The following is a 287,188-nucleotide window of genomic DNA, read 5'->3' as shown; positions in this document are numbered from 1 at the left end:
AGTAATTTAAAAACTAAAAATTAACACAAACAAAAAGTAATCAGTTAAGCATGTAAAAAATTTGACTGAAGTAATTAAGAAGCTTGATGTGGCCGGGCGCGGTGGCTCAAGCCTGTAATCCCAGCACTTTGGGAGGCCGAGACGGGCGGATCACGAGGTCAGGAGGTCGAGACCATCCTGGCTAACACGGTGAAACCCCATCTCTACTAAAAAAAATACAAAAAACTAGCCTGGCGAGGTGGCGGGCGCCTGTAGTCCCAGCTACTCGGGAGGCTGAGGCAGGAGAATGGCGTAAACCCCGGAGGTGGAGCTTGCAGTGAGCTGAGATCCGGCCACTGCACTCCAGCCTGGGCGACAGAGCGAGACTCTGTCTCAAAAAAAAAAAAAAAAAAAAAAAGAAGCTTGATGTGATGAATATGTATATAGACTATTGCACTCAGCATACTTTCAAGCATACATGAAACAATTTTCATAAATATTTCAAAGATTTGGTGTCATGCAGATCAGATTCTCTAAGCACAGTACAAATGAATTAGAAAATCAATGACAAAAACCTAATTGAAGGCCGGGCGTGGTGGCTCACGCCTGTAATCCCAGCACTTTGGGAGGCCAAGGTGGGCGGATCGCGAGGTCAGGAGATCGAGACCATCCTGGCTAACACAATGAAACCCCATCTCTACTAAAAATACAAAAAATTAGCCGGGCATGCTGGCGGGCACCTGTAGTCCCAGCTTCCCGGGAGGCTGAGGCAGGAGAATTGCTTGAACCCGGGAAGCTGAAGTTGCAGTGAGCCAAGGTCATGCCACTGTACTCCAGCCTGGGTGACAGAGTGAGACTTTGTCTCAGAAAAAAAAGAAAACTAACTGGAGAAGCTCCATATGTCTCCTAATTTATAATTTAAAAAATTTCTAATTGACTCCTGGACCAAAAACAAAATCACAATAGAAATTAAAAGATATTTAGAATGAAAATATATCAAAACTTGTAAGATGCAGGTCAGGCACAGTGGCTCACACCAGTAATCCCAGCTCTTAGGGAAGTAGAGGTGAGCAGATAGCTTGAGCCCAGAAGTTCGAGTCCTGCCTGGGCAATAAAGCAAGACCTGGTTTTCCACAAAAAGGGAAAAAAAGAAAAAAAAAACAAAAATACTTGTAGAATGAGCTATAGCAACACTTAGAAGAAAATGTATAACCTAACATGGTTATATCACAAAGAATGAAGGATGAAAACAGAGTTAAAGATCTACTTAAATAACTCCAAAGAAAGTGGAATGAAGGAAACCATAGGGTAGAAATTAATGAAATCGAGAACATACATTTTAGAGGACTAATATATCTAAAAGCAAATCAGTTGAAAAAACCAATAAACCTGAATCTAAATCGTGAAGAAGCAATCAGACAAATTTGAATTTAAGGATGCATTAATTTTCTATTGCTGCTTTAACAAATTACCACAAATTTAGTGGATGAAAACAACACAAATGTCATATTTTAAAGTTCTGTTGGTCAGTAGTCTGAGATGGGTCTCAGCAGGCTAAAGTCAAGATGTCAGCAGGGCTGTATGCCTTTCTGTAGGCCCCAGGGGAGGATCCATTTTCTTCATCATTCTGGTTATTGGCAGAATTCAACTCCTTGTGGTTGCAAGACTGAAATCCCCGCTTCCTTACTGGCTGTCAGCTTAGGGCCATTTCCAGCCTCAAGAGTCCACCTCCATTTCTTGGCTCACATCCCCTCTTCCATCTTCAAAGCCAGCAACAGCAGGTTGAGTCCCTCTCACGCTTTGAATCTCTTCTCCTTCCACCTCATCTCTCTGACCCAGCCTATAAAGGTTCACTACTTTGAAGGACCCATGTGATTAGATGGAGCCCACCTTGATAATCTAGAATTCTCTTACCATCTCAAGGGCCCTGAATCACATCTCCAAAGTCTCTTTCCCATATAAAGTAACATAACCACAGGTTCCTGAGATTAGGGCATGGATATCTTTGCAAGGCCATTTTTCTGCCTATAAAGGGACATTCTGTTAACTGTTCTGAACCTTTCAAAAATGCCAATGTTATAAAGACTTAAAAAAAAAAAAGGTTGGTAAACTGTTGTAGATTAAAGGAGAACAAAGAAACATGACAATTGAATGCAATATGCAACACTTGATTAAATCCTGGATAAAAAGAGATAAAACAACTATAAAGTTCATTATTTTGACACTAGAGAAATTTGAGTTTGGATTATATATTAGATCATAGTATTTTACCATTGTTAAAGTTCCCAAGTGTGATCATTGTATTGTGTTATGTAGGAGAATGTCTTTTCTTTTAGGAAATATATGATTAATTGTTTCTGGGTAAAGTGTCATGAGATCTCTAACTTACCCTAAAATAGCTCTGAAATCAGTGAGAGGGAGAGGGCAGAGAGAGAAGAGAGAAAGAGGAGAGAGAGAGAAAAAAAAAAAGAAAAGAGAGAGAGAGAAAGTGGGCATAGATGTAGCAAAATGTTAACATTTGGTGAATCTACATAAATAATGAATAAGTCTTGCAACTTTTGATAGGTTTGAAATTTTTCAAAATATATTGTGGCAAAATTTATGCTGAAAGAGACAAGATTAACAAAACTGAAAGATGTTCTGACAAAACTGATTTTTAAAACTGAAAATTCAAATAAACAATAATAGAAATGAAAAAAGGGCCTAACTGCAGATGCTGTGGAGATTGAAAAGATAATGAGCAGATATTATAAACAATTTGAATGCTTAGACAAATTGGGTGAATTCCAAGGAAGAAGTATAAATTACCAAAACTGACTCAGGAAGAAATAGAAACTCTCAATAACCCTAAAACTATTTAAAATTTTTGCTTCCATATAAACTTCACAAAGAAAAGATTAACAAAGATGATTTTATCCAAAAAAAAATTGGGAATAAATATTTCCAAATTCACATAAACTATTTCAGAATCATGGAAAAGAGGGAACACTCCCCAACTCGTTTCATTATGCTTAACCTTGATTCTAAAACCTATTAAGGGCAGTATGATGAAGAAAAATTACATGCCAATCTCACTTACGAACATAGATGTAAAAATACTAGGCCAGGCCCAGTGGCTCACGCCTGTAATCCCAGCACTTTGGGAGGCCAAGACAGGCAGATCACAAGATCAGGAGATCGAGACCATCCCAGCTAACATGGTGAAACCCCGTCTGTACTAAAAATACAAAAAATTAGCCGGGCCTGGTGGCGGGCACTGTAGCCCCAGCTACTCAGGAGGCTGAGGCAGGAGAATGGCGTGAACCCAGGAGGCAGAGCTTGCAGTGAGCTGAGATCGTGCCACTGCACTCCAGCCTGGGCGACAGAGTCAGACTCCGTCTCAAAAAAAAAAAAAAATCCTAAGGGAAATACTAGAAAATCAACCCCAATCTCACTCATGAACACAGATGCAAAAATTCTAAGTAAAATACTAGAAAACCAACCCTAGTGATAGGTAACAAAAAGAGTAATAAACACACCATAACCAAGGTGTGGTTATTATTTTGGAACCCAAGATTGGCTTATCATTACAAAATCACTTAATATACTTCACCACATTAACAAATTAAAGAAGAAAACTAGTCTGGGCACAGTGACTCACGCCTATAATCTCAACACTTTGGGAGGCCGAGGTGGGTGGATCACCAGGTCAGGAGTTCGAGACCAGCCTGGCCAAAACAGTGAAACCCCATCTCTACTAAAAATACAAAAAATTAGCCAGGCGTGTTGGCAGGCACTTATAATCCCAGCTACTCGGGAGGCCGAGGCAGGAGAATCGCTTGAACCCGGGAGGTGGAGGTTGCAGTGAGCCAAGATCGTGCCATTGCACTCCAGCCTGGTCAACAAGAACGAAACTCTGTCTCAAAAAAAAAGAAAAATAGGCCAGAAATGGTGGCTCATGCCTGTAATCACAGCACTTTGGGAGGCTGAGGCTGGCAGATCCCTTGAGTCCAGGAGTTCCTGGGCAACATGGTGAAACACAGTCTCTACAAAAAATACAAAACTTAGCCAGACCATGGTGGTGTATGCTTGTGATCCCATTTACTTGGAAGTCTGAGGTAGGAGGATTGCTTGAGCCCAGGAGGAGCAAGTCAAGGCTCCAATGAGCTGAGACTGCAACACTGCACTCCAGCCTGGGTGACAGAGTAAGACCCTGTTTCAAAAAAAAAAAAAGAAGAAGAAAAATGATGTGATCATTTCAGTTATGCAGAAAAATCATTTGGTAGAATTCAATATCCATTCATGACAATAAAAATAAAAGTTTGCAAAGTAGAAGTAAAAGGGTGATTCTGCTGAAAGCATTTTTAAAAAAAAGTAAAAAGGAAATCTCTTAACTTGTTGAAAGGTACCTGAGAGAAAGAGAAGAAATAATTCTACCTTAATCAAATATCATACTCAATTATGAAACACAGAAAGCATTCTCTTTAAGATCATGAGCTGGGGCAGGGCACGGTGGCTCACACCTGTAATCCCAGCACTTTGGGAGGCCGAGGCGAGTGGATCATGAGATCAGGAGATCGAGACCAAAGTGAAATACCGTCTCTACTAACAAAATACAAAAAATTAGCCAGGTATGGTGGTGAGCACCTATAGTCCCAGCTACTCGGGAGGCTGAGGCAGGAGAATGGCGTGAACCCAGGAGGCGGAGCTTGCAGTGAGCCGAGATCATGCCACTGCACTCCAGCCTGGGCGACAGAGTGAGACTCCGTCTCAAAAAAAAAAAAAAAAGAAAGAATGGTGCTGTACGTTCTCTGTATACATAGGGAGAGGTGATAGATGGCAAATCTCTGTAACTCCCACTCAATTTTTCTGTGAACCAAAAACTCTCCTGAAAAATAAAGCCTATTAAAAAAAAAAATAGGCTAGGTGCGGTGGCTCACACCTGTAATCCCAGCACTTTGGGAGGCCAAGATAGGTGGATTGTTTGAGCTCAGGAGGTCGAGACAAGCCTAGGTAACATAAGGAGAACCCATCTCTACCAAAAAATACAAAAATTAGCTGGGTGGCACTAGCCTGCAGTCCCAGCTACTTGGGAGGCTGAGGTGGGAGGATTGCTGGAGCCTGGGAAGTTGAGGCTGCAGTGAGCCGTGATCATGTCACTGCACTCCAGCCTGAGTGACAGAGCAAGACCCTGTCTCAAAATAATAATAATAATAATAGATTATAACCCACTGAATAAAATAGGAAACTATGGTATGAATAAATAAATAGAAAGTTCAAGGAGGAATGAGATATCTGGTTTCCTAGTACTTTCCCAAAAATACTTCTTGTTTTTTTTTTTTTTTGAGATGGAGTTTCGCTCTGTCACCCAGGTTGGAGTGCAGTGGCTGGATCTCACTGCAGCAACCTCCACCTCCCAGGTTCAAGTGATTCTCCTGCCTCAGCCTCCCAAGTAGCTAAGATTACAGGCATGCGCCACCATGTCCAGCTAATTTTTCTATTTTTATTAGAGATGGAGTTTCACCATTTTGGCCAGGCTGGTCTTCAACTCCCAACCTCATGTTATCTGTCCACCTTGGCCTCCCAAAGTGCTGGGATTACAGGCGCGAGCCACCACACCCGGCCAAAACACTTATTAACTAAAAGGAGAATAATAATAACCTGACAGTGGAAAAAGGCAGACACCACCTTAACCAGAGAACTTCATCGGGAATGGGACAAATCCGAATCATAGCACCCCACCTGGCAGGATGCAGCGAAGAGACACAGTGCCGCTTCTGTGGGATCCCCACCAACACTGTATAAACTGAATCTGATACGAAGAAACATCAGACAAACCCAGACTGAAAGACAAACTACAAAAACACTAGCCTGTAATCTTCAAAAGCATCAAGGTCATGGAAATCACAGAAAGGCTGAAGAGCTGTTCCAGAGTGAAGGGAGCTAAAGAGACATGACAGCTGTCTGATTCTGAATCATGTCCTTTGCTATAAAGCATGTTATGGGGACAACTGGAGGACCTTGAATGGGGTCTGAAGATTAGACAGTAGTGACAAATCCATATTCATGTCCTGATTTCGACAGTTCTGTAGACTACCCTGTTTGTGAGAAATGCACGCTCAAGTTTCAACGGCGCCTGATACGAAAGTATCAGATGGCTTCACTATTTTCATCCGAATACCACCCTGGGTCAGAAACAACCCAAGAGGGCCAGACCAGAGCCCTGTCACAGCAAAGCTGTGGTAAGGACATCGGTGGTGGGCTTGGTGGCTGGACAAAATTCATCCAGCCCACTGACCCAGCCATGATCCGTCCATTGCCCATTAAGTATAAGGCCAAGGCTAAGCAGAGAGCGGCCAGACACATGCCTCCAACTTGTAGGCCAAGGGCTGGCTAGGCAGGGGGTTTTGAGGGGATAACCCCTCTTCCAGGACCACCCTGAGGAGTAAGGGCAGACAAGCAGGTGAGGGTGAATGTGACACCCAGAGACTGTGCTCTTCCTGCCCTCACCCTGCCCCACTCCCACAATATTGGGCCTACTCTTGGGAGCGGGCATTCACCAATCCTGTCGGCAGGACAGACTCCTGTTTACAGCCATGATCAGTCAGTGCCAGACTCCTATTACAGCCATGATCAGATATGACCAGGCTCCTTCTGGTCCTGGAGACAGGAGTCACTTGTTGGCTGTCTCTATGGACCAAAGTGCTTGAGGCATCTCGGGCAGCCTAAACCTGAGCTTCTACCTGCCTCTGACTTGCTGTTAGGCATGTCCTGGGCCAAGCAGGGTGGGTAATGAGGGATGGAGGTGTGGAGAGCATGAAATATTTTCATGTAAAATTTTTTCAAAAAGAACCTCTTAAAAAAATGGTAGGTTGCACCATGTTGACAACCTACTGTCAAATGATACGAGGAAAAAAAGGTTTTTTGTAATATTCTTGCGACTTTGAGATTGTTTCAATTTTTTTTAATTTTTAAAGTTTATTTTATGGGATATTCATATGCTTAAAAATGAATTTGGAACCCAACCTCATATCATATAAATAAATTAACTCAAAATGGATCAACAACTTAAATATAAGAGCTAAAACCATAAAACTCTTAAAAGAAAACATAAGAGTAAATCTCATGTCCTTGAATTTAGAAATGAAATCTTAAATATGACACCAAAAGTACAGGCAGCAAAAGAAAAATTGGATAAGTAGGACTTCATCAAATTAAAAACTTTTGTGCAGCAAAAAAGTGAAAAGACAACCTACAGAATGTGATCAAGTATTTGCAAATCACATATCTTATAAGGGTCTAGTAGCCAGGATACATAAGGAACTCTTACATCCAACAACAGAAAGACAAATAACTCAATTAAATTTGAATAAACATTTTTCAAAAGAAGATACACAAATGGCCAACAAACATTGGGAAATAAAAATCAAAACCACAGGGAGGGGTGGGTAAGTGGCAGGTATTGGTCAAAAGATACAAAATTTCAGTTAGACAGGAGGAATAAGTTCAAGAGATGTATTGTACAATATGGTGCCTGTAATTAATAACAATGTATTATATAATTGAAAATGGTGAAAAGACTAGATTTTAAGTGTGCTTGCCAGAAAAAATAAGTATGCAAGGTAATGTACATGCTAGTTAGCCCAACTGAGCCATTCTACAATGTATACATATTTCAAAATATCATGTCGTACACATAAATATGTACAATTTTTATTTGTCAATTAAAGAATTTTTTTTTTTTGAGACGGAGTCTTGCTCTGTCGCCCAGGCTGGAGTGCAGTGGCCGGATCTCAGCTCACTGCAAGCTCCACCTCCTGGGTTTACGCCATTCTCCTGCCTCAGCCTCCCGAGTAGCTGGGACTACAGGCGCCCACCACCTCGCCCAGCTAGTTTTTTGTATTTTTCAGTAGAGACGGGGTTTCACTGTGTTAGCCAGGATGGTTTCGATGTTCTGATCTCGTGATCCGCCCGTCTCGGCCTCCCAAAGTGCTGGGATTACAGGCTTGAGCCACCGCGCCCGGCCAGAATTTTTAAAATCACAATGAGATACCACTTCACACCCACTGGCATGACTATAATTTAAAAAAAAAAAACAGAAAATAACAAGTGCTGACAAGGGTGAGGGAGATTGGAAACTTCATATGTTGCTGGTGGGAATGTAAAATGGTGCAGCCATTTTTTTTTCTTTTTTTGAGACAAAGCCTTGCTCTGTCATCCAGGCTCTCTCGGCTCACTGCAGCCTCTGCCTCCTGGCTTTAATTGATTCTCCTGCCTCAGTCTCCCAAGTAGCTGGGATTATAGGCATGTGCCACCACACCCAGATAAGTTTCTTTTTTTTCTTTTTTGTATTTTTTTTAGTACAGATGGGGCTTCACCATGTTGGCCAGGCTGATCTCAAACTCCTGACCCCAAGTAATCCATCTACCTCTGTCTCCCGAAGTGCTGGGATTGCAGGCGTGAGCCACCGCGCCCAGCCAGTGCAGCCACTTGGCAGTTCTTCACAATGATACCATATGGCCCAGCAATTCCACTCCTAGATATATATCCCAAAAAAATTGCAGCTACTCAAACAAATACATGTACATGTATGTTCATAGCGGCATTATACAAAACAGCCAAAAGACACTGGGAAACAATGGTCCAGCAGTAGATGAATGGATAAACAAATCGTGATATATACCTACAATGGAACATTCTTCAACTATAAAAAGGAATAAAGTGCTTGCAACATGCTACAACATGGGTGAACCTCAAAAACATCATGCTAAGTGAAGAAAATAAGACACAAAATGTCACATATTGTATGGTTTCATTTACGTGAAATATCCAGAATAGGCAAATTCATAGAGACAGAAAGCAGATTGTGGGGGAAAGGGGTGGGGGAGAGGAGGAACGAGGAGTAACTGCCTAATGGGATGATGAAAACGTCCTGGAACTAGGCGAAAGCAGTAGTTGCATAACATCATAAATGGACTAAATCCCACTGAATTGTCCACTTTAAATTGGTTAACTTTATATTCTGTGAATTTTACCTTAATTTAAAAAAAAAAACAAACTACTAGTTTCCTTCCCTGACTTCATCTGCTCCCTATATTAAAAAGTCCCTATAAACTTTTAGAGTACAACCCAAAGTATAAAATAAATATCTGTGTGTCCATACTGACACAAATAGATGATGGAAGGAAGAAGGAAGGAAGGAAGGGAGGGAGGGAGGGAGAGAAGGAGGGAAGGAAGAAAGGAAGGAAGGAAGGGTAGGACAAATTTACCATGCAAAATTATTTCAAAAATGTATGTAGATACTCCCCCACCTCAAGGAAGTGGAGTTTTTTTTTGGTTTTTTGTTTTTGTTTTTGTTTTTTGAGTCGGAGTCTAGCTCTGTCGCCCAGTCTGAAGTGCAGTGGTCCAATCTTGGCTCACTGCAACCTCCGCCTCCCAGGTTCAAGCGATTCTCCTGTCTCAACCTCCCAAGTACTACAGGCCTGCGCCTCCAAGCCTGGCTAATTTTTGTATTTTTAGCAGAGATGGAATTTCACTGTGCTGGCCAGGCTGCTCTCAAAGTCCTGATCACAGGTGATCCACCCACCTTGGACTCCCAAAGTGCTAGGATTACAGACATGAGCCACCGCACCTCACCAGAAAGTGGAGATTAATTCCTCACCCCTTAAGTGTGGGTTGCCATCCTCAGCCTCCCAAAGTGCTGGGATTACATGCGTGAGCCTCCATGTCAGCCTCTCTGTACTATTCTTGTGACTTTTCTATAAATCTGAAATGATTCTAAAACAGAAAGTTTATTTTTAAAAAAAAAGGTTTGGGAGGCCAAGACGGGAAGATCACCTGAGGTCAGGAGTTCGAGACCAGCCTGGCCAATGTGGTGAAACCTGGTCTCTACTAAAAATACAAAAATTTACTGGGTGTGATAGCACGTACCTGTAATCCTAGCCACTTGGGAGACTGAGGCAGGGGAATCGCTTGAACCTGGGAGGCAGAGGTTGCAGTGGGCCAAGATTGCGCCACTGCACTCCAGCCTGGGTGACAGAGTGAGACTGTCTCAAAAAAAAAAAAAAAAAGTGGGGGGCAAGTGACAGAACTATGACTATGCTATCATTTGTAATATACAGTTATACACATGCATATGTGTGTGCAATGCACATATGCTTGTGTATGCACAGAATAGCTCAGAAAGCACACTCTTGAACGATGGCGTCAGAGGCCTCTGAGAAGGACTAGGTGCTTGCAGGTCCATGGAGGGAGGACATGGCATATCCTTTTCTACACTGTGAATTTTGAATAAAAATAGTTTAAAAAGCAATATTCTGAAGCAAAAGTGACAAAATATTCTTATCTGTTCAGCTATAGGCACCCAGATGTATATGGATAATTATGTTCTATAATTTTCTGCATATTTGAAAGATTAAAATCTCAAGCAAAGGCCCTATATGTACCAAGTCCCTGAGGCAGGACGAAGTGCTGCCACTGTGGGCTGGAGAGTGGGGCCAAGGGACAAGGTGGCACAGGATGAGAGAAGTGGGTGGGGACTCGATCCTGCAGCCACAGAAGACCACACCCTTCCCACACATTCCAGAGGCTCCGATCCCTGCCAGCCTAATGCCATGTCTTTCTCAAGTACTAACAGGGCCCCTGAGTCTGCCTCCTAAATCACCCAGTACCAGCCCTGGCCCGGGCTCTGCTGGCTCCTGAACATGACAAGTTCATTGTTCCCCTTCTTCCCAAGGCTGCTTTTCCCCAAGAGGCAGTTCTGAGCGGGCAGGTTTCTGTGGGCAAATGCCCCGGGGCAGGGTTCACAAAGGCAGTATTGTCTGGCGCCACAGAGCAGGATCCTTGCCCCATCCTCCAGCCCCCACATCAAAGACGAGAGAAATCAAAGCTCCTGCAGCCGCTGGAGAACACAGCCCATCCCTGGTCCCAGAGGGAGCTCTCGTGTAGTACATTTCACCCCTGGCAGATGAGGAGGGAGATGGAGGCAGGATACTAGCAGTATGTGGCCAGCACCGGCTGAATCGAATGACCATCAGATGAAGAGCCAAGCCGAGGGACGGCATCATCTCCAGGGAGCACAGCACTTTACAGTTTGCAGCACAGCATGTGGAAGGCAGGGCTGGAACTGAGAGGCTCACAGCAGATGAGAAAATCCAATCAGAGTGTACCAAGGTCACACAGCTAGCTAGAGAGCCCAGGCCCTCACATCCCCCGCCCACTGTGTTTCCTGGGAGTACAAGGTGGTTTCCATACCAGCAGCTGCAGAGGGACTAATGAAGACACCAGGGCTAGACCTGCCACCTGCACCACTGACTAGCTGGGATCTCTGGGTAGTCAATGACCTCCCTGACCTTGACCCCTCAAGGGTGCCAAGTGCAGTGTCTGGTGCATGGTAAATATTCAACAAATGGTAGCTCTTCTTACCATGATGCCCTAGAAACAACCCACTGGAGAGGTGTCACCTAACAGCAAACTCACCTACTCCAGGTGGCCTGGACTGAAACACTAGGAGGTGAGGGCAGCAGGGGGCATGGTGTTGGGGTTCAATCAGGCTGGTGGGAAAAATATTAAACATAGTTATAGTAAAAGCTAAAACTCTCTTGGAAGGCCTAAGAATTTGCATAGCTTCAGATTGCTTGGCTGAAGGCAGCCAGGGTCTCTTTGCAGGAGCCAGAAAGATTAGGGTGCAAGTACAAAGGAATGTGGGAAGTTTACGTTACTAACCTGTTTACTTATGGGCTTAAGACTGACCTTTGTCCTACAGGGTACTTTACTGCCTCCTACTCAGGGAGGTCCACAGAAGTTTATTACCCACCAATGGTGTTTGCTTTAGGCCTCAGAACCTGGCCCTTCATCTTTACCCTCTAGTGGTGTTTCCTCACAACTTCTGTTAATTAATGTTACTGAATAAATGCGAGCCTCACTCACTGATCAGGACCCAGTTGCAACTGTTTACAGAACTCAGCTTGGAGCCTGTAAGTGGACCCTCAGCTGGACTGGCAGAGGAGAATATCTGTGTGCCAGTGTACTTTATCCATCTGTCGCCGAATCAGGGGTCTGCAGGAACAGATCCCCCACGGCTAGTGCCCCCATAAAAGGAGCGCTGCCTCAGCAGGGCACCTTAGGGGCAGCCCCAGGTGTGGCAGAGGCTGCCTCAGGCCTCAGAGAGGACCCTTGCAGAGAGGCCTCCAGCCTCACCCTGAGGCTTGCCAGCTGTGTGGTGACTGATTGCAATCAGAGCCACAGGACGGGGGAGGGGATTCGGGAGACCTGGAGGCTAATCCCTGCTCTGCCACAGGAGACATGTGTTACTCTGGGAAAGTCACTTTGCTCTCTCAGCAGTAAAATGAAGTCTGGACTCCATGAAATTGAAGGTCCCTTCAAAATAAAGACCCTGTGAGTATATTTTATCCCCAAAATCCTCCTGAAAGGAATAGATAGGTAGATAGAGATGTTTGGATGGATGGATAAATGGATGGATGGATGGATGGATGGATGGATGGATGGATGATGGTGATATAGATAGATGATAGAGAGATATATACATACATACATACATAAAAATTGGTTTGCTATTATATTCTTTTAAGGCTAACAGAAAAGAAGGATGAGAAAAGGAAGAAAGAAAGGAGAGAAGGAGGGAAGGAAGATTGTCCTCTGGCCATCCAGGGACCCGCTGTTGCAAAGGTAAGTCCAGCTCCCTATGGGGCTGGTGCTCCAGGAATCACTACAAGGCTCAGAGACTCAGACCTCCAAAAAGCATAGAATAGAGGCCCCAGAAGGAAGGCTGTCTCTTGCGTTTTCCCACAAGGACAAGCCCCGCCCTGTGACTCCCTAAGAAGAGCATTACCCCTGCCAGACCATGAGCAGCCTGTCTGCGAATCCTGGCCTTGTACTGTGTTTACACTGGAATCTGCTAGAAGCCCCAGGCCTAAGGGAGAAAGCTAGGTCTAGAGAGTCAGGAGATTTCCTGCTAACTAAAGAGACTACTGTTTATAAGACGAAATACACGATGGGCAAAACACAATACAGCTTAGTGAACTAAGGATTCTGTAGGTTCAAGTGAGCAAAGTACCTTCTCCGTGTTGGTGTTCAGCCTCCGCTGTGAGCCACTAACTTGTGTACTGAACTCCTGAGCACCTCCACCTAAGTAACAACAGGCATCTCAAACTCATCTAAAATTCACCTCCACGATTCCTCCAGATATTTGAACTAAAACCTTGAAACCATCTTTGACCCTCTTTCTCTATCCCACTTAACTGCTAGCAAGACTCGCTGGTTCCACCTCTGCATATTAGCTAACACGAGTTAGACGTGCTGCAGGCTAGGTGCTGTTGTAAATGCTTTCCATATGAAATCACTCAACCTTTGGTCAGGCACGGTGGCTCATACCTGTAATCCCAGCACTCTGGGAGCCTGAGGCTGGAGGATCGCTTGAGGACAGGAGTTCGACACCAGCCTAGGCAACAGAGTGAAATCTTGTCTCTACAAAAAATAAATTTAAAAATTAGCCAGGTGTAGTGGCATGCACCTACGGTCCCAGATACTTGGGAGGCTAAAGTGGAGGATTGCTTGAGACCAAGAGGTCAAGACTGCAGTGAACCACTGCACTCCAGCCTGGGCAACAGAGAGAGACCCTGTCTCAAAAAAAAAAAAAAAAAAAAAAGTCGTTCAGTCATCATGGTGGCTCTATGGAGTAGTACTTGTATCCCCATTTTACAGATGAGGAAGCTAAGTCACACAGAGGTTAAGTAGCTGTGAAGTGATGGGGCTAAGGTCGAAGGCAGGATAGATGGCTCCAGTGCCTGTGTGCTTCACCACTCCACCAAACTGCCCTCCAGGGACTTCCAGTCACCTCCACCTCCATGGCTCCAGCCCCTGCACCTCCCTCTCTCACCAACCGCCTCACTAGACACCCTGCTGCCCCCTCCCTGCACACCTTACAATATTTTCCTCAACAGAAAGCAGCAGAGAGAGCTTTACAAGGAAGGCAGCTCAAAAAAAAAAAAAAAAGCCAGGTGCAGTGGCTCACGCCTGCAGTCCCAGTACTTTGGGAGGCCGAAGCGGGCGGATCACCTGAGGTTAGGCATTCAAGACTAGCCTGGCCAACATGGCAAAACCCTTTCTCTACTAAAAATACAAAAAAAATTAGCTGGGCATGGTGGCTGTCACCTGTAATCCCAGCTCCTCGGGAGGCTGATGCAGGAGAATCGCTTGAATCCGGGAGGCAGAGATTGCAGTGAGCTGAGAGCACACCACCGCACTCCAGTCTGGGCAACAGTGCAAGACTGTCTCTAAAATAAAAAAACAAAACAAAACAAAATAAAATAAAATAAAATGGAAGGCAGTTCAGATAACACCTTTGTTCAAAGACTCCAGTAATTCCCATGTCACTCAGAGCCTACGCCAAAATATTCACCTTGCCCTGCAAGATCCTACATGGTCCGACCTCATCTTCTCCCAGGATCCCTTTGCTCATTCTGCATCAGACTCGTTGTTCAATACTCCCAGAGGCCTCTGCACTTTCCATTCCGTCCCCGCAGCCTGAAACATCCTTCCCCCAGCTACCCACCAGGCTCATGCCACTGCTTATCAGTGAAGTCTTCCTGAAAACCCTATTGGAAGTATTGACTGCCCATTCCTCACTCTTCCTATTCCCCATCCGGGTGTCTCTCTATAGCACGGCCATCATCAGATATGTGACCTATCTACTCTACCTCCCAACCTGACAGAAACCTCCATGAGGGCAGGACCTGGGCTCATTTTATTCCTTGCTATATCCTCTATGCTTAGAATAGCTACTTGGACCAGGCACTTAACAAATGCTTGTTGAATAGACGAAGGAAGGTGTGACTAAATAAAGTTCCTCCGGGTACAACTGCAGCCTGATGGGAGTTCAGAGATGACAGATTAGTCACAGCTGGAAATGGAGGCATTGTGGGGTTAGAGGGGACATCTGGGAAGGCTTCTTGGGGAAGTTAGGGTCTGAATGGGTCTGGTTGGCTTTGCTGAGAGAGATGAGCACAGCCACACAAAATGCCAGCACCACCACGAGTAAGGAGCAAAGTCACGATGGGCCCTAGGCGGGGCACAGGGGCTCACGTCTGTAATCCCAGCAGTTTGGGAGGCCCAGGCAGGAGGATCATTTGAGCCCAGGGTTCAAGACCAGCCTGAGCAACAGAGTAAGACCCTGTCTCTACAAAATATTTAAAAATTAGCCAGGTATGGTGGCATGCACCTGTAGTCCTAGCTACTCAGGAGGCTGAGGCAGGAGGATCACTTGAGCTCAGGAGTTTGGAGCTGCAGTGAGCTAGAATGGCACCACAGCAGTCCAGCCTGGGGGGCAGAGTGAGCCCTGTCTCTAAAAACTAAAAATAAATATATGAATAAACAAATAAATAAATAAACAAGAAACATGGATAAATAAATTGGGGCATGTTTACAAAGTGGAAAGCTCACAGCAATAAAAAAAAAATGAGGCATTGCTACCATTAACAACCTAAGTGACTCTCACAGTCACAATGTTCAGCAAAAGAAGCACAAATGAAGACATTGTGAGTGATTTCTTTTATATAAAGTTCAGGAGCAAACAAACTCATCTATGGTGATAACAGATTAGTGGAAGTTAGAAGAATGATTACCTCTGGTAGGAGCTATTGACCGGGATGGGGCAGGAGGGAGTCTTCTGGGGTGCTGGAAATGGCTTACACCTTGATCTGGGTAGCATATATGCATAGGCATAATAGTTACTTGGGTATACATACACGCAAAAACTCATTGAGATGTGTGCATTTCATCTAAATTTTATATTAAAGATCCAAAAGAGAGAAATAGGAAGAACAGTGCATTTGCTACCTGAGCTTCTCCTATCAGGCCAAAAATGTTCCCAAATGCCCCACTAACTTTCCCTGAACATCTCTTAGGCTACAGCTGGGTCACATACCCACCAGAGACCCATCACCAGCAAAGAGAGGTAGAAGTACTATGACTGGCCAAGACCAGTCATGACCCAGCCCCTGGAGCTGAGCACTCTATTGCTGGAACAAAAGCAGGGTTCAATTTATTTATTTATAAGAAGAAAGGTGAAGGCTCAGTGGGCAGCCAACAGTATCTACAACAACTTCAGAGAGCTCAAAAGAAACTGAAAAGTCATCCCAGGTAGGGAGCAATAAGAGCGGAACTGGCTAATGCTCACTGGGCACTCACCATGTGCCAGGCATTGTGCAAAGCGCTGACATGGCGGTCTTCCATTCAAGATGGTGGCCAGTGAAAAAGGATGATGAGAAATGATGAGGCAAAGAGGTCCAAAAATTATTGCCAGGAGCTAGCTGTATTAGTCAGGGTGCTCCAGAGAAATAGAACCAATAGGATGGATAGGTGGATGAATGAATGAATGAATGAATGAGTGAATGAATGAATGAACAGGTAGATGCATGGATGAATAGATGGATGGATGAGAGGATAAATGAGTGGATGGGTGGGTGGATGGATGGATGGGCAGATAGATGGATGGATGGATAGATGGATGGATAGGTGGATGGATGGGCAAATGGTTGAATGGGTGGATGGATTTTTAAGGAATTGACTCACAGGATTCTGGAGACCAAGTTCAAAATCTGCAGGGCAGGCCAGCAGTCTGGAATTTCAGGCAAGAGTTGATGCTGAAGTCTTAAGCAGAATTTCTTCTACCCTAGGAAACTTGAGTTTCTGTTCTTAAGGCCTTCAATAGACTGGATGAAACCCACCTATATTATCTAGGGTAATCTCTTTAAATTGCAGATGTAAGCCACGTCTACAAAACACCTTCACAGCTACATCTAGGTTAGTGTTTGGCTGAATAACTGGGTCCTATGGCCTAGCCAAGTTGACACATAAAACAAACCATCAAACCGGCTGACCCAACTTTAATGTACTTCCATTACTATCTCTCTCATTTCCCTAATTAATCCTACCCCAACCAATTCCCCATCCCCAGCTTCCCAGGATTAACCTCCAGACATGGTCATTTCCACCGTCAAGTCTTCTAGGGACCTCACCGGGTGGGGCTCCACATTGAAGTGGGAGCAAAGGGAACCAAAAAGGTGTTTCTAGCAGGAACCTGGAACAAGAGTCCTGGACTGGGCCAAATGAGCTGCAAAAACCTGAGAAAAAAACAAAAGCCTACTCCCCATACCAGCTAATCTTTCCCTGAGTTCTTGGCTTGTTCTGCTCCATGGATTCCTTGGTACTTGCTGTCTCTCAGAAACATATTTCTGTGATATATACTGTAAATCTGCTTCATTTGAAATTCATAGTTAATGACCTATTCCCTTGTATTCAGGAAACAGAGTAAGGTTCCGGCTTTTAAAGGCCAGGAGTTTACTAGCCAGAATATGACAAGTATTACAAAGTATAGGCCTACTCTAAAAGCACTTAAGAAACAGTCTCCATCAGAAATTTCAAGAATACCTTCAAATAACATCATTTATCTGCCAAGAGGCCAAGGGGATGGGGAGTGGTGGTGGGCAGAGAGTAAATGAGTATTTGATCAAATCCATACTTTCGACTCCCAGTGGGAGGGGAGGTAAATATTTACTAACCCTTCTCACCCTGGAAAGGTTTGTTTGCATGCTTATATGGACAAGGGGGTGTGTGCACGGGTGCAAGCGTGTGCAAGCATATGTGTGCACCAAAACCCCCTCTCCTCCATCCACCAGCCCCCAAGGCTAATGTAAAAACAAACTCTGCCATACTCTGGACTCTATAATCAAAGAGGTAATTTAATAAAACGAGTATCCCTGTTTTCGGGTGGACCCACTTAACTGAAACCCAAAGCCAGCCCTGGAGTAAATTGGGCTGTGGACAAATCGATTAGGCCCATCCACACTTTCTCATTTTCTATAGAGTCAGGGCTTAACCAGGTTAATTTTTGTTAAACACATTACCCAGGTACTCTCCTCTTACCAACCCAATGATTTTGTGTCGGGCCTGAAGGATTGTAATTGCAATCCAGCAAGACGCCAACTGAGTGCTGTGATTTACTGAGGGCTACGGAGCGCAGGCCGCCTCCTACCTGCTGGTTGCTGGACAGTAACTTTCTTCCTTGAATCTTGGCATGGCTAATGGATGAGGGTCCGCAGCAAGGCGCCGTGTGAGAGGTCGTCCCCATGGAGAACAGGCTGCTGCCTCTTTTGGGCAGCCAACTCTGTGGTTCTCTCTAGGCCTATGAGGGAGAGCAAAGGCCTCTTTGTTCCATGGAACAGAAACTCAGGAGGGCCTGGGCTCCAAGGTACTGGCCTTGGGAATTGCTGGTCATTCCCAGTCATGCCTGTTGCCTGGGAAGTATGACCTTCCTAACTGTTGTCCAGGGAACATTTCCTGGCCTCATTTTCTCATCTCCTCCTGGCCCCAGACCTCAGGCTTCTCCAAGACAGGCCCAGTGCCTCTCTGACCCACTTCAGATGCACCTTCTGCCCCTCTCTGCTCTCGTTGGGCCTGACGCGCACACACTCAGCTTTTCATCCTGTTTGGCAGACACCTCTCATCTCCACACCCCAGTCCCCTCACCTGCTGAATGGGTGTGCCAAGGGCACTTTCTCATGGGATTGTGAGGACAAAGCCTGGGGAACAGCCACGTGTGCCTGACACACAGTAAGTCTTCAACAAATGTCAACTGTATAGCCAGCACGGTGGCACATGCCTGTGGTCCCTGCTACTCGGGAGGCTGAGGTAGGAGGATCACTTGAGCTGGAGAGGTGGAGGCTGCAGTGAGCTGTGATCATGCCCATTGTACTTCAGACTGGGTGACAAAGTGAGATCCCATCTCAAAAAAAAATAAAATAAAAAATAAAATAAATATCAACTATAGTCATTTACCTTAAGAAGAGAAGCTGACAAAGAAAGAGAAGAACCAGTGCTAGCGAGGATGGGGAGAAACAGAAACCCTCATATGATGCCGGCAGGGATGTAAGATGGGGCAGACACTTTGGAAACAGTTTGGCAGTTTCTGAAAAAGTTAAATATGTATCTGCCATATGACCCAGCAGTTTCACTCCTGTGTATTTACCCAAGAGAAATGAAAGCATGTGCCCACATGAAGACTTGTACACGAATGTTCCTAGATGTTTTATTGTAATACTTGAAAACTGGAAACAGTCCAGATGGCTGTGGACAGGTGAATGGATAAACAAAGGTTGACATGTCTACGCAATGGAATATTAGGTCTCAATAAAAAAAGAATGAAACACTGATACGTGCTACAATGTGGATGAACCTCAAACCATTATGCTAAGTGAAAGAAGGCAGACACAAAAAACCATGATTCCAAAACAAAAAATACATGATTCCATGTATATGAAATGTCCAGAACAGGCAAATCTATAGAGTTAGACTGTAGATCTGTGGTTACCTTGGGTTGAGAATTGAAGCAAGGATGATAAATAGGCACAACGAATCTTACTGGTGTGGTAAAAATGTTCTAAACTGGATTGTGATGATGGTTGCACAGTTCAGTAAATTTACCAAAAAGCATTGAAGTGTAATGAGTAAATTTTATGGAATATAAATTTTGCCTCAATAAAGTTGCTTCAAAAGAGAGAATAAGAGAGGCTGGAACCTACCACTTACAGAGATGGTGGCTACCTGACATGGTTTGGCTCTGTGTCCCCAACCAAACCTCATCTTGTAGCCCCATAATTCCCACATGTTGTGGGAGGGACCCAGTGGGAGATAATTGAATCACGGGGGTGGGTCTTTCCCATGCTGTTCTCATGATAGTGAATAAGTCTCACGAGATCTGATGGCTTTAAGAATGGGAGTTTCCCTGCACAGCTGCTCTCTCTTTGCCTGCTGCCGTCAACAAAAGATGTGACTTGTGCCTCCTTGCCTTCCACCATGATTGTGAGGCCTCCCCAGCTATGTGGAACTGTAAGTCCAATAAACCTCTTTCTTTTGTAAATTACCTAGTCTTAGGTATGTCTTTATCAGCAGCATGAAAATGGACTGATACAATACCTTAGTTGGATTTGGGTTTGTTTGTTTTGCCAACATAGGGTTACAAGTTGTATTAGTCCATTCTCAAATCGCTATAAAGAACTACCTGAGACTGAGTAATTTATAAAGAAAAGAGGTTTAATTTGACTCCCAGTTCCGCAGATTGTACAGGAAGCACGGCTGGGGAGGCCTCAGGAAACTTACAGTCATGGCAGAAACATGGCTGGGGAGGCCTCAGGAAACTTACAATCATGGCAAAAGACAAAGGGGAAGCAGGCACATCTTACATGGCCAGAGAAGGAGGAAGAGAGCAAAGCAGGAGGTGCTACACACTTTTCTTTTTTCTTTTCTTTTTTTTTTGAGATAGAGTCTAGCTCTGTCACCAGGCTAGAGTGCAGTGGTGCCATCTTGGCTCACTGCAACCTCTGCCTCCTGGGTTCAAGCGATTCTCCTGCTTCAGCCTCCCAAGTAGCTGGAACTACAGGCATTTGCCACTATGTCCGGTTAATTTTTGTATTTTTAGTAGAAGGAGTTTCACTATGTTGGTCAGGATGGTCTCAATCTCTTGACCTCATGATCCTCCCACCTCAGCTTCCCAATGTGCTGGAATTACAGGCATGAGCCACCATGCCTGGCCGGTGCTACACACTTTTAAACAACCTGATCTCATGAGAACTCTATCCTGAGACAGCACTAGGGGGATGGAATTAAACTATTAGAAACCATCCCCATGATCCAATCACCTCCCACCAGACCCCACCTCTAATACTGGGGATTAAAATTCAACACGAGATTTGGGTGGGACCACAGAGCCAAACCGTATCACAAGTTTTCGTTGAGACTGAAAAGTCATGTAATATACATGTCTGTGTCACTGTAAGAGATACTGGTATAAATTACCTAGTACAGGGCCCAGTATGAAGTTGGGAATGACAGCAGGCATAGTTTCATTCCTTTTCTTTCATTGGGAAAGTTCTCCTGGAAGAGGAAAGACATCAGAGGTGTGTTAGTCCATTTTGCATCACTATAAAGGAATACTCAGGGCTGGGTAATTTATAAAGAAAAGAGGTTCAATTGGCTCATGGTTCTGCAGGCTGTATAGAAAGCACGGTGATGGCTGGGCATGGTGGCTCAAGTCTATAATCCCAGCACTTTGGGAGGTCGAGATGGGTGGATCACCCTGAGGTCAGGAGTTCAAGACCAGCCTGGCCAACATGGTGAAACCTCATCTCTACTAAAAATACAAAAATTAGCTGGGCATGGTGGCGTGCACCTGTAGTCCCAGCTACTCGGGATACTGAGGCAGGAGAATCACTTGAATCCAGGAGGCAGAGGTTGCAGTGAGCTGAGATTGTACCACTGCACTACAGCCTGGGTAACAGCATGAGACTCCATCTCAAAAAAATAATAATGAAAAGAAAGCATGGCGCTGGCATCTGCTTGGCTCCTGGTGAGGCTTCAGGGAGCTTTTACTCATGGTAGAAGGTGAAGCGGGAACAGGCATGTCACCAGCAAGAAAGGGAGCAAGAGAAAGGAGAGGTTCCAGCCCTTTTAATTAACAACCAGCTCTCACATGAACTACCAGAGGGAGAACTCATTCATTACCATGGAGACAGCACAAAGGCATTCCTGAGAGATCTGCCCTCATGACCCAGATACCTCCCACCAGGCCCCACCTGCAACACTGGGATCATCTTTCAACATGAGATTTGGAGGGGACAAACATCCAAACTACATCAAGGGAGTTACAATGGACCTTTTACAATCACCACCTGCTCTCAAGATGTTCAGTACATGAAATACCTATAAAATCCTATTGTCAGTGGGAACTGATTGGAAATTCAACTGTGCATCGTTTTTTGAGCATCTTCCCTGTGCATGACGTTTGCTAGGTGAGGAGGGAGACACAAAGGCCTTAAAGACACTGCGTCTGCCTTCAAGGCACTTATAGACTCCAACCCAGGAAGGAGTGAGGGTTCCACTCCAGGCCTCCTTGCAGTTTTACAATGTGCTCAGTAGTCTTGCCTCTGGCTATGACAGCCACCCTCCCACTTCTGCCTGCATAGCTACACTTCATAGCATCCTCACTCTGGAGTCTCACCTTTCTCTGTCACGAACCCACCCCCAATACTGGGTGTGAAGTCTCCAGGCAGGAGGCAGCCTACATAGCAGTCACAAGCACTGACCCTGGCACTCTCATAGCTGTGCTTGTCTTTGAGCTCTGCTATTTGCTGACTATGAGAATAAGTTGCTGAATGTGGACCTCAGTTTCTTCACCTGTAAAATGGGCATGATAATCTCAGAAACCTCATAGGCTTGATGTAAGGACTACATGAGTTAATATACAGAAACTGCTTAGAACAGAGCTAGGCACATGGCCAAGGGCGAGCTCTGATCATTGCTCTGTAAGCCAGGCCGTCTCCTCAGCATAGCCTCCAGCATGGCCTGGCTGTTGCTGCCAGCTTCTAGGCTGTGCACCTCACCCCTTTGGTAAGCAGAGAATTGGCAGGGAGGGGACTCATCGTCCCCCACATGTGTCATTGATGGCAGCCCTGCATCTGTGCCATCACTGCTGTTGTGTGATTGTTAAAACAATGCTGGCCGGGAGCAGCGGCTCACACCTGCAATTCCAGCACTTTGGGAGGCTGAGGTGGGTGGATCACGAAGTAAGGAGTTCAAGACCAGCTTGGCCAAGATGGTGAAACCCCATCTCTACTAAAATTACAAAAATTAGCCAGGCATGGTGGCAGGCACCTGTAATCCCAGTTACTCGGGAGACTGAGGCAGGAGAATTGCTTGAAGCCGGGAGCTGGAGGCTGCAGTGAGCTAAGATCGTACCACTGCACTCCAGGCTGGGTGACAGAGCGACACTCCGTCTCAAAAAAAAAAAAAAAAAAAAAAAAAGGCTGTCCCTCCTGCTGGAATGCAAGCTTCTTCAGCCAGGGACCAAGCCAGTTTCTCTTCCCTGCTGTGTCCCCAGCTCCTTACCCAGGGCCTAACAAGCGCTCACTAAATTTTTATGGAAGGAAGAAAAAGAGGAAGGGCTGGGTGCGGTGGCTCACGCCTATAATCCCAGCACTTTGGGAGGCTGAGGTGGGCGGATCACCTGAGGTCAGGAGTTGGAGACCAGCCTGGCTAATATGGTGAAACCCTGTCACTACTAAAAATACAAAAATTAGCTGGGCGTGGTGGGGTGAGCCTGTAATCCCAGCTACTCGGGAAGTTGAGGCAAGAGAGTTGCTTAAACCCGGGAGGCAGAGGTTGCAGTGAGCTGAGATCATATCACTGCACTCCAGCCTGGGCGACAGAGCGAGACTTTATCTCAAAAAAAAAAAAAAAAAAGGAAAAAGAGGAAGATGAAGATGGGGAGGATGAAAAGGGAGAGGGAGACACTGGCAAGCAGTGCCCTCCCAAGATAAATGTTACTGTGACCAGGCAGACCTCCAATCCTGAGACCAGAGTCTTCAAGTCTGAAAGCACTGGGGTAAAAATAAGAATTTTAATTATAAGGCGGGCGCGGTGGCTCAAGCCTGTAATCCCAGCACTTTGGGAGGCCGAGACGGGCGGATCACGAGGTCAGGAGATCGAGACCATCCTGGCTAACACGGTGAAACCCCGTCTCTACTAAAAAATACAAAAAACTAGCCAGGCGAGGTGGCGGGCGCCTGTAGTCCCAGCTACTCCGGAGGCTGAGGCAGGAGAATGGCGTAAACCCGGGAGGCAGAGCTTGCAGTGAGCTGAGATCTGGCCACTGCACTCCAGTCCAGGCGACAGAGCCAGACTCCGTCTAAAAAAAAAAAAAAAAAAAAAAGAATTTTAATTATAATAGGGCAAATGACCCACAAATTGGTACCATATTTCTCTGTGTTTCAACTTCCACAGAGAGTGTAATTATAAGCCACCAGGTATTACTCTGAATACTGTGAGGCCCTTCTCTAAGCACTTTATACATATTTTTAAATCTTCACAGCAACCCTCAAAGGAAGGTACTATTATTATCCCCATTTTACAGATAAGAAAACTGGGGCCCAGAGAGTTTTAATAACTTGCCTGAGGCCACACAGCTAGTAAATGGCAGAGCCAGGTTTGGACTCATATACTTTGATTCTTTTTTTTTTGAGATAGTGTCTCGCTCTGTCGCCCAGGCTGGAGTGCAGTGGTGCGATCTCAGCTCACTGCAAGCTCCGCCTCCCGGGTTCACGCCATTCTCCTGCCTCAGCCTCCTGAGTAGCTGGGACTACAGGCGCCCGCCACCACACCTGGCTAATTTTCTCTATTTTTAGTGGAGACAGGGTTTCACTGTGTTAGCCAGGATGGTCTCGATCTTTCGATCTCGTGATCCGCCCGTCTCGGCCTCCCAAAATGCTGAGATTACAGGCATGAGCCACCGCACCCAGCCATACTTTGATTCTAGAACCCTTGTCCTTAACGCTTACATGATGTTTCCAGAAGAGAGGGAACCATTTAAGGAACCAATAAGCAGCATTTCTTTTCTGACATTGCAGAGCTTGGAAACTTATGCTAGGAAAAAGAGTCGTTTCAAGCAATTGCCACTAGTACTATAAGGCTAGCAGAAGGCCGGGCGCGGTGGCTCAAGCCTGTAATCCCAGCACTTTGGGAGGCCGAGACGGGCAGATCACGAGGTCAGGAGATCGAGACCATCCTGGCTAACATGGTGAAACCCCGTCTCTACTAAAAAAAAAAAAAAAAACTAGCCGGACGTAGTGGCGGGCGCCTGTAGTCCCAGCTACTCGGAGGCTGAGGCAGGAGAATGGCGTAAACGCGGAAGGCGGAGTTTGCAGTGAGCTGAGATCCGGCCCCTGCACTCCAGCCTGGGCGATAAAGCGAGACTCTGTCTCAAAAAAAAAAAAAAAAAGGGCTAGCAGATCCCTCCGAGACTCTGTCATTCAGTCAACAAACGTTTATTGAGCACCTAAGCCCTCTGCGCCTTAGTTTCCTCCTCTGTACAGCGGGAATAATAATAATAATAGAACATGCCTTTTAGGATAAGGCACTTGGACTACAGCCTGGCACACAGCAGGGGCTCAGTAGGTGTTTTTGTTTTGTTTTGCTTTGTTTTGTTTTGTTTTGTTTTGTTTTGAGATGGAGGTTCGCTTTTGTCACCCAGGCTGGAGTGCAATGGCGCGGTCTCGGCTCCCTGCAACCTCTGCCTCCCAGGTTCAAGTGGTTCTCCTGCCTCAGCCTCCCAAGTAGCTGGGATTGCAGGCACCCGCCATCATGCCTGGCTAATACTGGTATTTTTAGTAGAGACAGGGTTTCACCATGTTGGCCAGGATGGTCTCAAACTCCTGACTTCAGGTGATCCATCTGTCTTGGCCTCCCAAAGTGCTGGGATTACAGGCGTGAGCCACCACCGCGCCTGGCCAGTGGGTGTTTTTTGTATTATTGTAGAGCTATGGCAGGCCCTGGCTAACTTGTGGGAATAAAAGGAGGCAGAAGACAGAAGCCTTCACCAAAGGAGCTGGCTGGCTAGTAGGAAAAATGGACAAATAAACCATCACAACCTAGTAATTCTTTAAAAAGTTAGAAAGCGCCACCTTGACCAAAATGTAAGATTTAAGCACTATTTACAATACAAAATACTGTTGAAATTAAATACATTTGCTAAAAGGCAACAGTGTTCCGTGGACTAAAACACAGTCCTTGCCTCCACTTGCATTAGAGCAAGGTTCTCGTTACTCGCTTTGTAAAAGCAACTTCCAGGGTAAAGCATTGGTACAATGTACAAAACCTCCCAGCTGCTCACCACCTTCCATCCAAATCAAGATTCAGGGTGACACTTAAACGCCGTCAAGAAGAGAATGGGTCCTGTTCCATCAAGGATATCCATACTGAGCCTGGAAAGGAAATTTGCATCTCTTAGAAATATTTAGGAACATTAGAAACAAATTTTTGAAATATCTGGAAACTACACTTTTCTAAATTATATTAGATATAGAATTATACCGGCCTTTTGGGAGGCAGAGGCAGGCAGATCATTTGACCCCAGGAGTTTGAGACCAGCTTGGGCAACATGGTGAAACCCCATCTCCACAAAACAAACAAACAAAAATACAAAAATGAGCCGGGTGTGGTAGTGCACGCCTGTGGTCCCAGCTACTCAGGAGGCTGAGGTGGGAGGATCACTTGAGCCCAGGAGGTCAAGGCTGCAGTGAGCTGTGATTGCGCCACTGCCCACTGCCCACTGTACTCCAGGCTGGGTGACAGAGTAAGACTCTCTCAAAAAAAAATTATATTAGAATGTATACTTCTAAATTTTAATTTAGAATTAATACTATTAGGGTATTCTATTCTTTGTCTAACACATCATTTCAGAAAAGAAAGACTTCACTATATCACTGCTGTCCTTTGGTAACTGTGCAGGAGAAAGGCCAGTGACCGTCACCGATACCTGCAGGAGAGGGCTCCGTGGCGAGGTGCGAGTCATCTACAGGAACATGAATCCTGCACCACTCGGGGCTGGACCCACTGCAGCATTCCAGCTGGGGCTGCTTCTTTACTGGTCTTGGGAGTTCTAGGGAAGATTTTTTTTTCCCCGCCTGTGGCATGAAAGCATGAGTCATTTTTGTGAACCACACTGCAGTGTCTAGTGAAGGAATGTGCCATTGGTGGAAAGATCTGGATGGGAACCTTATAAATTTTTAAGCATAAGTGAGGTCAACCCACTATCACTTGGTGTAAAATACGGTCGTCTGCCCATCCTTCCCGCTGAGAACCGAGCTCACTGGCAGAAGGAAACAGGCCCTCAGCCCCTCACCGCATTTCCGGAAGGCGGTAGAATACGCCATCTAATGAGAATGTGACATGAGGAAAATATATGGACACCTACTGAAGCCAGAGGACAGATTCCAGCTGATCCTCCATCTCTCGCCTTTGCAAAAACAACAATAGTTTCATCCTTCAACCACTTACCAGGGAGGCAGAGCAGCAGGAGACAATGGTCAGGAGCCCATCTCTGGCCTCATGTGACCCTGAGCCAGTGACCTGTGCCTCAGTTTCCTTATGTGTAAAACATAGTCGGTGATAATTACACGTTTCTCCCTGGGCGGCTGTGAGGATTTAATGCGACTACACAGGTTTCGGTTCTTAGTGGAGGACTTGGCACATGGCAGAGTCTCCACACACAGAGCTGATTTAGTATGGCGTTCCCGCCCTCCAGGCACCATGCTGAGTCTTGGCCTGCACCATTTCATGAACCATCACAACACCTCATGAGGTGGGTATTTTATTTTCCTGTTTTACAGAAGAGGAAACTGAGGCCCAGCAAGGTGAAGTGCCTTTGGCCATGGGCATGTAGCCTCAAAGCCTGGCAGGCCCCTGAGGTCCACTCCAGCTGCCTGCACAATGCCCTCCCACAGTCCTCACCTTCCTCACCACCCTCACCGCCCTGCCTCACGTGCGAAGGCCTTCCCGAGCCTTGCTGCACCCCTCCTTCATCTCTCCACCCTTTCTCGCTGCAGAGTCAGCTTGCTCTCCTGAGACCGGGGTCCAGTTATCTTAACACAAAAGCAGCTCTATTGGAGGCAGCCTCCGGGCCAGGGCTCTCCATGAGGGTTCTTCACGTGGTCAGGGCTGTGCTCACCCAAGCTGCAGCCTCCTCGCAGACAGCCGTGGGCCTCCTGCTCCAGCCCCGGCCTGGGCTGCCTCTCTGCCCAGATCCAGGCTCTGCTGTGCCTTTTCTCGTTCATAGCCCAGCTACTAATTACTGCCCAGCAAGCATGCTGCCCTCACTCCAGAACCAGTCAGCAAAGGAAAAGCTTTAGGCTCTCAAGCAGCCTCCTCCAGCCTCCCACCCATGAGAGTGAGCCATGTCCCTTTCCCCGGCAGGTTCCCTTACAGACCCCGGGACGCAGCCACGCACCCTCGGCCGACTGTGCCCGTGGAGGTGTGTTTCATGGGAACCAGAAAGGGGAACGTGCGTGCGTGGGTGCGTGCGTGCGGGCGTGGGTGCGTGCGTGCGTGCGTGCGTGCGTGCGCGTGTGTTTCCCAAGGCCTCCTGGTGCTGTGCCCAGAGCAATTCGAGAAGAGGAATATGATAGGGGTAGGCTCCTGCTACTGCTGCTTCTGGAAGGGTCCAGGGCCACCTAGAGGGCCCCTAAACACGAAAATAACTGCTTTCCCACCTGAGCAGGCAACAATGTTTGCCCCAGGGTGGAGGGTGGACATGGGCCATTGTCTTCATTTGGTAAATGGAAAAATTGAAGAAAGGTGTGTGGGCTATATCCTGGCCTCTCCCACACCCACCCTCTTGAGCACACGGTGCACAGCCCCAGGCCTCCAGTGCGTGGGCGCCATGAACTGGCTGCCCTAGGCTCACTACTTAGCAGCTTTGCTATGGGACTTGGAGCAAAGCCTCAGCCTCTCTGGGACTCAGTTTGTCCTTAGTCTTACTATCAGTGATGACTAAAAGGTGACGGAGGCCAGGCACAGTGGTTCACACCTGTAATCCCAGCACTTTGGGAGGCTGAGGTGGGCGGATCATGAGGTCAGGGGTTCGAGACCAGTCTGGCCAACATGGTGAAACCCCATCTCTACTAAAAATACAAAAATTAGCTCGGCATGGTGGTGCGCGCCTGTAGTCCCAGCTACTCCAGAGGCTGAGGCAGGAGAATTGCTTGAATCCAGGAGGCAGAGATTGCAGTGAACCATGATCGCGCCACTGCACTCCAGCCTGGTGACAGAGTGAGACTCCATCTCAAAAAAAAAAAAAAAAAGGTGATGGAGCGCTGAGTGCCAAGTACTGTTACCCTCATGACAACCTTTTGCCGAAGGGAACTGAGAAGTGATGCCATGCACAGTGGCTCATGCCTGTAATCCCAGCACTTTGGGAGGCAAAGGCAGATGGATCACCTGAGGTCAGAAGTTCGAGACCAGCCTGGCCAACATGGCAAAACCCTGTCTCTATTAAAAATACAAAAATTGGCCAGGCACTGTGGCTGACGCCTGTAATCTCAGCACTTTGGGAGGCCGAGGCGGGCGGATCACAAGGTCAGGATATCGAGACCATCCTGGCTAACACGGTGAAACCCCGTCTCTACTAAAAATACAAAAAATCAGCTGGGCATGGTGGCGGGCGCCTGTAGTCCCAACTACTTGGGAGGCTGAGGCAGGAGAATGGCATGAACCCAGGAGGCGGAGCTTGCAGTAAGCCGCGATCACGCCACTGCACTCCAGCCTGGGCTACAGAGCGAGACTCTGTCTCAGAAAAGTAAAAAATAAAAAAAATACAAAAATTAGCCAGGTGTGGTGGTGGGCGCCTGTAATCCCAGCTACTTAGGGTGCAGAGGCAGGAGAATCACTTGAACCTGGGAGGCAGAGGTTGCAATGAGCCAAGATCGCACCACTGCACTCCAGCCTGGGTGACAGAGTGAGACTCTGTCTCAAAAAAAAAAAAAAAAAATGAAAGAAAGAAAGTTGGACTGAAATCCAAATACACATGTCAGTACTGATAGACACCAAACATCTCTGAGATCGTAGAAGGGAGGGGAAGGGCTCCCTGAAGGATGGGATGGGTGGAGTTTTAATCAGGTAAGAGAAGGGGGGCAGAGGCTGCTAGTTCCTTCCAGTTCAACTTTATAAAATAACTCATCCAATTGAAAGCTAGAAAGCCCCCACCTCTTGCTCCACAGAAGCAAGATGCTGTCCAGTTCCCATCTCAGCACCTCCCAGAAAGCCTTTCCAGCTGGAGCAGCTCTGTGAAACATTTTCCAAACTCATTAAGCCCTCCAACAATCTAATTTTGCTTGCAAAATTTCCCCTGGCCCTACCCTGGCTCTCTCAAATTGCTCCCCCTTTCATTCCATCCATCCTCCAAGTTTCACGAACCTCTTCCCACATCACCTGGCAAAGAGAAGGCTCAGACATTTACTGCCTACAGCAAAGAACATGAACTTGAGTTTGGATTTGGTGTGAGAGGGAACTACCCTAGGTTTAGCAAACAGCTTTGCCCTGTACCGCAACCCCCACCCCATCCACCCACCTCCAGCCTGATTTTCTTTAGCCAGTTTCTGTTTTCTTTCAGGCCTTGTATCTGGGACAGTTTTCACATCTACAGCTCAGTGCCAGGGCAGACCCTGCCTGGCTCTGAATCCCACCTAAGTCCCAGCACCCCAGAGCAAACACAGAGCCGACATCAGCCTGGAACAGACGCCTTGATTTACAGTCAAGCGTAAGCTCTGCAAATTCTATTTCCCCAGAAACACATGAAAAACTTGGCTCTGTCATTTTGCTGACACAAATCTTTTTCTTTTTTTTTCCGTTATTCCTCCCTCCACGGTCCCTTCCTTCCCCGCCCCTCCTTCCACCCCAATCACCAGTACGAAACTGAAGAGTTGCAGTTGTACAGGCAAAGAGATTGGACAGACTGACTCGACTTGAACAGAATCTTCTTTCTGAAGCTGGAGCTCTGGTGGTGCATACATTGCTTGTCACACGTCAAGGACAGAAGGAGGCATTTCCTAGCTCCCCGGATTGCCTTTGCCCAGCACCCAGCAAGACCACTCACTCTGAGAGGCTCAGCAGAGTGGAACAAAATCTGCAGGCCCCGCGCCCTTCTTAAGGAGTGAAAGCCTGCTATGGAATCCCCTACAACCCGCGAGGCCGTGGAGCCTCCCCACTCCTTCCCCAACGCATTCTCCCCAAATCCCACTATGGCCCGAGTCCGATGCATTTGCTGCACATCAAATGAGAAGTCTCCCCCTTCTCCTTCCACCTGCACAGACTCACCAAGGACAGTCCCACCATCACCCAGGGCACAGAAATGTCAGAAGCAGCAAAACCTCAGAGCAAAGCCACGGGGCCACAGAGTCCACCCCAAGCAAGAAAGTCCCCATCCCCTGTCTCAAGTCCTCTGCAAAAATGCTCACTATAGGGGCCGGGCATGGTGGCTCACCCCTGTAATCCCAGCACTTTGGGAGGCCAAGGCGGGCAGATCACTTCAGGTCAGGAATTCAAGACCAGCCTGGCCAACATGGCGAAACCCCGTCTCTACTAGAAAAAGACAAAAATTAGCCAGGCATAGTGGCACACATCTGTAATACCAGCGACTAGAGAGGCTGAGGCAGGAGAATCACTTGAACCCAGGAGGCGGAGGTTGCAGTGAGCCGAGATTGTGCCACTGCATTCCAGCCTGGGTGACAGAGCAAGACTCCATCTCAAAAAAAAAAAAAAAAAAAAAGCTCACTAAGCAAGTTGTTAGATGTTGGAGGGTTTTGGTGTGTTGAAGGGGGGCGCTGGGTGGTTTTTGTCATTTCACATTGCCTGTTGCTTTTGAGTCAGGGACAGGGGTCACCAGCTGACTGGGGGGTATAGAAACGTGATTAGGATGTTTCACACGCCACAGGAGGAAAGCATCAGCTTAGCAAGGGCTGTGCCAGCTGCCAGGTGTTCACATCTGTCTTCAAAAGCTGTACGACCTATGACAGCATCAGCACTGCTCAGAGGCCAGGGAGAGTTGGGCATCTGAAAACCTGGAGGGAATCTCTACTGAAAATACAAAAATTAGCCGGGCATGGTAGCATGTGTCTGTAATCCCAGCTACTCAGAGGAGGCTGAGGAAGGAGAATCACTTACCTGGGAGGCGGAGGTTGCAGTGAGCAGAGATTGCACCACTGCACTCCAGTCTGGGCAACACAGCAAGACTCCGTCTCAAAAATAAATAAATAAATAAATAATATGGTGTCGGTTTTTTGTTTTGTTTGTTTGTTTGTTTTGAGACGGAGTTTTGCTCTTGTTGCCCAGGCTGGAGTGCAATGGCACAATCTCGGCTCACCACAACCTCCACCTCCCAGGTTCAAGCGATTCTCCTGCCTCAGCCTCCCAAGTAGCTGGGATTACAGGCATGCGCCACCACACCCGGCTAATTTTTGTATTATTAGTAGAGATGGGGTTTCACCATGTTGGCCAGCCTGCTCTCGAACTCCTGACCTCGTGATCCGCCTGCCTCGGCCTCCCAAAGTGCTAGGATTACAGGCGTGAGCCACCGTATCCAGCCATAAATAAATAAATAATATGTTTTAAATGTTATCTTAGTCTTAGTGTCATCTTCTTAGAAACCTACATGCCATGAGAGCCAAATACAGGCTAAAACACAAAAGAAGAAAGATAGGAGAGAGGTGCAGCTTGTGTACCCATGGAAGCCGAAGGAGTGCCAGCAGCTGGGGACACTGGCATAACTGTTGGACTGCATGCTACTGTCTACAGCTTGTCTTTCAATGGATCCAGAACATCCATCGCCATCTGATCACCAAGAGCACCTCTAAGAGATCCCCCTTGGTCACCAAAGCAGTCCCTTTGGTCCTCTGCCCTGGACCTGGGACAGCCTGGACTAGTTCTGTTCTCAGTGGTGGCTGAGTGCAACACATATACACCAAATCATCTCCTCTGTTGTCGCAGCCAAAGAATCAAAAAAAATTTTAAAAGGGGAGGGGATGACAAGAAAAAGAAGAAACACAAGGAGGAAAACAAGGTACTAGAAATGGCGCCAGGATGCAGAATATAAACTGTGCTACTTGATGGAGGTGGGTCTCAAATTTGTTTCTAAGTTTTCTAGCAGTGAAGGCAAAGAAGAGGAGGGATATTAACATGATTCCATGTCCAGGAGCTAGAAATGAAATCAGTTGTTTAGGAAGACCCACTCCTGAGCACATGACGCTGTTGGTCTCATAATTTCTCTGGAATAGTACACACCCATTGTCAACAAGATTCCTAAAAGTTAGTGCAGGCAGAAGCTATGGTGTGCTCATAAATGTCTAACAACCAGCTCATGGGGTGAATCGGGTGATGTGCAGTGTCTGCCAGTTTCTGTGGTATAAATACTCCCACCACAGCCAATTTCAAGCTACTTATATGAAGTCACTGAACACTAAGTAAAATAACCTCAAGAGTATAAAATAGCAAAATGTAGAAAAATCATTAGGAAGTGGGGAGTTTTGAACACTTATTGTCTTTTTAAATATAATCCAATTGTAAGCTTATATAATTTGTTTTTTGGGTTTTTTTGTTTTTTTTAGACAGGCTCTCACTCTGTCACCCAGGCTGGAGCACAACGTTGCTGTCACAGCTCACTGCATCCTCAACCTCCTGGGCTCAAGTGATCCTCCCACCTCAGCCTCCCAAAGTGCTGGGATGACAGGTGTGAGCCACCGCACCCAGTCTATAATTTGATTTTTAATGCTGCTGGCTCATGAAACGCCTGAAGATTGAACGATTGGATCTCGGTATCTGCTATCAACTCCAGCACACCAACTTAGAGGCTGTGGCCAAATCCAAAGTCCCCACATGTCCCAGTGTCCCGTGGTTGGATGCAGCGATCCTAGCTGGGTGGCAACGGAGGTGACAGAAGTCACCTGTCAGACACAGATGGAGATGGTGCTGTACATGGTACTAAGGTAGGTGTCCCTGGCTGTGCAGTAACAAGGAGCTAGTTGGCTGCTCCGTGGGCCTTCAGGGAGCGATAGACCAGCAAACTCTGAGGGTTAAGTCAGGGGCTCCCAGCTGAACACATGCTTCAGAAATGCCCTCAGCCACGGGAAGTTTCTCTGCGTGTCTGGATACAGACTCACAGGATTCAGGGCAGGCAGGGACTTCTGAGGACAGCCCAGTGAGTCCCTAATGCATGAGTGCCGTCTATGGTAGCTCTTTGCTTGAAAACTTCCACTGCCGGGGACCTCACTGCTTTGCCATCATCCGTTCTCCGAGAGCATTTCTCGAGTGCCCACTTGCGCCAGGCACTGTGTTAGCACTGACCAGACAGTGGTGATCCTCCATACAGGGAAACTTAAAGTCTTGTCCAGCTGTTACAGAATGCCACGGGGGGCTGTAGAGTCAGACCAACCCCAGGCCTTCTCTCAGCTCCACCTCCTCCTATCTATGCAACCCTGGGAAATCGCTCACCTTCTGAGTCTGTTGTTTCACCTGTGGAAGGAGGCTGATAGACCCTACTGCAAAGTAATATTTGAAATGTCTGGTACAGGACAGGTGCGGTGGCTCACACCTGCAATCCCAGCACTTTGGGAGGCCAAGGCAGGCAGATCACCTGAGATCAGGAGTTCAAGACCAGCCTGGCCAACATGGTGAATCCCCGTCTCTACTAAAAAGACAAAAAATTAGCCGGGCGTGGTGGTGCCTATAGTTCCAGCTATTCGGGAGGCTGAGGCAGGAGAATCACTTGAACTCAGGAGGTGGAGGTTGCAGTGAGCCGAGATGGCACCACTGCACTCCAGCCTGGGCAATACAGCAAGACTCTGTCTCAAAAAAAATAATAAAAGAAATGTCTGGTACAGAGCCTGGGTCACAGTGAATGTTTGCAGGGGCCTTGCTCTGCCCTTCAAAGCCACACAAATTGTGATTCCTTCTGTACATGAGATCCCTCCAAAGAGTGGAAGCAGCCCTCTTAATAATAGTAATAATAATAACACAGACAGATGGAATTCTGTGTGCCAGGGACTGTTCTTGAGGCTCTGTGTTAAAACACTGAATGATTTCAGTGACCATGGAAGATGGCTATATCACTATGCAAATGAAAAAATGAAGGCCCAGAGAGATTGAGTAACTTCTCAAAGTCACACAGCAAGGAATTAAGTGGTGGCCTCAGGACTTATATACAGGGGAAGCAGACTCCAGCCCAACATCCCCTCCTCCTGAAGCAGGGTCAGGTACTGCACCCACCCAGTTTCTGTCCCCTTCCTCCTGCCGCAGAACAGGACTCACTGCTTCACACAGGGTTCTACCACTCCGGTGTGGAAAGCGCAGGGTTGGTGGTCCCTGCCCATTGCTGGGTTCACCCCACCGTGGCTCCCAACCCCTAGGTCCTGGAAAGATGCCTCCCCACTCTCCGCTCTGAAAACATTTTCACTGGCTGAAGGCAAAAAAATGTTCTAGTAAAGTTATCAACTTTTCTTTGTTGGAAAATACTGCTTTTTAAACTGGCATATGTTGCTTGCTTTTTTTTTTAAATGTTCTTCCCTTTATGACATGATGCCTCGAACCGGCAAAATAAACAGGCTGTCACCTCAAGTTGTCCTGAGATTGAGAAAGGTGGATTTTTACAAATCCGTGAAAGCCCAAAGGCCAGGGACTCGGCTGTCCCCCTTGGGCTGGGACTCTCCTCGAAAGTCCGCTAGGGTCCTGGCGCCACCCCAGTGGGATGGTCTCATGGAGGACTCCTACCTCTTCGGTGTCTGCTTTGGGGTGGCTCAGCCTCACTTCCCTCGCAAGAATTCCAGACAAAATTACTCCTATCCACCACCACTGGCCCATTTGCAAAAAGGCTCTGGTGGCTCCACAGACCCACCGAGGACAGAACCCTTGCTCCCCGGATGCACCCTGAGGGCCCAGTTGACAGGTTGGCCCAGAGGAACCCCACTGTCCCTGGCAGGGGGAACAGAAGTAGGGCTTCACCCTGTAAGGAGGGCCGCGTGGGGGTGATCCTGAGAGCTTAAAAACCTGTAGCCCCAGAGCTGGGGGCAAGGGCTGGAGGAGGAGACGGAGAGAGGTGCTGCTGCCAGGACCCAGGTGGCGGGGCCGGGGGCCAGGCGTGAGGACAGCTCCGGGGCCCGCAGGAGTCGGGGATAAAGCCACGGAGGAGCTTTCCTTCCGCCCTGAGGGATCCAACATAATTCCTCTCTGTCCCTCTCATACCAACCCCCCAGACACCCTCAGACATGTGCACACACACTCCTCCTCCACACACACACACACACACATTCTCACTCATAGGCACTCTCACACTCATCCACACACCCACACTCATCCACACACTCATAACACACCCTCACGCATATATTCACACACACTGACATGCTCCTACACCCACAGCACACACACGCTCACGCTCACACACTCACTGACACATGCACACACTAGCACACACTAGAACACACTCACTGACACTCACTAGCACACACGCTCACTGGCACACACTAGCACACACACATATCCACTCTCATATTCACACTCATAGCACACCCTCATGCATATATTCACACGCACTGACACACTCATGCACCCACAGAACACACACGCTCACACTCACACACTTGCTGACACACACACTAGCACACACACATACACACTCACGGGCACACTCACACTAGCACACACACATATCCACTCTCATATTCACACTCATAGCACACCCTCATGCATATATTCACACACACTGACACACTCATACACCCACAGCACACACGCTTGTACTGACACACTCGCTGACACACATACACTAGCACACACACTCACTAGCACACACTCGCTGACACACACTAGCACACACACATCCACTCTCATAGCACACCCTCACACATATATTCACACACACTGACACACTCATACACTCACACACATGCTCACACACACTCACTGACACACACACTAGCACACACACAGGCACACTCACAGTAGCACACACACATATCCACTCTTATATTCACACTCATAGCACACCCTCATGCATATATTCACACGCACTGACACACTCATGCACACACACTCACACACTTGCTGACACACACACTAGCACACACATATCCACTCTCATATTCACACTCATAGCACACTCATGCATGTATTCACACACACTGACACACTCATACACCCACAGAACACACACGCTCACACACACTTGCTGACACACACACTAGCACACACACATATCCACTCTCATATTCACACTCATAGCACACCCTCATGCCCATATATTCACACACACTGACACACTCATACACCCACAGCACACAGGCTTGCACTGACACACTCGCTGACACACATACACTAGCACACACACTCACTAGCACACACTCGCTGACACACACTAGCACACACACATCCACTCTCATAGCACACCCTCACACATATATTCACACACACTGACACACTCATACACTCACAACACACATGCTCACACTCACGCACTCACTGCCACACTCACACTAGCGCACACACACACTGACACACAGTATCACATTCTCACACACTTTTTTTTTTTTTTTTGTAAATGATCTTTGGTAAATCTTTTTTTTTTTTTTTTTTTTGAGACGGAGTCTCACTCGGTCGCCCAGGCTGGACTATGGTGATGCGATCTCGGCTCACTGTAATCTCTGTTTCCAAGGTTCAAGTGATTCTCCTGCCTCAGCCTCCTGAGTAGCTGGGATTACAGGCATCCACCACCATGCCCGGGTAATTTTTGTATTTTTTAGTAGAGATGGGGTTTCAGCATGTTGGCCAGGCTGGTCTCGAACTCCTCACCTCAAGTGATCCACCCGCCTTGGCCTCCCAAAGTGCTGGGATCACAGGTGTGAGCCACCGCACCAGGCCAACACTGTCATTTAGTCACACGCACTGACACATTCTTACAGTCATATAATCACACATTCTCACTCATATGCACACTCTCGTGCTAACACACAGCCATATTCATTCACCCACTCTCATAACATTCTCACGCATATATTCACACTCTCTCCACACTCATACTGACACCCACGGCACACACCTCCATGCTGACACACACACACCCTCACACCCACAATCAGGTATGCACTCTCCACATACACACTGACACACTCACACTCAGGCACCCACGGCACACACCCCCATGCTCACACACACTCCCACCCACACCCTTGCACCCACAATCATGTCTACACTCTCGACACTCACATTCACATACACACACACACACTCCAAAATCTTTCCACCAATACATCCTGGGCACACCCCCACAGCTATGCCAGCTACGCCCCAAACTCCCCCCTCCCGGGTCTAATCTGGCTCAGGGAACTGGCTTTCCAGCCCTGCTGGGGTAACTCTGAACCCTGATTTGACATTTCAGTCACCGCCTGCGTCAGATCTGGCCCGGGAACAAAGGGATGTCAACAGGGAATGGAGCTGCGCCATCAGCCAGGGCCCCATCCCTGCGTGTCCACAGATGCCTTCCCTGGGGCTGTGGCGGCCACGTGACAGCTCAGGCTGCTGCAGTCAGTGAGAAATGCAGGAGCCACCGGCCTGCTCCTTCTTGCACAGGGGGAAATACCAAGGCCACTTGGCAAATGCCACGTCAGCTCTACACAAATGCCAGCGTCATGAGATGGTGTAAGGTCATGCCTAGTCGGACTCTAGAGAAACAGCACCACCAAAACTTCCGTTCCCCAGAAAGAGACACCGAAGCTTGGCTGTGTTCTGGTGCCCTGCCAGCTGCCTGTCCTTGCTCAGCTCCAGAGCAGGTACTGCTGCAGCCTCCGCACCTGGCCAAGGAGCCGAGGGAAGAACGAAGTCTCAGAGCTCAGCTGCATCCTCCCATCCCCTCCTGGCAGCACCCCCTCCCATCCCATCCTGGCAGCACCCCCTCCCATCCCATCCTGGCAGCACCCCCTCCCATCTCCCCATGGCAGCACCCCCTCCCATCCCCTCCTGGCAGCACCCCCTCCCATCCTCTCCTGGCAGCACCCCCTCCCATCCCCTCCTGGCAGCACCCCCTCCCATCTCCTCCTGGCAGCAGCCCCTCCCATCTCCTCCTGGCAGCACCCCCTCCCATCTCCTCCTGGCAGCAGCCCCTCCCATCTCCTCCTGGCAGCACCCCCTCCCATCCCATCCTGGCAGCACCCCCTCCCATCCCATCCTGGAAGCACCCCCTCCCATCCCATCCTGGAAGCACCCCCCAGTGCAGGGACTGGGACCGCTCCCGCTTTGCAGATAAGGAAACTGAGACTCAGCGAGGTGGGGTCAGTTGTCCAGTAATCAGCCTGCAGGTGGTAAAGCCCAGAGCTGGGCACGGGCCAGCCCAGCCCAGTGCCCGAGCTGCTCAACACCATGCCTATGGATGAGAGAGTAGACACTCAATTAATATTTGTGGGATGAATTTTTTTAAGTTTCCTGGGTGATTCAGAAGAAATTTCCATCCCAGATGGTAAATGGTCCCACCCAAGCTCCCAGTGGACACTGGACTTTCCCACAAAAATGGGGCCCATTCACCCCACCCCGTCCTGATTCCTAATCAAACAGCAAACATGCAATACTGGCTTCCTCTACAGGCAGGGTCCTGGACGCTTTCTGTGACAGAACTCACTGAATCCTCCATTCCAGCCCTGTAGTGTAGGAATTGTTATTATCCCCATTTGACAGATGAGGAAACTGAGGCATGGCACAATTAGGTAGCACAGCCAACAGGAGGCAGGGCTGGGCTTTAGAGCCAGGCAGGGCAGCTCCGCCCTCCACCCTGGGTGGTGACCCCTGGCACTGCCCCCTGGCACATCCCTGAGGCTGCCAGCGGCCAGGGCAGCAGCATTGTTGAGCAGTGTGATTTTTATCTTGACAAGTGGCCCTTTCACAATTGCTCTTTCCCCTCCACAGCCCAGGGCGGAAATGAGAAGGGGAGAGAGAGAAAGAGGGGGCAGCGGAACCTGATGGATGTGCCGGGCAGGATCACACCTTGAAACCAAAAATCCATTCTCTTTTGTCTACATAAACAATGCATGCAAGCAGTGGGCCGAAAGCAAAGGCACACCCCAGCCACCCCCAACCAGAGCTTGGCACACCTCTGGTGCCCATGCGGCCACCCTCCTTTCTAGGGACTGTGGGGGCAGGGGAGGGGCAGGTGCACACAGGTTCTAAGCAGATGGTAATGTCAGGGAGGCGTGGAGCAGGTAGCGTGACAGCCCAGAGGACAGGCCTCAGGGGAGACGCCCAAGCGGCCCAGAAGGACAGGCTGGGAGACACCTTTCAAACCACCAGGCCACAGCCCTCCCACCTGCAAACAACCAGGAAAGAGTATCAGGAAAAACCTTTCCTATGCGGCCTAAAGTCACCAAGAAACCCAGCCTGCCCCTCCCAGGCTACAAGACTCAGGGAACCTGGGGACCTGGAGGTGTGGGGACCAACATCCAGGTCAATTTGACATTGAAGCCTTGTCTGTGCTCCTCCTACATGCAATGCCTAAGGAACACGGAGGTCTTTAAGGGCTCCCAGAAATGAGCTAGATAGCTGGGCACGGTGGCTCACGCCTGCAATCCCAGCACTTTGGGAGGCCAAGGCGGGTGGATCACTTGAGGCCAGGAGTTCGAGACCAACCTGGCCAACATGACAAAGCCCCATCTCTATAGATATTACAAAAATTAACTAGGCATAGTTGGGGGAGCCTATACTCCCAGCTTACTCAGGAGGCTGAGGCAGGAGAATCGCTTGAACCCGGAGGTGGAGGTTGAGGTGAGCTGAGATCACATTACTGCACTCGAACCTGGGCAACAGAGCGAGACTCCATCTCAAAAAAAAAGAAAAAGAAAAAAAGAGCTAGACACACACATTAAGTCTGACACCAGGCAGGCCGTCTCACCAAAAGGACTGGTAGGTAGTGTCTGATGAGCTGGCACAATGATGATAACATAAATAGAAAGTTCACATTTATCAACCATTTGCTACAGGCCAGGCACTTACGTGGGTTATCGCATGTAATCCTACAACAACCCTATGATGATGTAGGCACTTCTGTAAAAACCTGCCTTTTACAGATGAGAGAATGAGGCCCAGGGTGGTTAAGAGATGTGTCCAAGAGCACACAGCAGTGAGTGACGGAGCAGGAAGCTGAACCAGGCAGCCTAGCTCCAGAGGATGAATGAGAGCCAGCAGGGACGGGAATTTGGAGGGCTGGTGGTGGGGACCAACCAGGGCACGGAGCAGTTGGAATCTGGATGGAGAGGCGGTGCCCCTGCCCCGGCCCCGAGACCTGCCATTTAGGAACCCTAAGGATCCATGTCTCTGCTAATACAACCAAGCCAGAGGTTGTTCTAAGTGGGCAAAGCCACCCAGGCCGGGGTGGGTTGGCAGGGGTGGGGGTGGAGGCAGCCTGGGAATGGAATATCTGGGAAGAGCTGTTGGGCAGTGAGGACTCACTGCACCCCACTGGGCAGCCTGGGAGTCAGGATCCCAGCTCAGCCCCCTGCCTGCGTATTGAGGGCAGGAAAACAGAGCATAGAGTGCTCCTAGCCCAACGCCTGGGTAAACAGCAGCGGCCACCAGTCCCATTAAGGGACCACATGCCATCTCCCATGCTGACTAATCTTTGCTGTCTTTGAGTCACCAGTGTGGCCATCGTTTGCTGTGTTGGGCACTCTGCATCTTCTAATGCCTGCGCTGGTAACCTGTGGCTCCCCCAAAACTATGGCTGGGCCCATAAATCCTCACCCGGCACCTCCAAGATGTCAGCCAACCCCTGGGACACCCTGCTGAATTTACGAGCTCCAAAGTCCAGATTTGCTCTGATGAGGGAAGCAAAGGATCATGTTGCCCATCAGGGACCTGGTGCTCAGAAGCCATAAACCACACTGGTGACAGCACCATGACAGGTCGAGGGCCCTCAGCGGGTCATTTGCACGCTGGTTAATGGCCATGATGATGAGGCAGTAGCTGCTTGAGAACCCCTTGTGGGCCACTAATGAAGCTTTAAATCTGTCACGGGAGGTTAAGGGAGGAGGTGCCTATTTTATCGTCTTTTTGGGGTGCTTAATCCTAGCGCTGGTCTTTTTTCCCTCTTAACTCCTTTTTGTTTGTCCTACCTTGGGAGGCGCAATCTCGTCACGGCCCTCTGAACACACACACGAATTCTAACTTGAGGGCACTGGGGAGTGACAGCCACTGCATTTCCCAATCTTCTTTATTGTCTTTGGAACAATAGTCTGCTGTGTTCCAAAGCACACAGGCTCATCTCAGATGGGGCAAAAGAGAAGGAATGGGGAAGTCTGCGGGGAGCAGCGGCTGAGGGGGCAGAGGAGAGAAGGCCGCCTCGGGGCAGTGCCCACCTGGAAGCAACGATGGGCAAGTCAGGGGCACTCATGTCCCCACTGGTCCTGCCAGTCTTAGCATGACCTCAGCCACCACTCCCTTGACTCCTCTCTCCCTGGACCCAAACCTCAAGCCCACAGGACTAAATAGCCATTGGAGAAAAGTGCTGGGACTAACTTTCTTGCCTTGTCCTGGGGCAAAAACTATCAGAGTCTTAACCAAGGAAATTACCAACAGCTAGTATTCTCACTTGATCTAAGACTCTGTGGGCGTGGGTGTGGATGTGGGTATGTGAGAGAGAAAGAAACAGAGCTAGACAAAAAGAGAGAAGCAGAACTGAGGGCAAAAGAGGGGTATAAGAGGAACTATTTGTTGGCACAGGAAAGAAAGATCTAGCATCTCTTGGCAGGCTGTGAATACCCTTTAATTAAGTAATAAATTTGTAACCAGGGAAATAAGCATCAGTAGGGAAATACTCGGTTTAATTACCCATTCGTCTGTTTGGCTCTGCCAGGGCGCTGCTGGGCCACCGTTGCCAAGACACACCAGCTCGTGGGCACTCAGTACTGAGGCTGCCCAAGCACACATTCCAGTTTGGTTCCAGCTCCTTCCGTGCTGACAGAGAGAAAGAGAAACAGAGGCTGATCGAAACAGGGGCAGAGAGCAATGGCCCAGAGGAGCAGCTATAATTCCATCAAAGGGCTCTGGGGACCCTGAAAACCACCAGACACAACCAGAGTGGTTTGTCACCAGAGCCCCAGTAGAATTGACTCAGAAGGCATTGTTGCAGATTTTTCCAACATGAAGCCAAAATACAGAGGCTGAGCGTATTCCAGATGCTGCTCTCAGAGCCACGCGTTACTGCGAAGGAGCAAACCTGGGAGGGCTGATCGCACGTTCACCTCCTGTAGCCATTGCAGTGAGCAGTGTAGCCAGCCACACACGGTCTGCGCCTCCACCAGGGACTCAGAGCCCCACAGAGGGCGAGGCAGGGTCCGGGGAGACAGCCTAGAAACCAGGAACAAAGATCCTTTGGGATTCTATTTAAGCATCCAGGGCAGAGCTGAAAGACTGGAGGCTCTGGGCCTAATTACAGAGCTTGGGGTCCTGGGTCAGTGCCACGGAAGCCACTCACAAGGCCCTCCTAAGGGGCCGTGCAGAAGGAGAAGCTGGGAGGAGCTGAGAGGAAGGGAAGATCCCCCTGATCAACGTGAGACTAAGGCTCATAAGACCTACACTGTCTTGTAGGTCTCTGGGGTCTGTGGCTTTGGGTTCTGCAGCATTTCTAGAATCCAGGAGAAGAGAAAAGGGAGGAGGCTGTGGGAGACCAGAGAGGGTCCTTTGCATCTCTAAGGTGCCCAGGGGTGACAGAGGAGCTGCTCCCTCACCTCCACCAGGGATCCCAAGCCTCAGTCCCTTGTTGCCAGGGCTTTCTCCCCGCATGGAGGATGGAGGGAGGTGTGCTTAATGGGGTGGACCAAACCTTGCTTGCTTTAGCCTCTGATTGCTAAAATCCACTCCTATAAAGAGCTCTCATCCAGCAGGCTACTTGTGATGTGTCAAGAGTAAACGAATCTGAAACAGCAAAGGAGATCGCCTTCCAAATAGTCTTGTCTTTAAAAATTAAGGCAAAGAAAGCATTTGCCGAAGGACATTTCCAGTTTGGCCAAATCCAGGTCTTTGGAAAAATATCTTAAGACCTTTCACCAAACCCAAAGCAAAGCCAGCAGGGCCCCGCTCTGGTCATTACGAGTTATGTGCAGCTTGTTTCTTGCTGGAAGAAAGAAACATTTTCTTCTATCTGCAGGCTGAGCTCTTCTGAGCCAGCTTGATTTCTGCAGCTGTTATGCACAACTCTTCGCCTTTACAACCTGACAGGCATTTGGAGACAGTGCTGGCAGGCAGCAGGAATGTGAGGGCCCCCGCTCCAGTCCAAGCCCTCAAGGACCCTGGCCCAGTCTCTTTGGCCCAGACATCCACCACAGTGCCCAGGGACAGCGTGCTCACAGGACAACATGAGTCGATATTCGCCCAAGCTGGGCATGGCCAGGCTGGCAAAGGGTTGCCTATCTGGGCCAGGTCTGTAGGGGAGAAGCATCTACGGGAGAAGACCAAATACCATGTGATATCCAAGCTCTGACAGGCAGGGAGTCAGGGCAGATGGCAGGGGCACTGGGAGAGGGTATGCGGGCTCCTGGGGCCTCCGAGAAGAGCCTTAATGAGCAGGCAGGGCTGAGAGGAAGTATGACTTGGTGGACGAGCAATGGGGCTTTGACAGCCGATAGGGCTGGATTCAAATCCCCACCTTGCCACTCACAGCAGCGTGGTGTGGAACCCGTAGTGTAAACCTCTGGGCCTTTGCTCCCTTGTCTGGACGGCAAGGACAACCACAGTGCCCAGTCATAGGGCTCTCACGCGCCGAAAATGAGCTCCTGTGTGTGACGTTTTCTCTGTGTGAGTGGAGTGGCTCTTGGGGTCCCCGCTTGGTATGTGTTTGTTTGTCTGTTTGCTTTTGGAGACAGGGTCTCACTCTGTCGTCCAGGCCGAGGCTGGCGTGCAGTGACGTGATCATGGCTCACTGCAGCCTCAACCTCCCAGGCTCAAGTGATCCTCCCACCTCAGCCTCCCAAGTAGCTAGAACTACAGGCATGCACCACCACGCCTGGCTAATTTTTTTGCTTTTTATAGAGATGAGCTCTCACTATGTTGCCCAGGCTGGTCTCAAAATCCCAGCCTCAAGCCATCCCCCTGCCTTCTCCTCCCAAATTACGGGGGTTATAGGTATGAGCCACCATGTCTGACCCCCTCCATCTTTTCTACATTTCCTGATCCTCCCACCCCATCATATTTAGTCCCTCCTCTGTTACAATTGTTTCTGGACTTGCCACTCCCCTGAGCTTCATTCCATCCCACGCAGGCCTGCCCGTCCAGTAGACCCCACTGCAGCTCCTCTGGCAGTCAATGTTCCATGTTCACCCCTTCACCCACAGTGCTGGAGGTCACCTGTTGGGAATGGGCTCTCTGGAGCCCTCCAAGCGATCCTGTAAACAGGTAAACAATTCCCGGGAATGTGTCCTCGGAAACTGCCTCCTCCCCCTCGGTAATGTGATCCTAAAGGCCTGTTCCACGCCTTTGTTCTCCAACAGCGTGGCCAATTGAGAAATGGGGAGGACTTGAGGCCAAGGAAGGATCTAATTACTAACACCTTATGCTCATAAGGCACGACCCTACTTCACCTTCCACACCTCCTGCAAAAATGAGAGTTGGAGGGGGGTGTTGAGACTCAGGGGATATCTTTCTATATGGTTTGGATGTTTGTTTGTTCACCCCAAATCTCATGCTGAAATGTGATTCCTAACGTCGGGGGTGGGGCCTGGTGGGAGATGACTGGACCACAGGGGCAGATCCTTCATGAATGGGTTATCGACATCCCCTTGGTGGTAAGTGAGTTCTTGCTCCATGAGTTCACATGAGTTCCGGTTGTTTAAAAGTCTGGAACCGCCCCCCCTCACTCTTTTGCTCCCACTCTCATGCCTGCTCCCCCTTCATCTTCCACCATGATTGTAAGCTTCCTGAAGTCCTCACCAGAAGCTGAGCAGATGTTGGCACCGTGCTTCTTATATAGCCTGCAGAACCGTGAGCCAATTAAACCTCTTTTTATAAATGACCCAGCCTCAAGTATTCATTTACAGTGATGCAAAAACAGCTGGCGGTGGCTGATGCCTGTAATCCTAGCACTTTGAAGGGTCAAGGTGGACAGATTGCCTGAGCCACAGTTTGAGACCAGCTTGGGCAACACTGCAAAACCCCGTCTCTACTAAAATACAAAAAAAAAAAAAAAAAATTAGCTGGGCATGGTGGCGGGCACATGTAATCTCAGTTACTCAGGAGGCTGAGGCAGGAGAATCGCTTGAACCTGGGAGGCAGAGGTTGCAGTGAGCTAAGATCGCACCATGACACTCCAGCCTGAGCGACAGAGCAAGAGTCTGTCTCAAAAAAAACACAAACACACACACACACACAGCCTAGCCCACCTTTCCCCAAGAGCACCCACACACACTTTTGTTATTACTTCTGCCTTGTGCACCTGTCAACACACTTCCCAAAACAGCAAACATAGAGCGCTGGGACTAAAACATCAACATGCCCCAGCACATTTATTTCCAGATGCCCTAGTGTGACTCTGCTCACAAAACGGACCTTTTTTCAGCTGCCAAAGCGAGTCTCGGGGTGGGATCATGAGCCCACTCCTAGGCAGAGTAATGTGTTCCTCTACAGGTCAACACTGAGAGTTAAAAACTAGCCCTGGATCTAACAAATTGTGCTGAAGATGCAGTTTGTTTTTTTGTCTCGTTTCCTTCCCATGGCCCGACAATGGCAAGCTGCAGGTACGTCTGTTCTGAAGAGCAGCCTCCCGCCCTTGGTCACTCTGCCCCGTGTCTCTCAGATGTTTAGTCCCATGGACTGGGACTGCTACACTTGGGCCAAGGCGTCTGGCTCTTCTCACTGAAGGCGTCAATTAAACTTAATGGACTAAATAGGGAACCATTTCTATATGATTAATTCATTAGGGTCCTACTTGGAAGGATAATAATATAATAACGTAAGTAAGACTGCAAGGACTAGCTACCAGTTTATAAAAAGAACACCAAGAATAGCACAATTAGGAAGACATTCAAGACGGAGGAAGCTTGGAGCAGTGGACTCAGCTCTGACTAATGCCAAGATTGGTTCATGGGGTTCAAATTCAGGGTCCAGCTGGCCTGCCTTAGAAAGTTACCTGACTCGGCCGGGCGCGGTGGCTCAAGCCTGTAATCCCAGCACTTTGGGAGGCCGAGACGGGCGGATCACGAGGTCAGAAGATCGAGACCATCCTGGCTAATACGGTGAAACCCTGTCTCTACTTAAAAATACAAAAAAAACTAGCCGGGCGACGAGGCGGGCGCCTGTGGTCCCAGCTACTCGGGAGGCTGAGGCAGGAGAATGGCGTAAACCCGGGAGGCGGAGCGTGCAGTGAGCTGAGATCCGGCCACTGCACTCCAGCCTGGGTGGCAGAGCGAGACTCCGTCTCAAAAAAAAAAAAAAAAAAAAAAAGAAAGTTACCTGACTTTTTTTTTTTTTTAGACAGAGTTTTGCTCTTACTGCCCGGGCTGGAGTGCAATGACTCGATCTCGGCTCACCGCATCCTCCGCCTCCCAGGTTCAAGTGATTCTCCTGCCTCAGCCTCACAAGTAGCTGGGATTACAGGCATGTGCCACCACACCCAGCTGATTTTGTATTCTTAGTAGAGATGGGTTTCCTCCATGTTGGTCAGGCTGGTCTTGAACTCCCGACCTCAGGCAATCCACCCGCCTCAGCCTCCCAAAGTGCTGGGATTACAGGTGTGAGCCACTGCGCCCGTCCGAGAATTACCTAATTTCTCTGAGCTGTTGCCTTCTTCTGAAAGACAGAAGAATTGATATGTATTTGTCAGAGTGTTGTGGAAATTTGATAAATGCAATATATGAAAATTACCCAGCACAAAATAGGCTCGAAACACCTGGAAAATATTGCTTAAGAAATTCCAGACGGGGCGCAGTAGCTCACACCTGCAATCCCAGCACTTTGGGAGGCTAAGGCGGGTGGATCACCTGATGTCAGAAGTTTGAGACCAGCCTTACTAACAAGGCAAAACCCTGTCTCTACTAAAAATACAGAAATGGTGATGCATACCTGTAGTCCCAGCTACTGAGGAGGCTGAGGCAGGAGAATCTCTTGAACCCGGGAGGGAGAGGTTGCAGTGAGCCAAGATCACATCACTGGGCAACAGAGTGAGACTCTGTCTTTAAAACAAAGAAAAAAAGAAAGAAAGAAAGAAAAAAAAGAAATTCCAGTGCAGTAGCTGGTACTAAAGATGGAAATAAATGCAAAGAGGTTTTTCTAATGTGGTCCATTCTGTTTTATTGGCAAATGTCTTCTTTTCCTCTGCACTTTTAATCTGCACACTCACAAGTCCTTTGAAAGAAAGTGCATGAAAATTTAAAACAGATGTAAATTAAAATCCCAACAGGAATCATCTTCATTGATTACAGATGGATAATAGTTGTTATTTACAGGTGAGTCAAGGTGATCCTAATTGGTGGGTCTGCTGGTTGGTATTTGATTTGTGGGTATTGGCATATCATTTGAAAGTATCTCGATGCCTCCTCTCTACGCCTTACCCAAGCCTCTTATCTCCTCCATACTGCTCCTCCTCTCTCCTCCCTCCTCCAAAAACACTCTTGGCCACTTCATTACTCAATGTCTCCCACCTTGGGTCCCTCAACTGTCCTGGAGCTAATGACCCAATTCCTCAAGGCTTTGCTAAATAACCTCTTCATCTATCTAACCCTTTTTCTGTAAAGGGCCAGATAGTAAATATTTTAGGCCATCTGTCAACTCTGCCACTGTAAGCTGAAAGTAGCTACAGACAATATGCAAATAAGTGTGGCTGTGTTCTAATAAAACTTTATTTACAGGCCGGACTTGGTGGCTCACGCCTGTAATTCCAGCACTTTGGGAGGCTGAGGCGGGCAAATCACGAGGTCAAAAGATAAAAACCATCCTGACCAACATGGTGAAACCCTGTCTCTACTAAAAATACAAAAATTATCTGGTTGTTGTGGCGTGAACCTGTAGTCCCAACTACACAAAAGGCTAAGGCAGGAGAATCACTTGAACTTGGGAGGTGGAGGTTGCAGTGAGCCAAGATCGCACCACTGCACTCCATCCTGGGCAACAGAGCAAGACTCTGTCAAGAAAAAAAAAAAAAAAAATTAGCCAGGCTTGGTGGTGCACGCCTGTAATCCCAGCTACTCAGGAGGCTGAGGCAGAAGAATTACTTGAACAATAGAGGCAAAGGTTGCAGTGAGCTGAGATCACGCCAGTGCACTCCTGCCTGGGCGACAGAGTGAGACCTTGTCTCAAAAAAAAAAAAAAAATACAGATTACTGGGCCCCACTCCCAGAGCTTCTGATTCAGTAGGTCTGGGTGGAGGCCAGAGAATTCACATTTTTAACAAATTCCTGGGTGCTGCTGTTCCAAGGACCACACCATGGGAACCACTGGCTGCATGTTTTAAAAAAAAAAAAAAAAAAAAAAAACTAAAAGTATACTGCCACCTAGTGGATAGTTCCTAGAAGGACCCTATGCCAAATACCGCTTTGATTTTAGAATATACAAAAAATTGCATTCTCTTTTGTCATGGAGAAGAATCACAATCACAATCACAAGGCAAATTTGTCATTCACACACGTGGGATTCCATAACCACATTCCAAGCTTCTTTCAAGAAATGAGGTGTCACATTATTTACAATAACATGGCAGTGATTTTAAATCAAGTTAAACCAGAAACAGATTATTTTCCACTAGGGGAAAAACACTTTAAATAATCTAAATAGAATAAAACTGCTGCTGGCTCTGTTGTCTGGCCACTTTCCCATTGCCAGACGCACATACCTCTCCTGAGAAGCAAAATCCACACCGGCTCCGAGCTGAGGCAGCTGATGAAATTCAGCAGGAGATGGGTCCAAATCAGCTCGTGTCGGACCCCAGAGTCTGTGATCTCTGGACACACAGAACTGTATCAGTGGTGAAGGACACCATTAATAGGCAACTGTTAAATATTTGCTACACATAGTAGAAACCAATGAAAGCCTCTTCTTAAAGCGGAGAGCTCCTGCTCACCTCTGGTTTTCGTTTCTCACATCACATTTACATGAACCCAAATTTGTCACTGGTTTCCACCATGCATTCAAAATTTCCGCAAAAGCACTTCTATTTTCCTCCATGAAAACTGCATTCTGACATGCCAGAAGTGAAATTACCCACTCCTACCTATCTGTCCCAGCAAAAGACCTGGGTCTCTAACTCTACCTCTTACGAAGTAAAAGGGTGTTACAGTCACCAATTGCAGATGACTTGGGAGTCCATGCTTAGCAAGCGCAGGATTTTTGTCAGCATGGAGACACACATTAGGGCCATGCTACAAAAGATGGCCTGGTACCAGGAGAACGGAAATGACAGGGACCGAAATTGTTTTTGAGGCCAAAAATTTATATTTGATCTCCAGATGTGATGCAGCTGACAGCTAATTAGTTTGACTTAGATCTACACAAATCCAGCCCCCCTTTCTTCCACACATGCTGTGGGCATGCTGGTGTGACAATGTGTCTGCCTGAGTTCGTGCTTTGATTGAGAATTCTCTGGAATGAACACACTTGGAATCCCTGAGAACACTGAAGCCCCGGCACGTGGGACATCGGGTGAGATGCTCTTTCTCCTTTCAGCTTGACTCAAGAGCAGGTCATGAAGCGGCATTCTTTATTCAAATGACTGATTCTATCCTAACAAGGCTGGTGTAAACTGCTCAGCTTCATGTTTCAGTGTGCGAGACCACCATTAACTGCAAACCTCAGCGGTCTAGAGCTACTGAATGTGAATTCTGTGGCCACTAATGAAAAAGCAATCGTGGTACATTAGCTGCGGAGCTGTTTGTGAACAATGAGAAAGACACAGAGCAGGATGGGGGCCCCCCCGGCAGGACACACTGAGGCAGACACACGTCCTGCTTGTCCAGCTGCCATTCCTCCCTGCTTCCTTGCTGGTTAGGATGTTATCGCTATCGAGGACAGCAGAAGTACCAAGACCTTAGCTACCCCAGAGGATCCGAGCTAACACTTGTGGCGCCTTACTATGTGCGAGTCAATTTTAGAAGCACTTTTTTTTTTTTTTTTTTGAGATGGAGTCTCGCTCTGTGACCCAGGCTGGAATGCAGTGTCACAATCTCGGCTCACTGCAACCTCTGCCCCCTGGGTTCAAGCAATTCTCCTGCCTCAGCCTCTCAAGTAGCTGGGATTACAGGTGCCCGCCACCATGTCTGACTAATTTTTGTATTTTTAGTAGAGACGGGGTTTCACCGTGTTGGTCAGGCTGGTCTCGACCTCCTGACCTCAGGTGATCTACCCACCTTGGCCTCCCAAAGTGCTGGGATTACAGGCATAAGCCGCCGCGCCGGGCCTAGAAGCACGTATTAATATAATCATCACAACAACCCCAAGAGGTAGTACCATAACTACCCTCATTTTACAGATGAGGAACCCGAGGCTCAGAGACATAAACAAATTGCTCAAGGACAAATAGCTAGCAGGGGGAGAAGCTGGGATTTGATCCTAGAAGTTCAACTCTATAGCCCACGCTCTTAACCACTACAGCATATAAGTTCATAAGTTGTGCTTGGACTAAGCTATTCATGGCAATCCCAAATCCTGTTGACTGGTCTCGGGAAAGGCAGGATGTTTGGCCTTCAGTCCCCAGTAGGGGAATTATACCTGTACCCCTTAGCATGTCTTCATGGAAGACTAAGTGGATTTCCTGCCCCTTTGACTTTGGGCTTAGCCATATGACTTGCTCCAGCCAATGGGACATTTCATAATGTCAAGTGGGGGTTTGAAATGTGCTTGTGGCCAGGTGTGGTGGCTCACGCCTGTAATCCCAGAACTTTGCGAGGCTGAGGTGGGTGGATCACTTGAGGTCAGGAGTTCAAGACCAGCCAGGCCAACATGATGAAGCCCCGTCTCTGCCAAAAAATATAAAAAATTAGCCAAGTGTGCTGGTGCGTGCCTGTAATCCCAGCTACTTGGGAGGCTGAGGCAGGAGAATCGCTTGAACCCGGGAGGCGGAGGTTGCAGTGAGCCAAGATTGTGCCACTATACTCCAGCCTAGGGAACAGAGTGAGACTCTGTCTCAAAAAATAAAGAAATGTGTTTGTGCCATTGGTGTACCCTCCTTGTGCTAATGGGCCCCAGAATGAGACCCATGGAGCCCACCCAAAACGGACCTGAAGCCTGGAGCCACACGCAACTGAGCCCAGCCTGAATCAGCAAACCCCAGCCAACCCACTGGGTGTTTACTGCACATCAGCGTGGGGCTGATACAGATCATGATCCTGTTCTAGTCAATGACACCAGGAAAGAGTTCCAGAATAAGCAGAGCTGCCAGAGAAACATTTATACCCCTACCCTTCTGCTCCCTACTGGGCACTGCTATGAGGACATAATGATTAGTGCTGGGTCACCATCTGGTGACCACAGGCAACCAGGACAAAGGCAACAGGCCAGTAGGCTGAGGATCCCCAAGCAGAAAAGACTGAGCCTAGGGCCGTGATGATCCTGTCCAGCCACTGAGCAATCACCCACCTCTATATTTTTGTGAGAAAAACAGTCTCCTCTGTTTTCAAGCCTTTGTTATTGAGATTTCTGCTGCTCACAGCCAAAGTCATTCCTTACTACTGTTGACTTTCCCAGGTATGGCAAAATCTTTTACAGATGCTAGATCTTTGTATCCCCCTCTTTTTCCTTTAGAGTGGCTGGTTCCCTCACACCTTAGAATAGCAGGAAGGAAGTCACAAATTCTTGCTAGTATCATTCAATCAATACCTGCTGCCACTTGCCCCAGAGGGAGCAATTTAGAGTTGCCCATGTGAGAAGCTGCATCCCCCCCAACCTAAAAACATCAACCCTTGAATTCAGAGCTGCTGCATTTCTACTTGAAGCTCAAGCTCAAGTTCTGTTTTCTCTGCTCATCTGGATCCACTCCAGCCACACTGACCTCCTTGCTGCTTCTCAAACACACCAGCCACATTCCTGTATCTAGTTCTATGTTTTCGTTTTGCCGTAGCATTTAAAACCTTCGGGCATAGTATATCATTTACTTATTCACCATGTTTCTTTTTTATTTGTCTGTCTCCCGGTGCTAGAACGTCAGCCAAAGACAGGAATCTTTGTTCTGTTCATTGATATAGCCCAGGTTCTAAACCACTTCCTAGCATATAATGGGTGCTCAATATAGCTTGTTAAATGAATAATTTAATTGATTTATTGATCTTTCTCTGCATGGGCAATCACACATGTCTCTTGGGAATCTGTTTTGGCTGCTTTGTCTTTGTCTTCTCAAGGGGCCCCCTAGAAATCATACCCAAGTGAATTCTGCAAAGACCACACAGCCTACATATCAAGCAGACCTTCCAAACTCAGTGGAAGTCTTTTCACAGTATGGTTACAAACAGAAACCATAGCAGTATTATTGAGACATAATTCACTTACTTTAAAACTTATGCTTCTAGGGGCTGGGCACAGTGGCTCACATCTGTAATCCCAGCACTTTGAGGCCAAGGCAAGCAGATCACAAGGTCAGGAGATCGAGACCATCCTAGCTAACACAATGAAACCTCGTCTCTACTAAAAATACAAAAAAATTAGCCGGACGTGGTGGCGGGCACCTGTATTCCCAGCTACTCGGGAGGCTGAGGCAGGAGAATGGTGTGAACCCAGGAGGCAGAGCTTGCAGTGAGCCGAGATCGCGCCACTGCACTCCAGCCTGGGCGACAGAGCAAGACTCCATTTCAAAAAAAAAAAAAACTCACCCTTCTAGAAAGCACAGTTCAGTGGTTTTTATATTCACAGGGTTGTTCAACCATCACCACAATATAATTCTAGAACATTTTCATTATCCCAAAAGGAAACCCCATGCCCATAAGAGGTCACTACCCCACTTCACCCAACCCCTGGCAACCACTAATGGACTTGTTGTCTTTTATGGATTTGCCTATTTTGGACATTTCATACAAATTGAATCTTACAGTTTAGAGTCTTTTGTGTCTAACTTCTTTCACTTATGAAAATGTTTTAAAAGTTCATGCATGTTGTAGCATGAGTCAGTACCTCATTCCGTTTGTTTGTTTGTTTAGTTGGTTGGTTGGTTGGTTGTTTTGAGACGGAGTTTCACTCTTGTTGCCCAGGCTGGAGTGCAATGGTGCAATCTCAGCTCACTGCAACCTTCACTTCCTGGGTTCAAGTGATTCTCCTGCCTCAGCCTTCCGAGTAGTTGGGATTACAGGCATGCGCCACCATGCCTGGCTAATTTTGTATTTTCAGTAGTTTCTCCATGTTGGTCAGGCTGGTCTCTAACTGCTGACCTCAGGTGATCCACCCGCCTCAGCCTCCAAAAGTGCTACGATTACAGGCGTCAGCCACCATGCCCAGCCAGTACCTCATTCTTTTTTATGGCTAAATAATATTCTGTGACCCTGGTCTGGTCACCAAAATCTGTGGAGATTTCTCCCCACCAAGCACCAATCAATTCTGTGGCCACACCAGCTGGATGTCCTAGAATGTAACCCAATTCTGACAGTATCTACCTGGAGACAGCATCAGATCCCACAAGTAAGGGCTCAATCCCACAAGACTGTCCCCACTTCACATACCAATTGCAAGTAATAGGTTGTCACCTACACTTCTGACCCACTGGCTGTAAATTGGAGTTCCTACTACCCCCTCCCTGGGTTCAATTTCATTTGCCAGGACAGGTCACAGAACTCAGGGGAACACATTTGCCAGTTTATTATAACGGCTGTGACAAAGGATAGAGATTAATGGCCAAATGGGCAAGGTAATGAAAGGGGCACAGAGTTGCCACGCCCTCTCTCGGGCGCCACCCTCCAGGAACCTCCAGTGTTCAGCTGTTGGGAAGCTCTCTGAACCCTGTCCTTTTGGGATTTTATGAAGGCTTCACTATGTAGGCGTGATTGATTAAATCATTGGCCACTGGTGATCAGCTCAATCTCAGCCCTTCGCCCCCCTCCCCTACCTGAGGTCTGGGGGTGGGAGGAAGGAAAGAGGGACTAGGGGGAGGAGTTGAAAGTGCTGACCCTCTAATCAATCACTTGTTTAGTTCCCCTGGCAACCAGCCCCCATCTGAGGCTATCCAGGAGCCCACCAAGTCACTTCGCTAAAACAAAAGCTACTCCTATCGCCCAGGAAATTTCAAAGGATTTAGGAACTTTGTGTCAGATGCTTCTATCACTCAGAAAATTACAAAGGCGTTAGCAATTCTGTGGCAGGAACTGGGATCAAAGACCAAATATTAAAACAAAAGATTCTCCTAGTGTCTCTTCTACATGGGTTTTAGTACCTCTGTCTCAGGAACCAAGGGCAGAGACCAAATAAATATTGTACAATATCAGCCAGGCACCGTGGCTCACACCTATAACCCCAGCACTTTGGGAGGCCAAGGAAAGAAGATTGCTTGAGGTCAGGAGATCAAGACCAGCCTGGGCAACATGGTGAGACCCAGTCTCTAGCAAAAAATACAAAAATTAGCCAGATATGATGGTGCGCACCTGTAGTCTCAGCTACTCAAGAGGCTGAGGTGGGAGGATCACCTGAGCCCCAGAGGTTGAGGCTACAGTGAGCCGTGATCATGCTACTGCACTCCAGTCTGAGAAACAGAGCAAGATTCTGTCAAGCAAGCAAGAAAGAAGGAGAAAAAGAAAGAAAGAAGAAATAAAGAGAGAAAGCAAAGAAAAGAAAAGAGAAGAAAGAGAAAAGAGAAAAGAAAAGAAAAAAGAAAAATAAAAAATCAACCCTACGAGCATCTTGGTTTAGGGTTTTTGCCCTCCAGAACAGTGAGACGACACATTTATGTTGTTTGGCCCGCCAGTTTATTGTAGTTTTTTTTCACATCGTTAAGACCCCTTTATTTGAGACAAGGTCTCACTCCAGTGCCCAGGCTGGAGTGCAGTGGTGTGATTAGGGCTCAATGCAACCTCAACCTCCCGGGCTCAAGTCATCTTCCCACGTCAACCTCCTTAGTAGCTGGAACTACAGGTGCGTGCCACCATGCCCGGCTAATTTTTGTATTTTTGTAGTGATAGGGTTTTGCTTTGTTGCCCAGGCTGGTCTCGAACTCCTGAACTCAAGCGATCCTCCCACATCAGCTTCCCAAATTGCTGGGATTACAGGCATAAGCCACTGTGCCCAGCCTTGGTACCTTTCTACAGCAGTCCCAGGAAACTCCTATGTCACTTCCTGATGGAGGACCATCAGCACCATACTGCAAGAAGGGCACAGATGTTTGTGTGGCCATCCTCAGAAACTACAATCCTCCACAGCTCATCCTCTGGCCACAAACGTTTATAGTCCTCCCATATGCAAACAAAATACATTCGCCCTCCCTCATTCAAAACCACCAGTCTCATCCCTTCTTTCAGCATCAGCTCAAAGTCCGGAATCTTTTTTTTTTTCTTTCTTCTTTTTTTTGAGACAGAGTTTCACTCTTGTCGGCCAGGCTGGTGCGATCTCAGCTCACTGCAACCTTTGCCTCCCAAGTTCAAGCGATTCTCCTGCCTCAGCCTCCAGAGTAGCTGGAATTCCAGGCGCGTGCCGCCACGCCCAGCTAATTTTGGTATTTTTAGTGGAGATGGGATTTCGCCATATTGACCAGGCTGGTCTCAAACTCCTGACCTCAGATGATCCGTCTGCCTCAGCCTCCCAAAGTGCTGGGATTACAGGTGTGAACCACCACGCCCAGCCCAGAAGCTTGTCCTCTAAATCAAGTCCACCTGAAGTTGCGGCTTCAGAGAACAGTTAAAGAAGACGGCTCCTCTCAATCTAAAGAGATGTCAAAGAGACAAGTTATCTGCCCCTCCCCGCACCTCCGGACAAGCCACACACCATCGTGGGATGAGTCATTGAAGACGTCACCTTTCAAAGTAATCATCATTCTCCTGAAGAACCTGAAACCATCAACTCTAAAATGACATCAAGGATCTCTCCAATTTTATTCTTCCCTCATTTCCTCCTTCCTTACAGAATCAGACAGTCTCAAAGTTGGAAAGCAGTTTAAAGTTGAAGCTAGTCCTACACACAGCCTGGACAAACTTCACAGACAAAATGCTGAGCAAAGAAAGTCAGACTCAAAAGAGTAAATACTGTAGGATTCCATTCGTAGGAAGCTCAAAAACTGGCAAACGAATCCAAGGTGATAGAAGTCAGCACATATTTCTGGAATTTTCCACTTAAAAAAATGCCTGTAGTCTCAGCTACTCAGGAGGTTGAGGTGGGTGGATCACTTGAGCCCAGGAGTTCATGGCATTGGGCAACATGTTGAGACCCCATCTCTATGAAAAATAAGAGTAAAAAGAGTGCTTATAAAAGACGTCAGGGCCAGGCGCAGTAGCACATGCCTATAATCCCAGCACTTTGGGAGGCCAAGGTGGATGGATCACCTGAGGTCAGGAGTTTGAGACCAGCCTGGCCAAGATGGCAAAACCCCATCTCTACTAAAAATACAAAAAAGTAGCCAAGCGTGATGGTGTGCACCTATAATCCCAGCTACTCAGGAGGCTGAGGCAGGAGAATCACTTGAACCCGGGAAGTGGAGGTTGCAGTGAGCCCAGATTGCACCACTAAACTCCAGCCCGGGCAACAGAGCAAGACTGTTTAAAAAAAAAAAAAGAGTCAGAATAATGGTTACCTTTGAGGGATGGTTTGACTGGGAGATGTCCTGAGGGATCCCTCTACAGTTTGAGCTACTTGGTGGTTGCACAGATTCACAAGTATGTAAAACAAATATAGACTCAAGAGTGTGTAGTTTATGGTTTGTAACTTTTATCTTAGTATTTTTAAAAGAGGTATAAGTAGTCCTGTGGTTCTCATACTTAAGTATTTCATAAACCAATAAGACTTCATACTTCCCTCCATCCCTCTCTTCAGAATCAGAGGAAGTAACTTTATACAATGACTATGGATTAATATTATAACTCGGAAAAAATACATTTTTCTTTTTAAGGCTCTCCCATAACAACACCTCTGGTGGAATGCTTGCTGCTTGGGTTTTTAAAAATACAGAACTGGGGCCAGGCACAGTGGCTAATGCCTATAGTCCTAGCACTTTGGGAGGCTAGGGGAGGCGGATCACCTGAAGTCAGGGGTTCAATACCACCCTGGCCTACATGAAGAAACCCCATCTCTACTAAAAATACAAAAATTAGCCAGGCGTGGTGGCACATGCCTGTAATCCCAGCTACTCGGGAGGCTGAGGCAGGAGAATTGCTTGAACCCAGGAGACGGAGGTTGCAATGAGCTGATATCGCGTCACTGAACTCCAGCCTGGGTGACAGAGTGAGACTTCGTCTCAGAAATAAAAAACCAGAACTGGGCCAGGCGAGGTGGCTCAGCCTATAATCCCAGCACTTTGGGAGGCCCAGGTGAAGGATGGCCTGAGCCCAGGAGTTCAAGACCAGGAAGACCCCGTCTCTAAGAAAAAAGAAAAAAAAAAAAAAAACTTTGCTGGGCATGATGGTGCATGCCTGCAGTCCAATCTGCTCGGAAGGATGAAGTGGAAGGGTCACTTGCGCCCAGAAGTTCAAGGTTATGGTGAGCCATGATTGTGCCAATGAACTCCAGCCTGAGTGACAGAGTGAGATCCTGTCTCAAACACACACAAAAAAGATTTGATTTTGAAACTATGCTTCTCCAATCCCGTAAGAGGGTGATAAACCTTTGCTGTGCTCACTTGGAGGAGCTGTTTAATTTTTCCCAGATTCCCAAGGGGAATGCTCTGTCACTAAACACAAGGGCCTCTGAGCAGCAGGAGAGGACTAAGTTGGTCTTTATTCCAAGATTCCTACTATAATAATAAGATTGAGAAATGGCTCACACCTGTAATCCCAGCAATTTGGGAGGCCGAGACAGGCAGATCACCTGAAGTCAGGAGTTTGAGACCAGCCTGGCTGTCATGGTGAAATGTTGGCCATCTCCCCTCTCTACTGAAAATACAAAAAATTAGCTGGGCATGGTGGGATATACCTGTAATCCAGCTACTCAGGAGGCCGAGGCAGGAGAATGCTTGAGCCAAGGAGGTGGAGGATGCAGTGAGCCAAGATCAGGCCAATGCACTCCAGCCTGGGCAACAGAGCAAGACTCCATCTCAAAAAAAAAAAAAAAGAAAGAAAGAAAGAAAGAAAAAAGAGAAATGCCAAGACAGGATTTTCTAAAAATTGTGATATATTTGAAATGTTTTACATTTAACCTTTACATATATGTGGTGAATACCTTCCACACATTTTAGGGTGTATTTCTGAAATTACTGGGTGTTTTCTGCATCTCTCCCCAGTGGACCATTTCCAACCGAAGAAACACACACATCTGCCCCCTGACTCTCACATACACGCATGCACCAGACAGGTGAGATGTCAGTATCTCCCAATTTCTTGTGGTTCCTCCAGCCTGTAGAGCTCCCAGCCTGTAGGTTTCCAAACAAAAACCCAACAACCCCATCCATAGGGACAAGATTGAATCCAAAGCTAGATAATTCATCCAAAATGGGAACTTTTTTTTTTTTTTTGGGACAGAGTCTCACTCTGTTGCCCCGGCTAGAGTACAGAGGCATAATATCAGTACTGCAACCCCCGCCTCCTGGGTTTAAGTGATCCTCCCACCTCAGCCTCCTGAGTAGCTGAGACTTCAGCCATGTGCCAACAGACCCAGCTAATTTTTGTATTTTTAGTAGAGACGGGGTTTCACCATGTTGGCCAGGCTGGTCTCAAACTCCCAACCTCAAGTGATCCACCCACCTCCGCCTCCCAAAGTGCTAGGATTACAGGCATGAGCCACCGTGTCTAATCTTAAAATGTGAGCATTTTTAAAAGATATTTTGGATTGTTGTTTTTAACAAACTGACCTGAAGTGCTGCTTCTGTTCCAGCAAAAAGCCAAGGAGAACCTCCCGCCCTCAGATCCCTGGGTTCTGCAAGGAGTCGCCATTTCTCAGAAACTGGATTTTGACTCTAACTGCTTCAGACTGGAGAAGCCAATCAGGGAGCGTGTAAAATTAATCTTGCATAAGTGATGAGCTTATAAAGAGATCCCCAGGGGAATAAGGCTAGTGCACTGCAAAGCATCACTTAGCTACTGCTACCTGGCCGAGTGTTGCAGGAGAAGAGCTCCTGGGGAAGGGAGGCTTCTAAGCTCCTGGATGTCCTATTGTTTCAAACCATCAGACTAGCAGAAAGAAGTCTCTGCTAGTTCTCCTTGAGAAAACGGCCAACACTTTCACGAGTGGGGAGCAAGTTACATGGGAATTCTACCCCCCTTGATGATTTCTGAAAGTTCAATTTGGCATTACCTTGATTTGGAGGTGAGGAAAGAAGAGCAGATGGAATGCAGGAAATGTCCATGAGGATGACACTACTTACTGATTGTATTATGACTATATATGGCTTCTCAGCCTTTTGACTAAGATCAAGCGATTATTGCTATAATGACTCAAACTGCTGTGCCCAGTGGCTCACGCCTGTAATCCCAGCACTTTGGGAGGCCGAGGCGAGCAGATTACAAGGTCAGAAGCTCAAGACCAGCCTGGCCAACATGGTGAAACCCCGTCTCTACTAAAAATACAAAAAAGAAATTAGCCGGGCGTGGTGGTGGGCGCCTATAGTCCCAGCTACTCGGGAGGCTGGGGCAGGAGAATCTCTTGAACCCAGGAGGTAGAGGTTGCAGTGAGCCGAGATCGCACCACTGCACTCCAGCCTGGGTGACAGAGTGAGACTCTGTCTCAAAAAAATAATAATAAAAAAATGAAAATAACAACTCATACCATGCCCGCTTTGAAGCAGGCACTGGTCTGTACACGTCACACTCATCTGATGCTCACAATAACCCTCTGAGGTAGGTATTAATAACACGTTTTAAATCTGGGGAAACTGAGGCACAAAGTGGTTGGGTGATGATATGGACTGAATTGTGTCCCCCTCATTTATTTGTTGAAGTTTTAACCCCCAATGCGACTGTATTTGGAAACAGTGACTTTCAGGAGGTAATAATTAAGGTCAAGTGAGGTCACGAGGGTGGAGCCCTAATCTAATAGGACTGTTTTTGTTGTTGTTGTTGTTGTTGTTGTTGTTTTGAGACAGAGTCTCCCTCTGTCCCTCAGGCTGGAGTACAGTGGCGTGATCTCAGCTCACTGCAACCTCCACCTCCCAGGTTCAAGTGATTCTCCTGCCTCAGCCTCATGAGTGAACTGGGATTACAGGTGCCCGCCACCACACTTGGCTACTTTTTGTGTTTTTAGTAGAGACAGGGTTTCACGATGTTCATCAGGCTGGTCTTGAACTCCTGACCTCGTGATCTGTCCACCTCCGCCTCTCAAAGTGCTGGGATTACAGGTGTGAGAAACCATGCCCGGCCATGGACTGGTGTTCTTATAAAAGGAGGAAGAGACACCAGGAGTGTGAAAGCAGAGGACAGGCTATGTGAGGACACAGGGAGGAGGCAGCCATCTGCAAGACAGGGAGAGGGATCTCACCAGAAACCAACCCTGCCCGCACATTGGTCTTGAACTTCCTGTTTTCCAGAACCGTGAAAACATGAATTTCTGTTGTTTGAGCCACTCAGTCTGTGGTATTCTGTTATGGCAGCCCAAGTGGACTAATAGAGTGAGTTGCCGGAGATCTTTCACCCATCAAATGGAAGAGCTGGCATTTGAATCCAGGCCATTTGGCACCTGAGTCTGTGCTTTTAATTAGCTACTGGAGTGCTTCGGAGAAAGGAGAGAGTAAGAGCGAGAACTATTGGAGAACACGATGATGATCCCAGGAGCCGCCAACACTGGTGGACATTGACTCTGCACCAGCCCACCTCAAGAAGCACTTCCCATGGATTAGTCACTTACTCCCAACAACAATTCCATGAGGTTAGTATTATCATCGCCCCCATGTCACCAAGGCCTGAAGAGAATTCCAGTGGGGCACACTCCCTCCGGAGCCATCCCAGAACATGATGCTCTACTGCAAGCCATTCTAATGATGAGACCATTTTGTTGTGCTCAGCTCCACCACCTGGCTGAAAGCTGTGCAACTGCGCCTCTGAGTGAGAGAACTGTGTTGAGTCAAGTCGTAATGAAGCCCCCACATCTCTGAGGAGGTCTTTAAAAGAAGTGGGCTTTTGAGGAAGGCATCTTCACCAAGATGTCACACCCTTGGAGAAAAAGGGCCCATGGGGAGGCAACCCTGCCCTGACGGGCAGGAGCAGGGCAGAGGGGAGCACCATGAGAGGAGCAGAATTAGCTGGGACTGTTGCAGTTGGGGGCGAACAGAGCCGCCCTTCTTCCCTGGGAATAAGCAATGGCTGACGAGGACCCAGCAGCAGTCAGGTGAGAGTCAAGGGTGGCCTAACATCGTCCCTGTCCCCAGCCACATCCACCTAGAGAGAGAGAGAACACCCCATTTCCATTTTCACCACTCTCCTGTGCTTCCCTGCAAATAGGCCTTGTTTCCTTGTTTAGGTGCCCAATGTTGTCAGTCCCATGGATAGGTTAGGAAGGACTGAAATAAAAGCTCTCCATTCTGTGGGCACAGCATTTTCCAAAGGGTTAGATGTGTCTTGCAGGTAGGCACACCTGAGTAGGCCCTTTGCAGTTCTTCCTCACTCTTGCCCATTCAGTGCCCAGGAGAAAGCCTCAAGTTGGTGCTAACATATCTTTTGTACACCTCTCATATTTGCTCATATTTGAACAGTGATCAGATTTGAGATCCAGAGCCTTCCATGGGGAGCAGCGTCTGCCCTCCTACCTTTGAGGAACTCCAGATCACATGTACAGGATCCCACGATTCACGGAGACTTTGTTCCTATTTGTTCATTCTTTTTACTCTCTGTGCTTCACGTAGGATGGTTTCTGTGCTATATCTTCAAGTTCGTTAATCTCTTCTGTGGTAAGTCATCTGCAGTCAAATCCATGCCATACATTTCCTATCTCAGAAATTGTGGTGTTCATGTCTAGAATCTCAGTGTGGGTCTTTTTTGTATCCCGTGTCTCTTTTTAACTTTTTGATCATATGGAGTACAGTGATAACTTTTAATTTCCTTGCCTCTACCATTTGTGTCAGTTCTTTGTTAGATGGATTGATTTTTCTTCTCCTTATGGGTCCTATTTTCCTGTTCCTCTTATGAGATGCTGGGCATTGTGAATGTGATGTTCTTGGGTACTGAAAGTTTCTGTGTTTCTTTATAATTATTCTTGGTCTTTGTTCTGGAATGCAGCTCAATTATTTGCAAACAGTTGGATTCTTTCAGGTATTTGAAGATTTTTTGGGCAAGACTCAAGCAGTGTTTAGCCTAGGGCTATTTTCCACTGCTGAGGCAAGAACCTTCTCAGTATTCTACCCAACGCCCCATGAATTGTGAACTTTTCCATTCTGGCTGGTGGGGAAAGCACTATTCCTCGCCATGAGTGCCAGGTACTATCCCCTCTAATCCTTTCAGGTCGTTCTTTCCCTCGCCTTTCGGAGTTCCTTGCATACCCATGCTGATCAGTACTCTGCCTGGTATTTGAGGGGACCCTCTAAAGACATCCCTGTAGTTCTCTTCTCCCCAGTGCTCTGTACTGCGAGCTCTTGCCTTGGTTCCTCTAGACTTTCAGCTCTAGCTCTTAATTAACTAAGGGTGTCTACTGGGCTCCTCTGGGTTCTCTCCACACACCACAGCCTACACAGCCTGAAAGTTCTCCAAAGACAGCAGGCTGGTGCGATCACAGCTGGCTTTCCCCCGGGCGTCACTCTTCTTCCATGTCTCATTTCCAGTATCTTGAAAACTGCTGTTTCATACATGCCATCCTTTTTTGTTTTTTTGTTTTTTGTGGGGTTTTTTTGTGGTTGTTCCACTGGGAAGGTAAACCCATTCTCTGTTAGTCCATCTTGGTTTGATGCAGAAGTCTCCTGTTTACTCTGTTTTTGTTGTTGTTGTTGTTGTTGCTGTTGAGACCGAGTCTCACTCCGTCACCCAGGCTGGAGTGCAGTGGCGCAATCTCAACTCACTGCAACCTCTGCCTCCCGGGTTCAAGCGATTCTCCTGCTTCAGCCTCCCAAGTAGCTGGGATTACAGGCGCCTGTCACCACACCTGGATAATTTTTGTATTTTTAGTAGACACAGGGTTTCACCATGTTGGCCAGGCTGGTCTCAAACTCCTGACCTCAGGTCATCCACCCGTGTCAGCCTCCTAATGTGCTGGGATTACAGGTGTGAGCCACTGTGCCCGGCCTTGTTTACTCAATCAGATTTTATAATCTTCTTCACATAGATCCTGTGCTTTCTCATTAAATTTGTGCCTAAATATCATTTTTGTTGCTATTATAAGTGGACTATTTATTTCCCCCTTCTCCATTTCTAGGTACTTATTTCTAGAGTGGAGAAAAACTATTGTTTGCTATCATTTACATTTAATTTGTTGACATTTGCCCTGAAATTGAACCATCCTTGGGTAGGCTAGCACAAAAATAATTGCGGTTTCTGCTATTAAAAGTAAAGGCAAAGGCTGGGCATGGTGGCTCATGCCTGTAATCCCAGCACTTTGGGAGGCTGAGGCTGGCGGACAACCTGAGGTCAGGCGTTTGAGACAGGCCTGGTCAACATGGCAAAACCCCATCCCTATTAAAAATACAAAAATTAGCCAGGCGTGGTGGCAGATGCCTGTAATCCCAGCTACTTAGGAGGCTGAAACAGGAGAATCACTGGAACCCAGGAGGTGGAGGTTGCAGTGAGCCGAGATTGTGCCACTGCACTCCAGCCTGGGTGACACAGCGAGACTCCACCTCAAAAAAAAAAAAAAAGTAATGGCAAAAACCACAATTACTTTTGCACCAACCTAATAAATTTATTCAACAGCAAGTAAGTGTAAAAGAAGTGAGCATCTAGGTGCAGATGTTCAGCACTGCAAACCAAGCTCTGCTCCGCTCTCCTCTTCATGCTGACTTTTGTCCTCATGCTTGCTACTTCATGACACAAAAGGGCTTCTGCAACTCCAGGCCTCCTGGATGCGATCCAAGGAGGAAGGAAGGAGAAAGGGAAAAGTAGCCACCGCTTCCCATATCAGGAAAGGTTTCTCAAGATAAATTGAGCTTGTGTCCTATTAGCCAGAATTGTAACATCTCACCACCTACAATAGTAGGTCGGCCTGGGGAACTGAGCGTTTACCTGGAAATATTACAACAAATTCACAAAAAAATCTGGGTGCTGGTTAGTAATAAAGAATTAAATTAGGCAGAGGCAGGCAGATCACAAGGTCAGTAGTTTAAGACCAGCCTGACTAACATGGTGAAACCCTGGGCACAAATACAAAAATTACAAAAAAAATACAAACATTAGCCGAGCCTGGTAGCGCGTGCCTGTAGTCCCAGCTGCTCAGGAGGCTGAGGCAAGAGAATCACTTGAACCTGGGAGGCAGAGGTTGCAGTGAACTGAGATCATGCCACTGCATTCCAGCCCGGGCAAGAGTGCGAGACTGTCTCAAAAAAAAATTAAACCGGGCAACTCATAGTCTACACACTACTCTTGCGTTCTTAGAACAAATCCTGCTGAGTCACAGTGAATTGTTCCTTTAAATACATTGCCATATTCTATTCAACAGTATTTTTAAGGTGTTTTTTAAGGCTATTGTGATATGCAGGATCAAAGAAGACGTAAGGTAGTGGAAATGGGAATAAAAAGATTGAAACATAGTCAAAGTATTTTCAGAGGCATCAAGGCTTTGTGATAATCTATGATTAAATGCACATAGAAATGGCAGGAGAGGAGTTGGGCTCAGTGGCTCACATCTGTAATCCCAGCACTTTTGGGAGGCCAAGGCAGGAAGACAGCTCGAGCCCAAGAGTTCGAGACCAGCCTGGGCAACATGGTGAGACCTCATCTCTACAGAAAAATAAATAACCTTCTGTTATGTCCTTTTTCACGTTGCAGGTGGATATGAAAAAAAAAAAAAAAGAAATGCCAGGAGAGGAAACAAAGGGAGAACAGAAATTTTTTCTAAAGTGCTGTTAATTTAAAAAGAGAATAATCAATCACCAGTGGCATCATGTGTTATGTTGTCTTTAAACACTAAAGTTGAAGTATTTGAATTTTTTTTTGAGACAGAGTCTTGCTTTGTTACCCAGGCTGGAGGACAGTGGCGTGATCTCGGCTCACTGCAACTTCTGCCTCCCAGGTTCAAGCAATTCTCCTGCCTCAGCCTCCCAAAGTGCAGGGATTACAGACACCCGCCACCACACCCGGCTAATTTTTGTATTTTTAGTAGAGATGGGATTTCACCATGTTGGCCAGGCTGGTCTCGAACTCCTGATCTTAAGTGATCCACCTGCCTCAGCTTCCCAAAGTGCTGGGATTACAGGCATCAGCCACTGCACCTGGCCCGTATTTGAAATTTTCTGAGCTTCAGATTTCTTTGAATTTAAAATGTCCCAATTAGATATTTAGCATTTAATTCAATATATAGAAAAAACAGCAATCTTTCTATCTGGAGTTTTATAAAAATGTATCTATTGCAGTGATAATAGTATTGTGGTCATTTAAGTTTTTATCTTTCAGAGATACATACTAAAATATTTATAGATGAAATTATACATCTAGTATTTGCACCAAAATAAGAGTCATGAAGAAAGTAAATGGAAATAAAGATGAAGCAGGATTGGCCATGAGTTGATGATTGTTGAACAGGGTACTGGGTATATGGGATTCACCAAGGGCATTGGGTGTATGGAATTTCCCATAATAAAACGTTCTTTCAGTGTTTGTAGAATGGAAGCATGTATGTGTATGAACAAATGTATACATACAAATATTTGTTTTAAATAATAGATTTAAAATGTTAGGAATTCTAATCCAAAGCATTTTATTGCTTTTTAAAAAGGGAACTGCACATGGTCAGTATCATGGGAGAATAGCTCCACTCCTCCCTGACCTTGGTCACAGGCCACCATGAGGAAAGACTGCTCCCGCCCTCCAGTGGCCACTGCCATCTTCCTCATCACTGTCCTTGGCTTTGGAGTCCACAACCCCAAGTGGCCCCTGAGTCTAGACTCTATCAAATTCCACAATGATAGCAACAATGACTGCATCTGATGTATGCTGCTGGCAATCTTAAGCCCAAAATGCTTCAAAGATTCAATAGCCATATACATTTAAAATACATAGAAAAATAATATAATTAGAATGTATACAAAGTAGATTATTACAAAACAACTTCACTACAAGAAATACATCTTATATCCAAACACAAAAATGTGGAAATATACATGAAAGGATATACGTTTAAGAAATCACATTTTTATTTCTAAATGCTGAGTGAGAAGGCATAGACTACTAAATTCTGGATTACTGATAAAATTTCAAAAAGAACTTGATTTTGCTATCAGAAATTTTTACCCCATTCTTAAGCTTCTATAAACAGTTCTTGAAGGGATTAGACAGCTGTTCCTCTTTCCAAATTCTGTTTAATTTCAGCTGTGTATTTCCCATAGAATCTTTCGGCTTTCTTGTTGAATTTAGCATTCCTTTCATTAATGTAGTCGATATCTGCATCATCGTTATAAGGACGTCTCCGGCTATATTTGTCTCGTTTTTCAATCCTGGAGAAAGAAGAAAATTTACAAAATTCAAAATTGCCTTCTCTTTGGATCTTAATAAAACATGACCAAACAGGAATAAAATCTACATTTAGACTAGCACACGTTGTGAGGGCTAGAGGAAACCAGGCCAGTTTTCACCAAGTTCAAGTTGAAACTGAATTAATGGCACAACTCAGAATATGAACTGTGAAATCCAGTAAATACAACAAATTAATCTTCAGAATGCTAGAGCAATGATTCCTTGTTGGGAACGTGACTGTACTGAAGAACCACTTCAAAGAAGATAACTATTGGCTGGGCATGGCGGCTGTCATCCCACTATTCTTGGAGGACAGGGCCTCCCAAAGGTACTCTGGGAGGATCGCTTAAGCCCAGGAGTTCCAGACCAGCGCCTGGACAACGTAGGGAGACGCCATCACTATAAAAAAAAAAATTTAATACATTTTCTAAAAAAGAAGATAACTATAACAATATTAAATAGCCCAGGCGCAGTGGCTCAAGCCTGTAACCCCAGCACTTTGGGAGGCCAAGGCAGGTGGATCACCTGAGGCCAGGAGTTTGACACCAACCTGGTCAACATGGCAAAACTCTGTCTCTACTAAAAATACAAAAATTAGCCAGGAGTGGTGGCACATGCCTGTAGTCCCAGTTACACAGGAGGCTGAGGCAAGAGAATCACTTGAACCCAGGAGGCAGAGGCTGTGGTGAGCCGAGATTGTGACACTGCGCTCCAGCCTGGGCAAGAGTGAGACTCTGTCTCAAAAAAAAAAAAAAATTATATTAAATAATAACCACAGCTAATACTGAGGGCATAATATGTGCCAGACACTTTTTTTTTTTCCCCTGAGATAGGGTCTCGCTCTGTTGCCCAAGCTGGAGTGCAGTGCTGCAATCACAGTTCACTGCACCCTCCACTTCTTAGACTCACGTGATCCTCCTGACTGAGTCTCCCAAGTAGCTGGGACTACAGACACGCACCATCAAGCCCAGCTAATTCTTGTATTTTTTTTTTTTTTTGTAGAGACAGGGTTTCGCCATGTTGCCCAGGCTGTTCTCAAACTTCTGGGCTCAAGCAATCCTTCTGCCTCAGCCTCCCAAAGTGTTAGGATTATAGGCAGGAGCCACCACGCCCAGCCCGGACACTATTCTTAATACTTTACATGTATTAACACTTAAAATATATTTTCATTCTGCTCTACCTAATAGTCACCTCTATCAGTATTAAGAAACACAAACCTAAGTGAGGAACATTTACTACAACATTCTTGCTTCTTCAAATCAAACAGGGGAGTGGTTGTTAAAGTAAAACACTTAAAGAAGGATCATTTTTTTAGACCTTTCCTCTTCAATAGTAACAATTCAATTTCATCAATATTCTGCATCTCCATTCCAAATCAGATATATTCAACCCATATTTGCTATCCATCCCAAAACCACTATCGACAGGTCAAAAATTAGCAAGTATAATTTCTATCTTGTGAATTCATTCTAAGCACATCAGATTTAGGTGCATATTCTAAGTGCATTTTGTCATGAAGTATTCACAACGTCAGGCTGCTCTACTGAATGCTTACTGTTTTTCCAGATCTATGACCATCCTGTCAATTTCCTCTGTGGAAGGCACATGTGTTCCATGAAGAAGACTATTGGATGTTGGGAAAAACTCTTCTCCACTGAAAAGACAGCAAAATGAACTTATGGTAACACTATAAATGCTCCATTTTCTTTCTTTTTTTTTTTTTTGAGACGGAGTATCGCTCTGTCTCCCAAGCTGGAGTGCAGTGGCCCAATCTCGGCCCACTACAACCTCCATCTCCTGGGTTCAAGCGATTCTCCTGCCTCAGCCTCCTGAGTAGCTGGGACTACAGGCGTCCGCCACCACTCCCAGCTAATTTTTGTATTTTTAGTAGAGACGGGGTTTCACCATATTGGCCAGGCTGGTCTCGAACACCTGACCTTGTGATCCGCCCGCCTCGGCCTTCCAAAGTGCTGGGATTACAACTCCTGACCTTGTGATCCACCCGCCTCGGCCTCCCAAAGTGCTGGGATTACAACTCCTGACCTTGTGATCCACCCGCCTCGGCCTCCCAGTGCTGGGATTACAAGCTTGAGCCACTGCGCCCAGCAAATCCTCCATTTTCAAATTTCAAACTAAACTACCACACACGATAAGAAAGAAAATATACACATATATTTACTGTGAGATCCTACTTTAATTTTTCTTTAAAAAAAATACAGGTTGGATGCAGTGGCTCTGATCTGTAATCCCGGCACTTTGGGAGGCCAAGGCAGGCAGATCGTTTGAGGTCAGGAGTTCAAGACCAGCCTGGCCAACATGGCAAAGCCCCGTCTCTACTAAAAATATAAAAATTAGCTGGGCATGGTGACACACACCTGTAGTCCTAGCTACTCGGAGAGGCTGAGGCAGGAGAAGCACTTGAACCCGGGAGGTGGAGGCTGCAGTGACCTAAGATCGCCCCACTGTGCTCCAGCTTGGGCAACAAAGTGAGACTCCATCTCAAAAAACAAATGTTTTAATTAAAAGAATAAAAATAGGGCCATGTGGAGGCTGGGCATGGTGGCTCATGCCTGTAATCCCAGCACTTTGGGAGGCTGAGGCAGGTGGATCACGAGGTCAGGAGTTTGAGACCAGCCTAGCCAAGATAGCAAAACGCTGTCTCTACTAAAAATACAAAAATTAGCTGGGTGTGGTGGCGGGCGCCTGTAATCCCAGCTACTTGGGAGGCTGAGACAGGAGATTGCTTGAACCTGGGAGGCTGAGGTTGCAGTGAGCTGAGATCACGCCACTGCACTCCAGCCTGGGCAACAGTGCGAGACTCCGTCTCAAAAAAAAAATAGGGCCGTGTGCAGTGGCTTACACCAGTCAGTAATCCAGGCACTTTGGGAGGCCAAGGTGGGCGCATCACCTGAGGTCACGAGTTCGAGACCAGCCTGGCCAATATGGTGAAACCTCATCTCTACTAAAAATATAAAAAAATTAGCCAGGCATGCTGGTGGGCACCTGTAATCCCAGCTACTTGGCAGGAGAATCACTTGAACCCGAGAGATGGAGCTTGCAGTGAGACGAGATCGTGCCACTGCACTCCAGCCTGGGCGACAGAGCAAGACTCTGTCTCAAAAAAAATAAAAATAAAAATAAAAAAAAGCCGGGCGCGGTGGCTCAAGCCTGTAATCCCAGCACTTTGGGAGGCCGAGACGGGCGGATCACGAGGTCAGGAGATCGAGACCATCCTGGCTAACATGGTGAAACCCCGTCTCTACTAAAAATACAAAAAACTAGCCGGGCGAGGTGGCGGGCGTCTGTAGTCCCAGCTACTCCGGAGGCTGAGGCAGGAGAATGGCGTAAAACCCGGGAGGTGGAGCTTGCAGTGAGCTGAGATCCGGCCACTGCACTTCAGCCTGGGTAACAGAGCGAGACTCCGTCTCAAAAAAATAATAAAATTAAGTTAAAAAAATAAAAAATAAAAAGTTACAGAATTGAAAGGAACCTAAGTCATCAACTCCTCCAACACCTTCACTATACAGATCAAAGAGCCAACAGGCAGAGAGGCTCCAGGACTTATCAGATGTCACAAAGTGCTAGGGACAGAGTTGGGATTAGAGCTCCATCCTGAGGTTATTTCCTTTTCCACTAAAGCAAGCTGCCAAACTACAGCAGCCTGTTTATGAAAAGAGGATTCATTTATGAATCCTCTGCAGCCGCTTTTGCACTGCAGCAGCACAGCTGAGTAGCTGTGACAGAGACTATACGGCCCACAAAGCTGAAAATATTTACTATCTGGTCCTTCACAGAAAAAGTTTACCAACCCCAGCACTAAAGCATTCTGCCTCCTAAAATAATATCTGAGTAACTACAACAATTAGAGTGTTAACCAATCAACAACCAGTCTTAGAATGCCCAGTTAAGAAAAAAACAAAAAACAAAAAAACAGGTGATTAATTTAATTGCTGTGAAGTAAGCAATAAACAGTGCTGTCAAAACAGAGACTAGGCCTGGCACAGTGGCTCCCACCTGTAATCTCAACCCTGTGGGAGGCCAAGGAGAGAGGATCACTTGAGGCCAGGAATTTGAGACAGCCTGAGCAACACAGTGAGACCCCATCTCTACAAAAAAATTAATTAGCCAGGAATCGTGGCACATGCCTGTAATCCTCGCTACTGGGGAGGCTGATGTGGGAGGATCCCTTGAGGCCCAAGTTTGAGGTTACAGTGAGTTATGACGGTGTCAACGCACTCCAGCTTAGGCAACAGAGCGAGACACTGTCTCTTAAAAAAAAAAAAAAACACAAGCAAGGGCCAGACAAAGAAGGGCCAGGCGCAGTAGCTCACGCGTGTAATCCCAGCACTTTGGGAAGCCGAGGTGGATGGATAACTTGAGGTCAGGAGTTCAAGACCAGCCTGGCCAACATGGTGAAACCCCATCTCAGCTAAAACTATAAAAATTAGTTGGGCATGGTGGCAGGCACCTGTAATCCCAGCTACTCGGGAGGCTGAGGCAGGAAAATCACTTGAACCCAGGAGGCAGAGGTTGCAGTGAGCTGAGACCGCACCATTCAATGCACTCCAGCGTGGGCAAGAAAGCAAGACTCCGTCTCAAAGGAAAAAAAAAATCCAGAAAAAACAGAGACCACCCTTAGACAGCTATTAATAACCCATACCTTAGCATTAAAGTATGTTTCTATTTATGTGTATATACACACACACACACACACACACAAATACATCCACATCAGCCAGGATGAAAAAAGGACTCACTGTTTTTCTCTCAGTCTCTCATATGTTTCCATGTCAGGTTTGATCTGCTTGGTCAACCGATGATACTGGCGTAACTGGGCAGCAGCATAATCTAAAAATATAAAATGAGAGTCCGAGATAATATATTTCTTTGTTTGGACCTTCCTATTGAGAGAAAAATCTAAATTATCACAGGTAAGTATCGTTTATCCAAAATGCTTGGAATCGGAAGTATTTCCTATTTTTTTCAGATTTTGGAATATCTGCATTATACTTAAATTCAAAATCTGAAATGCTCCAATCAGCATTTCCTTTGAGCATCACACCATCATGTTGGCACTCAAACAGTTTTGGATTTTGCAACATTTTGGATTTCAGATTTTCAGACTAGGGACACTCAATCTATGTGAAGTAATATATGCCCAAAACACTATTCTAAGCATAGCTTCTATCCTGAAGATGCTGACAAACAGACCTTGATAAATTTTACCATCAAGTATTTAAAAACCCGGCTAACTGAAGCACAGCCTTTTTTTTAACTTCTGTCATAAGAGACGTATTTGTACTTTTCTTGGTCTTAGGCCTCATCAAGAATATCCCATGAAGCACAAGAGGCACATCCTTTCTTGAAACCAGAAACAATGAAGGAAATGACTAACAGCCCAGTCAGTAAAGTTCAATAAAGGTCAGTCTGACCTGAAAATCCCAGATCAGGGTTTTTCCTCTTCTTTTTCCTCTCCCATTTTTCTGCATCTTCTGCACTGATCTCCAGCAACTTCACTTTCTCATAGTCTTCTCCTCTTGATGCACATTCCTAAAAAGAAGAAAAAAGCTGACACCTACAATTATGATACAAGCAATAATTTGATCTACTTTACATCAAGAAAGATCCAATAAATATTAACCAATATTTTAATAGTATTTTTTTTAGTTGGAGTTTCACTGGCTCCGTCACCCAGGCTGGAGCACAGTGGTGTGATCTCAGCTCACTGCAACCTCCACCTCCCAGGTTCAAGGGATTCTCATGTCTCAGCTTCCCAAGTAGCTGGGACTACGCACATGCCTCCATGCCTGGCTAAATTTTTGTATTTTTAGTAGAGATGGGGTTTCGCCATGTTGGCCAGGCTGGTCTCAAATTCCTGACCTCAAGTGATCTGCCTGCCTCAGCCTCCCAAAGTGCTGGGATTACAGGCATGAGCCACTGCACCCGGCCACTGTAGTAGTATTTAAAGGAAATTTGGGAATACACTATGGTATATAAGTGAGCACATGATACTTATTGAGTGTTAATCAGGTGTCAGACCTTGTTTTAAATGTTTTACATGCATTAACTCACTGAATTCATAATGAACTCAAATAATTACTGTTATACTTCCTGTTTTATTGATGAGAAAACAGAGGTACAGAGAAGTTAAATAAACTCACCCAAGGTGTTGCAGTCGGTACTGAACAGAACCAGAATTTCAATTCTGGCAGCTTGGCCTAAGAGCCAGTGTATTCAATCACCATGCTCTAGTGTCTTGATACAACAGAATGATTGACTAAATCACTTACGAAGATAAAATAGTTCCTAACCTTTTTCTTTTCTTCTTCCTGTAGTTCCCACTCCAAACGAGCTTTTTTGGCTTCCCAATTTGCAGGTAATTTTAGTCTTTTATCTTCTTCCACAACTTCCTGGTGATTTAATTTACGAGCTTCATTCTAAAACCGTAACACAAGAAGTCTGTCAGCTAAAGCATGAAAATAAATCCAGATACATTTTGCCTTCTTTGAGGGTCAGGCAGAACATATTAATAAGGTGACCCCATTTTATCCTAAAGCAACAGAGAGCCATCATAGTATTTTAAGCCAGGGAATGGCCTAATAGGGTCTACATTTTTATGTAATCAAGAAAAATGTGTTGAGTTGCACTGGTTTGCTGTTCCAGAGCCCTGGGGGTTAAAATCAGCTTTGCCTCTATTGAGTTGTGTGGTCCCTTTTTATTGGATCGGAAAAAGGTTTCACAACATTGGGGACCATACTATAGTGGCACTTAAGTAGACTTTATTTGGCATTAATATTAAATCGGACAGGCGCGGTGGCTCACGCCTGTAATCCTAGCACTTTGGGAGGCTGAGGCAGGTGGATCACCTGAGGTCAGGAGTTCAAGACCAGGCTAGCCAACATGGCGAAACCCCCATCTCTACTAAAAATTCAAAAATTAGCCGGGCATGGTGGCGCACACCTGTAATCCCAGCTACTTGGGAGGCTGAGGCAGGAGAATCACTTGAACCCAGGAGGCAGAGGTTGTAGTGAGCCAAGATTGCACCACTGCACTCCAGCCTGGGTGACAGAGCAAGACACCTCAAAAAACAAAATTACATCACATGATGTGAAAGATACTCTCTTTTTTTTTTTTTTTTTTTTTGAGACAGAGTCTTACTCTGTCACTCAAGCTGGACTGTACTGGAGCATCTCAGCTCATTTCAACTTTCGTCTCCAGGGTTCAAACAATTCTCCTGCCTCAGCCTCCCAAGTAGCTGGGATTACAAGCATGTGCCACGATGCCTGGCTTATTTTTTTTTGTATTTTTAGTAGAAACAGGGTTTTGCAGTTTGGCCAGGCTGGTCTCAAACTCCTGGCCTCAAGTGATCTGCCTGCCTCGGCCTCCCAATGTGCTGGGACTACAGGCATGCACCACACCGGGCCTCAATTATCTTTTAATCCTAATTCAAGAAAAATGCCTCAATTTGGGTTAGAGGATTTAATACCTATCTTAATGCCTCTAATGCTTTCCAAGTTCCCCTCCTTTTAAAAATATTTTCACAGTTTACATTGGCAAATGAAAAATGAAAGGAATTTGAAGTACCATTAAAGAGTCTTTTTTTTTTTTTTTTGAAGCTTGGGGTAGCGGGGAGAGGTGTCTGTTTTTAAATAAACCTAATTGTATAAAACAAAATGAGTATATCATCTTAAGGAAAACCTAAGTTAGACATTTCTTAGGTCATAAGCCGGTGGCAGTTTGTCCATGAAGCCCTGCCTCCTAATTTCCAAACATGTGTTCCTTACACAATCACTCTAAATATTTAAGCATGTCTTTTTAACTGTTTATTAGATTAACTTTCCCTAGGCAAAGAGAGATACTCCTCCCAACTACCATCCCTAGTATATTCTTGGCTCTGGAAAAGCCCTGCAATTAAAGACACCAAGAACACACCTATGGTCAACAAAGTTGAGTCTGTTGCATAGAAGAAGAGAGCAAACCACGGGGAACTGTGGGCATTTGAGTGAAAGGGCGTTAGGAGGAGCTCGTTCCAGGATTTGGGTTTGTATCAGGTGACTGGGGGGAGGGTTAAGGATCTGGACTGGGTACTGTCAGAAAGCAGAGGCTTTCTACAATTAGGTATCTTAAATTTTTATATAGGAGGCAGAAGTAACGGAGTGAGACAAACGCTGTATTTGGTAATAACAGTCACTGGTGTTAGCCAGAATAAAGAAATATGTGGTCATTCTTGTGATTTGAGAAGTCTTCTTTGTTTTGTCTCACTACAACAGTCAGAGTGATTCTGGGGTTTTGTGAACCCATGGCCTGTCAGGTCACTCCATGCTGAAATAAGGTCTGCTTGTCTCTTTCTCTGCTCCAACTGCAGCCAGCTATTTGCCGGATTCTTATCCCTAATACAAATTCTCTTTCTTTGAATTTGTTCCCTTTGCTTGGATTCTCTTTCTCTAACTCCTTTAGTTGTCTGGCTTTCAAACAGTAGTTTAGGTGTCACCTATTACAACATGAGGCACCCCCTGGAGACCCACAAACTGCATTCATCTCTCCTCCTCTGCACTTCCAGGGCACTTAAACATCCGATTCCCTATCAACTGGCTGAACTACCAAGCTATAGACTTTCAAAGGTTCCCATTATTTTTTTAATTTTATTTTTATTCTTTTCCCCCAGAAGTCCTAGAGACAGATGATTATTTTCTCCCTTTTCAAACAGATTCTGACAGAAGATTATTTTTTAAATCAAGTGAACCAGGTCTCTTACTGACACAAGTTTCTTCCTCTCTAGCTCTACCTATTTCCCTAGGGAAAATGAAGAATTCGTTAGAATCATAGAGCAGGGAAGTTGTTAGTAATGGAGACTCCCAAACCTAACCCAGATACATTAAATTGGATGTGGGTAGGAGGGGGGCTGGAGTGAACAGGTATATTTTCAAACGTTCTCAGAATGATCCCCATGTGCTGCCAGGGTTGAGTACCACCGAAGAGAGCTTTCCTCTCAGATGATCCTGCTCTGTTGGTCTGTCAGACGCAGTAGTGTGGCCTCCTCGTCCTCTCTACAAAAGCGCAAAGGCTTGGCCAGGTGACGGATCTGAGCCGATCTCCAAGACTACTCACCCGCAACAGGTGCAGCTCCCGGAATTTGCGCAGTCTCTGTTCGCGCTTCTGAGCGGCCAGCTCCGCCGCCGCAGTGAGGGACCCCTCTTCCGCGCTGTCCACCAGCACCTGCGGCAAGGAGAACTGGCTTCAGGCAGAGCCAGCTCGGCTTCTCCCAGGACGGCCCAGGCCGAGTCCCCGCTGGTCCCCACAGGCTGGGCCTAGGGCCTCCACCGCCGACTTGATCCCAGTGTCTGAGCCTCCCTGAAGCGAAACTAGACTTCGCCTCCACCTCTCTCCAGGCCGCTCCCCGGAACCCTCACCAACAAAACCCCCGGTGTAGAGTCTGTCGAACTCACCTCCGATGCAGCAACAGCCGCCATCACAACCTTTCTCTCTTCCCACTTCCGGCAACAACATACAGCACTTCCGTCAGCCTTCAGACAACCGGGCCGATGCGTACAAATGAGCTACCATAAGCCCCGCCCCTTCCGGGCGGCCTCCGGAAGTTGGGACCCTTTTAGCTGTGAAATGTTTTGGATTGTGCAGGGTCTCGCGCAGCCGCGAGAAGCAGCGTGGGCAAGGACAGGAGCAGTTGAGTCGCCAAGAAAAGGGTTGGGAAGCGCTCAGAATCGGAGGACTAGAAAAAAATGACCAAAAGGAGTCTGATAGAAACTCCCCTACTCTGAACGCTGTTCCTGGAAACCGCCTTTTCAAAGACAGTGAGAGAAATCTAACATGGCTCACTCCATCTTGCTTCTAGCCTCGTAGGGCGGCTGTCTTCGCTCATTTCTGGGCATAAACCAAGCTCACCATGGGAGAATGTATAGTTTAACTTTTAAGCAAGGATGATCATAGCCCCTCCCTTAAACAGGTCCCCTCCTTGTTCGGGGGCTGAAACTGCCTTTATGAAATTAATGAAAGACCGGGAGGTTAGGAATATGAGGGGTGAATTCTGCTAAAATGTAGTAAATGATAACCAGCCATTGTTTCGGAGGACATCGGATGTGTAACTTCCCCAATTACTCCTGTAGGTTAACGTCGTTATTGTACAACCTAAGATTGGTCTTTTGAGGCATTTTTGAGACTTTCGCATTCTGGCAACTAACTGACCCCACCCGGACTCGTGACTCCTGACCCACCCGCTTCCTCTGCCCCACTCCTCCCCCAAGAGGCGGACTCAGCTGTTGAGGAGTGTAGTCCATACCCCTGTGATTGCATCTCCAACCAATCGGCAGCACCCAATCCCTATTGCTCTGCCCACACCAAACCAGCTGAAAAACGCTAACCTCTGAGCTGAGCCTTCAGGAAAACTTGAGTGGTAACCCTCTTTCCCTGAGGCCAGCCTCACGTTAATGCAACTCTGTACTGCAGTAGCACTTCTCAGTGAATTGGTTTTGTCTGCAGTGGGCAGGAAGAACCTGTAGTGCCATTCATTCCCGTTTAAGTGGAAAGTTCTTTCCGTTTAGAGCTTAGCATGTTGTCACCTTCTCCAAGAAGCAGGTCTTGGCCAGGTGTGGTGGTTCATGGCTGCAATCCCAGCACATTGCGGGGCCGAGGTGGGAGGACTGCTTGAGCCCAGGAGTTCAAGACCAGCCTGGACAACAAAGTGAGAATCAGTCTCTAAATAAAAAAATAATACAAATAAAAAGAATTTTTGTTTATGTGTGTGTGGTTTTTTTGAATTTTTTTTTTTTTTTTGGAGACGGAGTCTTGCCCTGTGACGCAGGCTGGAGTGCAATGGCACTGATCTCGGCTCACTGTAACCTCCGCCTCCCGGGTTCAGACAATTCTCCTGCCTCAGCTTCCCGAGTAGCTAGGATTACGGGTGTCTGCCACCATGCCCAGCTACTTTTTGTATTTTTAGTAGAGACGGGGTTTCACCGAGTTGACCAGGCTGGTCTTGAACTCCTGACCTCGTGATCCGCCTGCCTCAGCCTCCCAAAGTGCTGGGATTACAGACGTGAGCCACCGTGCCCAGCCATAAAAATAAATTTTTAAAAAGAGGCAGGTCTTCCCTGACTACCGTTTCACTTTTAGTACTGTCATTTGACACTATTTTAATTCTTTCCAATTGCATAAATTTTCTTTTTGTCTGCTCATTTTCCATTTTCCTCATCAGCATTATTACTGGAGAACAGCAGGGTCCCCCCATCTTGTTTACTCGTACATGCTCAGTGGAGAGGCAATGCCAGAATTACTAACTGCTAAAGTTATTAAGGTAAGTAAGGTGCTGGATATAAGAGGAATATATGAAAATTATTTTTTTCTGCACTAACAACTACTAGTTAGATACAGAAATGAAAAAGTAATCCCTAAAATGAAAAGATATCTAGGTACAAAATGTAAATAGTAACATAAAAATAAAAAATACTTTGAAGTAAATGAAATCTGAATAAATGGCGGATAAGCTATTTTCTGGTTGGAAGACTTAATATCATAAAAACAATATCACAAAGGAGTATCTCAAATGAGTTTATAAATGTCACGTTATTCCCATCAGAGAATCTCAATGGGTCATTGTTTTTGTTTTTTGGAACTGTAAAATAATGTGGCAAAAATCTTAAAAGTTCAACAACACACTGTTGTTAAGACCGAAGAAAGATGAATCCTACACATATTGCTGATAGGACTGAAGATTGATTCAATCCCTAGGGAAGGCAATTTGGCAGTATCTGTAAAACTTAAGGCATTTACTCTTTGACTCAGCTATCATAATTCTGGGAATTTATGTTACAGATACAGTTACACATGTGTGAAAGGAAAATAAATCTTGGGGCCCCAAAATCACTAAGCCAAAGGGAAAAGTCAAGCAGGGAACTGCTGTGGCCGGGCACGGTGGCTCACGCCTGTAATCCCAGCACTTCGGGAGGCCGAGGCGGGTGGATCATGAGGTCAGGAAATGGAGACTATCCTGGCTAACATGGTGAAACCCCGTCTCTACTAAAAATACAAAAACAAAATTAGCCGGGCATCACGGTGGTCACCTGTAGTCCCAGCTACTTGGAAGGCTAAGGCAGGAGAATGGTGTAAACCCGGAGGCGGAGGTTGCAGTGAGCCGAGATTGCGACACTGCACTCCAGCCTGGGCGACAGAGCGAGACTCCATCTCAAAAAAAAAAAAAAAAAAATAGAATCACTTAAGCTCAGAAGTTCGAGACCACCTTGGGCAACACAGTGAGACTCTGCCTCTACGAAAAATTAGAAAAATTAGCTGGACGTGATGGTGTACACCTGTAGTTCTAGCTACTTGGCAGGCTGAAGTGGGAGGACTGCTTGAGCCCAGGAGTTTGAGGCTACAGTGAGCTGTGATCATGGCACCACACTTCAGCCTAGTCAACCAAACGAGAACCTGTCACAAAAATTAAAAAAAAAAAAAAAATACCAAGGAGGGGCTTGCCTTATGAAGAATTAAAACTTAATAAATGGCTTTAGTAATGGATACAATATGATACACAGGAAATGACACATAAATCAGCAGAACAGAATAGAAAATTTATAATGAGATTCAGTGGAAAAGTGATGCTTCATAGAATAAATAGAGCTTGCATAATTGGCCTAAATCTGCACAAGACAAAACCAGTTTCTTATCTAATAGAATATGGAAAAACAACATCACCACAAGTCCAGAAATGAAAAATTAAAACAGGCTGGGCGCAGTGGCTCACGCCTGTAATCCCAGCGCTTTGGGAGGCTGAGGCGGACAGATCAAGAGGTCAGGAGATTGAGACCATGCTGGCTAATACAGTGAAACCTCGTCTCTACTAAAAATACAAAAAATTAGCCAGGCGTGGTGGCGGGCGCCCGTAGTCCCAGCTACTCGGGAGCCTGAGGCAGGAGAATGGCATGAACGCAGGAGGTGGAGCTTGCAGTAAGCCAAGATTGTGCCACTGCACTCCAGCCTGGGTGACAGAGCGAGACTCCGTGTAAAAAAAGAAAAGAAAAGAAAAGAAAATTAAAACAATTAAATGTGGTTTTAGGCTGGGCATGGTGGCTCACACCTGTAATCCCAACATTTGGGCAGGCCAAGACAGGCGAATCACGAGGTCAGGAGATTGAGACCATCCTGGCTAACACAGTGAAACCCTGTCTCTACTAAAAATACAAAAAAATTAGCCAGGTGTGGTGGCGGGTGACTGTAGTTCTAGCTACTCAGGAGGCTGAGGCAGGAGAATGGCGTGAACCCAAGAGGCAGAGCATGCAGTGAGTCCAGATCGCACCACTGCACTCTGGGCAACAGAGCAAGATTCTGTATCAAAAAAAACAAAAAACAAAAAAAATTATATGTGGTTTTGTCACTCTTGGATTTTCCAGGAAATCCAATAGTTATTGGGGAAGAATAGTGCTTGTATCCTTCTTATGTTACTGTTATTAAGAATCCTGGCTGGCACGGTGGCTCAAGCCTGTAATCCCAGCACTTAGGAGGCCAAGGCAGGAGAATCCTTTGAGCCCAGAAGTCCAAGACCAGCCCTGGCAACATAGCGAGACCTCATCTCTACAAAATAAAAAATGAGCCAAGCATGGTGGCCTGCCCCTGTAGTCCCAGCTACTCGGGAGGCTGAGGTGAGAGGATTGCTTGAGCCTGGGAGGTCGAAGCTGCAGTGAGCCCTGATCGCACCACTGCACTTCAGCTGGGGTGACACAGTAAGACCCTGTCTCGAAAAAAAAAAAAAAATTCCTATTCATTCTTTTCTCCATTCCTGCCAGTAAAACTGAGCTCTATGTTACCAATTTGTTTATACTGCAAATTAAAATCTGCAAGTCTGACCTTAAAAAAAAGTAAATGTTCATAAAGTTTCTGGAAGTGATAAAAAAGCAGTATAGAAAGGAAAGGGAAAGATTATGTGTGATAAAAATTGCTCAACAACTCTGATTTTATAAGGATGTATTAAGAATATTCACAGGACTTTCTTGGGAGGCCGAGGCGGGCGGATCACGAGGTCAGAAGATCGAGACTCATCCTGGCTAACGCGGTGAAACCCCGTCCCTACTAAAAAAATACAAAAAACTAGCCGGGCGAGGTGGCGGGCGCCTGTGGTCCCGGCTGCTCGGGAGGCTGAGGCAGGAGAATGGCGTGGACTCGGGAGGCGGAGCTTGCAGGGAGCTGAGATCCGGCCACTGCGCTCCAGCCTGGGCGACCGAGCGAGACTCCGTCTCAAAAAAAAAAAAAAAGAATATTCACAGGACTTTCAACGTAACTTTTCTGTGCAACATGATAATGTATCATTTTTAAAAACTGGGCTGGGTGCAGTGGCTCACACCTGTAATCCCAGCACTTTGGGAGGCTGAGGTGGGTGGATCACCTGAGCTCAGGAGTTCAACACCAGCTTGCGCAACACGGTGAAACCCCGTCTCTACTAAAGATACAAAAAAAATAGCTGGGCATGGCGGCGTTCACATTTAGTCCCAGCTACTCGGGAGGCTGAGGCAGGAGAATCATTTCAATCTGGAAGGCGGAGATTGCAGTGAGCTGAGATCGCGCCACCGTACTCCAGCCTGGGCGACAGAGTGAGAGTCTGGCTCAAAAAAACAAACAACAACAAAAACCTGTTCTGAACTGTATCATTTCTCTATTGTGGCATAACAAATTACCCCAAAACTTGGTACCTTAACATAAGTATTACTTTATTATTATCTCTCATAGTTCTGAGAATTGGTGTGGTTCTCACACAGGGTCTCTCATGCAGTTGCAGTCAGATTAGGGGCTGGGGCTGGAATCCTTGCAAAGGTTTCCTCACTCAGAAGTCTGGTGGTTGATGTTGGCTGTCTGCCTGAACGCCCACACCTGGCCTCTCCATTGGCCTGGGCTTCCTCAAAGCATGGGGGCTGGTTTTACGAACAAGTATCCCAAGAGAACTAGGTGGAATCTGTGTTTCACTTTTTATGACTTAGTCTCAGAATTCACACAGCGGTCACTCCCTCCATAGTCACAGATTCAAGGATTAGGGAAACAGACTCTACTTCTAGATTGAAGGAGTGCCAATGTCACATTGTAAAGACTAGCATATACGATGGAAGATCTTCCAGCATCTAGAAAAATTCAATTAGACACATCACTTGTTCTGTTCTTTGTTAATATGTATAAATATAATTTGAACAGACTTCTTATAAGACTCCAATTTTTTTAATTGTTGCCATATCCTGTTGAAAAAAAAAATTGTGCTAGATATTTTCTGTCTGCCCTGTTAGAACTACTCTCCACTGGTCTCCATGTTGTGTCCCTGAGTGCTGGCCTGAATGGACTGCATTGGTAAACTCTCTTGCCCTCTGTCTTCCTGGGTCCTGCCAGTGCATAGTACCTACACAAGATCAAAGGTTTGGAAGAAATGAGGTCAAGGTATTTATTCCCTAGCTGGATTATGGATTTGGCATATTTCTGTAGTCACCACTTCTGTCTGAAGACTATCTTCTATCCCTACATTTTCTTTTTTTTTTTTTTCTGAGACGGACTCTCTCTCCATTGCCCAGGCTGGAGTGTAGTGGCGTGATCTCAGCTCACTGCAACCTCCACCTCCCAGGTTCAAGCAACTCTTGTCTTAGCCTCCCAAGTAGCTGGGACTACAGGCACCTTCCAACACACCCGGCTAATTTTTATATTTTTAGTAGAGACAGAGTTTCACCTTGTTGGTCAGGTTGGTCTCGAATACCTGACCTCAGGTGATCCACCTGCCTCAGTCTCCTAAAGTGTTGGGATTACAGGCGTGAGCCACCGTGCCTGGCCTAACCCTATACTTTCCGGGTTCCCACTGCTGCTCCCTTCTTTTGCCTCTTTAGGGATAGTAGTAGTGATGGATCCCCCTATTGCTAGCCCCGGCACGCTTCACTCTTTGGTTGATTTTTCTTACCCAGTCTACAACTTTGTAAGCAGTAATTACTTAGCATACATAAGCCTAGTAACATAACTTTCAAAACCTGTAATTCTGATAAGGGATCTTACTGAAAATAATTTTATAATTAACTTTATTTTTAAGAGACAGGGTCTCACTATGTTATTTAGGCTGATTTCGAACTCCTGGCCTCAAGTCATCCCTCCATCCTCAGCCTCTTCCTCTGAGTAGCTGGGATTACAGGCATGAACCACCATGCCTGGTTTATAATTAACATTCTTGTTTTCTTAAAGAATGTAAATACCCATAATATTGCTCTATCAAATCATCTATAACATAGAAAACAATCCTGTTACTCCGCCATATTTGCTTTTTTTTGAGACAAGGTCTTACTGTTGCCTTGCCTGCAGTGCAGCAGCACAATCTTGGCTCACTGCAACCTCTGCCTTCTAGAGGATCCTCCTACCTGAGCCTCCCAAGTAGCTGCAACTACAGGCACCTGCCCCTATGCCCGGCTAATACTTCAATTTTGGGGGGTTGCAGGGTCAGAGGTAGAGACAGGGTCTTGCTCTGTCGCCCAGGCTGGTCTTGAACTCCTGGGCTCAGGTAATCCTCCCACCTCAGCCTCCCAAAGTGCTGGGATTACAGGAGTAAGCCACAGTGCCTGGCCGAATATTTGCTATTTTAATAAAGCAATGTCATTTAAAGACATTTAAATGTCAGCCCGGCGCGGTGGCTCACGCCTGTAATCCCAGCACTTTGGGAGGCCGAGGCGGGCGGATCACGAGGTCAGGAGATCGAGACCATCCTGGCTAACACGGTGAAACCCCGTCTCTACTAAAAATACAAAAAAATTAGCCGGGCGTGGTGGTGCACGCCTGTAGTCCCAGCTACTCGGAGGCTGAGGCAGGAGAATGGCATGAACCCGGGAGGCGGAGCTGGCAGTGAGCCGAGACCGTGCCACTGCACTCCAGCCTGGGCGACAAAGCGAGACTCCGTCTCAAAAAAAAAAAAAAAAAAGACATTTAAATGTCTTTAATGTCTCTAAGAAATGTCATTTAAATTAACTACATTAGGCCGGGCTCAGTGGCTCATGCCTGTAATCCCACCACTTTGTAAGGCTTAGGCAGGTGGATCACTTAAGGTCAGGAATTCCAGGCCAGCCTGACCAACCGTCTCTACTAAAAATACAAAACTTAGCCAGGTGTGGTGGCAGGCACCTGTAATTCTAGCTACTCAGGAAGCTGAGGCAGGAGAATCACTTGAACCCAGGAGGCAGAGGTTGCCGTGAGCTGAGATGACGCCACTGCACTCCAACCTGGGTGACAGAGCGAGATCCGTTCAAAATTTTGGGTTCAAAAAAACCCAAAATTAACTACGTTAAACAAGCAATTACACACTTATTTAATTACATTTATGTAAGTCCTGCAAAGATGAAAATGTATGAACAGCTGTAATAGGGGAAACTAACTTTTCAAGTGGTGAGCTGGCTTCCCTAAAGGCATTTAAGGAAATCAGAGGAAGGAAGGGCATACGTCTGCCTTCAGGTTTTTGTTTTTGAGACACGGTCTCACTGTCACCAGGCTGAGATCATGGCTCACTGCATCCTCGTATCTCCCATACATGTCCAGGTTTCTCCACCCAATGCGCCTGCGCACAGGCCTAGCCCAATATGACATACCCCAGGACTGCCAGGGGCGGGAATGCCTTCTCCGCTCTAGAGGTACCCCAGGAAGGGCTGGGTTATGTTTCATCCAGAAAAGTGAGGCCGGGGTTCCAGCTGTTACCGGAAGTGGGGGAAAGCGTTGCCAAGGGAGGGCAGAGACTGTGACTGACCAGACGGGTGGCAGGCACTTGCCTGGGGGTAGCGAGGTAGGGGCGTTTGCGGCTAGGACTTTCCTAGAGAAGGAAGCGATGCCAGGAGAGAGGCAGGCACACACATTGGGACTGGGTCGCCGGCCAGGGGCCTCCGAGGCCAAACCACCCTGCCTGAAGACGCTCCTCCTCAGGGTGAAAGCGCAGAGACTGTGCAAATCCTGGGTGCTGCTACGGAAACTGATGCATAGTCTAGGAGACCAGCTCAGACTGCCACCTGGCCAGGCCCATGCACATTTGTAAAGAAATGTTCAAAATGTGTATTATTTCCACGTTTATCGTGTATTATTCACTTGTTTTCTGTGTTTAATGTGAAGCCTAGAGTTGACCTTGGGAGCTTCAGCAGCAGGGTGCTAATTTTTCTTGAAAGCTATGTAAGCAGTGAAAGGAAGGTGACAATGGCTACTAGAAATTCACCGTGGTCCCTCCTCTTCCCCAGAAGTGGTCACAATTGCAGGTGCTTTCCTGTCCCCTGCTCTATTGCACAGCCCAGGTGCATTTATGGGAACAAAACCATGGAGATGGAGACTGATCCCCAATAACATTCTGTAAAATGCCATCCTTCAAAAAAACCAAATATCCTTGTAAGAAAGTTAAAACATTTGGTCAAACTATTATTTTAGGCCAGGCACAGTGGCTCACACCTGTAATCCCTACACTCTGGGGGCGCCGCAGGAGCAGCATTGCTTGAAGCCATAAGTTCAAGACCAGCCTAGGGTAACATAGAAATCCCACTCATCTCTACCCCCAAAAATTAGCCAGGTGTGGTGGCATAAGCCTATATGGCAGAAGCTGTGGCAGGAGGATTGCCTGAGCCCTGGAGTTGCAGCAAGCTGTGACTGACTACACTCCAGCCTGAGTGATGAGCAAGAAACCCTATCTCTAAAAATTAAAGAGTCTATCCATAAAAACCAGTCCACTTATTTAGATCAGCCGTCTAGATTTTCCAGTTCATAAAGTGTAATACCCACTTCTTAAAATTTTATATGCTGAAGGGTCAGACACAGTGGCTCACGCCTGTAATCCCAGCACTTTGGGAGGCCAAGACAGGCAGATCACAAGGTCAGATCGAGACCACCCTGGCTAACACAGTGAAACCCCATCTCCAGTAAACACACAAAAAAATTAGCTGGGCGTGGTGGCGGGAACCTGTAGTCCCAGCTACACGGGAGGCTGAGGCAGGAGAAGGGCGTGAACCTGGGAGGCAGAGCTTGCAGTGAGCCCAGAATGCGACACTGCACTCCGTCTCAAAAAAAAAAAAAATGTATTTAGAATATTTTTAAAAGCATAAATAAATGTTAACTACACCACACAGATTTTATAGCTTAATGAGGGATTCTATTTCTCCTCTTTCTGGCTTAGTTTCTTGCCTTGAAGCCCAGTATTCCATAAAATTTTTAGGGCAATTTTTCAAGTTGAAGTATTGACCTCAATTGGGAATCCTGTTAAAATTCAGTTTCTAATTCAGCAGGTCTAGGGTAGGGACTTCATTGAGATTCAGCATTTCTCAAAATCCCACGTTGGGCCAGTGAGCCTTGGATTTGGGATTAACAAGGCTTTAATCAACACACGCCTCCTTGTATCTCTACAAAGACCCATTAGGTAATTACATATAGAACAGAGACTAAGAATTAAAACAAGAAATTTATTAAATATACAAAATAGGAATACAGTTCAATTACCGTGTCTAAAAAATTTCATTTTTACATAACCAAGAAAATATTTACAACTATATACAAAAGACTCCCACCTGTGTATAACCTTTGGTCCATCTGTGCTATTTCTCATATCTGCAAGAGAAACCTAAAATGTTAATATTTGAGTATTAAGTATTTACATCTTTTTGTGTTGGTTTTTAAATGCACAAGTACCCCTGAATGGCTCAAAGGGACAGAATAATGCTAGAAACACTAACTTGCAATAAAGTGCAGTTTTCATGCAAACTTAGCCATTAGTTTTCTCCTTTCAGACAGGTATCCACAGTCCATATGGACTTTTTTTCTTATCTATTTTTGGTGATCTTGAAGATGTCTCTTCTGTGGCAGCTTTAGCTAATTTTTGTATTGGTTTTGCTACAGAATTCTGTAAAAGAACAAATTCAGTCAGCTTCCCAAACATATAATTATACACGTTCACACAAAAAAGTACATTAAATAATCCCATGTATAAGCCTTAGAGATATCAACTGTTGGGCGTGGTGGCTCACGCCTGTAATCCCAACGCTTTGGGAGGTTGAGGCGGGAGGATCACGAGGTCAGGAGATGGAAACCATCCTGGCAAACACAGTGAAACCCTGTCTCTACTAAAAATACAAAAATTAGTTGGGTGTGGTGGCGTGCGCCTGTAGTCTCAGCTACTCGGGAGGCTGACGCATGAGAATCGCTTAAACCCAGGAGGCAGAGGCTGCAGTGAGCCAAGATCACGCCACTGCACTCCAGCCTGGACGACAGAGCAAGACTGTCTCAAAAAAAAAAAAAAAAAAAAAAAAGAGGCCGGGCACAGTGGCTCACGCCTGTAAATCCCAGCACTTTGGGAGGCCAAGGCAGGCAGATCACGAGGTCAGGAGATCAAGACCATCCTGGCTAACATGGTGAAACCCCGTCTCTACTAAAAATACAAAAAATTAGCCGGGCATGGTGGCTGGCGCCTGTAGTCCCAGCTACTCGGGAGGCTGAGGCAGGAGAATGGCGTGAACCCGGAGGCGGAGCTTGTAGTGAACGGAGATCGGGCCACCGCACTCCAGCCTGGGTGACAGAGCGAGACTCCGTCTCAAAAAAAAAAAAAAAGAAAGATATTATAAACCAAACATAGTGTGAACCTTAATTGTAGCTTGATTCAAAATGTAAAGTGAAGATACTGGGGCAGCAGGGAAACACTGGACATACACAAGGTATAATGATTTGGGGGCCTCATTTTTGAAACCGTATTTTAAAACATTGTGATTAAGGAATATTCTAAAGATTTCCCTTTAAAATATTTCAATATAAAAGGGGAGACACTTAAAAGAAAGGCAAAATATCAAAACTAATGTGAATGTCAGATAGGTTATGAACCCATTATAATGGCCACTTGTAAACGTGGCTCAAAAACAAACGATTTTAATTCTGTTTAAAAACCGTGTCAGTAGGCCCCCAATTATCACCACAAAGATAAAAACGTAAAGATGCAAACACATCCTAAATCCAATTTTTGAGAGATCAATGCCTGGACATACTTACATTAGAGCTAAAAGCTATGCTTCTTTGCTGGGAAGGTTTTTCACTAGGATTTCTAGTTCCATCTTCTGTTACCTTTTCCGACAGCTAGACAGGTCAAGAAAAAGTGTAATTTTAAAACACATACTCTTGGTTTCTAAATCCTATATTAAAAAATAATCTAATTGTATACAAAATTTAGTTGTAAACACAAAGATCAACTTGGATCTAACCATATATTCATTCAACAGCTGAAGAGAATTACTGAGTTTTCCCCTTAACAAAACTGATTTAATATTAGGCTTAAGACGTTCTTCTCATAATTATTTTACTTCCCTGCTGGCAAATTTAAGCAATTTTTAAACTAGTTTTTAAATCAGTTTTCTCAGATTGAATCAAGTTAACTTTTGAAAAGTAAAGCCACATCAGAAATACCTAGCTTTAAGAAGCTAAGGCATATTTGCCAGTTAGGCACCTAATCGTCTGAACAAAAACTTTGTCTACTAATACTGAGCAAACCCACATCTGGGCCCAATTACACAGATTCATTTAGATACAGCATCTTTTTTTTTTTTTTTCTTCTCGAGACGGAGTCTCACTCTGTCACCCAGGCTGGAGTGAAAAGTACAGTGCAATTTGCTAATGCACATCCTGCACATTTCTGGAGAATTATAACAAACTTATCTGCAAGTGAAGCAGGTCTCCTCTTCTGTAATCTCTCAAAACATCTGGAATATATTGCATATATTATGAAAGGGACATCTTTTTCACAGATGCCCCACCATGACAACGTGTACCTTTGCTTACTTTAAAAATTGACTTTAATACTTTATGCAAATAGTACCTGTCCCAAATGCTAGCATGCACATGTATCTACCAACAAAGAAAACTAAGTTTTCAGTGTGTGAACATAAACTTCAAATTAAACCTGATGCTTTAGCCCATGTATCAATTACCAACAGATTTTCTTCATCAATGTCTGCAGACCACATTCATGATTTCTATAAGACAGAAATAAAGCAGATAAACTATACTGTATATGTTGAGTACAGATTTGTGGGAACATAATGCTGCAAATGAAAGCTACACACACACTGTAAATAGCTTAGAAAACCTGGTAATAGAAATCACCAAAGTACCAGCTACAATATATTAACGGTGTTGTAAGAGTACAGTGTTAACTGAAAATGAAAAATTAAATGTATTTTTTCAGACAGGGTCTCACTCTGCTGCCCAGGCTGGAGTACAATGGTGCAATCTTGGCTCACTGCAATCTTAGCATCCTGGGCTCAAAGATCCTCCTGCCTCAGCCTCCCAAACAGCTAGCACTACGGGCATGCGCCACCATGCCTGGTTAATTTTTGTATTTTTTGTGAACACGCGGTTTTTGTCACGTTGCCCAGGCTGATCTTTAACTCCTGGACTCAAGCCAGCTGCCTCATTACAGGCAAGAGGCACATGCACGGTCAAATAAAGTTCATTAATCTCCCATTTTCATGGGTATGACCTTGCTTATCTTCAGATCTGCTACTAAATAGTTCATCAGTCTCCCATTTTCATGGGTATGACCTTGCTTATCTTCAGATTTGCTACTCTGAATTTAGCACTTTATATACATAGCTAAACTTCCCAAAAATTATAGTCTAAGGTAAATAGTAAGTGGCTTATCAGATTTGACAGTTGGCTTTCTGAACGTTTTGTTGGGACAAACCTAGAATACTTACTTCAGGCTTTGCACCATTACTTGATACACCTATTCCATGGCTTGTTTCTTTGGCTACATGAACAGTTCTGAGACTAGCTGGCAAGTCAATGTTGGTTGTTCCTAAAGCTTTCGCTGCATTGGCTTTTGCTATTTCTAACAGCTCCATTCGATCTGGAAAAAAAAAAATTTATTCATTAATCTGGTAGTTTTCTCCCCCCAAGAGAACTCAGAATTACAAAATAAGCATGTTATTTTGTAGTATTAAATGTATTAAGTCACTTGTTTATAATATGTAAAGTAAGGTTGCTCTTTAACACTGGTTTGAGCTGCACTTGTCCACTTTATAGTTGGATTTTTTTCTCCCTACTAAATGCAGATAGAAAGTACCACAGTATTTGAGAGACTGTAAACCCCAAGTGTGCGTGAGGGTTCCTATGTGTCCTGGCACCAATCCCCCGAGTGAACAGAGGGACAACTGTGTAACTTTATTCACTGAAAACTCAATTCTTCAGCTCACTTCTTGCTAAAAGAAATAAAATTCTTAAATAATCTTAGTTTTCAGTTTTCCTGAGTAAAGGCCTGAGCGTCCTACTATTTTGTCTTTTTGTTGTAGCTAATTTTCTCTAGTTAATAGCGGTATTATTTTGCTTTTTCTTCAAAGATGTATTTCTGAAAACCAGGGTTTTCTGCAATAGATTCTTTATATGGTACAATTATCACAACCACTGAACCAATACTGATACACTCAAGTGTATTTCTACCACCACCCCCGGCTAATTTTTCTATTTTTACTAGAGATAGTGAGCTACGTCGGCCAGGCTGGTATGGAACGCCTGGCCTCAAGTGACCCGCCCGCCTCCGGCTCCCAAAGTGCTGGGATCGCAGGCGTGAGCCACCGCGCCGGCCTCCTAAGTCATTTAAGATACTTGACAATTCAATTGTATTCAGTAATAATGTCAACTAAAAGGCAGCGTGTTTTGATGTTGTTCTTCCCAATCTATAAACTTAAAACCTTTAACTTAATCATAACATTTAAAAGGCTCCACCACCAAGAACAGTCAGCCAATAGGAAAAAAGGTTTCCTACATCCTGAGCCATTTGACATCCGATTGACCTTTAACCCTGAAGAGAAAGAACGCTGTCCACTAACTACAAGTCATGTCCTCCCTCTTTCCTCCAACGAAAAAGATTTCCAGCACCAAACGAACTAATATTGAAACTACACAGCAACTTTGGTTCCCTAACCTCCTCGTGCACTGTCACCACACATTACCAAAACTAGAAAGGCAAATGACCCACCCACCTTTTTCACTTAAGCGAAACGGGGTTCTGCTCCGCGACCTCGTCCTGGATCTGTCCCTCCATCTGCTGTGCTCCTCCGGGTACACTGTGCGACCAAAGCCGTAGGAGCGCCGCCCCCGCGCCATCGCGTACGCCCTTCCGTAGTACGACCTTTCCCGAGAGCGCGACCTGCTACGGGACCGGGACCGCAAAGGAGACCGGTAGTATCTCCGGGAGAAGCCGTAGCGCCTCTCTCGGTAACGGCGGCTGCGAGATCGCGACCGGCTCCGCGAGTATGACCGCGAGTAGCGCCTATACTTCCGCTGGTGGCGCCTTCGGGAACGGGACCTTGACCTGCTCCTCTGGCTCCGGCTCTGACTCCGACTCCTGGACGAAAACCGACTGGAGACGCGGGAATGGGACCGAGAGCTTCTGGAAAAAGAACGGCTCCTAGACCGCGACGAGAGCCGGCTGGACCCGCCCGATCGCGACGCGGAGGGTGAATCCTTCTCCTGCGGCGAGCCCGGCCACATGTCGTTCACGTAGTTGGACATCTTCAGCTACGGCTTTACCCTGCGCTTTCTCCGGAAAGGATGCCGCAAGCCTCAACTCACGACTTCCTAAAAATCCCAGGGAGAAAAACAAGTCGAGTCGCGGAAGCGGGCGCCTGGCCACCCGGAAGCCACAGTCTGGGGCTCTCCGGGAGGCGGAGCCACGGCGCGGGCGGCGGCCGCGGCAAAGGGAATCAGCCCTAAAAACTCCGCTCGGCACCGAGGCCGCGGCCTCGAAGCGAAACGCTGCGTTCCCCAAACGCGAGCCCGGCACGTTTCCCGTCCCTCACTCCCGAGAGACCACTGCGGCGGTCCTGAGAGACCCAGTCAGCAGAAAACTTACCACAGGCCGTCGACGCCGCCCTCACGACTGAGAGAAAGCCCCAACACACACCCTCCTTTCGGAACGTAGGACTAAGGGGGGGCTTTTCGTACCCACTCTCGAACAGCGAACTCTACAACCTCCACTTCCGACCTCCGGACGCGCACTGAGAGCGTACGTCAGCAGGCGCATCGAAAGTACCAGAAGCTGGCCCCCGGCGCATGCGCAGAGACGTTCCGTGGCGGGCGTGGCTCTCTTTTCGCCCAACCACCGCCCTGCCTCCTCCCTCCCCCAAGCCGCGCCCTTGCCTCCACGGTGCTCATGCGCAATGGGGCTCCAGGGGGCGGTGCTCGGTACATCCGGGTGTCTCGTTGCCCTTCGCCTTTTTTTTTTTTTTTTTTCTTTTCTCTTCTGTCTCTCCCCCTTCTGAGATAATTGCGGGGCAGAAAACTTCGAAGATGGGACGGTCCCGCCTGGCGCTACACCAGACTCTGGCCTTACTGCACGGGCGGGACTGGAGTAGGGCCGGGGGAGGAGTGGCCGCAGGCTGGAGAGGGCTGGGAGCGGGTGCCGTCTGACAGGCAGGTGCCCACAGGGTCGTTGCAGCCACCCGCCGGGAAGTCGCAGACCCGGCCTGAGCCTCCCAGGACCCTTCCTGGCCTCTGCCTCCTGTCCTGGGTACCGCGGCGCCGGGAGAAGGCGACCGAGTCCACACCCCACCATGACGGAGAGGGGACCGCGCCCTCCCCCGGGGCACCCCAAGATCCCTGGAAATGCAGTATTAACGTAGAAAAGGTGTTTTACTTCCATGTTTTGGCTAGGAAGGTACTAAGGTCGAGACAAAATAAAAGGACTCACAATCGACCTTTAATCTGGGGCTAAGTATGAAGTCTGAGATACCTCTTCCAAAAACTGTTTGGTGTAAGAGTGTAAACAAAGGTGACCGTTTTACTTCTAGGGATCTACAAATGGGATGCATTTCAAACACTTCTTGTTGTAATAAAGCATAACAATTGCCTTGAAAATTGTGGGTTAATTGCTTTTTTTTTTTTTTTGAGACGAGGTCTCACTCGCCCGGGCTGGAGTGTGGTGGGACCCTCACGGCTCACTGCAGCCCAGGCTCCCGAAGAGCTGAACTACAGGCATGCACCACCACGCTAATTTTTAAAATTTTTTAGCCACGGAATCTAACTGTGTTGTCCAGGCTGGTCTCCAACTCCTGGGCTCAAGCGATTCTCCCGCCTCAGTCTCCCAAAGTGCTGGGATTACAGGCGTGAGCCACTTTGCCCAGCCTATACATTTCTTTTTTTTTTTTTTTTTTTTTTTTTTTGAGACGGAGTCTTGCTCTGCCGCCCAGGCTGGAGTGCAGTGGCCGGATATCAGCTCACTGCAAGCTCTGCCTCCCGGGTTTACGCCATTCTCCTGCCTCAGCCTCCCAAGTAGCTGGGACTACAAGCGCCCGCCACCTCGCCCGGCTAGTTTTTTGTATTTTTTTAGTAGAGACGGGGTTTCACCGTGTTAGCCAGGATGGTCTCGATCTCCTGACCTCGTGATCCACCCGTCTCGGCCTCCCAAAGTGCTGGGATTACAGGCTTGAGCCACCGCGCCCGGCCGCCTATACATTTCTTTACAAGTACATTTTGACAAAAGCCACTTTCTTTAGAGGGAGATACAAACTCACTCATCTCTTATTCATCTTCATCCCACATGTCCGCATTTCATCCACATCTCCTGAGGATGCATCATGATGGATGTAGTTCTTAAACAGTTTCTTTCTAAATCTCAAAACAGTGAAGATACAATGCCCATCCATCAGAAACTTTTGCCGAAAGTTCTCATAAAGCTGTGTGAGTGGACCGAAAAATAACACGAGGCCGGGCGCGGTGGCTCACGCTTGTAATCCCAGCACTTTGGGAGGCCGAAGCGGGTGGATCACCTAAGGTCAGGAGTTCGAGACCAGCCTGGCCAACATGGCAAAACCCTATCTCTACTAAAAATGCGAAAATTAGCCGGGCATGGTGGCAGGCGCCTGTAATCCCAGCTACTCAGGAGGCTGAGGCAGGAGAATTGCTTGAACCTGAGAGGCGGAGGTTGCAGTGAGCCGAGATGGTGCTATTGCACTCCAGCTTGGGTAACAAAAGCAAAACTCCATCTCAAAACAAATAATAATAATAACACGAGTTTCACATTTGACAAGTATAAAAATGATGTGTTAGGGGAACTAAAGTTAAACTATGCTTATGATACAGTCTTGAGTTCTTGGTTATGAATAGCAAAGGATGGAATGAGTCTCTGTAGACAGTTCATTGTATCAGTCAATGTGTGCCTAAAAAATGGTGACCAGAAAAATCCTAATTTTTTTTTTTTTTTTTTAAGACAGTCTCGCTCTAGCGCCAAGGCTGGAATGCAGTGGTGTGATCTTGGACTCACTGCAGCCTCTGCATACTGGGTTCACACGATTCTTGTGCCTCAGTCTCCTGAGCATCTGGGTTTACAGACGTGCATCATCACGCCAGCTAACTTTTTTTGTATTTTTAGTAGAGATTGGGTTTTGCCATGTTGGCCAGGCTGGTCTCGAAATCCTGACCTCAAGTGATCTGCCTGCCTTGGCCTCCCAAAGTGCTGGGATTACAGGCATGAGCCACTGTGCCCAGCAAATCCTGGATGTTAACAGGATTTTGGAAACAGTGGGAAACATGACTTAGCCCTGGTGCAGAATGCTGGTGTATTTGTCTCAAAAACATATGTGGTCTACCCGAGTTAAAGTCTGCAAAGGACGTCACCTTCCTTTATTTCTCTAAACACTATTCTCTGAGCGTCTATCCACTCACCTAATTAAAAAAATTCAACTTGAGTTATTAGAACATCTAGCACTGAATTTGTAGGCTAATTTAGGTAGAAATAACATCTATACAATAGCAAATCTTCCCATCTAAGAATGTGACAATGTTGTAACCAAGCGAGTTATAGAGAAACGTCACATTTTGAGAAAAATTATGGAGTCCTTTATTAGCCGGTGACCAAGAGACAGCTAGCACTCAAAATTCTCTCGGTCCCAAAGAAGGGGCTAGATTTTCTTTTATACTAAGGTCTAAATAGGGGAGGGGGGTTTAACTGAAGCAATTTTACAGAAGCAGAATAGGCAAAAAGGTTTTAAAAATTAATTGGTTATAGAAGCAGTTACAAAAAATAAACAGTTCCAGGTACAGGGGCTTAAACTATCACTAAGAGACAAATGCAGGGGCTTTAGGTATCTTCCACCAAGCACATTCCCAGGAGCTGCTGGTACAGCCTGCTTCAATATCTTATCAGCAGGTGCATTCTTGGATGTAATTGGAGTCAGCTTGCACTAGCTTTTCCCTTAAAGGGGGACAAAGGGGGCTGCAAGTAAAGAAACTAAAATGGAGTCTGTCCGGCTCTCGGTTAAAACAAGGTAGGGTATCACAACAAGCTTTAAGTGTGCCATTTAAGTTGGGGTTTTTTGTTTATGTCCTTCATTATGGTAGGCAAACCAATCGCCTCCCAGACATGTCCATTCCCTAATTTCCTGGAACCTGTGAATATGTTACCTTAAGGTAGCAAAAGGCATTATGCAGATGTAATTAAGGTTAGGGATATGGAAATGAGATTATCCTGAAGTATCTGGGTAGGTCCAATCTAATCTCAGGAGAGAGTCAAAGCATGAGAAGAATTCCATGCCCTGTTGCTTCTTTTGAAATGTAGGGCCGGGCGCAGTGGCTCACGCCTGTAATCCCAGCACTTTGGGAGGCCAAGGCAGGCGGATCACCAGGTCAGGCATTTGAGATCAGCCTGGCCGACATGGTGAAACCCTGTCTCTACTAAAAATGCAAAAGTTAGCCGGGAGAGGTGGTGTGCGCCTGCAATCCCAGCTACTTGGGAGGTGGAGGCAAGAGAATCACTTGAATCCGGGAGGCGAAGGTTGCAGTGAGCCGAGATCACACCACTACACTTCAGCCTGGGCAATAGAGCGAGACTCTGTCTCAAAGAAAAAAATAATTAAAAAAAAAAAAAAGAAAAAGAAATGTAGGGGCTTTGTGCAAGGGCAGGGAGAGTACTCTAGGGGCTAATGGTGGGTTCCAGCTGACAGCCAGGAAACAGACCTCAATCCTACATCATAGAACTGAATTCGGCCAACACCTGGATGAGCAAGTGTGGGGATCTTCCCCTAGAGCCTTCAAAAACAATCAAAATGTGGCTGACACCTTGACTCCAACCTGGTGAGACTCCTCACCTGTAGAACTATGAGATATTAAATTTGCGTTGTTTTAAGCCACTCACATTGTGATTATTTATTTCCACAGCAGTAGGAAAATAAAACATTCAGTAGAATTTGTAGTTTTCCTTTCTTCTTTTTTTTTGAGACGGAGTTTCACTCTGTTGCCCAGGCTGCAGTGTGATGGCGTAATTTTGGCTCACTGCAACCTCTGCCTCCTGGGTTCAAGCGATTCCCCTGCCTCAGCCTCCTCAGTAGCTGGGACTACAGGCGTGCACCACACCCAGCTAATTTTTGTATTTTTAGTAGAGACAGCGTTTCACCATGTTGGCCAGGCTGGTCTTGAACTGACCTCAAGTGATCCACCCGCCTCAGCCTCCCAAAGTGCTGAGATTACAGACATGAGCCACCACACCTGGCCTTTTTTTTTTTTTTTTTTTTTGAGACAAGGTCTTGCTTTTTTGCCTAGGCTGGAGTGCAGTGGTGCAGTCACAGCTCACTGCAGTCTCGACTTCTCAGGCTGAGGTGATCTTCCCAGCTCAGCTGCCTGAGTAGCTGGGACTACAGGCCTACACCACTATGCCCAGCTAATTTTATTAATTTTTTGTAGAGATGTATAAAAGCTAACAGTCATTCCCTAGAGGTATAGAATCCTCTAGAAGAGGTCTCCATCCTTCTTCCTCATATCTTAGAGATAAGCAATGTTAACATTTTAATGAGTGCCCTTCCACAGCTTTCTTGGACATGTCAAATATACCCATATATAGAATTTTTTTTTTTTTTTGAGACAGAATCTCACTCTCTTGCCCAGGCTGGAGTGCAGTGGTGCAATCTCGACTTACTGCCACCTCTGCCTTCCTGGTTCAAGTGATTCCCATGCCCCAGCCTCCCGAGCAGCTGGGAGTACAGGTGCACGCCACCACGCCTGGCTAATTTTTGTTGCTGTTGTTGTTTTGTGAGACAGTCTCACTCTCTCGCTCAGGCTGGAGTGCAGTGGCATGATCTCGGCTCACTGCAATCTCCCTCTCCCAGGTTCAAATGATTCTCGTGCCTCAGCCTCCCAAGTAGCAGGGATTACAGGCACATGCACCATACCCGGCTATTTTTTTTTTTTTTTTTCGGTAGAGACATGTTCTGTGTGGGGAGTGCGCAGGTAAAAGCAAACACACAGCACTCACAACAAGTGCGGATTGTGAAGTACTTTAGGTTTATTTAAGTATAAAAGAGAAGGTGCATTGAGCAAACAGCAGTGAGAAAAACAAAACAAAACAATCAGCGTATATACACTCACCAGATGATGGAGGATTCATCACCAGACCGGGAAGCAACAGCCTGCGTTCCAGAGTTGGCCACTGGTCCACGCACAGAGGAGGAGAGGTCTCATGCAGCTTCAGCATAGTCTGGGACCCTGACCATGTTTTTTTCACTAAATACAATGCTCCAGGAGTTTCCTCCAACGGTAGTGGGGGTCAGCTTAGCTCTTTCAGAAAGGATTAGAGGAGCACATCCAAAGTGTGAGAGCTACAAAGAGGAAAAAGTGCTCAGAGGAAAAAGCAGCTCTGAGTGATTTTGACACAGATGACATAGCTGTTGATCTTAGATCAGAGATTAGTTGAGATGAGACATCTCTGTTGTTAGGGCTGCTATAGAATCATAGCTACAGTCACCAGTAAAGCATTCAAGGCAATGAACAGATCAACAAACATGCCCGTTTTCAGATGTCCCAAGGAATTCCTGCTGCTGGGTGAACCATCACCCCATGGGAGCTCACTCCACTGTCTGCAATTACTGAGCCTTGGTATAAGTCAGCTGTTCTTCCTACTGCTCCTCTTAGTGATGGTTTCCTGGGTTGGTAGCTGTATTGTGGAAATACCAGGCTTGCAGTGCTACACAGGAGGCACCCTTGATAAACTTAACACATCTATTCCCTGCCATGCAGACCTAGTATGTGAAGATGCTATGTGTAATATTCATTAGGGAAGCCGATGACTCTGTCCCATTACAGCCACCATAGAGAGATGTTATGAATAGTTTTTTTTTTTTTTTGAGATGGAGTCTCTGTTGCCCAGAGTGGAGTGTGGTGGCATGGTCTCAGCTCACTGCAACCTCCGCCTCCCAGGTTCAAGTGATTCTCCTGCCTCAGCCTCCTGAGTAGCTGGGATTACAGGCGCCTGCCACCATGCCCAGGTAATTTTTTGTATTTTTAGTAGGGACAGGGTTTCACCATGTTGACCAGGCTGGTCTCGAACTCCTGACCTTGTGATTTGCCTGCTTCGGCCTCCCAAAGCACTGGGATCACAGGCGTGAACCACCGCACCCAGCCAAATAGTTCTGTATCACATCATTCAGCTTTTGGGGTGTCTACTCAAACTAGGGCAAGCAAAAGGACAACACACAAATCCAGATATGTATTTGCCAATGTTATTCTTGGTAAGTCATACAGGTGCAATTACTGGTGGTGTCACTAAAACGGAAGAACCGATTGGTGCCTCTGTGTAATTGAGAATGAGACAGTCATGTCCGTGCCTAATGGCCACCTGTATTGCTTGAGAACTGCTCTACTTTGCACAAAATATAACTCCTCCATGCACACTTTTGCTCACAGGGTGTTGCTACTCAGTCAGATGAGCCATCTCAACCATACCCGCCTTAACATCAGAGGAACCGTTATTAACCATATATGGATTATGTTACACAAACTTCACAGGGAATTTAACTTCGGTGATGGCACAGTCATGGGCAATGGAATAACTGGAGAATATCAACTGGGTCCAGGACAGAAAAAGGAGAAATACTACAGAAGGCTATGTTACTGATGCTGTAAGAGGTTTCTTTTTTGAAGGTTATATGCAGTCTACTTTCTGTCCTGCTCCCCCAAATCCTTTCACAGCCTCTACCTGATCATACTTAATTTTTGCAACTTCGACTCAACAACCAAATGATCACAGGTCATGTCTTGGGAGATTTAGCACTTGTATGGCCCTGTGAAAAGATTAGTTGTTTGATCCTCATCCTGACAACAAATAACCTTTACTTCAAGGTACAATGCAATGAAGCCATTATTTTTACAACCAGTGAAATGGGATCTTATAGAGCAGCAGTCCCAACCCTTTCAGTAGCAGGGACCAGTTTCATAGAAGACCGTTTTTCCACAGTCGGGGGTGCGGGCGTTGTTCTGGGATGATTGAAGTGCATTACATGTATTTTGCACTTTATATTATTATTACATTGTAATATATAATAAAAGTTATACAACTTGCCATAATGTAGAATCAGTGGGAGCCCTGAGCTTGTTTTCCTGCAACTAGACGGTCCCATCTGAGGGGATGGGAGACAGTGACAGATCATTAAGTACTAGATTGTCATAAGGAGTGGCCATCTAGATCCTCTCATGCACAGAGTTCGCTCCTGTGGGAATCTGATGCTGTAGCTGATGTGATGAAAGGTGGAGCTCAGGCAGTAATGCAAGCGATGGGGAACGGCTGTGAATACAGATGAAGCTTCACTCACCCACCGCCTGCCTCCTGCTGTGCGTGCCGCCTGGTTCCTAACAGGCCACAAACAGGGAGTTGGAGACCACCTTTCATTGGTGAAGGGGGATACATATCAATGCTTTGGGCCAATAAAACGAATGTGCTCAGAGTAACCAGCTCTGAACGTTGCTCCCATGTTCAGCAACTGTTTCATTAAATGCTATTAATGGCTAAGTTTTTCCTGAAAGTCTTCCATCAGGATCTTTTTTTTTTTTTTTTTTTTTTTTTAAGACACAGAGTCTCTGTTGTCCAGGCAGGAGTGCCAGTGGCGCCATCCTAGCTCACTGCAGCCTCAAATTCCTAGGCTCAAACGATCCTCCCGCCTCAGCCTACTGAGTAGCTAGGACTACAGGCATGCGCCACTACACCTGACTAATTTTTATAGAGTTTTTGGTAAAGTCCATATAGCCCAGGCTGGTCTCAGACTCCTGGCCTCAGGTAAGATCCTCCATCCCGGTCAGCTAAGGTACTGGGATTATATATAGGCATGAGCCACCATGCTGGGTCCCATTGATTTGTTGTTGTTATTAGACAGAGTCTCACTCAGTCACCCAGGATGGAGTGCAGTGGTGTGATCACAGCTCACTACAGCCTCAACCTCCTGGGTTCCAGTGATCCTCCCCCCTCAGCCCCCGCCAGTAGCTGGTACTACAGGCACACACCACCATGCCCAGCTAATTTTTTTTGTATTTTTTGTAGAGATAGGGTTTCACCATGTTGCCCAGGCTAATCTTGAACTCCTGGGCTCAAATGATCCTCCAGCCTTGGCCTCCCAGAATGCTAGGATTACAGGTGTGAGCCACCATGCCTGGCTGCCCCATCAAGATCTCACAGGAAGCCCTCATGTGCTTGACTTCTTGTATTTTGCTATTGGACCTAAATCTGACTTCTCTGGAATGCATCAGGCATGTCACAATGAGTCCAGTCACTTGAACAGTTCTTTAGGGCATGTCAAGTTACCTTTACTTGCTTTCCTCAGTCCACTAGACTGGTTTCTGGATTTGGCCTTTTGGGCAGCCTGGCTTGGAGGGTTATTATGCTTTGTAACCTGAACCTTCACTGGGAGCCAAAGCCACATGCTGCTTTAAGTTGTATTACTTTTACCGCTATGGTATTTTTATTCCTAAAGTGGCACTGCTAGGTCGAAGGAGCTGGGTCATTAATACATTGCAGTATTGCCTTCCAAAAAGGTTGTCACAACAATGTATGGGAATGCCTTCTTGATCTCCCAGACAGGTTTTCCCCCAGTTATAGGTTCTCTTGCTTTCCTGTACCTCCTATTTTTAGCATTTATCACACTTGTAATTAAATAATTAAAGTTTTAATTGATTTCTAATGCATTTCCTCTCAGAATATAAATTACATAAGGACAGAAACTTGTTCTTACTCTAACCCAGCATTCCAGACAGTGTATTTCATTTGGCATTCAATTGGTGTTTACTGAATGAACAAATGAAAAAGAATCTCACGTAGGTCTTAAGGGAACAGGAAGAGGGAAAGTAATATTTTAGAGAGAAACAAAAGTCTTAGCAAACTTGGAATTAGAAATGCCCATTTTAGAATTTGGGGATAGAAGATAAATAGCTTGACTAGAGCAAAGGGTTTATTGTGGAGAATTTTGGAAAATAAAGCTGGAGATGTAGGATTTTTTTTTGAGTCAGGGTCTCACCCTGTTGCCCACGTTGAGTGAAATGGTGCAGTCATGGCTCACTACAGCCTCAACCTCCCAGTCTCAAGTGATCCTCCCACCACCTCAGCCTCCCAAGTAGCTGAGGCTACAAGCACACGTCACCATGCCCAGCTAATTTTTTGTTGGTGGTGGTATTTTTTGTAGAGACAAGGTTTCTCCATATTGCCCAGGCTGGTCTGGAACTCCTGGGCTCAAGTGATCTGCCCACCTCAGTTTCCCAAAGTGTTGGGATTACAGGCGTGACCCACCATACCTGGCCCGGAGAAATAGATTTGAGGCAGACCGTAGTGAGACATGAATGTGAACATCTACTTATGAAGCAGCAGGATCCTCATTCATCAGAAATAATCTATCTCCTAAAAGCTGACTGAATACACTGAGATGGCAAGCAGCTTTACCTACCTGGATGGGAGGAAAGAAAACGCTTGCAGGATTTGGGGGCAGAGTGTTCCAAAGGCTTTTAACCTTTAACATATGCTTTGCTTAAACAAATACCTAAAACACTTACACTACAAAAATGCATAATCTCACAATGTATTTATTTATTTTTTTGAGACGGAGTCTCGATCTGTTGCCTAAGCTGGAGTATAGTGGCACAATCTTGGCTCGCTGCAATCTCTGCCTCCCAGGTTCTAGTGATTCTCCTGCCTCAGTCTCCTGAGTAGCTGGGATTACAGACGTGCACCACCATGCCGGCTAATTTTTGTATTTTTTGTAGAGACTAGGTGTCACAATGTTGGCCAGGCTGGTCTCGAGCTCCTGACTTTTTGATCCGCCTGCCTGGGTCTCCCAAAGTGCTGGGATTACAGGCGTGAGCCACCGTGCCCAGCCGGCATCTAGCGTTCTCATGGGAGAAGGCTTTTTGGAAGGCCCTGGCATTGCGTTTGTGAGACTGGCTCCTGCTGTCCTCCTCTCAGAGCTGTCTGAGGTTTCTGTTCCTACGACATAAAGAATTAGTTCCAATTATTCTCTCAGTAGGTTCAAAACCTAAAACTTTTTATCTACAGAATGAATAAGAATATTGCTTTATGTAATAAAAACTCATTTAAACTTTTAATATTCAGTCATTATACCAAGTACTTTCAGTATTTAAGCATAAGAATTTTCTTTCTGGAACCAAACAATGAAATAAATATCTCTTTAAAAAAAACTTTGCATTTGTACTATGATATAAGTTTGGTATCATAGGAGATTTGGCCTAGAAAACACTTTGTCATTTTAGAGGTGTTATCCAATGTTCTGCGCAGACGCTGGAGTCACAGAAAATGGAGTTGAATCCTTTCTCTGCCACTCTTTGAGGAGAATCTCACCATTTATTATGCACTGTAGAACACAACAATAAAATACAGCTATGTACCACATAACAACATCTTGGTCAACAACAGACTGCATATATGATGGTGGTCACCCAGTAAGCTAAGGTTAATTTATTATTATTCCTTTTTTTTTTTTTTGAGATGGAGTCTTACTCTGTCACCCAGGCTAGAGTGGAATGGCACCATCTCGGCTCACTGAACCTCTGCCTCCTAGTTTCAAGCGATTCTCCTGCCTCAGCCTCCCAAGTAGCTGGGATTACAGGCACCTACCACATTTGGCTAATTTTTTGTACTTTTAGTAAAGATGGGGTTTCACCATGTTGGCCAGGCTGATCTCAAACTCCTGACCTCAAGTGATCCGCCCACCTCAAAGTGCTGGGATCAGAGGCCTGAGCCACTGTGCCCGGCCTTGTTTGCTTTTTTAACAGATAACAGTATGCTCATAGAAACTGCTTTGACATGACTGCAATCATGTGTTTCATAGACCCTTAATTTACCATTAGAGTCTTCAGATGTTATAATTTTTTTTTTTTTTTTTGAGATGGAGTATCACTCTGTCACCAGGCTGGAGTTCAGTGCCACAATCTCAGCTCACTGCAACCTCTGCCTCCCAAGTTCAAGCGATTCTCCTGCCTCAGCCTCCCGAGTAGCTGGGACTACAGGCACGCGTTACCACACCCGGCTAATTTTTGCATTTTTAGTTGAGACGGGGTTTCACCATGTCGGCCAGGATCTGCCCGCCTTGGACTCCCAAAGTGCTGGGATTACAGGTGTGAGCCACCATGCCTGGCCTATACTTCCCTTTTTGAATACCATTTGGTGTTTTGAAGAATTAACAGCTTTGTGAACGTGGCAGTGCTTGTGATTCAGGCTTCCACTGAGACCAAGGGCAGAACCTGATCGCAGGACAACAGATGGACAGTGTGTGGCAGTGTTTAAATGTTCTTCTGAAAGCTGATACCACAGCTCTCTGTGCACTGATTGCATATGCATCCCAAGATTATATTATTGTTTTCTATTGCTATGTGTCACGCTTTGCCAAACAGGATGTGGAAGATGAATAAGCAGTTTCCTTAGCTACTTCTTAACAATTGGTCAAAATGAACTCCATTGCTTAAGAAAAGCATAAACACCATTTAGTCACTGAATATAGCTGTATGTATGATTGTTACTATGGGAAATCTTGTTTTGCCAATTTTCTTTGAAAATTCTGGCAGACCAAGGTTCTTTTTGTTTACATAATACTTGAAAAATAAAAATGAGCAAGCTAAACAAACTACCAAGTTTTCACTTACATAAATGTAGTTGCATACAGAAAATGTGACTGTGAATTTATTTCTCTAGGACTTTTAAACTATAAGCATTATTTGCATGAAAGAGGACCAATTATCAATTACAAACTCACAAAATTTTATAGATTTTTTTTTTCCTACACAGCACATAAAACAGAATTTGAAGCCTCCCTCCAAACACAGGGGAAGGAGGTTGTATGTACATCCTCATTGTCTTTCACATTCTAAGGTGGTACCACTCAGTGATTGAAATCCTTAAGCATTGTATTAGTCTGCTTGGGCTACCACAATAGCAGCTTAAACTGTTGTTAAGCCACTCAGACTTAAATAACAGAAATTTCCTTTGTAATTCTGGACGCTGGAAGTTCAAGGTGTCGGCAAGGTTGGTTTCTGGGTGACATCTCTCTTTCTGTCTTGCAGATGGCTGCCTCCTCCCTGCGTCCTCATATGGCCTGTCCTCTGCTTTTACACTTCTGGTGTCTCTTCTTTTTTTTTTTTTTTTTTGAGACAGAGTCTCACTCTGTCACCAGGCTGGAGTCCAGTGGTCTGATCTTGGCTCACTGCAACCTCTGCCTCCCGGGTTCAAACAATTCTCCTGCCTCAGCCTCCTGAGTAGCTGGGACTACAGGTGCCCGCCACCACAACCAGCTAATTTTTTGTAATTTTAGTAGAGAGGGGGTTTCACCGTGTTAGCCAGGATGGTCTCCACCTCCTGACCTCGTGATCCGCCTGCCTTGGCCTCCCAAAGTGCTGGGATTACAGGTGTGAGCCACTGAACCTAGCCAATTTCTTTTTTTTAAAATTATTATACTTTAAGTTCTAGGGTACATGTGCACAACTTGCAGGTTTGTTACATATGTATACATGTGCCATGTTGGTGTGCTGCACCCATTAACTGGTCATTTACAATAGGTATTTCTCTTAATGCCATCCTTCCCCTCCCTGCACTCCACAACAGGTCCCGTGTGTGATGTTTCCTGCTCTGTGTCAAAGTATTCTCATTGTTCAATTCCCACCTATGAGTGAGAACGTGCAGTGTTTGGTTTTCTGTCCTTGCGATAGTTTGCTCAGAATGATGGTTTCCAGCTTCATTTATGTCCCTACAAAGGACGTGAAATCCTTTTTTATACCTGCATAGTATTCCATGTGTGTATGTGCCATATTTTCTTTTTTTTTTTTTTTTTTGAGACGGAGTCTGGCTCTGTTGCTTAGGCTGGAATGCAGTGGTGCACTCTCGGCTCACTGCAACCTCCGCCTCCCGGGTTCCAGCAATTCTCCTGCCTCAGCCTCCCAAGTAGCTGAGATTACAGGCTCCTGGCATCACGCCGGACCAATTTTTGTAGTTTCAGTAGAGATGGGGGTTTCACCATGCTAGCCTTGCTGATCCTGAACTCCTGACCTCAGATAATCCACCCACCTCAGCCTCCCAAAGTGCTGGGACTACAGGCTTGAGCCACTACGCCCAGCCATGTGCCATATTTTCTTAATCCAGTCTATCATTGATGGACATTTGGGTTGGTTCCAGGTCTTTGCTATTGTGAATAGTGCTGCAATAAATATACGTGTGCATGTGTCTTTATAGCAGCATGATTTATAATCCTTTGGGTATATACCCAGTAATAGGATGGCTGGGTCAAATGATATTTCTAGTTCTAGATCCTTGAGGAACTGGCACACTGTCTTCCACAATGGTTGAACTAGTTTACAGTCCCACCAATAGTGTAAAAGCGTTCCTATTTCTCCACATCCTCTCCAGCACCTGTTGTTTCCTGACTTTTTAATGATCGTCATTCTTACTGGTATGAGATGGTATCTCATTTCGGTTTTGATTTGCATTTCTCTGATGGCCAGTGATGATGAGCATTTTTTCATGTGTCTGTTGGCTGCATAAATGTCTTCTTTTGAGAAGTGTCTGTTCATATCCTTCGCCCACTTTTTGATGGGGTTGTTTGATTTTTTCTTGTAAATTTATTTAAGTTCTTTGTAGATTCTGGATATTAGCCCTTTGTCAGATGGGTAGATTGTAAAAATTTTCTCCCATTCTGTAGGTTGCCTGTTCACTCTGATGGTAGTTTCCTTTGCTGTGCAGAAGCTCTTTTGTTTAATTAGATCCCATTTGTCAATTTTGGCTTTTGCTGCCATTGCTTTTGGTGTTTTAGACATGAAGTCCTTGCCCATGCCTATGTCCTGAATGGTACTACCTAGGTTTTCTTCTAGGGTTTTTATGGTATTAGGTCTAACATTTAAGTCTCTAATCCATCTTGAATTAATCTTCGTATAAGGAGTAAGGAAAGGATCCAGTTTCAGCTTTCTACTTATGGCTAGCCAATTTTCCCAGCACCATTTATTAAATAGGGAATCCTTTCCCCATTTCTTGTTTCTCTCAGGTTTGTCAAAGATCAGATGGCTGTAGATGTGTGGTATTATTTCTGAGGACTCTGTTCTGTTCCATTGGTCTATATCTCTGTTTTGGTACCAGTACCATGCTGTATTGGTTACTGTAGCCTTGTAGTATAGTTTCAAGTCAGATAGCGTGACGCCTCCAGCTTTGTCCTTTTGACTTAGGATTGTCTTGGCAATGTGGGCTCCTTTTTGGTTCCATGTGAACTTTACAGCAGTTTTTTCCAGTTCTGTGAAGAAAGTCATTGGTAGCTTGATGGGGATGGCATTGAATCTATAAATAACCTTGGGCAGTATGGCCATTTTCACAATATTCATTCTTCCTATCCATGAGCATGGTATGTTCTTCCATTTGTTAGTGTCCTCTTTTATTTCACTGAGCAGTGGTTTGTAGTTCTCCTTGAAGAGGTCCTTGACATCCCTTGTAAGTTGGATTCCTAGGTAGTGGTTTCTTTTTCTTTTGCTGTGCAGAAGCTCTTTAGTTTACTTAGATCCCATTTGTCTATTTTGGCTTGAGCCACCGCGCCCGGCGCCAATTCTATTTCAACTAACTATAATAGCTATGTCTATTGAGCACTCAAGTGTGTTCTAGAAACTGTCCCTGATTCTGGGGATATATCCAGGAATGAACTGTAGCCCCTGTTATTAAGTAATTTGTAGTCTGACTAAACCATTAGAAATTCAAAAAATAGCTACTTTTGGCTGTTATGGTAGCCCAAGCAGACTAATACAACACTTAAGGATTTCAATCACTGAGTGGTAGCACCTTAGAATGTGAAAGACAATGACGATGTACATACCTTGCAGAATAAAATCCTGCAAGATTCTCATGCTGTAGCTCCTGGCTACCTCCCCAGGAGTTAGATCACTTATCCCTATCTCCCTGGCCCACCCTTCTCTGTCACATGGCTTCTTTGCTGACCCTGATACACACCACACTTGTCCTCTCTACCTGGAAGTTGTATACTCTATACCCATAAGGCTCACTTCTTCACTTCATTCAAGTCTCTGCTCAGATGTTACTTCTTCAGAGAGCCCTTCCTTCACACACTATCTTGCATAGCAGCCTCCCCTACAAGTTGTCTTCTTTCTCCTTAACTTTTTTTTTTTTTTTTTTTTTGAGACGGAGTCTTGCTCTGCCACCCAGGCTGGAGTGCAGTGGCCGGATCTCAGCTCACTGCAAGCTCCGCCTCCCGGGTTTACGCCATTCTCCTGCCTCAGCCTCCCGAGTAGCTGGGACTACAGGCGCCCGCCTCGTCGCCCGGCTAGTTTTTTGTATTTTTAAGTAGAGACAGGGTTTCACCGTATTAGCCAGGATGGTCTCAATCTCCTGACCTTGTGATCCGCCCGTCTCGGCCTCCCAAAGTGCTGGGATTACAGGCTTGAGCCACCACGCCCGGCCCCTCTCCTTAACTTTTGTGATGGTTAATTTTAGGTGAAGAGAATGGCATGAACGGGGAAGCAAAGCTTGCAGTGAGCTGAGATCGTGCCACTGCTCTCCAGCCTGGGTGACAGAGCAAGACTCCATCTCAAAAAAAAAAAAAAAAAAAAGTTAAAGTTCTAGTAATCAAGAAAGTCCAGTTCAATTTGGTTGCCCTTTTCTGATGACATTTTTTTGAGTTCTAAAACAATCTTCTTTCCAAAGAGTCATTTTTTTTTGCTGTATGAGCTTTTGTCACAACTTACACATAATATCAAATAACTCAGGTGCAGTTAGTGTATCCTTTTCTATGCTCCTTATAACTTCTTCAAAGATCATCAAGCAGTTCTGGACAAAAGGCATATATATTTCTGTTGTACTATAATCTTGTTTCTTCATTCTCATCCTTGATGTATTCCCAAATTAGAGAAGAATACTCTTCTTTTCCCATATTTTGAAAATAAGACTTGATGGCAGGCCAACATTTTAACATCTTTTCTATGGCCAGTAACAACGATAGCCATCTTGTAGGCACATGTTGAAGGATTCTATTTTCATTTCGACAAAGTCAAAAACCTCGGCCGGGCGCGGTGGCTCAAGCCTGTAATCCCAGCACTTTGGGAGGCCGAGACGGGCGGATCACGAGGTCAGGAGATTGAGACCATCCTGGCTAACACGGTGAAACCCCGTCTCTACTAAAAATACAAAAACTAGCCGGGCGAGGTGGCGGCGCCTGTAGTCCCAGCTACTCGGGAGGCTGAGGCGGGAGAATGGCGTAAACCCGGGAGGTGGAGCTTGCAGTGAGCTGAGATCCCGCCACTGCACTCCAGTCCAGGCGACAGAGCGAGATTCTGCCTCAAAAAAAAAAAAAAAAACCTCATGAAGTGTCTCTGCATGTTTTGAGGAAACTGAAAAGCAACCCAAAACTTTGATTGTGAAAGCCTCAGTATCACAGGAAAGCAAATCACAGCCCCTTTTAGCAGTCTTGTATACCAGTTGTGCAGGCCGTTTAGCAGGTAAAACCTTTTCTTTTTCTGTGGGGAGAAGTTTGTAGACTGAATGGAACTTGCCAAAATTTACATTTGCACTGTCTGCTGAATATGCAGATAGGTGAGCAAAGTCTAGTTTGTATTTGGACATGCTATCATTAATTGTTTATGTTTTCTGAGGTTTCATAAAAATTTTCATAGAAATCAAGAAGGCAACTTGAAACTCCACTTTTCAAATCAAAGTACCTAAGAGCTAGGGGGAACACTTTTGTATTGCCATGATTCGACACATTACTTGCTATCCTGTAGAAAGCATGATTATTGGTGAGATCTGACAGGATCAGTTCTACACTGTAAGGGCCAGCACGTCTGTTACCAAAATCTCCCCTTTTTTTCACCCACAGGATATTTTAGTTACAACCTCTGAATCAGGAAATGTAACTTCACTCAGTTTCATAGAGCAATCAAGGGAAGGATAGGATAATGCATGGCCAGTTGTCTGGTATACCCAAGCTAATTTGCTAGTTCATCAGCTGTTATTTTCTCTTTCTTTTTTTTTTTTTTTTTTTTCTGAGACAGAGTTTCACTCTGGCTGGAGTGCAGTGGTGCAATCTCGGCTCACTGCAACCTCTGCCTCCTGGGTTCAAGTGATTCTCGTGCCTCAGCCTCCCCAGTAGGTAGCTGGGATTACAGGTGTGCACCACCACACCTGGCTAATTTTTGTATTTTTGGTAGAGACAGGGTTTTGCCAGGTTGGCCAGGCTAGTCTTAAACTCCTGGCCTCAAGTGATCCACCCGCCTCAGCCACCCAAAGTGCTGGGATAATACGTATGGGTCACCATGCCTAGCCTTTTTTTCTTTCTTTTTTTTTGAGACAGAGTCTCGTTCTGTCACCCAAGCTGGTGTGCAGTAGCAGTGGCACAATCTTAGCTCACTGCAACTTCCGCCTCCCAGGTTCAACTGATTCTTGTGCCTCAGCCTCCTGAGTAGCTGGGATTATAGGCAGGGGCCACCACACCCAGCTAATTTTTATATTTTTAGTAGAGAGCAGGTTTCACCATGTTGACCAGGCTAGTCTTGAACTCCTGGCTTCCGGTGATCTGCCTGCCTCGGCCTCCCAAAAGTGCTGGGATTACAGGCGTGAGCCACCGTGCCCCACCAGCAGCTGCTATTTTCGATTGACCATTGGTGTCATTTTGGGAAATGAAAACACTTTGAATTGATTCAAAAGTACTTGATTGTCTCATCCTAGACTTGTTAGATTCAATGTCTGTATGTTTTTTCACATCCCCTTCTCCACCATGCCCAACCACAAATTCTTTTCTGCATATTGTGCAGTATGCTCTGTTTGGGTTGCTTACCTCCCTAATCCAGCTGTATATGTCCTTCCATCTGTCATTAAAATAACATAGCCGTTTAGCCTTTTTTTTGGTATTGTCTAGGTCATACTGGCGTTGGTATTATACTTGTCATGAGTTTCATTATCTGAACTCTAAGAAAACATGGTCACAATTCACAAAGTTTACTGTCTATCTACATACAAAGCACACAGTTGACTGTTAACACTCAAGATTAGGACTTACACTGTACATACTTAGAACTTAAAATTGCTCTGAGAGTATGTAACAATGGATGATCCATTATTGTGGACCACAAGTCATAGCTGCCAATTCAGAGGTTAACAGAAGGCAGACAATCGCCATATTCACTTAAGGGTTGTCTTCAGTCTCTTTTTGGGTGGGGGGAGGCACCATACAGTTTTTGTATTCCTCCCATCCCCAACTTTCCTCACTCATTGCTGAAAATCAGGACTTTTTGCACTCAGGAGTTTCCTAGAATGTGGGACTTTCAGGGACAGTTCCAGGCTCACCAAAAGTAAAGTTCATTCCCCTCCCATTTTCATGGGTGAGAGCCTGTTTACTATTTCCAGATCTGCTACTTTGACTTTAGCAAATTATAGTTAGCCTTTCTGAGAAGTATAGAAGTTAAATCAAATAAAAACTTTTAACCAGATCTTTTGGAAGGTTTTGTTTGGATACACCTGAAGTACTTACCTCGAACTTTGTGGCATATAGTACAGCTGTTGCAGTTTATTTCTTTAACGATAGGAACAGTTCTGAGACCATCTGGCAAGTCAGGGTTGGCTATTCCTAAAGATTTAGCTGGGCTGGCTTTTGCTATTTCTAGCAGCTCCATTTTATCTACAAAAGACAAACATTCATTAAGTCCCAAAAACGTAAAGAATGACAAATTAAGCATTTATCTTATTATGTTCACTCATGTTTATAAATATTTGACAATCATGTTAAGGCCAGTAAAGATAAAAAAGGGTAGGGGCAAAAAACACAAAGAGAAAGGAGAGTTAATATCTTTTCTCCCGCAGTCATTAGCTTATTAAAAGCTGAAATCAAGGTTTGTTTAAAGCTGCTCAGAGTTGGTAAATTAATGTTAAGTCATTAACAGGAATTTAAAAGGTTTCATTAAGAACTGCCTGCACTAGATTCCTCCATCCTGAGACATTAAACAACGACGATAAACCTCCTGAGGGGTAAGAACGCGTCCATTTAAAAATAGGCTATAGATTATACTATGTAGTTTTATCTACTAATCTGTTAATGCCCCCCCACCGAAAACAAACAAACAAAAAAACCAAAAGGGATATAAGTTTCATCCATCAAAGGAAACAACAGTCACCTTGGTTTCCATCCCACTCATATACTGCCGCCGTACATGTAAATCAGATGAACCTGCGCGTAGCTCTTAACGACAAGTGACCCACCTTTTTAACTTCAGTGAAAGGAGGTTCTGCTCCGCGACCTCTTCCTGGATCTCTCCCTCCACCCTCTGTGTTCTTTCGGGTGCACCATAGGGTCAAAGCCGCAGCAACGCCGTCTCTGTGTGATCGCATATGCCCTTCTGTAGCACGACCTTCCCCCGAGAGTGACCAGCTACCGGACAGGCACCACGGAGGGGTACCGAGCACCTCCCGGACCGGCGGCTGCTGGATCGCGAGTGCCTCCGCTAGGGAGACCGCACGTTGCCCCTGTGCTTCCTCCGGTGGCGCCTTCTGCAACGAGACCTCGACCCTGCTCCCTCTCCGGGGCTGGATCTGACTCCTCGACGGCGATTCCAGACGCGAGACCCAAACTGACGGCTTCCAGAAGAGGGGCGAGCCCGGCCACAAGTCGTTCACGTAGCTAACACATCGTTGCTTCTGGCTTCTTACCGTCCTCGCCTTTGTAAACGGTCACCTCCCGAAAACCCAGGCTCTCCACCAACAGTGGTTCTCAAGCGAGGCGATCTTCCCCGAGGGGGAGGGTATTTGGCAAAGTCTGGGGACATTTTTGGTTCACTGGGGCTGCTACTTGCATCCACCGGGTAGAGGTGAGGGATGCAGTTACACATTCTAAGCAGCACGGGACATTACCCTCCCCAACCCAGACAGAATGAGCCGGCCCAAAACGTCAGTAGTGCCCAGGCTGAGAAACCCTGCCTTAAACAAACAGCAAAGAAAGGCCAAGTCCCATAAGTGGGTCACCGCGCGGGGACTGGGGTCCACGGGACACCCCAGCCACACCGAGCCGGAAAGTCCCCGCCTCCTGGAGCTGAACCCGCCCCTCTCCCAGAGGTGGAACTGCGAGGGGGCGGGAACAGGCACGGAGAAAATAAACAAGACTAAAAAGTCCTGAGTAGCGCTGTGTGGCTGCAAACCGGAACCCACCTTTTGCACCACATGGGACCCGGCACTCTTCCTGCCACCCACACCTGAGACGGCTGGGGGGCCGACCCCAGTACTAGAAAACACTCGTCACCTCAATCAAGACGGGTACAAAGATCAACGGACGCCTTCCTTTAGAAAGCTCAGCACACAGAGCAACTTCCCACGCCTACCCTCGAAGGGCGTACTCCAAGCTAGCACTTCCGACGTCCAGCTGTGATCTCAGAGCTGCGGAGAGCCCCAGCGGCTAGCGCCCGGGCCTGCGCAGAAGCGTTGGCATGGTGGGCGTGGCTCCCTCCGGAGCCGGCGCCCCGCCCTCCGCCCCGTGTCCGCATGCGCGGCTGAGCCGCGGGGGTGGTACTGCTGCATCCGGGTGTCTGGAGACCGTGGCCGTTTTGTTTTCTTAGCTGAAACCGGGGAGTGAGGCGGGCAGGCGCGGCACTGCACCGGGGTCCGGAACCACTGCACGACTGGGCTGGACGTAAGTGTCGGGCGGGGAATGGGGGCAGGAGAGGAGCGGCTTCAAGGCTGGAGAGGCCTCGGAGCCGGGACCGTCTGATGGGCTGGTGCCCACAGTACAGGCTTGTTGCCGCCACCCTCCGGGAAGCCGCAGACCGGGGCTGAGCCTCCGCGGACCTCTCCTCTCCTGGGTCCTGCGGCGCCTGGAGAAGGCGACCGCGTCCAGACCCGCCAAGACGGAGACGGGACCGCGCCCTCCCCCAGGACATCCCAGGATCCGTGGAAATCCCCCGGTCCGCCACTTTACAGCTGGACAGGCCGAAGCCCCGAGAAAGGAGTGTGGCCCTTCCGGCTTCCTCAGCGAGGGGTGGCCGGCCTGAAGGTGGCTCCCCCATCTTCCAGCCGCGTCCCTCGAGACCTAAAATTCCCAGAGTTTGGAGGGCGGGGTCTGGCTTGAGCGTGCCAGTCGTCGTGCAAGAAAAATGGATTCGGGGCGGGGCCATTGGGATGAACCGAAAATAACACTTACTGGATTGCAGTTCTTCCCGGGGAGGAATCAAATGAGTGAATTTCCTAAATTGAACTTGTCCCAAAGGCATCTTAGCACTGGCTGTAATCATGTATTTTAATATTTAATTTTTAAAAGAAGTTAAAAAATGGGAGACGTTGCTCTTCTTTAGGGTGTCATGTTTTTGGACAATTATAATTGCTGGCTGCACAGTAACTTAAGGGACTCAAGTTCGCTGTAGGAATTTGGGTGTTCTCAAGTTATACGTATTTCAGGTTTTTTCATACTCTGAAATAGAGATATCATGGCTGTGTCTCAAGTCAGGTCTGTACAGCTCGGCTTACAGGAGTGTTTTATGTAATTTGTAAAGACAGTTTGGGTCGGCTATATTTAAATAGCAGCTGGATTTTTGTAATCTGAATTAATATTAATCACAATTTTGTACTTTCTTTTGGCTGGAAAAACCCTTTAGGATCAGAGATAGGGATATTAAAATCAAGTGAATGTTCTTTACATAGAAATGACACCAAAAGGCAGGCTTGCAGAAAGAAAAACAGTGAAGTGAATGAAGTGAAAGGAAATCATGTGGGTAGAGGTAAGAACGGCAGTGCAATGTTTAATTTCCTAATTTAGGTGTCATTTGAATCTGTACTTCTACATAGAGCCAAAGTTTATCACTTGTCTCTCTACTAATGTTAGTACTCCTAGACTGTAAACATGAAAGTCATCTAATAAGTTGGGAATCAAAATGATACAAAAGAGCTCTTGTGGATTAGTAACTAATTCAATACCTACTTAGAAATAATGGGATGTGACAGATTTTCAGGAGGAGGTCAACCAGTAGTTAAAATTTTTTCAATATTTGGAGACCCACCTTTGTTAATGTTGCTTAAATATATCCAAACCATTTATTTCTATTTATTTATTATTATTTTTGAGACAGAGTCTTGCTCTGTCGCCCAGGCTGGAGTGCAGTGGCACGATCTCGGCTCACTGCAACCTTCGCCTCCCAGGTTCAAGCGATTCTCCTGCCTCAGCCTCCCAAGTAGCTGGGATTACAAACATGCACCACCACACCCGGCTACTTTTTGTATTTTTAGTAGAGATGGGGTTTTGCCATGTTGGCCAGGCTGGTGTCAAACTCCTGACCTCAGGTGACCCACCTACCTCGGCCTCCCAAATTGCTGGGATTACAGGCGTGAGCCACCACGCCAGGTCCTCAAACCATTTTTTACATTAAAAAAGATACTAAATGAATCCAGATATTACTTTCGAAAGTTATAACGTGGAAATTCATCAAAAACTAAATCAAGGCCGGGCGCGGTGGCTCAAGCCTGTAATCCCAGCACTTTGGGAGGCCGAGACGGGTGGATCACGAGGTCAGGAGATCGAGACCATCCTGGCTAACACGGTGAAACCCCATCTCTACTAAAAATACAAAAACTAGCCGGGCAAGGTGGCGGGCGCCTGTAGTCCCAGCTACTCGGGAGGCTGAGGCAGGAGAATGGCGTAAACCCGGAGGCGGAGCTTGCAGTGAGCTGAGATCTGGCCACTGCACTCCAGTCCAGGCGACAGAGCGAGACTCCGCCTCAAAAAAAAAAAAAAAAAAAAAACTAAATCAAATATTCTGAAGAAGTGTGTGGAACCAAAATAAAGCATTTGTAATTTCACTTTAATTATTCCTGAGCTATTAATTATTTTTCAGGTTTGAAGCAAGTAAATGGAAGTACTTTATTTAATTATTTGTTTGTTTGTTTTTAAGTGACCTGAAAAAAATGTCTGGATTTCTAGAGGGCTTGAGATGCTCAGAATGCATTGACTGGGGGGAAAAGCGCAATACTATTGCTTCCATTGCTGCTGGTGTACTAGTAAGTGTCATTGATAATTTGGACCTCATTTTTTGGTGCGTTTGTGTTTATGGGTTTTGAATTCTGCAGGATGTTTTAAAATATGTACTAATTATTTTATCTTTGACCACTTTGACCATGCTGATTATTTTGTTGTTTATGGAAAGCTGTTAGTTCCACTTTAAGAGTTTATGGTTTAAAATTTGATTAACAGAGTGGTTGGGTTATTCTGCATGGTAAAACTAGCATAATAAAACTTTTGTTCATTATATGGATTCTATCTCCTTTTAATGAGTACATTAAGGTACAAGGAAGTGTTTAAGAAGCAATCAGGTCAAAACCAGTCAATAGATATGATTGCTTTTCTCCATAATCCAGTTAACTTTCTTCTCAGTCTCATTAAGGAAAAGAAAAGTGCTCAGTTTGGCAACAGATACACTAAAATTGGAATGATATAGAGAAGATTAGCATGAATTTTTTTTTAAAAAAAAGCAAAACCAAGGAGGAAACTCATTAAAATACACTGTGTAGAAGTAATTTACAGAATAAAATTTTTTTTTTTTTTTGAGACAGAGTCTGGCTCTGTCGCCCGGGCTGGAGTGCAGTGGCCGGATCTCAGCTCACTGCAAGCTCCGCCTCCCAGGTTTCCGCCATTCTCCTGCCTCAGCCTCCTGAGCAGCTGGGACTACAGGCGCCCGCCACCTTGCCCGGCTAGTTTTTTTTGTATTTTTTTAGTAGAGATGGGGTTTTGCCATGTTGGCCAGGCTGGTGTCAAACTCCTGACCTCAGGTGACCCACCTACCTCGGCCTCCCAAATTGCTGGGATTACAGGCGTGAGCCACCACGCCAGGTCCTCAAACCATTTTTTACATTAAAAAAGATACTAAATGAATCCAGATATTACTTTCGAAAGTTATAACGTGGAAATTCATCAAAAACTAAATCAAGGCCGGCGCGGTGGCTCAAGCCTGTAATCCCAGCACTTTGGGAGGCCGAGACGGGTGGATCACGAGGTCAGGAGATCGAGACCATCCTGGCTAACACGGTGAAACCCCATCTCTACTAAAAATACAAAAACTAGCCGGGCAAGGTGGCGGGCGCCTGTAGTCCCAGCTACTCGGGAGGCTGAGGCAGGAGAATGGCGTAAACCCGGGAGGCGGAGCTTGCAGTGAGCTGAGATCTGGCCACTGCACTCCAGTCCAGGCGACAGAGCGAGACTCCGCCTCAAAAAAAAAAAAAAAAAAAAAAAAACTAAATCAAATATTCTGAAGAAGTGTGTGGAACCAAAATAAAGCATTTGTAATTTCACTTTAATTATTCCTGAGCTATTAATTATTTTTCAGGTTTGAAGCAAGTAAATGGAAGTACTTTATTTAATTATTTGTTTGTTTGTTTTTAAGTGACCTGAAAAAAATGTCTGGATTTCTAGAGGGCTTGAGATGCTCAGAATGCATTGACTGGGGGGAAAAGCGCAATACTATTGCTTCCATTGCTGCTGGTGTACTAGTAAGTGTCATTGATAATTTGGACCTCATTTTTTGGTGCGTTTGTGTTTATGGGTTTTGAATTCTGCAGGATGTTTTAAAATATGTACTAATTATTTTATCTTTGACCACTTTGACCATGCTGATTATTTTGTTGTTTATGGAAAGCTGTTAGTTCCACTTTAAGAGTTTATGGTTTAAAATTTGATTAACAGAGTGGTTGGGTTATTCTGCATGGTAAAACTAGCATAATAAAACTTTTGTTCATTATATGGATTCTATCTCCTTTTAATGAGTACATTAAGGTACAAGGAAGTGTTTAAGAAGCAATCAGGTCAAAACCAGTCAATAGATATGATTGCTTTTCTCCATAATCCAGTTAACTTTCTTCTCAGTCTCATTAAGGAAAAGAAAAGTGCTCAGTTTGGCAACAGATACACTAAAATTGGAATGATATAGAGAAGATTAGCATGAATTTTTTTTTAAAAAAAAGCAAAACCAAGGAGGAAACTCATTAAAATACACTGTGTAGAAGTAATTTACAGAATAAAATTTTTTTTTTTTTTTTGAGACAGAGTCTGGCTCTGTCGCCCGGGCTGGAGTGCAGTGGCCGGATCTCAGCTCACTGCAAGCTCCGCCTCCCAGGTTTCCGCCATTCTCCTGCCTCAGCCTCCTGAGCAGCTGGGACTACAGGCGCCCGCCACCTTGCCCGGCTAGTTTTTTTTGTATTTTTTTAGTAGAGATGGGGTTTCACCGTGTTAGCCAGGATGGTCTCGATCTCCTGACCTCGTGATCCGCCCGTCTTGGCCTCCCAAAGTGCTAGTTTTTTACGGGCTGGTGGATTATCATAGATGCAGCTGTTATTTATCCCACCATGAAAGATTTCAACCACTCATACCATGCCTGTGGTGTTATAGCAACCATAGCCTTCCTAATGTGTCATCATAATTGGCATTACTTACATAGATTGCCACAAAATAAAAATGTTTCAAATATAGTTGCATAGATTTAAAATTCTAAATATTATCAGATTAACATACTGTACATGATTTACAGGCTTGAGCCACCGCGCCCGGCCAAGAATAAAATTTTTATTTATACTTCAGATCCCTCAAGGTATCTGCTATTAGTTTTTTATGATCACATGGTGTTATAGGCCCTAAAGAGTAAATTTTTTTTTTTGAGACAGTTTGGCTCTTGTTTTAGTAGAGACGGGGTTTCTCCGTGTTGGTCAAGCTGGTCTTGAACTCCCGACCTCAGGTGATCCACCTGCCTCGGCCTCCCAAAGTGTTGGGATTACAGGCGTGAGCCACCGTGCCAAGCCATTTTTCTTAAGCTTTAAGATTTATTTATTTTCAAGACAGGGTCTCACTCTGTCTCCCAGGCTGGAGTGCAGTGGTGCAGTCACTGCTTATTGCCGCCTCAACCTCCCGGGCTCAGGTGATCCTCCCACCTCAGCCTCTGGAGTAGCCTGGACCATGGGCGAGGGCTAATTTTTGTGTTTTTTTTGTAGAGATGGGGGTCTCTCCATGTTGCCCAGGCTGGTCTCCTACTCCTGGGCTCAAGTGATTCACTGGCCTTGGCCTCTCAAGGTCCTGAGATTATAGGCCATTGCACCTGGCCAAAAAAAAAAAGCTTTGAGTTTTTAGTCTATGAAGAAAATCTCTTGAATACATTGAGCTGAGGGTAGAAAGAAAGGCGTATGTACTCGTGCTGGCCACTAAAAATGTTTATTAATCGAGTATGGATCTGTCTGTAACCTGATAAAAGTAATTTGACTAGCTTAAAATTGTTATATTAAAATAATTGCCAGAAGATGTCAGTTCCCAGAGCTAACTGAGTCAGGGTTTGGTGTGGGGATAGGAAAGGGGGTTACTTTAAAAATCTTCAAAGCTACTTGTCAGAATTTGGTTAAGATAATTTTATTGTAAATTTCTGCTCAGATGATGAAAACTATTTGTGAAGTTTTGGGGTTATTTTGTTATACCTTTGCCCCTGAAAATATCTAGAGCCAAATTCAAATAAATTGTAATCTGGTGTTGACATTGAATTTAAAATCACACCTGAAACCATCTTTAGACTGCACTGGAATTTATCAAAAGCAGAACCTCAGAGCTGTTATTTCACAGCAAGAAGATAGCTAAAATTCTGTGAACAATAGTTGTTCTCCGTATTAATTTGAATGCTTTTTTCTTGATTTTGGGGAATATTTCTCTGGAAGCTTATATATCAACAGGACACTTCTGTCAGTTGGAATTTGAGTTACTTTTTTCCTTTCCCCCTCCATGAGATAACTGGTTTCTAGCTTACCAAATTAGATTACAAGACTTTATTATCATAAAATTAAATAATGATTGAAGTAGGCTTAGAGAAAAGTTACGTTAATAAATATAAATTGCTGTCAGATTTAAGAGTACCTAATCAGCTATTAGGCCATGTGCAAATTACATGTGGGAAATAGCTAGAGCATTTTTGAAATTTATTGAAAGGGATCTCTTCACTTAAATACCTTGCTGTCTTTTAGCCAGTGAGATTCAGAATTGCTGTAATTTCTCATTGGTGTCACCTTTGTTTTAGTTTTTTACAGGCTGGTGGATTATCATAGATGCAGCTGTTATTTATCCCACCATGAAAGATTTCAACCACTCATACCATGCCTGTGGTGTTATAGCAACCATAGCCTTCCTAATGTAAGTGTCATCATAATTGGCATTACTTACATAGATTGCCACAAAATAAAAATGTTTCAAATTTAGTTGCATAGATTTAAAATTCTAAATATTATCAGATTAACATACTGTACATGATTTAAAAGTCATACAGTAGAGATGGACTTATACAGAAAATCAGCAGTCCTCTTTGTTCTTCTTGTCCACCTCTCCACCCCCTCCCAGCTTCTCTCAGCTATCCTTTTATTTTTATACACCCAGGGTTTAATAGCTTTACATTTAAGTCAGAAACTGTGTATTTTGTCTAAGGGATTAAGCTTTTATATTCCAGACTCTGCTCTAGGTACAGGACATACAGTAGTTAATAAAACAGGAAAAATCCATGTCTTTTTGGCATTTAAAATAAGTGCAAAGGAGAAAAAAATAGAGAAAGGAGATATGGGATGTCAACAGGAGGGATAGAAATTAAAAAAAAATTTTTTTTTTATAGAGAGGATGTCTCATCATGTTGCTCAGATTGGTCTCTTGGGCTCAAGTGATCCTCCCACTTCAACCTCCCAAAGTGCCAGGATTACAGGTGTGAGCCACCACACGTGGCCAGAAATTTTCAGTAGAATCAGAGAAGGTCTCACTAAGAAGGTGACTTTGACTAAAGACTTAAAGAAAATGAAGGAACTGACTAGGGGATGGGGATATATAAGAGAGATTCATTCCAGGCAGGTGGAACAGCAAGTACAAAGGCTTTACGGCAAGGAGACCAGTATAACTGCAGCAGCAAGATCAAAAGAAAGAGAAATTGATGAGGTCAGAGAAGTGATGGAGAAGGGCAGATGGCATAGGACCTTCAAAAGCATTATAAGAACTTTATTTTCAACCTGATGCAGTGACTCATGCCTGTAATTCCAGCACTTTGGGAGGCCGAGGTGGATGGATCACTTGAGCTCAGGAATTTGAGACCAGTGTGGGCAACATGGTGAAACCTCATCTATACCAAAATACAAAAATTGATAGGGCATGCCTGTGGTCCCAGCTGCCCCGGAGGCTGAGGCGGGAGGATCGCCAGAGCATGGGAATTCGAGGCTACAGTAAGTCTTGATTGTGCCACTGCACTTCAGCCTGGGTAACAGAGCGAGGCCCCGTCACAAAAATAAGAACTTTACTTTTTTTTTCCTTTTTTTTTGAGACAGAGTTTCGCTCTTGTTGCTCAAGCTGGAATGCAGTGGTGCAGTCTCGGCTCACTGCAACCTCTGCCTCCTGGATTCCAGCAATTCTCCTGCTTCAGCCTCCTGAGTAGCTGGGATTACAGGCGTGTGCCACAACACCTGGCTTATTTTTTGTATTTTTAGTAGAAACTGGGTTTCACCACGTTAGCCAGGCTGGTCTCGTACTCCTCACCTCAGGTGATCAGCCTGCCTCGGCCTCCCAAAGTGCTGGGATTACAGGCTTGAGCCACCGCGCCCGGCCAAGAACTTTACTTTCATTTTAAGTGTAATGGAAGCCATTAGAAGGCTTTAAGCAGAGGAATGAAATGACCTTAGATTTTAATAGGAGCATTCCTGTTGAAAAAATTTTTTTAACTGGTAAACAAAATTCATTGCAGTGCCAAATAGTGTAAGTTTCAATACCATGACCCTGTGCTTCTCAAATTTATCAATATATTTTGAAAATATTCTTGTATTCTTACCAGTTTCTCAAATTCATAATATAGTTTAGTTTGCTTCATACTTGGGCTATGACTTTCTTATTTAGTATTGTTTTTTTCCTATAGTTTTTTTTTTTCTTCTTTAATGAAGACGAGGTCTCACCATGTTGACCAGGCTGGTCTTGAAATCCTGGGCTCTAGTAATCCACCTGCCTTGGCCTCCCACAGTGCTAGGATTACAGGTGTGAGCCACTGCGCCCGACCTTTCCTAGAGTTTCTGATTGCCTTTTTTTTTTTTTTTTTCCAGGTGGTTGTTGGTAGAAAGAATGTATGTTTTCTTTAGGATTCATTTCATCTTGAATGCTGCAGTTCTAATTTGGACAGTTACTATATGGACTATAGTAGCCTTGTTCAGTTTTTTGTTTTTCCTAGAGTTTCTAGCTGCCTTTTCTTTGTTTTCTTGCATTTTCTACTATTACTACATCTTTATTTTTTTTTCCCAAATTCTCAATTATATTCTTCAATGTATTATAACCTCTTTTGTTGTAGAAATCGACATCCCAGAAGCCCATATCAGGCTGTTTCGTTATGAATTGATTACTGTGGAAGCCTGCTACAGCACTGTCACCATGGTTCCCTCCCCTGTTGATCAGGGTTAAATCCACTTTTTTTCCAGTTACCACATCTTTTTTTTTTTTTTTTGGATACAAGAAGTATTTATTTTGGCCGGGCATGGTGGCTAACGCCTGTAATCCCAACACTTTGGGAGGCCGAGGCGGATAGATCACCTGAGGTCAGGAGTTTGAGACCAGCCTGGCCCACATGGTGAAATCCCTTCTCTACTAAAAATAATTTTAGGCCGGGCGCAGTGGCTCAAGCCTGTAATCCCAGCACTTTGGGAGGCCGAGACGGGCGGATCACGAGGTCAGGAGATCGAGACCATCCTGGGTAACACGGTGAAACCCCATCTCTACCAAAAAATACAAAAAAAACTAGCCAGGCGTGGTGGCGGGTGCCTGTAGTCCCAGCTACTTGGGAGGCTGAGGCAGGAGAATGGCGTAAACCCGGGAGGCGGAGCTTGCAGTGAGCTGAGATCCGGCCACTGCACTCCAGCCTGGGCAACAGAGCGAGACTCTGCCTCAAAAAAAAAAACAACATAATTTTAAAAAGGCCAGGTGCAATGGCTCATGCCTGTAATCCCAGCACTTTGGGAGACCAAGGCAGGCAGATCACAAGGTCAGGGGAACGAGACCATCCTGGCTAACACAGTGAAACCCTGTCTCTACTAAAAATACAAAAAATTAGCCAGGCGTGGTGGCACGTGCCTGTGGTCCCAGCTACTCGGGAGGCTGAGGCGGAAGAATCACCCAGCCTGAACCCGGGAGGTGGAGGTTGCAGTGAACAGAGATCATGCCACTAGACTCTTGTTTAAAAAAATAATAAAAATAAATTAGCCAGGCACGGTGTTGCATAGTCCCAGCTACTTGGGAGACTGAGACACAAGAATCACTTGAACCTGGGCAGCAGAGGTTGCCATAGGCCGAGATCACACCACTGCACTCCAGCCTGGGCGATAGGGAGACTCCGTCTCAATACATTTAAAAGAAAAAAGTATTTATTTTAGTTTGTTTATTTATTTATTTATTTTTTTGAGACGGAGTTTTGCTCTGTCACCAAGGCTGGAGTGCAATGGCATGATCTCTATTCACTGCAACCTCCGCCTCCCAGGGTCAGTCGATTCTCCTGCCTCAGCCTCCCCAAGTAGCTGAGATTACAGGCATGCGCCACCATGCCTGACTGGAGTTTGTATTTTTTGTAGAGACAGGTTTCACGGTGTTGGCCAGGCTGGTCTTGAACTCCTAACCTCAAGTGATCCACCCGTCTTGGCCTCCCAAAATGCTGGGATTACAGGTGTGAGTCACCACACCTGGCTGATACGTTTTCTTAGAATTCTCATCTATCTTTTTATTCTATATTCCAATCTGTTAAACATTTTTGCATTTCAGTTCTCATGTTTTAATTTCTAAGGGCCTTTTTTTGTTTCCTTAATTATAAATGCATCCTTTAGAGATCAGCTCTCTCTGTGGGCCTTTCCTTTTTTTTTTTCCACATTAGACGGGTAAGGTACTGATGTAAGAACAAGGTTTGAGGGAGGCACATCTTAGACATGCACGTGAACACCCAATCATCGTGCCTAGGAACTACAGAAGAATCAGGTTTTCCTTTTTAAATTAAAAAATAAAAATGTTTTAGAAGTAGGGCCTCACTTTGTCACCTGGGCTGGAGTGCAATGGCATGATTATAACTCACTGCCGTCTCAAAATCCTGGGCTTAAGCAGTCCTCCGGCCTCAGCCTCCCCAGTAGCTAGGACTACTTGCACACACCACCACACCCAGCTATTTTTTTAAAGAGTTTTCTTTTTTTGTAAAGACAAGCTCTCACTATGTTGCCCAGGCTGTTCTTGAACTCCTGGTCTCAAGTGATTCTCCTGCCTTGGCCTCTTGAAGTGCTGGATGACAGGTGTGAGTCACTGTGCCTCTCTGCCTTAATAATTTTAGAAATGTAATATAAAATGCATTCTGGCTAGGCATGGTGTAATCCCAGCGCTTTGGGAGGCCAAGGTGGGCGGATCACCTGAGGTCAGGAGTTCAAGACCAGCCTGGCCAACATGGTGAAACCCTGTCTCTACAAAAAAATACAAAAATCAGCCAGCATGGTGGTGCATGCCTGTGGTCCCAGCTACTCAGGAGGCTGAGGTGGGGAATTGCTTGAATCTGAGAGGCAGAGATTACAGTGAGCCAAGATCGTGGCACTGGACTCCAGCCCAGGAGACAGAGTGAGACTGTCTCATAAAAAAAAAAAAAGCATTTAGTGAGATACATAAACTGCACAAGTCATATATACATCTCAATAAATTTTTAATTACATACACACCCATGTAAACAGCACCTAGATCACGATTTAAAACATCACCCCAGAACGTTCTCAATCAGCACTTCCACCACACCTGTATAGCCCCTGTCCTGACCTCTACCATTGTCCATTAGCTTTCTGTAGACCTTTTTTTTTTTTTTGAGATGGACTCTAACTCTGTTGCCCAGGATGGAGTGTAGTGGCGTGATCTTGGCTTACTGCAACCTCTGCCTCCCAAGTTCAAGCAATTTTCCTGCCTCAGCCTCCCGAGTAACTGGGATTACAGACACCCACCACTGTGCCCACCTAATTTTTGTATTTTTGGTAGAGACAGGGTTTTGCCATGTTGGCCAGGCTGGTCTAGAACTCGTGACCTCTCAGGTGATCCATGTGCCTTGGCCTCCCAAAGTGCTGGGATTACAAGCGTGAGCCACGATACCCAGCCTTCTGTAGACTTTTAATTTAGGTTGTAGAGTCATCTCTTCCAGGCTTCCAGGTAATCCAAGTTGAAAATTATACACATTTTTAAATTATGCTACAGTTACTTAAGTGTAAACACAGTAACTTGTATTTTCAGAATAAAGCAAGTGGCTAAGGGCAGCCAGTTTGACTGTGCCTGGCGTGGGGTCATTGCCGGAGTAGTTATTCATTCGCAGAAGTAAAGGTCTGACTTCAGAAGCCACTGATAGCAAAGGGCTGTGATCTTTTTCTTTGAAGTTCAGCCATGATGCAGCTATTTCTAGTTCTTTCCATTTTGTTGCAATTTATTTTACTGTAATAATGATGCTGTTAGAATTTTTTTTTTTTTTTTTTTTTTAAGATGGAGTCTGACTCTGTCTCCCAGACAGGAGTGCAGTGGTGCAATCTCAGCTCCCTGCAAGCTCTGCCTTCCGGGTTCACGCTATTCTCCTGCCTCAGCCTCCCGAGTAGCTGGGACTACAGGCACCCGCCACCACACCCAGCTAATTTTTTGTGTGTTTTTAGTAGAGAGGGGGTTTCACCACGTTAGCCAGGATGGTCTCGATCTCCTGAGCTCATGATCCGCCCGCCTCAGACTCCCAAAGTGCTGGGATTACAGGCATGAGCCACCGTGCCCAGCCACTGTTAGAATTCTTTTAGAAAGCTGACACCTAAATTTCAACATTGGTTTAGATTTAAAAGTTTTATTTATTTATTTATTTATTTTTTGAGACGGAGTCTTGCTCTTTTGCCCGGGCTGGAGTGCAGTGGCTGGATCTCAGCTCACTGCAAGCTCCGCCTCCCGGGTTTTACGCCATTCTCCTGCCTCAGCCTCCGGAGTAGCTGGGACTATAGGCGCCTGCCACCTCGCCCGGCTAGTTTTTTGTATTTTTAGTAGAGACGGGGTTTCACCGTGTTAGCCAGGATGGTCTCGATCTCCTGACCTCGTGATCCGCCCGTCTCGGCCTCCCAAAGTGCTGGGATTACAGGCTTGAGCCACCGCGCCTGGCCTAAAAGTTTTATTTTTGTGATTGTATTTTTGTCCCGCTTTTGTCCTTAGATCTTTAAAAAATTATTTTGTTCCCCTTTGAAGCAGTAGTAAGTCTGTGGAGGGGAAGTGTAGTTGTATATGAGCTTGAATGTACTATTCAAATGTGTTCCCTGCTAAACTTACATTTTGTTGCATTTACATAATTATAGCAGAGCTGACTTCATGTTTTTATAAATGTTTATTATTTATTTGGCTTCAGCTTACATCTTTTTATTATAGTGTCAGATAGTGTCAGGCCATAATTTTAAAGAAAAACTTAATTATAATTCAAATGGATAGGAGTCAAAAAGCGGCTATTCTTTCATTAATAACTTTTTTTCTCTTATTACAAAAGTTCTCTGATTTTGTGGCTTTAAAATTGTTAATAAATGTTTTGTGTATGACCCTGTATTTTTTAATTTTAAAAATGTAGGGTAGGCCAGGCACAGTGGCTCACGCCTGTAATCCCAGCACTTCGGGAGGCCAAGGCAGAAGGATCTTGAGGTCAGGAGATCAAGACATCCTGGCCAATATGGTGAAGCCCTGTCTCTACTAAAATACAAAAAATTAGCCGGGCGTGGTGGTGCGCACCTGCGGTCGCAGCTACTCAGGAGGCTGAGGCAGGGGAATCACTTGAACCCAGGAGGTGGAGGTTGCAGTGAGCTGAGATCATGCCACTGCACTCCAGCCTGGTGACAGAGCAAGACTCCCATTTCAAAAAAAAAAAAAAAAAATAGTGGGATATACCAATAAGCAAAACCAAAGTTGCCTATTATCCTACCAAACTGTAACATTTTGACAGATATTCTACCAGTGTGTTTTTTTGTTTTCTCTTTCTCTAACACACATCTATATGTTTTAAAAGTAATATTTAACTCTTCTCTTCCTTTCCTCTTCCTGAAAAATTCAATCCAAAAGCTATTAGGTGAGGTCAAGCATGACAGGCATCCTCTATAGAGAGACAAGTTGTGGTGACCCAGAACACGCTGCTGGGCTCAGGCAGGGTGGGAAGGGACTCCCACAGGAGGGCAGCTCAGCATGGGCTCAGATCCTGAGCATGGTGAGGAGGGGATCCATGCAGCGGGGTGTGTGGGATGGAAGAAGGCAGCCCTAAGTGGGATGCTGGAGTCTGAGCAGAGTGAAGAGGCTATCCAGATGGGGCAAGGGAAGTAGTGTGGCAGCTCTCTCCACTGAGAGTGCCCAGATCAGCTACACCCCAACACCAGGAGCACACTTACAGCCCCCAGTTACAGAGCATCATGTTGACAAATACCAGATGCTTCAGGAAAAAGATTATTTAACTAGTAACTTTTCTGTAAATCTGAGAACATACTTAAAAATAGTCATAGCATAGAACAGAGATTGTTAATTCCAAAGTGTCCCTAATAGTGAAGACAAGATTGTGGTGGCTTACAGAGGGCTCTGAAGTTTATTCAGATGGCTCAGCAAGGAAAACAAGAGCCAAGAACCAGTAACCCAAGAACATTTATTTGTGTTTTACTTGTAAATATGAAGCCTGTTTTAAAATACATTTATTTCATATACAAAATAATTTAGTACTGTATAGAGATCACTGAAAATAATTGAGTATTTTGATCATTCTGAGACTTAGATTTGTATGAATAAATTAAGACATATTACTGTGAAAAAAACTAGGATTCCTATATTCAACACTTTTTTTTTTTTTCCATAGAGACAAGGTCTTACTAGGTTGCACAGGCTGGTCTCAAAGTCCTGGGCTCAAGCAATCCTCCTACCTTGGCCTTCCAAAGTGCTGGGATTACTGGTGCAAGCTACCAGGCCTGACCTAAACACATTTATTGAGCACCTACTATGTGCGAAGCCCCTAGCCTTGTGCTAGGCATTGAGAATGAAAATGAGAAACAAGACAGACAATGGCTCCTGTCCTCATGAAGCTTATATTCTAGTGTTAGACACACACAACTAAATGGGTATATGTATCATAGGTATAATGTTTTGTAACTTTAACTTGATGTATTGTGAACATTTTCGCATGACATTTGGAATGTTTCAAAGGATACTTCTAAAGAAAGCAAGCCTATCTCACTTTAGAGTGGTACGCTATGAAAAGTTGGTAAAACACTTCTTATGTTTAGAGCCTGTATCAAGGATTAAAAAAACAAGATTTTACACTTGAATCTCTATTCAATAATATCTTCAGAGCAAAAAGTTATTGTGTTGTTTGAAATATAGTTATTTCTCCAAACATTTGATGTTAGTACAAAATTAGTACAAAAAATTTATTCCAAAGCCAATTTTTTTTTTTTTTTGAGACAGAGTCTCGCTCTGTCGCCCAGGCTGGAGTGCAGTGGCCGGATCTCAGCTCACTGCAAGCTCTGCCTCCTGGGTTTATGGCATTCTCCTGCCTCAGCCTCCTGAGTAGGTGGGACCACAGGCGCCCACCACCTCGCCCGGCTAGTTTTTTTGTATTTTTTAGTAGAGATGGGGTTTCACCGTGTTAGCCAGGATGGTCTCAATCTCCTGACCTCGTGATCCGCCCGTCTCGGCCTCCCAAAGTGCTGGGATTACAGGCTTGAGCCACCGCGCCCAGCCTCCAAAGCCAATTTTAAGAAATATTTGGATTATCTAGGGCCCATTTTCTCCCTCTGCTGTTGCCATACATGAGTACGTCATGTCTGATATATACAAATGGAAAATCAGAAGCAAGCGAAATTATCTTTTTACCTGTTCGTATCTTACCAAAAGAAAATTTTGAGAATTTCGTTCCTGTTTTTTTTGTTTTTTAAGAGACAGAGTTTTGCTCTTGTCGCCCAGGCTGAATCGCAATGGCGTGATCTTGGCTTACCGCAGTCTGTTTCCCAGGTTCAAGTGGTTCTCCTGCCTCAGCCTTCCGAGTAGCTGGGATCACAGGCATGCGCCACCACGCCCAGCTGATTCTGTATTTTTAGTAGAGACGGGGTCTCTCCATGTTGGTTAGGCTGGTCTCGAACTCCTGACCTCAGGTGATCCGCCTGTCGCAGCCTCCCAAAGTGCTGGGATTACAGGCATGAACTACCACGCCTGGCCTCATTCCCAAATTTTAACAATCCAGACTCACCTGAAAGACTTGTTAGAATTCAAATTTCTGGGCCCCATGCCCAGAGTGTCTGCTTTGCTAGGTTTGGGTTAGGGCCAGAGAATTTTCTTGTCAAATAGGTTGCCAAGTAATGCTGATTCTGCTAGTCTAGGGCCCATGACCACTGCTCTAGAGAGTATCTGGTTGAAGAGACCAGTCATATGAACTCTTTGCTCAAGAACTGAAGGCCTATGAGCCAGGTGTGGTGGCACTTTGGGAGGTCAAGGCAAGGAGGATATGTTGAGGTCAGGAGTTTGAGACTAGTCTGAGCAACATAGTGAGACCTCATCTCTACAAAAAATTTTTAAAAATTAGCCGGGTGTGGTGGCGCACACCTGTAATCTCAGCTACTCAGGAGGGTGAAGTGGGAGGATCTCTTGAGACCAGGAGTTCAAGGCTACAGTAAGCCATGGTTGTGCCACTGTATTCTAGCTTGAGCAACAGAGTGAGACCCTGTATCTTTTTTTTTTTTTTTTTTTTTTTGAGACGGAGTCTCGCTCTGTCGCCCAGGCTGGAGTGCAGTGGCCGGACCTCAGCTCACTGCAAGCTCTGCCTCCCGGGTTTATGCCATTCTCCTGCCTCAGCCTCCCGAGTAGCTGGGACTACAGGCGCCCGCCACCTCGCCCGGCTAGTTTTTTGTATTTTTTAGTAGAGACGGGGTTTCACCGTGTTAGCCAGGATGGTCTCGATCTCCTGACCTCGTGATCTGCCCATCTCGGCCTCCCAAGTGCTGGGATTACAGGCTTGAGCCATTGCGCCCGGCTGAGACCCTGTATCTTAAAAAAAAAAAAAAAAAAAAAAGACTTTGAGACCTAACCTTAAATTTGAGAAACTGTAGATTATTGTTTCTGGTAATTGGTGTCATGGACCCTGATTTCTTGGTTTTATTTTATTCATACAGGATTAATGCAGTATCAAATGGACAAGTCCGAGGTGATAGTTACAGTGAAGGTTGTCTGGGTCAAACAGGTAAGTAGGTGCAAACAGCATCTTATTATACATGCTTAAATCCTTAAGATGAGAATTTCACATGGAAGTACCACTTTTCTATTTGTTTTAATATATCTATGAGTAACAGCTTATTTTGAATCTATTGTTTTATGTTTTGGGCTTGAAATTGGGAATTAATATATAACATTCTATTTGCTGTGCTTTATTGAGCCGTAGGCAGTGTTTTTATTAACATGTATTTGTGTTAATTAAAGAGGCCCTATCAGAATTCATTTTAGGCAGTTGTGACTCCATTTATTATTTATAGCAAATTTTCATAAACATGTTAATGTGATTGGAAAGTTGGCTGTCCTCCTCTGTTAACATAATTTTAATGCATCTTCCTAAGTTCTGGTCACATAAATTTGAATTTATTTTGCTGCCTGACTTCCCTGAAAGTGAAATATGGTAGCTTTGAGATTCGTTATCACTGAATATGAATTTTTTACTGTATATCTGTGTTACTGTTTGAAAGTACTCTTGGAGGACTTTATTTATTTATTTATTTATTTATTTTGAGACAGAGTCTCGCTCTGTCGCCCAACCTGGAGTGTAGTGGCAGGATCTCGGCTCACCGCAAGCTCCGCCTCCCAGGTTCAGGCCATTCTCCTGCCTGAGCCTCCCAAGTAGCTGGGACTACAGGCGCCCGACACAACACCCAGCTAATTTTTTGTATTTTTAGTAGAGATGGGGTTTCACTGTGTTAGTCAGGATGGTCTCAGTCTCCTGACCTCGTGATCCTCCTGTCTCGGCCTTCCAAAGTGTTGGGATTACAGGCGTGAGCCATGGTGCCTGGCAGGGGAGGACTTTAAAAATGTGGAAGCATGCTCCATATAAAAGCATATGGAGAATGAGCCTCTAAATATGGTGAAACAGATTTTATGAGATATTTTACAGGAAGGTTGAGTATAGGTTTTCTCAGTGTAGGCAGTTGGGGAAGTAAGTATATGCACTTATACAGACTAATAAATAATTTTTAAAAATCTTATCAGGCCAACCAAGAAGAAAAAGGCCAACAGCCACACTGATGAAGATGTTTAGTGCATCTTCTACTGTTCTTACATTAGACTTTGATGGCAGCTGCACTTTTTTTTTTTTCTGTTTGGGTTTTGTTTTATTTTTGAAAGTTAATTTTACTGCCCTATGCGAAACAGTTCTGGTAAAATATTATTTCTTTCAAGGTGCTCGCATTTGGCTATTCATTGGTTTCATGTTGGCCTTTGGATCTCTGATTGCATCTATGTGGATTCTTTTTGGAGGTTATGTTGCTAAAGGTAAGAGAAAACATAGGTTACAACTTACTTCAGTGGAATACTGGAATTTTGCATTAAAGTTGGTTATTTTAGAATAAAACTTTTTTCCTATAGATGGGCCAACTGCTAGCAATGCGTTTATATCTGGGGACCCTCTCCCCCTCACTGACAGTGTTTGGTTTTGTCTTGTATATTTTTAGTGTTCCTTTCTTCAGTCTTTTTTCTTCTTATCCAGAGTCTAGAAGGGATGAGACAGCTCTAAACACTGCTTCTCTTTGGCTTCCAAAAATCTCAAAAGCAGAACATATATGTTATCTATCTAGTTAGCAGATGTTTCTTTTGAAGAGACAAGAGTCTTATTGCCACCCAGGCTGGAGTACAGTGGCATGATCATGGCCCACTGTGGCCTCAACCTCTTGGACTCAAGCCATCCTCCCACCTCAGCTTCCCAGGTAGCTAGGGCCACAGGCACACACGACCATACGCAGCTAATTTTTTCATTTTTTGTAGAGATGGGATCTTGCTGTGTTGCTAAGTCTGGCCTTGAACTCGTGGCCTCAAGCTTGGCCTAACAAGTTCTGACTTTCAGAATATCTGTGCAAAGCTCTAACATCCCAGAATGGAGATTTATTCAGTTAAGCCTCCCTGGTAATATGATGTCATCTCCTTTTAGACAAAAAAGTAAACTAACATTTAATATACTTCTGCTATATAAGGCCAGTTTAAGGCAAGCTCAGGAAAAGGTGTACTGTTAGACCCTGGGAGAAATTTCACCTTGAGGGACCGTAGGAAAATAGAAAACCCATTTAATGGTCCAGGTAAAATTGCTGTGGCTGTCATAATAAAAATACAGTATTAATGATTTATAAAAACTGGACCAGGTTATATATATTTAGCTCTTTTTTTTTTTTTTTTTTTGAGACAGAGTCTCGCTCTGTCACCCAAGCTGGAGTGCAGTGGTGCGATCTTGGCTCACTGCAAGCTTCGCCTCCCAGGTTCGCGCCATTCTCCTGCCTCAGCCTCCCGAGTCGCTGGGACTACAGGTGCCCGCCACCATTCTTGGCTAATTTTTTTTTGTATTTTTTTTTTTTTTTTTTTGAGACGGAGTCTCGCTCTGCCGCCCAGGCTGGAGTGCAATGGCCGGATCTCAGCTCACTGCAAGCCCCGCCTCCTGGGTTTACGCCATTCTCCTGCCTCAGCCTCCCAAGTAGCTGGGACTACAGGCGCCCGCCACGTCGCCCAGCTAGTTTTTTTGTATTTTTTTTTTAGTAGAGACGGGGTTTCACCGTGTTAGCCAGGATGGTCTCGATCTCCTGACCTCGTGATCCGCCCGTCTCGGCCTCCCAAAGTGCTGGGATTACAGGCTTGAGCTACCTCGCCCGGCCTTTTTTTTGTATTTTTAGTAGAAATGGGGTTTCACTGTGTTAGCCAGGATGGTCTCGATCTCCTAACCATGATCTGCCTGCCTCGGCCTCCCAAAGTGCTGGGATTACAGGCGTGAGCCACCACGCCTGGCCTATTTAGCTTATATTTTAACACTTACTTGAATACAGTGTAACTTTTAGATTAAAATAATGTTTCCTAAATTTTTATTAAAATTATTTAATCTGATAGACAGGAGTAATAGATATTTCCAAATATTTGCATTATTTATTTATTTGTTTATTTATTTATTTTTTGAGACAGGGTCTTGCTCTGTCACCCAGACTGGAATGCAGTGGCACAATCTCAGCTCACTGCAACCTCCACCTCCCAGGCTCAAGCAATCCCCCCACCTCAGCCTCCTGAGTAGCTGAGACGATGGGCGCATGCCACCAAGCCCTGCTGGTTTTTTGTATTTTTTGTAGAGATGGGGCTTCACCATGTTGCCCAGGCTGGTCTCAAACTCCTGGGCTCAAGTGATCTGCCTGTCTCAGCTTCCCAAAGTTCTGGAATTACAGGTGTGAACCCCTAGGCCTAGCCCTGTGTAATTTATTATTAAAATCATGTTCCCAAAATTGTAGAAAATAAAAGAGGGTGGGTGCAGTGCAATCCCAGCACTTCAGGAGGCCAAGGAGGGAGTATTGCATGAGGCCAGGATTTTGAGACCAGCTTGGACAGCATAGGGAGACCTCATCTCTACAAATAATAAATATTTAGCCTAGTATGGTGGCGTGCACCTGTGGTCCCAGCTACTCAGGAGACTAAAGTGAGAGGATCACCCGAGCTTGGGAGGCGGAGATTGCAGTGAGCCATGATCGTGCCACTGTACTCCAGCCTGGGTGACAAAGTGAGACCTTGTCTCATAAAAAGAGAAAATAAAGGCCGGGCGCGGTGGCTCACGCCTGTAGTCCCAGCACTTTGGGAGGCCGAGGCAGGCGGATCACGAGGTCAGGAGATTGAGACCATCCTGGCTAACACGGTGAAACCCTGTCTCTACTAAAAATACAAAAAATTAGTCGGGCATGGTGGCGGGCGCCTATAATCCCAGCTACTCAGGAGGCTGAGGCAGGAGAATGGCGTGAACCCTGGAGGCGGAGCTTGCAGTGAGCCAAGATCGCGCCACTGCACTCCAACCTGGGCGACAGAGCAAGACTCCATCTCAAAAAAAAAAAAAAAAGAGAAAAGCAAAGAAAGAAAAGAAAAATAAGTAATAATTTCAGCACTCTTAAATATTTTGGTTTATTTCCTTTTGTTCTCTTTTCTTATGTTTTTAGTTATTATAATTTTTATCCCCCAGTTGCATTTAACATGATATTATAAATTGTTCTTTTGTTGCTATAAAATCTGTTTTATATGTATCTATAAATAAATTTGTTGCCCAGGCTAGAGTGCAGTGATGCAATCTCAGCTCACTGCAACCTCCGCCTCCCAGGTTCAAGCGATTCTCCTGCTTCACCCTCCCAAGTAGCTGGGATTACAGGCACCCGCCACCATGCCCAGCTAATTTTTGTACTTTTAGTAGAGACAGGGTTTTGCCATGTTGGCCAGGCTGGTCTTGAACTCCTGACCTCAGGTGATCCACCTGCCTTGGCCTCCCAAAGTGCTGGGATTACAGGAGTAAGCCACCACACCTAGCCATATATATATTTTAAAATGTGGTTGGGTGCAGTGGCTCACGCCTGTAATCCCAGCACTTTGGGAGGCTGAGGCAAGCAGATCACTTGAGACCAGGAGTTTGAGACCAGTCTGGCCAACATGACAAAACCTTGTCTCTACTAAAAATACAAAACTTAACTGGGCGTGGTGGCGCACACTTGTAATCCCAGCTACCTGGAAGGCTGAGGCACGAGAATCTCTTGAACCCGGGAGGTAGAGGTTGCAGTGAGCTGCGATCATGCCACTGCACTGCAGCCTGGGTAACAGAGGGAGACCCTCTCAAAAAAGAAAACAAAGAAAAAAAAGGGAAAAAAATTACCTTTTTAATCATGGGAATTGCATAATACTTGTTCATTATAGAAAACTAAGAATGTAAAAGAACTAAAAGAAGAAAATGAAATTACTGATAACTCTTTCCCAGATACAACTATTAATACAGAGCCCCTTTTAACAGGAATGTCTTTATCTCATAATTTTAGGCTATTTTCTTGAAAACTTCTGGAGCAAGGTTATGTTTTGAGAATTATTGGCAGATCTGTAATTTTATAAAGTTGGCTTTATAACATTTTTAGAAGCCATTGGAGTGGTAATGGTTATTTAACGTGAAATGGTAGTGAAGACCTATGCAAACCATCTGTTATGTTAATCAGATTAACCAAAGCTGTTCTGAAATGAGAAAATTTTGACAGTTCACCTATTTATTGTGCCTCTGTCAGTGAGCAGTCATTGACAATTCCAGTAGAAATTTATGAGAATTTCAACTTCATTTCTAGATACTGCCAGAAAAAAATGTTGCTCCAGCAGTCCTTCCAATCTTAGTTAATGGCTGGCTACTCTATCTTTCCAGGTGTTTAGGCCAAAAGCCCTAGATGGTGAAGGTCTGTCAAAGATGACACTTGTCTTCCTCCCATGCCCCACATCCAGTCTATCTGCAGATCCTGTTGACTGTGCTGTAAAATATATCCTGAGTTGAACCACCATTTACCATCCTCCATTGCTACCACCCTGGTTCAATCCATCATAATTTCTTACCTGATTTCCTGGAAGAGCCTCCTAACTGGCTTCTGTTTCCTCTCTTGCCTCCTTTAATCTACCCTCAGCACAGCAGCCAGAGGGATCCTCTTAAAATATGTCAGCTCAGATCACTTTTCTGCTCACAACCCAGTGGCTTCTCATCTCACTCAGTAAAAATCAGAGTCCTCACTGTGACAGCCAGGTCTCCCCCGCCCAGCTGCCCTCTTTCTTTGCCCTTTTCCTGCTCTTCCCTCTTGTGCCTACATGGCTGTTCCTGTAATACATTGGCGTGCTCCCTCAGGGTGTGTGCATGGCTTCTGCCCTCACTTCCTGTGTGTCCTTACTCCAGTGTCACCTTCTCATGGGGGGTCTTCCTGGCCACCTGTGTCCAATGTCACACTACACTTCTCTACCTTTCCTGCACTATTTTATCTTCTTTTTATTCAGTATATTCTCTGGTTCCATGAAGGCAAAAAAAATTGTACCTGTTTTGTTTATTGCAGTATCCTCAGCATTAAATAGGGCCAGCATACTGTTTGCCCCCAGTAAATATTTGTTAAATGAACGAAGGGAGCTATCATTTACTAAAGCCATGCTAGACTCTGTCACATATTATGTCATTTTAATACTCAAGCCAACCCTGATTCCAAGAAAAATCAATTCTTCTAGGTGGGAAAACTGGTATTTGCCAATATATCTGAAACTAAATGTTTTGAGATCATAACCTTCTGAACACTGCAATTATTTTTTACAGAAAAAGACATAGTATACCCTGGAATTGCTGTGTTTTTCCAGAATGCCTTCATCTTTTTTGGGTAAGTTTGTTTTGCATTCTTTAATCTTACCTTTTTTTTTTTTAAAAAAAATAGCTTTTTTATATCATTTACTATATTTAGTTGCTTACTCATCCAATACTCCTCCCCCATGATATTTTCATAAAACATGAAGAGTAAGGTTGAGAAGGGTATTTTTTTTTTTTTTTTTTTTTGAGACGGAGTCTCGCTCTGTCACCCAGGCTGGAGTGCTGTGGCCGGATCTCAGCTCACTGCAAGCTCCGCCTCCCGGGTTCACGCCATTCTCCTGCCTCAGCCTCCCGGGTAGCTGGGACCACAGGCGCCCGCCACGTCGTCCGGCTAGTTTTTTTTTGTATTTTTTAGTAGAGACGGGGTTTCTCTGTGTTAGCCAGGATGGTCTCGATCTCCTGACCTCGTGATCCGCCCGTCTCGGCCTCCCAAAGTGCTGGGATTACAGGCTTGAGCCACCGCGCCCGGCCGAGAAGGGTATTTTAAGTAGTTAAGTTGGTTTGCTGCCAACCTTAGGAGCTTACATTAATTTTTAAGATTGCTACCACGCCCCCTTTTAATGAGTGAGTATGATTCATGAAGATTTAGTTACATAACACTGGTGATGTTCATTTTAAACTTAGATCTCTAACAGTTGCTTTAAATGAAAGCCTGCCTAAAACCATTTATCCTTAAATTTTGGTTTCTGATATATTTTATAGTTCTGTCCTTGATATTGTAGAATTTGTGAGTGAGATTGAGGTGTGGAGGAAAAGCCCATTTTTTATCCTTCCCTTTCAATTACAAATGAAAAGATGATGAAAACCTCTAAAAACCTCAAGGCTTTTATCAATAATCGTCTCTGATGTTCATCTTTCCTAGAAATGTAGGGCCTGCCCTTTACCCATACTGTTCCTCCAACCACTGCCACCCCCTCCAGCCCCCATAACCCATCCCCGTCACTGGCCGAAAAACCCCACAAACAAAACAACTCAACAGCTCTTAATCCTCTGCATCAGGAGCTTTGGTGTTTTTTGGTTTTTGTTTGTTTGTTTGTTTGTTTGTTTGTTTTTGAGACAGAGTCTCAGTCTCTCACCAGGCTGGACTGCAATGGCGCAATCTCAGCTCACTGCAACCTCTGCCTCCTGGGTTCAAGCGATTCTCCTGCCTCAGCCTCCCAAGCAGCTGGGACTACAGGCGCACACCACCACGCCTGGCTATTTTTTTTTTGTATTTTCAGTAGAGACAGTGTTTCACCATGTTGGCCAGGATGGTCTTGATCTCCTGATCTTGTGATCTGCCCACCTTGGTCTCCCAAAGTTCTGGGATTACAGGTGTGAGCCACTGTGCCCGGCCTGCATCAGGAGTTCTTTTTTTTTTAAAAAAAAAAAAAGATGGAGTCTCGCTCTGTCACCCAGGCTGGAGTGCAGTGATGTGATCTCAGCTCCCTGCAACCTTTGCCTGCTGGGTTCAAGCGATTCTCCAGCCTCAGCCTCCCTAGTAACTGGGATTACAGGCACCTGCCACTTTGCCCAGCTAATTTTTTGTATTTTTAGTAGAGACAGGGTTTCACCGGGTTAGCCAGGATGGTCTTGATCTCCTGACCTCGTGATCCACCCGCCTCGGCCTCCCAAAGTGCTAGGATTATGGGCATGAACCACCGTGCCTAGCCAGGAGTTCTTAACCTTTATTCTGTCAGTAACCTTCTGAAGGTGAGAACTCACCAGACATTTCCATATGCAGGAAATTGGTGTTTTGCATATTTCTGGAAAGAGTTTGTGGCTTTCATCAGATTTTCAGAGAAGTCGCTAATCCAAAAAAAGGCTAGGAATCTGATGTATATTACAGGACTTTTCCTTCCCCTCCCCTTCCCACCCACCTCCAAAAAAGAAACAAAAATCCCATGTCTTCTGAAGCCCTCTTGAAATACTAATAGTTGCTCTTCAGAATGAGCCACCAGTTGGTATTCACACCTATTCTATTCCATCACCAGGCATTTTTGCCATTTTGTAAAATCAGTTTGGAAATAAGAAAAATGTAAACTTAGATGTGACAAGATGCACAGCCTCTTTGGGTTATACCTTGTATCCTATAAGCAAATTGAACTCCAGGTAATGGACACAGCAGAGTGGTTGTAGCAGATTGCCTGTTGTTTTAGTCCATTTGCATTGCTATTTAGGGGTACCTGAGGCTGGGTAATTTAGAAAGAAAAAAGGTTTATTTTAGCTTTATGGTTGTGCAGGCTGAACAGGAAGCATCAGCATCTGCTTCTGGTGAGGGCCTCAGGAAGTTTCCAGTCATGGCAGAAGGCAAAGTGGGAGCCAGCATATCACATGAAGCAAGAGAGGGAGGAAGAGGAGGTACCAGCCTCCTCTAAACAACCTCTCATGTGAACTAACAGTGAGAATTTACTCATCACCAAGGGGATGGCACTAACCTGCCATTCATGAAAGATTTGCCCCCTTGGCCAGGCACGGTGGCTCATGCCTGTAATCCCAGCACTTTGGGAGGCCAGGGCAGGTGGATCACGAGGTCAGGAGTTCAAGACCAGCCTGGCCAACATAGTGAAACCCTGTCTCTACTAAAAATACAAAAAAATTGGCTGAGCATGGTGGTGCACGCCTGTAGTTCCAGCTACTTGGGAGGCTGAGGCAAGAGAATCGCTTGAACCTGGGAGGTGGAGGTTGCAGTGAGCCAAGATCGAGCCACTGCACTCCAGCCTGGGTGACAGAGTGAGACTTCATCTCAAAAAAAAAAAAAAAGATTTGCCCCCATAACTAACACCTCCCACTTGGCTTTAGCACCAGCATTGGGGATCACATTTCAACATGAGATTTGGAGGGGACACCTGCCATTCTGATTCGTAACAGAATGGTACTGAGCAGCAGCATAGGATTACTATTTCAGAAGTCAGAGTGGACAGATGTCAGTACCAGAGGTGACCATCTGACAGTGTAGGAGAGACTGGTCCCTGGCTCTTGCCCGAGAAACTCTTCAGATTGGAGTTCATAGCTTGTGAAGAGTATTCTGAAGTTACAGTGTCTCTTTTAAGCTATTTGGACAGTAGAGGCCTCTAATAACCAACTTCAGTTTTTTTTTGTTACAGCAGTAGATCTGATATTAACTACAAGAGCAGAGATCTGGGATGACAGGCACATGCCACCATGCCTGACTAATTTTTGTATTTTTTGTAGAGACAGGGTTTTGCCATATTGCCCAGGCTGGTCTCAAACTCCTGGGCTCAAGCGATCCACCCACCTTGGCTACCCAAAGTGCTGGGATTAAAGGCGTGAGCCACCATGTCTGGCTTATAGCCCCCATTTCATTTGGTGCCTGGGACTGTGCGCCAGCTGCCCCATAGAGCATGCAGGCAGGCATCTGCACTCTGGCTCATCTAAGGCACCTGCGGGTAATTTGCCACCCTCGGCAGTTGGCTTCCCAAAGCCTGGCTGTGTTCATTCCCTGTCTCCTCATCTCCTACACCATAATCTGGCCATGGTGGATTCTTCTTTGTTCTGTTAACACCTCAGTTATCATTTTATGCATATAGTTGCCCTCTTGCCCCTTTTAAATTGAAGCCTTGAGGACAACTGTAGACATTCCCTCACCTAAACCCTAGACCAGGGGTGTCCAATTTTTTGGCTTCCCTGGGCCATATTGGAAGAATTGTCTTGAGGCACTCATAGAATACACCAACAATAGCTGATGAGCTTTAAAAAAAAAATCACAAAATAAATCTCATAATGTTTTAAGAACGTTTACAAATTTGTGTTGGGCCACGTTCAAAGCCGTCCTGGGCCACATGTGGCCTGCACTTTGCAGGCTGGACAAGCTTGCCCTGGACTTAAGCTCTGTGAGGGCAAATTCCTGTCATACCAGTCTCCTGGGCTTTTCTGGAAGCCCCATGCTTTTTTATGCCTCTTTCCCCTTTGATGTACTGTTTCCTGTCCCCAAAACACCTGCCTTCATCATCCCGCTAGGTCTTGTTCCTACCAATCTCCCATTCAAACTCCTGTTTTTCCACAAAAGCCCATCTCAAATATTACCACCTCTGTAAATCCTTTTCTAACTTATTCAGGGCAACTGAATTCTGTGTTTCTGTGCCCCCTTAATACTTGGTATGTAAGTCTCCTTCCCCAACCACCCCCACGCTTACCACATCGCGTTAGCAAGAATGAGAGCAATTTGAGGGCAGTGGCTTTGTATCTTATTTTATAGCCCTGGCACCAAAACAGTTTGTTGAATGAATTTGATAAAATCAGACCTATAGGGCTGGGCACAGTGGCTCACGCCTGTAATCCCAGCACTGTGGGAGGCCGAGGCAGGTGGATCACAAGGTCAGGAGATCGAGACCATCCTGGCTAACACAGTGAAACCCTGTCTCTGCTAAAAATACAAAAAAAAAATTAGCTGGGCGTGGTGGCGGGCGCCTGTAGTCCCAGCTACTTGGGAGGCAGAGGCAGGAGAATGGCGTGAACCTGGGGGACGGAGCTTGCAGTGAGCCGAGATCGCACCATTGCACTCCAGCCTGGTGACAGAGCGAGACTCCATCTCAAAAAAAAAAAAAAAAAAAAAAAATTAGACATATAATGGTTACATAGTAAACACTGGTTAACTTTTTAAAAGTCACATGTGTCTTCAGTACTCGAAAGTTAAGGTTGTTGGGAATATGGTGGTTAATAGCACAGTTGAACATAATGGAAGAATTCACTACCTTAGAATGATCAGTTTCTGTTTTGATACATTTGGTACCAAACTTTCTTCTACAACTCATCACTTCTTTGTTGCTTGTTTCACACCATTCTTGAAATCTCACATATTCTTTTCTCAAATTCAGGGAGTCATGTGGTATTTCTTGTTTTATTCACAGAGGGCTGGTTTTTAAGTTTGGCCGCACTGAAGACTTATGGCAGTGAAAACATCCGATTTCCCACAGCACAACAGCCCTGCTTGGGTTTGCTTGTTTTTTTACTGCTCACTCCCAACCTTCTGTAATGCCGTTTTCTAGACTTATTTCTGAGTGTAGTCTCAGCTTAAAGTTGTGTAATACTAAAATCATGAGAACACCCTATTTAAACAACAACCAAAAATCTATTGTGATATGCACTTGATTAACTTATAAAACGTTAAAGCAAACTTTCACATGAATAATTTTTGTCAAATTTTATCATGGCATAATTTGTAAAAATAAAAAGAAATTACAAAAGAAATTATGGATTTGTCAGTATAAGTATTTGTCATATCTGAGGTCCAAAACCACAATGAAAGTGCTCTGAAGATTTAATGTGTTTATTCAGATGTGGTCTCTTCTGTGTCAAATGTTAAATGAAATATAAACATTTTTTAGTTTTTAAAATATTTCATGGTCAGAATTCTTCCTCACTATAATTGGTATTTACTTTTACCAAAAATTCTGTGAATATGTAGTGTTTAAGTGGCTTTTGAGGGTCTCCCAAGGGGTGAGTGGACGTGTTGGAAGAGAGAAGCACCATGGTCCAGGCACCAGGCTCCCCACGTCCCTTCCGTGGGAAGCTCTTCCGCTGTGCCTCCCATTCCAAGGGCAGGAGGATATGACTCAGCCATGACACGTGGTTCTAGTGGGACGCACAGTCACTCCACACCCACCGTTGAAGGAGAGAGGAGAAAAGGAGAGAGATTTGACACTCCGGTCTTACACAGGGGATAATTTCTTTGTAGTTGTTCTGATAATAAACCGGGTTCCATGTTTCATTTCATCTGTATACTGAACCACTAGCCTAATAGACCGGCACGGTCAACCAGAATGACAAACATTAGCTACTGGGAACTCTCGTTGTCTCTTCCACTTCGGAACTCTTGTCCCCACAGGCTCCCCACCTCTGCAAGATGGGATACACTCTTCAGAACCACAGTTTGAAATGTCTTTCATAACATGTGCTACAATTAGCCTTCGGAATATTTGCTGGGTGATTTAAATGTGTGGGTCTCTTTTCCATGCTAGCATCGTCATCTGACAGTCTCTATGCTGTGAATATTGCCTGGTGATCAAGACTCTTCTCAAAGAAATAACTTGCTGTCATCCCACATGAACTCCTGATGTTTTTTCTACAAAAGTTCATAAAATGTGAAAATTGGAGAAGATCTTAGAGGTTGAAGTCCACCTTCTCTTTTCACACAGGAGGGAACCCAGACCATGGAAATTTAAGTAACTTCCTCACGGTCACAGAACTGGTTTTTTAATCCTCAGGCAGTGCATCCCCCCACCCTACAACTGAGCACAACCTCTTTCCCCACAGTGCAATTCAGAATATGCTCAGGGAATGCCAGCCACCTTGTAAAACTGCTGGGATAAAAGCATGATTCCCACAAGGACTAAGTATCAGTGATTTGTAATTTCCTGTTTTGTACTATCTGCTTTGCTCTTGTAGACAAGAGTTAACTGGGTAGCATACTTTATTAAGCATGAGAAAGAATCTTAAGAATTGTCAATAAAATTAACCCAAAACTTTAATAATGTGTCTGTAACCAAGAAAATATTGATAGCATCATCCTAATGAAACTAAACATTTATTTTAAACTTATTAAATTGACTCTTAAACTAAGTTTTTAGTCTTTTATTTTTTAATATCAAATCTGTCTCTGACCTTGTTTCATTGTACATAAGGAGACTTTGCTGTCACGAGCGTTTCTCACGTACAAATGCAGGCAACAGTGAAAGGAAGTTGTCTTGTTTTTGAACAGGCCTTGTTTTTCTTGGATGCTTTTTCTTAAAATCCAACAGCCAAATGAGGAAACTGTAAAAGCAAAACAAACATTTTTATCGCAGATGAACCCACATACTGATTTTGACTTGATTTCTTGAAACTTAAGCCTAAATGTCTCATCACAAAGACCTTAGAAATTCTTTAATAAAATCTGAATTGGAAGAGATCTTAGATAGGTAGGTTTTATTTCATCTAGTGTTTTACATGGATTGTTGATAAATGGCCATCTGGCTTTTGTTTGAATGCCTCCAAAGACAGGGGACTCACTATTGCCGTATGAAGTAGCTCATTCCATTTGGCAGACAGTTGAGATTGTTAGAAAGTTAAACTGCACCTCCCCTGGGCCTAGTTAAATTCTTTGGAGAAGTGTAGAGAAAAAATCTTTTTCTTCTGCTTGCCAGTTTTTGTTTGTTTTGTTTGTTTGTTTGAGATGGAGTTCCACTCTTGTCTCTCAGGCTGGAGTGCAGCAGTACAATCTTAGCTCACTGCAACCTCCGCTTCCCGGGTTCAAGCAATTCTCCTGCCTCAGCCACGCGAGTAGCTGGGATTACAGGCGCCCGCCACCATGCCCAGCTAATTTTTGTATTTATTTTTTAGTAGACATGGGGTTTCACCATGTTGGTCAGGCTGGCATCAAACTCCTGAACTGAGGTGATCCACCCGTCTCAGCCTCCCAAACTGCTGGGATCACAGGCCTGAGCCACCGTGCTCGACCTACATGCCAGTCTTTCAAGTGTTTGAAGAGCCTTCTTAGGTCTCCTTTGGCCTTCTCTTCTGCAAGCTGTGCATGCAGTGAATGCTGAAGTGTTGCCACACCACAGCCCAACATACAACATCGCTGCATTGGCGTAAACTTGGACCACGGAACTCTGAAACCGGAAATCAGGGTAGCTAACACTTGTTTGCTAACATTTCACATACATTATCTCCTTTAAACCCTAACAACACAGTGAGAGAGTTACTGTTATCTCCGTGTCAGAGATGACGAGACTGAAGCTACAAGATCACAGAGCTGGCAGTGGTAGAACCCAGATCTGTCTGACTCCAGAACACAAACTCGTAGAACATGGGATTTGATCTCATTTTATAGAGGAAGAAACAGCCCCAGATAAGTGACCTATCCAAGGGCACCAGCCTGCCAGTGGGTGAACTAGGACTAGAATTCAGATCTGCCTCCCAGAACACTGGCCCTCAGCAAGGCTAGGGGAGTCTGTTAGCAGGCTGCTGATGTGTTTTCCTACTTTACTTTTTCTTCTTTTTTTAAAATATATATATTTTTTGAGACAGAGTCTCCCTCTGTCACCCAGGCTGGAGTGCAGTGACACGATCTCAGCTCACTGCAACTTCCCCCCAGGGGTTCAAGTAATTCTGCCTCAGCTTCCCAAGTAGCTGGGATTACAGGTGTGCACCACCACACCCAGCTAATGTTTTTGTATGATTTTGCTTTGCTTTGTTTTGTTTTGAGATGGTGTCTCCCTCTGTCCCCCAGGCTGGAGTGCAGTGGCACAATCTTGGCTCTGCAACTTCTGCCTCCCCATTTCAAGCCATTTTCCTGCCTCAGCCTCCTGAATATCTGGGACTACTGGTGTGCGCCACCACACCTGGCTAATTTTTGCATTTTTAGTAGAGACAGGGTTTCACTATGTTGGCCAAGCTGTTCTTGAACTCCTGACCTCAAGTGATCTGCCCACCTCAGCCTCCCAAAGTATTGGGATTACAGATGTGAGCCTCTGCACCCGGCCTGTTTTCCTACTTTACTTTAAAAGCTGGCTTTCCTTGTGTTGTTGAACAAGCATTTGTTGGACCCGTACTGTGTTTCTAGAACATTTATTTGAAATCAGAAGTACGGGTGATACCACTGTAACAAGAGGTTTTTAAAACTTTGCATAAAACAGCAAGAGGGACTCTTAACACACTTTGTTATGTTTTTGTACCAAAACAGTAGTGTTTATATTTCTTGGCAATAAAATCATTTTTAAAAATAAACTGCAAATACTCAGAAGTCAATGGATAATCTTCAGCACATTGCAGTTACTTCAGAATCCGCCCTACACTCAATCCAATCACTCTACTTCACTCTCAAACTTTCATGGTAGGCATCCCTTCCCCATTCAAACCTTTGGGAGTTTCCCATTTATTTGCCTCAAGGATGAAATTGAAGTGGCTCTAGCCACCTTTCAGCCTTTTCACACAATGCCTAGCCAGGTTGCTCCTGCTGCTTCTGTTCCCTGCCCCTTGCTTGGAATGCCTTGCACTTCCTGCTGCTTAGCCAAATCCAACGCAACTCCATGCTCCGTTCTCGCTGACCTCCCTATGACCTCTCCCGCCTCTCATTCCAGCAGCTACTGCCAGGATTGCTTGTTTCGTTTTACATTATTTATATTTATTTATTTGTTTTTTTTTGTTTTTTTTTTTTTTTGAAACAGAGTCTCGCTCTGTCGCCCAGGCTGGAGTGCAGTGGCACGATCTCAGCTCACTGCAACCTCTGCCTCCCGGGTTCAAGTGATTTTTCTGCCTCAGCCTCCTGAGTAGCTGGGGTTATAGTCGCGCACCACCACACCTGGCTAATTTTTTATATTTTTGGTAGAGACGTGGTTTCACCATATTGGCCAGGCTGGTCTCAAACTCCTGACCTCAGGTGATCTGCCCACCTCAGGCTCCCAAAGTGCTGGAATTATAGTTGTGAGCCACCATGCCCAGCCAGAACTTCAGTTTATGACACAATCTTTCATGTGTCTTCTGCTTTCATTAAAAGAATAAACCTTTCCCTTCTTTATTTTAGTTTAATAAACCATGGATTTTATTTCATGCTTAGCAAAGCACAAGGGCTCACTGACATGCACTTCTTAAAACTAATTCCGGCCGGTCGCCTGTAATTCCAGCACTTTGGGAGGCTGAGGCCGGCGGATCACTTCAGCCTGGCCAACGTGGTGAAACCCCATCTCTACTAAAACTCCAAAAATTAGCCGTGGTGGCAGGCACCTGTAGTCCCAGCTACTCAGGAGGCTGAAGCAGAAGAATCGCTTGAACCTGGGAGGCAGAGGTTGCAGTGAGCCGAGATCACACCATTACATTCTAGCCTGAGCTACAAAGCAAGACTCTTGTCTCAAAAAAAAAAAAATAATAATAAAATAATAAACAAACTGAATTTTTGTAAATAAGTATCTGGTGAGGACCACTGCAGGAGGATAGGAGATTAGCATATCTGGCTCCTGGAGACCCATAACTAATATTAGAATTGTCTCTCTGGTACTTCACACCGTGTCACAAATTGGGTAATACATGTAGTGGAATGAATTAGCAAATGAATGAGTGCATTTTAATAAACCATCGGAGGATGAGATGGGTGCCCTTGGGGAGTGGTGAGTGCACCCTCCTAGAAGTGCCAGGTGTGGTCTGGCCTGTGTGAAGCAGTGGCTGAGCTGGCTTTAATGTTCTTCCAACCCTGGCAGTCAGTTCCATGAAATTCAGTAAGAGTATTTAAAATGTCCTGTTGGATGGTTTGCAAAGAAATACAAATTTTTTAAAAAATCACCCCTGGATTTATCAGCTTTGCAAGTTTGCATCCTTGCCTCTTTAATGGATATTTGGCTTTCAACTGCAAGCTGAGAATGGTACACTGCCGAATAAATGGTCCTACTCAACCGCGAGAAAACAAGTCAGAAGATTTCTGGGGGTGGGGTGGGGGTGGAATAACTTTTCTCTAGTAACTGTACTCAACACATATGTGGGGTGTCTTTGGAGCCAAAAGACATCAAGTTTCTTCTTTTCTATGCATTAGTTCTGTCATTTTGGGCAAGTTGCTTAATCTCTCTAGGCCTCCGTTTCATCATCTTCAAGACTGAGATACTTACTTTTTTTTTTTTTTTTTTGAGATGGAGCCTTGCTCTGTCACCCAGGCTGGAGTGCGGTGGCACAATCTCGGCTCACTGCAATCTCCACATCCCAGGCTCAAGCAATTCTCCTGCCTCAGCTTCCCAAGTAGCTGGGATTGCAAGCATCCGCGACCATGCCTGGCTTTTTTTTTGTTTTGTATTTTTAGTAGAGACAGGGTTTCACCACATTGGCCAGGCTAGTTGCAAACTCCTGACCTCAAGTGATTTGCCCACTTCAGGCTCCCAAAGTGCTGGGATTATAGGCATGAGCCACCTCACCTGGGCGAGATACTTATTTTTATGCAGGGTTGTTGTGAGGATAAAATCAGGTAATGTGGAAAAGCACCTAGCACAAAATCAGAAGCTGTAGGCTTGCAATATGATAGCTCTTATGCTCACACATTCCTTCGTGGTTGGCTAAATCCCTAGTAATAAACTTTCACATTCATGTGGTGGTTTGTATTTTACAGAATGTTGTTACAGACATTATTACCTCACTTGATCTTTAAAATAACCCACTTTTTTAGATACTGCAAAGATTACGACTCTTATTTTACCAGTGAAAGAGGTCGAGGAACTTGACTACATAATACATACATTACATAATGTAATACAATACATTTACTCTACATTACATAATACATGACATTACAGAATGATGGCTAACATCGGGTTTCCTCATTCCAAATGCACACTCTTTCTAGTTTACCTGTTGCTGCAGTGGCTAGTGTTAGATAGGGTTCCTCGGATTTCCTTAATTTATCCAGCAAATTTTTTTTCAGAGACAGGGTCTTACTGTGTCACCCAGGCTGGAGTGCAGTGGCAGGATCATGGTTCTCTGCAGCCTTGGCCTCCTGGGCTCAAGAGATCCTCCTGTCTCAGTAATCCCCAAAGTGCCGGGATTACACGTGTGGGCCACTGAACCTGACCTATCCAGCAAATACTTATTGCAACTCAAGTGACTGAGCTGGAGATCTATCCTGTTTGTGGTATCCTTGGTTGATTAGCTTAGTACTTGGTATAGAATAGTTATTCAATATATACTTGAGGAATGAATGAATAGATTAAACCAATTTTCTGAGTCCTTTCAATACAGCACCCTGATTCTGCTAAATAGGCAAGAATCCTTGCAGGGGACAAAGAGAGATTGGCTGTTGGGAGAAGCTAGGAGCTGACAGCTGCATAGAGAAGCTGATCAAGTCAGTTACACGCAACAACACGGATGATTCTTAGAGTAATCACGCTGAGCAAAAGAAGCCAGACAAAGGGGAGTATGTGCTGCATGATTCCCTTTGTATAACATTACAGAGGGCTGGGCACAGTGGCTCACACCTATAATCCCAGCACTTTGAGAAGCCAAGGTAGGAGGATTGCTTGAACCCAGGAGTTCGAGACCAGCCTAGGTAATACGGTGAAACCCCATCTCTACAAAAAAAAAAAAAAAAAATACAAAAATTAGCCTGGCATGGTGGCATACACCTGTGGTCCTAGCTACTCAGGAGGTGAGGGGGGTGGATCACCTGAACCTGGGGAGGTTGAGGCTACAGTGAGCCATGATGGCATCACTGTACTACAGTCTGGGTGACAGAGTGAGACCCTGTCTCAAACAAAAAAATTACAGAAAAAGCAAACCATCTACAGTGACAGAAAGTAGTTCAGTGGTTGCCTGTGGGTGGAACCAGGTGGATAGGGAGGGAGGAATTTCAAAGGAGCAGGAGGAAGTGTGTGGAAGTGATGAGTGTGCTCCTTGTTTTGATGGTGGTGGTGGTCTCTTGGGTGTATAAATACGTTAAAATGTATCAAATTATATACTTTAAATATGTGCAGTTGTTTTGTTTTTGAGACAAAGTCTTGCTCTGTCACCCAGGCGGGAGTGCAGTGGCATGATTTGGGCTCACTGCAAACTTCGCTTCCCAGGTTCAAGTGATTCTCCTGCCTCAGCCTCCCGAGTAGCCGGGATTACAGACGCCTGCCATCACGTCTGGCTGATTTTTATATTTTTAATGGAGACAGAGTCTCACCATGTTGCCCAGGCTGGTCTCAAACTCCTGATCGCAAGTGATCCACCCGCTTTGGCCTCCCAAAGTGCTGGGATTACAGGCATAAGCCACCATACCCGGCCTAAACATGTACAATTGATTGCCAGTTATACCTCAAAAAGCTATTTGAAGCGGAAGAAGAGAAAGGAGAGGAAGGAGAAGGAAAAGAAGGGGCAGGGTCTCTCCTCAGGTTCTCTCTGCTTGACCCCTCAGGTACAGGTGTCCAGGCCCATAATAAGGCTGCTTCTCTGTCCCTTTAGTGAGCGACATCTTGGATGCTGGGTGGGGCAAACATTGGCCTGGGACTCAGAAGGCCTGGGTTCTGGCTTGGCTCTGCCACTCACAAAGGTACAACACCGGGCGGCAGTCTGACCTCTGTTGGCCTGGACTTGCTGTGACAATACAGGTCCCTGCTGGTCTAGTCTACCCACAGCATTGATTAGAGGATGGCCTAAGGGGACACATCAGAGTGCTGCGTGAACTATGAGTGTAGGTCAAAGGGAGAAGAGTGGGAGGGGGACAGGGAGTGAGCCCCAACCTTCTTTACTTTCTTTCTAGCACAGTCTCAACAACAAACACTACAATGTAACACAGGACCCTCAGCAGCTGCTGAGTTGTTTGAGTTCTATGTCCCTTTGCTAAGTGATCTCAGACTCCTGTACAACAAATTTTTTTGTGCCTGCCTGTTATCATTTATCAAGAGCTGTGTTCAGGACTCAGCCTGGATACTCACACACTGTAAGATTTTTTTTTTTTTTTTTTTGAGACAGTGTCAGCTCGTGTCACCCAGGCTGGAGTGCAGTGGCGCGATCTTGGCTCACTGCAGCCTCCGCCTCCTGATTTCAAGCGATTCTCCTGCCTCAGCCTCCCGAGTAACTGGAATTACAGGCATGTGCCACCACACCCCGCTAACTTTTGTATTTTTAGTAGAGATGGGGTTTCAACATGTTGGCCAGGCTGGTCTCAAACTCCTGGCCTCAGGTGATCGCCCCACCTCGGCCTCCCAAAGTGCTGGGATTACAGGCGCGAGCCACTGCACCCAGCCAGCTGTAAGATCTTGGTAAGTCATATCTCTACTCTTAGCATCTGTCAAAAAAGGGGTTGGACTCCAAGGCTTGAGGTTTCTTCCTGCTCTTGCCTTGCGGGGTTCTGCCACCTGAATGTCAAACTATTTGGCTACGTTGAGGACTGCAGATGGGAAGGGGAAGTGCAGCCAGTGGTAGCTGTCTCATTCCTGACTGTGAATGAATTTGAGGCATCAGGGAAATGGTGACCTTTGCCACCTCCCCGCCATCCTCCCCAACACACCCATATCATGGATTTGTTCCTCCTCCAGTTCCTCCTGCTGTTCCTTACTTCATTTTTGTTTCCGTTTTACTCAAAAACAGCAAGTCAATATATATACCCAGGTATGTTTTTAAGTTCACGCACTCAAAATCTATCACATTAATAGGTGAAAAATCTTACCTTCCAGAAGGCTTGGTCATCAAAATATTTAGCCACATGAGGTCCTTTCCATATTTTGAGATTTAGAAGCAAACCTGTTTAAATGCATAATTAAATGTTAAAACTTTTGGAGCACAGGATTTTTAATCTCAAGATTAATCGAAATATTGTGTGTCAAAATGACAGTATCTCAATAGAAATCCTTTTTCTCCCACAATTGAAAGACAAATAAATGGAAGCCCTGTCATTCCTGGACCAGCTTAATTCTGTAGACATTTTATTTTATTTTATTTTTATTTTATTTTATTTATTTTGAGACAGAGTCTCGCTCTATCGCCCAGGCTGGAGTACAATGGCGTAATCTCGGCTCACTGCAACCTCTGCCTCCCAGTTTCAAGCGATTCTCCTGCCTCAGCCTCCCAAGTAGCTGGGATTATAGGTGCCTGCCACCACATCCAGCTAACTTTTTTTTTTTTTTTTAATTTAGTAGAGACAGGGTTTCACCATGTTGGCCAGGCTAGTCTGGAACTCCTGACCTCAGGTGATCCACCTACCTTGGCCTCCCAAAGTGCTAGTATTACAGGCATGAGCCATAGCATCTGGCCGATTCTGTAGACATTTTTTTTTTTTTTAAAGAACTGGGAATGGCAGTGCACTGAGCAGTACATGAGAACCACACATCTGATGCCCTTCCCCAGAAGGAGTAGAAGGGCCCCCTGAAAGCTGATCCATGTCAGACATACAGGCTACTACAGAGGATGACTCCAATTGGGTGCTCCTATAGGTCTGTCTTCTCTGGCTCCAGTCAACTCCCGGGAACCTCAGTTTAAGATTCCACTTGTGTAGTTAGGAAAGTAGCTTATAACGTGCTTTGGTGCCTGCCCTTCCTTTTCCCCATCTTTTTAAGTATCTTTTATTTTTTGTTTTTAGGACAGGGTCTCATTCTGTTATCCAGGCTGGAGTGCAGTGGCACAATCACAGTTCATTGCAGCCTCAAACTCCCGGGCTCAAGCAATCCTCCCACCTCAGCCTCCCAAGTAGTTGGGACCACAAGTGTGTGCTACCATAACCAGCTCATTTTTTTTTTTTTTTTTTTTTGTATTTTTTGCAGAGACGGGGTTTCGCCGTGTTGCCCAGGCTGGTCTTGAACACCTGAGCTCAAGTGATCTGCCCGGCTTTGCCTTCCAAAGGGTGCGATTACAGGTGTGAGCCACTGTGCCCAGCCTCCATTTTCTGTCTACTCTCTGGCCAGATAGCTTGGCCATATATATTCCTCCAGCTTCTGGAAGTTGGCTGAATTTCATGGGACACATGGAATCGGTGCTTCCTTTCACAGGAAGCAAGGAAATGCTCCTGATAGATTTATCTGTGTATTATTAAGGATGATCAGTTCCAGCGTGGTTAACATGAATGGGCGAGTGCTTAGTGAGATTCGAATTTCCCTTTCGTGGTGCTTCCCTTAGGTGATATTGGCATGCAGGGTACAACCAGCATATGACGCAGTTAGCTTGAATTACTCAGTAATGATCTCTGGCGCCTGCATGAATTTTCCAGATAGCTGAGGCTTACTCATCACTCAGGTGATGAGTAATATCTGTCTAAAATATATTTTGTCTTCTGAGACAACACTAAACATATTTAGACTTTTTCTAAAAAAAAAAATCAGAACCATCACTAGGAATACCCACTTATAACGTGCCATATAATGTAGAAAAGGTGTGTAGCCATGGAGGGTTGTTGGTCTAATCTCTGAGCAGCCCAAGCGTTTTGTGTTCTTGTGTCCAGTTTTAAGAATTTCTCGGCCGGGCGCAGTGGCTCACGCCTGTAATCCCAGCACTTTGGGAGACCAAGGCGGGCAGATCACCTGAGGTCGGGAGTTTAAGACCAGTGTGACCAACATGGAGAAACCCTGTCTCTACTAAAAATACAAAATTATCCAGGCGTAGTGGTGCATGCCTGTAATCCCAGCTACTCAGGAGACTGAGGCAGGAGAATCACTTGAACCTGGGAGGCGGAGGTTACACGGTGAGCCGAGATAGCGCCACGGCACTCCAGCCTGGGCAACAAAAGCAAAACTCTGTCTCAAAAAAAAAAAAAAAAAGAATTTATCTTCTTCTGTTAGGCTCTTTGCTTTCACTTCTAACTTCTGCTGGTGTACTTTACCTCTAGAAACCTAGCCCACCTCTAATCTGCTATTTCTAATCTACCTGAGCTGAGAAATCCAGTAACTATGCTTGATAGGATTGTTTCTTAAATAAGTATAGACAGGCTCCAAATAGAGAGGTCAATTAACAAGTTAAATGCTTGGCTTCTGGGAGTCCATTTGGTGCAATTTTGGCTGCTTGAGGGAATTTTTCCCCCTTCCATTGTCCAAGTTGTTTTGTTTCCTTTTCTGAGATAGGGTCTCGCTCTGTTGTCCAGGCTGGTATGCAATGGCACGATCTCAGCTCACTACAACTTCTGCCTCCAGGCTCAACTGATCCTCCCATCTCAGCCTCCGGAGTAGCTGGGACTACAGGTGTACCACCACATCTGGCTAATTTTTGTATCTTTTGTAAAGATGGGGGGTCTCACTATGTTGCCCTGGCTGGTCTTGAAGTCCTGGCCTCAAGCTATTCTCCTGCTTCAGCTTCCCAAAGTGCTGGGATTACAAGTATGAGCCACCCAAGTTGTTTTTAATCACCAGTTCGCTAATGTCAAAAACAACATATAAAGAGGAAAGCCTGTTGGTCTTAACTCTTAAAGGAGCAATATGATTGTCTTTTCCTCTGTTCATCTTTTTTGACTCCAGTGAAGCATAAGACCCCTAGGGCCAGGCGCGGTGGCTCATGCCTGTAATCCCAGCACTTTGGGAGGCCGAGACAGGCTGATCACGAGGTCAGAAGATCGAGACCATCCTGGCTAACACGGTGAAATCCCGTCTCTACTAAAAATACAAAAAATTAGCCGGGCGTGATGGCGGGCGCCTGTAGTCCCAGCTACTCGAGAGGCTGAGGCAGGAGAATGGCGTGAACCTGGGAGGCGGAGCTTGCAGTGAGCAGAGATCGCGCCACTGCACTCCAGCCCGGGGGACAGAGCGGAGACTCCGTCTCAAAAAAAAAAAAAAAAAAAAAAAAAGACCTCTAGGTACTTTGCAAGACAGAGTACAAGTCAGCACCACTTTGAACATTCCAGTGATAACAGTGAACAGTGTGATTCCCGGGATAGAGTTGCCAAATAAAATGCAGGATACCCAATTCATTTTGAATTTAAAAACAGACACCTTGCAGTTTTGCTAAATCTGGCAGCCTTTCCCAGGGTTGGATTGCCCAGCTGCCACGAACTGAATGTTAACTTACGGAATTAACTCTACTCCGCCTCTGCTTCTTCACACAGACTCTGCCGAAAGCGAAGGCCCAACACTGGTATATTAAAGGAATTCTAGCCAATCTCACGCTCAAAAATTACCCAGGTAACTCCAAAAAGTACCTCCATATAGTTTGTTAAAGCTGGAAGGAAGCCAGCTTAGTTATTACAATCCTTTCATTTTACAGAGAAGCTAACCAAGGCTCAGAGGGAGGGAGGTGACATGCCCGACGTCACACAACTCATAGTGTCTAACGCCATTTATCTCTTATTTGGGATCCACCTCCTGCTTAGGGACACGTATATGGGTGTCTAACCAATAAAAGACGTTTGCTTATAGAATAAAGGTGAACAGTTCTGGATGGAATGTATATTTTCTTTCTTCTTTTCTTTTTTTGAGACAGTCTCACTCTCGCCTAGGCTGGACGGCAGTGGTGCAACCTCAGCTCATTGTAACCTCCACCTCTTGGGATCAAGCCATTTCCCTACTTCAGCCTCCCAAGTAGCTGGGACTACAGGCACATGCCACCATGCCTGGCTAATTTTTGTATTTCTGGTAGAGACAGGGTTTTGCCATGTTGGTCAGGCTGGTCTCCAACTCCTGACCTCAGGTGATCTGCCCGCCTCAGCCTCCCAAAGTGCTGGGAATACAGGCGTGAGCCACCGCGCCCAGCCTCAATGTGCTTTTTCTTTTTTTCTTTTTTCCTTTTTTTTTTTTTTGAGACGGAGTCTCGCTCTGTCGCCCAGGCTGGAGTGCAGTGGCCGGATCTCAGCTCATTGCCAGCTCCGCCTCCTGGGTTTACGCCATTCTCCCGCCTCAGCCTCCCGAGTAGCTGGGACTACAGGCGCCTGCCACCTCGCCCGGCTAGTTTTTTGTTTTTTAGTAGAGACGGGGTTTCGCTGTGTTAGCCAGGATGGTCTTGATCTCCTGACCTCGTGATCCGCCTGTCTCGGCCTCCCAAAGTGCTGGGATTACAGGCTTGAGCCACCACGCCCGGCCTTTTTTTTTTTCTTTAGACAGAGTCTCGGCTCACTGCAATCTCTGCTTCCCGGGTTCAAGCAATTCTCCTGCCTCAGCCTCCCAAGCAGCTGGGATTATAGGCGCCCGCCACCACGCCTGGCTAATTTTTGTATTTTTAGTAGAGATGGGGTTTCACCATGTTGGCCAGGCTGGTCTTGAACTCCTGATCTCAGGTGATCTTCCCAGTTCGGTCTCCCAAAGTGCTGGGATTACAGGTGTGAGCCACTGCACATAGCCACATATTTTCACCTGGCATATAAGTAAAACTGGCTAATTAGCAACTCCCCAAGATTTTTTGCTGTTCTATTGTATTGCAAGAGCAGAAACATACTTTACTGCTTTGTTGAAAGATCTCCAATGGCTTCCCATCTTTTATAAGGGCCTGCTCCTCACTACCATTCTGCCCTCAACCCCTGCCACTCCTTCTCACTCCATTCACACCAACCACACTGGTCTCCTTACTGTTCCCTCGACACACAAAGCATGGTCCTGCCTCAGGGCCTTTGCACTTGCTATCCTATTTTCATGGAAGGTTCTTCCCCTAACTAAATGCATGGCATATCTCCCTCCTCTTCACTGGGGCCTTTGCTTAAAAGCCAACTACTCAGATAAGCCCTCCCTGACCACCCCTCTAAAAGAACACCCCATCCCATATTGACTCTGTGTCTCTCTAGTTTGCTCTGTCTTCACAGCCACTTATTACCATCTGACATAGTAGACACTTATTTGTCTATTTATTGTTAATACTTTCCCCCCCAAGGTCAATTCTATGAAGTCAGAGAATTTGTTTTGCTCACGGCTGTGTCCCCAGTGCCTGGCTCATAGTAGGTATTGAATAAATATCTGTTGAATAAAATAGTATTATGGGTGTCCTCAGAAATAAAAGGTAGGCTTTTGTGTGTACGGATTTTCTCAGGCTTCTGTGCAAAACTGAGTGTGATCATCAGCCCTGGGTTCAAAAGTCTGCAATGTTGCCACTCACTCTCCTTATAACCTCAGGGATGTCCCTTCCCTTCCCTGGCCTCATAGTCCACATCAGCAGCAGGTGACCTCTAAGGACCTTTCCAATTCTGAAATTATGTGATCCTCAGGGAAGGAGATGGGGCACATATACATCCAGCCACATGGCAGGGTGTGCTCTGGATATAGGTGCTGTGTCCTGGGCAATGGTGGAAGAAAGGTGGCCTCACACTGACCTGTCAGGAGACCAGAGGTGATACTCAACGCCATGGCCAAGCTGAATGCCCCAGTGCTGAGGAGGACCTGGAAGCCGATCCTAGAAATGACAAAGCAGAGGTGGTCACTTGGGCATCAGGCAGCAGAGGTCATCAGGGACAAAAAGGACTGTTGGTGTCAGTGGTGCCATTGCCGGGAAGGGCCATGAGGAAAACAAGGGTCCTCTTCCTGGCTGGTACATTCCCCTGTCATTTTCCCCAAAAGCCATGCAGACATGTGGGAGGGAGGGAGGGGAAGGAGATTCCAAGATCGTCTGTGGCTTATTTTAGTTCTCAGCACCTTGTGCATAATGAACCAGACCAGGAGTCAGAAAACCCAAGCTCAAGTGCCAGCTCTGTCACTTACTAACTGCAAGACCCTGGGCAAGTCCCTTAACCTCTCAGAGCCTCCAGTTTTCTCTCTCTCTCTTTTTTTTTTTTTTTGTTGTTGTTGTTTTGTGAGATGGAGTCTCACTCTGTCGTCCAGACTGGAGTGCAGTGGCACGATCTCGGCTCACTGCAACCTCTCTCCCCCAGGTTCAAGCGATTCTTGTGCCTCAAGTACCTGGGACTACAGGCACATGCCATCATACCTGGCTAATTTTTGTATTATTAATAGAGATGGGATTTCACCATGTTGACCAGGCTGGTCTCGAACTCCTGATCTCAAGTGATCTGCCCGCCTCAGCCTCCCAAAGTGCTGGGATTACAGGCATGAGCCACCACGTCTGGCCAGCCCCCAGTTTTCTCATCAGGCAATTAAAGATAAAGGTTCTATTTCTCTTGGGGCAAGGTGGGTGGGGTAGAGCTTGGCTTTCAGACCCATCTCCCCTGCCCATCCTTACCCCTTGAACATACTTCCAGGACCTCTCTCCTTCAAGGCAACCCCAGGGGTTCAATTCAAAGATTAAGATATTACGGGGGCCCTTGGATGCTAAATGTGATTGTGCCAGGGTTCAGCCTGCACCTGGGAACTGCCTTCACTGTAGCCCCACGGATAGTTGTACACAACAAGCCAGTTTTTTAAGCCTTTCCTATTTCTTGTCTCAACAGGTGGGCAGCTCATATTATCATTTTTAAGACAAAGCAAAGCCCCAAGCCTGCAGCCTTGTGGGGTGGGGTGGACCCCACCTTGTATGTCATTTGGTTATCTTGCCTGTCTTTACTGATTGTTCCTTATAAAGTGGGGGAAATAATGACAGTTCCTACTTCATAAGATCATGGGAGAGTGGAGAGAACTGAAAAGAACTACCCTCAGACTAGAAAAATAAATTAAAAAGATAAAAAGAGTTGCCACCCTGCTGCTCAAGTAGTGAGTGCAGATATCAACAACTACCTGCCCAACCATTCAGGCAGCCATCCCCCCATCCGCATGGCAAGCTCCAGGCCCTCATCTTTGCCATCTTTGTATAGCTTCAATAGTTTGCTTCCTCCCCGGCACCAAACACAGTTCAGGTTATCAAAACCTCAGGGAAATGTTTATTGAATGACTGAAAAATGGAGTCAATTACTCAATTCATTGATCTAATATTAAGTGACTTTTAGAAAAAATTCAGGGGGACATCTGCATGACCTTGCAAAATTTCTTTTTTTTTTTTCTTGAGTTGGAGTCTTGCTCTGTCACCAGGCTGGAGTGCAGTGGTGCGATCTCAGCTCACTGCAACCTCTGCCTCCTAGGTTCAAGCTATTCTCCTGCCTCAGCCTCCCAAGTAGCTGAAACTACAGGCATGAGTCAGCCACCATGCCCAGCTAATTTTTTGTATATTTAGTAGGGATGGGGTTTCACCATGTTGGCCAGGATGATCTTGATCTCTTGACCTTGTGATCTGCCCGCCTCAGTCTCCCAAAGTGCTGAAATTACAGGCATGAGCCACCATGCCAGCTGCAAAAATTCTTAAACAGGACATAAAAGAACTAAACATAAAGGGAACAATGATAAATTGGACTATATTAAAATTAAGAACCTCTCTTGTTCAAAAGACACCATTAAGAAAGTAAAAGGTGGGCTGGGCGCGGTGGCTCACACCTGTAATCCTGGGACTCTGGGAGGCCAAGGTGGGCCAAAATTGAGGCCAAAGATCAGCCTGGCCAACATGGCAAAACCCTGTCTCTACCAAAAATTATTTCATCTATACAAAAGTTAGCTGGGCATGGTGGCATGTGCCTGTAATCTAAGCTACTCAGGAGGCTGAAGCATGAGAATTGCTTGAACCTGGGAGGCAGAGATTGCAGTGAGCTAGCGCCACTGCATCCCAGCCTGGGTGACAGAGGGAGACTCCTTTTCAAAAAGAAAGAAAGACGGAAAAAGGTAACCCACAAAGTGGGATTCATATTCAGGATACGTAAGGAATTCCTACAAATTGATAAGAAAAAGACCAAACACCACCATAGAAAATGGGCAAACTAACTTGAATAGACATTTCATAAGAAAAGATATTCAACTGTCCAAAATCAGATGAAAAATGCTCCATTTAGTTAGTTATTAGAGATAGCAAAATTTAAGCAACAGGTTTGGTTCCTAAATGACTAATCATAAAGCAGGAAAACACCAAGTGTTGGCAAAATGTGGAGTAAAAGGAGCTTCTGTATATACTACTGGGGATTAGATTGGCACAAAGTACTAGAGAAAATTGTTTAGCAGTAGCCACTAAAGCTGACTGTGAGAATACTGTATAATTCAACAATTTCACTTCTAGGCATATAATTATTGGAAGTGCATTCATGTGTTCCAAAAATAAAAGTGCTAGAATGTTCATAGGAGCAATACTAGAATATTCCTAATAGCTCCAAACTGGAAACTACCCAAATCTTCCTCAATAATGGATAAATAAATTCTGCTGTATTCACACAATGGCACACTTGTTCCAACTATCTTCTCTCAGATTCTCTATTTGTCTATTTGGCATTCATTTATCACACGGCCACACTAATGGCCAAAGTTGTTTATCTCATTTTCTTGCAAGTCAGCTTTCTCAGGCATGGGAAACTCATAAACCCCTCAGCTACAAACTCCAACATAAGTGTTTTCACTTCTTGGCCATTAGTGGATGCCCTCACCCAGTTACTCTCCCACCACTCTTTTTCATAAAGGCATAGTCCCAGTTCCCCCTCTCCTTCTGCTGCCTGGTCCCTGGGTGATACAGTTTTGTGTGGCCCTGCATGATGTGTTCTGCCTCTTGTTTACAGGGGAACTGTGAACAACAAAACTTTCCTTCCAATAATACTGGAAGAAAATGTCACTCAGTCACCTTCATAAATTAAGACCCAAGCATGACACAACACTATATCCCAGTGGAAAAAGGGTACAGCAATGCTTAACAACCTGGATGAATCTCACAACTACAATGTTGAGTAAAAAAGCATACAAAAGCACAGACTTACTGTATGAGTCCATGTATATTATCTCAGTTCATTTTCTGTTGCTGTAACGGAATACCACAGAATGGGTAATTTATAAAATAAGTATATATAGCTCATGGTTCTGGAGGCTGGGAAGTCCAAGAGCATGCTGCTGGCATCTGTTGAGGACCTTCTTCTTGTGCTATAACATGGCAGAGGGTATCACATGGCAAGAGGGCAAGAGCATGTCAGCTCAGGTCTCTCTCTTTTTTTTTGAGACGGAGTCTCACTCTGTTGCCCAGGCTGGAGTGCGCTGGCGCGATCTCCACTCACTGCAAGTTCCACCTCCCAGGTTTACGCCATTCTCCTGCCTCAGCCTCCTGTGTAGCTGGGACTACAGGTGCCCGCCACAGTGCCCGGCTAATTTTTGTATTTTTAGTAGAGACAGGGCTTCACCGTGTTAGCCAGGATGGTCTTGATCTCCTGACCTCGTGATCCGTCCGTCTCGGCCTCCCAAAGTGCTGAGATTACAGGCGTGAGCCACCATGCCCGGCCCTCTCTTCCTCTTGTAAGCCACCAGTCTCATCATAGGGGCCCCACCCTGATAACTTTATCTAATCCTAGTTACCTCCCAAAGACCTCACCTCCAATTTCATCAACACATGAATTTAGAGATTAAGTTTCCAACACATGAAATTTGAGGAATGCATTCAAACTATAGCATTCTGCCCCAGCCCCCAAAATGCCTGTCCTTCTCAAATGCAAAATTCATCTCACTAGCCCCAAAGTTTTGTTTTTAGAGATGGGATTTCACTCTGTCATCCAGGTTGGAATGCAGTGGCATGATCATAGCTCACTGCAGCCTCAAACTCCCGGGCTCAAGTAATTCTCCTGTCTCAGCCTCCTGAGTAGCTAGGACCACAGATGTGTGCCACCATATCCAGTTACATTTATTTAATTTTATTTGTAGAGACAGAATCTCACTCTGTTGCCCTGGCTGGAATGCAGTGGCATGACCATAGCTCGCTGCAGCCTCAAACTCCTGGGCTCAAGTGATCCTCTCACCTCAGCTTCCTAAGTAGCTAGAACTACAGGCACATGCCACAATGCGTGGCTAATTTTTTTAATTTTATTTTTTGTAGAGACAGGTCTCACTATGTTGCCCAGGCTGGTCTTGAACTCCTGGGCTCAAGCAATCCTCCCACCTCGGCCTCCCAAATCACTGGGATTACAGGCATGAAACACCACATTTAGATAACCCCCAAAGTCTTAACTTGTTCCAGCACCAACTCAAAAGTCCAAAGTCTATGGTCTCATCTAAATCAGATGTGGGTGAGACTTAAGGTACAATTCATTATGGGAGATTCCCTCTGGCTGTGAGCCTGTAAAATCAAAACAAGTTATCTACTTCCAAAATACAACAGTGGAACAGGCATAGGACAGACATTCCCATTCTAAAAGGAAAAAGAGGCAAGGAAAAAAGGGTAACTGGTTCCAAGAAAGTACAAAACCCAACATAGAAAACAACATTAGGCCGGGCGCGGTGGCTCAAGCCTGTAATCCCAGCACTTTGGGAGGCCGAGATGGGCGGATCACGAGGTCAGGAGATCGAGACCCTCCTGGCTAACACGGTGAAACCCCGTCTCTACTAAAAAATACAAAAAACTAGCCGGGCGAGGTGGCGGGCGCCTGTAGCCCCAGGTACTCGGGAGGCTGAGGCAGGAGAATGGCTTAAACCCGGGAGGCGGAGCTTGCAGTGAGCTGAGATCCGGCCACTGCACTCCAGCCTGGGCGACAGAGCGAGACTCCGTCTCAAAAAAAAAAAAAAAGAAAAGAAAAGAAAACAACATTAAACCTTAAACCTTCAGAATGATCTTTTACTCTATGTGCCACCTCCCGGGCACACTATGAAATTTGGACCCCCAAAGCTTTGGGGAGCCCTGCCCCTGTGGTTTTGCTGGGCTCTGCCCATGCTGCAGTTCTCACAGGTTGGAGTCTCATGCCTGCAGTTCTCCCAAGCTGGTACTGCACTATGATAGCTCTACCTTTCTGGGGAATTGGCAGTGGCCCCACCCTTGTAGCTCCACTAGACACTGCTCTGCTAGGGGCTCTCTGTGGTGGCTGTTCACAGCATCCTTTGAAATATAGGTAGAAGAAGGCAATGCCCCCTCAGCTTTTGCATTCTGCACACCTTCAAAATTAGTGCCATGTGGATGCTGCCAAGGTTTATGACTTTTACCTTCCACATCACACCTGGGGCCACTTGAGCCACAGCTGGGATGGCTGAGGAATGCTGCACCAAAATGTAGGGAGCAGAGACCAAGGCAGCCCTGGGCAGCAACTGGTCATTCCAAACCATTCTGCCCTCTTAGAACTCTGGGCCAGCAATGGAAGGGGCAGCCTTGAAGATCTCTGAAATGCCTTTGGAGTTTTTCTCCCTTGTCCTGATGAACAGCCTCTGGCTTTGTTCTATGTGTACTAATTTTCTTATCAATCGGTAGCTTGGTCACATCCTCAGTTTGTTTTCTCAGCTGAAAATGTTCTTTCATTCTCTACAACATGGCTGACCTACACAATTTTCTGCCTTCCATAAATCACTCTGGCACAGATGAAGTTCAGCTAAGATCTTTGCTTCTTTATAAAAAGGATGACCTTTGCTCCAGTTTCCAACACGTGGTTCTTCAGTTCCATCTGAGACCTCATCAGAATGGCCTTTACCAGTCACATTTCTATCAGCATTCTGATCTCATTGACTTAAGTAACCATTAAGAAGTTCCAGACTTTCCCTAGTTCTGGGGTCTTCTTTTAAGCCCTCACCAGGACTGCAGAACTGTCTTTAATGCTCCATTCTTTTTTTTTTTTTTTTTTGAGATGGAGTTTCACTCTTGTTGCCCAAGCTGGAGTGCAATGGTGCGATCTCAGCTCACTGCAACCTCAGCCTCCCGGTTCAAGTGATTCTCCTGCTTCAGCCTCCTGAATAGCTGGGATTACAGGTGTGCACTACCACGCCCAGCTAATTTTTTGTATTTTTAGTAGAAACGGGGTTTCACCATGTTAGCCAGGCTGGTCTCAAACTCCTGACCTCAGGTGATCCTCCTGCTTTGGCCTCCCAAAGTGCTGGGATTGCAAGCTTGAGCCACCATGCCTGGCCTAAGCTCCATTCTTGACAATACAGGCTTTTTCTAGCCTGCTCAAAACTCTTCCAACCTATTCCCATCACCCAGTTCCAAAGCCACTTCCACATTTTCAGGAATCTGTTACAGCAAAAACTCTACTTCTTGCATTAATTTTCTTTCTTTGTCCATTTTCTGTTGCTATGACAAAATATTAAACTGGGTGATTATAAAGAAAATAAATTTATTTAGCTCACAGTTCTGGAGGCTGGGAAGTCCAAAAGCATGGTGCCACCATCCGGTGAGGGCCTTCTTGCTGCATCGTAACATGGAGAAGTCATCACACGGTGAGAGGGCAAGAGCATGCCAGCTCAGATTTCTCTTTCTCTTCTTATTAGTCACCAGTCCCATCATACAAAGGCCCTTCCTCCAAATACCATCAACATATGAATTGAAGGATTAAGTTTCCAGCACATGAAATTTGGGGGACACATTCAAACCATCACATATATAATGTACAAAAACAGACAAAACTGACTGCTACTGTTAGAAGTCAGGTTAGTGGTTATCCTAGAATGAGACATGAAGAGGTTCTGGGTGTTGGTTACATAGGGATATCAGAAGATTCATCAAATGGTACTTGTATGATATCTGCACTTTTCTAGATATAGCTTATACTATATAAGTTGGGGTTGTTTTTTGTTGTTTTTTTAAGTAATAAGTGGCAGAATAAAGGATAAACCAAGCCTGCTGACTGCCATCCCACAACTCATTCTATATGATGCTGTCTGGAAAAAGAAATGAATGAAGCAGAAATCCATCACCATGGTAACAGTCACCCTGCACGGGGTCTTCCCTGGCCAGACCTCACTCAACACATGTCCTCACAGCAGCCCTGTGAGTGAGCTATTAGTGTCCCTATTTCACAGAGGGCAAGTTCAGGTTAGGGAAGTGAACCAAGAATTCCAATGTTTTGTGGCTTGGAATGGGTAGCTCTTGGGATTCAAACTAGGCAGGCCTGTCCACAAAGCTTGGCCAGATGCTTCCCAGATTTCATCATTTGAGGACAACATTCATGAATTTAGCCATACTGGCATTCCAGAGATGCTATTTAAAATTTTTTTTTCTCCAAATAGACTTATTTTTACATTTAAATAAATGAATTTAAAAGAAAACTGTGTTACTAGCTTAAAATGGAAGGGAAATGGGAGGTAGCTGTAAAAAGAGATATAATGAAAACAAAATGTTGCTAAAATCTCTCCCAGATATGGCAGCCTGAGGTTTTCTCTGCTATTCAAAAGAGTGGTTAACAAGAGCTAGAAGGGTGCGGAGATTCTCAGCCCAAGTGGGGACTTTCTTTTCTCCCTGATGTAATCAGAGGATTGAGAACTGAAAAAGAGTATCTGCACCGCATGATTCAATGCCATTTCAGTGTGCCTTCCCATCACTTAAAAATCCCACAGTTTGTGAGAAATGCTCCATCCTGGCTCTGATCACAGCATCTGACTCAATCACATATGCTCATCTAAATAGGAAATTGGGAAATATTGTTTGTGGAAGTAATGCAAAGTCAACTGACTTGCCCAATGCCACCAAGTAGCTAATCCACAGTTCCTATTAAGTGTTCTGACTTTGCCCTTAATCCTCTCTCCATCTTTCCATTACATAGAGATGTCCTCATACTGATGCAGCATCACTCATCATAGAGAAAGGGGCTATGTTCTGTTGCTAAATCTGCACAGCAACCCTGTGACATAGGTCTTATTTTCTCATTTTACAGATAGAAAACTGAGATTTAGAGAGTTTGAGTACCATGACTAAGGCTGCAAGGCTGGCTTCACGACTGGTAAAGCCCACACCTTTTACTCTCAGCAGACCAAAGGCCTCTGGATGAGAGATCATCACGGTCACTATGCCCTTCCCTTTGCCTGCGTCCTGCAAAGGCAAGAGGATAACTGCTTCTTGGTCCTCAACTCACTCACCCTGATGAGAGTTGACTTGCAGAGATGTGCTGGAGCCAGTTCCCATAGGCTCAGTGGGCTGATTGTTCTCATCTCTTCCCAAGTCCATGTGCAGTGATGTCTCCTTGACAGCTTGAACTTAGTCATGTGGGAAGCGTTTGTACCATAGAAATTGCAAATGTTACCAATCAAGGCTTTATCTTCTTGGAGAGCCAGTTGTTAAGTTAATCCTTTACCAGCAAACCACTGATCGGTTTTTTCTTTTTTGGCTATAGGTCAGTGGTTCTAAAACTTGAGCTTGCAAGAGAACACCTGTGAGGCTTATTAAAACATGAACTAGGCCGGGCGCGGTGGCTCAAGCCTGTAATCCTAGCACTTGGGAGGCCGAGACGGCGGATCACGAGGTCAGGAGATCGAGACCATCCTGACTAACACGGTGAAACCCCGTCTCTACTAAAAACTACAAAAAACTAGCCGGCGAGGTGGCGGCGCCTGTAGTCCCAGCTACTCGGGAGGCTGAGGCAGGAGAATGGCGTGAACCCGGGAGGCGGAGCTTGCAGTGAGCTGAGATCCGGCCACAGCACTCCAGCCTGGGTGACAGCGCGAGACTCCGTCTCAAAAAAAAAAAAAAAAAAAAAAAAAAAACATGAACTGCTAGGTCCCACCCCCAGATTTCTGATTGGGTAGGTCTGATGTGGGGCCATAGATAGGGCTTGCATTTCTAACAAGCTTCCAGGTGAAGCAGGCGCTGTGGAGAACCAATGCTTCCAGAGAACCACAGAATCACAGAATTGGGGATCTAGACAGCCCACAAGCAGAATTTAGTCACACAGTGTTACTAACAATCTTGAATTTTCCACCAGTACTTGGGAGAGCCCATGCAAAACTCTAGATTTCAAGCTTCTCTTGAGAAGTCATTGGATCTGGCAACACTGAGCCTGGGTCCCTGCACTGTGATGGTGGGTGCGAGCTGAAGAGCTCCCTTCCTTCATGGGCTTTTTTTTTCTAACCTCCCCTGCCTGTTCTCGACAGGCATCCGAGTGGGACCTTGCTAGGTCAAGTCCTCATCCTACAGAGGGGAACTCTCAGGCCCAGAGGGAGGGAAGGTTCTGCTTAGAACTGCACAGTTATTAAGACAGTGGCAGACACATCACTGGAAACCATTACAGAGGCGTCTTGCTTCACACAGGTCCTCCCCTCCTCACCCCAAGCAAGGATGTCTCACCCACTGTTATGTGATCCCTATAATTTGAGGCTACGGTTATCTCTGTATAAGGCATCCAAGACCCGGAAGGAACCCCCGCACCTCCATGATTTCTCTGAGACACCTCCAAACACATCAGCTCCTCATCACCTGCTTCAGCCATTTTTACAGCCAGGTTCCAACCGAGTGATCTTGGGCAGATAACTTCTCCTAAATATTATTTCTTAGAGTCTGAGAATACCTCAGTAGGCAGTTGTGAGAATTCAAGGAGATAACGCATATAATGGTTTTTAGCCTAATGCCCAACACTTATAAAGCAGTCAATAACAGTAGTAAATGTTCTCAGTGAATATGATTATCATCATGCTATCAGTTCATCTCTAAAAATCTATCCCTATATTGCACCCAATTCACTTTTTCATTTTATATAAGCCATGTCCAGAAAATATTCACACAACATCCAGGAGGTAATGGCCAGGGCTCTGGTGTGTCAAACTGACCATTGCTGTCCACTGTCTAGGGGCCACAGGACCTCCCTCTGGTCTGGAGGCCCACATTCCCACCTCACAGTGAGACCTCAGCCAAGGTCCACCCCTCTCTGGGCCTCAGGGACGGGCTGTGCTTCGCATGTTCCTGCATTCGCTTATTAAATCCAGTAGCATCCCAACAGCCCTATGAGGGGAGATAGTATCATTATCGCCATTTACAATGGGGTGACTGAGGCCAAGAAAGGTTAAGCCGCATGTCCAGCTAGTACGCAGTGGGAGCAGGTCCACAGCAAAGCTCTGCATCATGACCTGAACCACAGTCTTAATTGGCTTGGGCCTATTTGACCTGCTCTGTCTTTGTGGGGTCTCAGATTTCACGTCTTTGTCCTACACCTAGGCTGCCCCATTTGGAAAGAAGAAGTGGCCTGGAGAGGTGATAAATCCATCCAAGGTAAGGGCTGGGCAGAATTTCTGAATAAATCAGCCAACAAGCATTTACTGAAGCCAACTGAGCACCTGGCCCTGAATGCACACGTCCCAGCTAAGGACTCTGCGCACATTTCTTCCTGAGTTGGAAGTGTTAAGGGGATGGGGGGTAAGCCCAGTGACCCACATGTTACTGCTGGCCCAGACAACATGAAGCACCATCAGCACAAGGTAGGCGATCTCTCCAAGCAGACCCGGCAAGCCGAAGGTGTAGTGCACGCTGTGGCTCTCGTGAATCCCCAGCACTCGGTTAAAACACCCCTGTGGACAAATGTTAATATAAGCAGATTGGCAGGTGAGACCCATATTCCCTACCCACCCCTTTCACACACACTTGGCATCCGGGGCCACCAAAGGGGGATGGGCACTAAGGCTCACCTCAAAGAAGCCCTTCTCAGATTGAATGTGCACTCACATCATCAGGGAGTTTGTTGAAATGAACAGTGGGTTTTAGTGGATGTGCGGTGGGGTCTAAGAATTTCTAACAAGGTCCCAGGTGACGCCAATGCTGCTGGTCCATGGGCCACCCTTTGAGTAGCAAGGGTTCAGTGTAGGCACTATGCACAGTTTCAGCTGATAGTTCCTTGTGGTGGGGGCTGCCCTGTGCACTGTGGGATGTTAAGCAGCATCCCTGGTCTCTCCCCACTAGCTGCCAGTAGCAGCCCCCACCCCACTGTGTCAACCAAGAATGCCTCCAGACATTATCAGATGTCCCCTGGGGGGTGACCGAGACCCACTGGTCTAGCCCAAATTTAAGCACCATCCCAAAGACAACACAGCTGGTTAGAAACAAAGCATGAGGCCACACCTCCAGATCCCCATTCAGTAATCCTTCCTCCCCATCACTCAGCCTCCCACACAGCCGTGAGCCAGCAGATGTGGAGACAAATGCAAATTCAATCAGGCTGGTTCCTTCCTTAGAATCCCCATTAGTCTTCAGAATAAAAATCCAGGTCAGGCGTGGCGGCTCAAGCCTGTAATCCCACCACTTTGGGAGGCCGAAGTGGGCGGATCACCTGAAGTCGGGAGTTCAAGACCAGCATGTCCAACATGGCAAGACTCCGTCTCTACTAAAAACACAAAAAATTTGCTGGGCATGGTGGTGGACACCTGTAGTCCCAGCTACTCAGGAGGCTGAGGCAGGAGAATGGCGTGAACCCGGGAGGCGGAGCTTGCAGTGAGCCGAGATCATGCCACTGCACTTCAGCCTGGGCAACAGAGCGAGACACCGTCTCAAAAAACAACAGCAACAGCAAATACACACACACACATACACACACGAAAATTAGCCAGGCGTGGTGTCGGGCACCTGTAATCCCAGCTACTCAGGAGGCTGAGGTAGGAGAATCACTTGAACCCAGGAGGTGGAGGCTTCAGTGAGCCGAGATTGTGCCACTGTACTCCAGGCTGGGTGACAGAACTAGACTCCATCTCAAAAAAAAAAAAAAAAAAGAATAAAAATCCAGACTCCTCAACTAGCCCTGGAAGTGTGCCTGAGCACCTCCCATCTTTCAGGGATCTGTGTCCACTATGCTCCTGGGTGGACCCTATGCCTTTAGAATGTCTGTTTCCTGGTTGGGCCACACACTCTTCTTACCAATAACCTTTCATACACACTGTTCCTTCTGCCTGGAATACATTCCCCATGTCTCTGCCTGGCTAATACTACTTCTCTGTCAACACTTGGCTGTCAACTGTTTCCTCTGCTCTGGGAAGCACTTCCGGACCCATCCCAGGCTAGCTTAGATGTGCCCTGTAGCTGTTCTCACACTGTATTGTGTTTATCCATTTCCCTCACTAAACTATAGCTTGAAAAGCAGGATGAGTGTTAAAACATATATGTTGAATAAAGGAATGATGAATGAATGAATATATGGATGAATGAGTGAATCATCTTTGAATAGTCCTGCCAGTGATGAAGTCAAGGAAACAGGCTCAGGGAACGTGATGGGCACTAAGCCTAATGATAACTTGCTATGTGTTCTTTTTTCTGCCCTTCTTCCTTTCATTTCAGGATTTCAAAGCCAGAGGAGATAAAAGAAATTCATTCCCCTTGCAAAGATGAAAATCAGATTTGCCCTGGTTTTGGTCAAATCAAACAATTGATCCGTTTTTCCTTATTTATTTTATTTTATTTTTTAATGGCCTCCAGTTCCATCCATGTTGCTGCAAATGACAGGATTTCATTCTCTTTATGGCTAAATAATATTCCAATGTGCATATAAAACACTTTTTTTTTTTTTTTTTGAGACAGAGTCTTGTTCTGTCGTCCACGCTGGAGTGCAGTGGCACGATGTTGGCTCACTGCAACCTCCGTCTCCCAGGTTCAAGTGATTCTCGCATCTCAGCCTCCCAAGTAGCTAAGATGACAGGTGCCCGCCACCATGCCTGGCTAATTTTTGTACTTTTAGTAGAGATGGGTTTCACCATGTTGACCAGGCTGGTCTTGAACTCCTGACCTCAGGCGATCTGCCCGCCTCGGCCTCCCAAAGTGCTGGGATTACAGGTGTGAGCCACTGCGCTCAGCCAGTTTTTCCTAATTTTAGGTTGAAATGGACTCCCTGAATAATCACTGTTCATCAAAATCCAGCTTTCAAAACTATACTCCTTTTTCCACTATCAAGTCTTCAAACCCATAAAGATTTGTTGTCCCTAAATATTTAGGGACACACATTATAACCTTAGAGAAGCACATTATAACCAATTGGCTATAATGAACTATTCTGGAATGATCAGGATTTGCTGAGTATTGAAGAAAGATCCATCAACTTAGAAGAAGAATTAAACAATCAGAAGTAGACACGACCTGGACATCCGCCCAGCACCCCCTCTTCTGGGTGCTGCTCCTCTCACATCATCCACATGGTTCCCCGGCAGCAGCCATGTATGCACGATGTGCCCACCCCCAGCTGAAGACAACATTAGCCAAGTTAAACCAAAGAGCCCCTTCTCCAGAGAATTTGGGATTGGGGCCAAGAGATTCCACCAGGCTGCTTTCTTGAAGCAAAAACTACACCCCACCATGTGGGGTGGAAGAGGAGGAAGCAGGTCTATAGAGTAAGAATAAAGCAGATATTCAGGAAAAGCAAAGAAAGAAGTAAAACAGGGGCTTCTGGGCTCCCCACAACACTCCAGTCCCTGTCCTTGAGTTCTGTGACACCCCAGTAGCCTTATAACAAATTCTCCCCAATGCCCAAGCAAGCTCAAATGGGTTCTGTCACCTGCTCCCCAGCATCCTAACAAATGCACCACCGAGCCAGAGTGGATCCCTCACTAGGCGTTGAAGCCAACATGAGAATGCACCAACACCTGCCTAACGCAGCTGTGCACTGCACAGTGGCCCATCAGGTCCCAGCATCCTGCTGGCCTTCAGCCAAAGCAGAGGGGGTTAGCTGTCTAGTCTCTTACCGGCAGGCACTTGGCTCCCCCGATGGAGATCAGCCCAGCCACAAGACCCAGCACCATGGCAATCCAAGGAGAAGGGATCAGGTGACATGAGGAACTCACAGCCACGCCTCCTGCCAACACTGCATTGTGCATATAAGTCTGCAAAGAAATAGCTTGTGGGTAAAGAAAGCAAGGTAGAGAGAGAACACCATCTTGCTACAAGTGACCAGCATGCTGGGAACAAGGCAACCCTGTAACATCTTCCCTGCTTTGCTGATCCTGAAACCACCTCTCCTGTGTTGGAGCTACATGTCCTTCATCAGTGGACATGATGGGCCAGCGCACTACTGCCTCTTGGGCCCAGGGCATAGTCACCTTGATTGTGCAGCATTTAGGGAATGAGCTGGGAAGTCCAGGTGCTCAGCATCCCGGCACCCATCACACTTTTTAGTGAAGTGTCCCTGGGCAGTGGGAAGAATGGGTTTTTGTTTTATTTTTTAGAGACAGGGTCTCACTATGTTGCCTGGGCTGGTCTTGAACTCCTGGCCTCAACCAATCCTCCTGCCTAAGCCTCCCAAAATATTGGGATTACAGGTGTGAGCAACTGTGCCTGGCCTAGAAGAATGGGGGTTCAGATGTACTTTCTTCATAAGGTTATTGTAAGGATTAAATGAGTTTCCACATATAAAGCTCTTAGCCCAGTGTCTGGCATAGAACATGAATAAATGCCCAGTAGACACAAATCATTGTTATTGTTTTTATTATTATTATTGGCTACTTGGTCCCTGTATGACTGGGCCCAGTTCCAATAAGCTGGGCCTTGTTCCTGGGTCATAGCTCTGCTATGTCCTTCACTGCTCCAGAACCAGAGCCTTGCCTTGCTCTCATCTAACACTCTTTAGCTCTCACCTAGGATTAACCTCTGGGCTTCCCTGAGCTGACACCCACTCCTGCCTTGCTGGATGTCTTAGACTTGCTGTCACCATGGAACTCATGGCCACTCACTTCCTCTTAGCACTGAATTCTGCTGTGAGGCTGTCATCTGTGGCCACATTCTTTCCACTCCAGCCCCTCCCACTGGTCTGTCCAGACTTCCCCACCACTGTCCAGACAGCCCCACCACTGGTCTGTCCAGACTTCCCTCCAATACCACCAGCTGGACCCCCTGCCCCCATCATCACAAGAATCTGTTTTGTCTCCCCTCTCACCCATCTTTGCCCACAAGACTCACACACACCATTCCCTGTCTGTATTAACAGCAGCAGCTAATGTTTGCCTAGTACTTACTCCCCGTTAAGCACTTTACATGCACCATTTCTTAATTCCCACTTTACAGATGAAGCCATTGAGACTCAAAAAGTTGAAGTGGCTTGATCAGGGCCACGTGGCTAGTGTCATATACTTCTCTACTTCTGATTCTGATGGTTCCATTCTTGAAATTTGTTGTGGGGAAGAGAGAGGCTGGCGATTTCTAGTCTAGTCTGTTGCTGCTGACTTTCACTCATGGTGACTGGCTTTAGCAACTAGCAGAAATGAGGTTCAAACTCAGGTGTGTTTCATGTTAGCATGGATGGATTTAACCACTCCCCCCAGAAAGCCTTTGATCACTGGACAGTCTCCTGAGTCCCAGGCCCACTGTGGCCACCCAGCGTTCTTCCTAGAGCTCCACTGTAGAGGCAGACATGGCTCCACCACCTGGCATGCCCTCTCCCAAGCCACGCTGGCCCTGGGGTGGGGAGGGGCATAAATATGTTAGTCCTATTAGACCCAAGTGCTGCCCAAGGGCAGCGCCCTCCTCACCATGTTGATCTTCCCTCGGGGGTGAGCCAAGGATGACACTGAGATGGCTGTAACCACGCTGACTGCTAGAGCATAGTAGGTGTTGAACACAGCATTCTTCCTTTCGATTGGATTTGTCAGCAGAGCAGAGTTGAAAGTTGGCCAGAATATCCACAAGAAGAGGATGCCTGGGGGCCAGAGAGGGTAGTTGGTGAGAACCACACACTCCTGCTCCAAAGGTCTGAGCCTTGAGGGCTTTTGGATGAGAATCCTGGCCGGGCGCGGTGGCTCAGGCCGGGCGCGGTGGCTCAAGCCTGTAATCCCAGCACTTTGGGAGGCCGAGACGGGCGGATCACGAGGTCAGGAGATCAAGACCATCCTGGCTAACATGGTGAAACCCCGTCTCTACTAAAAAAATACAAAAAATCTAGCCGGGCGAGGTGGCGGGCGCCTGTAGTCCCAGCTACTCGGGAGGCTGAGGCAGGAGAATGGCGTAAAACGCGGGAGGCGGAGCTTGCAGTGAGCTGAGATCCGGCCACTGCACTCCAGCCCGGGAGACAGAGCAAGACTCCGTCTCAAAAAAAAAAAAAAAAAAGAGAATCCTAGGGCTGGAGAGTCTCAGCCTTATCACTTAGAGCTAGATGGGCAAGTCACGTCTTCCTTCCAAGCTCTCAAGCTGATACCAGTTAACCATATTTTATAGACAAGGAAACAAAGGCCAAGAGGGTTGAAGTCTGCATACCCCAGGCCTCCTGAACCTGGTCTGTGATGGTCAAATGCTTATTTTAATTTATTTTTTCTTTTTAATTGAGATGGAGTCTTGCTCTGTTACCCAGGCTGGAGTGCAGTGGCGCGATCTTGGCTCACTGCAACCTCCGCCGCCTGGATTCAAGAGATTCTCCTGCCTCAGTCTCCCAAGTAGCTGCTATTACAGGCGTGTGCCACCACGCCCAGCTAATTTGTTTGCATTTTTAGTAGAGATGGGGTTTCACCCTGTTGGCCAGGCTGGTCTCAAACTCCTGACCTCAGGTGATTCATTCGCCTCGGCCTCCCAAAGTGCTGGGATTACAGGCTTGAGCCACTGCGCCTGGCCCAAATGCTTTTTTTTTTTTTTTTTTTTTTTTTTTTTTTTGAGGCAGAGTCTCGCTCTGTCGCCCGGACTGGAGTGCAGTGGCCGGATCTCAGCTCACTGCAAGCTCCGCCTCCCGGGTTTACGCCATTCTCTTGCCTCAGCCTCCTGAGTAGCTGGGACTACAGGCGCCCGCCACCTCGCCCGGCTAGTTGTTTTTTTGTATTTTTAGTAGAGACGGGGTTTCACTGTGTTAGCCAGGATGGTCTCAATCTCTTGACCTCGTGATCCGCCCGTCTCGGCCTCCCAAAGTGCTGGGATTACAGGCTTGAGCCACCGCACCCGGCCCCAAATGCTTATTATTATTATTATTTTAATGAATGTGCTGCTTTAATTTGACCCTGTGGCCTGACAGTCCCTTGTCTATTATCAAGCTCACTGCCCGATTTTCTATAAGCCTCTCCCAGGAGTCTAAGTTCATCATTTTCACAGATTTTCAAAGTACAACATTATTACTATTCCCACCCTTGTTCCTTCACCCCTGGGCCCTACTTTCTTCACTTGTCCAATTCCCTCCTTTCAGTTGAGAACAAAGGATTTGGATAAACTTATTTAAACTCACACATAATGAGTCTCTCCTTTCTAGTGGATATTAATGAAGAGAGGTCCCTAAAAGCAAATGCTTAATTCAAAGGTGTGAATTTAGCACACACTACTCAAAGAAATGAATCATGACGGAAGGGCTTCAGACACCCAGGGGAAGTTGGTAAAGGAGGGAGATTTTTCAGCCAGAGCCTTTTCTAGCCATTCTACTCAGCCCAAGTATTAGACCACTCACCCCACCTTGTCCTTACCCAGCATGGCAAACAAACTGGGGCTCGTTGCTGTCTGATATTTATCCTCTGTTCCCTTGGGTAGAGGCTTTGGCAGGCACCAGGCCACAGTCAGCCCAAAATAGGCTGCAAACACGTGGATGTACATCACGTTCATGTGGTAGTCTGTCTGCAATAAAACCCAGCAAGAGCAGTGAGTGTCGGCATCCTCTGCCCACGGGCAAGCCCTGATGGTCCTTGGAGAAAGTTCAGAGCTTCACTTAGGAGGTGTGACTTGAAGCCACGAGACTGGTGTTCAGAGCTTACCCAGCCCAACCCAGCAGGCTTTGCCCAGGCTGGAGTGCAATGGCATGGTCCCGGCTCATTGGAACCTCTGCCTCCCAGGTTCACGCGATTCTCCTGCCTCAGCTTCCCTAGTAGCTGGGATTACAGGCATGTGCCACCATGCTTGGCTAATTTTGTATTTTTAGTAGAGATGAGCTTTCACCGTGTTTGCCAGGCTGGTCTCAAACTCCTGACCTCAGGTGATCCACCTACCTTGGCCTCCCAAAATGTTGAGTTTACAGGCATGAGCCACTGCACCCAGGCTTTTTTTTTTTTTTTTTTTTTTTTTTTTTGAGACATAGTCTTGCACTATTGCCCATGCTGGAGTGCAGTGGTGTGGTCACAGCTCACTGCAGCCTCCAACTCCCAGCCTCAAGTGATCCTCTCACCTCAGCCTCCTGAGTAGCTGGGACTACAGGAATGCACAACCATGCCTGGCCAATTTTTAAATTTTGTGTAAAGATGAAATCTCCCTATGTTGCTCAGGCTGGTCTCGAACTCCTGACCTCAAGAGATCCTTCCCTTCCAAAGTGCTGGGATTACAGGCAGGAGCCACCACACCCGGCGGCCCAGCCTATTAGTAGCTCTTATATATTTTTGACCAAGGTTCACTTAGGTGTGCCAAAAACCCACATAGACAGGCACCTCACTGATTCCTACTTCTCAGCGGAATTTTAACTCTGCAGGGATTGATGAGTGATATAAATTTTGCAACATGAAGTGGCCAGACTTCTTATAATATCAAACTAAAGTCTTTGGTACATTCTAGATATATTCTAATTTTGCATCACGACTATCACACTTTAGTAATGCTTAATAACTTAGTGGGCTACTGGTGAAGGCTGTCAGCTGTGCCTTCTAAAAATACCCAGAATTGGCAGGATTTTTAGCACCATTTCCCACTGACCCCATCTTGGTTTAAGCCACCATCACCACTACCCCAAATTGTTATAATAACCTCCTAACTGGTCTTCCCATTTCCACCCTTGTCTCCCTGTGGACTGTTCTCCACACAGCAGGCAGAGTGACCCTGTTAAAATGCAAGTCAGGCCGGGTGTGGTAGCTCACACCCGTAATCCGAGCACTTTGGAAGGTTGAGGTGGGCGGATCACCTGAGGTCAGGAGTTCAAGACCTGTCTGGCCAACATGGCAAAACCCTGTCTCTACTAAAAATACAAAAATTAGCCGGGTGTGGTGACGCTTGCTTATAATCCCAGCTACCTGGGAGGCTGAGGCAGAAGAGTCACTGGAGCCTGGGAGGCAGAGGCTGTAGTGAGTTGAGACCGTGCCACTGCACTCCAGCTTGGGCGACAGAGCGACACTCTCCGTCAAATAAATAAATAAAATAAAATGCAAGCCAGATCATGTTACTCCTCTGCTCAGAAGCCTCCAGCGGCTCCCATGTCACTCAAAGTCAAGGTCCATGTTCTTGCCATGACCCTGCAGGATCCACTCTCGCCTGACCTCTCTGACATCACCTCCTATTGCACTCCTCCACTTGCTCTTCTCTCATCCTCAAACCCACTGTGTTTCCACTTTGGGTCATTCAGCTGCCTGAAAAGGTGACCCCCAGCCAGGATGTAACAAGGGCAGGGTGAAGGGAGTAGTCCACCTGGGTGCAAGCAATCGGGGTGCCTTTTCTGTAGAGGGTGTCTAACAATTCTAAAGCCAACTAAAAAGTCTGTCTGTTTTTTATTTACTTATTTTTTTTTGAGACGAAGTCTCGCTCAGTCACCCAGGTTGGGATGCAGTGGCACGATCTCGGCTCACTGCAACCTCCACCCCCTGGGTTCAAGCGATTCTCCTGCTTCGGCCTCCCAAGCAGCTGGGATTACAGGCGCCCACCACCATGCCCAGCTAATTTTTGTATTTTTAGTAGAGACGGGGTTTCAGCATGTTCCCCAGGCTGGTCTCTAACTCCTGACCTCAAGTTATCCGTCTGCCTTGGCCTCTCAAAGTGCTGGGATTACAGGCATGAGCCACTGTGCCCAGCCTACTTTTTTTTTTTATCACCATGTGCTGACAATTCTAAACAGCGTGGGTGACAAAACGGCCCTCCCAGCATCCTGCCATTGTTCTGCCGCTGTTCTCAGGTGCCCATGTGGCTTGTGCACTCGCTACCTTCAGGTCTGTACTAAAAAAATCACCCCCTTGATGAGATGAAGCTGCCCCTGGCCGCCCTCTCTAAGAGTTATCCTCTCTCCTCAACTTTTCGTGTTTCCTTTCTCCATTTTATTTTTCTCTGTGGTACTTACCACTCTCTAACATGCTATATCTTTTATCTATTTTATTGCTTATTGGCAGTCTTTCCTTCTGGAACAGACGTTCCATGAGAGTTGTATTTTCCACTGACACAAGAGTGCCTGGCATATAGTAAATACTAAATAAATATTTGTGAAGTGAACAAATGATGGTAAAAAGCCCTCAGTTATACACAAAGAGGAAAGTCTATGCAATTCCCTGATAAGAACTGAAAAGCAGGCTTGCGTTTTTCATCTCTTTGAGCTCCACCAGGAAGGAGTTCAGGAAGAACAGTTGGGGATTCTTGGCCTGGTATATTCATTTCTTAAGCTGCCTGCGCTGAAATGACTCTGGTCCCTGGCTCTGGTTCCCCTGAGCCCTCCTGCTGAAGAAACCCAGGCTGAATTGAAGTTTTGAGGAAAATAAACACTCAAAATCAGTGCTAAGCCCTCCTCTACACCAGTTAAGTTAGCAAGTCAAAGCTGCAGAGAAGAGAGGAGATGATGTTATATCAATGCAGTCTTTTAAAGCAATTGTTATGAAGACTGCAACAAAGCAGGAAGAGATTCGGGCTCGCAGGGAGTGTTCCGCCTCTGAAATGTACCCCTCTTCTTGACAGCCATGTTTTTACTGTGTGAACCATGTCCCATGCCAGCTGCAGCTGGTTGGACCAGAGTGGAAAAATAACCCAGGAGACTGATCCGATTCTCTCTCCCTGGACTGCAGAATTGAGACCAACTGAGAGAAAAGAGTTGTTTTCTGCAGGATCTGGGACATAGAAATGCAGGAACAAGTGGAGGTGGGTGGGTAGGTGGACGGGACACGTTTTTCGCTCAAGAGAAAGCTGGTGTACAGAGACATTAGATGTACAGAGAGAAACAGAGCCAAAATATGGAGAGCACAGACTACCTCGGATCTCAGCGGCTTCTCATAGCCAGTTCCAGTGCCCTTCTGAGTCTGGCAGCACCTCCTGCCCTTGGAGGTTCTTTTTGTTTGTTTGTTTTTTAAAATTGTCCCTACTACACAGACATACCTTTATGGTTCTTACATTGAATTCTCTCCATTCTTCCTAAGAAAGCTCTGGTTACATTTTCTTCCTGGGAATCAGGGAGTTCTCATTAATCCTTACATTAAGCAGAGAGAAAAAGCAGAAAATGCAAGTGTGCAAACCGGAATCCAGGAGCCCATGGTGATATAAACAAATACAGAGATGAGTGGATGAACAGAGAAGTGAAAGCTTTTCCTTACAGAAGAATGCCCACTATTGAAAGGAAGATGGAATTAGAAAACCAACATTGGCAATTATTATAGTACTCATTTACTCAGGGAAGAATCAATGAACACTCAAATCAGTGGGTGAAAGTTGGATGATAAACAGGATTTCTATAGGAAATTATCTCCTCACAAGATGTTTATTAATTACAAAGGAGAAAATAGTAACTTTGCAGTGGAAGATCCTGGCAGGTACCATCTTAACCCAATGATCACAGTTAACACACCTAGTAATGGGGCAAATTGACAGCCTGTCTTCTGATATGATATACTAAGAAGGGCGCACACGGCTTCTGTTGAATTCCTACCAAAAATGCATACCCACCATCTAATCATGAGGGACGGCAGACAAACCCACATTCTACAAAATAACTGGCTCAAAACTTCAACATATATCAAGGTCATGAAAGATAAAGAAAGATGAAGAAACGGTTCCAGATTGATGGAGTTTAATAAGACATGAGAACTAAATGCAAGATGTAACCCTCGACCACAAAATATACATATATATTTTTCTAGAAAAGATATTATTAAGACAATTTGTGAAATTAGAATAAGGTAATCATAATGTATCAATGTCAATTTCTCATTTTTGTTAACTGAACAATGGTTATGTAAGAGAATGTCCCTGTGTTTTAGGAAATTGTATTAGTCCGTTTTTACACTGCTATAAAGATACTTCCTGAGACTGGGTAATTTGTAAACAAAAGAGGCTTAATTGACTCACAGTTCAGCATAGCTGGGGAGGCCTTGGGAAACTTACAATCATGGTGGAAGGTGAAGGGGAAGCAAGGCACATCTTACGTGGTAGCAGGTGAGAGAGAGAGAGAAAGAGAGAGAAGAAGTGCCACACTTTCAAACCATCAGCTCTCCTGAAAACCCACTCACTATCACAAGAACAGCATGGGGGAACCACCTCTGTGATCCAATCACCTCCCACGAGACCTGGCCCTCAACATGTGGGGATTATAATTCGAGATGAGATTTGGTAGGGGATATAGAACCGAACTGCATCAGAAATATACACTGAGGCCAGTTATAGCGGCTCACACCTGTAATCTCAGCACTTTGGGAGGCTGAGACAGGCGGATCAACTGAGGCCAGAAGCTCAAGACCAGCCTGGCCAATATGGTGAAACCCCATCTCTACTAAAAACACAAAAATTAACTGGGCATGGTGGCACATGCCTCTAATCCCAGCTACTCGGGAGGCTGAGGCACAAGAACTGCTTGAACCCAGGAGGCGGACATTGCAGTGAGCCGAGATCACACCACTGCACTCCAGCCTGGGTGAAGGAGCAAGACTCTGCCTCAAAAAAAAAAAAAAAATAGTAATATACACTGAAGTATTTAGGGGTTAAAGTCACATACACAAATGAAGACAACCAAAAATTAATAAATACAAACTTCCAGGTTGGGCGCAGTGGCTCACACCTCTAATCCCAGCACACTGGGAGGCCAAGGCGGGTGGATCACCTGAGGTCAGGAGTTTGAGACCAGCCTGGCCAACATGGCGAAACCCCGTCTCTACTAAAAATACAAAAGTGAGCCAGGCGTGGTGGTCTTCGCCTGTAATCCCAGCTACTCGGGAAGCTGAGACAGGAGAATCACTTGAACCTGGGAGGCAGAGGTTGCAGTGAGCCGAGATTACACCATTGCACTCCAACCTGGGTGACGAGAGCGAAACTCTGTCTCAAAACAAAAACAAAAACAAAAACCTTCCCATATTCCCTCTAAGACCATTGTTCTTTTTTCCACCCCAAACATCCCCAGCTCCCTTGAAGAAGATGCCATCACACTGTCCCTCCCTTGCTGTGGTCTAAGCCTCCTGGCCGCCTCTTGGTCCCTGATGATGTCAGCTCCTGCCCTTCAGCCTTTCTCTCCATCACTCTTTCCAGAAATTATCTTAGTCCACCCAACTCCTTCCCTCTCGGTTCCTTGACCGCTCGTGTATCTTTCCCTATGTTACACTTCTGCCACCCACTATCAAGCCTTAGACCTTGTCATTACCAGTAACTGTGTTGCCTCCATAGCCTCAGTTTCAGGCATTGTACCTGATAACCACCACCACCTCCTATCTGTCCAGCTCACTTCCTTAAATTGCCTCCCTTCAACAGTTCCAATCAATGGAGCCTGAGAGCAATGGTGATGATGAAAATAACAGCACTGCCGCAACACTTACCCCATGCCAGGCACTGTTCTAAACGTTTTAGAACAGTGTTCAAAATTGAACAAGTGTTCGCTCGCTTGTTCAATCCTCACAACAGCCCTAGGAAGTAGTATTATTCTTATCCCCATTCTATAGATAGGGAAACTGAGGCACAGAGAGGTCAACTAAGGGGCCCAGATGGATTCAGCTAGTGTGGGTTGAGCTGAGATTTGTACCCAGGCTGCCTGACTGGGCTACCCCGTTTTCACTCTCTCTCCTTTCTTAACCAGCTTAGATTTCGTGGGCTACTGTTATGCTTGCTCCTTTGCAAACAGCCCCATCTCTGGTCTCCCTTGGGCTTTGGGCTCCCTCTGGGCAGCACCCCAGGCTGGGCAAGTTCAACTCTGCTTCTTCCACACCTGCCTGGAGCAGCTGCACACAGCCCTGGTCACTGATGTACTTTCCACCAATTACAAACCCTAGGGACCCTGGTGCCAGCCTGCAGTCCCGCTGCACCCCTCCAGTCCTCTCACTGTCTTCTACTCCCACAGATGACCATACCACACTTTCCCTCTCCACAAACCCCATCCCTCCTTCCCACCCTCACATGAGGCTGATGACGGTGCCTCTCGTTTCTCTGCGAAAATACAAGTAATTAGTAAGGAGTTTTCTCTTCTCCCTGCAGGAGACTGAACCTGTGGCACCCACCACCAAATCTGCCAGTCTATTCACAGTCCCTGCCATTTCTCTCGTTAAGATGAACTGTCCCTGCATCAGCCTAAAGGCGCAAAATCCTACTGCCACTTTCCAACTCAAAGGCTTGACTCTTGCAATTCATCTCTCTTCTGTTTCATCCGAGTTTTCTTCTCTCTATCAGATTATTGCCCTCCCGCTTCTTCTCCATTTCTCTGTTCCCCTTTATAGCAAAGTCCTTGGCAGGGCTGCCTCTGCATGCTGTCTCCACTTTCTCATCTCCCGCTCTTGAATTAGTCAAGCCAGGCTTTTGCCTTCATCCTCCTTTAAAACCACGCATGCCAAGGTCTCCTTGCCAAATCCAATGGCTACTTCTCAGCCTCCATCCTACTTGACCTCTCAGCAGCACTCAACCCACCTGAGGCCCTCTCTTTCCTTGCCTTCCAGGACCTCACCCTCTCCTGGGCTTCCTCCTGCCTCTCCAAGCACAATTCTGTCTCCTTTGCTGGCTCTTCCACATGTCCCCACTCCAAAATGCCAAGTGTTCTAGCACTCAGTTCTCAGACTTCTTCCCATCTACCTTTATCCTCACTCCTGAGTGATCTCCTTGGGTCTCATGGCTTTAAACACCATCTGTATCGTAACAACTCCCAAATTTGTATCCCTAGCACTAACCTTTCCACTAAACTTCAGACTTGTACATTTCCATTCAGTGTCTCCACTGGGATGTTTCATACCCATCTCTAGCCCCCCATCTTAACCTTTTTTTTTTTTTTTTTTTTTTTTTTTTTGAGACGGAGTCTCGCTGTGTCGCCCAGGCTGGAGTGCAGTGGCGCGATCTCGGCTCACTGCAAGCTCCGCCTCCCGGGTTCCCGCCATTCTCCCGCCTCAGCCTCCGAGTAGCTGGGACTACAGGCGCCCGCCACCGCGCCCGGCTAGTTTTTGTATTTTTAGTAGAGACGGGGTTTCACCGTGTTAGCCAGGAGGGTCTCGATCTCCTGACCTCGTGATCCGCCCGCCTCGGCCTCCCAAAGTGCTGGGATTACAGACTTGAGCCACCGCGCCCGGCCCATCTTAACCTTAACGCTACCACATTTGACACTGAACTCCAGGTTTTCCCTCCCAGATCTATCCCACCCCAGTGTTCCACATCTCAGTAAATGGCACCAGCAGCCGCTGAGTCGTGCCAGATCAGAACCTTGAAGTCATCTTGACCCTCTCCCACCCCATGTGCAGTCTATCAGCAAATCCTGTCAATTCTGCTATTAAAATACAATCAGGATCCAACCACTTCCCACTACTCTCACAGCTATTGTCCTAGTCTGAGTATGGATGATGGCAATCGCTGCCACTCTGGTCTCCACCTGCTTCCTCCCTTGCCCCTTCAGTCTTTTCTGAACCCAGAAGCCAGAGTGATTATCTTAAAACATAAGTCAGATCACAGCTCTCCTCTGCCCAGCTCTCCTCTGCCCAACACTCCCTAGTGCTCCCTGTATTTCTCAGAGTAAACTCCAAAGTCCTTTGGGATACTGAGGCACAGTAAAGGGGCTTCAAGTTTGTTTGTTTGTTTGTTTGTTTTGTAAACATGCATCATCTTATGTGATTAATTCAATTACTCCCTCAAACCCTATGTGGTAGTACTGCTACCCTCATATTACAGATGAAGAAACTAAAGCTCTAAGAGGTTAAATTGTCCAGAGTCACACAGGGATTTATGGCAGAGCTGGGATGCAAACCCCAGCCATTTTTTCCAAGTCCAGTGCTCTTTCTTCTAAGCCAGGCTGGAGCTCTGGGTTCTTGCTTGGGTTCTGCCACTATCTTGCTATGTGATCTTGGGCAGTCCCCTCCCCTCTCCAGGCATCACCTTTCTCACCTGTGAGATGGGAAGGTCAGCTATGTCCTCACTCAGGGCCAGGGTTACAGCAGAGGACTGTAAGGAAGATGCTGGCTATACAGACTTGCTGGACCCACTGCTGGTGAGGCTCTGATAATTAATTACTTTTATACAACCATAATTATACCATGAATAGCACAATCCGACAGGATTATACTGTAGTAGTTAAAGGCACTGGTTTGTTGTGCTTAAACATTTGCACAGACCACACTGTTGCAACCTCATTTGGGCATCTATCTATTTATCTATCAATCTTTTCTTTTTGTTTCTTTTTTTCTTTTTGAGATAAAGTCTTGCTCTTGTCCCCCAGGCTAGAGTGCAACGGTGCCATCTCGGTTCATTGCAACCTCCACCTCCTGGGTTCAAATGATTCTCTTGCCTCAGCCTCCTGAGTAGCTGGGATTACAGGCTCCTGCCACCATCCCCAGCTAAATTTTTTTTTTTTTTTTTTTTTAGACGGAGTCTCGCTCTGCCTCCCAGGCTGGAGTGCAGTGGGGCGATCTCAGCTCACTGCAAGCTCCACCTCCCAGGTTCACGCCATTCTCCTGCCTCAGCCTCCCGAGTAGCTGGGACTACAGGCGCCCACCACCTCACCCGGCTGATTTTTTGTATTTTTTTTTTAGTAGAGATGGGGTTTCACCGTGTTAGCCAGGATGGTCTCGATCTCCTGACCTCGTGATCCGCCCTTCTCGGCCTCCCAAAGTGCTGGGATTACAGGCTTGAGCCACCGCGCCCAGCCAATTTTGTATTTTTAGTAGAGATGAGGTTCCACTATGTTGGCCAGGCTGGTTTTGAACTCCTGACCTCAGGTGATCCACCCTCCTCGGCCTCCCAAAGTACTGGGATTACAGGTGTGAGCCACTGTACCTGGCCTATCTGTGTCTGTCTATCTATCTATCTATCTATCCATCCACCTACCTATTTATTTAGAGATGAGGTCTTGCTATGTTGCCCAGGTTGGTCTCCAACTCCTGGGCTCAAGCAATCCTTCCAACTGACACCTCAGCCTCCTGAGTAGCTGGGACTACAGGTGCACGCCGCCACAAATGGATAATTTAGAAAAAAAAATATTTTTTAGAGATGAGGATCTTGCTATGATGCCCAGGCTGGTCTCAAACTCCTGGCCTCAAGTGATCTTCCTCCTCAGCCTCCCAAGTAGCTGGGATTACAGGTTGTCTTTATTTTTTAAAACCCCAGAAACCCCACCAAATGGGGCTTTTGGCCCTTTTCTCCCAGGTCCCTCCTCCCAGCACCATGACTCACTCCGAAGATATTATAGATGACCATCCTCATGGTGCCAAAGACTGTCAGCTCCACCAGCACCATCACCACCAACTGCACCAAGTTGACCTTCCCCAAGACAGCATTCACTGAGATCAGCACTGACATAGCGCTCCTGGTGGCCAGCCGAATACTGGGGAAGAGAAGGAGAACCAGGATGACTGAGAAGGAAGGATGCCTCTCATTCATTCATTCATTCATTCAACAAACACTGTTGGGCACCTACTTTCTGTGGGAATAGAAGACAAGATTTCTACCCACCTGGGCGCTGATGCTGCGGACTGGAGTGACCATCTCTTCCCCCGTCAAGGTGACCTCTGCACCCTGAGCCATGTGGTCTGGCAGATGACTTAATCACTCTGTGCCTCAGTGCCTTCATCTATGAGGCACTGATCTACACATACTCATCTGACTGAGGATGATCGGGGCGACTGCACCCTCAGGGGACCTGACAACTGGGATTCTGCCCAGTCTTCTTTTCTGCCGCCATCATTCAGATGCTCAACAGAGGGCACTCTTCCCCCGCAGGCCTGTCCGCATCCAGTCACCCCATCCTCATCTGGGGCCACTGTCCCTTCTCTCCCTGTCCGTGGAAGTGGAAAGAAATTGGATTTGGAATCAGGACAAGCCAGGCTTCCAGTCCCAGCCTTGCCACTGGAGTGGCTATTTCATCTCACTGAGCCTATTTCTCCTTCTGCAAATTAAGAATGATGATCAAACATATCCCATGTTGGCGTCCTGGGGATGTGAAGGAGTATTCTTCCTATCGGTGTGTCTAGCACCAAGACTGGCACAAAGAACCAACTCCTGAAAAGACGCTAGCCTTATTAACACTATTATGATTCCTTCCTTCCCTCCACTAATGAGCATGCTCAGGAGGAGAAAATGATTTTTGTCTTCAAGGTACTTATGATCAAAAAAAAAAAAAATGTACTTATGATCCAGACAGGCTACACCATGAGCCTGTCAACTAAGAATATCTGTGATATCACAAGGCTAGTGGGGTTCATTGGAAGGAGAGGATGATGCTGACTGGACTCATCAGGGAGGACTTCCTGTAGGAAGTGGTACTGAGCTGGACAATCCATGGATATCCAGCCTCCCCTGAGCACCTTGCTCTGAGACTCCCTCCTCCCTCTGGGAGTTAATGATGATGATGCTACAACCACAGCAACAGTGATGATAATGATTTATTATAAGAGCATTTTGTAAAACAGGCTTGTAACAGCATCACCTCTTTTACATTTTAACCCTATAAGGCTGGGTGCAGTGGCACATGCCTGTACTGCCAGCACTTTGGGAGGCCAAGACAAGCGGATCACTTGAGGCCAGGTGTTCAAGACTGGCCTGGCCAACGTGGTGAAACCCTGTCTCAACCAAAAATACAAAAATTACCCGGGCGTAGTGGCACATGCTTGCAATCCCAGCCACTCTCGAGGCTAAGGCATGAGAGTCACTTGAACCCGGGAGGCAGAGGTTGCAGTGACCCGGGATCTCACCACTGCACTCTAGCCTGGGTGACAGAGTGAGACTCCGTCTCAAAAATAATAATAATAATAAATTTAAAAAAAAATTTGGCCGGGCGCGGTGGCTCAAGCCTGTAATCCCAGCACTTTGGGAGGCCGAGACGGGCGGATCACGAGGTCAGCAGATTGAGACCATCCTGGCTAACACAGTGAAACCCCGTCTCTACTAAAAAATACAAAAAACTAGCCGGGCGAGGTGGCGGGCGCCTGTAGTCCCAGCTACTCGGGAGGCTGAGGCAGGAGAATGGCCTAAACCCGGGAGGCGGAGCTTGCAGTGAGCTGAGATCCAGCCACTGCACTCCAGCCTGGGCGACAGAGCGACTCCGTCTCAAAAAAAAAAAAAAAAAAAATTTAACCCTCTGTGCGAGTCTCTGTAAAATCGTGCTAGCTTACCATTCAGTATCCCCATTTTACAGAGGGTCATGCAGAGGATTATAATGGATTTTTTGGAAATAGTCACACCAGCTGATCACAAATGTGAGGTTCAAACCCAGCTGGCCTAGATCCAAAGCCTGTGCTCTGAAGTCTGGACTTAGCTTCCTCAGTGTTTGCTGCAGACTATGCCCGCTTAAGCCTCCAGGACTTTAGGGGAAGATCAGAAAAGGGCAAAGGGCATTGGGAAGGAGTCTTACAGGGACCAGGAATTTAGAACAAGGGGTTACTCAATGTACCATCGTGCCTGGACAAGTTATTCCTTTTAAGTGGGTGTTCATTTCATTGACAAAGGCTTAACTCAGGAGCATGTGTGCCGGCGGCAGTATTTCACTCCTCAAGGGCCAGTTTGTGCTGGGGAGGTGCTAAGATAGTGACATGCAGTGGTTAGGAGCGTGCTCTCAGGTCTAGGCTGCCTGGGCTGGAATCTTGACTCAGCCACTTTCTGGCTGTGTGATCCTGGGCAACTTATTTAATCACGCTGTGCCTTGGTGCCTCCATTTATAAGGTGGACCCAATGCCTCTGGAGCCACAGTAAGGGCAAAGTGAGTTGATATATGTCAAGTGCAATAAGGAGTTGGTTATTGCTATTATCTTCTAGGGAGAGTCCTAGAGATTTCAAAATGCAACATTAAAAAATCACACTTTTAAAGCCAGGAGTGGTGGCTCAAACCCATAATCTTAGCACTTTGGGAGGCTGAGGTGGGAGGATTGTTTAAGGCCTGGAGTTTGAGACCAGCCTGGGCAACACAGTGAGACTTCATCTCTATTAAAAAAAAAAAAAAAAGCTAGGTGTGGTGGTGTGTGCCTGTGGTCTCAACTACTCAGGAGGCTGTAATTCCAGTACTTTTGGGAACCGAGGTGGGCAGATCATTTGATCCCAGGAGTTTGAGACCAGCCTGAGCAACACAGTGAGACCCTGTCTCGGCAGAAAATAGAAACATTAGCTAGGCGTGGTGGTGTGCACCCATAGTCCCAGCTACTTGGGAGGCTGAAGCAGGAGGATCATCTGAACCCAGTGAGGTTGAGGCTGAGTGAGCCATGATCATGCGACTTCACTCCAGCCTGACAACAGAGTGAGACCCCGTCTCAAAAACAGTTTTAGGCCAGGCACGGTGGCTCACACCTGTAATCCCAGTACTTTGAGAGGCCTAGGCGAGTGGATTACCTGAGGTCAGAAGTTTGAGACCAACCTGACCCAACTGGTGAAACCCTGTCTCTACTAAAAATACAAAAATTAGCCAGGCATGGTAGTGGGCACCTGTAAAAAAATTTAACTCAGGAGGCTGAGGTGGGAGGCTTACTTGAGCCCAGGAGGCAGAGGCTGCAGTGAGCTATGATTGTATCACTGCACTCCAGACTGGGCAACAGAGCAAGACCCTGTGTAAATAAATAAATAAATAAAATTTTAAAACATCCCACTTTTAGGGTTCTGTTTATTTATTTATTTATTTTTTTTTTTATTTTTTTGAGACGGAGTCTTGCTCTGTCGCCCTGGCTGGAGTGCAGTGGCCGGATCTCAGCTCACTGCAAGCTCCGCCCCCCGGGTTCATGCCATTCTCCTGCCTCAGCCTCCCGAGTAGCTTGGACTACAGGCACTCGCCACCTCGCCCGGCTAGTTTTCTTGTATTTTTTAGTAGAGACGGGGTTTCACCGTATTAGCCAGGATGGTCTCGATCTCCTGACCTCGTGATCCGCCGGTCTCGGCCTCCCAAAGTGCTGGGATTACAGGCTTGAGCCACCGCGCCCGGCCGAGGGTTCTGTTTATTTTCATTTTTGCTCCAATACCCATTTGCTAAGTTATTAGTATGTGAGGAAAACAAAGAACAACGTTGAATAAGATAGGCCCCTCCCCTGAAGGGATTCAAAACAGAACCAAATCAGTCCCAAGTCAAGTGGCACAAGCTGGAGTGTTGCCAAGGGAGAGTACCCTGTCCCCAGGGGCAGGCTTGGACACTACCCATCAGCACAGCCCTGATGGGAACCAGTCAGGAAGCCAGTTTCAGCAGGGGTCACCCCTAGATGGATCCAAGCAGTCAGGGGTGGGGCAGGAGAGTTGACTCAGGCTGCGAGTGACTTCTCTCCCTTCTCGTCTTCCTGGATTGAGTCAAGAACAAACAGGTCTCTGTGGACATCAGACAAAGGGAGCAGTCGTAGACGCCTCCTGCCCCATTCTGCTGTGGTGCAGAAGGCTGAAGGCTGGTGTGACCTTAAGCTAAGGCAGCAACACCAAACCAGGGCCACCACCGTTTGAATTCCCCCAGGGTGCCCTTTGTCACTTCCCAGGTGAATGCAGCGTGTGCGTGTGCGTGTGTGTGTGTGTGTGTGTGTGTGTGTGTGTGTGTGTGTATTGAATCCCCATGGGAATTACCTCTAAAAAACTGTGTTTTTTGTTTGTTTGTTTTTTTGAGATGGAGACTCACTCTGTCACCCAGGCTAGAGTGCAAAGGTACAATCTCGGCTCACTATAGCCTCTGCCTCTCGGGTTCAAGTGATTCTCCTGCCTCAGCCTCCCAAGTAACTGGGATTACAGGCGCCTGCCACCATGCCCAGCTAATTTTTGTATTTTTAGTAGAGATAGGATTTCACCATGTTGTTCAGGTTGGTTTTGAACTCCTGACCTCAGGTGATCCACCTGCCTAGGCCTCCCAAAGTACTGGGATTACAGGCATGAACCACTGCGCCCGGCCTAACACCATTTTTGAGATAGGGTCTCACTCTGTTGTCCAGGCTGGAGTGAAGTGGCATGATCATGGCTCACTCAGCCTCAACCTCACTGGGTTCAGGTGATCCTCCTGCCTCAGCCTCCCAAGTAGCTGGGACTACGGGTGCACACCACCACACCTAGCTAATGTTTCTATTTTATGCCGAGACAGGGTCTCACTGTGTTGCTCAGGTTGGTCTCAAACTTCTGGGCTCAAGTGATCTGCCCACCTCAGCTCCCAAAAGTACTGGGATTACAGGTGTGAACCATCACACCCAGCCTCTAAACCTTTTTAGAAAGAAAAATATATAGAGTTTTTTCCCCCAGGGCCAATCGGGAGCTGGCTAGACTGTGTTTCATGTTCTGACCACTCCGGAGTATATGGAAAAGGTTATAATAAAAAGGTGGAGCCATCTCCACCACTTAGCTGTGTGGCCCGAGACAAGTGCCTTGCACTCTCTGAGCTTCCACTTCCTTATTTGTATACTAGGTTAGATCCCTACCTGGAAGAGTTAAACAAAATTATATTTGTGGAGTGCTCAGCACAGTTCCTGGCTCATAGAGAAATGTTTAACAGCAGTGCTCAGAGGTTTAGCAGGGTCTTAGAGGGGGAGGCTGGAATGGCCTTGAGAGGTCCCCAAGATGCCTAGGATGACATTTACCATCCTCTTGTCAGCACAGAGATTCAGAGTTGAACAAAACAAAACAATGTTTCAGGAAAAAACTTAGCCTAATTTCTCCTATTAAGTGCCAATGCCCTTTTAAAACGTGTATAGTTTGATGTGTAACCATCACCTGTGTGAACATAGAGAACATTTTCTGCACCCCATGAGGTTATTTTGTGTTCCTTCCTAATCAATATCCACCTCCTGCCCAGGTAACCACAATTCTGACTTCTAGCACCATTAAACATTAGTTTTGATGGTTCTTAGCATTTCACATAAATGCATCTAAACGAAGCACAGGTAATTTAATGAAAATAAAGCCATGGCTATTTCTTGTCTAGCAGCATTAGAGGGCTGAAAGTCATTTCTTTTCAAAAGAACGTCTCTCAGGCCGGATGCGGTGGCTCACGCCTGTAATCCCAGCACTTTGGGAGGCCAAGGCGGGCGGGTCACCTGAGGTCAGGAGTTTGAGACTAGCCTGACCAATATGGAGAAACTCTATCTCTACTAAAAATACAAAATCAGCCAGGCGTGGTGGCACATGCCTGTAATCCCAGTTACTCGGGAGGCTGAGGCAGGAGAATCACTTGAACCTGGAAGGCTGAGGTTGTGGTGTGCCGAAATGGCGCCATTGCACTCCAGCCTGGGTGACAAGAGTGAAACTCAGCCTCAAAATAAAAAAGAGAAAGTCTCTCTAGGTGTGGCATGTCTATTTCTCTCTGTCTAATGTGTTTCCTTCTTACTTTTTCCATAAACTTATATTGATTATGTAACTTTACAAAATCATAAACAACAATAACAGAAAAGAAAGGATGCAGGAGGAATGTAGGCCTGGAATCCCTGTGATACAAAGAGTAGGGCTGCCCAGTAAAATACAGGATGCCCAGTTAAATTTGAATTTTAGATAAACAATGAATAATCTTTTAGCATGAGGATGTCCTAAATATTACACAACATTGGTGCTAGACAGAGAGGGGGCAATATCCCAGATCTTCTGGAACCTGTCCTTTTGGGCTCCATTCCCTCTATGACCCAGAAGTGATCCAGCCACCATCCCAATACCTGAGCAGTTTGATGACCACCTTCCCAGGAGGGAACTGGCTCAGGAAGCCGTCCAGCAGGATTGCCCACTGCACACCAAGGGCCAGCATGAAGAGGTTGAAGGCCACACTGCTCCAGCTGTGTCTCCGCAAATTCGAGGTGAAGAAGCCCAAGCCAAGGGCCGCCATCACGGTCAGATCTTGGCAGACTGCTCAGTGGGGAGATGGCGAGAAGGAGGAGGGGGAAGCAGACGAGATTTAGGGTGGTGCGAAATTAGAGTCTTACAAAATGGCAGCTGGAAGGGACATGTGAGATCATTTACAAGTATTTGGTCACATTACTTTGCCTCTTTAAGCCTCAATGTTCTCATCTGAATAATGGGGATAACACACGCATGCCATGTGGGCTTAAGGTAAGGATTAGAGGAGCTAAAAGCTAATTAAGCACTTAGGGCAGGGCCTAGCCCATAATGAGTGCTCAGCAAATGTGGCAATTACTGTATTATTAAACCTAATAATAAGAACAAGTGTAAAGCACATGTGCTTGACGCACATGGACACTCAGTAAAGGTCATTGCTGCTGTTATTGCAGATCAGGGCCAACCCCCTGGCCATGCACATGAGAAAATAAGGCCACAGAAGCCAAGTGACTTGGCCCAGGACACACAGAAAAGAGAGGGCAGAGACAGGCCCAGTGCTGTTGTTGTTGGGAACCACATAACCTCCACAGCAAACCTCCCTCCCTTTGCCACCTGCTGTGAGGGACCTGGTGAGCCAGCTGGCAGAAAACATCAGGGCCACCTGGGTAGCCCTCACCTTTCCCAGTCTCAGGGCCTGAGCAGAGGCTGCTGTGGCAGGTGAGTGGAAGAGACGCACCTGAGGGCAGGGAGGGGCCCAGCAAAGCAAAGAGGGTGAGTACTTGGTTTAACTGCAGTTTTGAAAAAGGGTTAGCAGCTTGAGCTCCAGAACAAGACAAACTTGGGTTCAAATCAGGTCTCTGGCACCCTCTAACTGTGTGGTCTTGATCTTGTTACTTAACATCTCTGAGCTTTATAACAGCCTACATTTCTTAAGTGTTTACCATGTGCCTACACTGTTTTAATCACTTTACATAGACTATCTTGTCTCGTTCTCACAACCACACTCTGATGTGGGCGCTGCTACTGTCACCATTTTACAGATATGAAAACCAAGGCACAGAGGAGTTACGTAACTTGCCCCGGTGGGTAGAGCTAAGATTTTTGTTTTAATTTTGAGATGGAGTTTCACTCTTGTCACCCAGGCTGGAGTACATCGGCAAGATCTTGGCTCACTGCAACCACCGCCTCCTGGGTTCAAGTGATTCTCCTGCCTCAGCCTCCCAAGTAGCTGGGATTACAGGTGCCTGCCACCATGCCCAGCTAATTTTTGTATTTTCAATAGAGAAAGGGTTTCACTATGTTGGCCAGGCTGGTCTGGAACTCCTGACCTCAAGTGATCTGCCCGCCTCAGTTTCCCAAAGCGATGGGATTACAGGCATGAGCCACAGGGCCTGGCCTATAGCCAAGATTTAAACCAAGATAGTCTGCTGGAGCCTGTGCCTTGGACTACCACACCATCTGCCCTCCCTCTGCTTATTCTCGTATGTTAAATAGGGAAAATGATCATACTTCCTTCATTAGGTTGCCAGAATCAAATGGTATATGTAATGCACATAATTGCTCCAAATTGTAAATGCTATTTCATCAATAATCACCAAGTGCTTTCACACATGAATAAATGACTGGAGAGAGAGAGATCTTGAAGAATTTTTTTTTCCATCATGAATATTGTCTCTAAGTTTGGGAGATGTTTTACTTTTTTAGTTTTAGTGTTTAAATTTTCTGCAACCTGCATGTAGACAATTTTTTGTTTGTTTGTTTTTTGAGACAGAGTCTCTCTGTCGCCCAGGTTGGAGTGCAGTGGTACGATCTCGGCTCACTGCAACCTCCGCCTCCCGGGTTCAAGCGATTCTTATGCTTCAGCCTCCTGTGCTTCAGTGGGAACCACAGGCACACCCCACTATGCCTGGCTAATTTTTGTATTTTTAGTAGAGACAGGGTTTCATTATATTGGCCAAGGTGGTCTCAAACTCCTGACCTCATGTAATCCACCAGCCTCTGTCTCCCAAATTGCTGGGATTACAGGCCTGAGCCACCGTGCCCAGCCTAGATAATGTTTTTTAAAAAGGTGGAAGGGAAACATAGGCTTTAATTTCACATAGCTCTGTTCGATCCCAGCTCTATCATTTCCTATTAGATTAAACCTCACTAAATTGCCACCAGTTGACTGTTTTGGACATATAAAAATATCAATTTAGGAGGCCGACGTGGGTAGATCACGAGGTCAGCAGTTCAAGACCAGCCTGGCCAACACGGTGAAACCCCGTCTCTACTAAAATTACAAAAAAATTAGCTGGGTGTGGTGTAATCCCAGCTACTCGGGAGGCTGAGGCAGGAGGATCACTTGAACCTGGGAGGCAGAGGTTGTGATGAGCCAAGATCGCGCCATTGCACTCCAGCCTGGATGACAGTGCAGTGAGACTCCGTCTCAAAATAAATAAATTTAAAAAATATGAATTTATGTCTTTCAACTTCATAGCCCTGTGATCTTGTAAGTTGCTTACTTTCCTTATGAGCTAAATAAGGGTAATTAGACCAACCTCAAAGGGTGCTGGGAAATCCAAAAAAAATAATGTTTTGTTCAAGTGCTTAGTACAGTGCGTGGCACATGGAGAACGCTCAGTAAATAGTGGTTATTCATCAACACCATCAGAACAATCACAGCAGTAGGAACTCACCTGCCACTGGTCTCCGAACCTGGCTTTAATAAGAATGAGAAGCTATCATTACTAGAACTCTCCAAAGTCTCAGAAAAAGTCTTTGATTTATAAAGTACATTTAAATTCACTTCCATTGAAAAATACACACATCTACGGTCTGCCAGAGAGGACAAGGTTGGACACTGAAATTTCCAAATGAACCTGACACCACCAGGATACAGGAGACCCCCAAGGACCTCTACGGGACCTGCGGATTTGGGGCATGGGTGAGAAGTGGGCATTAGGGAGGATTCAACTCTTTGCACCTCTTCTGACAGCAGGGAGGGAGGTGCAGGGAATGTTTCTGTCTCCTGCTTGCGTCCTTAGGAATGGGGGTGTGTGGCCAGGGGACATTTTATACAGGGTTCCTCTTGGGATTACTCAAATTCCCTCAGGAGCCAAGCAGGAAATCTGTGTATGAAGGTGCAATGCACATGTGGGAGCAGTGAGGCTCGTGTTCAGTTGGAGACTGCACGCCCCACTTAAGGTATGCAAATTCAACCTTTTATTAAACACGACTGTTAAAGTGCATCTGCCATTTTGCAGCAATGCTATAAAGCATAGGGTCCAGACTTATTGAAGATTCTATGAGTGGGGCAATTCTTCCATTTCCCTTTCATTTTACAGAAGGGGACCAGAGACAGCCTGTGAGGGGCGCCCATGACCGGGCCCAGAGGAGAATGGTACATTCTAAGGAAGGCCTTCAGGAAAAGTTTATGAAAGCCCCACAACTTGGAGAAAGAAAATCTAACATGGTAGTTCAACAGTGAACCAACTCCCAGGCCCCAAAGCATGCCGGCAGCAGAGCCCAGCTCTGAATGCCTGGAACTATGTCCGTACACAGGCTAGGCTGTCTCTAGCTCTTTTTTCCCTCACCTCACTCAGCGATCTTAGGCAAGTCCATTACCCTCTTTAGGCCTCAGTTTCCCTGTCTGTAACACATAGGAGTTGGGCTTGATACTAAGGCTTTTACAGCTCTGGAACATTCCAAAGAAGTTAGTGGAAGATGGGGAGAGGAGAGTTGCCCAGATAAGGGCAGAGTTGGGGCCCTAAAGATGAGGAAGTCAGACCGGGTGTGGTAGCTCACATCTGTAATCCCAGCACAATCCCAGCACTTTGGGAGGCCAAGGAGGGAGGACTGCTTGAGCTGAGGAGTTCAAGAACAGCCTGGGCAACATAGCAAGACCTTGTCTCTACAAAAAATACAAAATTACTTGGGCGTGGTGGCGAGTGCCTGTAGTCCCAGTTACTCAGGAGGCTGAGGTGGGAGGATCACTTGTGCCTAGGAGGTTAAGGCTGCAGTAAGCCACGATCACACCACTATACTTCAGCACCCTGGGCGACAAAGGGAGACCCTGTTTAAAAAAAAAAAAAAAAAAGGCCAGGCACGGTAGCTTCTGCCTGTAATCCTAGCACTTTGGGAGGCTGAGGTGGGTAGATCACCTGAAGTCAGGAGTTTGAGACCAGCCTGACCAACATGGTGAAACCCCATCTCTACTAAAAATACAAAAGTTAGCCGGGCATGGTGGTGCATGCCTGTAATCCCAGCTCCTCAGGAGGCTGAGGCAGGAGAATTGCTTGAACCGGGAAGGCTGAGGTTGCAGTGAGCCGAGATCACACCACTGTACTCCAGCGTGGGTGACAGAGCGAGACTCCGTCTCAAAAAAAAAAAAAAAGAGAGAGATGAGGAAGTCAGAGGATCCTGGGTAGGGGCCTTATCGGGCAGAGCTGCTGCCCCTGATCCCAATTCCCTGATTCCAGGTATAGGCACTCAGGACTTTCCTCCCTAAGGCTCTACACTGTCCCTGAGAGAGGAATTGTGCCTCAGCCAACAAGATGAAATTAGGGCAGCAGTTTCCAGGAGCTGTTGACAGAGCTCATGCACCCCAAACTGGTCAGGAAATAACATTTGTTTTCAGGTTTCTCCTCCCCCTGCCCCCTCATCCTCCCACCTCTCCTGGGCTCCAGGCCCATTTCCACCCCTCATTATCTGGGCTCCTGCTTCAGGGCTGGGCCCCAGCTCGGAGCATCCTCATTGGTGTCAGCCTCCACCTCTTACAGTCTGCTCTGCACTCACATCAGCTGCTGGTTTGATAAGCTAATGGGCTCTAAGGTGTTCAGGGGTGATAAGAAGTGGATGTGCTACCCGGGCACCCATGCCTGGGCCCAGACGGGAATTGTACATTCTACGGAAAGCCTTCAGGAAAAGTTTATGAAAGCCTCATGACTTGCAGAAAGAAGTCTAACCTGGTAGTTCAGCAGCAAGAGATAAGGCAATACTCACCATCATTGTAATAGTAGGCATACAGACAGCACCCAACGTTCCAGGCACTGTTCTATGTGCCTTACACACTTAACCCACAACAGCCTCATGCGGGAGGTACGATTTATTATCTCCATTTTACAGATAGGGAAAGGGAGGCACAGAGAGGTGTTATAACTAGTCCAAGTCATAGAGCTAGTAAATGGTAGCAGGAGGATTCGAACCCTGCCTACCTGGGTTTAACAATTACGCCATCCTGACTTTCTATGTAGCATATATAACGTGACTGTGATGGTGAACAGTGTGGGTCTCTGAAGCAGGTTGTCAGCGTTCAGAGCCTGGCTATTCCTGTGTCCCAGCTTCCTGAGCTGTAAAATTGGGATGAAACAATGCCACCTGTTCAGAGGATTGCCATGAGCCTTGAGCTTGCTGGCTCATGCAAGTCACTTCACCCAGCATTGGGTACGTAGTGAGTGTTAGTAACTATTGCCCCTTGCCAGCCGCTGATTAGCCGTGTGACTTTAGGCAAGACTGCTCTCCCACAGGCCTGTCGCAAAGAGACCACTCGCAAAGAGTTTGTTTGGATAACAGCACTTTGGCCTTCTGGAACATCCCCATGGGCAGCTGCCTCCTCTGGTCAGCTGCCTCTGTGATTCTGGATCTGCAACCCCTCCCACTCTTGCCCCTCCCTCTGGCCTGCAGAAACTTCAGCACCAACAGCTCTGAAGGCAGACCCAGCTTCATTCCCCCAGGCTCTAGGGTTGACCTCCACACTGTGCTCCCACTGCTGCCTGGGAAGACCTCTGCAGCCTCAGGCTGCCACCACCTCCTCCCCCACAGCTTCTACTCTACCCACAACTCTCACCCTGCTGCAGCCTGGGAAGAAAAACAAAGATTTCCCAAAGGGGCAGATGGAAGCCGCAATGTGGAAGGTGCCAGGGTTTGGAATGTTTACATGTCACTGGGAAAACCCCTCTGTCTTCCAGTAGACCCTCTCTCTGCCTCTGAGGAGTATGGGGTGGGGATGGGGGACTGGGTGGTATCCACAGCACAGGACCCAGGATAGTCTCCCAGTTTCGTAGCCTTAGGGAAGCTCTGCATGATAGGAGATTGTTAACAGTAATGGCCCCCAATGAATCACCAACTGCCAAACACGTGAATGAGGTCATCTGAGGCCATCCCACCCCAAACTGCAGATGCATGAATGACCCTGGGTGAAACCAACAGAAGAACTGCCCAGCTGAACCCAGCCCAGTTGTTGTACCACAGAATCATGATCATGAATAAATTAAAAGGTTGCTATTTTAAGCCACTAAGTTTGGGGTGGCTGTTATGCAGCAATGGGTAATTGATACTCTCTGCTTCCCCTAAGCATCTCATAGGTCCCTTAACTCCAAGCCCAGAATGAACATATCATCGTTCATTTATCCTCACAACCTGTCCCTCCCCTTCTGTCTCTCATCTCAGGAACTGACACCTCTCTAAGCCAAATCATACATCTGTAGCCAGCTTTAACTCCCCACTCTTTTCATCAAGTACAGCTGATTTTATCTCCTAAATTTCTCTTGAATCTCCTCCACTGCCCCTGCCCATCTGGTCTCATCACAGGTCATCCAGACCAGCAGTCATTACAGCAAAGAACACATACTATAGAAAATGCTCAATACAATCACTAGGGTAGCTGGAAGAAAACAAGCAGTTCTAGTTTTATTTTTATTTAAAAAACTAAGAAACTAAAGCTTTTGATAATAAAAGCTAATACTTTGTATGTGTGTTAATTCATTTAATCCTTTCAACAACTTAATGAAACAAGTACTATCATCCTCTGACAGAAGCTGAAACAGAGACAGAAAGAGGTTGACTAATCTGCCCAAGGTCTGTAGGATACAGAGGCAAGATTTGAATTAGTCTAGCTCCAGGAATCCCTGAACTTTCATGCACAGAAGAATCACCCAGAGGGCTTGTAAAAACACAGATTGCTGGGCCCCAGACCCAGAGCTTCTGATCAGTAGGTCTGGGCTAGGGCCTGAGAATCTGCATTTCTACTAAATTTCCGGGGGATGCTGAGGCAGCAGGTCTGGGGACCACACTTTGAGAAACATGGAACTAGGCTATTCTACCTCTAAAGGTACTTTGTGAAGTTTTCAGCTCTGCAAATATTTAATATTCAGATTCACCCAGAAGCCGCCCCTCACTTGCTCAGGATGTCATACAGCCTTGAGTCTCCTAGCTTTGGAAGGTATCCTAAGGGAATATTGGTCCAATGGGATGGATTTGATATGCATTTCTCTATATTCATCATGTTGCAACTAATGGCAGGGTTTTATGTTTTATTTATTTATTTTTATTTTTATTTATTTATTTTTTTTGAGATGGAGTCTCACTCTGTTGCCCAGGCTGGAGTGCAGTGGTGCAATCTCAGCTCACTGCAAGCTCGCCATCCTGGGTTCACACCATTCTCCGGCCTCAGCCTCCCGAGTAGCTGGGACTACAGACGCCTGCCACAACGCCCGGCTAATTTTTTGTATTTTTAGTAGAGACGGGGTTTTATCGTGTTAGCCAGGATGGTCTCGATCTTCTGACCTTGTGATCTGCTAGCCTCAGCCTCCCAAATTGCTGGGATTACAGGTGTGAGCCACTGCACCCGGCCATCTCAAATATTTTTTTTTTTTTTTGAGACAGGGTCTTGCTCTATTGCCCATGCGGGAGTGCAGTGGTACAACCCTGTCCCACTGCAGCCTCAAGCTCCCAGGCTCAAGCAATCCTCTCACCTCAGCCTACCTAGTAGCTGAGACTACAGGCATATGCCACCACACCAGGCTAAATTTTAAGTCTTTTTTTTTTTAGAGATGGGGGTCTCCCTGTGTTTCCTAGGCTGATCTTGAACTTCTTGGTTTAAGCCATCCTCCCAACTTGGCCTCCCGAAGTGCTCAGCCAGGGTTTTGTTTTGTTTTTTTTAAATTAACTAATACAGAACTTTTAAAGCATACACAAAAACAGAGAGTACAGCACAATGACCCTACATGCCCATCTCCAAACTTTGATGATTGTCACATGAGACCAATCTTGTTTTTATAAACCTCTACTTTTTCTTTTTTTTTCTGGCATAAAGCCAACCCCAGATATCATGCCATTTCAATGTGCCTCTCTAACAGATGGAGCCTTAAAAAACAACAACAACAACAACATCAAAAAACCCACCATGCTTTTATCACACCTAACAAAATTAACAATAATTCTTGTATATCATAAGATATTCATGCTGTATTCATATTTCCTGATTGCCTCAAAATGTCTTTTTAGAATTGGCAGGTTTGAATAATCTATTGTAGTTTACCAGGACTGAATTCAATTAAGTGGATTGACAGGTTAAGTTAGGGACCTAAGTTTAACTCAACTAACTTTCACAAAATGAAGTAATTGCTTAAACAACTCATGCAGAAAAACACAGATTGGAAGCACAGAAATAATGGCAGCCAACTGAACAAAAAGGAAAAGACAGAGTGAAACTTCTCCTCACACAAGCTGTCAGTCAATTCGAGATTAAAAAAATGTCAACCTAATCAGATCTGACAAGTCAATCAAGACAATTTCAAATTGTCAAGAAGACTCTGAGGAGTGAATTTTCGTTTTTTTTGTTTTTTTTTTGAGACAGAGTCTCGCTCTGTCGCCCAGGCTGGAGTGCAGTGGCCGGATCTCAGCTCACTGCAAGCTCCGCCTCCCGGGTTTACGCCATTCTCCTGCCTCAGCCTCCCGAGTAGCTGGGACTACAGGCGCCCGCCGCTTCGCCCGGCTATTTTGTATTTTTTAGTAGAGACGGGGTTTCACCATGTTAGCCAGGATGGTCTTGATCTCCTGACCTCGTGATCCGCCCGTCTCGGCCTCCCAAAGTGCTGGGATTACAGGCTTGAGCCACCGCGCCCGGCCGAGGAGTGAATTTTCATCCACTATCGTCAACTGTAGCAATGGACCCTGCCTGGAGATTGACACCATTATGATTAGTAATTTGAGAATATTATATATTTCATTTTGATCTCTTTGAATTTTCCTAATTTGTATGTATTTATTATAACATACAAAATATATTAATGCAATAATACTTAAAGTAATACTTAAAGTGTAACATATAACCACGGTACATGCTCAAAAAATGGTGTGTATACCATTAGAAGGTTGAAGCCCTTGGGCCAATACTACACTACAGCCTCTATGCTGGTCTCGTGTCTCAAGCCATGCCCCGTCCCCTGTCTCCAACACCAGCCCTGGCATGGCTTCCTCCATGACCCAAATCCAAACTTGTCACACTCCTGTTTACTATTTGGACCTCAGACTGAAGCCAAACTCCTTATGCAGCCCCATGAGTCTACCACCCACTGCTTCCCTCTTTATTTTTATTTATTACTCTTTTTTTTTTTTTTCAGACAGAGTCCCACTCTGTCACCCAGGCTAGAGTGCAGTGGCATGATCTCAGCTCAGCAACCTCTGCCTCCTGGGTTCAAGCAATTCTCCTGCCTCAGCTTCCCAAGCAGCTGGAACTACAGGCACATGCCACCACATCTGGCTAATTTTTGTATTTTTGGTAGAGATGGGGTTTCACCACGTTGTCCAGGCTGGTCTCGAACTCCTGACCTCAGGTGATCTGCCCAACTCGGCCTCCCAAAGCGTTTGGGATTACAGGCATAAGCCACCATGCCCAGTCCCTGCTTTCCTCTTTGTTTTTTGTTTTTGTTGTTTTGCTTTTTGAGACAAAGTCTCGCTCTGTCGCCCAGGCTGAAGTATAATGGCCTCCCAAGTAGCTGGGATTATAGATGTGTGCCACCACACCCGACTAGTTTTTATAATTTTAGTAGAGATGGAGTTTCGCCATGTTGGCCAGGCTGGCCTCGAACTCCTAACCTCAGGTGATCCTCCAGCCTCAGCCTCCCAAATTGCCGGATTGCAGATGTAAGCCACCTCGCCAGGCCCCTTGCCTTCCTTTTTAGGCTCCAGGGCAATGCAATGTTAAGCCCAGGCTCAGTCTGCTCTAGTGTGTGCACACGCAATGGCACCCACTGTGCCCTTACTTGGATGACCCTCCTTTGTCCCACAGGTAACTCCTACTGAGACTTCAAGACCTGTTTGGGCAGTCACCTCCCTCCAGAAGCCTTCCCTGACACCATCGTCTCCCCTACCTGGGTTGTGGACCCTCCTGTGAGCTTCCGTATAAAGTGAGTTTCTGAGGACATTTTGTACCTATGTTAGTAGCACGGTGCAGGGGTAAAGAACATGGACCCTAGAGTCAATCTACAGGGTTGGAATAGTGGCTGCTATACCTACTGGCTTATATGACAAATGACTCAACCCCACTGTAAAATGGGGCCATGATGCATAATGGTTAAGTGTAAGGAAACTAAATCCAGGATGGCTAAATTTAAATATGCTGTGCTATTGCTAGCGGAGCGACCTTGGGCAAATTACTCAACATCCATATGCCTAGTTTCCTCATATGAAAAATGAAGATCATAATAGTACCCACCTCATGGGGTTGTTGTGAGAGTTCAGTGTAAAGCCCTTAGAATAGTGCCTGGTACATAGTAAGTGCTCATAAATATCAGCTCTAATCCTCATGTGTCTGGATCCTACATTGGCTGTCATACATGGTTGAATGAATGGAATGCATTGAATTGTATCGGATTGAAATGAATTAAAATTGTGCCAGCTCTTGTTTGTCTGTCACTCAAGGCTCCTCTCTGGGCCAGCCCTTTAAATGGTATAAGGTCTTCCCTCCCTAACTCCTACTTGTCACTGCCATGGGCCCCAGGATGACTTCTCTTTGCTTTTAGTTAACTGGTCGTTAATACCACCTGGGAACAAGCAAGCACTCAACCAGGCTCGAGCTCCAGCTTTGTCTCAGGGACGTTCTTCAAGGAGGCCCTGTCCATTATCAACAACGTATCAGCCCACTGAAATGCCTGAAACTCATTTCAATATTTTTAAAAAAGCGAAGTCACACCATTGTGGACATCTGTCTTATTTACAGTTGTCTCATCACAGTCTGGGAATATTTTTAGCTGAATATAAAATAACCATCATCCTACCCTCCCCTTCAGTCATACCTTCTGGTTCTGGATTTACAGAGAGCGTGCAGACTTCCCAGCCCCTAAGTGAGAAGAAAGCTGGGGTCGGTAGGGGTGGGGATGGGGGGTAGCAACAGGATGACGCTTCCAAAAGAAAAGTAGTATAGAAATGAGCAAGAGAGCCGGGCGCAGAGGTTCACGCCTGTAATTCCAGCACTTTGGGAGACCGAGGCTGGAGGATCGCTTGTGTCCAGGAGTTTGAGACCAGTCTGGGCAACACAGGGAGACCCCCATCTCTACCAAAAAAAAAAAAAATTAGCCAGGCATGGTGGTGCGCTCCTGTGGTCCTAGCTACTTGGGAGCTGAGGTGGGAGGATTGCTTGAGCCCAGGAGGTCAAGGCTGCAGTGAACCATGATCATGCCATTGCACTTCAGCCTGGGCGACAGAGTGAGACCCTGTCTCAAAAAGAAATAAGAAATGAGCAAGAGGCCACAAAAAGGAAACAAAAACCAAAAACCCAACAACAACATGAAATTGCTTGCATAAGAGAGCTGCACTTGTATCCCTAAATCTATAAAAATAAAAAAAATTAAAAATAAAAAAAAATTCCTTGCCATTAAGGAGAGAGAAGGGGAAGTAGAGAAGCAGAGAATTATGATGAGCATTTGGCAGAGGGAATTTGAGGAACACCAAAGAGGACGCCTCTCACTGCACTGAAAAATCAAGGCAGATTTCACGGGAGAAGGAATATCCAGGCTGCTTCTAAAGGAAAGCTTACATTGTTGGCTGAGTTTCGGCGCAATCTATGGAAGAAGATGGGGGAATCCTCTTCCTTGGGATTTTGTACAAAGGAACATCTGTGCCCCTGGAGAACCACAGGCCTCCCCCGCCCCTACCCCTGCTATTTGCCTGTGTGATCACTTTTCCAATGAACCCTCACCTTGATAGGATGCCACGAGCCCCTTTTGATCCTCTAAGGAAGCGTCGTAGTAGGTAAAGAAAAAGAAGAGGAGAATGAGAGCTGCTTCCAGTGTGAGGGCCCAGAGGGGCAGGGAGCACCGGACAGACCGCGGGTACTTAGAGCTCATCCTGTGTCCGTCTCTGTGCAGGGGTTCCACCAGCACCAAGCATCACCCCTCTCTCCAACACTTACTTGAGGGCTTGAGGGAGCGATAGGGGAGACACCCGCCAAAGGCCTTATCTCAGGCTGCAAGGCTGGCTGTGCTGGCCTGTCTATGGAGTTAACACGGAAGCAGAGGGACTATGATGGGGAGGGGAGGAAATGTATGTTTTCCAATATTAAGTCATTCTTTCAACAAGTAGTTGCTGCATTCCTGTTATAGGTTTCTGCTGTGCTCAGTTTAAAAGAGGGCATTCTATTCCTTCGACACCCAAACATAATCCTTCTTTACTCTGTACTTCAGTCATCTTCACCATAACCTTGTAAGAAAAGCAAGAAACGGATCAATACTCCTATTTTATGAATAAGGAAACCGAAGCTCAGAAAAGGTTTTCTTTTTAAAACCTTACTACATGACAGAGAGGGCACCCAGTGAGCTCTTAACAACAATGTATTGAATGAGAATGGATGAAACCAAAGAATGGAGCTGAGCCCTGGGGAGGATACAGATAGGACCCACGTAGAACTGACTCCTCATAGTTACACAGTTGAAATTATTTACATTTGAATTTGTATTTAAATCTATATGTTTCTAAGCACTTTAAGGGTGGGTGGCGGAAGAGAAAGGAGGCCTGGGTTTGGCTCTAGTAAAAACCTGGAGGGGATCCTGATCCAGCCTTAGGGTAAAGTTGCTCCTACCTCTGGTCACCTCCTCACAGGGCAGCCCAGGACTCTGCCTGGGGCACTACAGTGCGTTTGAGGAAGGCCACCAGCCTCAGCATCCCCATCCCACAGTGGTGAACAGTCCAGTCCCCTGGCATGAGCTTTAAGGGGCTCAGGACTTATTTCTAACCCTGCAGCCAACTTCCCTTGTGGCTCCTATCCATATGCCTGGCTGAAGGTCTGGAAGGTCTGGTACATGGTAAGTGTCAAGGAAGGAAGGGATGGAGGGAGGGAGGAAGGGATGAAAGAGGAAGAAAAGAAGGAAGGAATTAGAGGTTCCTCACTTTCTACAATGGCCCCAGACACTGGCCACTGAGTGTAAACCGAATGTGTGGAGCCCCAGAGAACAAAGCCAGGGCCAGGAGCTGCAGGAAGGGGGAAAGTGGAAAGTGAATACTTTATTGACCATTACAGTTGTCCACTGAAATAAATACTCATGAGGTAGTGAGCACCCTGTCACTTAGGGAATGCAAGCAGAGGCTGATAGTTACTTGTCAGAAATGTCTTGAAAACAATTCCTATGTAGATCAGAGGAGATTTTAATCACCCAGTAGAGTCCTGTCATTTTGTTTTTAGATGAAGAAACCAAGACCTAGATAGGTCATACCCAAGGTCATTTAGTCATTTGGCATCTGTCATTTCTTGCTCAGTGCAGCTTTATTTACAGAAGACTAACCTAAATGTCCACTAGCAGGGGGTTAGTTAAGAAAACTGCAGGACATGTAACTTGCTACCAATATGATGATTCTGAACATATGCAGGAAAAGCAAGAGGAAAATGCTTTTATCAAAACTGGCACAGAGGATATACTGTTTAGTGAAAAAGCAAGTTATATAACAGTATGTACAATATATTCCCACTCATAAAATAATATGTTAGCACACGCATAGAAAAAAGTTGGCTGCAAACCACCAAAACATTGGTTACTTTTGCTTTATACATTTTCAGAGCTAACTGATATTAAGTACTTGCTGGCCACCATTCTAAGCACTTTACATATATGAACTTAGTTCATGACACTAGGATGGGTACTATTAAGCTTATATTACAAATGAGTAAACTGAGGTACAGAAAAACTAAGTGACTTGCTCAAGGTCACAGGGCTAGTAAGTAGTGGAGCTAGGACTTGAACCCAGGTAGCCTAACTTCAGGACCTGGGTGTTTGACCACTAAGCTATAATCTAGATCTGGGGTCCCTGACCTTTTCGGCACCAGGGACAGGTTTTGTAGAAGACAATTTTTCCACAGACCAGGGTGAGGTTGGAGGGATGGTTTGGGGATGAAACTGTTCCACTACAGATCATCAGGCATTAGTTAGATTCTCCTAAAGAGCACGCAGCGTAGATCCCTCTCATGCACAGTTCCCAATAGGGTTTGTGTCCCTATGAGAATCTAACGCTGCTGCTGATCTGACAGGCGGCTTAGCTCAGGCGGTAATGCCTGCTGGCCTACCCCTCATGCTGTGCGGCCTGGTTCCTAACAGGCCGCAGTCTGGAGGCTGGGGACCCCCGGCCTAGATTACTTTTAAGTCTTCTTCCAATTCTGAAAGTCTAGGAACATGGGGTTCTAAGCCCTCTGCTACCCCAACAGCAAGTAAGGGGGAGGGTACCCCAATCTTCAGAGGTCAGAAGTCTCCATTCCTCTCACAATTGCCTCCTGGTTCTGATTTCTGCTCTATTTCTGGCAGTCAGTACTTCTTATAAACTGGGTTTCCTGAGAAGGAACTCCCCTGTGCAGTGGGATAAATAGATGTGACCCCTGCCAACCTGGGCCCAGTACAAGCTCTGTAAACCAGACAGCCAACTGCACCTACCTGCCTGAGGGCACCAGATGTCAGCAAGATGAACACGAAAGATTTCCAGGCAAAGCCAACCCCCGTACCTGACGGGCATGTTTACCAGCTGGCAAACAGTGTGGGTGGTAGCTGGTTCCAAGGCACTCCAAATCCCTATGCATCCTGATCCTGCCCCAGTAAGGAAGCAGCAGAGACTGACTGCTTGACAAGAGGACCCTGCTCCTCGCAGAAGAGAAAGGCTTTCATTAAGAAAGGGAGGTATCCCTGCAGTTGGCCTCTTCCGACAGATTTGTCAAAAGCAGAGTTTTTGCTCTTCCCCTCTGACTCATAAAAGGCCCCGTTTTCTGACTACAGTTCCTGATACTCTGTCTTTAAATCTTCAAGGCAGGTCACCTGCTACAGAAAGCACAAGGGATCTAGGATTGATAAGTCGAAAACCAAATACAGGGAAATGTTAATTGTTGATTCTAGCTGTGAGATGTATGGCTTTTCACCGTACAAGTCTTTCAACATTTTTTGGTAGATGTTTGAAATTTTTCATAATAAAATGCTGGGAAAGAAGCACTCTGTGCACCTGCTGTTCTCTCTGTCTGAAACACTCCTCCTACCAGATACAGATGGCCTCCGACTTACGATGGTTTGACTTAACGCTTTTCAACTTTATGATGGCGCGAAAGCAACACACATGCAGTAGAAGCCATGCTTAGAGTACCCATCCCACCACGCCTCTGTCTTTCACTTTCCGTACAGTACATTACAAGAGATATTCAATACTTTTATCATAAAATAGGCTTTGTGTTAGATGATTTTGCCCAATTGTAGGCTAATGTAAGTCTTCTAAGCATGTTTAAGGTAAGTGAGGCTAAACTATGATGTTTGATAGGTTAGGTGTATTAAATACATTTTTGATTTACAGTATTTCCTACTTACCACGGCTTTATCAGGACATAACCCCATCGAAAGTCAAGGAACCACTGTACTGGCTTGCTCCCCACCTCACTTCCCTGGATCTGTACTCCACCATCCCCTTCTCAGGGAAGTTTTCCCTGACTGCCCTATTTTTTTTCTTTTTTTTTTTGAGATGAAGTTTGGCTCTTGTTGCCCAGGCTGGACTGCAATGGCACAGTCTCAGCTCACTGCAACCGCCACCTCGCAGGTTCAAGCAATTCTCCCGCCTCAGCCTCCTGAGTAGCTGGGATTACGGGCACGCAACACCATATCTGGCTAGTTTTTGTATTTTTAGTAGAGATGGGGTTTCACCACGTTGGCCAGGCTGGTCTTGAACTCCTGACCTCAAGTGATCCGCCCGCCTCGACCTCCCAAAGTGCTGGGATTATAGGTGTGAGCCACTGTGCCTGGCCTCCGACTGCCCTACTTAAAAGGACAGCATCAACTCCCCTTTCTGCTCCCGTTGACAAGGGTTCCTTGTGTTCCCCTTTTACTTTCCTTCACAGCACTTACTAGCATCTGACGAAGTCTATAATTTTACTTGTGTATTTAGGTTTTTGTTTTTTTGTTTTTTTTTTTTTTTTTTTTTTTTTTTTTTGAGACAGAGTCTTGCTCTGTCGCCCAGGCTGGAGTGCAGTGGCCGGATCTCAGCTCACTGCAAGCTCCGCCTCCCGGGTTTACACCATTCTCCTGCCTCAGCCTCCGGAGTAGCTGGGACTACAGGCGCCCGCCACCTCGCCCGGCTAGTTTTTTGTATTTTTAGTAGAGACGGGGTTTCACCGTGTTAGCCAGGATGGTCTCGATCTCCTGACCTCGTGATCCGCCCGTCTCGGCCTCCCAAAGTGCTGGGATTACAGGCTTGAGCCACCGCGCCTGGCCCACTAGGTTTTTTTTTTTTAGATGGAGTCTTACTCTGTCACCCAGGCTGGAATGCAGTGGCACGATCTCGGCTCATTGCAACTTCTGCCTTTTAGGTTCAAGCGATTCTCCTTCCTCATCCTCCCAAGTAGCTGGGACTACAGGCATGAGCCATCACACCGGGCTAAGTTTTGTATTTTTAGTAGTGACAGGGTTTTGCCATGTTGGCTAGGCCGGTCTTGAACTCCTGACCTCAGGTGATTTGCCCATGGTGGCCTCGCAAAGTACTGGATTACAGGCATGAGCCACTGCGCCCGGCCTTGTATTTGTTTATTATCTACCTTCCCCTATGAGAATCTGAGCAACACGAAGACAGGGACTTTTGACTGCTATGGTTGCTGTTGTATCCTCAGCACCAGGGAAGTCCACAGTAGGTGCTCAATAAATATTTGTTGGCTGAATAACAGCTACCATTTCTGGAATGCCAAGCATGGAACCAATCATTTTGCGTATGTTATTTCATCAGATCTCCCTCTCAAGCCTGTGAGTGTAGGCATCATTACACTTACAAAAGAGGAAACTGCTGCTCAGAGAGGTGGCGTGAGTACCCAAAGCCACACAGCTAATAAATGGCAGAGCTGGGACCTAACCCAGATCCATCTGACACCACGGCTTGTGTTGCTAATTACTTTGCAATTCTGCCTCCCAAGTTACTAAATCGCCCAGTCTCAATTTCCGTATGAGTCAAATAAGATGATGTGCTCTGGTCTCCTCACAGGGTTATTACAAATGTGAAAATTTGTCAGCAGGCCTGGCAGCCTGAGTTACGGAAATGAAGCTGAGCAACTGCTGCTATGACCACGGCATCCTGGCCTGAGCAGCCAGGCTTCCTGCAGGTGTGGTGAATAGAGTCAGAGAACCCATAGCTTTCCCGTGTAATCATGACTTTTCTGCAAAAACCAGACTCCCTAAGAATACCTGCCACGCCCTCCTACCTGAGTCAAGCTCAGTCATGGGCAGTGACCAATGAGGTAGGAGGTCCTCCAGTCCCTCCCTGGAAATGTGTCCATGCCAAAGGTGTGACCTTACTCTGGGCACGTTTGGCTAAAGTGCAGCTAAGTCAGTCATTCATTGATTTAACACACATGAGCTTTGGAGTCAGGCAACCTGGTTCAAATTCTGGCTTTGGAATGAGCTATGTGACCTCGGGTAAAACAGTCAGTGTCTCTGTGCCTGTTTCCTCATCTGGAAAGGCAGAAAATCAGAGTGTCAATCTCACTGGGTTGTTGTGAAGATTCAATGAGGCAGTGCATAAAGTGTCAGATGTGTAGAAAGCACTCCATAAAAGTTAGCAATTATGATTATCACACAAGCTTGGCAAGTTTACTGTAGAAACCTTTGAAAATACAGATGCATAAAGCTAACATAAAATGTCCATTTCAATCTCTCCAAAAACCAGCACTACGTTTTGAGTGTATATCCTTTCAGATGTTTTTCTATTTCTGTCGATTTAGGCCTTGTTTTTCTCCCTACAAAAATGGGATTACACAGCACATACAGTTTGGTAACTTGCTATTTTCATGAACTCTATATCATAAGCAGTTTCCAAACCAGGAAAATCTTTCTACAACACTATAACATGGTGGTTAAAGAGTCCAGGCTCTGAAAGCAGACTGCCTGGATTTGAATTCCCAACTCTGTTACTCTATGTGACCTTAGGCAAGTGCCTTAACTCCTCTGCGCCACAGTGTCCTCATCTGTAATATGGTACCAGTAATCTCTATCTCATAGGATTGTTGTGAGGATTAAAACAAAAGGTATCTGATACTTGGAGTGGTGGCTGCAATATTAAGTGCTGTGTATAATCATCCTCCATGCCACACTGACTTCCATGGTAAGGATATGTGATAAAGTCTTTGGTCAGTTCTCTTCCAAACTCTCCCTGTTCTAAACACTACAGTGAACATCTTCCATTAACATGGTTCTGGCCTGGTGTGGTGGCTCACGCCTGTAACCCCAGCACTTTGGGAGGCCGAGGCAGGTGGATCACCTAAGGTCAGGAGTTTGAGACCAGCCTGGCTAACATGGCAAAACCCCATTTCTACTAAAAACACAAAAATTATCCAGGCATGGTGACGTGCAACTGTAGTCTCAGCTACTCTGGAAGCTGAGGCAGGAGAATCACTTGAACCCAGGAGGTGGAGGTTGCAGTGAGCTGAGAATGCACCACTGTACTCCAGCCTGTGTGACGCAGCGAGACTCTGTCTCAAAAAAAAAAAAAAAAAGGTTCTCTAGGGGATACAGGTACATGTGTAAGAGGTGGCCATCCAAATGTTTGGACTTTTCTGTGATTCTTATAGGGCAGGAACAAAGCTCAAGACAGCTAGTAGGCTTGAGATGATTGAATGGGCTGACAGAGGTGGGAATACCATTTCCTTATATGTGAAACAGGGTTTAATGATCTGTCCTCTAGAGCTGTTCTGGGCTCAGCTGAAGCCCAAGTGCAAATCCCTTCATCAGAAAGTCCCAGAAGGAGGGACGAGCCTAAATTCCTATGTAGGCCTTGGTCTTTTGAATAAGGGCAAATTACTTCCCTTCCTTGTTTTACTCATTTGTAAAATGGCCACTGCTGATCTCTGCTTTCTGACTGGTGAAGGTGTGGGGAGCTGGGGCATTCTGGCAGGAGGCCTGCGTCAGGTCAGCCCACTTCTGAATCCCAAAGGGCCATTTCAGGTCTCAGAGGAAAAAGGCTGGCACTTGGCTGGAGCCAAAAGGGCTTGTGCTAGAGTGGGTGGTGGAAAAAAGAGCTGGGTCTGGACGAGTGAAAGAGGAAGAGTATGGAGACGGGCAGTCTTGTTCTGGCCTATCCTTGGGTCCTTGACAAGAAGGCCATTCCCATCACCTCACCCCAACTCTACCCATCAATAGCCATATACAGGCACCACAACACATGCCTGTGGCTTCAAGGCTCAGCTCAGATTTTGCTCAGCTTGTGTTCTGAGCTAGATTGCTCTACCACACCTATTATGTGACTGTTTCCTCTGAGCCTCAGTTTTCTCATCTGTAAAATGGAGCTAGCACGATCTGCTTCTAAACATAGAACTGGAAGCACCACCTCCAGAGGAGATCTTGGTACAGGGTGGGCTGGTGACTCAACCAAGGACAATGGTGAGTTGCCATGTGAATTGGGATTGGAACCTAGACCTCCAGACCTTCAGACTGTTTCTCAGGCCATCATCCTGAGATATTCTCTGCTTCCATGTAGTCCTAGAGCTCAACAGTAACTCTCAGCCACACCCTCCATTGCTCCCAGCCACTCCACACTTTTGTCACAGCATGAGATGCCCTGTCAGGAACCTATTTAAGAATAGGCTAGACAGTGAGCCTCAGAAAGCTGGCTTGTGTCCCCAGTGCCTCTCATCTTTTCTTTGGATTACTCATCTATCCATCCCACTTAGTCTCTGGCCTAGGCAATCTGGAACACTGCAGTCTTGGGAATGTGGGATATGTAAGTCTGGGGTTCCCATGGAGTCTGAAGCCAGGACTTTACCATGTACCTGTTCCTGCCCTCCCCAATGCCTTTAAGCTTCCATTTTCATTTGGTTCCCAACTGTATCTTCCTCCATGAACCAATCTATCTTGGCAGCTGAAGCCATTTTCTGCTGCTCCACACAGAGCATTCTGTTCATATCCTTTCTCGATGATGGGCAGGCCTTGGTGAAACTTTGAGCTCACAGAGTTTGTTTTCTTGGCCACCCAGTGCCACTTGATCAATATGCTGAAGTAGTGTTAAGGCATGAGAAACAAGTATACTGCTAACAGCAGTTACTTTCTGTTACCAACTGCTTGTCTGGCTCTGAAAGCTCATTGTCCTCCAAGCCTTAAAACAAACCTGAGTGGAAACAGACTCTGAAAGATTTAGTAACTTGTCCAAGCTAGTAAGTGGCCAAGCTAGAATTTCAGCCCTAGTCTGAAAAAGCAAGTACTCTGGCCATTTTTCTGAACCGTATCTCTGCAGGGTATAGATTCGATCTCCAAGAAGCTTTTTGCCTAAGTGGATGGATACGCCTTGCCTAAGAAACCACACATCAGAAGCAGCACTGACAGGGATGCTGTGTTGGGGCAGAGGCAGGGAGGAAAGATCGGTTGCAGTGGATTTAAGTATAGTGAGAAAAAAGGTTTGTTTGCCCGGTGTAGCCTGGAAAAGGAGGGTGGGTCACCACTGGGACCAGTTCTGGATGCCATCCTAAACAGAATGGGTTTTCTCTTCCAGGCACTGGGAGATCGTTGAAGGTTTGTGAGCAGAAGAAAGTAACAGAGTCATGATTGAGGACAATGCATTTGGTGTAAACTAAAGTGTCTCCTTGGGGTAGATGTTGATTAAGGGAGGACTGGTCACAGGCCAGAGAGACTTCTATGTGTCCCAGGACAAAACAAAATGGCATCTACTTCCTGGGACGTTTTAAAAATGCACTGGAAGACTAACTGCCCCACTGTCGTTGAGGGATTACACTGGTAAAGCTACTGGATAGGACATTCTGTTATATTTTCAGAAATATTTATAAAAGCTGCATTACAACATGTAAAAATGCTTATGTTAAAGAACAGTATATGACCACTATTCTATTTAATAGCAATAGTAACATTATCATCCTTGGGGGAAAATTGGAAAACAGGCAAATACAATAAAATGTCAACAGTATTTGTGTTAATGTGATGAGACCCATGGGTGTTTTCTCCTTATCGGCCACTTTCCTACATTTTCCCCAGTTTTCTCTAATGATAAACTTCTTTTTCTCTTTAAAAAAAAAACAAAACAAAACACCGTGCTGCCTTTTCTAAGTGTTATTTTGCCCTACGTACATGGCAGGAGTTATGAGGAGTAAATGAGCAAATACACGCAAATTACCCAGCACGGTGCCTGGCATAAAATCGGCGCTCAATGAGTATGAATCGTGAAGGGTCTCCGGTCCCTCGTCCCCCGCCTTTGAGGAGCCCGGACCCGCCAAGCAGGCTCCCGGCCCGGCCCGGCCCGGAGGCCGATGCTTCGCGATAGTGCCCTGGCGGGTCCTGCGGACTCGGGGCCCGCGGGGCCCACGGCGCTACCCAGCCTGCGGACGTGGAGCCCGGGCCGCAACGCCGCACACACCCCGGGCATCTCTGCGCGACGTCGCGCGCACCCACGGCTCCGCCCCGTGACGTAACCCGGGGCGGGGTCGCCACCTCCGATTGGCCGGCGCGCTGTCACCACGTCGCGGGAAGCTGGCAGGGTGTGTGTCTGTGTGCGTGTGGGGTTTGCTTTGTCATTCGTACCCCCTGTGTGCGCTGACGCGGCCGGCCTGGCCGAGCTCTCCAGCATCCCCAGAAGGGTCCCCAGCGCTGTTCCTGGGATGCTCTCTTACATAATGACGCGACTGGCTGAAGCGCACGTCAGCGCAGACACCGCACATGCCGCAAACCCGGGCCTCCCGATTTCATACATTGCTAGACGAGAGCCTACAATGCCATGTCGTACGGTATGCTCTAGTAGGGATTACAATACAGTGAAACGCAACCCAATAATAATAAAGCATACCTTCGCAACAAGGCGTAATATAGGATGTTATATTTATAGGGCCTATTTATAAGCCTCTATTTAAATCTTTTCTGATAGGCTCAGCCGCGTACCCAGACACCATAATGATTGGCGCATTCTTCTGTCCTTCAAAGAGGCGGGTTCTAGAGACAGTTTTGCCTCAGCGGGTCCTGGGATTGGTCGACAGCGGTTTACCGGTGGCCTCGATTGGCCCCGCGGGCCGTCCATCGGAGCTGGGGAGGCGGGGCAGGCGGCTGGCTGGTGCTGGGCGGGCGGGCCCCGGAATTGTCATTTCTTTGTTTCCGAAGGCGGAGGAGGCTCAGAGCCCCCCCTTCCCGTGCCACCCCCTCCCCCCCGGGTGCTGGCTCCATGTCTGTGTGACCGGCCCCAGGGGTAGAGTCCAGGCCCGACGCGGGGCGGTCCGGCGGCGGCGGCGGCTGAGGTGAGAGACGGCGGCGCCGGCGCGGGCACCCGGCCCCCCAGCGGGAGGATGAAGCGGCGGAACGCCGACTGCAGTAAGCTCCGCCGCCCCCTAAAGCGGAACCGGATCACCGAGGGCATCTACGGCAGGTGAGCGGCTGCGCCCCCACTCCGCGGGCGCCGGCCCTGCGGTCCCCCGCCAGCTCGGAGGGGCCTGGCCCCGTTATGTAACCCCGACTAGGCCGCACTCCCGCCCCGGGGGCTCTCCTGAGGAGCACTGGCCCGGGAGCAGCTGGCTGGCCCACCGGGGGTCCCCCCCGGGGGCGCGGGGCGTGGCGAGGGCTGGCCCGGCCCGGCCGGGTGGGGAGGGTGCGGCGGGCGCTAGCTGAGGGAGCCGCTGCGCCGCCGTTGGAAGCGCCGGGCCCGCCGGGGGGAGGGGCGGAGAGCCCCCCAACCAGCCCGGCGCTCCCAAGCATCCCGGCCGTGCCGCTGGGCCCAGAGGGCCGCTCCCGCGAGCCCTGACTTGCAGCCTCTGGCCCCCGAGCCCCCCGGTGGTTTGGGAGTTTGCCGGCCTGAGCCAGGAGGCGCGTGGACCACAGCGCGGGGGGGTGGGGGAGGCTGACAAAGTTTAGAGCCCACTGTGGCCTCTCGTTCCCCCAAGCTGCGAGCAGAGTGGCCTGGGGCCATGCTGTCACTTCTTTCGCCTTCTACTTCCCATATGGGATCTCAAACTTGGCACCGAGGGCTGAAGCTGATACCCCCAAATCATGCCCTGTGGCCCTGCTCCAGACTCGAAAGGGTCTGATGACCAGTTTTTCAGCAAATACTGTTTTGACAATTCCAAGCAGATAGCTTGCTTTGAACGTTTTTAAAAAAGGATTTTCTCCAAACTCTCTCTTTTTTTTATCCGTAAGAAAAGCAGTGTCCCTTTAAATAGAAGTTGAATTCAGTCCATCGGTAGAGAAAGACAACAGGTTCATGGGGCAACTTACTATCATAGCTTCCCCAAGTCGATTTGTGTACGACTGTTTTCTGGTTCTTCTCAGAATGTTAATTGTAAATGGTATTTGCCTTGATACAGATTTCGGTGGAGAGGTAATTAGTTTACAAAGGAGAATTCTCAGCATGTGGATATAGGCTTAATTGAGTCCTCATGGTGCTTTACAATTAGCTCTTCTAGCTGTGGGATTTCAAGAAATATGTGAGGTAGCTGATGACACCCAAGTTGTCTTAACATAACTGTACACCTTGCACATGCTCTTGTTTACAGATGTGGAATGATTGCTTTCCACAAGCAGCTGACTGTTGTAAACACTGGGGATCTTCTTCAAGTTTAAAAGCATTGAGAAGTCACAGTAAAAAGTTCTTGGGTATATTCTTATAAAATAAGCCATAGAGCATAGGAGTCATTCATTCATTCAACAGTTATATGTACTGTGTGCCAGGAACTCTTCTAATTAGTGAAGATAAAGCAGTGAATAAAACAGATTCGAATCTATGCTGAATCAATCAAACTTGACCATTTTAACTGAAACTGTAAAAGCAAACAATTTTTCCTACACATAGATGGAGGAAAGGTCTCTTAAATTCACATTACGTACACTACACATTCTTGAATTAAAGAAAGTTTTTCCCTCTTGGCTACTGAAAAATATTTGACCAACTTAACATTAATGGTAACATAAGAATAGGAAAGGGATATTAAACAGAGTTGGTAGACTTAGCACAACTGTGGCATTTGAATAGCTGCTATTTACAGTAACATAAGATGATGTACCTCCATTTATAGCAAGAAGATCGAGAGTTCCATATTGTTTACATGTTTTCTGCTGTATTTCAATTTCTTTGTACTTGAACAAATAGACCCAGTTTACAATCTGCGCCATAATAGCTACTCAAGTGTGAATCTATGTGAAGAAGTGAATTCATTGTTTAATGAAGATTTATCATCATTAAAAAGCCATATGATGGCTTTTGAAATTTGAATTTCTTACCCTAAAAGTTAATTGTAAATACTCCATGCAAGTTATTCAGAGGTTCATCTGCAAAATTTTAAAAATCAACAGTGCATTAGCCTTAAATCCTCTTACACTTCTCTTTTGCATTCTTTAAGTTAAATGTTAATAAAAGACCTAAATGTATTTTAAGACCTACCTGTCTTTCTTGGTTGGAGCATCATATATCAAATGAGCGTTTCAACTCACTTCTCTGTTTCTTGGTTTATATTATGGAGTATTGGACTGAAGAACAAGATTTTTTCCCCCCAATTCTGTTTTTAAAGAGATTTAGAAAAATTTCCTGTTATTTCTAAAGCAAACAGGATGAGTGGACTGATTATAAACTAGAATGCTTGAGGATTCATGAGTATCAAATTTCTGGTGATCATCAAATTTAAGTCTATACTAAGTTGTTTTTCACACCATCTATTGCCCATTTTGTTTCTCAACAACATCTGGCCAATTTTGGATTCATTAAACAGAGAGCCTTGTTTTTTTCCTGGGGCTGTGTTGACAGTTTTGATAACCACTGTCTACTGTTTCATAGCCAAACCTTTCATGGACTTATTATTTTCATGTTCTCAGTCTCTACAACTTTCTGAGCCTTGGCATAGGAAGGAGGCAGCTGTGGTGAAAAGCGCACTGGACTGCAGGAATCAGGAGACCCAGGATCAGACTCGAAATACCAGCTCTGCTGCTTTAGGCAGACAGGGCATCCACAGCTTTAAGCCCCAGTTCTCCCATCTTCAAGTGAGTTTTGAGGACTAAAGGAGATATGTACAGTTTGTGAAATGCTTTATAAATCCTAGTGTAGTTTACAGATACTGTTTACCATGTTGTTACTATCACAGTTTAACATGTGTGGCTTATTTTTTAAGTAGGCAGGAAATACTGTAAGATTTGGTGCAACTATAAACAAAAGTTGAGGAGCCAAAACAAGGGGTCAGTTGCTCTTTGGTCTTGCTTTAAAAAATCCTGTTGTGGAGACACTTTTAAATCATGGGCTGTAGTCCAACAACTGTTACTGAGGTGACTGTCAAATGATATCGTTTATTGTGAGTATCATGGCTGTCTTGGAATTCTGTTTCAGGGCGAAATACAAGGAAAATTAATGTTAGGCATTATATTAATGTAATCTGCATTTATACCTATGAAACATCGTTTGAAAATTGAAACATACTATAGAAATATTTTAATTCAGTTAATAATTAAAAATAGGAGAAAGGAAATAGAAATAGTGATCTTTTCATCTTACTAGGGGCTAAAGTTCGATGTAGTTCTAAAAAAATCTGACCCAGCCCAGAGCCTGACACAGAGTAGACATTCAGTGTTCGATAAATGTTGAGTGAGTAAATTAATAAATAAATGAATATAAGCTAGTCCATTTCATTCATGAAGTGCCTTCGTTGTTCAGGGAGTTGTGGAGGATACAGGATAACACATGGCTCATTGTCTTCAAGGGATTTACAGTCTAGTAGGCCGTAGTAATACCGTCTTAAATTTGTACAGTGGTTTAGAGTTTCCAAAGAACTTTACGTTCTGTTCAAGTAAAAATATTTCTGTTGTACTAAATTTTAGCTTACTGTTTTAGTGGTTCACCTGACACATTAATAGCTGTATTTTGCTCTGTGCCATTTTATGATAAAGTAGACAGTTGCCACTAAATGAGGGAGTCTTTTCTATCTCAAATGAGATAGATATGAAAGTACTTTAAAAATTATGAACATAAGTTATTAAGTACCTAACTCTTGTATATCTAGGGTCCTTTGGTTTTCTGGACTAGGTTCTCTCCCAGTGTCTGCCTTGACACGTGTGCACCAGACATTCCCAATAGTAATATCTCATTGCAGATGTGATTTTCCATGTGAGGTGAGGTTAGGGTACTATGTCGTTTTTAAAAGCCTTAAGGGGATTCTGTATGGTTTACCCCCCACCTCTCACCCTGCCATACTTTCCACTCCCTTCCCTCAGAGAATTACTGACTTTATAATACAAAAATGAGGAGATAAGATATAGTAAGTAGAAGAAGGAGGCAGAAACATTTGTGTTTAAAGTATACATATATTCCAAGATTCTACAGTTAAATAGTTATTTATACAAGTAAATATAATACGAATTTTAACTAAGGTATATGTTTTAAGCTTCTGGAAATGATTTTATATCTGCATTACTGGTAGCTGAAGGAAGTACCCCTTCACTGTGTATTTAAGGCTGCTTCCTGTCTTCGTGTACTGGATTCTGCTTGTAGTGCTGTGTGAAGCTTAGGCAGTGCAGTATTGTACCTGACTGTCATATTTTTGCAGCTTAATGCCTTAAATCTAGGACTAAGAACTCAGCACTGGTATGCATGTTATTATTTCCCATTTTTATTTCAGAGAAAAATTCTCTGGTCCTTGGGGCTCCTTAAAAATGACTTTTTAAAGTGATTAAATTTTACATTCTTCTCAACTTCCCAATTTCCTTTTTCAGACCCTTGTCTACATTTGATCTCCAGAGATTTCATTTGACTGCTTTTTCTGCCTCCTTAATGATGTTTTCTAAGTCTAGTTTTAGACTCCTTTGGGCTATGCTTATTAAAGTCACTGCAGGCTGTCATGACCCTTGGCTGCCTTGATTGGACATGTGTTCTGCAACTGAAACCCCAGATACCTGTGTTGCAACCTCATAGCCTAAAAGCATTTTGGTAATCTTGGTAGACTTTAACTTTAACAATCCTGGACCTGGCGCAAAAGTGACAGATTCTGTATTGTTTTAGAGCAGTGTTGGGTAAGGAGAAATGGAAATGTTTTCATTAACCTGTGCAGTGAAGTGTTTGTTAGGTAAACTCTTCTATTTGTGGTTTTCACAAAATACACTTTAAAAATTGGCCGCACTGGGATGAAAAAGCACTTTCCTCCAACTTTCATTATGATTCTTCCTGTCTGAGCAGTCTTGGCAGTTTAGTTTCATTAGGTGTTTTGAAAATCCCTTTAAATTGCTGCTGGGTTGAGGAGGGGAACAGGAGAGAATGTGATTCACTTCACATTATCTGCTTAAAAGCTTCCTGTTTGATCAGTGATAGTCTCCTTTTTCTTTACATTGATTCCTCATGGCCTTTCTTGAACTTCACTAGATTTAGAGACTGATCTTAATGGTAGGTTTAACAAATAATTATTTTCATTTTCTTACTGGTTGTATGCTTGTATATATCTCATGGACCCAGTCCGTGTTCTGTAAGCATTTATGTTCTTAGAATCTTTTTCTTTGTCCATGTCTCCCAGATCTCCCCACTGATACTGTTAACCCTTTGGGATTTTATGTATATAAATGTGCACCTTGTTTTATCTGTTTCTAGGCTACCATCTTGTGGAGTTTGGAGGGCAAGTAGAAATTTCACAAACATAGTTAAGTGAAATACTGTAATTAGGTTACTTTTCTTCATAAAATTTAGTGTGCTCTTCAAATATACTGATTTCTTTATTCCCAGGCTTACTAGATTTGGGCATAATTATTTTACTTGGCTCTTTCTCAAGAATTAAGTCCAGAAGAAAAATAAGTTGGCTGTCCAGCAAGCTGCATAAGTAGAAAGGTACATACAACAGTAGATACACACATCCCTGTTAGACTTTTTCCACTGTGAATTTCTTCAGATACTTAAGTAGTGACTTTTCAAAGTCTCTCACCTTGCATCCTGGCAATGGGAACTTGAAAAAAGTTAATCAACTTTTAGAGAATGTTGAGGCTTTGTGTCTTTAATTTGGCATTTAACTGACATCAAATTATCTCAGCTGATCAGCCTTCCAAGGCACTTGTCATCCCTGGCCTTTGAAGACATTCATAGTACTGACCTTGATTACTTTATATTTTTTTCTCTGCTGCCTTTAAGGATATGATATGCCCACTTTGAGTCATGGGATTGTGGTACCAAAACCAATGTATGCCTCACCCCATCTCCTTTATTACCTTCTGTTTTTCAGAGCTTTTGCATTTAGTGATTAAAATGGTGTAACTGGTCCACTTTTATTTATCTGTTCTTATCACTGATGCATTTGAACTGTTTAGGACCGATTTCCCACCCAGCACAGAGGAGTGGCTAGAAATAATCTCATTCTGTTTTTTAATTTTATTGTTAACATTGTTCATCTTCAAAACACTTTTTTTTTTGAGACAGGGTCTCATTCTGTTGCCTAGGCTGGAGTGCAGCAGTGAGATCACAGCTCACTGTATGCTTCATCTCTTGGGTTCAAGAGGTCCTCACACTTCAGCCGACTGAGTAGCTAGGCCCAAAGGCGTGTACTACTGTGCCTGGCTTTTTTTTTTTTTTTTTTTTTTTTTTTTTGCATTTTCATAAAGATGGAGTCTCGCCAAGTTGTATAGGCTGGTCTTGAACTCCTGGGCTCAAGTGAGCCACTCACCTTGACCTCTCAAAGTGCTGGGGTTATAGGCATGAGGCACGGCACCCACCCAACACTTTTAAAAACCAAATAAGTGGCTGAGTAGTAAAGTCAGTACGTTGCCTATCTTGTAGCAAGAACGATTGAACATTAAAGAGAATGAATACTATGTTCATGTCCAAAATAAGGATTCCTGTCTCAGAAAAAGGAAGTACTGTCTGAGACTTGAGTCTTCTTTCTCAGATGTAATAAGAATTTTTGGCCGGATGTGATGGCTGTAACCCCAGCACTTTGGGAGGCTGAGGCAAGAGGATCACTTGAGTCCAGGAGTTCAAGACTAGCCTAGGTAACAGAGAGAGACCTCATCTCTACTAAAATTCAAAAAAATTAGCGGGGTGTGGTGTCACATTCTTGTAGTCCCAGCTACTCGGGAGGCTGAGGCGGGAGGATCATGTGAGCCCAGGAGTTTGAGGCTGCAGTGTGCCATGATCGTGTTACTACACTCCAGCTTGGGCAATAGAGCAAGACTCTGTGTCGAAAAGAGTATTGGCTGGGTGTGGTGGTTAATATAATCCCAAAGTGCTGATATTACAGGTGTGAGCCACCACAACCAGCCCCCAATTTAAAGGAAAAAAAAAAAATCTAGAATGGAAATCGCTAAAAAAGATTTTCACAGTTTTGTGGTATAACATTTTTATAAAGGTCTGTATAGACCACAGAGATATCAAGGACAGATATTGTAACCTAATGCAGGTGGCGAGTTTTAGAATTTCTGTTTCAAGAATACTTTTAACAGTGTGGAGTCTGTGGGGTTTAGGAAGGGGAGGAGTGAAGAAGCATAGGAGGGAGAGAAAACAGCTCACAGGCTCTAAAAAAACCTGTTAACATTATATAAACGTTAGAAATTCATTTCATAAGGGAATCAAAATTATGCTTCATATAATTGATAGTAATAATCTGCTTAATCACACCTTACATTTGTATCATACTTGTAACTTTTCCAGATGTTTTCATATTAATTATCTAATTTTGTCCTCACAAGTGTGAAATAGGCATAGTAGTTATTGCCATTTTATAGGAAAAAAACCTGAGGAATAGAGAACTAAAAAGCTGAAAGGCACGGTTGAAAGAGTACAGAAAGAGAAATCAGGAGACCGCAGAATTTACACAGCAGTGTAAATTCTATGTGGAACACTATGTTGCTGCTAAAATGAATAAGGGAAATTTCTATATAAAGAAGTGGACATGGCTGGGCCTGGTAGCTCATGCCTGTGTAATCCCAGCACTTTGGGAGGTCGAGGTGGGTGGGTCACCTGAGGTCAGGAGTTCAAGACCAGCCTGGCCAACATGGCAAAACCCCATCTCTACTAAAAATACAAAAATTAGCTGGGCGTGGTAGCATGAGCCTGTAATCCCAGCTACTTGAGAGACCGAGGCAGGAGAACTGCTTGAACCTGGGAGGCAGAGGTTGCAGTGAGTCGAGATCACACCACTGCACTCCAGCCTGGGTGACAAGTGAGACTGTCTCAAGAAAAATAAAATAAAAAACTAAAAAAAAAGAAATGGACATGTCAAACAGAAACCTGTTTTTGTTAAGAAAGAAACACATTTGTTTATATAGAAAAAACAAACTATATTTATGAATTATATAACAGCAGTCATCTTGGGGCAGGGCTACTAAGGGCTTTTATATTATTATACATTATATGACCTTTTTAATAACAAGTATGTGTTGCTTCTTTTTAACTTTTCATTTTGAAATAATTTTAGATTTAAACAGAAAAGTCACAAAAATAGTACAAAGTACTTACACCTTAGTGAAAGGTACCTTATTTATTTATTTATTTTTAAAGAAAGAAAAATAGCCAGGCATGGTGGCTCATGCCTGTCACCTTTGTTACTTGGGAGGCTAAGGTGGGAGGATTGCTTGAGCTCAGGAGGTTGGAGGTTGCAGTAAGTTGTGATTGCACCACTGCGCTACAGCCTGGGAGACAGAGTGTAAGTCTGACAAAAATAAACAAACAAAAAAGGGCATATTTCACACTGTTAGATTTGTTATTGCAGTGGCTGCACATGTACGTGTGTGTGTGTATAATTGACACTAGAAAGGTTCCCTTTGCAGTATGCAGAAGGCCTAGAATAGAAGAGAGAATTATGGAACAGATTGGTCTTCTCAGCCTGCTCCCCTTTTTTGAATTGTATACAAGGAGGTGCCTGCAGAATGCAGCAGTGGTTCCAGTTTATTTTATCTTAAGGCTCACACACAACTTTCTATAGTTTTTTTTCTTGTCAAAATTTTTTTTTGTCTCTGGATCTCTTTACAGTCTTAAAAATGATTGAGGCCGGACACGGTGGCTCATGCCTGCAATCGCAGCACTTTGGGAGGCCGAGACGGGTAGATCACCTGAGGTCGGGAGTTCGAGACCAGCCTGACCAACATGGAGAAACCCCGTCTCTACTAAAAATGCAAAATTAGCCAGGCACATGGTGGCACATGCCTGTAATCCCAGCTACTTGGGAGGCTGACGCAGGAGAATCACTTGAATCCGGGAGGCAGAGGTTGTGGTGAGCAGAGATCACGCCATTGCATTCCAGCCTGGGCAACGAGCAAAACTTTGTCTCCAAAAAAAAAAAAAAAAGATTGAGAACATCTTAGAGATTTGGTTTATATGGATTATATCTACCAATATTTACTGTATCAGAAGTTAAAACTGGCTTGGCTCATGCCTGTAATCCCAACATTTTGGGAGGTCAAAGTAGGAGGATTACTTGAGCCCAGGATCTTACTTTGTTGACCAACCTGTGCAACATAGCGACATCCCATCTCTACAAAAAAAAAAAAAAAACACCAAAAAATTAGCCAAGCATGGTGACATGTGTCCATAGTCCTAATTACTCTGGAGGCTGAAGTGGGAGGATCATTCGAGCCCAGGTTGAGGTTGAGGCTGCAGTGAGCTATGATTGTACCACTGCACTTCAACCTGGGCAGCAAAGGAAGATCCCAATTCTGGGGGGGGAAAAAAAAGGAAGGAAGAAAAGAAAAGTTAAAACAGAAAAATTTAAAACATTAGTTCACTTAACAGTAACAATAAATTGCCGGGCACAGTGGCTCACGCCTGTAATCCCAGCACTTTGGGAGGCCAAGGTGGGTGGATCACCTGAGGTCAGGAGTTCAAGACCAGCCTGACCAACATGGTGAAACCCCGTCTCTACTAAATACAAAAATTAGCCAGGTGTGGTGGTAGGCGCCTGTAATCCCAGCTACTCAAGAGGCTGAGGTGGGAGAATCACTTGAACCTGGGAGGTAGAGGTTGCGGTGAGCCAAGATCGCGCCATTGCACTCCAGCCTGGGCGACAGAGTGAGACTCCATCTCAAAAAAAAAACAAAAGTGGCTGGGCGCGGTGGCTTACACCTGTAATCCCAGCACTTTGGGAGGCCGAGGCGGGCAGATCACGAGGTCAGGAGATCGAGACCATCCTGGCTAACACAGTGAAACCCCATCTCTCCTAAAAATGCAAAAAATTAGCTGGGCATGGTGGCAGGCACCTGTAGTCCCAGCTACTTGGGAGGCTGAGGCAGGAGAATGGCATGAACCCGGGAGGTGGAGCTTGCAGTGAGCCGAGATGGCACCACTGCACTCCAGCCTGGGCTGCTGAGCGAGACTCTGTCTCAAAAAAAAAAAAAAAAGTAACAATAGATTAATAAATTCATGAGAAGACTGGTGTGGTTTTACATTTTTGCATAGCTCTTTAGTGTGTGGCGTACTAGAAGATACTTTGAGAACCACTGTGGTCGTCAGAGCCAGTGGCAGGTAGGCCAAGTGGAGTGATAGTCTGGCACCCAGAACAAGGCTTATTAAATTCGTTTCTTCCTAGTGAAGAACATTCAGAACAGATGGGAGCAGGTTCATGGTAATCCTTCAGGCAGAAGCTGTATTGGTTATCTTGGTTGATGTTGCTTTGTCTAGACACCTTCCCAGTCGGTCACCTGTGTGTCATCTCTCCCTCTATATTCATTGTAAGTATGTGCTTTGGTAACAGTCCTACTGTCAGTCCTAAACACTTTTCTACATTACAGATCATTCATTCAACTTTTTTTTTTTTTTTTTTTGAGACGGAGTTTTGCTCTTGTTGCCCAGACTGGAGTGCAGTGGTATGATCTCGGCTCACTGTAACCTCTGCCTCCCGGGTTCAAGTGATTCTCCTGCTTCAGCCTCCAGAGTAGCTGGGATTACAGGCATCTGCCTGGCTAATTTTTTTTTGTATTTTTAATAGAGATGGGGTTTCACCATGTTGGCCAGGCTGGTCTCAAACTCCTGACTTCAGGTGATCCGCCCGCCTCGGCCTCCCAAAGTGCTGGGATTATACGCGTGAGCCACTGTCCCTGGCCTCAAAAAATATTTTTTGAGGAAAAAAAAATAGTTAAGCTCCTATAGTCAGAGTGCTGTACTGGGCACTAAGGAGATAAAGCAGAGAACAAAATGGGCAGCTCCTTTTTTCTTGTGGACTTTACGTCCGAACAGCTAATTACACAAAATATTATTTAATTATCATTGTGATTCATTGTTCTTATAGTACAGGATGCTATGTGAGTATGCAGTGGGGTCCTAGTCTTTACTTTGGGGTTAGGGTGGCTTATTGTGAGGAAGTGATATTTGTACTGTGTGCCGAAGGATGAGTAGCACTGGAAGTGCTTCATTTAGTTTTAATTGTACTTAGGCAGGGATCTTGGCTTTGACTCAGAAAGAAATGTAGAAAAATGGAAGAACTAACCCTGAACAGTTTGAATGTTCCCAGTTAACAGGACAGTCAACAGTTTGGTGATAAGTACTGATTATCTGATTATGATATTGTCTTTTTTTCTGAGACATCCTGTAATTGAGTGGAAATTCCATGACAGTGAGAAATTTATATTATATACCAGTGCTTCTAAAACTTGATTGTATGCACAAGTAGCTTAGGGGTCTGGTTAAAATGCAGGCTTAGATTAAATAAGTCCTGAAATTCTGCTTTTCTCAAAAGCTCATATATGACAGCGATTCTGCTATTCCAGAGACCAGTACTTTGATTAGCAAATGGCCAGTATGAGACTTCAGGTAGAGTATAAGCCAGATAAGAGGCTGAATGAATGTTCTAGAGGTGATGTCCAGTAGAGAGAGATACAGAAAAGATAAAGATAACAGAAAAGATAAAGCAGTTTGGTCTAGGAAATATCATGGCAGATACTGAATGCAAAAGGTGACTCACAGTTGCCTTTACCGAGAGGACAGAAAAGCTGGGATTGAGATGGATGGCTACTAGCAGAGCCAGTGAAATATTCCACAGACTCATTTCTGTAGTGAGCACTAAGTGAACTAAATGGCCATTAGTCTGCCTAGGGAAAAGGTCAGGTACTGAGGATTGATGGCCAGCTCGTGGTAATTGTGTGGGCTCCAGAAAATGATCTAGATGATAAGCAGCTAGAGATACTGGAAAAAAGGTGCACTTTACTTGGAATAAGAAGAATGTTGAATACTGCTTCTCATTAATCGTAGATGATTAATCTATGGATGGAGAGTACAGCTAAATGGATTGAGGTAAAAAATGGTTGTAAATGGCAAAGGTAGGAGTAGAATGGGGGGGAATCTTATAGTTAATATTCACTTTGATAGAGTCACCACCATTAAGCCTAACAATTGCATAAGACTTCTTAATTTCATTGGCACTCAGAATAGAAGCTTACAAGACCCTCAGAAGATGTTATTCATTTGCCCTTGTTTCAATATATTATTTTGGAAAATATCTTTTTGTTGCAGTTATGCTTTAAAATTTTGTTTAAGATACAGTATAGTTATTAGCAAATTTATTTGAATCAGAGAATCAAGGTAACGTCAAATTAGCCATGAGTCATATAATGAACTGTGTATACAAGTATTTTATATTTAATAATATTTTCTTCATGGTTTAAAAGCAATGTTTTAGAATGCCATGATAGTTTAAATCCCTGTCTGATTTTCTCATCCTTTGGAATATCATCTCTTTAGATTTGGTAAAAATCTTATGACCTTCAGAATATGAAAGGAGAGGAATTAGTTAGGGCTTTTACTGTGATGAGCGGTCATTTTAGATTACTTGTCTTTTAACTTCTGTACATGTACCTACAGAAGGATGAGAGGCATGATTTACTGATGGAGAGGGCTAAGTGAATACTGAATCAGGCAGCTGTCTTAAACTTCCAAAACCTCTAAGATTGAAATGACTCAATAGAATTCAAGATTAGTCTTAGAGAAAGTCAGCTTTGTTAATTAGGTTATCTCTTGATTTTAGAGGCAGGCCTGCCTGAAATGAGAGCCAGAGGAAAGTTGAGGGTATGGCATATGTTTGTAAAAGATCAAGTTTTATTAGATATCTGTATTTCTAAACCATGACTCAGTAAGAACTGGGTGTCAAGGAACATCAAAAGTATGAAAGCAGTTGTTTGAAAAGAAGTGTATCAAAAGGAACCCTGCCTTAAAGTTATGCAATTGAAAAAGAACAGTCACTAACAAAGATGGTAATTTTTGAACTGCCTTAGTTTTAAATGATTGAATTATTAAAAAGTACATGTTCAACAGGCTGCCATTCTTTGGATAATGCTATCTAAATAGTGAAGCGGAATGTTGCCATGGCAGGATCTGACTGGGATGTGACTGGGATCCTGCCATGCCTTGGGGGCATTTTGGGCAGAAAGCAATTGGTGGTACTCTTTCTTCTCCGCTTTGGGAATGGTAAGGGCTAGACCTGATGGGGTACCCTTCATGTCTCATTCAGCTACATTCCAGAGATAGCTCCGTAGGGAAAAGGATTAATCAGGAAAATGACTATATTTCCGTGCCTTTTTTTTTTTTTTTTTTTTAAGAGAGGGGTTCTTGGCCAGGCACAGTGGCTCATGCCTGTAATCCCAGCACTTTGGGAGGCCAAGGTGGGCAGATCACTTGAGGTCAGGAGTTTGAGACCAGCCTGGCCAACATGGTGAAAACACGTCTCTACTAAAAAAATACAAAAATTAGCTGGGCATGGTGTGGTGGTGTGCACCTGTAGTCTTAGCTACTTGGGAGGCTGAGGCAGGAGGATTGCTCGAATCCGGGAAGTGGAGGTTGCAGTGAGCTGAGATCATGCCACCGCACTCCAGCCTGGGTGAAACTCAGTCTCAAGAAAAAGAAAGAAATGGGGTCTCATTTGTTGACCAGGCTGGACTTGAACACCTGGGCTCAAATGATCCTCCTACCTCAGCCTCCCAAATAGCTGGGACTACAGGTGCATGCCACTGCTTCTAGCTATGCCGTTTTTAAAAAAATACTCTGAAACCATGGTGGAGAGGCTGTTACTCCTTTTTCAAGATGTAGAAACAGTTCTAGACACAAGGAAAAAACCTCTTAAAGTCAAGCACCTTGGAAATCTAGTTTCAAACTAGATTTGTGCTCCCAAATACCTGCATGAATCAGTTGTGTTTTTTGTTTGTTTTTGTTTTTGTTTTTGTTTTGAGACAGGGTCTTGCTCTGTCACCCAGGCTGGAGTGCAGTGGCATAGTTATGGCTCACAGCAGCATGGACCTCCCAGGTTCAAACAATTCTTCTACCTCAGCCTCCTGAGTAGCTGGGACTACAAGTGTGTGCCACCACACCTGGCTAATTTTTAATTTTTTTGTACAGATGGGGTCTCACTATGGTGCCCAGGCTGGTCTTGAACTCCTGGACACAAGCAACCCTCCCATCTTGGCCACCCAAAGTGTTGGGATTACAGGTATAAGCCACTGTGCCTGGCCCTCATTTGTTCTAGAATAAAATGTGCATTGCTCTCCACTAGGTCAGTTATGGATTTAATGAGTGAGAATTACAAGGGCTCTGTCTTCATCAGGCCAGCAGAACTCTAGTGAAATGAAACTAAAAGGTGGGACTTAGGATTCAAGACTGTGTTCTGGCCAGACGCATACCTGAAATCCCAACACTTTGGGAGGGCGAGGCAGGTGGAGCCCAGGAGTTTGAGACCAGTCTGGGTAACACGGTGAGACCCCCATCTCTATAAAAAATTTAAAAAAAAATAGCCAAATGTGGCACGTGCCTATATTACCACCTACTTGGGAAGCTGAGGTAGAAGGATTACTTGAGCCCAGGAGATTGAGGCTGCTGTGAGCTATGATCTTGCCACTGCGCTTCATCCTGGGAGACAGCGCAAGACCCTGTCTCAAAAAAAAAAGATTGCGCTCTTTTGTGATTTGCTTCAGGTTCCTTTACAGCAAACCTCTTAGTAGAAACTTACTATCAAACCTAAATAAGTTCTAAGGATAAATATTAGAAATCTACCCTAGATGACAAATTACGTATCACTGTGAATACTGTATCATTGAGGGTCAAATGTTTCTGTTCTTGACATCTCTTACCTGAATGACTTCAAAGGGCACAAAATAAATCCTCAGTGCTGGATTCCTGCTTTTTTCCCCTTTTTTCTTTTTTTCCTTTTCTTTTTTATTATTTTACTTTAAGTTCTTGCTTTTGTTTTTGTTTTTTTTCTCCAAGTATGTCTTTTGTATCTTATTGGAATATATTTCAAAATTATTTATTAAAAATCTCAATTTTGTTGTTTTTTTAAATGACTAACTTGATCACATCAGTATTGGAATGTTTGTATTTGTCCCAAGTGAAAGTGAATTTTAGGTATTTCCAATTTGTATATTGTGGAAAATATTTTTTAATACCTAAATTTGACCTCCAGAATTGGCAGGATTAGGAGCACAGAAATAGAGGCTTGTTAACAAGTAGAATCTAAAGACTTCTGTTGTCCATTATGCAACTAATGAACTGGAAAATTGACCTATCGAGTATATGAAAAATAATATTTTTTTTCTGTGTCCTTACCTTGTTTGACCGACTGCAGTGGTTACATATGTGTCCTAACTGGCTTGTCTGAGTATTTCTGTTTAACACAAGTCCAGAGGGGACTGGGAACACATATTTACATATCAACTGGAGCATGGCTTAGATGTTTAAGGGTTTTTTTCTTTAATGTATGTTTTTGTGCTTTCGCAGCCCTTGGTGGTGATTTAGCATCTGCTCCCTAAGTTTGTTTCTATTTGGGGAAGTCATTTGGTTTTTGTTTGGTTAATGCAGATGAATACTATATACAGAGGCAAGCGGAAAAAAGGGAAAAAAAAGACAGAATTCTTTAAGCATGTAAGGATGTGCATCAAGAATTTCAAAGACTCTTCGAACAGATGTAGAGGGGTGGGGAAACAGCAAATTTGAATCCTTTCAACTGTGACATTTTCTTCTAATGAAGAACAGCTTGAAAGCTGTAATTTTGAGAGTGTTGCAGTATTTTGAAGTCAGACACTTAGCACATTTTTAAAATAGTGGTGGGATTTAAATGGTTTTTTTCCATCTTAAGTGGAATTAAGCATTTTTGGCTATCATCTTATCTTGATAGTTTTGAGTCTGAGAATGAACACCAGAGAGCATTTAAAATGCGGATAGGCCATGGCAGCATCTCTTTTTTGTGCTTTATCTCCATTGTTTTCAAGATATATGGAGGTATTTTTTTGTCGTTTTTAAACAGAAACAGTGAGTTTTCTATTTCTAGTTATTCACAAATGACCTTAAATTAATTCGTTATTTTTATATTTTGCAGTACATTTTTATACCTGAAATTCCTGGTGGTGTGGGCACTTGTCCTCCTAGCCGATTTTGTCCTGGAGTTCAGATTTGAATACCTGTGGCCATTCTGGCTTTTCATCAGAAGCGTCTATGATTCCTTCAGATACCAGGGACTGGTATGTTTACTAATACACGTTTTCCGTGTGTGGGGACCGTTCAGCTGTTTAAAATAGATGTTATTAGCAATAGGTGACTATGTTAGGATTAGCTTATAGGGTCCGTTAACTGAAATTGACCTCTAAACTATTTTGTCTAAACCCATTGATCAAATAGTTACATTTTCTCCTCCTGTCCCATTCCAGTGAAACAGAACAGTGGAGGAAGCAATAATTACTCAGGCTTTTGGAGGGTGGCAACCTAGTCTGGGGATGGCATCCCTTCCCCTTCCATTTCCCATTGCAAACAATAAAGGCCGTTCCTACCTTTAAAAAAAAAAGATTGCTCAGTCCTGCTTTGAAGTGTTTGTGGGTTCCCTGTTGCTAGGTTAGTGATTGGATTTGAGTTAGAGTAGTGTTTCAAACGTTTTGGTCTCGGCCCCTTTTCATTCTTAAAAACTATTGAGGACTCCAGAGAGCCTTTGTTAATGTGGGTTATATCTGTCCAGATTTACTGTATTATAAGTTAAAACTGAGAAAAATTTAAAATACATACTTATTAACTCACTTAAACATAATAGGCCCATTACATGTTCATAGAAATTACATTTTTAAGTGAAAAACAGCTATATTTTCTAAAACAAACAATATAGAACAGTGGCTCTATTTTTGTAAATCTCTAATATCTAGTTCAATGGAAGACACCTACATTCTCATATCTGCTTCTGAAGTCGGTCTGTTACTGTATCACATGTCATGTAACTTACAGAAAATTCCACCATATGCATGAGTGAGTGTAAAAAAGGCAGATAACATCTTAGTATTGTTATGAAAATAGTTTTAACCTCAAAGAGCCTTTGGAGGGATCTCAAAGATACCCCCAGAAATCCCCAAACCACATTTAGACAGCTGCTAGATTGGAGCAAGCATAGGCCTGGGCTTGTTCCCTTGATTAATGTGTTAATTCTGTTGTGTTCTATAGCCACGTCTTAAAACTATAACTCTCCCACCCAGGCCTGGTGCTTTGGTCAGAGCAAATCCATGCTTTAAAAAGATGGTTTTGGCTCATGTTCTATTGGCGATTGTGGTGTCCAGAGGAAAACTACATTATTAAAATAATTATTAGGTTGGTGCAATTACTTTTGCCCCAGTTACTTTTGCACCGACCTAATAGCATCAGTATATGTCTTACTAATATTATGGTTCATCTGTGCTCCAGAAAGCCTGTCTTTTAAGAATGAAGCTCTTTAGGAATGCTTTGTGAGGAGAGAGAAGACTTTTCTGTATTAAAATTCTAGTTTTTTCAGGGCTGGACCTGGTGGTTCACGCCTGTAATCCCAGCACTTTGGGAGGCCAAGGCGGTCGGATCACAAGGTCAGGAGATTGAGACCATCCTGACTAACATGGTGAAACCCCGTCTCTACTAAAATTACAAAAAATTAGTTGGGCCTGGTGGCACATGCCTATAGTCACAGCTACTCAGGAGGCTGAGGCAGGAGAATCGCTTGAACCCGGGAGGTGGAAGTTGCAGAGAGCCAAGATCGCACCACTGCACTCCAACCGGGGTGACAGAGTGAGACTCCATCTCCAAAACAAAAAAAAAAATTCCAGTTCTTTTAGGTAACCCACATTTATTTGGAATCCAAACGAATTCACTGTGGGCTCACCTCAGTTCATTCTGATCCAGTTCTTTTTCATGATTTGAGGACCATAAAGTAGTAGTATTCTTTAATGTTAAAGTAACCAGTAGTTTTCTATTTTATTTTTTTTGAGACGGAGTCTCACTCTGTCGCCCAGGCTGGAGTGTGCAACACGCAAGCTCACTGCAAGCTCCGCCTTCCGGGTTCACACCATTCTCCTGCCTCAGCCTCCCGAGTAGCTGGGACTACAGGCGCCTGCCACCTCGCCCGGCTAAAGTTTTGTATTTTTAGTAGAGACGGGGTTTCATTGTGTTAGCCAAGATGGTCTCGATTGCCTGACCTGGTAATCTGCCCGCCTCTGCCTCCCAAAGTGCTGGGATTACAGGCGTGAGCCGTCGCCCCTGGCCACCGCTACTTTTTATATGGTTGATTTTAAATGTTTAAAATCTCCTTTTGTGAATTTGCTCTATAGTTACCAAGTTATCTTTTAGCAGTTTCAATAATTTTGTCCAACATACATTTAACAACACGTGGTTGAAAATAACAAGTTCTAAGATGTGTCTTTTATTTTGTTTTCTTTTTCCCTTTAGGCCTTCTCAGTATTTTTTGTTTGTGTAGCATTCACGTCAAATATAATATGCCTGCTGTTCATCCCCATACAGTGGCTTTTTTTTGCTGCCAGCACATATGTATGGGTTCAGTACGTATGGCACACAGGTAAGTCTTAATGATTGCTTAGATGGATAGAAATCTTAGATTCAAATTTTTTAATGTGGTTATTTCTTTGGATACATTATTTAGAGTTGAGTTTAATGTGGACATTTTAAAGTTTTCTTAATAGATTATAATATACCTTCAAAAATGTATCTCTTTTTTTCATTATTTGAATCAAAACTTTAAGTTGTTATGATTTGATATTTCAGTTACAGACATTGCAGGTACCAGCTCTCACTCTGAATATATCTTTTTTTAAAAAAATAGTTGGAGTGATTTCTATCTAGGTATACTTGAAGATAGCCATGTGCCAAAAAAGAAAAAAATGTTCATGGAATTTCATCATTGAAAGGAATGTCATTTAGATGAACCCTTAATTTGGCACAAGAATCCCCACAGCATCCCTGGCACATGGTGGTTTTACCTGTCATGGAAAACCTACAGTAACAAGGAACTTACCTACCATTCCTGGTACCCTACTCTGTTTTTGGGAGGTATAAAATAAAGTTCTTCCTCATATTAGCCAGAATTTTCTTCCTTATGTTTTGACCCAGTATATCTTAACTGTTTTTGGGCTTGTTGATTCCTTTTTAAAAATTTCTATTTACGTATTTTTTTTAAGATGGGGTCTCACTATGTTGCCCAGGCTGGACTTGAACTCCTGGGCTCAAATGATCCTCCCACCTCAGCCTCCTAAGTATCAGGACTAAGCCACAGCTTGCTGATTTCTTAGAGGATCTAAAGAGGTTTTCCCAGAGAAGTACAAGGAAATGTGTAAAACTTTTCTTTAAAATGTCAAGGGGGACAGGCGCAGTGGCTGACGCCTGTAATCCCAGCATTTTGGGAGGCTGAGGTGGGCAGATCACCTGAGGGCAGGAGTTTGAAACCAACGTGGCCAACATGGCGAAAGCCTGTCTCTACTAAAAATACAAAAATTAGCTGCGTGTGGTGGCGCATGCCTGTAATCCCAGCTACTTAGGAGGCTGAGGCAGGAGAATCGCTTGAACCTGGGAGGCAGAGGTGGCAGTTAGCCAAGATCGCACCACTGCACTCCAGCCTGGGTGACAGAGCGAGACTCCATCTCAAAAGACACAGAAGAAACAAAACAAAAAATATTAAGGGACCTACCAGACCATCCCCTCAATCCCAAACATTGAACCTCTGCATTAGAGCCACACTGAATGAATGTGATCTCCCTTCCATGTTAACATTTCTTTAGAGATTTAAAGACACTGTCATAACCTCTTAAGTCTTTTCTGTAGGCAAGAACACCTCTGGTTTCATCAGCTTTTCCTTATTATTTTAAGCACTCTTACCCTCCTAGTCTGCCTACCTCAGTGGTTCTCTACACTGTTGCAGGTGTATTCCGACTAGAGTAGAGCTCCCTACTTCTTAGAGCTGTACTTCCATTACTTCAAACTAAGATCAGATGAGATACTTTGACAGCCTCAGCCCACTGTGAAAGCCAGAGTTTGGTATGCACTAGGATTTGAGGATTGGCTCTCAGAATCAAACTTGTCTGCAAAGCTGCATGAAACTTGATTCTTGGGCCCAGCTACAACCTTTAGGATTTTGACAAGAGAGGGAGCACCAAATAATAAAAGCTGTCTGGACCAACATTCATTCTCTTCTCAGAACTGCTGAGATGATGATGTTGGCCCATGTAGAAAACACAATTGAGCTCTGTTTTTTAAAGTATCTGCTATGAATGAGCATGCTTTTCTCCATGTTTTACACTCTTTCACATCTGACTTGATTTATAAGCTACTATGAAGGTTCCTTAGTCTGCTTTCCTCTAATTAAAGTGATTTTTCTTCCCACCAGTTTTTAATTTGTATTTCCTTATCCTGGGCCTCAATTTCGAGTGAGCTGCCTTTTACGCTTGTCACTCTCCCTAGGTCTCAACTTCTCTGTTATATAAAGGTGGAGTAATCTAAATAATGGCTAAAGAACCTTCCACCTCAAATATTCTGTGACTCTGATGAGCTGTGGCGATTTCTTAAATTTCTTTAGTAATATCTTAGTAGTGGAGAAAAAACTAACCATATGACTATTAATAGAACCTATTGGGAACTGGTTCAGTGGGTGACCCACAGGGCAGCAGTGTAGCTAAAGTCATAAAATACTACTGGCCCCTCTTTAGCCCTAGGCTCAGAAATGAATATTGGAATAGCTAAGTTATGAAATATGTTTTAATTTGGGATGACTAGTGCTTAAACAAACGAAACAAAAAACTGCTTTTATTGGGCTGACAAAGATGAGAGCAATTTCTATAACTTGGGGTAGTTTTTCTTACAGTTGTTAAAATTTAAAATTATTTCCTGACAATATTAGGAATGGTTGATGAAATTATGTATGAGTACAAAGAATAATATTGTAGCATAAGCTTTTTTCCTGGTGGTTAAGAGGGGAAAAAAACAGGATATAAAACTATGTACAATATGATTATTATACTTGCTCAAAAAGGCTTTCAGTGTGATTTTGTTTATTTCATAGATGTAGAATACAGGTATTTTGTCTGATTTTTCTATTTCTTCTGTAATGTGCTTATTGTGTTTTTTTAACCTCATAAATTAATATAGAGAATAGGGCAGATAAATATTTGAAAATGCATTTTGAAATGATTTTGAAAATGCATTGTCCTGTGTGTTCCTGTTTTTCCTCCTACGTTGTGAAAATACCTATTTTTGGGCTGGGCACGGTGACTCACACCTACAGTCCCAGCACTTTGGGAGGCCAAGGCGGATGGATCATTTGAGTTCAGGAGTTCAAAACCAACCTAGCCGAAATCGCGAAACTCGTCTCTACTAAAAATACAAAAATTAGCCGGACATGGTGGCGTGTGCCTGTAATCTCAGCTGCTCAGGAGGCTGAGGCAGGAAAATCGCTTGAATCCGGGAGGTGGAGGTTGCAGTGAAGTGAGATTGTGCCACTACACTCCAGCCTGGGCAACAGAGCCAGGCTGTGACTGTCTAAAAAAAAAAAGAAAGAAAAAGAAAAGGAAAAAAATAAAATATCTGTTTTTGTTGTGTTAAATTCTTAAGAATGGTTGAGACCATTAGCTGGCTTCACAGAGCATCCAGTGTCAACTTCACTCAGGTACTAGGACTAGGACTAAGGGAGGTTCTCCTCAGAAGCAGATTTAGTACTGTCTCTGAACTTGGGCCCAGTTTGTTTAGACTCTGGGGTTTACTCTTCAACAAAATGAGGAGGTTAGACAAAATAATCTTCCTAGTTTCAAGATACTATGATTTTTCTTTAATTTCCAAAGATCCTTAGCAAAAAGTCACTGATTTTTTCCCACTCATGCCCATGTAGTCCACATTCATAAATACCCCATCATTAGTCATGTCCTGCTATAGATGGACCTACCCTGCAGATTTTGATCCTAAAAGCCAATGGACATTTGCCTTTATTTGCATCTTATTTTGTTGCAAGTTGCTTTTTCCTCCCATGAAAATTGTTTTTAATTACAAAAGGAATATGAGTTTGTGCTTTAGAAAAAATTTTTTTGAACAGTACTTAAGTGTCAGAAACATTTCTTTGTCCTACAACTTGTTCTTACTTATGGATTTTATTTTATTTTTTATTTTATTTATTTATTTTTGAGACGGAGTCTTGCTCTGTCGCCAAGGCTGGAGTGCAGTGGCCGGATCTCAGCTCACTGCAAGCTCTGCCTCCCGGGTTCAGGCCATTCTCCTGCCTCAGCCTCCCGAGTAGCTGGGACTACAGGCGCCCGCCACCTCACCTGGCTAGTTTTTTGTATTTTTTTAGTAGAGACAGGGTTTCACTGTGTTAGCCAGGATGGTCTTGATCTCCTGACCTCGTGATCTGCCCATCTCGGCCTCGCAGAGTGCTGGGATTACAGGCTTGAGCCACTGCGCCGGGCCAGTTTTATTTTTTTATGTCATTCCGTGACAGTGCAGATCTTCCTCATTCTTTAGGAAACCTTCAGTATATTTCATTGTATAGATTTATCATAAAGTTTCCTCTTGATGAACATTTAAATTCTAAATTTTTGCTTTTGCAAATAGTATTATGGTGAATTTTTATTTTTATTTTTTTTTGAGGCGAAGTCTCGCGCTGTTTCCCAGGCTGGAGTGCAGTGGCGCAATCTCGGCTCACTGCAACCTCCACCTCCTGGGTTCAAGCAAATCCTCTGCCTCAGCCTCCTGAGTAACTGGAATTACAGGTGTGCGCCACCATGCCCAGCTAATTTTTATATTTTAGTAGAGATAGGGTTTCACCATGTTAGGCTGGTCTTGAACTCCTGACCTCGTGATCCGCCCACCTCGGCCTCCCAAAGTGCTGGGATTACAAGCATGAGCCACCATGCCTGGCCCTACAGTGAGACGGAATTTTGCTCTTGTTGCCCAGGCTAGAGTGCAGTGGTGCAATCTCGGCTCACTGTAGTGTCTGCCTCCCAGGTTCAGGCACCTACCACCATGCCTGGCTAATTTTTGTATTTTTAGTAGAAACAGGGTTTTGCCACGTTGGCCAGGCTGGTCTTCAACTCCCAACCTCAGGTGATCCGCCCTCCTAGGCCTCCCAAAGTGCTGGGATTAAAGGCGTGAACCACCACACCCAGCCCAGTGAATATTTTTTATATATTTATCTCTAGGCTCTTTTATGTTTCTATAGGGTAGATTCTTACAAGTGGAATTTTTGGGCCGGGTGTAGTGGCTCACACCTGTAATCCCAGCACTTTGGGAGGCCAAGGCAGGCGGATCACAAGGTCAGCAGATCAAGACCATCCTGGCTAACATGGTGAAACCCCCTCTCTACTAAAAATACAAAAAATTTAGCTGGTCGTAGTGGCGGGCGCCTGTAGTCCCAGCTATTCGTGAGGTTGAGACAGGAGAATTGCTTGAACCCAAGAAGCAGAGCTTACAGTGAGCCGAGATCGCGCCACTGCACTCCAGCCTGGGCGACAGAGCGAGACTCAGTCTCAAAAAAAAATAAAAAATAAAAAAGAAGTGGAATTTCTGGGTAAAGGAAAGCTGCAAGTATTTAAATTTAAATGCCAAATTGCCATCTAAAATAGTTGCCCCAATTTATATTATTGCCAAGTATGAAAATGAACCTTTCCCCATACCCTCCCTGTGCTATTATCTGTCTTTAAAAATTTTATCTAATAGTTAAGAAAATGGAATCTGATTGTTTTAATTTGTCTTTCTCTGATCAGTAGTTAACATCTTTTTGTATGTTTTTTAGCCATCTATAGTTCTTCTTTTGCGACTTGTAAATTATTTTCTTCAGTTACCTTTTATTGATTTGTGGGAGCTCTTTGTATGTCAGGGCTATGAATCCTTTGTTTTTACATACATTGTAAATATTTTTTGCCAGGATGTTTGTCTTTTATTTTTGTCAGTGATGCTGTGGAATCACTTGTCATATAAAAGCTTTCAGTTTGGACCAGTTTGCCTTTTAATTTAGTTTAGGTGAAGATCTTAATGACAGTTACTGTCGTTGAATTAGTCTCCCAAACAATCCATCTGTTAGTTACTATATCATTCATTCATGCTTGCCTCTCTGCTGCTTTCCCACAGAAAGGGGAGTGTGTTTGCCTACAGTGTCTCTCTGGATCCTCTTTGTTTATATTGAAGCAGCCATTAGATTTAAAGATCTCAAAAACTTTCATGTAGACCTTTGTCGTCCATTTGCTGCTCACTGGTAAGTATTACATAAATTGTTTGTGTGTGTGTATATGTGTGTGTGTGCATGTGTATATATATATATATTTTTTTTAGATGGAGTCCCACTCTGTCACCCAGGCTGGAATGCAGTGGCATGATCTTGGTTATGCAACCTCTGCCTCCTGGCTTCAAGCGATTTTCCTGCCTCAGCCTCCCAAGTAGCTGGGATTACAGGCGCGTGCCACCATGCCTGGCTAATTTTTGTATTTTTAGTAGAGACAGGGTTTCATCATATTGGCCAGGCTGGTCTCGAATTCCTGACCTCAAGTAATCCACCTGCCTCGGCCTCCCAAAGTGCTGGGATTATAGGCGTGAGCCACCGCACCCAGCCAGTATTATATTCTTTATCTATAATTCATTTCACTGTAGAATATTAAGTTCAACTGTAAATTTATTCTTAGAAAGTTTACATGGACCCAGAAAGCAGTACAGCATGGTGGAAAGAGCAGATGAGTGAATCCCAGCTCTGTCCCCTGACACCTGTGTTGCCTTGTGTGTGTCATTGCCTCTAAGCCATGATTTTCTTACCTGCCTCTCTGGGTCATGGGAAAAAGGAACTGAAGTGATACATCTAAAGTATTCAACCTAATGCCAAGCACATAGGTGTCTGATGAATGTTAGCTATGTTTATTATAATCAGGTAAAGATTCCAGAAGGTCTTGATGAAATATATGGCTATTTCATGAAACTTAAAATAATTTAGAATTTCCTTAGCCTATTTATAAAAAGTAAGATAATAATATTAATAATTTTTGAATGAATATTATTTTTTATAACATGCTAATGAATATTAAGATATTATTAATTATTCATCTTAACCATGAAGCATTTTTGAAAAAATGAGCTTGATTCTTATTTATATCTGTTGTGGAACTTATCACCTAATGTATGTTTCTCCTAAACACACCAATTTTTACTAATATTTATGGCAGAAACCAAAATAAACAGTAATCAACTAAAAAAATACTGTTTCTAGTATTTTTAGTCTTTTTACAAACAAATTAAATGAACTTGGTCAATAAAACATGTCATGGTAAGTTTATAGTGAGACCACATTTAGGCTAATTATAAATTGATACATTTTCATGTTAGTGAAACCTACACAGGCTTGACAGTGTTTGCAGAGGCTTTGAAATGTTGTTAGGCAAGCTGATAAGTTCAATGAAAATATTTAACTTTCTATCCCAGAGATTAGAGTTCTAAGTACAGCTGGTTGAATTTGGTGATACAGATCAAATGTTGGCACTGATCATATCAGATACTTATTTAAATGATTATTGAATTTATGTATGACAGAATTTATATATGACAGAGTGTTTATGAACCAGTCTTCAAGAAATAGCTGGTGGCAGTACCCCTCAGGCAGCAAGAAGATTAAGTTAAAGTAGTCACCTGAATTTGACCCTGCCTTCTAGTATTAAAAATCAAATGATGTTCTTGTGATTTTTTTTTTTAACACTTACGTTTACTTTTGGCTACCCATAAAGTCTCTACCCTTTTAGTTTTCAAAAGCATACAGGCAAGGCGTGGTGGCTCACACCTGTAATCCCAGCACTTTGGCAGGCCAAGGTGGATGGATCACCAGGTTGAGAGATCGAGACCATCCTGGCCAACATGGTGAAACCCTGTTTCTACTAAAAACACAAAAATTAGCTGGGCATGGTGGTGCAGGCCTATAGTCCCAGCTACTCGGGAGGCTGAGGCAGGAGAATCACTTGAACCTGGGAGGCGGAGGTTGCAGTGAGCCAAGATCGCACCACTGTACTCCAGCCTGGGCAACAGAGCAAGACTCCATTTCAAAAAAAAAGGGTACAGATAAGGGTACACCTAAGTTCTAATGCATAAGGTAGTTCTTCAGTATTTCTTCAAAGGCTTTAGCCACTGTATCTGACAGTCAACTGTGGTGACTCCTTGAATTAATTTGAAGAATGCCAAAGTCTAATGGAAAGTGTCCTCTTATGGTCTAGCAGTCCTGTTGTTCCTGGGGATTTTGTTCTGTGTGCCAGTTGCTTCTGATTTCCACAGTGGACATTACATTTATTTGTGTGTCTAGTGAATGCTATTCTCAACTACCATCATCAATTAGAATTTATCTTTAAATTTTAAGCCATAGGTATTCTCATGTACTTGAGATACACGTGGTTCATTTTAAACCTGCAATTACTGGCTGGATTGTCTTCTTTCTAGTATTGGGTACCCTGTGGTAACTTTGGGCTTTGGCTTCAAAAGTTACGTAAGCTACAAAATGCGGTTAAGGAAGCAAAAAGAAGTACAAAAAGAGAATGAGTTTTACATGCAACTTCTTCAACAAGCTCTCCCTCCAGAGCAACAGATGCTACAAAAGCAAGAAAAAGAGGCCGAGGAAGGTAGGTCTTTACCCTAAAGCTGTTGGCTTAATAGACTAGTCATTATTTTGTCTCTTGGTAGAATTTTCTTTTCTGGAAAAGTAGCAAGGATTTTGGTTTTTTCTGTCTAATGGTGTTTCTCCTCATGGTCATTGTTTTGTTTGGTCAGTGAAATACAGATTGTGAATGAAGTTTTTTGCATACTGTTTGAAGACTATGTGTTTAAATATGTTTATTTTATTATTTTAAAATATATTTATATCTTTTTAATATTTTAATTCTGATACTTTTTTTTAATTTAGTTTTTTGAGACAGGGAGGGTCTCACTCTGTTGCCTAAGCCAGAGTGCAGCGGTAACAGTTATGGCACACTGCAGCCTCAAACTCCTGGGAGCAAAGTAATGCTCCCTCTTCAGCCTCCTGAGCAGCTGCTACCATGAGCACATGCCACTATGCTTGGCTAATTTTTTAAAATTATTTTTTTGTAGAGATGAGGTCTCATTGTGTTGTTCAGGCTGGTCTCGAACTCCTGATCTCAAACAGTCTTCCCACCTCTACCTCCTAAAGTACAGGGATTACAGGCATGAGCCATTATGCCCAGCCTGTTTTATATATTTTAAAATATATATTCTCAGCAACAAAATAGTATGAAACTATGTGAATTGGTAATTGAAGCAAGTCAAGAACCAAAGTATAAGCACAATGGAGATGTAGACATGTAGAATTGAACTTTAGAAGCCAGATGTCTTCTGAATAGAGCCAAGATGGATAGGTCGTATTCTAAATGCTTTGTATAATGTAATGCAGATTTTAAATTGAACCATTTCTTTTTTTTTTTTTTTTTTTTTTGAGACGGAGTCTCGCTCTGTCGCCCAGGCTGGAGTGCAGTGGACGGATCTCAGCTCACTGCAAGCTCCGCCTCCCGGGTTTACGCCATTCTCCTGCCTCAGCCTCCCGAGTAGCTGGGACTACAGGCGCCCGCCACCTCACCCGGCTAGTTTTTTTTGTATTTTTTAGTAGAGACAGGGTTTCACTGTGTTAGCCAGAATGGTCTCGATCTCCTGACCTAGTGATCCGCCCGTCTCGGCCTCCCAAAGTGCTGGGATTACAGGCTTGAGCCACCACGCCCGGCCTGAACCATTTCTAATGGAATCTCTCTCATGGGCATTTGACCAATAGAAATAGATAATTGGCAGTAACTGGTTTCCATTGGTTTGAGAGCTGAAAGTTTGAGGTCATGTTTTTATATATTTCAAAATTATCTTTTTGTCTCATGTGGTACAAAAATATCTCTTCAAGTAGATTTTAATAAATTGGAATGTGTAGACCCGATACACAAAATTCTTTCTGAGTGGTCTGGTGAAGGATACAGACTTCCTTATTACCTCAACACTAGAGTCCAGAAAAAGGATAGATGTCCTGTATCCTAAAATTATTCCTCTTCTTTTGTTTCGTTTAACCTCTTTCTTTTCAGTAAAGTTATTAGCAGTTCATTTACTCCAGGTACTTAAAAAATATGACTTCTTAGGGTCTACCTTTGTCCTCTCACCTCAGTGATAGGCGAGTTTGATTTGACTAATACACAAAGTGTGACCTAATTATAAAACCCTGATCTTGTTTTCAAGACTAGACCTTTAGTGGCCATCATTTTCATAAATGATGGTGATTTCTAAATGTGGAGTTTCTTAAATGTATTTGGATTTTCTTCTGTTTTTTTCCTACATCTTATAGTAAATTATGAGGATTTGCTTCTTGATTAGCGTAAGGTACTGTGGTTATTACTTCTAAATGAGTGTGCAAACTAACGTGAATTTCTTAAGTGTAGATAATAGTTTGTTGAATTAATCTGTGTTGTTAAAAAACTAAATATTCCGGTGTGGGCTTTTTGTTTGTTGGTTTGTTTTTGGTATTGTAGCAGCCAAAGGATTACCTGATATGGATTCTTCGATCCTTATACACCACAACGGAGGTATCCCAGCCAACAAAAAACTCTCCACAACTTTGCCAGAGATAGAATACCGAGAAAAAGGAAAAGAAAAGGACAAGGATGCCAAAAAACACAACCTTGGAATAAATAACAACAATATTCTACAACCTGTAGACTCTAAAATACAAGAGATTGAGTATATGGAAAACCATATCAATAGTAAAAGATTAAATAATGATCTTGTGGGAAGTACAGAAAATCTCTTGAAAGAGGACTCATGCACTGCTTCCTCAAAAAATTACAAAAATGCCAGTGGAGTTGTGAACTCCTCACCTCGAAGTCATAGCGCCACAAATGGGAGCATTCCTTCCTCATCTAGTAAAAATGAGAAGAAGCAGAAATGCACTAGCAAGAGCCCAAGTACACACAAGGACTTAATGGAAAACTGTATTCCTAATAACCAGCTAAGCAAACCAGACGCACTGGTAAGGTAAGTGCGCATGCTGTGTCCTAACACTTTCCAGTAAACTTGACATACTCTCGACATACTCCCATATGGGCCTGTAGGGATTGTTTGTAATCAGATGCTGTGACTAGTGACGTGGTGTTCTACATGAGTTTGTTGGCCACCTTGTGTTACTGTGTTGAAGCATTGACTTCAGCTACTTCCAGTGTTCTGAATAAGGAGTGACAGTGATTACTTCCCACATGTGACAAATTGACTTGTAACTTGATTCTTCTAGTAGTATTGAAAGGCACTTCTTTGGTCCTTGTCCTTTTCTCTTTGCATGTCCAAAGTTCTTTTGGCATAAACACAAAAAGAAGAGTTTGTGTTTGTTCATGCAAATCTCTGTTAAACAGATACACATTGCAGGAGAGGGGTGAGAAAGTTGTCCTTACTACTTTGTGCTTGTTTTGTTTTTCTGTTTGTTTTTAAAATATGAATTATCCTAGATAACTCTGGGAAAGTTAGGTTTGAAAAGCAATTTCTTTCACAAAAATCCATGGACAAACACAGTGTTAGTCATGGAGTTTAATTAGGAATGTTCCTTTTCTCATTTTAATTAAATGAATTTTTTTTTTTTTTTTTTTTTTTTTTTTTTTGCGATGGAGTCTTGCTCTGTCGCCCAGGCTGGCACGATCTCAGCTCACTGCAACCTCCGCTTCCTGGCTCCAAGTGATTCTCCTGCCTCAACCTCCTGACTAACCGGGATTACAGGTGCTTGCCACCACACCCAGCTAATTGTTTTGTATTTTTAATAGAGACAGGATTTCACCATGTTGGTCAGGCTGGTCTCAAACTCCTGACCTCAGGTGATCCACCCACTTCGGCCTTCCAAAGGGCTGGGATTACAGATGTGAGCCACTGCGCCTGGCCATAAAAGAACAACATTGTTTTATTATGTTGACTGGCTCAGACTTAATTTTACTGGATTTTATGTGGCTTATGTTAGGCAAACACAAATATGTTGCTTTCACCTCAGATCTTTAATTTGGAAACTGAGATCTAAACTGGAGCTTTTTTGTGTGTATGTAACTCAAGAGGGCAATTGAAACTCTCCTCTTCCAGTAAGTTATATTCCTCTTCCTCTGGCTTGCTTTAGGCAGCCCTTTAGGCAATCCATTTATTCTAGGAAGGAGGCTTTCCAGCATTATAAATGGTATGAACTAGATTATTAATTTGTTTTAATTTTCTGATTGGCAGTTAAACTAAGCGAGGTATATTTGGCTTCTGATAATACAAGCTCTTGAGGTTTCACAGCCCCCAGGCTACTTTGGGAAGCATACTATTGCTGTTGCCTGGCTGGCATCCATATCCATTTGTTAGGACATTCTGGCCATTGTGCCCAGCAGAAAAATCACGTGGAAGAGAACCCTCCTCCAGATGCCCATGGGAGAAAGACCAATTAGTTGACCTTCTATTTCAGAAGGAATATCCCACAAATTCACTAAATGCTATACACGAAACATCTGTCATAGCTATTTACCATCCTTTCTCCTACAAAATTTTTTTTTTTGAGATAGGATCTCACTGTGTTGGCCAGGCTGGAGTGTAGTGGCGTGATCACAGCTAACTGTAGACTCCACTTCCCCAGGCTCAAGTTTTCCTCCCACCTCATCCTCCTGTGTAGCCGGGACTACAGGCACATGCCACTATGCCTGGCTAATTTTTAAAATTTTTTGTAGAGAGGAGATCTCACCATGTTGCCCAGGCTGACCCAAGTTTAGCAATAGCAGTCAAACCACAATACTTTTTCTTTGCTGGTTGTTGCAGAGAAAGCAGTCAGAGCTCGGTCTTATGCTACCATTGCCCTTGGGTTCCGGTTGTGATATTGACTGACTCTACTATCTGATCTGCTTTTAGTAGAGAAGTTCAAGGACTCAGATGGCTAATTGTCCAGTAAGCTGGGGATGATGACATGGGTCCAGTGCCCCCGTGCCTACACCTAAGGAGTATGCTTCTTCCTGTGGTCACTAATGCGTACTCTGCCTTGACCTGCAGTGCCCCAGGTATTACTCTGTTTTGGAGAACTACTTGCTTTCAAATGACTAATAGACAACATTATATTTAAGTAGGTTTATAAGCTCCCACAGTATTATTTTCAACTTTTAATGTTATAAAAAATAAGGAGATGATCTAAATATCTGATAATGGGAGAAATTTAAAATAAATTATGGTCCATCCATTTGATAAACTTTTAATATAGATATTATATAATCATACTTTTGAGCCATATTAAAGAATATGGGGAAGTATGTCAAAGCATTTCATGAACAAAGGAGAAAGCAATTTAATGAAAAACAATTTTTTCTAATATATGTAGAAAAATGATTTAAAGGGAAAAGAACCAAACTGTTAACAATAGTTGTTACCCCTTGATAATATTGGGCATTTATTTTTTCTTTTTATTTTCATACATTTTCACATTTTTCTATGATGAACAACAGTGAAGAATTTAAAAGGAAAGGCATCTATCTGAGCAGATTATCCAGCTTGGTTGGAGGAGGTCTTATCTTACTTCCTTCTGCCCTTCCTTAACTGTCTCCTCTGTTTCCTCTTGTTTGACTTCATGTATGTTTTGATCCGTATCAGTAAGACTGTGACTGATTCACACCTGATATGTTTGAGTTGTTAGCTAGAGAGTGGGTTTGTTATCCAGATGGAGAAGCCTGGACTCAGTGGTCTCTAAGATCCCTTCTGATGCAAACATACAGGGCTGACAGTATGTACATGAACTGTTTGCTTCTGCAGGCACACTTGGGGTGGTGCACAGTTTCAGGCTGACGGACTTCCACAGGGATGCTTTAGCGATAAAATTGATCTCTTCTTTTTTTTTTTTTTTTTTAATTTTAGATTTAGGAGGTACACATGTGTTCATATGCAGGTTTGTTGCAAAGGCATATTGCATGAGGCTGAGCTTTGGGCTTCTATTGGTCCCATTACCTAGACAGTGAACATAGTACCCAATAGGAAGGTTTTTCAGCCCTTGACTGCCTCCCTCCCTTTCTCCTTTTCAAGTCCCTAGTGTCTGTTGTTCCAGTCTTTCTGTCCATGTGTCCCCAAGTTGATCTACCCTTTCCTAAGTGTTGAAGACAAAATTTGAAAACCAGTACTGTATTAACTAACCAGTAACTCTACTGTAATAATAGATTAATTACAACACATTCTACAGCTATGTCTGTCTGAAAACTGTGGGTGAGAACTGCTATTTTTGAGCAACCAATTCAGTGACTTCTGGGGGAAAGTTTATTACTGCTCCACCAGTTTCAAGGAGAATTCTTATAGCTTGATTTGGCTGTCCAGTTAAGGTTTGATGGCTATTCCTTGTAAAAGGGCAGGCAGTCTGGCAGGTCTTTCTCAAGCTCTCTCAGCTCTAGGGATGTTCTTTAGTATGCTGTATACCACGGGTTACAACAGCACACAGGCCAAATCTGGCCCACTGCCTGTTTTTGTAAAAATAAATTTTACTGGAACACAGCCACTCTCATTCATTTACATTATATCAATGGCCGCTTTCGTGCTGCAGTGGCAGGGCTGAATAGCTGCCACAGAGACTATGGCCTGCAAAGCTGAAAGTATATACTGTCTGGCCCTTTACAGAAAAAGTGTGCTAATGTCCATTGTATAGCAGTCACTTGTTTTGAAGATCTTTCCCCCTTACTAGATTGTGAGCTCCACGGGGCGGAAGCTGGTTCTCTTCATTTTTAATATCTCTCTATAAAAATAGAGTGCTTAGTGAATGTTGAATCAATGAATGATATATGGGAACAAGGAACTGGTTGAATGGAAGAAGCTCTGCTTTATGAGGAAATACAGGAGAATGTGGAGCAGAAGGTGCTGGGTGGATTGCTAAGGTAAAGAAATGTGGAGGAAGGTGAGGAACCTGGGAATAAATAGGTGTTGCCTATAGGGTCCTTTCCTAGAAAGTTTGGGAACTTGCCAAAGCCAGTCCAGAGTGCTCTGTTGGTTTTAGAAACATATACCTTACAAAATGACCCTGTGTTCTGCCAGCTTGATTTCTGAATTATTTACCTAAGATATTTAAAAACAGACTTAATGTTGGAAGCCAAAAATGGTTTTGATTCCAACATGAGAAAAATTCTAGTCAAAAACAGAAAAATCAATGAGGAAGATCAGTTGTTTTAACTAAGTACCGAGTTGGAAAGGAATAATATAAATTAGAATAAGGTTGGTTTAAAATTTTTCCTCAATGGTCAATTAAAAATATTTTAAGTGTGAAAAAAGTCTTTACAATTTTAGATAAAAGAAAAAGAGAAAATAGTCCCACAATCATGACACAAATCACTGTTAAAATTTTGTTGTCTTCTCATAGGCTAATTATATATAATTGTCATCATAGCATTTTATAGTGTTTTTTTAAAATAGATCTTAATTTTTAGAACAGTTTTAGGTTCACAGAAAAATTGAGTGGAAGATACAGAGATTTCTCATATGCCTGCTGTCCCCACGCATGCCTAGCCTTCCCATTGTCAGCATCCCCCACCAGAGTGGTGCATTTGTTACACAGACGAACCTCCATTGACACATCATCATCACCTAGTCCGTAGTTTACTTTAGGATTCATTCTTAGTGTTAAACAGTCTTATGGGTTTGAATAAATTTATAATGGCGTGTATCTACCATTATAGTATACACAGTAGTTTTACTGCCCTAGAAATCCTCTGTGCTCCGTCCGTCCATCCCTCCTCCTCTCCCCTGACCCCTGGGAAGTGCTGATCTTTTCACTGTCTCTTTAGTTTTGCCTTTTCCAGAATGTCATATGGTTGGAATCTTACTGCATAGCATTTTCAGGTTGACTTCTTTTACTTAGTAATATGCATTTAAGAATCCTCCATGTCTCCTATAATTTCTTTTTCTTTTTCTTTTCCTTTTTTTTTTTTTTTTTTATTGAGATGGAGTCTTACTCTTAGTCGCCAAGACTAGAGTGCAGTGGCGTGATCTCGGCTCACTGCAACCTCTGCCTCCCAGGTTCAAGCGATTCTCCTGCCTCAGCCTTCTGAATAGTTGGGATTACAGGCGGCCGCCACTACACCCGCTAATTTTTGTATCTTTCGTAGAGATGGGGTTTTGCTATGTTGGCCAGGCTGGTCTTGAACTCCTGACCTCAGGTGATCCGCCTGCCTAGGCCTCCCAAAGTTCTGGGATTACAGGTATGAGCCGCCGCACCCGCCTATAATTTCTGTCCCCGCCCCCCTTCCCCCCCCGAAATGGAATCTTGCTCTTGTCGCCCAGGCTGGAGTGCAAGGCATGATCTCGGTTCACTGCAACCTTCACCTCCCAGGTTCAAGTGATTCTCCTGGCTCAGCCTCCAGAGTAGCTTGGATTACAGGCACCTGCCACCATGCCTGGCTAATTTTTTGTATTTTTAGTAGAGACGGTTTTTTAGTAGAGATGGAGTTTCGCCATGTTAACCAGGCTGGTCTTGAACTCCTGACCTCAGGTGATCCAGCCACCTCAGCCTCCCAAAGTGCTGGAATTACAGGCATGAGGCACTGCGCCTGGGCAATTTTTTTTTTTTTTTTTTTTTTTAAATATAGAGACAGGAACTCACTATGTTGCCCAGGCTGGTCTTGAACTCCTCCTGTGCTCAAGTGATCCATCTGCCCCGGCTTCCCAGAGTTCTGGGATTACAGGCATGAGCCATCATGCCCAGCCCACTCTGTGTCTTTTCCTGGCCTAATAGCTCATTTCTTTTTAGTACTGAATAATATTGTGTTGTCTGGATATACCGCAAGTTTGTCCATTCACCTGCTGAAGGACATCTTGGTTTTTTCCAAGTTTTGGCAATTATAAATAAAGCTGTAAACATCTATGTGCCGGTTTTGGGGTGGACATAAGTTTTCATCTTTGAATAAATTCCAAGGGGCACAGTTGCTGGATCATAGAGTATATTTAGTTGTAAGAAACTGCCACAATGTCTTTGACAGTGGCTATACCATTTCGCATTCCTACCAGCAATGAATGGGAGTTCCTGTAAATCCTGGCCAGCACTTGGTATTGTCAGTGTTCTGGATTTTGGCCACCCTCATAGGTGGATAGTGGTATCTCGTTGTTTTTTTTTTTCTTTTTTTTTGAGACGGAGTCTCACTCTGTCGCCCAGGCTGGAGTGCAGTGGCCAGATCTCAGCTCACTGCAAGCTCCGCCTCCTGGGTTTACGCCATTCTCCTGCCTCAGCCTCCCGAGTAGCTGGGACTACAGGCACCCACCACCTCGCCCAGCTAGTTTTTTGTATTTTTCAGTAGAGACAGAGTTTCACTGTGTTAGCCAGGATGGTCTCGATCTCCTGACCTCGTGATCTGCCCATCTCGGCCTCCCAAAGTGCTGGGATTACAGGCTTGAGCCACCACGCCTGGCCGGTATCTCGTTGTTTTAATTTGTATTTTCCTGATGACATATGATATGATGTTACATCTTTTTATATGCTTGTTTACCATCTGTGCATCTTTTTTTGGTGAGGTGTCTGTTAAAGTCTTAGCCCACTTTTAAAATTTGTATAAATTCATGGGGTACAAGTGCAATTTTGTTACATGCATAGATTGTGTATTGGTCAAGTCAGGACTTTCACCCAAATAATACACATTTTACCTGCTAACCGACTTCTCATCATTGACCCTCCTTCCATCCCCTCACCTTTCCAAGTCTCCATTGTCTATCATTCAACTCTCTGTGTCCATGTGTACACATTTTTTAGCACCCACTTAAGAGTACGAACATGTAATATCAGGCTTTTCGCGTCTGGCTTGTTTCACTTAATATAATGACCTCCATTTCTACCCATGTTGATGCGGAAGATGTAATTTCATTCTTTTTATGACTGAACAATATTCCATTGTGTGTGTATACCACATTTTCTTTGTCCAGTCATCCATTGATGGACACTTAGGTTGATTCCGTATCTTTGCTGTTGTGACTAGAGTGGTAGTAAACATACAAGTGCAGGTATATTTTTGATATATTGATTTCTTTTTCTTTGGGTAGCTAACCGGTAGTGGGATTGCTGGATCGAGTGGCAGTTTTACTTGTAGTTCTTTGAGAAATCTCCATACTGTTTGCCATAGAAGTTGTATTAATTTACATTCTCACCAGCAGTGTTTAAGGGTTTCCTTCTCTCCACATCCTTGCCAACATCTGTTATTTTTTGTCTTTTTGGTATTAGTTTGGCCCGTTTTATTTATTTATTTATTTTTGAGACAAAGTTTTACTCTTGTTGCCCAGGCTGGAGTGCAATGGTGCCATCTTGGCTCACTGCAACCTCCACTTCCTGGGTTCAAGCAATTCTCATGCCTCAGCCTCTCGAGTAGCTGGGATTACAGACATGCGCCACCATGCCTGGCTAATTTTGTGCTTTTAGTAGAGACGGAGTTTCTCCATGTTGGTCAGGCTGGTCTCAAACTCCCAACCTCAGGTGATTTGCCTGCCTCGGCCTCCCAAAGTGCTGGGATTACAGGTGTGAGCCACCGCGCCCGGCCAGTTCAGCCCATTTTAAAATCAGTGTGTTTGTTTTCTTGTTGTTGAGTTCTAAGAGTTCTTCCTATATTTTTGGTAATAGTCCTTTATCAGATGCCTTTTACAAATGTTATACTTTCTCTCAGTCTGAGGCTTTTTATTCTCTTGACAGTGTCTTATAGAGCAGAAATTTTTATTTTAATGAAGTCTAGCTTATCAATTTTTTCTTTCATAGATCATGCCTTTATAGTTGTGTAGTTTTTGTGTCCTGCTTTTTTCTTTTTCTTTTTCTTTTTTTTTTTTCTGAGACGGAGTCTCGCTCTGTCGCCTGGGCTGGATGGAGTGCAGTGGCGCAATCTCAGCTCACTGCAAGCTCCGCCTCCTAGGTTTACGCCATTCTCCTGCCTCAGCCTCTCGAGTATCTGGGACGACAGGCACCCACCACCTCACCCGGCTAGTTTTTTGTATTTTTTAGTAGAGACGGGGTTTCACCGTGTTAGCCAGGATGGTCTCGATCTTCTGACCTCGTGATCCGCCCATCTCGGCCTCCCAAAGTGCTGGGATTACAGGCTTGAGCCACCACGCCCGGCCGTGTCCTGCTTTTTTCACTTAAATTATATAAAAATCATTTTCTCAACTTAGTCTAACACTCATTTTTACATAGGGTGGAATATTTCATGGCAGGCCTGTGCGATCATTTAGAAATCATGCTCAACCGGGTGCGGTGGCTCACATCTATAATCCTAGCACTTTGGGAGGCCAAGGCAGGTGGATCATTTGAAGTCAGGAGTTCAAGACCAGCCTGACCAACACGGTGACACCTCCTCTCTACTGAAAATACAAAATTAGCTGGGCATGGTGGCGCACACCTGTAACCCCAGCTATTTGGGAAGCTGAGGCTGGAGAATTGTTTGAACTTGAGTGGCAGAGGTTGCAGTGAGCCAAGATGGCGCCACAGCACTCCAGCCTGGGCAACAGAGTGAGACTCTTTCTAAAAAAAAAAAAAAAAAAAAAAAAAAAAAAAAAGAAATCACTCTCTAGGATCAGGCAGAGCAGGGTACAGCACCTGAACTGCTATCCTGAAGTTTCAAGGCCTGCAAACACAGGAGTCGACAATTTTGTTTGCGCTTACCACAAGGTTCTCTCTCAAAACAGCCCAAGACCAAGTGGTTTCTTGTCGGCAATTGTGAAGTCTTTCAGTTTCCTTGTTAAGGGAGAGAATTTAACTCTTTGAGGTAACAAAATACTAAGTGATCCATAATCTGTGGAAATGTTGAAGCAAACCTCTCTTCTCTGTTTATTTCCATTCCACTGCCTTTTTTGTTAAGACAGATTGATCTTTTGTATTATAGTGTTTATTTTTAAAATTGCTATCAACCCTTTAAAGTAGTTAAATTGTGTCTGATATGAAGAGTCAGAAAGGAAAAGTATCCAGAGTTTGCTTGGTAAAGTACCACTTAGTAAAACTGAGTAGAATTTAGAATGATGAATTTTTTTTTTTTTTTTTTTTTGCAACTAGAAGAGATCTAAGAGCTATCTAGACCAGCTTCCTTGAACTCTGTTGTTTTTTATTTTTATCAGTGAAGTAAATGAACCCTAGAAGATTACATGGCTGCTGTGGGTGACCAAGCTAGGGTGATGTTGCCAGGACCAGAACTGAAGTTTCTTGACTTCTGGAACCCTTTCTGTTATACTATAATACTTTAAAATTTTTTATCAGCTTGCTTTCTTGTTCTGCTTTATATTTTTTTGGGTTTTTGTTTTGAATGCAAATACAACTGACATTGGCCCAAGGATTGACACTAGAATCTCATGGCTAATATCTGTAGAAAAAATGGTTAGAATTTCAGAATTTTTTTTTCTGCTAGAGAGGTGCTGTTGTGTGTTAAAACTTCTTGCTTTTGCCAAAGACACATGAGTGTACTTACTTATCTCTAAATAGAAAGGGGCCAGCTGCTTGTATTCTTGAAAGCTTACAGAATCTCTGAGACTTCAACTCTGATTAGGGCTAGCTTGGGAATTGGTCTGGTCCAGACAGCCTAGAGCCCCACAGCATGGGAATCGTTCTTTATATCTGGAGTAGGCTTAGCTTGGCAGCAGCAGATATAAGAGCCCTGAACTAGAAGACTTGAGACCAGGGATGCAACCATCAACTTACCCTGCAGAGAGGCCACCATTAACCTTGTTCCTCATTCTGCTTGGAAGGCCTAGAGTCCTGGTGTGTGCACATTGCCATGGTGGTGAGTTCCTAGAAGTTTTGAAGCCATGGAAGAGGAAAGTGCCTTTTCTTAAGGAGAATATGGAAATCTGGGTAAAGTGTAATATATTGAATACTCGCTCTTTTATTCCGCTCCAAATTCATTTGGTTATTTTAGGCACATCAAAATGATATTACTTATAACTTGGTTTGCTCCCACAATTAGTTCTGTTTATTTGGAGACTTGATAGCCTAAAAGGAAATGGGGAAATCATTGCTCAGGATTTTTGCAGGAATCTCCAAGCAACTGGTAGACCTGCCTCAGAGAAGAGGGAGGCATAGAGAAGCACTTTGAGAGATTTTAACTCATTTGTTTACACTGAGAAGTGTTTTTGGGTTTTTTTGTTTTGTTTTGTTTTGTTTTGTTTTTGGAGACAGAGTCTCACTGTGTGGCCTAGGCTGAAGTGCAGTGGCGCAATCTTGGAACCTTCACCTCCCAGGTTCAAGTAATTCTCCTGCCTCAGCCTCCCAAGTAGCTGGGATTACAGGCGGTGCCACCACACCTGGCTAATTTATTTATTTTTTTAGTAGAGACAGGGTTTCACCATGTTGTCCAGGCTGGTCTCGAGCTCCTGACCTCAGGTGATCTGCCTGCCTTGGCCTCCCAAAGTGTTGGGATTACAGGCGTCAGCCACCACGCCCAGCTGAGAAGTGTTTAACTTACACTCATATGCAAGTACTAATTTAAATTAACAAATCTGAGTCTAGAGAAATATTTTTAGAGCTCATATATTGATAACAACATAATCTATAAATAAGCTATATAATGTTCTAGTCATTAGTGAGTATGTTGATTAGTATTGTGTTTAGTTGTCTGTGATACGAGTTTTTGTGACTCATTCCTTTCTAGTTTAAGTTGGTAAGTGAGCAAAGTATCATTGCCCTTCATTGTACTTTCTAGCTCACTTAAACCTTCTATTTATGTTTTATGATTTTAAAACATAAGTCTGCCCTTTTTTCCTTAAAAGGAAATGATGAAGATAGCAAATGTTAAAAACAATCAGCTTTCTTCTGTGACTAGACTTTCCTGATGGCACACATTGCTCAAATGTGGCTTGACTAGCAATTCACAGACTTTCATACTTCTGAATTTAACCTTGTCTTCCAGCTACCAGCATTTAATACTGCTGTGTAACCTCTTTTTTTTTTTTTTTTTTTTTTTGAGACAGAGTCCCGCTCTGTTGCCCAGGCTGTAGTGCAGTGGTCCGATCTCGGCTCACTGCAACCTCTGTCTTCTGGGTTCAAGTGATTCTCCTGCCTCAGCCTCCTGAGTAACTGGCACTGCAGGCGCTTGCCACCATGCCCAGCTAATTTTTGTAGAGAGGGGGGTTTCGCCATGTTGACCAGGCTGGTCTTGAACTCCTGACTTTGTGATTCACCCGCCTCAGCTTCCCAAAGTGCTGGGATTATAGGCATGAGCCACCATGCCCAGCCAACCTCTGACTTTTATTATAAGACTCCTTGGTATATTTGGTCTTGCAGTTTAGGAAAAAACTACAGGAGACGTTTTATAGTACTTCTTTTTTGTTTCTCCACATTATGAGATGTCTACACCCAATTTAAAATTATACATTAGTTGAATAGAAAGGACTATATTTTTATATACTGATTTTTCATAATCAGTGGATTCAATATGATTTGGTATGAATAACTGTAAAACAGAGCAAAGTGAAGAGAGAATGTCCCTATTTTGTGATCTTAGAGAAGCATTTCAAAGCCACTAGTAAATTTGGAGGCCAATGCTATTTACTATCTATCTTTCTATCATTCTTTATCTCTTACAGGAAACTGGCCTGGGTCAGGGTTAGGAGTGGATGAGGCTGGCTCCCAGCTCCAGGGCAAGAGAGAAAGGTGCTGGTCCAAGTTGCAACAGAAGGTGGAGAAGAAGATTCAGAGCATGTAGCCCAAGGTTGTTGTAGGCATGAAGCAAGAATAGAATCCAAAGCTAGGACCTGACCATGGGGTTGAAGCAAGACAGAGTAGTCAGTTCAGGAGACAGAGCCTGTGAGCATTCCCTGGACTGGTGACCCAGGGTTAGGTGGCCTTTCATGAATGATTCCATCCTTCCTCCAAGACCCTGACGAGTCCTTAGTGGGGAACCGGGAAAGATAACAAACAATTCTCTTGAAAGGTGCAAGCCCATCCTAAGGTAATTAAAGGAACCCAAGATTGTTTGCTCAAGTGGGCTGGGGAGGGGGCAGGTAGCAAAACAGATTGTATAGTATGAATCCATTGAAAAATATGGGTAGGGGCCAGGCGCAGTGGCTCACACCTGTAAGTCCACACTTTGGGAGGCTGAGGCAGGTGGATCATTTGAGGTCAGGAGTTCGAGACCAGCCTGGCCAACATGGCGAAACCCTGTCTCTACTAAAAATACAAAAATTAGCTGGGCATGGTGGCATGTACCTGTAGTCCCAGCTACTCAGGAGGCTGAAGCATGAGAATCGCTTGAACCCGGGAGTCAGAGGTTGCAGTGAGCCAAGGTCGCACCTCTGCACTCCAGCCTGGGCCACAGAGTGAGAACCTGTCTTTAAAAAAACCCAAAAAATACATATGGGTAGAGCTGGGTGCAGTGGCTCACACCTGTAATTCTAGCACTTTGGGAGGTCAAAGCAGGTGGATCACGTAAGGCCAGGAGTTCGAGACCAGCCTGGCCAACATGGCAAAACTCTGTCTCTACTAAAAATACAAAAATCAGCTGAGTGTGGTGGCAGGCTCCTGTAATCCCAGCTTCTCGAGAGGCTGAGGCACGCGAATCGCTTGAACCTGAGAGGCAGAGATTGCAGTGAGCAGAGATCATGCCACTGCACTCCAGCCTGGGCGACAGAGTGAGACTCTGTCAAAAAAAAAAGAGAGAGAGAGAAAGAAAAAAAAATATGGGTAGATATATTTCTCATGTGCACAGAAAATTACTTGAAATATATAGCAGATGATCAATTGTAGTTGGCTGTCAGAGACATTTACTTTCTGCATTGTTGATTTCTGTATAGTTTAAGTTTTTATAACATGCTTATTATACCATAATAGAATGTAAGCTCAGTAAGGGCAGGGAACTTATTTTCACTGGTTTGTCACAGTACACAGTGCTTGGCTTGACACAGAGTAGATACTCAATAAATACTTGTTGAATTAATAAATACTACCTTTGTGCAGGGAAAATACTGGGAAGCAGGGAGGATGGCGCCTAGTAATTTTATCACAGTGCAACTCACAGACTTTTGAAGTTAGAAAACCTGATTATCACATTAGACCCAATCGAGGATTACACATCCAGTGTCAAACTCTTTGTTATTTTTGAGAAGGTTATTAACAATTTTATTTCTAAATAGAAAGTCTTTTTACTCCAAACCCCTTTTCTTAGTATTTCACAGGGAGTTTTAAAACCAGCACTCTGTCAGTAGTTTTTCCCAAGGCTTTGAAAGAGGTGTAAGAATTTCTGGAAGTTACAAGGGAAAAGAGGAGAAAAATCCTCTGAGGCACTGCTGTCAAAAAAAGCATTTGCTCTGGGAGTGGGGCTAGTTGTGCTTCAGGGCCAAGGAATCTAGACACAAGCCTCATCTCAGCCAGGAAGAGGGAAGATAATCTCAGTTTGCCTTATTTTATTCATCTTTCCTGGTGGGTCTAGCCCTCTCTCCTCGCCAGCCCCAGATCATTCTTTGTTTTTGTGGTAGCTAGAAATACAGCTCAGATCCTACATTAAAAAAAAAATTATTATACTTTAAGTTCTGGGATACGTGTGCAGAATGTGCAGGTTTGTTACACAGGTATACATATGCCATGGTGGTTTGCTGCACCCATCAACCCATCATCTACATTAGGTGTTTCTCCTAATGCTGTTCCACCCCTAGCCCCCCACCCCGCAACAGGCCCTGGTGTGTGATGTTCCCCTCCCTGTGTCCATGTGTTCTCATTGTTAATCTCCCACTTATGAGTAAGAACATGCGGTGTTTGGTTTTCTGTTCCTGTGTTAGTTTGCTGAGAATGATGGTTTCCAGCTTCATCCATATTTCTGTTCCAACCTTCTCTCCAAGGAGATCCTCCAGTTTAGCATATGTGTTTGACTGCTTTCTCTCTAGTGCTACAGAGAGAATGGTACATTTGTTTGTTCTCTTCTGCTTTGAATGTATTTTGCTTGTGTCAGGAGTAGTTTGTGGAAGAAAATCTGATCTTGGTAGACAATGATTCAGGCTTTGGGGGTTTCCCTAGCTGCTTTCCCTGCAGGTGGCTACACAACGGGGTGCTGACAGATTGCTGCAGAGTCACCAGCTTGACCCCTCCATGAGTGATGGCGACCACAGCAGGCCTTTCTGCTTCTGTGAGGCATAAAATAATTTTCTGGAACAGCATTATTCTAGCTGAAGGATAAAATTATAATAAAAACATATGAAATTTTAGAATGGGAACTGTGAAAACTAGACACTTAGATGTTCTAGCTAGAGTAGATTAAATATGTTGGATATAGCTGCTGCTAAATTATTTGGAAATTATCAAGTGGGAAAAAATAAGTAGTAGAGCCATCTGTCTATTTAGTAAGTTTAGTGTGTTTTCTATCTCTGTGGAAACATGTTTCTGATTTATGTTTTTATAGCACTATGTCTGAGCAGATATACTTTGTCAGACCTGATTAATTTTCATTTTTTGCTATGCCCATAATATTTTATATACCTATAGTTTGACTCTGTTTATGTTAATATACAATATAGTTTGAGTTTATTTTAACCATTGCAAGAATTTAAAACTATGGTATTCTGGGATATAAATGTGGTAATAGAGGCGTGATTTTATACTTAAACAGGGTTATTTTGTGGCTTGAAAACCATGTGGCATTTTAGAAACTAGACATAAGTGAATTTAAGCAAGCAGTTTACCGAATGTCTCCATATCTAAGAGGCCAAACAGGAAGGTGATTATGGTGTATGGATTAATTATGAAGTAACAGGTTATTGGGGAGGGGGCTTCTACATAAACATAAAAAAACACATTTTTATGTTGAGTACTGAGAGTTTATTCTATCAAAACTGATTTCTAGATAGGCTGTTTGAAAGTTTACTGACTAGAATTGAGAAGGAACTATTACAAAACTTTGAAAGGCTTTGTGTTAAATTATATGCCAACCTCTGTTGGCATATAATGAATTGAGTTTTTCATCTAAGGAAGTTAGGGGTGGATTCCCTGAAGGGAAGGTAACCCCAAGGAAAAGGAACCATATTCTTTAAATATTATTCATGCTATAATTTAGAAACTGGCTATTTGGATACTTTGCCAGCCAATGTGGGTATATTTCAGTCTTTGCAAATCTCTTCTTTTCTCCTAGCCAGCTGGGACTCTCAGGATTAAAACCAAGTTTCAGTTTCTTTTTTGTAAGTAGAATGACAACTCTCCTCTATCACAAGGTACATTTTGCTTTTCTTGTTAGAGTGTTCCAACAGATTCAAAACAGAAACACAAATTAATGAACTAGAAAGGACCATTGCTCCCCCCACACTCTGCTCCAGAGCAAGTATTGCAGATTCAGACTCCTACAGGAGTGAGTGGGGCAGGTTAGAGTGAGCATTCTGGAGTCTGGTATTGTCATCATTCTCATTCAGTACTGAACCTGACACCCAGAATTCTGGGAGCATAAACCCTTCCAAAGGGGACAGCCAGTTGTTGCCATGGGGGATTGTAGGCCCAATGTTGCCAAGTCTTCTGATATTTTGGAGAGATGCTGAAAATATCTTTACGTGAAACCTCTCAGTTAAAAAACTTTTTTTTTTTTAACATCATGTAGGGGGAGGGTCAAACAAAACACGTTTATGGGCCATATTGGTTCACCAGTTTGCAACTTTCTTGTGCCTCGCCTTTTCTGTTATACTTGTGTTTTGCTCCCTCTAACGCTCTGGCCTCAGCAGTGAAAACTTGACTTTCCTTTAGCAAGGACTTTTCTGTTAGGGAATACCTGGTAAATCCTGTGAACTAATCTGCCATATATTAATGGGACCTTTTTGCCTTTTCTTCTTCAGTCTTCTGTGCTCCTAGAAAACAGGCCATGTTGACTGTACCTCTCCAGAGGATCACTCCCTTTACTGTTATATTCCCACACCTGACTGTGAGGCTTTCATACCACTTAGAAGGAGAGGGGACAGCCTTTTGATAAGGGTGGTTTGGGGCCTTCTGGCATTTCTCAAACCATACTGTGCAGAGAGCTGCTTACTCTGTCTGTGTCTAGGACTGGTAACTTCTTCTACATCAAGATATTTTTCTACTGTGTTTTCAGAGCACAAAATACACTAAAACTCAGGATGTTGACCCTACTTATTCACAGACGTCACAGGGCTGGCTTAGAATTTGAACTTCGCAGCACTGTTTCTTGTAATGTGTGATACAGTGAAGTCTCAAGTCAGAGCAGTGCCTCCTCTCCTGCAGCCAGTGTCGTACGTAACCAAGAGATCTTTCCAAAGAGAGCAGGACAAACAGGACAATAAACTGCAGCTACAGAATCTAAATTTAGAAAAACTATTATTTTGATAGGAGCTGATGAATAGGAAGTAGTTGAGGTAGATTTAAAAACTGAGGCATTCTCAGCTGGGCACACGGGCTCATGCCTGTAATCCCAGCACTTTGGGAAGCTGAGGCGGGCAGATCACGAGGGCAAGAGATTAAGACCATCCTGGCTAACACAGTGAAACCCCGTCTCCACTAAAAATACAAAAAATTAGCCGGGCCTGGTGGAGGGCGCCTGTAGTCCCAGCTACTCAGGAGGCTGAGGCAGGAGAATGGCGTGAACCTGGGAGGCGGAGCTTGCAGTGAGCCAAGATGGCGCCACGGCACTCCAGCCTGGGTGACAGAGCGAGACTCCGTCTCAATAAAAAAAAAGAAAAAAAAAACAAAACTGAGGCATTCTCTATATCAGAAAGTTAAGTTCCCCTTTTTTGGAGTGACCTAAAAAGTTTATGTTGGCTGGGCATGGTGGCTCATGCCTGTAATCTGAACACTTTGAGAGGCTGAGGTGGGAGGATCACTTGAGTCCAGGAGTTAGTTTGACCAGTCTGGTCAACATAGCAAGACCCAGGCTCTACAAAAAAAAAAAAAAAAAAAAAGAGACTTGGATTTTCCCTAAGGTTTTGGGTTGTTCTGAAACTGCCCTGTGACATGGGCAAATCTGAGAGTGTCAGTGAATGTGGAACAGAATGGGGAGTAGGTTAGCAGTATCCTCTTTTAAAATTATCAAATAATAAAATGTTAAAAATAAGTTATGCATATTATATCTGATTTTGAAAAGGAAGAGATAAGGTAACCACTATTTTATATCCTCCTAGCATTTTTCTCTTGCATATATATTCTTTTTACAAAATTAAGCTCATACTATGTATGTTTTATAGCTTTTATTTTTCACAAACTCTATCATGAGCATTCTTCTGTATCATTGAATATTCTTCATTGGTGATTTTTTAATGATTAATTTTTTAATGACAATCAAATGTGAATGTACTGTAATTTATTTAGCCACCTTCTGTTGAGTATCTAAGTGCTTATGGTTTTTTTCTTATTACAACAGACAAGCTTTTACATAAGATATGAATGTTAATGACTGCTGATACATACTTGTCAATTCTGGCTAGATTCCTTTATGGACCTTACTAAAATGACTAGTTCTTGGCACTCACAGCTTTATTCTTGAAGAACTTTAAGAAGTCAGTGAGTACCCTGTTTCCCTAAATGACCAGTTGTGTGAAAGTCTCTAGAACTCTTTTCTGTCTCTCTTTGCATTCCTTTAGGAAAATTGATGTGTTTGCCTTTTGTGTTTGACAGATTATGGAGCAGAGACATAAAGTACTTTGTAACATGGCTTCACCTAGTAATCAGGTCATCAAGCTCTTGCTTATTTTTGTACACTTATGCCTTGTAGTCACTACAGTGACATCCGAGGCAGCTTCATGTCAGTATTTCCAAGTCTGTGGTTTATACCTGCTGCATTGGAACAGGGTCACGTTACTGTAGGCCTCACTTAAGATGGGATGTATCTACCATATACTTAAAACACATTTTTCTATGAATGACCCAAGCTACCTGTCTTGACAGTGTGAGTGACCTGGGAAGGAGAGGGGGAGAAGTTGGTATAGAGGGTAATCAGTATTTCTTCTGGGGACAGAAGCTGTGTGGTCCTTAAACAAGTCTTGTCTTGTATGATTAATGTGTACCAGGGGAACTCCTAATGGAATTAGGTACTAATCGAGATGAAGCAGTTGCTCTTCATTAATTCTTTTCATGTGCACCTGCCTTCCTTAAAAGCAAACACCCACTTACCCCTATTCCCTTCAGCCACTATTTAAATTAAAAATCGGATGGTCTGCTGTAGATAGGTTTCCAGAGCTGCCTGTGTCATAACACTGACTCTTTTCTATTGTGATCACTGAGGAGATAGACACAGAGTGAAGATTAGTGACATGATCTACAAGGATTGGAAAAAACTTTAGAAATACAGTCCCAGCTTCTAATTTTGTAGTCCCTGGCTTCAAAGAACTTATAGTCTAGGCCGGGCGCGGTGGCTCAAGCCTGTAATTCCAGCACTTTGGGAGGCCGAGACGGGCGGATCACGAGGTCAGGAGATCGAGACCATCCTGGCTAACACGGTGAAACCCCGTCTCTACTAAAATATACAAAAAATTAGCCGGGCGAGATGGCGGGCGCCTGTAGTCCCAGCTACTCGGGAGGCTGAGGCGAGAGAATGGCGTAAACCTGGGAGGCGGAGCTTGCAGTGAGCTGAGATCCGGCCACTGCACTCCAGCCTGGGCGACAGAGCGAGACTCCGTCTCAAAAAAAAAAAAAAAACAAAAAAACTTATAGTCTTGTTAGAAATACGATACAGACACAGGAAAAGATTAAACATCAGAACAATAGCAACAAAAAGAAGCCCAACACAGGACGATGGTTTGATGCCAAATGTGAAACACTGACACGGAGAGTTTTAGGGTTTTAGAAGGAGAAGGGACGTTGGGCACCTTGTGCTGGAGAGTTTAATTTTTGTTTTTTTTTAACTGAGCCTTGAAGAATGGGTAAGATTGAAAACTGGAGGCCATTCCTCCCAAGGAAGTAGCATAGTTAAAGGCAGAAAATGTCTGGAAAACAAGGAGTGGGTCATTTTGGCTGATGTGAGGGATTTGTTAGAAAACCTACCTTTCAGTCAGTTGGCTATGTAACTTGGAGATGACTTTCTGAAGCCCCTTCTACAGAGCAAGCAGCAGGGTACGTTCTGTATTGTAGAGCCTAGAGCCTCTCTGTCACTGCTCTTTAGAGTTCATAGATAACCAGCAAAGCTGAGGCTCCTTATCATCCCCAGGGGTTCATGGGGTCCAGCCTGCAGCCCACAGACATATATCCTTAGGTAGTTTTCTGGAATGGGTATGGGCTATGACTCATAGTCACCCCTAGGTGAAGTCTTGACTGAGAAAAAGGTCTGCTTCTTTTTTATAAGACTTGATTCCTGGGGAAATTTACTGCCCTGATGCCTTAAACTTCCCCTGTGCTTTCAGTCAGACCTCATAAAGCTGAAGTCAGGCTTTATAAAACCATGAAGTTATTGGCAGTAGCCACTGAAGACTTCTAAACTTTAAGTGAAGGCATAGTGGTGTGGGCTGTAATTCAGATAATTCACAAGAGATAAGAATTACAAACATTTAGACATAGTATCTCCTACCTTTTCAGATACTTAAAAGCAATACCCGGCCGGGCGCGGTGGCTCAAGCCTGTAATCCCAGCACTTTGGGAGGCCGAGACGGGCGGATCACGAGGTCAGGAGTTCGAGACCATCCTGGCTAACACGGTGAAACCCTGTCTCTACTAAAAAATACAAAAAAAGCTAGCCGGGCGAGGTGGCGGGCGCCTGTAGTCCCAGCTACTTGGGAGGCTGAGGCAGGAGAATGCGTAAACCCGGGAGGCAGGGCTTTCAGTGAGCTGAGATCCGGCCACTGCACTCCAGCCCGGGCGACAGAGCGAGACTCCGTCTCAAAAAAAAAAAAAAAAAAAAAAAAAAAAAAAAAGCAATACCATTTCAACTAAAAGCTAATACTTAAAAGCTAGTATTTCAGCTGGGCATGGTGGCTCACACCTATAATCCCGGCACTTTGGGAGGCCAAGGCAGGCAGATCACTTGAGGTCACGAGTTCAAGACCAGCCTGGCCAACATGGTGAAACCCATCTGTACAAAAAATACAAACATTAGCCAGGCATGGTGGTATGTGCCTGTAATTCCAGCTACTCAGGAGGCTGAGGCACAAGAATCACTTGAACCCAGGAAGCAGAAGTTGTAGTGAGCCGAGATCGTGGCACTGCACTCTAGCCTGGGCAACAGAGTGAGACTGTCTCAAAAATTTTTTTTCAATAAATAATGTATTTATTTTACTACCAGGTGTTCTTCCAGATACTCAAAGATATTTTTCCTATTTAGCCTGTCTGAAAGGCTAACATTTGAACTTCATTCCTTTGGTCAATTAGCAGATTATCCTTTATTAAAATGTAAATCTTTTCCTGTTAAAATTAAATAATTATTAATCATTTACATTACAGTTTATCTTGGTTGGGTAGGATTAGGGAGAAGGTGAGATATAGTTAAGGTTTGGAGTAAAAGTGATCCTTAAACTTGACAATTTTGCTTTGAAGTCAGCCTGGCATCTGACACAGGGACCTGAGAAAGTGCTGCTGTGTGGGTTCCAACTCCTGCTGTGAGTTAGATAATAGGATTCAGAGGTAGCTTCACAACTCTCTTAGAAGTTAAGTGCTGTCTTTTGAAATTATCAGTAAAGTGACTAGGAAAGTTACCTGGACCTGATGTGTAATAATTTAGAACCCTGGCTTGTACAGTTGGACAAAAATTGACATATTTATTGTAAATATAAACTCCAGCTTTGCCATGGGCCCTATCTGTGTCCAAAGTGGTGATGCCACAGGGTAGGCCTTTGTAAGGGTGAAAACTGGTTCCACAAGAGTTAGGCAAGAAGGAAGGGCATTTATTTCCTGACAAGCCTTACTAAAGCTTGGTTCAGATGTATCTGCCCCCCCCCTTTTTTTTTTAATGAGATTGTAGCTGTTGTGGAGAAAACTTCTCTTTTATCCCTTAAAATTCTATAGTCTAGGGAAGAGTGTGGCCCTTAACTCAGATAAAAGGAGCTTGATGTTTTCCTCCATTCTTTCTATCCCTATCTGCTGAGATTAGTTTCAAGGCTTACAATCTATTACTTCTGCCTCGTTTTCTTCCTGATCACTGCTTTTAATTTAGCTTTCAGCTAATGACATTTTAATAGAATCATATTAATACATTTGAAGATTTTGCATTAACCTTTTAACATCATTTAATCAAAACTTCTTTGTACGTCACACTAATAAATTATATATCTATATTTTACCTATAAAGTATTGAACTTCAGCACCAAAGGGTTAAGTATGCCATTTAGACAAATAGTAGTTATCTGTTTAATAAGTTCTTCTAGCACTTGACTATCTTGGTTCGCTTCAATTTGCTAACACATAATTCTTTTTTTTTTTTTTTTTTTTTGAGACGGAGTCTGGCTCTGTCGCCCAGGCTGGAGTGCAGTGGCCGGATCTCAGCTCACTACAAGCTCCACCTCCCGGGTTTACGCCATTCTCCTGCCTCAGCCTCCCGAGTAGCTGGGACTACAGGCGCCTGCCACCTCGCCCGGCTAGTTTTTTGTGTTTTTTAGTAGAGACGGGGTTTCACCGTATTAGCCAGGATGGTCTCGATCTCCTGACCTCGTGATCCGCCCGTCTCGGCCTCCTTTTTTTTTTTTTTGAAATGGAGTCTCCCTCTGTCGCCCAGACTAGAGTGCAGTGGTGTGCTTGGCTTATTGCAACCTCTGTCTCCTGGGTTCAAGCAATTCCCCTGCCTCAGCCTCCCCTAGTAGCTGGAACTACAAGCATGCACCACCACGCCCAGCTAATTTTTTGTGTGTTTTTAGTAGAGACAAGGTTTCACCACGTTGGCCAGGCTGGTCTCGAACTCTTGACCTCAGATGATCTGCCCGCCTCAGCTTCCCAAAGTACTGGGATTACAGGCCTGAGCCACTGCACCTGGCCACACATAATTCTTTCAAAACTCATGACATACATTTTTCTATTGGGCAAATGCAAAAATTGAGATGTATCTTAGAACATCGGATTGTATAGTACATCCATATGATGGAATATTAAGCAGCAGTTAATTATTTATGGAAAATGTCTGATAGTGTGAGAAGGTGCTTATGATTTATAAGCTGTATATGTGGTACTCTCTCACCAATATTAAATATATTTACATGTATGAAGAAATAGAAAAAAAATACAGAAAAGCGATGCACCAAATATTGAGCAGTTCTGTCTGCATAAGAGGATTATGAGCTATTTATATTTTTATTTATACTTTTCCATTGTTTATTCAGTTTTTGATACTGTGACTGGGTATCAAAAATAAACTCAATGCAGGTGGTAAATCATTTTGCTGCCTACCTTAGTAAAGATTTAAAATGTGTAGTGGACATTCAAGGCCAATTAATGCTTTCTGTAGACAGCTAATGAAAAATTGTCCATCATAAATTTTTTTAATTTGCTGAGAATTTTGCCATTTACTGCTTTATGTGATCCTGCATGCCATTAGCCATTAGGCAGTGTTCCTGTAGAGCCGTGTTTCTTAAACTGGGAATGCTGGTGTTAACTCTCAGGCTTGCTGCAGCAGTTTGGAAAATAATTCAGTTTTACAAAATTCATGGTAGCAGTTATGAAAATCCTGAAGTATTTTAGTTTTGTGTCATGTGAGATTATTTTATTTTTTAAATAAACCTTTTCTTATTGACGTATAATATATATACACAACAGTGCACAAATCAAGTGTGCCATTTGTGAATTTTCACAAAGTGAACATACTCCTGTAACCACTTCATTTTATTTTTGTTGTATTGTGCCACTATTAGTCTTTGACAAAATTTTTATAGAAGCGTCACATTAAAAAATACATTGTTGGTTGGGCATAGTGGCTCACACCCGTAATACCAGCACTTTATGAGGCCAAGGTGGGTGGATCACCTGAAGGAAGTCAGGAGTTCGAGATCAGCCTGGCCAACATGGCGAAACCTCGTCTCTACTAAAAATACAAAAATTAGCTAGGTGCGGTGGTGGGCATCTGTAATCCCAGCTACTCAGGAGGCTGAGGCGGGAGAATTGCTTGAACCCGGGACGGGGAGATTGCAGTGAGCCGAGATCAGCCCAGGCGACAGAGTGAGACTTGGTTAAAAAAAAAAAAAGTATATATATATATAATGTTCTTTGATCTTCAGAAGTTGTACTCTAGATATTTTATGCTTTTTGGTCTCATAACTGCTCATTGGATTTTTACATTTTTCAAGGAACTCTAAAATTTCACTCAGAATAAATATTCTTTTTTCTAGTTTGTGGTGGGAAAAGATTAAAAAATGAAAGAAAGTAAGAACTACAAAATTCTTGCAATCTAGCCTCTACAGATTTAATTTTTCTTTCATTCCTAACTGTGGCATATGTTTTGCCCCAGCAACTGGTTCCACTGGTGTGGAACTTGATTCCTGTGCATCTGCGTATGATACAGCTCAGTTTGCTCATCTAAAGAGGCAAATCAGCAGCCATCTGTAAGTGTTTCAGGTCTAGAAATCCTAGCCCACACTGGAAGGAACTTTAGAGATAACAGCCGTAGATGAGGAAACTGAGGCCTGGAAGATTACACGCCTTGCGCAGGGTCAGGAAGTTGGTGCCAGAGCTGAATCTAGAACCCTGATCCTAAACTCTATTACTAAACCATGCTTAGCCCCTATTTTCACCTAAAAACTCACCCTTTCTACTGAAAATGCAATCCTCAGACTGTGAAATCAGCTTCTCAAGAAAGACAAATTACCTAACACGTTTTTCAGCCAAATTTCTTAATGAAGATAGCCTGACAGCACTGACCTCTTTCAGAATATATTCTTTGGGCTACTTGGGAGTGAATGAGAGACAGTATGGTGATGGTGTAAATGCTGATATGTAATTGTTTAGAGCAGTTCTGAGAGTACATTCAACTGGAATAACCCTAGCACTAGGGAAAGTGTGGTATGATGTTGACTTGTGACCCTTCCCTGGGGAGCAAGCTGTCAGGACACCCAGCAGTGCTTTTGGAACAAAAGGTTTCTAGGCCATGCTCCCAGGCACTGGACGGGAGGACTGGCTACTTGCACCTGCAAGGTAACTGTCAGTGTTTTATGATTTGGGGTTTTGGGTTTTTTTTTAAGTTGCCTAAAGGTAGATATGTAAATAAAGCTGCTCTGTGTCAGGCAACATTTATTGAGTAAGCGTTGATCACTGTGGAGGGCTCTGGGGATTTAGTGCTTAATAAAACATGTCTCTAAGGACTTAGTCTTTGGAGCTGACAGTTCCAAAGAGATCACCACTGCCCTTCAGAAATCTTGGTTTTGTTGATGTGTTGAATTAGTGACATGAATAAGAGTCTCGTCAGAGCAAACTGACTTTACCTACCTGTGAGTTTGTATCCTGATGGAAAAAGCCTCTTCTAAATAAATATTTATTTAGAATAGTTTGTGGTAGGAAGAGATTTAAAAAATGAAAGTAATAACTACGAAATTATTGAGATCTAGCTTCTGTAGATCTAATTTTTCTTTCATTCTCAACTCCTCCTCAAATGGCAGCCAAGCCATCCTTGACCTGACCTTCAGCACCACTCTCCACAGTCCTGTCTATCAGATCTGTTCTATCCTTTCCTACTCTCTTCCCCAGTACAAGCCTTTCTCAGAAGCCAGACCAATGGCTTGCCTGCACATGTCTATGGCTGTTCTTGCCTTTGAGCTTTTTAATACATTTCTCCCCTCATTTAGAATATCCCCTCCTCCTCTTCTACTTCTCAAAATCCTATCCAAACATCAGGGCCCAATCAATCTCTACCTGCTCTGCAAAGCCTTTCCCAGTCTTCTCTCAGACTCACATAGTACTTCTTCCTCCACCATGCTGTGGATGATGTGGCTATAGTTTGGTCTAATGGTGAAGAGAATGGACTCAGGAGCTAGACTGCCTGGATGACCTTGGGTTGCATCCTTTCCTAGCCTAGAGTTCTTCATCTGTAAAAATAGGAATAGGAATTGCATTTCCTATTTTTGTGCATATTAAGTAGTTGTACAGATTAAATGAGTTCATAGGATTAAACACTATAGAACAGTGCCTGGCCTGTAAGTTCTCATTAAATAGTAGCTGTTGTTATTATTCCTTCTGACATATATTTAATCATGGCCTTCCTTGTGTTATTGTTTAATCATTTAAATTATGTATTTCTTGGTTCCTCTCTATGTCTTGGTTCCTAATTGTGAAGTTTTTCCACAAAAAAAGAGACTCGATTTTATAGTTTTCGCTTATTTGTTTTTTGTTTTTTGCCGCTTAGGCTGGAGTGCAGTGGCACGATCTCGGCTCACTGCAACCTCCACCTCCTGGGTTCAAGTGATTCTCCTGCCTCAGCCTCCTGAGTAGCTGGGATTACAGGCACCCGCCACCACATCCAGCTAATTTTTGTACCTTTAGTAGAGATGGGGTTTCACCATGTTGGCCAGGCTGGTCTTGAACTCCTGACCTCAGGTGATCCGCCCGCCTCGGGCTCCCAAAGTGCTGGGATTGCAGGCATGAGCCACTGTGCCCGGCCAATTTTATAATTTTTGTTTACCATTTTCAGCACTATATACTCATGGTAGGTCTCCAATACCTGTCACTTAAAGTGAAACTATTACTGCAGTAAAGAAAATAGGTGAAACAAGAGTAAGAAATTGAGGAGAAAAGATAGGCTTCATTTTATAGATGGAGTTCTCTTATGATTCTTAGAGCATGTAATTTGTTCCTTTTTACATTGTTGTTGAGTCTCGTGAGCTCTTCTGCTGCAATCACAAGAGGGTATGAACGTCATTCAGCAAGGATGCTAGCAATTTCTGGAGATTGTCGCAGATAGTTTTCTTCTAGGCCCGTGGTGGGACAGAGTCTCAGACAGTAGATTCTGATCTATCAAAATAGCTTAAAGCATTAAGTGCTAGGTCATGAGCTGGTTGTATGGACATATTTCCCTTGCTGAGGGCATGAAAAGCCACCAGTAGGAAGGGAGCCTTTAGTCTTCAGCCATCCTCTCTGCCGTCCGCTTCTCCTTTATCAGCAGCTCGGATGCATATTCACAAGCACCATACTCACCTGTCAATATTCATATACATTTGGGGGAAGTTGAAAGTTACACCCCAGTGGGAAGAGGTAGGGACCCAGGTGGAATCACTCAACAAAATTAACCCAACTGCAGACAGGAGTCCTCATGATGGCAGGAGCTGCCAGCGGGGTCCTTCTGCCATTCACCCACCAGTCCAGGACCCCTACCAGGTCCCTCCCAGCTCTGTGGGTGCCCTCACCTAGATGAAAATGCTGCATTTCTCCTTCTCCTAGGCTGGAACAAGACATTAAAAAGTTAAAGGCTGACCTGCAAGCCAGCAGACAAGTGGAACAAGAGCTCCGCAGTCAGATCAGCTCCCTTTCGAGCACCGAGCGGGGGATCCGCTCAGAAATGGGCCAGCTTCGGCAGGAGAATGAGCTGCTGCAGAACAAGTACGTGCACCTTTTAGGCCTTTGGCCATAAGCCCAGCAGCTTCACTACTTCTCTTGTTTCCAGGGGTTGGAGCACAAGATTCATGGTGACAGAGACCCGCTGAGAGATTTTTAAATAAAATGTTTAAAATACTTTATTTAGTACCAGATACTCAAGATGTTTATAAAATCTATAAAAACTTATTTCATTGCCACAGGACAGTTTATTAATATTACTATTTTTGTATTCTCTCATTTAATAACTTCTTAGTCTAAAATAGTTACTGAGTTTTTGGATAGTAAAATTGACAAGAAGTAGTTCTGCCACCGTTTGAAAATTTTGCTCCTTTGAGTGAAAGTTTCTAGAGGATTTGACTATATTTACTTTTATTGCCAGAACTAAAAGATAACATTGAACTTTGATTTTATTTGAAAAGGCAGGCAAAAAGCCAGGCCTTCTGTGTGAATTCTTTTAGGCTTTTGATTAGTTCATTCTGGAATTACTTCTTGACTCAGTGTGGGTCTGTCCTTTTTTCTTTTTTTAAATCTCCCAGCAATGTGTGCCTGTGGTAGTGGCAAATAACCTCTCCATTGCCTCTGACCAGCACTTGTGGCCACACTGATATGTAGAGAACATCCCAATGATAAACTCACCTCATGCTGATCGGTAAAGCTGGGGGTGGTAGTAAGCAGGAAATATGACTGAAATTTCTATCTGAAATTAAGCATCCTGTGACTCTAAAAGAGGGTCTGGGGACACTGTGAGCAAACATCCTGAGCTGGAAAGGAAAAGCTATAGTACGCTACAGCAAAATTGTATTCAAGAAAAATAAAAACCTTCCCCTTTCCACCCCTTACCTCAGTTTCACTGGGGCTGGTCCCATCAGTAGTTCTTTGGTGGGAGTGAAGTTCTTTCGGGGTGCTCTGGAACATTAGAATTAGTTACACAATGATCTTCCCCTGTGTTTGAAATTTGTTTTACCCTGTTTTCTGGATGACCTTCTGTAGATCACTTACTTGAATAGAGCAGAGGCTAGGTCTGAATCTCTGTTTTGTAAGGCAGCTTATTTATTGGTGTTTAGGAATTATTAAGGAATAATGACAATGTGTTTTCCTCAGGCATTCTGGTAATTGATATTTTTGACTTGCTGTTTAAACCTCTTGTTTAATTGGCCTTAAGGTGATAAAGAGATGTTTCTCAAGGGTTTATAGTGGGCATTTGTAATTTTAAGACTTTATATGACAATCATTTCCATATAGGTTACATAATGCTGTGCAAATGAAGCAAAAAGACAAGCAGAATATCAGCCAGTTGGAGAAAAAGCTAAAAGCTGAGCAGGAAGCCCGAAGTTTTGTAGAAAAACAGTTAATGGAAGAGAAAAAAAGGAAGAAGTTAGAAGAAGCCACTGCTGCCCGGGCTGTTGCATTTGCTGCTGCATCTAGGTACGTCCATGTCACCTGAGTGTTTAATCTAAGGTTGGCTTTCCTTTACCAACAAAGACACGGGAATTTGATGCCTTGGGCAGGATTGGACGTACAGCAATCATGCACAGATGGATTGCTTTTAAGTACTGTTTTATTAGCTGGTTTAAACTCCATCTACGCAAGCTTGCACTATCCTATAACAGCTTCATCCCTCAGTGACCTCATCTATAAAGTGGGATGAAGGAATCACCACGTTTCCCATACCTGGGAGGCAAAGTACTGCTCATAAAGAGGTTTCCAGTCACTTTTTGTCAGGCTGATGATTACTAAGTGCATTGAGAGATTCCATCTGGAGGTTCATTCCCTTTAGAGAGCTATCATTACTCTCCACTCTTAGGTATATGTGTTTCTGAAGTTTTTATCTTAAAATGGAAGGAAGATGAAATCTTGGTTGCCCAAGCACTGTGTACTGGCTGCTCAAATGGATATCAGCAGACTGTCAAATGAAATGGAAAAAAAAGTGAAACATAAGTCTCTACTAGATGGAATTACATTTGTGGCATAATGAAAATTGGGGACTACCTCCTATACCACTGGAAAGTACCCCTGTGTGCAAGTATTCCAAAAACTATTAGATAGTTAAGAGCTTTTTTTTTTTTCCTTTTTGCTTCTACTTCACTTACCACTTTTTCCTTTGTTTTTTTGACTAGTGAAGTCCCTCTGCATGTGGGAGTCAGTTAGGTGTTTGCAGATATAGAGCGAGGGTAAATTATTACTTATTTCACTTTTAAATTCCATCCTAATTTGTATCTACATGGTATAATTCAACTGTAATTCTTCCTTGAATTTTGCTTTGTTGTAATTAAAGTTAAGTAATTTAACTTTTGGCATGTTGATAGCCTTCTTTGTGGGTTCTGGCATTTGCAGAATAATTGGTGAGTCATTTCACCTTTTAGGAAATAACAGCAAGTTAGAACTCTCTCCTGTGTGATCCTGCGTCCCCTCAGCAGATGGCTGAGCTGGCTTGGCCCATCAGCATCTATACAGACTTACAAGGCCCTTGACTAGCCTGCCTACAATGTGGGGTTGTTTGTTTGAAGATGTATCCGCATTCTGAAGCACTTACACTTGCAGGAGATGTTTCTGAACAGTCATCTAGTGATGACTGCTCTCCTCTCCTCAGTTCATCCAGCACCTGCCCTTTCTGAGAAATTCCACTCAGGAGGACATAGCAGTTCCTTAACCATATTGCTTAGTGTCTCCCATGCCTGAGAATCAGTAAGTTGGTTTCAGTGTCTACCTCAAATCCCTTTTCCTTCCAGTTAAGCTTATTTATCTTATCCCCGACAGTCCTTGTTTGCCATAATTTATTCTTTTTTTCCTTTTTTTTGAGACAGAGTCTCACTCTGTCATCCAGGCTGGAGTGCAGTGGCATGATCTCAGCTCACTGCAACCTTTGCCACCCGGGGTCAAGCGATTCTCCTGCCTCAGCCTCCCAAGTAGCTGGGATTACAGGCTCCTGCCGCTGCGCCCAGCAAATTTTTGTATTTTTAGTAGAGATGGGGTTTCACCATCTTGGCCAGGCTGGTCTCGAACTCCTGACCTCAGATGATCCGCCCACCTTGGCCTCTCAAAGTGCTGGGATTACAGGTGTGAGCTACCACACCAGGCCTGCCATAACTTATTCAGTAAATCTCAGGGCATAAATCTCTGACTGGACCTTCCTTTTTGATAGGCAGAGAACACCTACTTTCTTCATTGGGCTGTTTCTGGAACCTAGATAGTTCCAGCTTTGGACTGACCATTGCCATCATCTCTTTTAGCTCAACTTTATGATAGCCCCGAGAAGCAGCTTAACGGTGTGCCCTTGTTTTTCTATTTATTTCAGGCTTGTGGCAACTTTATGACAAGAAAGGCAAAAGTCCCAATGCATAGCCCCTCAAAAGTGGGGGGAATATTTTTTTCTAGTTCACTGCCCCCTGCTGGAGATAGTACATGTTCAGTTCTATCTGGCTTTGTGTGTATTGTCTCAAGTCTCGTGGCCTGGTGGGAAGTTTGCTGGATTGGGAAGCCAGAAAACCTAAGTTCTTATCCCTGTTCTATGACATGAAAATTAGGTAACCTTGGACTAGTATTTTATCTATGTAGCCTCAGTTTTCTTATCTGGAAAATGGGATAAATATACCCTAGGTTGTTGTAAGTATTGAAGAAGGTAGTATGGGTAAAGTACTTTAGTGTCTGGCTCATCTAGACACTCAATAATAATTATTGTTTATATATATGTATTTTGAGACAGGGTATCATTCTGTCACCCAGACTGGAGTGCAGTGGTATAATCATAGCTTACTATAACCTCAAACTCCTGGTCTCAAGCTGTGCTGTTGCCTCAGCCTCCTGAGTAGCTGGAACTACAGGCATGTGCTACTATGCCCAGCTATTTTTTAAATTTTTTGTAGAGACAGGGTCTCTCTATGTTGCCCAGGCTGATCACAAACTCTGGGCTCAAGCAATCCTCCCACCTTGGCCTTGGGAGTGCTGAGATTACGGCCATGAGCGACCATGCCCAGCCCAATTATTTTAGAGTATTATTGAAATTATGAAAGGACACAGAGAAGTGAGCAGACTGAGCCAAAAGCTAAAACCTGACAGTCCCTGGAGTATAAAAGAAATATAAATCCCACAATATAAGTAAACCTATAGTCTTTTTTTTTTTTTTTTTTTCTCCTTTTTGAGACAGAGTCTCACTTTGTCACCCAGGCTGAAGTGCTGTGACACCATCTCAGCTCACCGCAGCCTCTGCCTCACGGGTACAAGCGATTCTCCTGCCTCAGCCTCCTGAGTAGCTGGGATTACAGGCATGTGCCAATACACCCAGCTAATTTTTGTATTTTTAGTAGAGACGGAGTTTCGTTCGCCATGTTGGCGAGGCTAGTCTTGAACTCCTGACCTCAGGCGATCCACCCGCCTTGGCCTCCTAAATTGCTGTGATTACAGGCATGAGCCACTGTACCCGACCAACCTATAATCTTTTTTTTTTTAATTTTATTTATTTATTTATTTTTTTGAGATGGAGTCTCACTCTGACGCCCAGGCTGGAGTGCAGTGGCACGATCTGGGCTCGCTGCAACCTCCACCACCTGGGTTCAAGCAATTCTTCTGCCTCAGCTTCCCCAATAGCTGGGACTACAGGCACATACCACCATGCCCAGACAATTTTTTTTGTACTTTTAGTAGAGGCAGGGTTTCACCATGCTGGTCAGGCTGATCTCGAACTCCTGACCTCAAATGATCCACTCGCCTCGGCCTCCCAAAGTGCTGGGATTACAGGCCTGAGCCACCATGCCCAGCCCCAACCTATAGTCTTTTACATCATTTTATTTCCTTCTCTTCTTTTTCAAAAGGGGAGAATGCACCGAAACCTTACGGAATCGGATCAGAGAACTAGAAGCAGAGGGCAAGAAGCTCACAATGGACATGAAGGTGAAAGAAGACCAAATCAGAGAACTAGAACTGAAAGTCCAGGTAAGGGGGGAACAAAAGACTTCCCTTGTACTTGAATTCCACTTTTATGCTAAACTTGTGCTCTGTGTTGCAGTGTAGAGATAATGCCTTTTAATACAGATCAAATCTCATTGCATCTGAAAAATCTCTGTGACAAAAAGATTTGAAGTTCTAATCTTGTTCAACTCATTTCAAGTCATATTAATGTAACCAGATTCTAATACAAGCCAGAAATGTTGACAATCCCTTGGTATGTTTTATACCAGGATTTAACTTGCTGTAGATTCATTTAACTTTTTCAGGTTATAGGCCAGACTAGTGTCCTTTGGAACTTACATACCTCCTTTTAGCCCCAACCCTCTTTCTGTTGCCAGGGGATTGACTCCTGCATGGCTCTGAGCCTCACAGATTGCTGTTTATAGCAGTGAATGATGAGGAAAGGTGCTAGTGCTATGGATACAGGCTATTTTGTGGGCTGTGTTACGTTAGCCAAGTATTTATCATTTAAACTAATGTCACATATTGTAAAGTTATACAGTAATTTGAGCCAGGTGGGACAAGTGAAAAATTACCTTCAAGTCAGTGGACTCGAATGATGACCTGGAGTACAGTACTGAAAAATATACCAAAAAAAGTAAAGGTGGCATCAGAGACAGATGGGAAAGGTAAGGATTAGTCAGTAAAAGGCTTTGGAATAGCTAAATAACTGGAGGAAAAAAAATTAGAAGCTTATCTCATACCACATATAAAGAAATTCCAGATAAAGAGCTGACGGCAGAAAGAACAAAGAATAAATGATTTTTAAAAAACTAGGTGGAAATATACTTGACCTTGAAACAAAGGAAAGATTTTCTAAACATAAAAGCAATGGAAAAAAATCACAAAGCAAAAACCATAATAATAAATGAAAAAATCAATTGGGGAAGGTACACATATTGCAACAAATATAAATAAGGAATTAATATTCTCAACATATATGTAGCTCATAAAAGTTGCTAAGGAAAGCTCAAATATATAGAAAAATAGGCTGAGGATGTGAACAAAGTTAATTCAGAGGAAATACAGGTGACTGATAAGATCATAAAAATATAAACTCACCAATAATAAAATACATGCAGATTAAAATTAGACATCATTTTTCTCCTATGAAATTAGCAAATAATTTTTTAATGAGAATATCAGTCGTGGTGAGGATGCAACAAAATAGGCTTCATACATTGCTGGTGGAAATGTAACTTTCTGTAAAAGATCTTGCACTTTTTAAGTATTTACCTTTTTTAGGAACCCTGCCTAAGGTAAATAAATATTTTAAAATCTCACCAATGAGTGATGTACAGAGACGTTCATTGTAATGGTATAAAAATGTAAAAAAATTGAAAACAGGCCGGGCGCGGTGGCTCAAGCCTGTAATCCCAGCACTTTGGGAGGCCGAGACAGGCGGATCACAAGGTCAGGAGATCGAGACCATCCTGGCTAACCTGGTGAAACCCTGTCTCTACTAAAAAATACAAAAAACTAGCCGGGCGAGGTGGTGGGTGCCTGTAGTCCCAGCTACTCGGGAGGCTGAGGCAGGAGAATGGCGTAAACCCGGGAGGCAGAGCTTGCAGTGAGCGAGATCCGGCCACTGCACTCCAGCCTGGGTGACAGAGCAAGACTCCGTCTCAAAAAAAAAAAAAAAAAAAAAAATTGAAAACAGTCTTAACAATGGGAGAGTTGGCCGGGCACAGTGGCTCAAGCCTGTAATCCCAGCACTTTGGGAGGCCGAGACGGGCGGATCACTAGGTCAGGAGATCGAGACCATCCTGGCTAACACAGCGAAACCCCGTCTCTACTAAAAAAATACAAAAAACTAGCCGGGCGAGGTGGCGGGCGCCTGTAGTCCCAGCTACTCGGGAGGCTGAGGCAGGAGAATGGCGTGAACCCGGGAGGCGGAGCTTGCAGTGAGCTGAGATCCGGCCGCTGCACTCCAGCCTGGGCGACAGAGCGAGACTCCGTCTCAAAAAAAAATAAAAAAAATAAAAAAAACAATGGGAGAGTCATTTAAATTTTGGTATGTAAACATTCAGGAATATTGCATAGCCAATAAAAATTTTATTTTCAGACAATAGTTGAAATCATTTAGTTTTTAAAAGACTTTACAAAACTGTACATGTAATATTTCACTTATGCTAAAAGATACACATGCATAAAAGATTAAAAGAAATATAAAATTTTTTAGTGTTGGTATTATGAGTAATTTTCATTTTCTACTTTGAATTTTTCTGTATTCCTAAATTCTCTGTAATAAGTTTGAATTTTTCTGTTAAAAAGAAAAAATTCAAATATCTGTATATATTTATTATCTACGTTAAAGTGGGCTTATTCTGCAGTATGCCCTGTCAAAATAATTAACATTTTTACAATTTTTAGTGCAGGTTGAGAGAAAAGTTTTGGCAAGTTTGATTACAGCATTATAATAATTTGCACATGGCCAGCAAGGAAAAAAGTTCTCCGTGGTTCTGAATTAGGCCTGTAAGAAAAGTGTTTTATTTGAAAGCAGATTTCATTGTTATCTAGACACATGCCCAACACAGTCAAATGATTATCTTCTAAATGTTTTTGTATGTGCATATTGCCATATGAACACATTTAGCACTTGCCTAAACCCATGAAACACCAGAATTTTGTGTTCTAGTGGCCAGACCAAGAATAGTGGGATTTAATTTGTGATTTCAGGCTAATTTATAGACATCGATGCCAAAACTACCTTGTAGCATTGCTGTTTTGATGATATTGATAGGAGCTTCGGAAATATAAGGAAAATGAGAAGGACACTGAGGTGTTAATGTCAGCCCTCTCAGCCATGCAAGACAAAACACAGCACCTGGAGAACAGCTTAAGCGCAGAGACGAGAATCAAGCTGGACCTGTTCTCCGCACTGGGCGATGCAAAGCGGCAGCTCGAGATTGCCCAAGGTAGGAGAGCGTGGGCCCCTGGTGAGGTGGTGTGACTGATAATGCACAGGGATGCACAGGCCAGACCTCTCCTAAGAGCTCTCAACCAAAGGGCGTTTCAGTTTTCTCTTCAAGGGTCTTGGTAAGTGCCCAACATTGAAATATAGGAACTATCACATTAATTCATTTGCAGGTATATTTTGAGATGAGAACATGTCAAGTGCAGGGCATACAGAGAATAGTATGATTTCTGTGTTGAAGGAGCTCAGTGTTGTTGAAGTAGAGAACTGCAGAGGCATCAAAAGGTGCTTATGTAGAAGTATATACGGGGTCTGTGGGAACATAGAAAAAGGCAGGGACGAAACTAGTCTGGGGAGTTGGAGAGGAGCCTTCCCCAGGGGAGCTGATGTCTGAGCCTAGGGCCTGAATGATGAGGAGTTGGCCCAGTGAAGCAGCAGTGTGGTGGATGGTCAGAGGTAGAGGGGTCCAAACAGAAGAAACAGCTTAGGCAAGGGCTGGGAGCTGGTGGGGCTTGATGTGTTCCAAGCTGCAGCTAGCCTGTTTGACTGGAGCAGAGATTACAAATGAGGGAGCCGCAGGGGAGAGTCTGGAGAGTAGGCCATGGTCATCCACTTTGCCGATATTTACTGAGACCTACTTTGTGCCAAGCACCATAAGATTCCTTGAGAATACAGCCCTGGCGATGACAGGTGATGAACAAGCCAGCAGGGAGTATGTCAGTTGGCAGTAGGTGCAATGATGGAAATAAAGCCATGGCGAGGCAGAATGTATGTGGCAGGGGTCTCCCTTTTTAACATGGCAATCATGGAAAATCCCTTGAGTAGGTAGTATTTGAGCAGAGACCCAAAGGAAGAGAGCAGGAGTGAGCCATGTAAAAAGCTGGAGGAAAGCACTTCCGGGGAAGGGACAGCAAGTGAAAAGCTCGGCAGGGAGAGCGTGGGTACTGTGCGGGCAGAGGATGGGGGTTGTAGCCTGTGTGATGATGGGGAGAGTTGTCAGAGCAGGCAGGAGTAGCAGCAGCCAGATTGTGTGGGACTTGAGGCCCATGGAAAGAACTTAGGGTTTTACCATGAGTGCCATAGGGGAGCACTGGAAGGCTTCTGAACAGAGGCATGGCATGACCTAAGGAAAATAAATTTGGATTTTTGTCCAAGAACTTGATTAGCTATCCAATCAGAATACTAAATTGAGTATAGTACTGAAAAAATAGAGTACTCTATAGAGTACTAAATAGAGTACTGCATAAAATAGAGTACTGAAAAGAATTTTCAAATGGTTGACTTAGTGGAAAGAAAAGAATATTTCAAGCAAGGCATGGTGGTCTGTGTCGGTACCTGCCCATAGTCCCAGCTGCTCAGGAGGCTAGGGCAGAAGGATCACTTGAGCCCAGGAATTTGAGACTAGCCTGGGGAACATAGCGAAACCCTGTCCCTAAAATAAAGATTATTTCAACAGGGACTGACAGAGTAGTCACACTGTGTGCAAAGCATTGTCCTAGAAGCTCTGGGGGAGGCAAAGATGAAGACAACATGGTGTGTGAACTTTTGTCTTAGGGACCCCTTTACACTCTTAAAATTATTACCCCAAAGAGGTTTATTTCAAGTGAATTCTATCTATCAATATTTACCTACTAGAAATTAAAACTTAAAACGTTTATTTATTTATTTTCGAGACGGGGTCTTGCTCTGTCACTCAGGCTGGAGTGCAGTGGCACAATCTCAACTTACTGTAGCCTTGACCTTCTGGGCTCGAGTGACCCTCCCATCTCAGCCTCTCCCTGGTAGCTGTGACTATAGGCATGTGCCACCATGCCCAGCTAGGTTTTTTTTCTATTTTTTTTCTAGAGACGAGGTCTCACTTTGTTGCCCAGGCTGACCTTGAACTCCTGGGCTCAAGAGATCCTCCCATCTCAGCCTCCCAAAGTGTTGGGACTACAGGCATGAGCCACTGTGTTCAGCCAAAGTAATTTATTATTCATTTTAAAATAACACAAACATATTACATATTAATATAACTTTTTTATTTAAAACTCTATTTTCCAAAACAAAAAAATTCCTGGAAAAAAAGTGGCATTATTTTACATTTAGCAGATCTCTTTAATGTCTGACTTCATAAAAGATAGTTCGATTCTTTTTTTTTCTTTTTTTTTTTTGAGACAGAGTCTCTCTGTGTCACCCAGGCTGGAGTGCAGTGGCGCGATTTCTGCTCACTACAAGCTCCAGCTCCCAGGTTCATGCCATTCTTCTGCCTCAGCCTCCCGAGTAGCTGGGACTACAGGCTTCTGCCACCAAGCCTGGCTAATTTTTTGTATTTTTAGTAGAGACAGGGTTTCACCATGTTAGCCAGGATGGTCTCTATCTCCTGACCTTGTGATCTGCCTGCCTCGGCCTCCCAAAGTGCTGGGATTACAGGCGTGAGCCACCGCACCCAGCCAGATAGTTTCTCATCTCTGTTTCTACATTCATTCTGTTGTGATTTCACACTCCACCTAATTTCTAGAAGACTCCACTTAACACCTGTGACAGAATGAGCATGAAGAAGGGAAATAACATCTCAGTACTATTATGAAGGTAGTTTTGAGCCTGTGGACCCTGACTACTTTGAGAATTGCTGAACTAGGGTGAGCCCAGCAGAAAAGTAGAGGCATGAGATAGAGGCAGGGGGCTAGAACAGCCAGAGGAGAGAGATCAGGGAAGGCCTCGTGAAGGAAGGGCCTTTGAGTGGGCTTTGAGAATGAATTTCAAGAGCAGAGAATGCCAAGAAAGAACATGTTGCCTGAGGAAGTAGTATAAGCAAAGGAAAGAAGGTGCCGGAATGTTCAAGTGAGCAGTCCAGCAGCCTTAAGCTGGGGGGCAGGGAAGGAAAGAGTGGGAGGGTAGGGGACCATGAATAAAGCCGTACTAGAGAGAGTATTCCCTAGATGCTTCCTGAGGGAAGAAGGAGGGGATGTGTTCAGGCTGTTAGGTGGGAAATCTCCCTCCTATAGCGATGTGAAAGACCGATGGAAGGGCTGAGACTGAGTGGAGACGGACTGTGAGGAAGCTACCACTGTCCTCTAAGAGATGATAAGTATGGGGAGGGCAGATGGGCCAGACAGGTGAGTGGAGAGTGGAGGTGCCCGAGAAATCTGGAAGGACAGAGTTGTTGGAACCAAGGAAGGAGAGCAGAACAGATTTAAGGAGTGAAGGAAGAATAAGTTTGGTTTTGGATGTTTTGATTTGAAGGTACTCCCTAGAAACCCAAGTAGGAAATATTCCTCAGTCAGTGGGAACTTTGGGCCTAAACCAAAGACAGAGGCCCAAACCCCTGGGAGTAAGGGGTTGGATTTAGAAGTCGTGAGAAGTTAGTGAAGCGCAGGAGTGGCTTCGGATGGCACCGGTGATTGAGCAAGAGAAGGAGTTTGAGAGTTACACTGCTTTAATCTGTGGACTCGAGGAAAGGCATTTAAGAAGGTTCCCAGGAATCCTGCTTTGAGGCTGAGCTTCTGACTTGACACTCACTTTTTTTGCCTGCCCGGCTTAGCTCCCTGAGGAGTGGCGACCCCTCTCTGCTTCAACCCTGTTTACTTGGTTTTGCAAACTTGGAAAAGATTCCCCCTGGAGTGAAGCAGCACCTGGCCTCAGAGTAGCCAGCAGAGCTTGGCTTCCCAGCTCAGACTGTGTGCTCTGCTGTCAGCCCAGAAATCCTCATAAAGTGACAAAGAAGCAAACAGAACTTTTTCCAAAGCACTGGGTATGTTTCTGGGTTACTGAGTAAAGAAATCAAACTTAAATCTGCAGAGAAAGACACAGTGGCTCATATATCAGATGCTTTTAGGTATTTTATTCATCTGAGGCTTATTTTGTTCAAAGAGAAGGAGGATATTTGATGCTTCCTTGAAGCTTAGGGGACATGAAGGAAGTGAAGGGAGCAGCTCCTTTCTACTGCTTTCACTGCTGTCTTCCCCACTCCCTCCCTCCAGGGTTGTGCTCAGGATATTCTAATAAGAACCCAACTTTGTAATTTAAATCAAACCTCTTGTTGCTTTTCTCTTTCCTACTTTCTATATCATTTGATACATCCTGGTTCCAAAATGACTTTCAGGCCGGGCGCGGTGGCTCACACCTGTAATCCCAGCACTTTGGGAGGCCGAGGCAGGCGGATCACGAGGTCAAGAGATCGAGACCATCCTGTCTAACATGGTGAAACCACGTCTCTACTGAAAATATAAAAATTAGCCAGGCATGGTGGCGCGTGCCTGTAATCCCAGCTACTCGGGAGGCTGAGGCAGGAGAATTGCTTGAACCTGGAAGGTGGAGGTTGCAGTGAGCAGTGATCACACCACTGCATTCCAGCCTAGCAACAGAGCAAGACTCCATCTCAATAATAATAATAATAATAATATAATAATAAACAAAACCAAAATGGCTTTCATCTCTACTACATCCTTTAAAAAAATATACCACCAAGCTTTCTTATATTCCAAATACATTATTGTATTCTATAGGACCCATGAGCAATCTCAAAATAAATGCAGCTGAAATGCAACCTTTTTCTTTTTTAAGCATTTTTGTGGTTTTCTTTTTTTTCTTTTTGAGACAGGGTCTCTGTCACCCAGGCTGGAGTAGAGTGGCACGATCTTGCCTCACTACAACCTCTGCCTTCTGGGCTCAAGTGATCCTCCTGCGTCAGCCTTCTGAGTAGCTGAGATTACAAGTGTGAACCACCAAGCCTGGCTAATTTTTGTATGTTTTGTAGAGACAGAGTTTCGTCATGTTGCGCAGGCTGGTCTCGAACTCCTGGGCTCAAGCAGTCCACCCACCACGGCCTCCAAAGTGTTGGGATTACAGGCATTAGCCACCACACCTGGCCAGCATTTAAGTTTCTGAAAGACTACTCCTAAGTGTTCTAAGTGCTTTTACATATACTAACCATGTCTTTCTTCTGGTGTCCCTGGAAAACCAGGAAGCTACATAGCATGATGAAAGTCACGTGGGGCTTTGGAACAAAGTGGTCCTGGGTTTAAATCCTACCCTCCTTTTGATAACTAAATGACTTTGAGCAAGATACACAACTTGTAGAACTCCAGCTTTCTACTGGACTGGGCAGTAGGGAGCTAGCAATGAAAAAAAAAAAAAAAAGAAAGGTAGACACAGTGTCTGCCCTCATGGAACTCATGGTCCAGCAGAGAGATGATGGACACAGATCATCACCAAATGAATAGTTGCCAGAGATTGAAGAATGCTGTAGGTAGGAGTGTACACTTGAAACAGACTGCATGGAATTGAATCCTGGCTCTGTTGCTAGCTATATACCTTGAGCAAGTCACTCAACTTCTTTATGCCTTGGTTTCCTCATCTATAAAATGGATAATAATAATTCCCCCATGATGCAGTTGTAAGAAAGAAATGAGTTAGTATATATAAGCATTTAGTATGCCTGGCATATATGAAGCCCTATGTGTTAGTTTGTGTCATTGTAAGTGACAGAAAGGGAGTTTAGTGTGTGTTAAGAATCTAGGAGTTAGGCCGGGTGCCGTAGCTCATGCCTGTAATCCCAGCACTTTGGGAGGCCAAGGTAGGCAGATCATCTGAGGTTGGGAGTTCGAGACCAGCCTGACCAACATGGAGAAATCCCGTCTCTACTAAAAATACAAAATTAGCCGGGCGTGGTGGTGTATACCTGTAATCCCAGCTACTCGGGAGGCTGAGGCAGGAGAATCACTTGAACCTGGGAGGCAGAGGTTGCAGTGAGCCGAAATCTCGCCACTGAGCTTTAGCCTGGGCAACAAAAGCAAAACTCCATCTCAAAAAAAAAAAAAAAGAATCTAGGAGTTGTAGGAAGCTAATTTAGACAGGAGGCTCAGGGACAGTTTTGCTGAGGAAGTAGAAACAGAATCCTCAAGTGTTAGCTAGCTTTGCAAAGAAAGCAGGAGACACACAGGACAGGAAGTGGCCCGAGGTAGACAGGAGCTGACTGGATCAAGAAACTGAAGCGTAGTGAGGGCAAGTGTGCTGGAAGGCTAAATAGGGTGATGTTGCTAAGGCAAGGGCAAGCAATGTGGGTCCCACCCGTGCTCCCCCAGTGCAGCAGCCACAGAGCTTCCTCTGTTTCCTGTCAGAGAGGCTGGTGGCAGAAGCGTATCACTGTGACTGAGTCTGAGGCCTTGGTTATTCTGTATTCCTTGGTCTGACACTCAGAGATAGTCTATCCTTTCAAAAAAATTCCAGCTCAAGAGGTGGAGCCGGAGTTCACAATCACTGGCCCTCTTACGCTGTCATAGGTAACTGCCATGTTCAAAACATGGTTCCTGGAAACTGACTTCTTTACATCAATCACACTTATATGAACAGAATCCCTTCTTAGCTTTAAGCCAAGAATCAGTAAACTGTGACCCATGGGCCAAATCTGGCTTGCCACCTGTGCCTGTACTGCCTGCCCATGAAGTGGTTTTTACATTTTTCCAGGGCTGGGAAGAAAAGATGACAAAGATATTATTACACTATATATGGCCCACGACACCTAAAATATGTACTGTGTGTCCCATTATAGGACAAGTTTGCCTGCCCCTATAAATCACTGAACCTGGAGCTCTTCACACTGAGCCAAAACTACTCAGGGATTGGCCCCTGGGGGCATTGTGTTGGGTGAGGCCTCCCTTTTCACTAACGGTGGGTCTTTGATCTTACAGGACAAATCCTTCAGAAAGATCAGGAAATCAAGGACCTAAAACAGAAGATAGCCGAAGTCATGGCCGTCATGCCCAGCATAACATACAGTGCCGCCACCAGCCCCCTGAGCCCTGTTTCCCCCCACTACTCTTCCAAATTTGTGGAGACCAGCCCCTCTGGACTTGACCCCAATGCCTCTGTTTACCAGCCTCTGAAGAAATGAAGGCCAGCTGTGTGCTGTGCCCAAACATTCGGTTACCGGAAGGCATTGCAAAGGAGCATCTCTGGCAGTCAAGATAAAAAAAAAAAAAAAACAGTTTCTCTTGTATTTTGTGGGACTGTATCTGTTGTCATTTTTAAAAAGGGGGGAAAAGATAATATCCAAGTCTGATTAGAACTGCCCATCAGTTTTTCTTGTAAATTTTTAGAAGACCTCACAGAACTTTACAGTTTATTTTTCTCGGCCAACACATTAAAACCATTCTTGGATTTCAAGTAGCCAACTTTGCCTTTTATGTATTCTTATATAGTTTCCTCTTGAAGGAAAAAAAAGCAGAGTTTTTGCTTTTCAACTCTTTACGTTTGTTTAGTTTTATTCTTAAATAAGCAAGCAAAACCTGCACATTGGATTCACATGAGATGATAATGAAAACTTTTAGTTTAAGGGTGAAGGGTTAAGTAACCTAACAGAGCTTTGATGTTATAGCTGCATTAAAGAAGGTGATTGTCAGTATTACAGAAAACAAAAATGGATTGCCCCTCCAAGGACCAGACAGATTCAAGGAACATCATTTAAGCTGAGAAGAGACCTAAGTGATGAAACTAGCTGTAAGAATGTAACAGGGCTTGTGTTGGAAATATTTATATTCCCATCGGTGTGTTTAGTCCTAGAAAATTGCTAGCAGCAGTCTTCTTCACAGTGCCTTGGGAAAAGACATTTCAAGAGGAAACTTGATAATTTTAAACTCTTTTCCCCCTTTACCATCATCTATCCTCTATCTGTATCAAGCTCACTGCGGATCCTGCTGTAAAACTGGTGGGTAGCTGGGCTGTCCGTTACCACCATGGCCACATCTCCTGTTTCTTTGAATAGAAAGCACCACAGTGTTTTGCACTTGCCTCCAGTAAAGCGCCCTGGGAAGGGAGCCGGGCAGTGTTTGTGGATGAGAGACTGTAACGATGGCTAATAAAAGCTGTGGGTCTAGGCTTTTTTTTTTTTTCATTTCATTTCATTTAACTGTGCTTTCTCCACTTTTCATCATCTTGTGTTTGATGATTTAAAAGAAGCTTGACTATTCCTCAGCTCTTGTGCCAAGGAGGGGTTTTGTTTTTGTTTTTTTTTAAGACTCTTAAAACTCTGCACAAAGATTTCAGTTTCAAATGTGTATTATACATGGGTAGAAAAGTGTTTGCACAGGCAACTTTTGGAAGTGTTTAAGAATCAGGGTGGGGGTGGGGGGGGAGGGACTGGGGCGGGGGGCAATGCAAAATTGTATTTGGAAACTAGGAAAAATTAAGAAACCAAATAAATTGGTTTTGCTTCCTTGCCATGGATTCTGGAAGGACGTAGTTCTTCTAAAATTTCCTGTTAATTGGCATGTACGTCTCATTTAAAGCAAATTAAGTAGGACAAGCAAGTCAGTAAAATAGAAGTATTAAAAAGAATCATCCTTTAAATCACAGATCTTATTTTGAGATTAAAAAAATACTTCTAGCTTTAGCCAGGTGTGCATGTTGCTGCCATTTTGCATTTTTGAATCATCTTGTGTAACTGTCACCATGAAAGTGTTACTCAGAATTGTCATAGATTTTCTCATCTTTGTGCAAAAACATGGAAAATTGTCACTGACTTTGTGTTGAGGTTTCCCCCATTTTGCTGCCTTTTGGGACACTTTGTTAAATACTGGTCTTGGCTGCATTCTTTTTTTTTTTTTTTTTTTTTTTTTCTGTGGGGTTCAAAAGAATAAACATTTTCTTACAGATAAAACTAGTTTTCTGCCTTTTTAACTTTCAGGAGAGCACAGCAAGGTAGATTGCCCTGAGTGGGGCTTAGTGGATTGCTATCTTCTCATCTCGGCCTGCGTCAGGTGGGGGCCCCCCCACACACAGCCGATCCCTGGGTGGGGGGCAGACACAGGATTTGGGGGAGAGTCTCATCAGGATCTCAAGTTGGTTTGGTTTCTGTGCTTAAGACATGTCCATTCTCATTTGTTCTCTCCCTTCTCTGACATCTGATTAGAACCAAGGCTGACTTGTTTTCTAGTACAGCCCTTGTTTTCCTAAGAAAGCAAAGTAGGGGTGGAGTTGGGGGGTAGTTGGTGAGAAAATCTTGAGAGCAAATTTCCTTCTCCAATGCCTTGCCCTCTATTTTCTAGAATCTTATTTGGCCACTTAGTGACTAATACTCTATTGGGTTTCCTATCTGCTGTAGTTCCTGAACTAACCTCCACTTTTATCATCCTCCCTTGTTTTTAGAGGCTTTGTCTGTTTTCATCTTCTGAGAAGCCAACTGCCTCTCTTGGCCATTGTTACAATTGATCTTGGCTCCAGTTTTGGAAAATTTTGCTCTTGGCACCTGACCCTCTGTCCTTATTGCTAGATAGCCTTTCTGAGTCTTGGCCATCAAGGCTACTGCAGACACTCCACACTTAATATCATGAGCAGAATTCCCCAGGGGGAACACGTTGGCTTGCCTTGGCTTTTGCCTTTGTCTTCCCTGAAGTAATGTGTCTGCCTACAGAACTCTCATTGGCACGTTCTTTTCTACCAACGAAATCTCCAGTTGTTGTCTTTATTTTAGGCCCATCATAAAGCAGCAATTAGCTATGAAAATCAAAAGGCTGTAATCGTGATGAACTAATGGGGACAGACTAGGAGAAAGAGAGAAAACTCAGATCTTCAAGTTTCATTGCTAATTTTTCTTTTTTTTTTTTTTTGAAATGGAGTCTCACACCATCATAGAGCAGCTCCACATCTCAGTACATAATTTATTACATGCTATAAAGCAGTGTTTGCCATTCTAGATGGTTAAATATTTAGAGGAAGAATGGGCTGAGTGTGTTTTGACTGGCCGAATAACCTCTCTCTATTGACATCTCCCAACTTTACATAAGGAAACAGCTGTCTACATTCATTCTCCCTGTGGCAATCTTTCCAAGAGATCCTGTGGAATGAGAATGAACAACTCCTCATGACTCCCAGCCTGCAGGAAGGGCATAATCCTTTTTCCTGCTATCCCTCTCCCCTTTCTGTGTTAATTCGGTCTATGAAGAGCCACCTGGGAGGGCTGAACATTTCTAACAGCTGCCCTCACTGCTGCTTTTGAAATTCACACCACAGCAGAGGGAACTAAAGAGGTAAACCAGAAGCCTACCCCCAAAGCCACTGGCCAGAGTAGCTAGGCCTGTTTAGATTAAAGGGCCTCTGAGCCCCATAAATGCCTGGTTATATATGACTCTCAAAGATGCTTACTGCTGAGCTGGCCTCTTCCCAGGCCTCGCAGGACCTGCCCAAAGGCATCCCCCGCGTCCTTCATGCAGAGCCCTAGGGCCCAGCCAAGCCCTCCAGACAGGGATGGAAGTCAACTCCCAGATTTGCCTCCACAGGCTCTGTGACTGCTCTTAACCTCTCTAGGATGCCGTTTCCTCACCTGACAAGAGTTGCTATGGAGATTGGGTGACATGATGCAAAAGGGTACCCTGAAAACCATCCAGGGCGCTCCCAGGTGGAAGCGCAGACCTGCCGCAAGGAATCATGAAGAGGCCAGGACCTGGCGAAGAATTCCTGCTCATGGGGCTCCTCCATCCTTAACAGCCTGACTCCTAAACTCGTGACACTCAAAAACGTGGTCTGCAACTGCAGCCCAGCAGCACTGGCGGCCTGTGTGAGCTTGCGTCTGGCTCTTGCCCAGACCCATCTGAATCTGCATTTTATAAGATGTCAATGATAATTCAGTTGCATATTGTTTTAGAAGCCCCATCATGAGCTGGCTTTCCTAACATGAAGACTCTGAACATTGTCACCCTCTCCCTTCTGGTCCAAAAAAAAGCTGATACACAGGCTTTGAAAATTTAGAATTAAAAATTTGGGCCAGGCTCAGTGGCTCACACCTGTAATCCCAGCACTTTGGGAGGCCAAGGTGGGCAGATCACAAGGTCAGGAGTTTGAGACCAGCCTGGCCAATATGATGAAACCCTGTCTCCACTAAAAATATAAAAATTAGCTGGGCATGGTGGTGGGTGCCTGTAATCCCAGCTACTCAGGAGGCTAAGGCAGGAGTATCGCTTGAAATCAGAAGGTGGAGAGGTTGCAGTGAGCCAAGATCGCGCCACTGCACTCCAGCCTGGGCAACAAGAGCAAGACTCTGTCTCAAAAAAAAAAAACGAAAATTTAATGATGAGGGGCCATGCAGGAGATGAACTCTAAGCCTTACCCCTTTTTACTTATTTTATAATGTTTCCCCACCATTAGAATGTAAGCTGTATGAGGGCAAAGATTTTTGTTTACCTACTGTTGTAACCCAGAACCTAGAACAATGACTGCCACATAGTAGTTATTCAATAAATACTTATTGAGTGATTAAGGTTTTAGATTAGACATGTAATCTGAAATACCATGTCTTGATTGAATCAAAGCATCTCTGTAATAGTAGTATTAGAATGATGAGCATAAACAGAATTGTTTCTAGAAGGAGAGGGATACATTTGAAGTAACATATTTACTATGACATCTCCCATCTGCCTGTCTCAAACCTTGCTTTTTTGTCAGATTTTCTCTACAAACTCCTGCTTGATTTAGCCAGGTGCAAAAAGATTTCCTTACCAGCTAGATGTGCTGCAAACAATCACTTCTCTTGGAAGCCTCGCAGCAGGGTCCTGCTGGGGGCCTGTCCATGCTTCACCCCTCTGGAGCCTTAGACCGACTTCCCCAAGAGCCAGTACTGCTGCGTTGTGAGTCAGTGTGGGGGTTTTTCATGTTGACAGTCATTAAATTATAAAGCATTTCCTCCTGGAAGGCATCTGGGTGATTGAATGTCTCAGAGAATTCCTTTCCATCCGACCAAGGGTGCCACACTTCTTTTCTCTCCTCCCTCCTTGGGCATATTTTAGGTGTTTCTGTTTGTTCTATCTCAACGTTTGCTTTTAGTTCCTGTCTTTTCCTGAGGTTCAAGCCTTATTCCCCTCAGGATGGGCTCTCTAGGGTTCTGGAACCACACTGCTGTGATACCTTGAATTTTCTCCTAAGAATCCCAGACTTAGCTTCACACACGTGGCAGGGCCTTTTAAACCCCATTCGAAGGAGCCTGGACCAGTTGCTGTGAGAGAGGTCCATTCTGCCGGCTTCCCAGCTCTGCAGCCTTTGGGTTGAGAGAGAGGTACAGGTGAGTGTGGGCAGGGACCTCCATGAGCCACGTTTGGCCTGGCACCAGCACGTCCTGCATTCTGTTCTTCGCCATTCCTTTCCCTGTCCCCCTCTGCATGGAGGACAGGATTTTGCTCCTGGAGCCCTAGGCCATGTTGGCACATTTCTCCAGTACCAGGCCCATGCTTCCTCAGAACAATCATTCTCAAACTTGTTCACCAG

General features: G+C 44.9%; 5 protein-coding genes, 2 long non-coding RNA genes and 1 other non-coding gene across 31 annotated transcripts; 3 read left to right on the top strand and 5 right to left on the bottom strand.

Annotated features, from left to right (window-relative positions):
• Positions 1–66,215: 66,215 nt before the first annotated feature.
• SYF2 (SYF2 pre-mRNA splicing factor) lies at positions 66,216–77,673 on the bottom strand. Of its 4 annotated transcripts, none has more exons than XM_033227755.1 (9): positions 77,391–77,666; positions 76,436–76,716; positions 76,098–76,205; positions 73,301–73,426; positions 73,151–73,207; positions 72,422–72,539; positions 71,747–71,837; positions 68,545–68,643; positions 66,217–66,970 (listed from the first exon to the last, which is right to left on the bottom strand). In XM_033227755.1, the coding sequence occupies exons 2-9, from the start codon at positions 76,457–76,459 to the stop codon at positions 66,805–66,807; spliced, it is 789 nt and encodes a 262-aa protein (XP_033083646.1). In that variant the 5' UTR covers positions 76,460–76,716; positions 77,391–77,666; the 3' UTR covers positions 66,217–66,804. The 4 variants fall into 4 exon arrangements, with proteins under 4 accessions (XP_033083649.1, XP_033083648.1, XP_033083646.1 ...); XM_033227756.1 differs by having other exon boundaries at positions 77,564–77,664; XM_033227758.1 differs by lacking the exon at positions 68,545–68,643 and having other exon boundaries at positions 66,216–66,970; positions 76,436–77,673.
• An 8,729-nt stretch (positions 77,674–86,402) lies between these two features.
• On the bottom strand, positions 86,403–92,057 carry RSRP1 (arginine and serine rich protein 1). Of its 5 annotated transcripts, XR_004441027.1 has the most exons (6): positions 91,852–92,057; positions 90,980–91,577; positions 89,696–89,847; positions 87,996–88,079; positions 86,693–86,859; positions 86,403–86,567 (listed from the first exon to the last, which is right to left on the bottom strand). XR_004441027.1 is itself a non-coding variant. In XM_033227753.1 (5 exons), exons 2-5 carry the CDS (start codon positions 91,509–91,511, stop codon positions 86,743–86,745), a joined length of 885 nt encoding a protein of 294 aa, XP_033083644.1. In that variant the 5' UTR covers positions 91,512–91,577; positions 91,852–92,057; the 3' UTR covers positions 86,403–86,742. The 5 variants fall into 5 exon arrangements, 2 of the variants coding, with proteins under 2 accessions (XP_033083644.1, XP_033083645.1); XR_004441028.1 differs by having other exon boundaries at positions 86,403–86,859; positions 87,996–88,972; XR_004441029.1 differs by having other exon boundaries at positions 86,403–86,859; positions 87,996–88,699.
• Positions 92,058–102,000: 9,943 nt separating this feature from the next.
• On the bottom strand, positions 102,001–111,622 carry LOC117093099. The gene is made up of 3 exons (XR_004441030.1): positions 111,484–111,622; positions 110,759–110,905; positions 102,001–102,225 (listed from the first exon to the last, which is right to left on the bottom strand). It is a non-coding gene; the product is annotated as an uncharacterized LOC117093099 (long non-coding RNA).
• Positions 111,623–112,745: 1,123 nt separating this feature from the next.
• TMEM50A (transmembrane protein 50A) lies at positions 112,746–142,229 on the top strand. 4 transcript variants are annotated; one of them, XM_033227761.1, is made up of 7 exons: positions 112,746–112,903; positions 115,152–115,257; positions 117,544–117,656; positions 129,433–129,500; positions 130,703–130,795; positions 135,621–135,681; positions 140,519–142,229. In XM_033227761.1, the coding sequence occupies exons 2-7, from the start codon at positions 115,165–115,167 to the stop codon at positions 140,562–140,564; spliced, it is 474 nt and encodes a 157-aa protein (XP_033083652.1). In that variant the 5' UTR covers positions 112,746–112,903; positions 115,152–115,164; the 3' UTR covers positions 140,565–142,229. The 4 variants fall into 4 exon arrangements, with proteins under 4 accessions (XP_033083652.1, XP_033083654.1, XP_033083651.1 ...); XM_033227763.1 differs by lacking the exons at positions 112,746–112,903; positions 115,152–115,257; positions 117,544–117,656 and adding exons at positions 116,584–116,742; positions 119,298–119,410 and having other exon boundaries at positions 141,629–142,229; XM_033227760.1 differs by lacking the exons at positions 112,746–112,903; positions 115,152–115,257; positions 117,544–117,656 and adding exons at positions 116,584–116,742; positions 119,298–119,410.
• Positions 123,141–123,244, bottom strand: LOC117094100. Its single transcript, XR_004441424.1, has one exon. It is a non-coding gene; the product is annotated as a small nucleolar RNA U13 (small nucleolar RNA).
• On the bottom strand, positions 140,518–210,972 carry LOC117093095 (RH-like protein). 11 transcript variants are annotated; one of them, XM_033227742.1, is made up of 11 exons: positions 194,002–194,051; positions 192,029–192,051; positions 189,233–189,419; positions 182,826–182,976; positions 173,012–173,159; positions 171,110–171,276; positions 169,331–169,468; positions 166,050–166,183; positions 155,314–155,393; positions 149,773–149,846; positions 140,518–142,421 (listed from the first exon to the last, which is right to left on the bottom strand). In XM_033227742.1, exons 1-11 carry the CDS (start codon positions 194,034–194,036, stop codon positions 142,395–142,397), a joined length of 1,164 nt encoding a protein of 387 aa, XP_033083633.1. In that variant the 5' UTR covers positions 194,037–194,051; the 3' UTR covers positions 140,518–142,394. The 11 variants fall into 11 exon arrangements, with proteins under 11 accessions (XP_033083633.1, XP_033083635.1, XP_033083634.1 ...); XM_033227744.1 differs by lacking the exons at positions 192,029–192,051; positions 194,002–194,051 and adding an exon at positions 210,723–210,972; XM_033227743.1 differs by lacking the exon at positions 192,029–192,051 and having other exon boundaries at positions 194,002–194,132.
• Positions 165,426–168,832, top strand: LOC117093100. The gene is made up of 2 exons (XR_004441031.1): positions 165,426–166,217; positions 167,937–168,832. It is a non-coding gene; the product is annotated as an uncharacterized LOC117093100 (long non-coding RNA).
• Positions 210,973–211,630: 658 nt separating the features above from the next.
• On the top strand, positions 211,631–282,104 carry MACO1 (macoilin 1). 4 transcript variants are annotated; one of them, XM_033227736.1, is made up of 11 exons: positions 211,636–211,958; positions 227,821–227,962; positions 230,172–230,298; positions 235,845–235,968; positions 238,179–238,357; positions 240,251–240,752; positions 266,938–267,096; positions 268,336–268,518; positions 271,902–272,022; positions 274,781–274,955; positions 281,626–282,104. In XM_033227736.1, the coding sequence occupies exons 1-11, from the start codon at positions 211,879–211,881 to the stop codon at positions 281,826–281,828; spliced, it is 1,995 nt and encodes a 664-aa protein (XP_033083627.1). In that variant the 5' UTR covers positions 211,636–211,878; the 3' UTR covers positions 281,829–282,104. The 4 variants fall into 4 exon arrangements, with proteins under 4 accessions (XP_033083629.1, XP_033083628.1, XP_033083627.1 ...); XM_033227738.1 differs by lacking the exon at positions 281,626–282,104 and having other exon boundaries at positions 211,631–211,958; positions 274,717–274,884; XM_033227737.1 differs by lacking the exons at positions 266,938–267,096; positions 268,336–268,518 and having other exon boundaries at positions 211,633–211,958; positions 281,626–282,103.
• The last annotated feature ends 5,084 nt before the right edge of the window (positions 282,105–287,188 follow it).

The sequence above is a fragment of the Trachypithecus francoisi genome, unplaced genomic scaffold (assembly GCF_009764315.1).
Source record: "Trachypithecus francoisi isolate TF-2019V2 unplaced genomic scaffold, Tfra_2.0 Lachesis_group12, whole genome shotgun sequence".
NCBI classification, from domain to species: domain Eukaryota; kingdom Metazoa; phylum Chordata; class Mammalia; order Primates; family Cercopithecidae; genus Trachypithecus; species Trachypithecus francoisi.
The sequence above is the reverse complement of the archived record's forward strand: the minus strand, read 5'-3'. Positions and strand labels throughout refer to the sequence as shown.

Coding starts and splice junctions, on each gene's coding strand:
- SYF2 (XM_033227755.1), bottom strand. CDS start 76,459: ATGGCGGCTGTTGCTGCATCGGAG. Junction 76,206..76,435: donor CGGCTGTTGCTGCATCGGAG/GTGAGTTCGACA, acceptor TCCTTGCCGCAG/GTGCTGGTGGACAGCGCGGA. Junction 71,838..72,421: donor CCCTGATCTGGGATTTTCAG/GTCAGACTGACC, acceptor TTATATTTTTAG/ATTATGCTGCTGCCCAGTTA.
- RSRP1 (XM_033227753.1), bottom strand. CDS start 91,511: ATGTCCAACTACGTGAACGACATGTGGCCGGGCTCGCCGCAGGAGAAG. Junction 89,848..90,979: donor GTTTCGCTTAAGTGAAAAAG/GTGGGTGGGTCA, acceptor TTTTTTTTCCAG/ATCGAATGGAGCTGTTAGAA. Junction 86,860..87,995: donor GCATAGCTTTTAGCTCTAAT/GTAAGTATGTCC, acceptor GTTCTTTTACAG/AATTCTGTAGCAAAACCAAT.
- TMEM50A (XM_033227761.1), top strand. CDS start 115,165: ATGTCTGGATTTCTAGAGGGCTTGAGATGCTCAGAATGCATTGACTGG. Junction 117,657..129,432: donor GCAACCATAGCCTTCCTAAT/GTGTCATCATAA, acceptor TTATTCATACAG/GATTAATGCAGTATCAAATG. Junction 135,682..140,518: donor AATGCCTTCATCTTTTTTGG/GTAAGTTTGTTT, acceptor TTTTATTCACAG/AGGGCTGGTTTTTAAGTTTG.
- LOC117093095 (XM_033227748.1), bottom strand. CDS start 201,457: ATGAGCTCTAAGTACCCGCGGTCTGTCCGGTGCTCCCTGCCCCTCTGG. Junction 169,469..171,109: donor CCCGAGGGAAGATCAACATG/GTGAGGAGGGCG, acceptor ATTTCTTTGCAG/ACTTATATGCACAATGCAGT. Junction 166,184..169,330: donor GGGGAGCCAAGTGCCTGCCG/GTAAGAGACTAG, acceptor ATTTGTCCACAG/GGGTGTTTTAACCGAGTGCT.
- MACO1 (XM_033227736.1), top strand. CDS start 211,879: ATGAAGCGGCGGAACGCCGACTGCAGTAAGCTCCGCCGCCCCCTAAAG. Junction 238,358..240,250: donor AGAAAAAGAGGCCGAGGAAG/GTAGGTCTTTAC, acceptor TTGGTATTGTAG/CAGCCAAAGGATTACCTGAT. Junction 240,753..266,937: donor AAACCAGACGCACTGGTAAG/GTAAGTGCGCAT, acceptor TCCTTCTCCTAG/GCTGGAACAAGACATTAAAA.